Source organism: Podarcis cretensis (assembly GCF_951804945.1).
Source record: "Podarcis cretensis genome assembly, chromosome: 6".
In the NCBI taxonomy this organism is placed as follows: domain Eukaryota; kingdom Metazoa; phylum Chordata; class Lepidosauria; order Squamata; family Lacertidae; genus Podarcis; species Podarcis cretensis.
In genome coordinates, this window is record NC_137175.1 from 9,891,205 (window position 1) to 10,179,562 (window position 288,358).

Consider the following 288,358-nt stretch of genomic DNA (forward strand, 5'->3'; position numbering starts at 1 on the left):
ATTCTATGAAATATCGGCTTCTCCTTTTGCTTTTCAGCTTGCAGCAGTGTCACTGCGCTCCATACCACGATCAAGAAAATATAACTTGGAATTATTGTGCATGAACAGCTTTTGCCATCTCATGCAATTTTCATGATGGTCAAAAGAAAGAGAGAGAGAGAGATCTGTTGCCCTGTATAAAGAGGGCAATTTGATCAAAGCGAGCGGCGGTATTGTGAGCTAGCAATGTGATTGCCCTATGTTCGGAAAAAGACAGTTTGACATAACCAATGAAGGCATCTGTTTACTTTTCCTGTTTACACCATGTGTCTCCCTTAGGCCTCCCATCTGCCCTTCCATTGCGTTGGCTTCTTTAAGACCGGAGTCACTGAAGCAAAACCTTGCTTGCTGTACAAAAGGCAAGATCGGCAGAGCATCACATGCACGGAGGCAGGACGGAGCTCAGGAAGAAGAAGAAGAAGAAGAAGAAGAAGAAGAAGAAGAAGAAGAAGAAGAAGAAGAAGCCGTCCGTCCTGGATAAATTGATCAGAAGCACAATTCATTTTGGAGTCTGATTGCACACTTTGTCAAATGGATGGTGCTCTCCATAAAAAGTGGTTTGTACATTTTCAAGAAGTCATATGGCGGACCCTTTTAATAGCTGTCATCCATCTGCTGTAGCTTTATTTCCCTGAATCTGCTCTCTTTTTTAAAACCTTCTAAAAGGCAAATGTCTTAGAATCGTCTCAACAGAAACGATCGCAGGGTTCATTTAACCCAATGGTCTCAAAACTGCACGCCCGGCTTGAAAATTGTTGAAGGTCTTGGCAGGCTGCTTAATGATTTTCCCGCAATTGTGACATGCGGTGCTAGATGTGGGTTTCTGTGTTTCTTACATGTTGCATTTTATTGTGCAATATGAGAAACAAAATAAGGAATGAAAATACGGTTGAAAATCAAGATGACTATTTCGTCCGATGGATGGGCAGTGGCGGAGCTTCATGCTCCAGCACTGGGGGGTGGACAGCAGGCAGGGGTGTGGCTGGCGTGCGTCCCGGGGGCATGATGTGCCACCTGCAGGGGCGTGGCGCTCGTCCTGGGGGTGGGGTGCTCCGCCTGTAGGGGCGTGTCGCTCAGCACAGGCGGGGGAGCAGCTGCGATGGGACCCCACCAGGATTGCGCTGCCCCTGCACTCCTCTTCCTCTGCCAGTGTCTCCCATCTTCAGCCACAAATCCAACAGACCACAGAACACTTGAATGCAGCTCATCCCACAGGTTGGTAACTGATGTAGCGCAACTCTGTGCAAATGTAAGATTCCTTGATATTAAACCACCACCCATAAAACCTGAAGAAAGGATTTTCTCGCATTTTCCATTCAGCAATCCATTTAGATGTGCATGCACTTTCTGATAAGCAACCTCAGTCTGTGAATATATTCACCATTGAGCAATCTTTCTTTATGCAGAGTGAGGGAGCCACCTCAGGTGGCAGCTGCTGAGGGGTAGAGAGTGGACATTGCTGGGGGAGTCACCCCACAGCCTTGTGGGCCCTGTGTGTGTTGGAGTACTTAGCCTATCACCAGTGTTGAAGTAAGATGCAACTGCTGGTCTAGTCAAAAGGGAGAGGCACCATTTTCTCCTCTACCACCATTGACGTAAGCCAGCCCTGCTCTACATAAGTAGTTTTCAAACTTTCCAGTTCCTGGGTTATCTCTTGTCAGAATTGTCTCATCTTTGCTATGGGACACCAGCTTGTTGCAAGGGATTCTGGGATATGTTCCATGGAACACAAGTTCATGCAAGGTCCTCTCAGGTCTTTCCTTGCAGTTAAGAATTACAGGAGAAGAATGGTAGTGAAGAAGCTGTCTTTTAGCCAAAGCTGTCACCAAGATACCCCCAAAAAGCTTTTGAGGTGCTCCTGGTAATGGTTTTGCAGGCCACTGGCTGAAGCAAAGGCTCCTTGCTTCTCTCTGACCTCTCCTCACGCATCAAATGCGGCAGTCCTTTGATCATCCCTCAAGAGATTATGCATACCAGATGAGGCCAATCCAGTGCCAAATCCAGTATGTCTCATTCCTTTTATGTCTTCCTCCCTGCGTAAGAAGAAAAATCTGCAAAATGTCGCTAGCTGGTTTGGAGCTGTAATGTGCTACATTTTCAGGATTTTCAAAACAGATGAATGCAGATTATTCAAGCTGTTTTGTCAAATTATTATTAAAAAAAAATCAGATTTAAATAATAACGGAAATGGATCATCACATTGACATACAGCAAAGTGAACATTTATTCATGTATATAACATTATATACGTGTTGTTCTTGGGCCCTTTAAAAGTTCCCCTCCAAAGGATCTAAAAATGAATAAATCAAAATCAAAATCTAGGATATCATAGGGAAAATGCAGTTACTGCTTTAATTTCTTTCCTGAAATAAATCTACCCATCCCCTTTGTTATTCCTAGAGTTTTTGCAGAGCTCTTTATGATTTATGTAACTTTATATAGATTTATTGAATTTGGTACAATGCTTACACGTGGTGCAACTTGGTTTATACATTGTTCCATATTTTGCAATGTTACAAAATCACAGAATTTTAGAGTTGCAAGGAAGCTTGAAGGTCATCTGGTCCACCCCCCTGCTCTTTATCATTCACCCCAAAATAATGAATTTTAACCAAAATGTCTGCCTCCAGGCATTTTGTTACATGCCGAAGTACAAAATGCACAGACTTGTTACATGCCAAAGTACAAAATGCACAGACTTAAGTATACACACGCGTGCATATATGTGTTTTTGCTTTTCTTTCTTTTGGCTTATTTTCTTGCATTTTCTTTTGATCTAAAGGCACAGTCATATCAGGTACTGTGTCCATGTTGTGGCGAGTTCAAAAGTCAAAATTAGTTGTCCTTAAATCCTATTATCAACTGGGAGTAAAGCAAGAGTGCTTGCAATAAGATGTCAGAACTGGGAGTGGCTTACAGGCAATCTATTCTTCCCTGATTTTTTGTAAGGCTCCTCCAGTCAGTATTCATTAACCTCATGAGAGGGTTGCCATATTTAAAGAAAAGTTGTTGAGCTTCCTAGTTCTGTTGGCAAAAACCCGGACATTTTGCCAGACGCTAATTTCACCATTTGAATCCCGGACATGCCCAGGAAATTCTAGATGTATGGCAACCATACGTCATGATGGCCACATCTAAGTCTCTACCCAGGATGGATTTGTTTGCCAGGATTAATAAACCTTAAGTTTCTTTATTATTTCACCAGCAGTCATACCAGATGATATAATTCTGCACTTGGCTGCAAAATATATACACCAAAGCCTAGCACTAACATATCCCCAAATAACGAGGAAGTTTTCAAGTTCCTCAGCATGGTACAGTCTAGCAACAGATAAATCAGGCCCAGTCGAGCAGACTTTAGATTTGGAAAGAACTGGATTATCAAATACGGACCCCCCCAAATATGCTACAGTTTTCCCTAGCAGAGATTCAGCCATTGAGTTTTGCCTCCATGCTTAGTTGCTCAGGCAGCACATCACCAAATGCTGTGATGTTTAGAATGGAGGCTGAGGAGAATAGATGTCTTTCTCATTCTCCAGCTACACTTGTTATACCACTGATCACTAGCTGCCATGCCAAGGAACTATTCGGGAGGGGAGGAAATCCTGGGAAACAGAGAAGCTATGCAAGGCAAACCTATGTCCTGCATGCTGAAGAGTTGAATCTGCCTTTAGGAAATTGCCATTTTAATATCAGTCTCAGTATGGTGTAGTGGATAGGGGCTGGATTTAGAACTAGGGAGATTAGGGTCACCTCAGCCATGATGCTCAGTGGGTGACCTTAGGACAGCTTCCCCCAACCTGGTGCTCTTCAGATGTTGGATGATAGCTTTCATCATCTCTGACCATACATTGTATTGGCTGGGACTGATAGCTCCAGCAACATACGGAGGGCCCTATGCTTCCCATACCTGTAGAAAGAGAAGAGTCCCCCCCCATATCTCTTTAGGTATACAGTTGAGGGAGGGTAACTTTGCAACCATGAAGCTGCAAAGATGTCACATTGGTTGGGGCTGATGGTGGCTGGAATCCAAACCATCGGGAGGACATCAGGTTTGGGGAAGGCTGAGCTTAGGCTGGTCACCATGTCTCTCTTTTTTCTATAAATAATTTTTATTCATTTTCAATGAAATCCTCCAATTAACAACAAATCCAATCAAATCATTCCAAATTACAATAATAATACCACCAATTATATATTACAATTACAAAAAAAAAAATCAAAAGCGGACTCCCCATGTTCCAGATGTCTTGAGATTTTGCCTTGATTAAAGTCTCTGCGTTCTTCGCTATTGTTCATTTCATAACTTTGATTTTAACCATCCTTATTTTCTCAAACCATCAGTAGCTGTTCTGTAACTCCCTGTCTTTTCCCCTCCACTCCCTTAAATTGTTAGCATACAAGAGGTATTTTTTATTCCATATTGTTGGCTGGCCACCATGTCTCAACCCAACTTACTATACAGAGTTGTTGGTGAAAGAGTACCCTCTTTTTAATACCTTATCCAGACTCAGTTTTCCACTGCCATTTAGCTGCTACTGCCATACCTGCTACTTACAATTTCCTAATTTCTTCCCTCATCTCTTCTTCATTATCTACTGAAGATTGCAGGTGCTCTGAGCAACCCCTTGATCTGTATGGCACCTTGCATATGATTGGCATGACACAAGTGTTACACAGTTGTAGACAAAGTAATTGAACTTGACCAATAATCAAAACTGGATGTGTCTCCTCTGCCTCAAGTGAATTCTAGCGCTTTATGAAGGATGCAACAACTTTCCCCTTTCTCTCCTAGCAGGTATAGTATATTTTTCCAGGCACCCTTGCCTTTGCCAGCATCATTACTGTACAATGGTATCATTGCCTGGAGGCTTTGATCAAGGAACGTGGCCCTGCTATAACAGGCACATACACAAATAATAACAACAGTGGTTTCCTAGGCCAAAATATTGAAATATTATTGAAAACGTAACCCAAGATGGCACCATGGACTTTCCAAGGCACCCCTCCCTCCCCTTATCAAATGAAAGGGAGCCACACTGGTTCCCCCAAACACTCATTGCAGAACCTGAATTCATCCCCAAACCCAAAAGTACAAGAATAACCTCATTCCCTGAGTATTGCATGCCCTTCTTTATTGAACAATTTACATTCCTCTTTCTTTAAAGACCCGTTGGATAAGTTTCCCTTCTCCCACCCTAAAAGCAACAACCCCCATACACTAAAACCCAAACCAAACCCCAACCACAATACCTACCCAGCTTCTATACCAGCTTAAAATCAGCAAGAGAGGTGGGTCTTTTCCAACACCCCTGTGGCACTTCTAACTGAGAAATGGATGAACAGCAGTACAAGAAGCATTCAAGCTTGGCCAACACTGACTCCATAAATGTTTATGCTTCCTGGATGATGTCACAGGCAACTTCTATGCTGGATCAAAATTACACAACATGGAGACGTTACTCACAAAAGGCAGAGGCCGATGCATTAACATAACCCCAAAGTTAATCTGTAGAACAGAGGTCTACTCATTCCCATGTATGACAACCAGCTAAACACATTCATGCTATGGTGAATTTGGAGGTCATGTATGAAAGCAGTACAGCCCTCTTCTCAAGCTCTGATTCTGCCTTGAATCAAGACGCTTGTTCATTCCTTCCTTGACAATGCCCAAGTCTCAATATGTGGTTTCTCTGGTGACTTGGCTGGAGAAGGTATGGTTGCTGGAGATGCTGTTGGACTTCCGGTTGAACTTGGTCCTCTTCTTCTTCTTCCTCCATGGCAGGCACACAAACATGAGCGTGGAGAGGAAGATTTGGCGGAAGTTGGCAGAGACCAGGTTGTACAAGACTGGGTTGATGGCTGAACTGACATAGAAGAGGATGTTTGTCAGCATGTAGAAGTAGTGGTAGAAGTCATAAAGGAAGCTAAGGGGAGAGAAGAAAAGGAGGGGCAAATGAGCAAGGAAAAAACCAGATGGCTGAGTTGTGTAACAACAAGTCATCGTGATAATTCATCATCATTTTAGAGCACATTTCTCTAAACATACTCTATTCAATTTTGCTAAATGTACAATTTTTTTCAAAGCATTCCCCCCAAATATAATGCTTTTTTGCCTGTTATTTTTGCTAATATATGTTAGGATATTTCCGTTCCACCTTAAAAAGGGGACAGGCTGTTGTGATTCACAGCCTACGTATTTCCTGCTCACAGGAAGTTTCTCTTTTGTATATAGCTGTTGTTTTTCTCTCTATGCCTCGACACGCAGGCAGGCAGTCATGTTTTTTCCTTTGTTCTGACCAACGCTGAATAAAGTTGTAAATATGCTCTCCTGAGTGCATCTTTCGTTGTGCGAACTCTGCGAAAGGGCGTGCACCAGTCCTTGGAATGTGGACAGCTGTTTCTGAGGCTTGTGTCGCTAATTGACTGATACTGCGTATCTACAGGAGATTGATGGATCGTCCGGAATCGACGTGGAGGCATGATGGCCTTTGTCTCCCTGGCAGTATCCCAACATATATATGCATTTTTTGCTCTAGTACATGCCTATGTGTACACATTACTTGGCTGGAATTTCAAGGGACAAGGATTTCGTTTGGAGTCATGCACTGGGCCTGAGGTTGTCCCTTCTGTCTCCTTCAATAGATAAGGAATCCCAGGAGAGCAAATAGCTGAGATGGTGGATAAGCACATTCACACCTGTTGCCCAAGCTTCCAGTGTCAGCTTCAGGGTCTAGCAACTTGGACTTCCTTTAGGAAGTTCTTGACCTTATGGATTTAGGGGCTATGAAACCTCCTAGTTCTATGAACTTGGCTCAGGGTCATAGGCTGGAGAGGCAAACAGAGGGACTTGGATTACCAGAACTTCTTCCCTTGAAGGATGAGGGAAAAGGGTAAAGGAAGACTGAGCCATTATGCAGTCAATACTTCCAGCAGGATGGCAGCTTTCCCCTGAGAGTAGCTCAGGAGTCACCTGATTGGGTAGGGGAAGCAAGGCTGTTGGCCACTGTGATTTGCATTGAAACATACTGCAGTTAATGCACAGAATTAGGTTACTCACTCTGACCACTGATTTTCTGGCACATAGCAATACATAAGTCGCCGTACATGATACGGAAGCCAGCAGACAACAAAGGCAATCACAACAGCTCCTGCAATGGACAAAAATACCGATTAGTCTCTGTAGTCGGTGCGGTCTGCATTTTCGTTGCATTGCAAGGCAAGTTGATGATTTGCACCCCGTGCTATGTTAAATCAGTATCCCACAACCAGGAGCAAAATCTGGCTCACCTAACTGTTTGCAATCATTGCAACAACACAAGTTCTGCATGAAAAAGATAGGAATGATTTTCAGCTTTCCACACTGGAGGGCTCTTATGCAGGAAGGGGGACTTTGCTGCAAAGAAAGGAATGCAGATGGAAGGGGGAATAATGATTTAGTAGAGGAAGGGTGGGGAATTTGCATTTCCTTGAGGGTAATTTGTTGGGCCCACTCACCTGCAATGGGTCAAACTTGATCCAGTGGTGGGCTTGGGACCACAGTAAAAAATGATGTGGATCAGAGTGGATCCTGATGGTTCCTTTGTAGCCATGCATGTACCTCTTTTAAAGCCATCCAAGTTGGTGGCCATCAGTGCCTCTGGTGGGAGCAAATTCCGTAGTTTAATAATCTACTATGTGAAGAACTTAATTTTGTCTGTGTGGTGTAGTGCAATGGGTCAGTGCTTCTGTCTGCTGACCAGAAATTTGGTGGTTTGCTGTGGGTAGGATTCCTGCACTTCAGGGGATTGGACTAGATGGCCCTTGGGGTTCCTTCCAACTCTGATTCTCTGATACTATGATCCAAGTCCATCATTCAGCTTAGAAAGCATCACTTCCTTTCTTTTTTGGGCATCACTGTTACCTCTCCCTCTGACAGCACTTCATGCCTGAGGACCACCTGTTCAGCAGGAGTTCAACCCAAGCCAGAAAACAAGCAAGCAAGCAAGCAAGCAAGCAAGCAAGCAAGCAAGCAAACAAACAAACAAACCGCAAGCCCATCTGTCGTGTTGAGAAAGAAAACTGGACCATCCTTTGGAAACCTGGAGCATGACATGGCTGAAGACTGAGCCTATTTCCAATAAGCAGAAAAATCCATTTCGGAATCTGATCTTTTAATTTGTTAGGGCTTTGAAAACAACCTTTTCATCTGGAGGCAATAAGCTGTTTGAAAGACTTCTGTAATGATGGAATGGTATCATAGACATTTTGATATATGAGCGCTCTCCATGGTACTGAAAACAGCAGATAGTATTTTGCAGCTTAGAGCTGAAACAGCAAGACAGATAGGACTGGGTGAAACTATGGGTCACTAAATTGACTTAATATAACACAGAGATACTAAAGAGCTAGCTATAACCTATCAGACAACACCTGCAGCATTTGAGATGGCATTCTGCCTACCCCTTCTCCAAGTCGCACCATAAAAGTAAGTAGGGGAGATTCCTGCATCATTCTTCCCTAGAGTCAAGTGCATCAGTCCCCAGAAACCACAATGCAGAGCAGGTGAAACAAACTGTACAAAGAGCCAATAGCAGGCAAATTAAAAATCCCTACTCAGCCCCAAAGCAACCTATTAGATAATGACCCTGTATGATAGGTGTCAGGGGCTGGTCTTAATCGGATGCCAGAGGCTGGTCTGACTCTGAAGATGGAGGTCACAGACAGAGCAGCTTCTAACAGAGGGGGAAGGGAGGATCCCCCCTTACTTTCCATGTTCCTAGAAGCAGTGAGACCAGCAGATTCAGAGGCTGCACAGTCAGGGGAAGAGCTGGACAGCTTTGAGATAGTAGCTAGGCAACCAGGAGGGAGGGAGTGTTTAGGAGATTTTTAATCTTTGTTGGAAGCTGCCCAGAGTGGCTAGGGAAGCCCAGCCAAATGGGCGGGGTACAAATAATAAAATATTATATTACATTCTTGAGAGTGGTGGAGAAGTCCCTCCCTCCCCCCAAACTCGGAGGACTGAAAGGATCAAGGAACAAAGGAAGCGCAGGGGAGAGACAGGTGGCTGATGGCATACTTTTTGCTGCAGAAGGGGAGGAGATTCAGAGTGAGCAACTGCCATCCGTGGGGAGGGTTGCTTAATGCTGCTCTCAGTATGTTGTCGTAAATAAAACAGACTATAAACCTGCCAGAAGCTACTGGAGGGAGGGGAAAACTCCTGTGCCTGCCAGCATACCTGACAATAGGTTAGGCTGAGAGGTAGTGACCAACCCAAGGTCTCTAACACTAGTTTCTCCATATGTGAATCATCAGCTTTGCATCCAGAAGGTCCCAGGCTCAGTTCCCAACATCTGGGAATGTCCCTTGTCTGAAATCCTGGAGAGCTGCTGCTGGTTAGTGTAGACAATACTGAGCTAGATGGAGAACTGGTTAGTCTCAAGGTAAGGAGGCATCCTGCCTTCTATGTTTCTTTTTTTTATACATGATTTTTATTGTTTTTAAACAAACAAAAAATAAAACAATTTACATCTTATTATCACAGATTCCTTTCTTTGAGACTTCCTTCAACTTCCCCTCGAATCATCCATACCCTTGTTTAACAAATTCACACAAATCCTAGTTTATATTGACATTATTTTCTCTTTCCTTTTCTTTTTCCTCTTTAGACAATATTCCAACCTTTTCACAGAGCCTTTTTAAACCCAACTAGCGTTATCTGACCCTCACTTATATTATCCAGATACTCCACAAATTTCCCCCAGTCATCAATGAACCTTTGGTCTTTTAAATATCTAATTTTCCCTGTCAATCTGTCCATCTCCGCGTGGTCTAACAATTTTGCTCTCCATTCCTCAAGCGTCGGTATGTTCTGTTGTTTCCAATTTTGAGCTAGTAGGACCCTTGCGGCCGTTGTTGCATATTGAAAGAATTTGCCGTCATTGTTCTTTATGTCACTTCCTATTAGTCCTAACAAAAAGGCCTCCGGTTTTTTTTCAAAGTTGTATCCTAATATACTCTTCATTTCATTATATACACTTTCCCAAACATTTTTGACCTTTCTGCAGTCCCACCACATGTGAAAAAAGGATCCCTCTTTTTCCCTGCATTTCCAGCATTTGTTGCAAGTTTTATATATTTTTGCTAATTTTGCAGGTGTTATATACCATCGGTAAAACATCTTCATGAGGTTCTCCTTTAACGTTATACAAGCTGTGAATTTGAGGTTTTTTTTCCAAAGTTTCTCCCATTCTTCGTAATATATGTTATGACCGATGTCCCTTGCCCAATGAATCATCACCGACTTCACTTCCTCATCTATCAAATTACACTCCAGTAGCATATTGTACATTTTAGAAAGGATTTTATAGTCATTATTTATTATTTCAGTCTGGAATTTAGATTCTTTGTCCGCATAACCTCTCTCTTTGATGTCTTGTTTAAACATTTCGTTTATTTGGAAATAGTGTAGCCAATCAAATACTTTTTCTTTAACCTGATCGTACGGTTTCAGTTTCCATGTCCCCCCTACTTTTGTTAACAATTGTTCATAGGTTATCCAATCACCTCTCATATTTACTTTTTTCATGCTCATAACTTCCAATGGGGATAGCCAGTGTGGTACTTTAGGTTCTAATAAGAATCTATTCCTCTCCCAAACTTCTATCAGAGGGCCTTTAAAGATATGTGTTTTGAAACCCTTGTGTTTCCTCTTCCCCTGCCATAAGTACGCGTGCCATCCTGCTCTGTTGTCGAATCCCTCCAGATCTAATAGTTCCTTATTTTCCAATTTTATCCACGTTTTCACCCAGCAAAGAGACGATGCCTCGTAATATAGTTTCAGATCTGGCAGAGCAAATCCCCCTCTTTCTTTAGCTTCTGTTAGCAATTTAAACTTAATCCTTGGTTTTTTGCCCTGCCAGACATATTTTGAGATTTCTCTTTGCCACTCTTTGAATATCTTAGTGCCCTTAATTATCGGTAGGTTCTGGAACAAAAATAACATTCTCGGGAGCACGTTCATCTTAATTAAGGCTATTCTACCCCAGAATGACAATCTCAACTTCCCCCACCTCTCAAGGTCCTTCCTTATCTCTTTCCATACCTGCTCATAGTTATTCTTAAATAAATCTATATTTTTCGGGGTTATCCATATTCCTAAGTATTTCACCTTTTTGGCCACTTCTATTTCTGTTTGTTGTTGTATTTCCTCAATAACCTTCGAGTCTAAATTCTTCACCATTATTTTAGTCTTTCTTTTGTTTAGCTTGAAGCCAGCCACCTTACCAAATTGTTCAAGTTCTTCCAATATCTCTTTTATTGAGCTCAACGGATCTTCTGTTGTTATTACCAGATCGTCTGCGAACGCCTTGACTTTGTATTCGTTTTGACCAATTTTTATCCCTTTTATCTTCTTATTTTGTCTTATTGAGTTCAGAAGTACTTCCAGTACTGTTATAAATAACAGCGGGGAGAGTGGGCAGCCCTGTCTCGTTCCTTTCGCTACCGTTATTTCTTCTGACACCACGTTGTTTATAATGCCCCTTCCGACCTTCAGGAGGAGGGGGGGTTGTGGGATCACGACCCCGCCCACACTCTGCGAGGCTGGCGTCAGCCTCGCAGGAGACAGGGATTCACCCAATTAGCATACCCTGTGGCGCCAGCCAATTGGCTGGCGGCAGGGGCGGGCCTTCCTAGGGCCACTTAAGGTCAGGGCAGCCCCTGGCTCACCCCCTTTCTTCCCTGGAGACGACGCAGTTTGCAGTTTGCAGTTTGGGTTTCCCTCAGCTGCTGGACCACAGGGAAGTTTACCTTTTGTTATTCCTTTCTCCTCTAGGAGTGAGGGCTGCTTAATTCGCATTTATTGCGCTGCTCTCTTCATAATTGGGTACTTTGGCTGAATTTTAATTGATTGGGGTGCCTGGGGGGTGACTGCATTGCCATTCGTCCTTAATTCCGCTGGTGCGTTGCTGTTTGTGTGTGTGTTTATTGTTCCCGTGGTCAGCAGAGGTGCTTCAGAATTTCCTCATCCTTCCTCCTTTTGCTTCTCCCCCTCTCTCCCCATGGTTTGAATGCTCTTTAATCAGCTGATTTTACACGGTCTCCGTTCTGCCCCCCTTGTTTTTTCCCTCTCCCCAGCTAATTTAAACAGTCTCCATTCTGCCCCTTCGTTTCTCCCCTCTCCCCGGCCAGCCCTCACGTTTCCCGCATATCAGCTGTTCCTGCTTGTGGGAGATCTTATCTGCCTTGCCTGGAGCGTTCCTGCCTTGCTTCTTTGTTGCCTTTGTTCTTGAGCTGCAGGGCACCTCGTGGAATATGCTGTAGCTTCACAGAAAAAGCTCCCTTTCTTTTACAGGGAATTTTCAGCATTCGCTGCTGGTGTTGCTTTATTTCTAAACTGCTTGATTTTCAGGAGTTGTTATCTCTATTTTTGTGGGGCTTTTCTCCTTCTGGGGGTTTCCCCCTTTGCGCTCCATTCCAGCTGCTGCAGTTTAACACGGGAGCTGTTATTGAGCTAAAATCACTGTGTGTGTGTGTTTGTGTGCTTTCCTTCCAGCATCTCTTTCACGTCTACAGTTTTACAGGAAGCTCTGTGTGTTTTGGTGCAAGTTCCCTGCCCTCAGGAGCTTGCCTTGCCTGCTGCTGCATGCCCCCTTCAGAAGAATTTATTCAGCTTTGTGGAGCTTTTTCTGGTGATCCGTTGCCTGCCCTCGACTGCTGACTGCCTGTCCTGCAAGGAGCTCAAGGAAGAAAGGCCGGAGGACACAGCGCACCCATCCAATCAGGTTTTTGCTGTTGGGGCTTCATGCTTTAGCTAGGGGTTTGTGCAGGGGAGCGTGGTGCAATTAGGTGGATGGCAGCTGCGGGAGGAGAGCGGGCTGCATTTGGTGCCGGTTGTGTTTCATTTTCCTGCTGGGGTGAGGGGGCAGAATTTCTTGTCAAATAATCATTTCAGCAGCATTCTTGAGGGGGTGAGTTCTACAGGCTGTTTTATTTTCGCGCGGAAGTTTAGACTTGGAAAGCATCGGAAGCAGCTGTGCCGTTGCCAGGCAACCACCGTGCCCCTGCCGCCATTTCATCCACCCACATTGCCTTCCGGGCGGTTGCCATTTTACTATAGGCACTCCACGTGGGAAGTAATTTTAAAAACCCTACCTTTTAAGCCTAACCGTCGGAAAAACCAGGGAAATAATTAATGTTCATAAGGGGTACGTGGGGAATGCCTGCAGGTTTTGCTCTTGCGGTTGTGGAATTTTTTCAGTGTTAAAGGGCTAGCGTTAAGTGTTTCCGCACATGTTCCTTGCCGCTAGGCAGTGGGAACGCATTACGGCCGCCATTTTGATTGCCCACGTGGCCTTGCGGCGGCGGCCATTTTAGGAGAGGCAAAACCACGTGGGATCTACTTTTTGAGTGCCCCTCACTTTCTATTTGGTTTTAAATTCAAAAGCAATATAAACAATATAAACAAAGGAAATAAACACAAGCAATATAAACAAAGGATGATAGCGCAACTATTAATAGAGCCTAGCTTAAATATGAGCATGCAAGGGGCTGCAGGGAGCCCCTCCTCTTGGTGCATAAGCTTGCATAGAGCTGGCTACAGCGTCTCTGGCTAGGCTTATCTTAGAATTAATATCCTCTAATTAATTGACTGCTTTTGTTTATACTTACACTCTCGAGAATTTCATTCTGGGAATTTAGGAAACACATTTAAATCAAATTGAAGCATTAGTGCATAGTATATTGGAATTCAAATTATTTCATTCAGCTTGCGGTGCTCTGTGGAGCTGTGTCATTTACTCTCTGCCTAGGCTTTAATTTTATAATTTGGTATAGTCAATTCATAGTTATAAGGAAAAGAGATCCAGGTTTTACATCATTTGATTTATTAAAGGGTTTCTTCGCCTGCAATCTCTTGCGAGCTTCGCATACAGGTTATAGGGAATCTAAAGCAAATAGCTCATGCCATTTTACGTTCATCTCTTTCTGGTATTTCATCAGTTAGTTTATAAGTATATATTTAATCTGGCAATTTTAAATCATTTGGTTGATTTTGATAATAGTGCTTAAGGGCTTTTGGGAGCTTTGCTTTGCTTATAGGTTTGTTGCATAAGTCAACTTATCATCTTTCACTGCTGTATTGCTGGGTTACAATGTATAATTCTACCTCTAGCTTGCTGCATAGCTGCTGACATTATCTAAGGTGCTCTTCTGTTTATTATAGACTCAGTATTCCTCTAAATACATTGCTTGAGGTGTGGGCTGGTATTTTGGTTTGCTATCCAGTGCAGATAATAATGAGCTACGGTGATATTGTTTGCAGCTAAATACAATTTGTTGGAGATTAGTTAGGCATCTTTGATTCCTTTAAACTCACCAGTGCAGACAATACTGAACTACTGTGATATTGCTCGCACCTCACCCATATAATCCAAGCTAGTTGGCGTTGATTTTACTGAACCAGGCTAATTAAGGGTATCAAACTACGTCTGCTCAAAATGCCGCTATATCTGGGGTGGCACAAGGGAACCAGGAGGGGTCCCAGGCTTTGTAATGCCTACTGTATCGGGGGGGGGGGGCATAAGGGAACCAAGAGGGGCCTCAGGCCTTCGTAGTGCCTAGTAACCCACATACTTTGGCACAGTTTTTTCAATGCTCTTAGACATTTTATAGGCAATATAGGCCCGCAGGCCAGGTGGCAGCGGTACCTCTTGCGCTCACCCAAGAATGCATCCCGGATACGCCACCTAACGTTGTGGACCGCCCTGGTACCTCCGCGGCCACCGCAGCAGTGCTGAGAGCAGCCAATGATTCAACAGTGAGTCCTGTGTCCAAGATGGGTTAGGGTAGCCTCCTGTGCCCTGCAACCCGCAGGCCTAGTCAGTGTTTCCTCTGCTTTGGAAACCTTTTTACCAACAATTCAGGCCCATGGTCACTACGGCCTCTTCCGAAATAGTGAGGAGCTCCTTTGCACTTTGGCCTCCTTATTTAGGGTTCCACATTCGGGTAGCAATCCATTTATGCATCCTCACACATAATTACAGTCTACGTGTCCCTGGGTTTCCAATGACAGATCCTCGGGAGGTAGGGCTCATGCTTACAATTATAACCTTTCTGCCTCTCAGTATACCCCAGACTTTCCCAGTATTCCACAGGGAATGCTGTGGAAGGGAGAAAGAAGTCTAAGTAAGAAGAAGCATTCGGCCAAGAAGAGCAAAAGAAGTAAGCCTTCTGATGCCGAGGACGATTCAGAAAAGCTTCCTGCTGCCCACAACCTGCTGTGTTCCGAGCGACCAGAATTACTGGATGGAGCATATGGGTCCCTATGTGGGAAAAGGAAAGTCAGAAAATTTGAAGCCAAGCGAGTCCCTCACCATGAGGTTTGCTGGGAGTACAACACGGGTGTGTGCCAAGGGCCAAATTGTAAGTATGTGCATGAATGTGAGAAGTGCCTAGGTAACCACCCAGCGTCTTCGTGTTTTAAAGGTAAACAGCCTTTTCCGGGCAGCAGGGGGCATTTCCATCAGGGGTCTTGAAAAGCTCACAGACCCGCCAAAAAGAACAGCCAGAAACTGGTATTAATTTGGCCCTTGACTGGGATGTTCTCTTCTGTTGAGCCCTCACCTCTTAGAACCCTTCTCGATAGATACCCTAAAAATAGAGGCAGCAAAGAGTTTCTCTTATGGCCTCAGGATCCTCATTTCATTACCCCCTAACTCGGGGGAACCCCCCCCCCAAACCAAAGAATCAGTTCGGGAAGTGTCCCGTCTAAACAATTATCGCACTCCTAGAGTGGCAAACCTGTCCCGGACCTTTGACCTTTAGTGCTTAGAAATAAACATCTACTTCTCTAACAAATTTACCCCTGGGGTTAACAAGGGCATCACGGATGCACAGGTGCAGCGAATTGCCACAGCCATTCCGGGAGCACCTTTGGAGCCTTGGGAACATGATGTCCTGAAGGGAGTATTAGCTTCAGGAGCCAAGCCCACGCTTAGATCTTTTAAAAGGGCTTGGGTGGACTTTATGGAGTTTCAAGGCAAACTTATAAAATAATAATAATAAAATATGATAATGATAATAATAATAATGACAATAATAATGATAGTAAAAAAAAAAAAAAAAAAAAAAAAACCAAAAACCTACGCTTAACACACCTCAAGGTAAATTAAAAAATCCTAAGCTTCACACGCCTCCTACCAAGGCTGAAGCTCTGCAATACTTGGTACATTGGAGAGTGCTGGGTCGTGCAGCAAAGACTCTTAAACATCCAGTAGGCGGCAATCTCTTTTTTCTGTAAGGTTGTTTAATCCAGAGACCCTGGTGTGGCCTTCTTAGTGTGAAGGGCACTGTGGGGCTGGCGCAGGCCGCAGCCTCCTAAAAGTGATGGTAGAAGGCCCTTAACTTATGACATTCTATGCTAATTCATAAATAAATAAATAAATGTAAAATAATAATAATAATAATAATAATAATAATAATAATAATAAACCATAAAAAAAAAAAACAACAAGAAGGAAGAAAATTAAGAAGTATCTGTTGGTCCGAGGACAAGGCCCAGTTATTTACAGCTGCATACTCCATTGCCTTTGGCGCTATGCGCAGTGGCGAAGTGGTTTGTAAGGGCCAACCAGATTCCATTGCCCGAGGTAGTTTGAGAGACCTGACCTTGTTCAGATCCAATTTAGTCCTGCATGTCCAATGTTCCAAAACCGATCAGCAGTAAAGGACACTAAACAATTCATGTACATGGGACCAACCGTCTCAGGTCCATTCCTCGAACATTGGGATGGCTCCGGCCTTGCACGGCATCAGTCCATGCACGTTATGCGAAGGGCGATTGCTGCCTGAGGTTTACCCTCAGCTAAATTCACGGTTAACTCCTTTCGGATTGGGGCCGCCACCACAGCAGTGCATTTGGGACTCTCATCTGAAAGGATGAAGGACTTGGGGGCAGTGGAAGTCTGATGCATTAAGGGAAGTCTGATGCATATAAAGGATATATTCATAAGACCTTGTGATTGTTCACAGTATACCTGACCTGGCTTTGTTACCTTCTTTTGCTTTCAGGTGACGTTGTGATGCATATTTGGAGTATAGGCCCTGCACCGTCCACTGGGATATAAACCATGCCGCTAATGGGGACCTAGGGTGCAGGAGCTACGAGGGCGCGCATCTGGATAATCGGGCACAGCATGGTGCATTGGGCCAGGGTCCGCGCCATCAATTCCGGTCTCGGGCCGCACCTTAGCTACATAAATATATCTTGGATCTCTCGAAGGAGAATGCGCTGGGCCAAAAAATGTTGCCCGCTATTAGGGCCAGAGAGGCGGCGGAGGGGCCCCCAGATGCTTTAGATATCCAATTAGGCGAAAAGTGTTAGCTTACAGAAAGGCAGTCGACTTGATGTGGCATATCTTTAGTGACTTGGAGGAACTTAAGGCCTCTTACCCAAACGTCACTACTAGTTTATTTGGGGCCTCGTGGATGGAGAGGCGGGTTTGGAGAGATTGCAGGTGCCCGATAGCCATAAACAGGGCTAGGAAAGCCTGGCATTGGGCGGTGGTGCGTAGAGTGGCAGCCCTGGGTGGGAGTGGCATTGAGGGCCCACCCAGTGCCATGGTCATCCAGCTGAGCGAGAACGACTTGGCGTATAGGAAAGGGGTGGACTTGATATGGAACATTATCAATGACTTGGAATTGTTGAGGGCATCCCATGAAAACATTACAATAATCTGGTCATCTTTGCTGGAAAGGCGATGTTGGAAAGGGATGCAGAAAAACCCGTGGCTGTGAACAAAGCTAGGAGGATTGTGGAGCGCACGGTGGCTCGTAGAGTGGCCGCATGGGGCGGTCGGGTCATTCAGCACCCATGCATACGGTTTGACAAGGAAATGCTTTATCACTGGGATGGCGTGCATACGGTTTGACAAGGAAATGCTTTATCACTGGGATGGCGTGCATCTATCTGATGCTGGCAATGCTATTTGGTTGGCAGATAATTTTCAAGGCGTTAGGGATTGGTTACAGGTCTGAGGGTATTGGCGGCGAGCCGGCTTGCGGCTCGGTGGCGGTAGGCATTGGCCGGGGTATTATCATGCAGATGAGGTTGGGGGGGAGGAACGCCATCACCTCCCCCAATGCTTGAAGGGTAGTTCGTTAAAGGACTCCGAGGGGCGACGCCTCGTCCGAAACCTACGGAGGCTAGGGCCTAAAGCGCGCCCCCGAGCGGTAACCCCTTGGGGAGCGCCCAGGGATATGCATCTCGGGTGGCTCCCCCTGTTGGTGTTTAACCCTTCCCGGTCAGACCGGATAGTCGGTTAGGGCCAATGCCTAAAGCCAATACCCTTCTTTCCTGTAATCAATAAAGTTGTGGCCATTTTTCGCCCATTAACCTAAAACTCTGTGTCCGTTGTCTTCATTTATTCCACCTGTGGGGGGGAGGGAATAGCCACACAATGCCCCTTCCGACCTTCAGGAGGAGGGGGGGTTGTGGGATCACGACCCCGCCCACACTCTGCGAGGCTGGCGTCAGCCTCGCAGGAGACAGGGATTCACCCAATTAGCATACCCTGTGGCGCCAGCCAATTGGCTGGCGGCAGGGGCGGGCCTTCCTAGGGCCACTTAAGGTCAGGGCAGCCCCTGGCTCACCCCCTTTCTTCCCTGGAGACGACGCAGTTTCCCACCCACCCGCCCTTTAGGTTTTGCCACTGACCTTGCTATGGGCTTCGGCTGGTCGCCGCAAGGGGCCTGGTAGGAGTTTTTCCATTTGGCTAATTGGCTGGTTTTGTGAGCCACTTGGTTTTTTCGCCTACCTCGTAGCAAATCGTCACAACTCCCTCGGTTTTGGCGGTAGGCATTGGCCGGGGTATTATCATGCAGATGAGGTTGGGGGGGAGGAACGCCATCACCTCCCCCAATGCTTGAAGGGTAGTTCGTTAAAGGACTCCGAGGGGCGACGCCTCGTCCGAAACCTACGGAGGCTAGGGCCTAAAGCGCGCCCCCGAGCGGTAACCCCTTGGGGAGCGCCCAGGGATATGCATCTCGGGTGGCTCCCCCTGTTGGTGTTTAACCCTTCCCGGTCAGACCGGATAGTCGGTTAGGGCCAATGCCTAAAGCCAATACCCTTCTTTCCTGTAATCAATAAAGTTGTGGCCATTTTTCGCCCATTAACCTAAAACTCTGTGTCCGTTGTCTTCATTTATTCCACCTGTGGGGGGGAGGGAATAGCCACACAATCAGTTTAGCCTTTTGCTCCGTATAGATTGCCTTTATTCCGTTAAAGAAATTCAAACCGACCTCCATGTATTCTAACTGTTTTAATAGAAAATCCCAAACTATATTATCGAATGCTTTCTCTGCATCCATGAACATCAATATGGCTTGCTTATCATACCTGGCAGACAGATATTCTATAGTATTTATTATATTTCTAATATTATCTTTCATTTGCCTGCCCGGCAGAAAGCCCGCCTGATCTCCATGGATATATTCTAGCCATATCTTTTTAACTCTACTTGCCAGTATTCCTGCGAAGATTTTATAATCAACATTTAGCAACGAAATTGGCCTGTAGTTCTTAACTTGCAGCAGATCCGAATCTTGTTTTGGGATTAAAGTGATGAATGCATCCTTCCATGTGTCTGGTATTTCTTTTTCTTTCAGAATATTATTCATTACTTCTCTCAGTGGTGTCGATAAAATATTTTCCATTTCTTTATAGTAGCTTGCCGTAAAGCCATCTGGACCCGGGGCTTTCCCTCTTTTTAATTCTTTTATTACTGATTTTATTTCTTCTGCCTCTATTGGGATATTTAATTGCTCTTTTTTCTCTATTGGGATCTTCTGTACCTGCAGTATGTTGTCGTAAATAAAACAGACTATAAACCTGCCAGAAGCTACTGGAGGGAGGGGAAAACTCCTGTGCCTGCCAGCATACCTGACAATAGGTTAGGCTGAGAGGTAGTGACCAACCCAAGGTCTCTAACACTAGTTTCTCCATATGTGAATCATCAGCTTTGCATCCAGAAGGTCCCAGGCTCAGTTCCCAACATCTGGGAATGTCCCTTGTCTGAAATCCTGGAGAGCTGCTGCTGGTTAGTGTAGACAATACTGAGCTAGATGGAGAACTGGTTAGTCTCAAGGTAAGGAGGCATCCTGCCTTCTGTGTTTCAGGTCTGACCAACATTAACGGTACATGCTTTTCAACATCTATATGCAGCCGCTGGGAGAGATCACCAGGGGGGTTTGGGCTGGGTGTCCAGCAATATGTGGATGATACCCAGCTCTACCTCTCTTTCAAATCAGAACCAGTGAAGGCGGTGAAGGTCCTGTGTGAGTGTCTGGAGGTGGTTGGAGGATGGATGGCGGCTAACAGATTGAAGTTGAATCCTGACAAGACAGAAGTACTGTTTTTGGGGGACAGGAGGCAAGCAGGTGTGGAGGACTCCCTGGTCCTGAATGGGGTAACTGTGCCCCTGAAGGACCAGGTGTGCAGCCTGGGAGTCATTTTGGACTCACAGCTGTACATGGAGGCACAGGTCAATTCTGTGTCCAGGGCAGCTGTTTACCAGCTCCAACTGGTACGCAGGCTGAGACCCTACCTGCCCGTGGACTCCAGAGTGGTGCATGCTCTGGTTATCTCCCGCTTGGACTACTGCAATGCACTCTGCATGGGGCTACCTTTGAAGGTGACCTGGAAACTACAACTAATCCAGAATGCAGCAGCTAGACTAGTGACTGGGAGCGGCCACCGAGACCACATAACACGGGTCTTGAAAGACCTACATTGGCTTGCAGTACGTTTCCGAGCACAATTCAAAGTTTTGGTGCTGACCTTTAAAGCCCTAAACAGCCTCAGTCCAGTATATCTGAAGGAGCGTCTCCTCCCCCATCGTTCTACCTGGACACTGAGGTCCAGCACCAAGGGCCTTCTGGTGGTTCCCTCACTGCGAAAAGTTAAGTTACAGGGAACCAGACAGAGGGCCTTCTCAGCAGAGGTGCTCTCCCTGTGGAACGCCCTCCCACCAGATGTCATAGAGAACAACAACTACCAGACTTTTATAAGACATTTGAAGTAAGCCCTGTTTAGGGAAGCTTTTAATATTTGATGCATTGCTGTATTTTAATATTTTGTTGGAAGCTGCCCAGAGTGGCTGGGGAAACCCAGCCAGATGGGTGGGATATAAATAATAAATTATTATTATTATTCTAATAATTGTTTAGCCTAAAATAGAAGAATGAGGCTGCAGTTTTGGTTTTGGCTCTCTGGGCTTTGCATCCCTGCTGCCACAGATCAAGGCTAGGGGCCAAGTAGGCAAATATCTACTTGGAGCCTTTATATTGAGGATATAAATGAGACTTGCATGGAACTGTCCGTAGAACTGTATCCAGGGAGACCATATCTCTCTCCCTCTTTGCACCTCCAAGTTTATCTCAGATACATCTAATTGCATGTCTCAATTTTTAATAGCAGTGTGATTGCATTGAATATTACAACATTACCATAAATAGGTTACTAATTGGTTATTTATTTTCTGAGTCATGGCAACTAATTTTATATACCAATAGGTAGATATAGAGTCTAATTGCAGAGAAGTTCAGAGGCCACAAACAAGCATTCAGATCTCTGCCAATTCATCCCAGTTCCTTCCTGTAGAGTTCCATGACAAGTCTGGATCAGGACAAATATTAAATTTCCATAATTTCTAAATCCTGATCCAAAAGTTCTGGCAGCCATTAGAAATTCTGCTTGACATTTCAAGGAATCAACTTACTATCTGTTCTTACATTAACAAGCATGACATATGATTGGCATCTCTACATTTCCAAGACTTTTTATTTCCCCCCCACGAATCCTTGATATTTCTGCCCTTAGCTGCTACTACCATCTTAATTTTTGCACGCAGAAAAAATGCACATAGCCCTAAAGACTACACAATCCATGATGCAGTGGGGGTGTGAAAGGATGGGCATACATTCAGTGAACCATCTATGCCACCTGTTGGTACCTCACATCCAGGTACAGGCACTTCAGAGAATGAACACTTTGCTGTGTCAGTGCCATGGGTTTGTTTGTTTCTTCCTGAGGAACTTGAGCAGATTTTTGGAGAACCAGATCCATATCAATGGTTCTTAGCTACGAAAGGTAAATGGCTCATCCATGTTTAGAAGCAGTATACCACCAAATGGAGGCAAAAATGAAGAGAAAACATCTTGTTGCAGGAGTGCCTTGCTTTCAGAAGCACTCACATAGTCCATGGTGACAACTGTCCCCTTTCATCTTCTGCCTCCAGCTTGTTCTCGGTAGTGGTGCCTACCCCGTGGAATGCCCTCCCATTGGATGTCAAGGATATAAATAACTATACAGCTTTCAGAAGACATCTGAAGGCAGCCCTCTATTGGGAAGTTTTTAAAGTTTGATGTTTTATAATTAATAATAATAATAATAATTAATTTTTTATTTATATCCTGCCCTCCCCAGCCGAAGCCAGGCTCAGAGCGGCTAACAACAATAAAAGTAACACAGTTTACATAAAATCACAATCAATTAATTGAAATGCATTCTAAAATCAATTATTCTAAAATCAATTCAAAATCAAATTAATGGCAACCATTGTGCTAGAGTTCTCTGAGGATTACTGAAGGAGGGGGTCAGACTGCGCCTTGGCCAAAGGCCTGGTGGAACAGCTCTGTCTTGCAGGCCCTGTCGAAAGATGTCAAGTCCCACAGGGCCCTAGTCTCTTTTGACAGAGTGTTCCACCAGATCGGGGCCACGGCCAAAAAAGCCCTGGCTCTGGTTGAGGCCAGCCTAACCTCCCTGTGGCCCGGGATCTCCAAGATGTTTTTATTTGAAAACCGTAAGGTCCTCCGTGGGACATACCAGGAGAGGCGGTCCCGTAAGTACGAGGGTCCTAGGCCATATAGGGCTTTAAAGGTTAAAACCAGCACCTTAAACCTGATCCGGTACTCCACCGGGAGCCAGTGCAGCTGGTATAGTACCGGATGAATGTGACCCCGCAGCAAGGACCCCGTAAGGAGTCCTGCTGCGGCATTCTGCACCCACTGGAGTTTCTGGGTCAGTCTCAAGGGCAGCCCCACGTGGAGTGAATTATTATGCTTTTATATTTGTTGGAAGGTACCAGAGTGGCGGGACGTGGGTGGCGCTGTGGGTTAAACCACAGAGCTAGGACTTGCCAATCAGAAGGTTGGCAGTTTGAATCCCCGCGACGGGGTGAGCTCCCATTGCTCGGTCCCTGCTCATGCCAACCTAGCAGTTCGAAAGCACGTCGAAGTGCAAGTAGATAAATAGGTACCGCTCCAGCGGGAAGGTAAATGGCGTTTCCGTGCGCTGCTCTGGTTCGCCAGAAGAGGCTTAGTCATGCTGGCCACATGATCCGGAAGCTGTACGCCGGCTCCCTCAGCCAATAAAGCAAGATGAGTGCCGCAACCCCAGAGTTGGTCACTGGACCTTTACCTTTACCTTTACCCAGAGTGGCTAGGTCAACCCAGTCAAATGGGTGGGGCACAATTATAGAATTATAGAATTGCAGAGTCAGAAGGGACCCTGAGGGCCATCTGGTCCAACCTCCTGCAATGCAGGTTTATCTAATTAGATAATCTCGTTATCTTCATCATCATCATCACATATGGAAGCTCATTTTAGCTGCTAAGGCCAAATGCTATTGACAGACCACCCCTCCTAGGGTGGGGAACCTCAGGCCTCCCACCCTGATCCTTTGAACCTCTCCCCAGGCAACACCCTTCAGTGGCCTTCTTCTAGGCTAGTGTGTGTACTTGAGCTCGGATAAGGCCTCTTGCTTGTCTGGATGTCAATAGGGCTGTGGGGCAGCTTTGACTTAGGCCTTTAATCACACCAACTGCTACTGAGCATGTGACTGCATTTGTTCACATTCATCCATCCCTACCTTTGGCTCTCTTCCCTTCCTCCCACTGCTAAAACTTGGACTGTAAGCTCCTTGCAGGCATAGACCTACCTCTGTTTGTTTGCAGAACTCCACAAACCCTGACACACATTGATGGTGCTGCATGCAGAAGGATACATAAGAACTACAGCCACCTATAGGCATAATTTTCTGGGGCTCACACAAAAACAAGTTTATCGCCTCCAAGGCAGGAAAAGGCCAGTAGCTCTTAGGAAACCAATAGCACCCCAGGTGAGTTCTTTGAAGTTTTCCCACTTGGGTGGTATTGGCAAATGAGCTACGATCCCAGGCAGAGCAACCTGTTTAATGAATTGCCAAATGAGCTTAATTCACAAACTGGCACAAGCCAATAAATTGTTTGGAATTGGATCTGCCTAATTAGTCTGGGGAATTAGCCTGGGGAAGGAAAGGGAAAAAAGTACAGACCTGTTTATTGACCAATAAAAGTTTTAAATCTCTCCAGAGCTACAGCTTTTTTTGCTCAAGGGTTAGGGCTGATTCAGCTGTCCCCACAGCTTATTATTATTATTATTATTATTATTATTATTATTATTATTAATTTATACCCTGGCCATCTGGCTGGGTTTCCCCAGCCACTCTGGGTGGCTTCCAACAAAATATTAAAATACAATAGTCCGTCAAACATTAAAAGCTTCCCTAAACAGGGCTGTCTTCAGATTTCTTCAAAAAGCCTGGTAGTTGTTTTTCTCTATGACATCTGGTGGGAGGGCGTTCCACAGGTGCCACTACTGAGAAGGCCCTCTGCCTGGTTCCCTGTAACTTTGCTTCTCACAGCGAGGGAACCATCAGAAGGCCCTTGGAGCTACACCTCAGTGTCAGGCAGAACGATGGGGCTGGAGATGCTCCTTCAGGTATACTGGACCGAGTCAGGTTAGGGCTTTAAAGGTCAGCACCGACACTTTGAATTGTGCTCGGAAACGTACTGGTCAATGAGGTTCTCACATGGCATCACACCTTAAGAACATCTTAAGAACAGAATCCTGCTGGGCTGCAGGATCATGAGGAGTGTTTCTGTGCTTCAGAAATTATAGAGATAATATAAAATGAAAGTTGAAATGTTTGTGAGAAAGGAATGTGAAGGATTGTGTTTGCAAGAAAACCAAGAGAGTAGGACAGAATAAAACGTATGCAGGAGCTATTGCTATAACAGTTGAGGATAAAGGGAGGGGACGATAAGAATGTTGCTATGCCTTGTGATTAAACCAGTAGAAGCTAGTAGAAGGAAGTTCTGCCATATTTAGACACATCTGCCCCTTTGCTTGTAAGTGTATAAATGTTTGTGCTTTTCCCTATTTTGTATGCCACTCCTCAACTATTTGCAAACCCAAATAAATGTCCTGCTTGACTAGCAATTGGCTTCTGGATCTTATTGGCCATGCAGCCTGATTCCACAGGGTATTGGACCCCAATATTTCCCCAACATCTGCAAGAGTATTATCCATTTCCTAGGAAGAAATTGTGGCATTAATGTGAAAGCCTCCAATAGGCTCTGTTCTGGCTCTTACTTGTAAGTAAGAAATAGATGTTTATTCAGACACAGACTCAGGAGCAGACACAAAGCTCAAGGGTTCAGGAGTTCAAGAGTAGAGCAAGAAGCTTGGAAGTGGATGGAAGCAACAAGATGTCCCAACAAGTTTCCATGCCCCACCCGCCAAGCTTTTAAAGATGAGTCATGGCATGAGGATCAGTGTTCCAGGATGATAGGAATTGTAGCCCAACAACATTTGGAGAGCTGTGAGTTCCTGAGTCCTGTTGCTAGGAGTGGTAGTTAGAGAGAGGGTGTGTGTCTGTAGATGTGACATACTGTGATGGCCGGGATTCAGACTCGGAGGCTGATCCTGAGGAATCCCAGCCTGCACAGGAGTCCCCCCAGAACCAGCTGAGCAGGGGCTGGGGCTTGAGCCTGAAGGGTCCTCACCTGTGCTGGATCCTCAGGTGCAGGCACCAGCTGAGTCTGCTCTGGCTCTTGAGGTGATGGAGGACCTATTGCCTGCAGGTGCTCCACTCTCAGCCCCGTCAGGGGAAGCTGAGGTTGCCTCTGTGTCTGGTAACCCTCCAGCCTCTCCTGAACTGCAGAGGCTCAGGGCAGAGAGGCGGAGGGAACTAAGTTCCTGCAGGAGGAGTGCTCGCCTCCACACCAGGAGAGGCGAGTCACCTGTGGACCGGGGCCGCCCTATGCCTCAGGGTAGATAAAAGCCACCCAGCCCCAGTCCCAGGTTGCGGGAGCAACATTGTTGGTAACCTGTTCCTGCCTGAAACCTGTCCTGCTCTTCTCCCAGAGTTCCTGACCTCACCCGACTCCCTGCCTTAGACCCAGCTTCAGTTTTGACAGACAGCCTCCATACCGCACCCTCGACCTTGGACTGGACTCGGACCTCGCCGCATGGTTAACCCTCGGGACCAGCACACATACCCTCTCAATATTATTCATTGGTTTCTGCTGACATTTCCCATGCCAGGCAGGAATAACGATTGGAGTGTAGCAACCTGCTGGCAGCAGAAGGAGGGTGAGCATTATAATGATCAGGGATGTTATAATCCCAGGGACAAGTGGAGCCAGAGCACTTGATAAGGTTTAGGGGCTCTAGAACATAGGTCAATAAATGAGAGTCCTGGGTTACAAGTTAGTTCCAGGCCCAGCAAAATGATTTCTGTTCACTGGTTCCCTCCAGCAGAACTGCCAGATCCCCAGCTTTTCATTTAGACAGACAAGTAGTTTCTATTTCTCATTGTTGTACAGAAATAGTTTCTTTAAAAAAAATGAAAGCCAAGGGAGAGCCTGATAAGAGCTCAGCTGCCTAAGATATTCTATGTGTGCTTACGCAAGTTATCTTTGTTCTACACTCCTTTTAAAATTTCATTTGCAATTTGATTTCAGGGCTTAATTTTGATGTTTTAAAAAAACTGTTTCAAATATGTTTTGCTGATTGTCTTAACTGCATGCTGAACTCAACAGGGGGCTAATCCTAGAAGGTAGGAAATGAACACAAAGTAATTTGGATTCATTATCCAACTTGTAATGACATTTGGGGCCACCTGAAGCAGACTTCAAAGACAAGTGGGGTGCCACAGAGTTCTGACCTGGGCACAGTGTGGTTCAACATCTTTATAAATGACTTGGATGAAAGAATAGAGGGTATGTTCAACGCTGCAGATGACACCAAACTGGGAGGGGTAGCTAATACCTCAGAAGAGAGAATTGGGATTCAAGATGACCTTAACAGATTAGAGAACCAGCTAAAGCTAGCAAAATGAATTTCAGGAGGGTTCTACAATTAGGCAGAAAGAACCAGCTGTACATATATAAGATGGGGGACACCTGGCTTGCCAGTAGCACATATGAAAATGATTTAGAGCTTTTAGTAGATCACAAGCGTAATATGAGTCAACAGTGTGATGCAACAGCAAAGAAACTAATACTATTCTAGGCTGCATCAACAGAAGCATAGTGTCCTCATCAAGGGAAGGTCATAATCCTGCTCTATTCTGCCTTGGCTAGAATACACTTGAAGTACTGTGTCCAGTTCTGGGCACCACAATTTAAAAACGATATTGACAAGCTGGAATGTGTGCAGAGGAAGGGCACCCAAGACGATGAAGTGTCTGAAAACCAAGTATATTGCTTCCAGCCCTTTCGTGACATAATTAATGAATCAACACAATTTCACCACAGCAAAGAGTAAAAGGAATAACATGGTTTTTGGTGGAAGCCAAACTGCAGCAGAATAGAAGCAGGGCTGCCAAGAAGGTGGAACAGAACGGAAATTGATGGCTTCTTACCCCCGTACCCAACACAGACTTGAGTCCTGTGTTCCCTGACCACAAGTTATTTCACATCCATGAATAATCATAGTTTAGAGGTCCCGGGCCCTAAGGAAGTCAGATTATCCTCCACCAGGGCCAGGGCCTTCTCAGTGCTGGCTCTGACCTGGTGGAATGCTCTGACCCATGAGACCAGGGCCCTGCAGGATTTAACTTCCTTCCACAGGGCCTGTAAGACAGAGCTATTCCACCTGGCTTTCAATTTGAACTTAGCCTGATCTTTTATTCCCCTTCCGCCCCCCCCCCCCCATTTTTTGTGAAGACTACCCGTTCTGGGATCCCACAGCTAATTCTCCCCTGGTCTCCTCACTGGCCCAAATTTAGCCAGCTAGCCCTGGTGATCATCTAACGTTTAATGGATGGATCCCCCCCCCATCCATTTTTTGTTGCATCAATTAAGTGTTTTAAGTTTGTTGTTAGCCACCCTGAGCCTGGTTTTCTGAATCGGGAATGGCGGGGTATAAATAAACATTTATTATTATTATTATTATTATTATTATTATTATTATTATTATCCATCCAGACGAACCACTATTCCCCATAGTCCCCTATTCTAGTGCAAGAGTTCTAGCTTAGCATATACACATCTATGTGGTGTATCTGGTGTTAAACTGGAGCTCAGCATAGTTCCTCACACAAATACTTTGCAGTTTACTTTTCCTCCCTTTTTCTTTCATTCTCTATATTTTGTAGATCTGCACTAACCAGCTGAAACCCTGTTGCCACGTGGCAGAAATGACCGGCAGAATCCGAGACCAGGGAAAAGAGTCGGCGGAAGAAGATTGGAAGAAATTTAAGCACTATTTGCAGAAATATTGTAAAATTAATGAATGTTAGATTGATGTTGGACAGAAATTAATTGGTTTCCAGCTGTAATGCGAAGGTCGAGTAATAAGTTAAAATAAGTCATAATAAGTTATAATAAGGATTTGTTGAGTTAAGAATTTGAATTGGAATACAAAAGGGGGAGGTGAGGGGAGGTCCGGGAAATAAGATAATGGAATAAGTAATGAAAATTATATTTGTTTTGCTTTTTTGTATTTTTGTCATTTTTTGTGCATGTTTTTTTTTTGTTTGTGCTCTGTATTAATTTGGAAAAACCTAATAAATATTTTTTTAAAAAAAGAAACCCTGTTGCCACGGAACATTTATCCAAAGGTGCAAATATGTAATTTTCAGTGCCGATAACAAAAAATTAAGTCCCCCCCCCCCCCATTTTCTCTGGGTAACTAGCCCATGAGTGAGTAGTTACAGTGAGGCATGAGAGTATTTAGTGTATGATTTTGGAGGGAGAAGGAATGTTGCAATTTGCTCCTTTAATAGCTCGCTGTACGTTACAGAGTTTAGATTGATTGAGCCTCCTTTGTGTATGACAGAGGAATAGAAGGCAGTTTTACTATTATCCAGCCATCCATGCTCCCTGTAGGCTTTCAAATGTGCCAGCTGTAAGTCTTACTTGAAGTAAAACAGAGAGCTATCTCGGGGGGTGGGGACAAGAGGAAGAATATACTTCCTTCCCTGCATGCAATTCTGTGTGGTTATGGAAAGAATAGAATGAATTTTTAAGATCATTTTGTTTCAGGTGTGCTGTAAAATGCTAAATGAGATGTTAATGATTTATGACCCAGGTCTCTGCATGGTTACTTGGGAGTGATTCCTGTTTTATTCAGGTGGCCTTACTCATAAGAAAGTGGGCAAAGAATGGCATCCCAGGCCCCAATGAGATGAGTAAGTCCCACTGCTTGCACATGGAGCTTAGTCACAGCTAATGTAGCTCAGCATTAGTTCAGCCCAACCATTTATCAGTAGATGTGGGGGAGGGAAATGGCCTTTCTGTGTTGAATACAATGGGTGTGGGGGTGTTTGCATGCAGGAGAGCTTCCCAGTTTACAAATTCATATACTGTATTTTTCGGTGCATAAGACTATATTTCCCCACAATGTTTTTAAGTTTAAAATTGGGGGTTGTCTTATACATGGAATGTTGCAAAATGTTTATTTCATAATTTTGGGCTCAAAAAATAGGGGTTGTCTTATACATGGGGGCATCTTATACACGAAAAATACGGTAACCAACTGCAGTGTTTCTCAAATTTGCATTTCATTGCATTACATGTGCATTTGAATTTCCCTCGGTTAAAGTGAACTGGAAATTTGAACCCAGCCTATTTGGAATCAACGAAAGCACCAAACCCAAAGCTCATTTTAAGAATATGCATTTGCAGAGGATGCATTGCAACCGTCCTCCTATAGGGAGCCGCTCCTGTTCAAGGTCCTAGCCTGCCATTCCCTCCAAGCAAATCATTCTGTTCCTCCTCCCTCCTGTTCCATTTTTCTTTTCCAGCTGTCCCTCTGTTTTCCATGGCTGTTGAACATACTCAGCTCTTACTAAGCTATTTAGAGACTTGGGTTTTTATTGTTGCTGCTGCTGTTACTCCCTTTGTTCTGTTTTTTTTTTAATATAATGATGTATTTGTATTTCTGATAAACTCAGAGTTGATCTTAGGGTTATGGTATGAACCTAACAACAACAACAACAACAACAACAACAACAACAACAACAACAACAACAACAATTTATACACCACCCATCTGACTGGGTTTCCCCAACCACTCTGGGCAGCTCCCAACCGAATATTAAAAATGCAATACAGCATTAAACATTACTTCCCTAAACAGGGCTGCCTTCAGGGAAAAATCTGTAATTTTCTGCTACTGCTGTCTAGGTTGTAACTTGCTTTAAATATGAGATTTAACAATAATAACAATATAATTGGCAGCTACAGTATATGGAACTGTGTGAATGGAAGTGGATTCTATTTAAGTGATGAAATAATGACTGTGTTGAACATGACATGTAGACCTGTGTTTTAATTATATTGTAAAATCTAATAAAATATCAATTCTGGGTGGTTGTTTTCCCCCTAGAATCATAGAATCATAGAGTTGGAAGAGACCACAAGGGCCATCGAATCCAACCCCCTGCCAAGCAGGAAACACCATCAGAGCACTCCTGACATATGGTTGTCAAGCCTCTGCTTAAAGACCTCCAAAGAAGGAGACTCCACCACACTCCTTGGCAGCAAATTCCACTGTCCAACAGCTCTTACTGTCAGGAAGTTCTTCCTAATGTTTAGGTGGAATCTTTTTTCTTGTAGTTTGGAACCATTGCTCCGTGTCCGCTTCTCTGGAGCAGCAGAAAACAACCTTTCTTCCTCCTCTATGTGACATCCTTTTATATATTTGAACATGGCTATCATATCACCCCTTAACCTCCTCTTCTCCAGGCTAAACATGCTCAGCTCCCTTAGCCGTTCCTCATAAGGCATCGTTTCCAGGCCTTTGACCATTTTGGTTGCCCTCCTCTGGACACGTTCCAGTTTGTCAGTGTCCTTCTTGAACTGTGGTGCCCAGAACTGGACACAGTACTCCAGGTGAGGTCTGACCAGAGCAGAATACAGTGGCACTATTACTTCCCTTGATCTAGATGCTACACTCCTATTGATGCAGCCCAGAATTGCATTGGCTTTTTTAGCTGCCGCGTCACACTGTTGGCTCATGTCAAGTTTGTGGTCAACCAAGACTCCTAGATCCTTTTCACATGTACTGCTCTCAAGCCAGTACATGTGCTTTCAGTATTTGCATTGGGAACTCGTTTAGCTAGGACTGCTGCATTGTTAAAGTATTCTTTTGTTCATTCACAGATTAGCAGCTTTAAAAGAAATCCCAGATATGATTAATATCTTAACACTGGTATTTATTCGAGGATAATTAACAACTAGTTCACACTGAGACCTTAGCAGAAGCTCAAATAGTAATGTGCAGTAGGACAATCATAAGAACAAGAGAAGAGGCTGCTGGATTAGGCCAGTTGCCCATCTAGTCCAGCCTCTTGTTCCCACAGAGGCCAGCCAGATGATCAGGGGAAGCTTGCAAGCAGGCCCTGAGTGCAATAAGTGGTACGCAGGCTAAGACCCTGCCTGCCTGCAGACTGTCTCACCAGAGTGGTGCATGCTCTAGTTATCTCCCACTTGGACTACTGCAATGCACTCTACATGGGGCTACCTTTGAAGGTGACCCGGAAACTGCAATTAAACCAGAATGCGGCAGCTAGATCTGCATTGGCTCCCAGTACGTTTCCAAGCACAATTCAAAGTGTTGGTGCTGACCTTTAAAGCCCTAAACGGCCTCGGCCCAGTATACGTGAAGGAGCGTCTCCACCCCCATCGTTCACTGAGATCCAGGACCGAGAGCCTTCTGGCGGTTCCCTCATTCCCTCAATCAATCAATCAATCAATCAATCAATCAATCAATTCCCTCATTGTGAGAAGCAAAGCTACAGGGAACTAGGAAGAGGACCTTCTTGGTAGTGGCACCCACCCTGTGGAACACCCTCCCTTCAGATGTGAAGGAAATAAGCAGCTATCCTATCTTTAAAGGACACCTGAAGGCAGCCCTGTTTAGGGAAGTTTTTAATATTTAATGCTGTACTGTTTTTAACATTTGATTGGGAGCTGCCCAGAGTGGCTGGAGAGACTCAGCCAGATGGGCGGGGTATAAATAATAAATTATTATTATTATTATTATGCTCTCCCATCCTAACAAGTGGTAGTCTGTGGAGGTAGAACACAGTATTGCAGGTTAGTCATCATGGATCGCAGAGACTATAGGCAAGAGTGACTCATTTGGCCTTACCTGGATCCCAGGATCATGCATTCTAGGACAGCACAGGAAATTTTTGCTATCACTTTTCTTAAAAAAAACATGTATCTATGTGATTTCAAGGAGAAGGTGTACAGTGGAGACATCCTCCAGTGTACACAGTAACACAGTTTTCAGTGTATCTTCTAAGCAACACCAATGTTATGAAACCTTTGCCAACTGCCCATGTTCCAATCCAAGATGTCCCATTTAATAAGAGGTACTGTAGTTGAAAGACTTGAGCAATCCCCCTAACAGTGAACTCAGGTGTGGAGTGCCGATATAGTTTGAGCCAACATGGAGCTACTCATTATCAAGAGGGAGGCCTCTATATACTAAGGGGAACTTTGAAGGTATCTCCACAAACTTTGCCACCCACCCACAGTCCATGATGGCAGCCATTTTGCTAGCCTAAAGCAAACAGGAGTTGGAAAATGCTTCATCAGTGAGGTGGGCATTCTGGAAGTTTGTTTTGAGAATGTTTTAGTAGCCGGTAACTTCCAAGTCTCAAGTGCCAGACCTCAGCAAAAGAAAGTCTGTCAAGATATGCAGGAATCTAGGAAGAGGGCTTAAAGAGGAAGAGGAACTTACGTAAGACTCGGACGCCATGCTTCAGGGCTTGTATACGGCCAGGCTCCATGGACATGCTGAGCATCGTTTGGTGGCCTCCAATAGTGCACACCTGGTTTTCTTGTGCGGCTTGCTTGAACATGATGATGAGCTGGTTGGCAATTATGGTGTTCAAGACGGAGATGACGACCATTGGGAAAACGAAGGAGATGAAAGCGTTGACCTGGATGAGAGAGGGCAGATATCATCATCATCATCTTTTATTGATAATTGCAATACTTACAAACACAAACCAGAAACTAAACAAACTTATTTTAATTTAAATACTGCTAATGTCAAAACTGACATTTCAGCAACTTAGAAGTATAAAAATGGTTCTATAACCATTGAAACCTATACATCCATAATCACATCACGCAACTGGAATACACCAAAGGGCACTCCCATTCAAATATTAAAACATAACCAACCTATTAAAATAAGCAATAAGGTAAAGGTAAAGGTACCCCTGCCCATACGGGCCAGTCTTGACAGACTCTGGGGTTGTGCGCCCATCTCACTTAAGAGGCCAGGGGCCAGCGCTGTCCGAAGACACTTCCGGGTCACGTGGCCAGCGTGACATCGCTGCTCTGGCCAGAGCCAGAGCCGCACACAGAAACGCCGTTTACCTTCCCGCTGGTAAGCGGTCCCTATTTATCTACTTGCACCCGGAGGTGCTTTCGAACTGCTAGGTTGGCAGGCGCTGGGACCGAGCAGCGGGAGCGCACCCCGCCGCAGGGATTCGAACCGCCGACCTTTCGATCGGCAAGTCCTAGGCGCTGAGGCTTTAACCCACAGCGCCACCTGCGTCCCCAATAAGCAATAAAGCAACCCCATTGAGTACAATTTTTACCATGGAAAGTTGTGTCCTCATCAAGAGCATCATGAATTATGTTCTAGAATTTAATAACAGTGGCGAATTACAACTGCAAAAAAATAAAATAAAATAAAAAAGGAAGCTGGAAGGGAAAAAAAGGAAAGGCACGATTCTCCTCTTTCTTTAAGGAATGGTTGATCAAATAGGGAGATAGACAGGAATGTCAAAGCTCACAAAAATGTATTTGCCTAAGAGACACTAGACAGCACTTTGAGACTTTTTGCATTAATGGTTTCCCTTTTACCGGCTTCATAAAAGAAAACAGTTTGAAGTTTGACTTGTATAAAAGTCTTTTCCGTATTGCAAATATTATATGTTTCTGTGCTTCTGTCTATTTTCCATACTTGGCAGAAGAAGAAAAAGTTGCTTCTAAGGAATTAAGTTTTGGCACCACAAAAAAATGGTTAGCTTTTGAGTTGTTGTTGTTGTTTTTAAATAGAGGATTAGACAAATACATTGTTGACCAGCCTATCAATAGCTGCTAACCAGGCTTACTTAAAAAGCTCAACAATTGGCAACCCTATGATATTTATGAATACATAAAGATATTATAAATCAGAATGAGAAAACAACATATAAACATTAACATATTCCCTCCTTGCATAGCTCTCATCCTCCAGTGGTTGTGGCAACAACTTTGGCAGCACAGTAACAGAAAGCAATAGTATACTCCCATCCACTAACCAGCATAGAAAAATAAAAACTCAACACTTCTCTCTTTAGCCCTAATCCAGAGGAATCTGCCATGTCAACCTGACTCAGATATTTCCTGGGTTCCCAAACCTCACAAAGTACTCAGCGCCCATATGTTGTTGGTGCTCTCAGTACATCACCTCATTCTCTAAATTAGAGATAAACCTGTGATGGAAATTGCAGAGTGGTGGGGAATATGAAATTCCCAACTATAGAACACATGCATTCCAAAGGCAAAACCTTGGGTGCAGGATTGGACTAAATTAAACATCCTGAAAAGTTTATGGGCCATTTACTCCATCGTTGCTTCCATGTTAACTGATCTTCTTATCTACTGTAAATAGCCAGCAGGATCCCTTTGGGCTGCTGTGGTGCAAGTTAACACTTCACAATATCAGTGATTCCTGATTCACAATTGCTGGTTCATTCATCTTTAGAAAAAATAAAAATTATAACCTGGGCTCTCCTTGAACTCCATTTTATTCCTTCCCCTCTATAAAGCTGTCTTCTTTGTGTGTGAAGTTTAATGATTGGTCTCTATAGCCCATGATCCCATTAGCCAATAACCTCTGCCCCAGAGGACTGAAATTGATTGAACAAACAAATCCAAGTTATAGCATTTCTGAAACCCTCAGTATGTGTTTTTCAATAAAGCAAACACTACTGATATTAACTTGTGCTTGACTCTGAAGGAAATTCAAACATTGAATGCAATCAAGATCTTTTTCATTTCAACCAATGTGTAGCCATATCTTCATTAGAACCTTAAATTTCTTTGAAATGAGTTTAATTATCACAGCACACATCAAATAATGGTGGAAATCATTGCTCTGTGAGGTTGCTCAGATCCCAGCCCCCTCTCCCTAGAATTACAGTTTCCAGGGTTTTTAGGCTGGGTGCTGTGAAAAGTTTAAAGCTGGGATAGATTTGTAGGATAGGGACGCAGGTGGTGCTGTGGTCTAAACCACTGAGCCTCTTGGGCTTGCCGATCGGAAGGTCACGGTTTGAATCCCCGCGACGGGGTGAGCTCCCATTGCTTGGTCCTAGCTTCTGCCAACCTAGCACTTCAAAAGCATGCCAGTGCAAGTAGATAAATAGGTACTGCTCTGGTGGGAAGGTAAACAGCATTTCTTTGAGCTATGGTGTTCCGTTGCACCAGAAGTGATTTAGTCATGCTGGCCACATGACCCGGAAAAACTGTCTGTGGACAAATGCTGGCTCCCTCAGCCTGTAAAGCGAGGTGAGCGCCTCAACCCCAGAGTTGTCCGCGGCTGGACCTAACAGTCATGGGTCCCTTTACCTTTTAGATTTGTAGGATATAAAGGAAGCATGTGGGATGCAGGTGGTGCTGTGGTCTAAACCACTGAGCCTTTTGGGCTTGCCGATCAGATGTTCGGTGGTTCAAATCCGTGCAGCAGGGTGAGCTCCCATTGCTCTGTCCCAGCTCCTGCCAACCTAGCAGTTTGAAAGCACACTAGTGCAAGTAGATAAATAGGTACTGCTCTGGCGGGAAGGTAAACAGCGTTTCTTTGAGCTATGGTGTTCCGTTGCACCAGAAGTGGTTTAGTCATGCTGGCCACATGACCTGGAAAGACAAATCCCAGTTCCCTTGGCCTGAAGTCAGATGAGCGCTGCATCCCATAGTCTCCTTTGACTGGATTTAACCATCCAGGGGTCCTTTACCTTTACCTTTTTAAGGAAGAAACACAATAAAAAAATTCCTTCCAGTAGCACCTTAGAGACCAACTAAGTTTGTTATTGGTATGAGCTTTAGTGTGGTCTCTAAAGGGCTACTGGAAAGATTTTTTTTTTATTTTGTTTCAACTACGGCAGACGAATACAGCTACCTACCTGTAACTTTTTAAGGAAGCACAGCCTCAGCAATGGGTTCCACACACAGTAACAGCAGCAAATTAAATACCAAATCAACTGACTTCACACAAATATTCCTGTAAGTCATTTCAACAAATTCCTCCTTCTGATCTTTCCATCTCCAGTTCTGTTCCCCTAAGTCACCCTAATGTGTCCTGCTTCCTTCCATAACCTGGCTGATGCTTTGTACGACCACCAGCAAATAACGCAGGCGAAAGGTTTCTAACAGCAGGAAGGTGATGGGTTGGATCTCTCCAAAAGTGTCCTTAAGAGCTGCCAACCCTCTGATGCTTTTAAAATTGTGGATGATGAAAGAAGCACAATTCCCAGTTCTGCAGAAGCTGCAACACAAATGTTTGGCCTAATAATTTATACAGTAAATAATATAGTAATTTGCTACCGCAATGTGTGCCAACTTGGATGTCTTTCAGAGGGCTTCAAAGCAATTCATGGTGGATAAGTCACAATGGCTATGTTTTACTTCCACGGTTGGATGGAGTATGTTTTTGAATACCAGTTGTGGGAAATCATAATTGTGGAGGGTGCTGTCCTGCTTGCAGATTTCCCATGGGTGTCTGGTTGGCCACATTGAGAGCACTGAGTTAGATGGACCTGATCCAGCCTACCTGTCATGTATGGGACCCCACCTCTTCGCTTTCACCTGCCTCCTTGAGATTTAGAAAAGCTGGGATGGAGATAGTTTGTGAAGCATCTGAGCTGCATTTGACTTGCTAAGCTTTCTCCCCTCTTCTTCAAAGGGAGACGTGAAGCAGTCAGTCCCTTCGCACAGGCCTGGCTGGGACCAGCTACTGCTTGACTTTCCTCTCTCAGGCCGTGGACCTACCTTTAAAACACATTCAATATTTTTTTATTGTAAAATTAATGAGCTATAGAAAAATGGTGGAATGAAGTTATATGGCTTTGGCAGAAATGTTATAAGGAACTAGGTACAGATAGACTGTTAATGTATTAAAGGGAAAAAAACAAGGTTAGAATATGTTAAGATTAATTACAGGACAGAAAATAGATGAAGATGGAAAGGAATTGCTGAAACAGTTAATTGAAGTGGAATACAAAAAGGGAGGCGTGAGGAAGTCAATGAAACAAGTGAATGAAAGTTAAGATTGAAAATATTGGAAGTGTTTTTAATTGTTTTTGTTTTGTTTTGTTAATTCAATTGAGGCATCTAATCATAAGCCTGCATTTTTATTAAAGCTTATATGTTTGATCAGGGCCTGTATCTTAAAAAGCTTAATGATTTTCAAATATTTTATGCCAGGCAGAAGACCAGTTGCCTAAAAACCTTGGCAAGATATATTTACTCCTAGACAAGGGGCCCCCCTGATTTATAGCAGAAAACAATTCTCAAAGTCGTAAAAAGGGAATTACAGGCTGACAGCCAAGGTTACACTGACCCTACAAATTAAGGGTGGATAAATAGTAAAATGAGCCATATCTTCTTCCTAAGGTTAAGAAGGTCAAGAGCAGTGAAAAAGCATCTAGCTGGCAGAAAGAGAACATTTTGGGAAATCTTTTCAAAAGCTGTTTCTTTCTTAAACTAAGATCCTTTTAAGATTTCTTTTCCTTTTAAAAGGTTGTTTATGTATTAAATATATTAGTTTAAATATAATTATGCAAAGGATTTAAGAAATGCTAGATTCTTATTTCATATAGTTGTAAGAGTTGTAACTATCCTGAAATTAAGTCAGCCACCAGCCAAGCCCCTTGCCAGACAGAAGACGCCAATCGAGCGCTCCTGATATATGGTTGTCAGGCCTTTTGTTTAGAAACCTTCAAATGAAGGAGATCTCTCAATGTTGATGTGAACTCAATCCTTGAAGATAAAAATTCAAGATTAATTATCTGTTTTGGAAGGCAATAGGGCAAGGAGGGCAAGAGGTGAGCTGGTAATTAAGATTCCTTGTTGAGACACATTTAAGATATATTACTACTTATTTGTCATTTATAGATAGAAGAATATATAGCTTTTTGATTTCCATAAAAGGGCAAGAAGGAAATGGGTGTATCTTTTGTGATTGGTTCTAGCCAACAGCCAATAGGAATTTCAACCAGGCTGATTGGACAGAGGCAGCCACAGGAGGAGCAAGGGGGCTGGATTAAGGAAATATAAGTGCTGGCCAGAATGGCAGGAGGCCAGGCCAGAGCTTGGTAACCATATACCACTGTGCCTCATATTTATTTGTCTGACAAATAAATTATTATTTTAATTTCTCTATTGCTGCGTTGAATATTTCATTCCAGCTAAGCGTTAACCACAAGCAGGGTGCTACACAATGTTTCATGTAGTGTTTCTGTTTCTGTTTTTGTATTTTATTATATTGATTTGTTTAATTCTTTTTCTTTCTTTTTGTAATCTTTAAACTCTTAATAAGTATTATTTTTTTTAAAAAAATAAAACACATTCAAAGCATGTTCTTTCTCTCAAAGAATCCTGAATGCTGTAGTTGGCGAAGGATTGCTGGGCATTGTAACTCTGTGAGGGGTAAACGACACGGCCCAGTATTCTTCGAGAGGGCAAACATGCTTCAAATATGCTTTAAAAGTATAGTGTGTATTTTCTACCAGAAATGTGTCTATTATCAGCCCTTCAGTCTCAGACCCTCCAAGTGTCCCTATTTTCCAGGGACAGTCCCGGATTTACAGAAGCTGTCCTGGTTTCTGATTTCATCCTGGAATGTCGCACTACTGCTGATGGTGACAGCAGCCACGAAATTAAAAGACACCTGCTTCTTGGGAGAAGGGCAATGACAGGCCTAGACAGCATCTTGAGAAGTAGAGACATCACCTTGCCAACAAAGGTCCGTATAGTTAAAGCTATGGTTTTCCCAGTAGTGATGTATGGAAGTGAGAGCTGGACCATAAAGAAGGCTGATCGCCGAAGAATTGATGCTTTTGAATTATGGTGCTGGAGGAGACTCTTGAGAGTCCCATGGACTGCAAGAAGATCAGACCTCTCCATTCTGAAGGAAATCAGCCCTGAGTGCTCACTGGAAGGACAGATTGTGAAGCTGAGGCTCCAGTACTTTGGCCACCTCATGAGAAGAGAAGACTCCCTGGAGAAGACCCTGATGCTGGGAAAGATGGAGGGCACAAGGAGAAGGGGACGACAGAGGACGAGATGGTTGGACAGTGTTTTCGAGGTTACCAGCATGAATCTGACCAAGCTGCGGGGGGCAGTGGAGGACAGGAGTGCCTGGCGTTCTCTGGTCCATGGGGTCACGAAGAGTCGGACACGACTAAACGACTAAACAACAACAACAACAACATTTTCATTGGAGAAACGTTGGCAGGTAGGGAGTTAGGTGACCCACGAGCAAAGGAGATAAGTAACTATACAAGCTTTAGAAGACATCTGAAAGCAGTTCCTATATAGGGAAATTGTTAATGTTTGATGTTTTACTATGTTTTTATATGCACTGTAAGCCATCCTGAGTGGCTGGGGAAACCCAGCCAAGTGGGTGGGGTATAATAATAATAATAATAATAATAACAACAACAACAACAACAACAACAACAACAACAACAACAAATAATTGAATAGGACATCCCTATTTTCATCAGAATAATGTTGGAGGGTATGCAATCTGGTTACACTAGAGGGAGAGCTGAGGTGTAACATTACCTTGCCTTGAGACAGGGGCAGACCTTGGTAATATACTGCCCTGTGTGAAGCCAGTTGTTGCCTCTCCTCAGCCCTTGCAGTCCTGGCTTAAGCCAGGCTTGGGAAGGAGGCACAAAGCTCTGACAGGTTCCTAGAGCCCTCCTACCTTTTCCCCAGTGTGGTGTAATGGTTAAGAGTCTTGTAATCTGGTGAACTGGGTTCGAGTCTCCGCTCCTCCACATGCAGCTGCTGGGTGACCTTGGGCTAGTCACACTTCTCTGAAGTCTCTTAGCCCCACTCACCTCACAGAGTGTTTGTTGTGGGGGAGTAAGGGAAAGGAGAATGTTAGCCGATTTGAGACGCCTTAGGGTAGTGATAAAGCGGGATATCAAATCCAAACTCTTCTTCTTGTTCTTCTTCCCCAAAGCCCAGTAAGTGCGTGCCCAGCTTTGGGAAGGAGGTAGAAGGACACTATGACCCTGTCAGAGCCCTCACACTTCCTTCCCAAAGCTGGGAAAGCACTTACTGGGCTTTCAGAAGACACCCTTCTTGGCTGCACACCCAGTGATGCTGCCTCACTACCCTAACCCTGCTTGAGGCCACTTGCCATTTGTTTCCTCCCCTTCCCGAGCCATCTCCTGCACTGACCATTTTATAGGTAACAGCATGAAACAGTTAATCCGCTCCACTTCGCAGTGGGGAGGAGTTGCGGTGGACCACATGGCCACCCATTCCCTTCTGGGGGCAGGGGACGAAGTCCCGCGTCACCCAGAGGTTCCCAGCCACGTCATTGTCCAGACAGCCAATCTGCTGGCTGGGGGATGGGGTTCGTGGCTGGGCCCCATTTAAACTGAAACACGAGCAGGAGAGCTTCCTCTTGGCTCGCTTCACTGAGAGCCAGTGTGGTGTAGTGGTTAAGAGCGGTAGTCTCATAATCTGGGGAACCGGGTTCGTGTCTCCGCTCCTCCACATGCAGCTGCTGGGTGACCTTGGGCCAGTCACACTTCTTTGAAGTCTCCCAGCCCCACTCACCTCACAGAGTGTTTGTTGTGGGGGAGGAAGGGAAAGGAGATTGTTAGCTGCTTTGAGACTCCTTAAAGGGAGTGAAAGGCGGGATATCAAATCCAAACTCTTCTTCTTCTTCTTCTCAATCTCCCACCCACCCTCCTTATTTTCAGGTTTTGACATTGGCCTTGCTATGGACCTCAGTTGGTCGCCGTTGAGGGGCCTGGTAGGAATTTTCCCACTTGGTAGGGTTTTCACCTACCTCGTAGCAATCGTCACAACTTTGTAAGGTTTTATGGTTAGGCATTGGTTGACCTTATGATGGGGGAGGGGAGGTGTGGCCATCATCTGCCCCTCCAAGCTTAAGGGTATTCCGTTAAAGGAATCTGGGGGTGTGGATCTTGTCCGAAGCCTGGGGCGGGTGCTAGGACCATGCCACGACCCCGTTGGGAACCCAGGGGGGATCTCGAGTTGGTTTGCATTGACGGGGCTCCCCCTTCCGGTGGTTTACTCTTACAGGACTCCCTGCATGACGGGCAGTCCGATGTAGTCGGGTCAATTTCACTGCCTAAGCCATGATTAGGTTATACTACTTCTAGATTTCAAAAGGAAGTTATAGAAGGAGAAGTGAAGTTGCTGAAGGGTGCATATAGTATCCTGTTAGAATGGGAAACAAAAGATGAGGAGGTAAAACCGGTCATGATCCAATGGAAACAAGATAAAGGACATAACATACAATTTGAGGATTGGGAAAAATTGTGGAAAACAGATTTAAAATTTACAGACTGTTCTTTTTTGAAAGAAAACTATATGAAAATGATGTATAGATGGTATTTAAGACCAGTACAGATAGCAAAAATGTACAAAACCGGGTCAAACATATGTTGGAAATGTAAAGAAAAGGAGGGGTGGGGGGGAAAGGGGAAAAATAATGAATATGATATGTTTTGATATGTTGTTATATTGAAATTGCTAATAAAACATTTTTTTAAAAAATTCCAATGCCTAAGCCAAAACCGCGCACATTCTGTAACCAATAAAGTCATGGCCTAAATTTGCCCAGTACCCATTAACCTAATATCCATGTCCTTGTGTCTTATTCATCAACGAGGGGGTGGCTTCGGGGTCTTGACACGCAAAAGGCAGACTATGGGCAAGACTGATTCAGACCAACTTATTTACAACTTCCTCATCCCTGGGGTTTGCGTGCTTGCTAGCTTTAAACAACAACAGCACACTATTACTTTCTTCTTATGAAATGGGACAGCAGATGACCTATGTTCTCTCTCCGTGGAAATCATTTAGCCAAGGCTTGGGAGATGTCATAAACAGGCAAGAATGGGGCTGGAATTGTTTATGGTCACCACAAAACCATCGAAGCTTCACGGGAGAGGCACCTCCATAGATTAATTGACTTGTGATGGTTCTGAATTCCTGGAAACATTTATAATATCGGGCCTGTTTACTAGACATTTCTTAAGCCATTAAACTTGGGTTGTTAGCAGTAAAACTTGTAATGATTTTCTTTCTCTTTTTTTGCCAACTTGCAAAGGGCAGGCTGATACCATTTCCCAAAATGCACTGCTTCCCACCACATCCAATTATTCCCGCATAATTGGATACAGCTTCTGCTCAAGCACTCCTGCTGTCTACTCAGTCTATCCTGCCTGTCATCAGATTATGGGTTTGTGAAACTTGCCCTTTGTGCATCCACATATATTTCCCATTTCCTGGGCATGCTTGAGATTGATCCAGAAAACTGGAGACATAACTTTTGCAACGCTGATCCAAATCCTGGATCCCTTGCGAATCCAATGTATGTTATTATTCCGCTCCTGACGCCATTCTGCATGATAACCCTAATAAGCACAAACCTCCAAACAGCATAAATCATTATTTTATTTATATCCCACTTACTATAAAAATGGTCTTGAAGCGACTTGTATTTTCCTTTTCCTTTTTTTTTAATTAAAAAGCATAAATACCAAATTTAAGATATATTAAAAAATAAAATAATTGTCCAGTAGCACCTTAGAAACCAATGAAGTTTGTTCTTGGTATAGGCTTACATGTGCATGCACACTTCTTCAGATACACTGAAACAGAAGTCACCAGACCCTTATATATGGTGGGAGGGTGGTGTGTGGGTTTTCTCATAAGGGCCATAGGAGATGGGTGATTGACTCAATGGGTATGGTGAACCTGTTGATGACTGTTAACGACTGCAATTAGTCCTGCAGGAAAAAGCAAGGGATAGTATGCAGATGATTGGCATACGTAATGAGACAGGAATCCAATATCTCTGTTAAGACCAGGTCTCTCCATAGTTTTCAGTTTAGGGGTAAGTTGTAACTCAGCAACTTCTCTTTCAAGTCTGTTTCTGAAATTCTTTTGTAATAAGACAGCTACTTTGAGATCCTGTATTGAATGTCCTGGGAGATTGAAGTCTTCTCCTACTGGCTTCTCTGTCTTGTGATTCCTGATGTCAGATTTCTGTCTGTTTATCCTTTGGCGTAGGGTGTGGCCTGTTTGTCCAATATAGAGAGCTGAAGGGCACTGCTGGCATTTGATGGCATACACAGTGTTAGAAGATGAGCAATTAAATAGGCCTGAGATGGTATGTTTGACGTTGTTGGGTCCAGTGATGGTGTTGTCTGGGTGTAAAGGTAAAGGTACCCCTGCCCGTACGGGCCAGTCTTGACAGACTCTGGGGTTGTGCGCCCATCTCACTTAAGAGGCCAGGGGCCAGCGCTGTCCGGAGACACTTCCGGGTCACGTGGCCAGCGTGACATCGCTGCTCTGGCCAGAGCTAGAACCAGAGCCAGAGCCGCACACGGAAACACCGTTTACCTTCCCGCTGGTAAGCGGTCCCTATTTATCTACTTGCACCCGGAGGTGCTTTCGAACTGCTAGGTTGGCAGGCGCTGGGACCGAGCAGCGGGAGCGCACCCCGCCGCAGGGATTCGAACCGCCGACCTTTCGATCGGCAAGCCCTAGGCGCTGAGGCTTTAACCCACAGCGCCACCTGCGTCCCTGTTGTCTGGGTGTAGGTGGCAGCAAAGTTGGCATCTGAGTTTATTGCAGCCTGTTTCAAGAAACAGACTTGGAAGAGAAGATAGAACATTCTATCACACCCAAATAAAAGTTGAACACCAATTAAGAGAGGAATGCTTGGGGGAACAGTGTCTAAAGGCTGATAGTGATGGTGCAAGGTGCATCTCTCTGGTGAGAGCTTTCCAGTTGGGAAGCCACCAATGGGAATTGATTCTTGCAGAATCAGGACCGGCCCAAGCCCACCCATGAGGTGGCTGAGGAAGCTGCCTCAGGAGGCAGAAGCCCAAGAGATGGTGTGCCTTGGGCTCCCTGCCCACACGCTCCACCACTTGCCAAAATCTTGCCAAAATCTCATGAGATCTCATAGAATGACACACAATATCTCATGAGATTTTGGCAGGACACGCCATTGCTGCTGCTTTGCAGATGCCTTCCCACAACCTGGGTGAAATATACTTGGAGTCGAGAGTGGATTTCATGCTCTTTATTCAGCTCATAGTGGTGAGGAGGAATGGAAGTTCCCCCAGAATGTCTGCTTTATATACATTATTTACACAATGGGCCCCATGTGATTGGCTAATTCCGGGATTCTACTGTAGGCCAATCAGGTCACGGATTCACTTCTACCTGGAGCTGGATTGGGTGGCTCCTGTGGCCCAATCAGACTGCTGCATTCTGGAGCCTATTGTTCTAGGACCAGTCAGGCTGCTGCATTCTGAATCCTATTGTTCTAGGACCAATCAGACTGCTGCATTCTGGATCCTAGTCAACTCAGTACATAACACCGGGTAAGGCAGGCTGTGGTGGTGACAGCATGGCTGTCAACTTTCCCCTTATTTAAAGGGAAATTCCCTTATTCCAAATAGGATTCCTCACAAGAAAAGGGAAAAGTTGACAGCTATGTGACAGTGGGGTGACACCATCCTGTTTTGCCTCAGGTGGCAAAATGGGACACACTGTCCTTGCCTGCAATAAAACATGAGTCTGGAGCGGCTCCATAATAATATTTACCTGTCCCTTCTCTGATCTCAGTTTCTCCAGATTAGCTTTATCATTAGCTGCTCAGAACTCTGTTATTTCTCCAAATATTTTTTCTTGCTTCAATTCATTGCCGCATCATAGGTCTGAATAGTGAGAAATTGGGGGCTGGTCTGAGAGTAGCGGTCAATCACCAGAGCTGGATATAATAATCTCGGCAGTGTGGGATGGCAATCAAGCCCTGGAGCCTCCGCGCTGTAGAAAGATCACCTTAGGTAAGAATTCATTGGCTGAAGCATTTAGTGGAAATGCACAGCAATAGACTGGGGCCAATCCCATCTTGGCTACTCGCAGATATCAGCAGTGTTTGAGTGTTAAATTCCCTACTGGAAATGAGCCAACAGTGCCTCATATTTGCTGCCAGCAAGACAAAACGAGGCACTAACACACTTCCATCCGGCTATCAGGCTGCTGATCACTGGGGGTGAAAAGCAATTCGGTTGCCTTGTTGCTAACATTTGAGAGATGCAATTATTTCTTCAGGACCAAAGTAACTTCCAGTATTTATGAAATAGCCAGCCATCAGACTCCACTCCCCATTTGACCTGGGTTGACCTGCAGCTGCTGTGGGAAATAATTGGATAGCATTGACCTGGGAATGGAGGGGTTGGGTTGGGGGGAGGGGAGGGAAGAGGAAGAGGAAGAGACTGCTGCCATTTCCCCCTACCATTCCAAGAAACAGAGAGAAGCTATTTCCACCCACCAAGGTGAGAAGTCTACAATTTAGTTGACCCCACCCTACTCTTCAAAAAAGATTATAAGTTGGATCCAGACTTAGGGCACAGTCTTCTGCCAGCAGAAGACTCCCTGCTCTGCCACAGAGCCTAGGACTTGCCGATCAGAAGGCAGTTCGAATCCCCGCGACGGGGTGAGCTCCCGTTGCTCGGTCCCTGCTCCTGCCAACCTAGCAGTTTGAAAGCATGTCACAGTGCAAGTAGATAAATAGGTACCGCTCCAGCGGGAAGGTAAACAGAGTTTCCGTGCGCTGCTCTGGTTCACCATGCTGGCCACATGACCCGGAAGCTGTATGCCGGCTCCCTCAGCCAGTAAAGCGAGATGAGCGCCGCAACCCCAGAGTCGGCCACGACTGGACCTAATGGTCAGGGGTCCCTTTACCTTTACTATATATATATATATATATGCTGCTTTTCATTAAAAAAAACTAAAAGGGCTTCACTATTTACATCATTTGGGCATAATGCATAGTTTAGTCCTAGATATTGTGTTGCAGCTTAAAAGTCCCATGGAGCTCTTTATTCATCAAATGCTATTTTGCTTTCAACCATTACGAAAACTTCACAGCACTTCACAAGTTTGCTAAATGATTACACTTCTCCGTAAGTGTAAGAGAAAGTTGTTTCTTTGACTTTGCCAAGCAAAGGTCATTCAGAAAAGAACCAGCGAGCTCTAATATACATTCCACTCTCCTGCCCAGTTTCTAAAACTTTCAGTTCCTATCTATGCAGGAGAGAAATTCTTGGCGCCTGTAGAAAACAAATGCCCCCAGTCTTGAGCCTATCTGCCCTACCTGCCCGCAGACTGTCTTGCCAGAGTGATGCATGCTCTGGTTATCTCCCGCTTGGACTACTGCATTGCGCTCTATGTGGGACTACCTTTGAAGGTGACCCGGAAACTACAACTAATCCAGAATGTGGCAGTAGATTAGGGACTGGGAGAGGCCGCCGAGACAATATTACACTGGTCCTGAGAGATATGCATTGGCTCCCAGTATGTTTCCAAGCACAATTCAAAGTTTTGGAGCTGACCTTTAAAGCCCTAAATGGCCTTGGTCCAGTATACCTGAAGGAGCGTCTCCACCCCCATCGTTTTGCCCGGAAACTGAGGTCCAGCGCCGAGGGCCTTCTGGCGGTTCCCTCACTGCAAGAAGCCAAGTTACAGGGAACCAGGCAGAGGGCCTTCTTGGTAGTGGCACCCGCCCTGTGGAATGCCCTCCCACCAGATGCCAAAGAGAAAAACAACTACCAGACTTTTAGAAGACATCTGAAGGCAGCCCTGTTTAGGGAAGCTTTTAATATTTGATGCATTACTGTATTTTAATATTTTGTTGGAAGCTGCCCAGAGTGGCTGGGGAAACCCAGCCAGATGGGCGGGGTATAAATAATAAATGATGATGATGATGTGCCGTTTTCTTCATTAATTAAGGGGACAATCCAAACCCAAGATCCATCAGGCTGAGTGGAGTTTGTAGTAGGTGGATCTCCAGCTGGGCCTAGGCTCAGCTGGGGCCATGCCACTTGAAATCTCCATTCCGTTCCACAATGCAATATTGAATGGATATAGAATCATAGAACTGCAGAGTTGGAAGGAACCCCAGTGGTCATCTAGTCCAACCCCTGCAATGCAGGAATCTCAGCTAAAGCACCCACAAGCATCCAACCTTTGCTTAAAAACCTCCAAAGAAGGAGGGTTCACAAGCTCTGAGGGAGACCGTTCCACTATATGACATTGCACCTAGAGGAATTAATGTATTTGCCAGGGTTACCAGTTGGAAACCCTCAAGTCCTAGTATTATTAGAGAGGGGGATTTTTTTTTTTTATCCTTTTCAACTTTCTCAACAGGAGTAATCATTGATGAATAGACAGAAAGGAACTACAGGAATTGAAATCTGCACCAAACTGCACATGCATAATATTTTCTAGAAATCCAGTAACAACATAATGGAGACATGCACCAGTTCCTAATGTACCTGTAACACTTTGGAAAGAAGACCAGACAATTCAGAACTCCAGAATTGAGGTTGCAAATCAGCTGGTTTGGAAGCATCGCACAAACAACCATAATTCTGAATTCCCCAGGCAGAGAAGCAGTTTAGGAAGCATCACTCATACATTATACAACCTGTTCGTAATTTAAGGACTATCTATGTTTCCAGTATTTACCCAATGTGATCTAGAGCCCCACGATTTTTGAACAAGAACTACACAACTTATCTGCAACACTGGCCTGCAGACAGCCTTTCCACATAGAACATGGGTGATAGACCACGAGCTGAAGTCAGAGGAGCAAGCATGGCTGAGCAATAATTGAAAACAAACAACTGGAAAATACTTTGAGATGGATGAGTAGGTGGAACCACGGAGCACAGTGCAAATTTTATAGCAGCAAAGGAAAGTGGGCTTGATGTCACATGATAGATCAAGAGTGTACATCTTCTTGGGGTGGGAAACAACATTATTTTTCTTTCTCACTGATGTAGGGAGCACTGGAAAAGCCAGCCGCATTTCATTTTTTGGAAATGTCAAAAATGGCTTTGCAAACCCAGTGTCATGGCCCTCCATGATGCATGAGAGAACATCAGATACGGGGCAGCAATTGGAACTGATGAAAGGAACATTCTTGTTTTAGAAATGCATTTGAGAGCAATGGCTTTTCTCTCTGCTCTCTCCAGGTGTCCAAGGGATGTTTGAAGGGCAGGAACCAACCAAGAACTTCAGAGACTTGTATAGAATACAAACCCAGTCTGGAACTTCTGAAAAAAGTGGGGCCTGGCTGAAGACTGTGCTTGGTGGAGCAGTGCTCTGTTTGACCTAATGGAACAGCTTCCACTGCTCTGTGGACAGTGAATGAGAGATTAAGAACAGAAGAACAGAATAAGAGCCTGCTGGGTCAGGCCAATGGCCCATCTAGTCGAGCATCCTAGATGGCCAAATCAGGAAAGCCCACAAACAGAACCCAAGCACAAGAACGCTCTCCCCTTCTGTGGTTTGCAGAAACTGGTATTTACAAGCTTTGCTGCCTCCATTGCTGTAGAGACAGAGCATAGCAATCATGGCTGGTAGCCACTGATAGTCCTATCCTTCATGAATTTGTCCAGGCCTCTTTTAACCAAGTTGGTACCCATCACTGCCTCCTTCTGCTTTGGGCTTCAAAATAATAGAATCATAGAACTGTAGGGTTGGAAGGGACCCTGAGGACCATCTAGTTCAACCACTTGCAATGCAGGAATATGCAGCTATACTAATACTAATACTAATACTAATACTAATACTAATACTAATACTAATACTAATACTAATACTAATACTAATTTATTTATACCCTGCCCTTCTGGCTGAGTTTCCCCAGCCACTCTGGGTGGCTCCCAATCAAGTGTTAAAAAGAATACAGCATTAAATATTAAAAACTTCCCTGAACAGGGCTGCCTTCAGATGTCTTTTAAAGATAAGATAGCTGCTTAATTTCCTTCACATCTGAAGGGAGGGTGTTCCACAGGGCAGGCGCCACTACCGAGAAGGCCTTCTGCCTGGTTCCCTGTAACTTGGCTTCTCCCAGTGAGGGAACCGCCAGAAGGCCCTCGGTGCTGGACCTCAGTGTCCGGGCAGAATGATGGAGGTGGAGACACTCCTTCAGGTATACAGGACCAAGGCCGTTTAGGGCTTTAAAGGTCAGCACCAACACTTTGCATTGTGCTCGGATACATACTGGGAGTCAATGCAGATCTTTCAGGACCGGTGTTATGTAGTCCCGGCAGCCGCTCCCAGTCACCAGTCTAGCTGCTGCATTCTGGATTAATTGCAATTTCCGGGTCACCATCAAAGGTAGTCCCACGCAGAGCGCATTGCAGTAGTCCAAGCGGGACTATCCACAAGCTATCCACAAGGATCAAACCTGCAACCTTGGTATTATCAGTACCCTGCTCTAACCAACTGAGCTATTCATGTTGGCTGGTGCAGGCTAAATACACCTTTTTTTAAAGTATTCAAAACCTCAGCAAATTGGTGTTTGTGCCAAGGATTTGTATGGAATTCCAGAGTGTCTCAAAACACTCTTCCTCTACCATTTGGTTCAGGACCAGCCCTCCATGTTTACTAACGGGAACCTTTGACTGACTGCATGCCAAGCATGCACTCTTTCATAGAGCTCTCCTCTGGCCCCTCCTTTGATCCCAGGTGTGTGCCTGAAGGATCCACAAGCTCTCCTATTCTATACAGCCAGAGGATCAGAGTGAAGTCCCTAAGACAGTTAGAAAGCACCTTGTATGCCTCCTTCCGGCAACTCCTGCAGCCAGCTGGTGTAAAGTATTGTACTTTAAAGTGCAAAGTAAAGTATTGCACTTGGGCAAAAAAAATGAGAGGCACAAATACAAGATGGGTGACACCTGGCTTGAGAGCAGTACATGTGAAAAGGATCTAGGAGTCTTGGTTGACCACAAACTTGACATGAGCCAACAGTGTGACGCGCCAGCTAAAAAAGCCAATGCAATTCTGGGCTGCATCAATAGGAGTATAGCATCTAGATCAAGGGAAGTAATAGTGCCACTGTATTCTGCTCTGGTCAGACCTCACCTGGAGTACTGTGTCCAGTTCTGGGCACCACAGTTCAAGAAGGACACTGACAAACTGGAACGTGTCCAGAGGAGGGCAACCAAAATGGTCAAAGGCCTGGAAATGATGCCTTATGAGGAACGGCTAAGGGAGCTGGGCATGTTTAGCCTGGAGAAGAGGAGGTTAAGGGGTGATATGATAGCCATGTTCAAATATATAAAAGGATGTCACATGGGGGGGGGGGGTGAAATAGGATGTCACATAGAGGAGAAGCGGACACGGAGCAATGGTTCCAAACTACAAGAAAGAAGTTTCCACCTAAACATTAGGAAGAACCTCCTGACAGTAAGAGCTGTTTGACAGTGGAATTTGCTGCCCAGGAGTGTGGTGGAGTCTCCTTCTTTGGAGGTCTTTAAGCAGAGGCTTGACAACCATATGTCAGGAGTGCTCTGATGGTGTTTCCTGCTTGGCAGGGGGTTGGACTCGATGGCCCTTGTGGTCTCTTCCAACTCTATGATTCTATGATTCTATGGTGCCAAACAGATCACTCTGCTTTCTTTTGGACCACATCTGGACAAGACCAAGAAGGGGGTCTTGTCATCTTGGCAGCCCAGGACCTCCAGGCACACTGCCCAGGCTTGCACCCCAGGGAGGTCACTTTGGTGCTGTTACTACAGTGGTTTGACTACACCCCTGGAGGTGGACTCCATTGTCTCTTGAGGCAGATGGATGCCACCAACTTCTTTCATCAGGTGCTCTTGTCAGCTGGGCATGTTTCCTAGGGCTTCACCACTGAAGGCCACTGTTCATATTTCATGCCAGGGAAATGGGAGAATGACAAATTTCAGGGAACTCATTACCTGGGAGTGTCAGGAGAAAGAACAAAATGACCTTGGGCAATGATTCAGTCATGAGATATCCCAGCACTCAACTGATGAAAAACCCAGAGGGTAGTTTTCTGGCCATCTCGGTGCAGCTAATTAAAATTATATTTCTCTTTCCCCAGGTACCCATCTTAACATCTGCAGCCAGCTGCTGGGTGTCGTCTCCTACTGGGAAACTGATTGTGAATCTTCTGCTGCAGCTGAATGGCTTTGCTCTGAGAGGCTGCATCATAGAGCTATTGTGATACCCTGCATATGGAAACCAGAGGCTCAGATCCAGACTACGATATGTTAAGCAGAGTCCCAGGATGATTTCCTCTGCATATTTTGTTTCCCCCCCCCTTTTTAGTAGGCTGTTTAACCCTTTTTCCTCCGGTCCCAGCAGTGACTGGTGCCTACTGGGACTGGTAGGGTAGAAGACAGGCAGACCAACAGCAGTTTATTCCAGAGTAGCCCCCTGTCTACTGCCTGCTTTTAAGTAACAAAGGCAAGCAGGTAGGGGCAGAGTGAGGTTGGAGGGGCAGTGCCCCATTTGCCCCAATGCAGTTGCCACCACTGTACTCTCGCAGTGCAAAGTGACCCTCCTCACACTGCTTTTTCACTCTTGCATGGGAAATAAGAATATAAGGACCCTATATATATATTTATTATTGCATTTGCACCCCACCTTTTTCCCTAAATTGCTCTCCCACGTGGCCCTCCTGCTCCACATATAATCCCGACAAGAGCCCTGTCATCATCCCTAGCTAACAGGACCAGTGGTCAAGGATGATGGGAATCGTAGTCCCAAAACAGCTGGAGGGCCAAGTTTGGCCATGCCTGGTTAAGAGGCTGTGAGTGGCCCAAGATCACCCACTGAGCTTCATGGCCAAGTGGAGATTTGAACCCTGGTCTCCCAGATCCTTGTCTGACCATCAAACCACTGTGCACCACTGGTTCATCTTTTTAAAAACTACTTAGTGGTATATGAATGTTGTTAAATAAAACTTGCGGGTGAAAAGGCGGTGGTTTTGCCCCAGAGAAGGAGTGAAGGAGAAATTAGCTGTCACTGTCTCCTGCCATCAACAACTGACCCGCAGGTTGTTTTGGGCTTAAAGAACAAACCAAAGTTCTACAGCAAAGGCTTCTCCCCATTTAGCCAATACTCTTGTCGAATGCCGCTCATACACGCCGCTATCTGATTGCAAAACACTGCCATATATTATGAATTACAGATGTGACCTTTGAAATGGTAAACAGCAGAATACTGATTGTTGGGGGAAGAATATGATAAACAAGGGAGACAAGCAACAAAAACAACATTGCCGTGTGGCTCTAAGTAGCCATCCACCATACCTCAGACAATGGGGCAGGGGCAGCAAAGAATTGGCCCTCCAAGGAGGATCTTAACGTACCAATAGACTTATTACCATGGACCGGCCTTTCCCAATCTTGGATTTCCAGGTGTTGTTGCATACCAAGTTCCACCATCCCAAGATGGCATAGCTAGTGGTCAAGGATGATGGGAGTTGTAGTTTAACAACATCTGGGAACCAAGGTTGGGAAAGGTTGGTCTATGATAATGAGTCTACTTGGACATTAAGCTCTTCCTTGGAGGTCCAATTCTGTGCTTTCCCCATTGTTGCCCTTGGGAGAGGCTTAGGCTGAGATGTGTTAGTCCCAGCTTTGTATCTCTGCTTATCCAGATCTCTGCTGGTGGACTGAATGGGTTCCAAAGAACCATTTTTAATCAGAGCTGTTGTAACATGAGCATGACTTCAGGCTATGTTGGAGCCCACCCTGAGATAGTGTGTGAAAGTGATGTAAATAAATGCAGATCTTGCCATTACTGGGAATTTGGGTTAGCTGTGGTGGCACCAGGGCCAGATTTAGGTTTGATGATACCCTAAGCTACTGAAGGTAATGGGGCCCTTTATATATCCAGCTGTCCTTTGTCATGCAACCAGTCCATGCAGAATGTAGGCACCCTATATGTAGAAATGAGCAAACCAGTGATATTTTAGGGAGCAGGCTAGCAGGCGGGGCCCATTACTTACATCATAGGAGCCTACACAGCACAAAACACTGTTGCTTTATGTAGGTTTTATTTTATTTGTTTTTTATCTTATATTTTGGAAATGTACATCCAGGGTTTTTTCCTTTACATTTTTTTGGGGCCCCCAAGAGAGTGAGGCCCTAAGCTATAGCTTGTTTAGGGTAAAGGTAAAGGGACCCCTGACCATTAGGTCCAGTCGTGACCGACTCTGGGGTTGCGGTGCTCATCTCGCTTTATTGGCTGAGGGAGCTGGCTTACAGCTTCCGGGTCATGTGGCCATTCATGACTAAGCCGCTTCTGGCGAACCAGAGCAGCGCACGGAAACGCTGTTTACCTTCCCGCTGGAGCGGTACCTATTTATTTACTTGCACTTTGACGTGCTTTCGAACTGCTAGATTGGCAGGAGCTGGGACTGAGCAACAGGAGCTCACCCCGTCACGGGGATTCGAACCGCCGACCTTCTGATCGGCAAGTCCTTGGCTCTGTGGTTTAACCCACAGCGCCACTTACACATAAATCTGGCACTGAGTGGCACCAGCAAGCAGTGAAGCAAGAGGGGAAAAAAAAATTTTTTTTCTCAGCCTGCCTATCTAGATATGTACGCAAGCTGCACTGCAGTCTAGAGAAAAGTTTAAGCCTAATTGTTGTCTTGTAGCAAAATGCAGGAAGTTGATCTACAGTTTCATTGTGGAGAGACTTTCTCTGCTCATTTTCTCTGTGTCACCAGCAGTAGAAATGATTAAGGAAACCGATTTTGTAATTATGGAGCAAATATTCTCTTATTAAGAGAGGCCTCCTTTCGTTCCGCGTGGCTGTAATTCAGAAGCAACTAATCTCATCTTGAAATCCTTTGGGCTTTCATTGGAAACGTTCATTTAATTAACTTCAAGGAGTTTGAGTCTTAGAGTAGTTGATTAAATTAGTATGATTCATCTAAAACCAGAAGTGTCTGGAGAAAAGAACATATCTCAAGAAGGGAAATTAAGATCGCTGTGGACCATGCAGGCAGGAAGTACTGAGTGTCCATTTGTATGGAGTCAATGGCTTTCCAGTGGAAAGTTCTGAAACTCCTCAATTGGTTTGCACAATGGCGTCCTTTGTAGAAGTGGCTCTCTGCGAGGGACAGAGCCACCAAACCAGCTTCCTGGCAGGTGTATCTCTTTTGCTAGAGAGAGGAACAAGGTGGTGGGGAGGTCAGCGCAGTGCAAACGCACTGGCAGAGCCAATTCAGCATTTCTCTTGGTCCTTTTGCACTGTGCAGACCTCTTCCTTTTCCTGTAAGCAATAATTATCCATCTGCCAGAAGGATAGGGTAGCAGTTTTACCCTAGTGAACTGCTTCTAGCCCTTTGAAACCTGCCCTGTCTCAGTAATGGTGAGCCAAATCAAGTCTGTAAAACATACAAATTGTTCTTAATATTGCAGCTGTGCTCAGATCCCATCTCTTAATTCTTTGGCCTATTTGTGGCCAAGGAATTTGGGGGGATCATTTCACCAAATTTCAGTAAGAGGAGGAGAAATACATCAATGCTGTATTGGGGGCTCATCATTAGCAGTAGCAACAGGAAAATTGCATTCTTTCCCCTCTTCTGCAGCTCTTAGCAGTGCCATGTTCTCCCACTAAGACCAGGGCTTTTAGTGAGATGGCATCTGCCCTTTGGAATGTGCTCCCAGTGAACATTAGGCAGGCACCAACCAAATTGGCAATTAAATTTATCTTGCTTAAAACTTATCTGTTCACTCAAGCTTTCCCTAAGGGGTGATCAAGCTATGTTAATGTATTGAGCTGATCTATTGATTTGTAATTTGTTTTGACACCCTTGTCTTCTGAATGCTTTTACGTGTATCCTGTTTGCTTGCTACCTAACAGGTACCGATCAAATCTGAACTGTACTGAATCTCAGTCCATCTCAAAGACGGAGACCATAATCCAGCTCAGAGCTCAGGACAGATACTCGGGAACACAGCTTTCTCTTAATTATAGTATGATCCAGCATATATTAATTCGCTGTAAGAGTAAACTCTTGTTTACTACAACCTATGCGAAAGATCCTGTGAATTTGAAGACTGATGTAACATTTTTAGAGTGGCAGAACTGGTTTGATAGCTCCTCAAAACACATATGTAGTTTTGTGGGCTCTGTAGCTTTGCAGTATTTTGTTGTTTTCAGTACAGTGATACCTTGGTTTACAACCATAATCTGTTCTGGAGGTCTGGTTGTAAACCAAAACAGGTTGTAACCCAAGGTGTGCTTTTGCCAGTGGGGCCTCCCCCCAAAAAAAAGAAAAAGAAAAAGAAGAAGAGGGTTGTAATCCAAAAAAAATAAATAAAAATGGGTTGTAATCCAAAAAAAGGGACACAAACTTCAGGGTTTGACATGGCTGTAATCCAAAACAGTTGCATACGAAGGTACCACTCTATGGCTTTAGGCTGTAACAGAATCCTTTCCTCACTTCTTTCTGTTTCCTCCCCAAACTGTGGTACCAATATGACTTTATCAAAAATGGCAATTCCCTTGGTTTGTAAACACAAACATTTGAAAATACATTTGTTGATTCCACTTTGTAAATCAGCAGCAACCGCCCCCCTTTCTGCTCTGTGCTTGTGTGCTATAAATCTATTCTAGCTGATTTCTCAGACCGATGCTTCAGTCTTTCTTAATTGGTTTTTGTTTAGTTTTAATTTTTTTTTGTTAATTCTAATATAAAAAGCCTGTCCCTTGGTGTTTAAATTACAGCGCCATAGTAGGAGAAAACTGCAGTTCAGAAAACAGCTTGAGCCCTTCCGTAACCACTTTGGGGAAGAGAGAAAATGGAGATGTTTGTGCATGGAACTCGAGTACAGATTACGCAAGAGGAGTGGGCTCTGCAATCCAAGTCCCTCTTTTAACAGGGCTGTGGGGTGCGTGGTTTGGATTTAGTGGAGTTCTCCCTTTTTCCAGTCCTGCCAGCCTCAGCCCGTGGAGTAACTGAAATGTGACTTTGCTGGTATGGAACTCCTCATTCCACCCCCTGAATGTGCGGGCAGATGGAAGAGCCCCACAAACTTGGGTCTCCAGCTGTTTTTGGACTACAGTTCCCATCATCCCTGAACACTGGTCCTGCTAGCTAGAGATGATGGGAGTTGCGATCCAAAACAACAGCTGGATACCCACGTTTGGGAAACACTGATTTAGAATGTCCCATTCCCGGGCTTTCCACAGGCTGTGCTGCACTCAGCTCTCACCTGTGGCTCCTAGAAGCTGTCAGCATGTGACAGCAGCCACACCCCAGTACACTGTTTCGACTGGCCAGCCAAACCAGATGGGTCCCAAACCTTTGGTGAGTTAGGGATTTCCCTTGCATGTGAAGACAGGCTCCCACAGATTGCGTGGATGGGACAGACAGTGAGTCCCATGATCAAGAAGGCAGTTTCTGCCCATGCTGTAGAGGGGAGTGAGGGGCAGATGGGGCTTGTGAACCTGGGAAGGGAGCCCATCTAGGAGAAGGAAATCTCTGATCCTAAACCTCTGCTGCTTTGTGGGATATCTTCTGGAGAAGAAAAGGCTAAGGAGCAAACCCAGAATGGAGTCCCTAAGATGGTTGGATGGTGCCTTGTATGTCTCCTTTGGGCAACTCCTGCTGCTAAGCTGGTGCCAAACATATTGCTCTGCTCTCCTTTGGACCACACCAGCAAGGCCAATAGAGGAGTCTTCCCTGGGGAGCCCAAGACCTCCATACACACTGTCCAGGCTTGCACCCCAGAGAGGTCACTTCGTTGCTGCAATTACAGGTTGTTTACAACAGCAGTAAAAACCAGTATGAAACACACTAACGTCACATCCACACAATACATTTAAACACATGACTTCTCCCAAGGAATCATGGGATGTATATCTCTCCTCACAGAGCTACAATTTGCAGAGGAAGTCATGTGCTTTAAATGTGCATTGAAGCAACAACAGCGGCAAGAGTATTGTTGGCTCAGAAATGGATACAAGAAGAAATACCGACGAAAGAAGAATGGCAGACAAAATTAATGGAATACACAGAATTGGGTAAAATGACAGGAAGGATTCGAAACCTGCGGGACCAGAGATTTACAGAAGTTTGGAAGAAATATACGAACTATTTGAAGAGCAACTGTAATCAACAAATTACGCTAGTAGGATTACAAGAAGTTTTGTAAGGAGAAATATATGAAATATTGCAAAGAAGAGAAAGAAGAGAGATATTAGTTATGAGATTTAAATGTAATAGTGAAAATAAGAAATGGAAAATTTTCAGATGCGATTGATGGAAGTCAAAAAAATTGTATAAGATGTTAAAGTACATTTAATTATTGTTGAAAATGATATGTTAAAAGCTAATAAAAAATTATTTTAAAAAATATTAAATGTGTGTTCAATGTGCTTTAAAGGTATGGTACAAAAGCGACCTAAGTTTCTATGAACCAAAATTGTGATAAAGCACAAGAAGTATATAGAGGCTGCAACAAAACCACATACGAGGTATTTTCTTTCAATTTCTTGACAAGGCTAGTGAAACCACCTGCTAATCATAGCTATTGTGGGTGGAATTAAATTGAATACTGACTGAGAGGGCCACTGTGTGCCTTTGCTGAAAATATTGCTCCCCAGCCTGTATTTTTGAATAATTGCTTGCTGGAGAGAAACAACAGGTGATCGTGGACATGGGGTGGCAACCTACATCCTGCTGCTGATGAGATGTGCAAACCCATCAAAGTACTGGGAAATCGGCTTGCAGGGACACCAGCTGAGCTCTATAAATATGTATGGCTTCGTGGACAAACCATTTAACCTCCTTTCCCTGAATGAGTCACAACTTGCTGCCTAAAGTGCTCTCAGACCATACATAAATAATTCCACCGTTAGATATACTTATCATGTACAGTGTGAACTGGGCATTATCCAAGCATGCCAAGTGAGGCCACATTTTCAGAATAAGTGGATGGATGTGGTCAGCTTATCCCCTTGGGAGCCCTCATGTGATGAGATACTCGAAATACCGTCAGTGCATTGAGTATACATAGGTGTGGGAAACACCTGAACATAAGAGCACAAGAAGAGCTTTGTTGGATCAGATTAATGGTCCATCTAGCCCAACAGCCTGTTCTCATGGTGGCCAATCAGATGCCTGTGGTAAAACAGCAAGCAGGATGGGAGCAGAAGCATCCTCTCCCATCCTGTGGTTTCCAGCAACTGGTATTCATTACTGCCTCTGACCATGGAGGCAGAACATACATCCTGCATATTCCTAAGGTAAGCTCTGTTGAATGTTACAGAGCGGGGAGCTGAACATGCAGCTGTCATTTTTTGTAGAAGTCTAGCTGTGAATCTTCCATTTAATTTTCCTCCTTGAAACAAGCCTAGTAACTCACTGGTCAGTTCCTTCCAAACAGCCCCCCATCCACACTGATGGCTCAATCTGCCTGTAACTTATACACCCGTCTACTGAGTTTCCTCTTTTCAAAACTGGTTTGCGTTTCAGTCCAGCCTCAGTTTTGCCACGGGCTCCTGCCCATCACCTATCACAATTAATTGTATTTCCCAACCAAACTGTGCTTCCTATTGTCCCTCTAGGTGTTTTAATGAATGTCGATGTGGTACTCAGTGCTTCTGACATTTCAAAACTCCAGACCCAGCAATCTGTGGGCAATTATCTGTCTTTCTTACCTTCTCTTTTAAAATATTTTTGTATGTATGGTGGGGAAGGGGAGGGGGGGGGGACATTAGGCAGGAGCCAAGCATCTGGTTGCCCTCCCTGCTTGTCACAAACAGATCTTGCTTGCTGAGGTGGCTCCCAGGAGAGGGGGCTGGATTTACTTTGCTCCTTGCCACTAATGATGCTCCTGTCAAAACAAAGAAACATCTCTTCTGCTTGTTATTCTATCAGACATGACTGCTCTATTCAAGGCAATTGACACTTGCCTCTTACTTATTTACAAGCGAAACCCCGCGGAAAGTCACGATTCCAGGATGCAGGAGGGAAACTGATATGGCTAGGGCAGAAGAAGAAGAAGAAGAAGAAGAAGAAGAAGAGTTTGGATTTGATATCCCGCCTTTCACTCCCTTTAAGGAGTCTCAAAGCGGCTAACATTCTCCTTTCCCTTCCTCCCCCACAACAAACACTCTGTGAGGTGAGTGGGGCTGAGAGACTTCAAAGAAGTGTGACTAGCCCAAGGTCACCCAGCAGCTGCATGGGTGTGGGTTCTTTCTCATGGCCCATATGTGGTCTGAAGCCACTGGTATGGGCAATGCCACAAGGCAAGGAACCCCTGAGATAATTCCTCATTAGGAATGAACTGGAGAGTCCTGGTTTGAAGACTGGAAAAACATTGCTTAGCAGAGGGGGGAACAGTTGAATAATTTAGATTGACTACTTTGAGGAACTGGTATTTAGCCTTTATTGTATCTTGAAGTCGTTGGTTTGTGTCCTACCCTCTGGAGCAGGAGAAAACAAGCTTGCTCCATCTTCCATGTGACAGCCCTTGAGATATTTGAAGGTGGATATCATGTCTCCTCTCAGTGGGAAATTAAAAATAAATGAATCACAAATTGCTGCTGAGATGTGGGGGAACTGAATTTAACGCTGCAGAAACTTAAATTGACAGATTTTCCAGTCCCTTGCTGAGGCCGAAATATCAAAAGGAAAATCACGGGAAATAATAGTACTGTTCTATTCTGCCTTGGTCAGCCCACACCTGGAATACTGTGTCCAGTTCTGGGCACCACAAATTGAGAAGGATAGTGACAAAGTGGGAAGTGTGCAGAGGAGGGCGGCCAAGGCGATTAAGAGTCTGGAAATCAAGTCATATGAGGAATGGTTGAAGGAGCTGGGTAAGTTTAGCCTGGAAAAGAGGAGGCTGAGACGAGATATGATAGCCAGATATCTCAAGGGCTGTCACATGGAAGAGGGGACAAGCTTGTTTTCTCCTGCTCTGGAGGGTAGGACTCAAACCAATACCTTCAAATCACAAGAAAGGAGATTCCGACTAAACATCAGGAAGAACTTTCTGACAGTAGGAGCTGTTTGGCAGTGGAATGGTTTCCCTGGGGAGGTTGTGGACTCTCCTTCCTTGGAGAATTGTAAGCAGATGTTGGATGGCCATCTGCCATGGATGCTTTAGCTGAGATTCCTGCATTGCACGGGGGCTGGACTAGATGGTCCTCAGGGTCCCTTCCAACTCTACAGTTCTCTGATTCTATGAAACCCCTCATGCATTGCATGCAGAAAGTAAGGCCCCAGCATCTCCATTTAGAAGGGTCCCATGTAGCAGAGCGGGGAGACCCTTTGCCAGTTGAAGCTGACCACACTGAGCTGGCTAGATAGGCCAGTGGTATGACTTAGCGCTTATGTATTATGAATATATTACAGGACTTAGTTTCCTGCTTTTCCTCATCATTAAATGTCATGTGTGCAATTGGCCTAATTGTGCAGTGTTCCACCATCCAAAAGCACTGTAATGCAGCCCCAGATCCCTGCTGAGAACATGGCATGTGCAATCAATGTAACTATGCATCACTCACCAGTTTAATGCATGCAAAAGTAGCTAGGCATTGGGCATCACACACACCATGGACCAGCTTAATTGTGCAGGGAGCATATACGATCAAAGTGCCCCACATCTCTGATGAAAATGGTCTCAGAATGGCAAATATGCTGGAGCATGAAACTGCTGAGATTTGCAGCATCCATACATGGAAGAGAAGGAGGCAGCCTCTTGTTGGTGTAGATATTTTTATTTTATGGAGAATTGCCCCTAGCTGCGGCATTCTTGCAGACTGAAGTTGGCTCAGGAGGCTAGAGGCAGGCACTGCATTCTTAATGACAGAGGGGGAAGATCGCGACATGTGTTAACGGCGTAAATAAATCAAAGCTGATGTTCCCCAGGACCCACGTAAGAGATTATGGCTTCCTTAACATCTTTGTGTTACTCCTCGGCTTTCGGATTCCTGCTCAGTACATTCACTGTAACCAAAGAAGCTTATTTTTTCTTCTTCTAAAAAATGGTAAGATTCTTCATTGCCTCCTAAATCAAGGTGATCCTTCCTAGCTCTAACCTAAATCGCTTCACCTTCTGCCATCTGAATAAAGAACACTGATCATGCACATCTGCACATGATTCATTTAAAGGTAAAGGGACCCCTGACCATTAGGTCCAGTCGTGGCCGACTCTGGGGTTGCGGAGCTCATCTTGCTTTATTGGCCGAGGGAGCCGGCGTACAGCTTCCGGGTCATGTGGCCAGCATGACTAAGCCGCTTCTGGCGAACCAGAGCAGCGCACGGAAACGCCCTTTACCTTCCTACCGGAGTGGTACCTGTTTATCTACTTGCACTTTTGGTATGGTTTCGAACTGCTAGGTTGGCAGGAGAAGGGACCGAACGATGGGAGCTCACCCCGTTGTGGGGATTCGAACTGCCGACCTTCTGATCGGCAAGTCCTAGGCTCTGTGGTTTAACCCACAGCACCACCTTCCCTCAAAGCATTCTGCTTTCCAAGGTTCCAAGGTTGTTGGTTTTTGTGTGTGTAGAAGATTTGAGATTCTGTGGAAAGGATTATGACTGGGGTGTGCGAGGATGGAGAAAGCTGAGAGGAGAATTTGTGAGCTGCCCAGGAAGGATCAATAATTGTGCAGGCCCACAATGGAGCTCAGGTTTCCAGAAGTCAGGGAGGGTGGGTTACAGGTGGGACTAGCCAGACGGACAAGCACACACATCTAGCACACTTCTTGTCTGGCATATCAGAAAACTTGTATCTCAGAAATAATAATAAAAAGGCTTATTGCACAGGCAAACAAATACCTGCATTCATACCCACACTAGATCTCAGGTTTCTGGAGCTCAAGGTGGGTGGTACCAATTGAGAGGAAGGGGTAACACAGAGTGAAAATACATCCTATCAAGTGTGGACCATTAGTGTGGATGGGCAATACTAGGTCAGAACTCAGCTGAAAGTTCTCATGTCTGGATGAGCATCCACCAAAGTGCATATAGAATAATGGGATCTATGTGACCCATGTGAGCATTAACACAACCTAAGATTTACTTATTTCACAAAATTTATATACTACTTGACTGTAAATAAAAACCTCAAGATGTGAGGAGATGGGTTTAAGACAGTGTTGGAGCATCTTGGCCCTGCAAAGGTTGCTTCCTAATTCTAGATATAGGAGGAAGATGACTGAAGCCACTCCCTAGGAAATGCAGGCTGCATATGCTCAGAGACACAAGTTGGAGATGAGCTCTGGCAAGCTCTGCATCTAATTAGAGAGTCAATAGAGACAGAGTTCTGGATTTGGTCCAAAGGTGTCTGGATTCAAGTCCCCAGTCATGAATGAAGCTCACTGGGTGAAGGAGCTGGATATGTTTTGCCTGGAAAAGAGGAGGCTGAGATATGATAGCCAACTTGAAATATCTTAAGGGCTGACATGTGGAAGATGGGGCAAGTACCGCATTTTTCGTCCCATAGGACGCTCCATCCGATAGGACGCACCTACTTTTTTTTTGGGGGGGGGGAAATAAAGGAAATTTTTTTTCCCTTTATTTCCCCCCCAAAACCAGGTTGGGGAACAGTGGGATGGCGGCGCTGCGCCTCCCCGCTGTCCCCCGAGCTTGTGGGGCTGGCCAATGTCTGTCCGGCGCGCGGGGCGCTCTGCTTCAGGGCGCCATGCGCGCCGGGCGGCAGGCTGCTATCCGCAGCGTGGGGAGCCTTGCGGGGAACTCCTGCAGGGCTCCCCACGCTGCGGATGTCTGTCCGGCGCACGGGGCGCTCTGCTTCAGGGCACCCCACCCACCGGGCGGCAGGCTGCGGACACCTGCGCGAAGCACGGGGCGTCCTCCAAAGGGCGCCCCGTGCTCTGCGCTGCTGGCTGCCGCCCGCAAGCCCTGCGCGCCGGGGGTGTTCCCCCGGGCGTGCAAGGCTTGCAGACACCTGCGCGAAGCACGGGGCGTGCTCCAGAGGGCGCCCCTTGCTCTGCGCTGCAGGCTGTGGCCCGCAAGCCTTGCGCGCCTGGGGGGAGTTCCCCCGGGCACGCAAGGCTTGCGGATAGCTTCCTGGAGCCTGGAGAGCGAGAGGTGTCGGTGCGCACCGACGCCTCTCGCTCTCCAGGCTTCAGCGAAAGCCTGCATTCACCCCATAGGACGCACACACATTTCCCCTTCATTTTTGGAGGGGAAAAAGTGCGTCCTATAGGGCGAAAAATACGGTATGTTTCCTCCTGCTGTGATTATGTGATTTGGGGCCAATTGTCGTTTCAAAGCTTTGGGTATCTTGCAAGTCTGTTGTGGAAATAAAAAACAAACCCCTCCTCCCACACAGCTCCTTTTTGGAACTGCAACTTATGAATGTAATAAATATATAAAGCCAAAACCCTCATAATGCTGTTTTGCAGGATGTTGCTGCTTCCCTAAACAGGGCTGCCTTCAGATGTCTTCTAAAAGTCTGGTAGTTGTTGTTCTCTTTGACACCTGGTGGGAGGGCTTTCCAAAGGGTGGGTGCCACCACCAAGAAGGACCTCTGCCTGGTTCCCTGTAACCTCACTTCTTGTAGTGAGAGAACAGCCAGAAGGCCCTCGGAGCTGGACCTTAGTGTCAGGGCAGAATGATGGGGGTGGAGATGCTCCTTCAGATATACTGGACCGAGGCTATTTAGGCTACCAATGGCTATTAGTCACAATGGCTGTGTTCTGCTTCTGGTGTTGGAGGCAACATGCCTCGGAAAACCCACGGCTAGGAACTCCAAGCAGGAGGGTCACTGTTGCACCAAAGTCCTGCTTGCAGGTTTCCGCTGGGCATCTGTTTGGCCACTGTGAGAACAGGAATGCTTGGCTTGAGGGATCTTTCACCTGATCCAGCATGGCTCTTATTAGGCTCCGTAAACTAAGCAGGTTGACAGAGTTTGCTTACACCCCTTGCTATCGGAAGTAAGAGGAGCAAAATCTATTGCAAGGTAGATACAATGTGCAGAAGAGGCCATTCAGCAGCTGGCAATGGGAGGGTTTGTGTGTTCAGACAGAACATGCTGATTTGAGAGAAAGGGAGTTGATCACACATACATAAGAGTGTCCCTGTTTTTATCTCTGAAATGTGGGAGGATTGCTGTTCTGTGTTCTGGGTACTTTATTGGTAGGGATAATTTTAAGGGGGGAAATAGAATGAAGATAACATATTTTACTCCTTTACCCTTTCCAGTAACTGTCATTAATTCTCTTCAAGTGAGATATTACAGCCACCCTCTTGTTGCTTAAGCCGTTTATACTATTATTATTGCATCTGCAAATTCAGCATCTGCACGATCTGTCCCTTTTCGGTGGCGTATGCTCAGCTTCTTCTTTTGAAAGGATGGTTTTGGTATCTAGTAATTACATCTACGTTTAGCTCCGTTGATCTGTGAAGAAAATTAAAGCTATGGCAGAATCTCTTGACTGTGGGGGGTGGGGTGGGGGTAGGAGGGAGAATCACTTCCCGCTCCTCCAAAATTGGTTCACCTTTCAGATCCCGCTTCAAAAAAAAAAAAAAAAAAAAAAAGCCTCTTCCATTTGCACAAATCTGAATGAAACACATGCTTTCTCAGAACATAAGTGCTTTGTGAGCTGGAGCACTTGCCCTCCTCCTCAAACCGCCAGAGAAGAAAATACACAGGACTCTTATGGCTCAGGGATGGGAATAAGCCTCCTTCAAAAGGAAAAGCTGACTGTCATTCTGATGTGCATTTGACATCCCCCACTATGTAAGGCAAGTGAGAGACAAAAAGCTCTGAAAAAAAACTTGGGGAGAAGAGAGTGCGAGGGAGCGCATGATTGCCTCCGACACTGATGGCCGGATCTCCTATCCTTGGGAGCCCGTATGCGCAGGGGAAAGTGGCTCTTCCGTTTTGTTATTAATAGATGATTAAACATATCCATGGACGAGAAGGCTCATGCATTGTTAAAGAGAATGTTGATGCGGAGCATGAAGCCTTAGTCTCTATTTGTAGAACAGGCAACCAATGTATGCAAGACGTACCCATATGGGGTGTGTGTGTTTTCAGCACAACTTGCAACCCAATGAGCTACTCTGAATGTGGTGGCACGTTAAAGAGCTCCATAAGCCTTGTGGGGTTTTTTTTGGTGTCTGTGGAGGCTGCCCAAATGGGATCTCCAAAGGCATGTGGCATAGAAGATGGGCCAGATCTGTTCTCTGCTGCTCCAGAGGGCAGGACTGGGTGAAGGAGCAGATTTGGCTAACAACAACAACAACTTTTATTTATACCCCGCCCTCCCCAGCCAAGACCGGGCTCAGGGCGGCTAATGCCAGGTGGAAGCAATTGATTAAAATACAACTTAAAAACAAGATTAAGTACAACATTTAAATGCAGCCTCATTTCAGTAGAAACTCAAATCAAAACTTTTTGGGATGAAAACGTCAAATCTTCACCAAGGCCAACTATCCAGACTGGTCCTACCTGGGCCAGAAAAAAGCCAGGGAAGTCCTCAAATAGGAGTTCCATCACAGAAGGAGAAAGGAAAAAGGAAAGAGGGGGACTTTGTCTCAGTTGCAGGAGCTGTTTGCTAACGGGACAGAAGGTGTTGGGCTCTCTGAAGATGTTTTAACGGAGGCTGGATGGCCATAGAATCATGGAACCGTAGAGTTAGAAGGGATCCCAAGGGTTATCTTGACCAACCCCCTGCAATGCAGGATTCTCAGCTAAAGAATCCATGAGAGATGGCCATCCAACCTCTGCTTAAAAACCTCCAAGGAAGTAGAGTCCATCTGTCAGGGCATGCTGTGGCTGCAAGAACCCAGCACTGAGCAGGGCATTGGACTGGATGGCATTCAAAATCCCCTTCAGCTGTGAAAGTCCCTGATTTCCCTGTGAAAGTCTCGCTTGGACTACTGCAATGCGCTCTACGTGGGGCTACCTTTGAAGGTGGCCCGGAAACTACAACTAATCCTGAATGCGGCAGCTAGACTGATGACTGGGAGCAGCTGCCGAGACCATATAACACTGGTCTTGAAAGACCTACATTGGCTCCCAGTACATTTCTGAGCACAATTCAAAGTGTTGGTGCTGACCTTTAAAGCCCTAAATGGCGTCGGCCCAGTATACCTGAAGGAGCATTTCCACCTCCATTGTTCTGCCCAGACACTGAGGTCCAGCGCTTGGGCCCTGTGGAATACCCTCCCACCAGATGTCAAAGAGAACAACAACTACCAGACTTTTAGAAGACATCTGAAGGCAGCCCTGTTTAGGGAAGCTTTTAATGTTTGATGCATTACTGTATTTTAATATTTTGTTGGAAGCCGCTCAGAGTGGCTGGGGAAACCCAGCCAGATGGGCGGGATATAAGTAATAGTCGTTTAGTCGTGTCCAACTCTTCGTGACCCCATGGACCAGAGCACGCCAGGCATTTCTTATTATTATTATTATAGAAGGGTGCTGCAGATGAAGGGAGGTCACAGTCCCTTACTGGATCAGGCCAAAGGCCCATCTACTCCAGCATCCTGTTTTCATAGCAAGATGCCTGTAGGAAGTCCACCTTCAGAACATGAGTGGAACAGCTCTTCCCATAATTGTGGCATCCAGCAACTGGCATTCAGAGGCATACTGCCTCCCACAGAGGAGGTAGAACAGAGCTGGTCTTGAGTACCTTTTTAATTGTCCTGATCAGAACAGCTCTGCACTCTTCCCCCCACCTGCATTGATGGGCAAGTCCTCATCCACATTCAGGATGTCTTCAAAAGCAGCCAGAACCGAGACTTCATTGGACTAAGTGGTGGAGCATCAAGATCCCAGGTGCAACCTCTGTCATCTCCAGGTAGGGCTGGGGATGTCCCCTGTCTGAAAGCTTACAGAGCAACTGCTAGCCAGTGTAGACGTCATTGAACTAGATGGACCAATGCTAGGACTCAGAATAAGGCACCTTCCTTAAGTTCAGTGGAGGACCAACATCCGTTGCTCTCAGAATCTTTCAGAAGACCATAGGTTTTCATTTCCTCATATCTGACAGATGATCACAATTAATTTTCTCAGACTTATCCTCCGCAGGGAAGGCTTTACTCTGACTTTACCATTTTAATTACCCATGATTTGCAAATCCACCCTTGCAATAAATATTCACTGCAGAGAATCGACTGTTGCGGTTTTCTTTTGTTCCAAACTGATTCCCTCCAGGTAAAGATTGGCTGGGGGGGGGTATGCAAATGACTTATCTTTTTCATTTATTGGCTTTTGCTAAGCCTCCCTTTTCCCTTTGACATCCGTTCAATACACCGGGCTTTGTTTTCATGTTGTACTTTATCATCTCCTAAGGCCAAATTAAGGGTAGCAAAGCATTTGTTTCAACGAAGTGAATATGCAAATCTGGTATAGTGGCGATTCAGAACCTCCACTTTGGTTTGAATATCTTTTGATATTAGCAGAATGGGCTGTCATCTATGCTAGGTGGTTGCTGTTATGCAACAGTCAACAAGGATGCAACTTATCCGTGGTTCTATGAACTCTGGCGGCAGTACAATTGCTTTTCCAACTCCACTGGCTCCCTGTGGAGTACAGGGTCTGATTTAAGGTGCTGGTTTTGACCTTTAAAGCCCTTCACGGCCTAGGACCCTCGTACCTACGGGACCGCCTCTCCTGGTATGCCCCACGGAGGACCTTAAGGTCCATAAATAGCAACACCCTAGAGGTCCCAGACCCTAAGGAAGTCAGATTAGCCTCAACCAGAACCAGGGCCTTTTTAACACTGGCTCCAGCCTGACGGAACGCTCTGTCTCATGAGACCAGGGCCCTTCAGGATCTGATTTCTTTCCGCAGGGCCTGTAAGACAGAGTTGTTCCGCCTGGCCTTTGGCTTAGAATCAGTTTGATTCCCTCCCCCTCTTTTTCCTTTCTCCTCCTGTGAAGAGGCTGCATCCTAATGTTTTAATATTTTAATCTTGTTTTTTAAATTGTATTTTAATCAACTTGTTTTTATTATTGGTTGTTAGCCGCCCTGAGCCCGGTCTTGGCTGGGGAGGGTGGGGTATAAATAAAATTTATTTATTTATTTATTTATTATTATTATTATTATTATTATTATTATTATTATTATTATTGAAACTAGTGTCTAGTGCAGCACCAATGGTAACCTCTTCAACAGAAACAGATACAGATAGGTAGCCGTGTTGGTCTGCCATAGTCAAAACAAAATAAAAAAATTCCTTCCAGTAGCACCTTAAAGACCAACTAAGTTAGTTCTTGGTATGAGCTTTCGTGTGCATGCACACCTCTTCAGATACACTGAAACAGAAGTCACCAGACCTTTCTATATAGTGAGAAGGTGAGGAGGGGTATTACTCAGAAGGGTGGTGGGATTGGGTGATTGGCAGATAGCTGTGATGAGCCTGTTGACGACTCTTAACGACTGCAATAGGTCTTACAGGAAAAAGCAAGGGGTGAGAAGGTGAAAAATGGCTTTGTCATGTATAATGAGATAAGAATCCAATGTCTTTGTTCAGACCAGGTCTCTCCATGGTTTTAAGTTTGGTGATAAGTTGCAATTCAGCAGCTTCTCTTTCCAGTCTATTTCTGAAATTCCTTTGGAATAGAACAGCTACTTTGAGATCTTGTATAGAATGTCCTGGGAGATTGAAGTGTTCTCCTACTTCAACAGAACATTGGGATGTAAGCAGATCCTGCTGGATCAGGCTACTGGTCCATCTAGTCCAGCATCCTGTTCTTGCCATGGCCAAACAGATGCCTCTGGAAAGGCTGCAAGCAGGACCTGAGCTCAGCAGCACTGTCCTTTCCATGCAGGTTAATGGCTGGTGGACCTGCCCTAAAGTGAAGGCCTTCTGGGAAATGATATATAATGAGCTGAAGAAGGTATTTAGGTATACCTTTACTAAGAAACCAGAGGCCTTCCTTCTGGGTATTGTCGGCCAGAAGGTGTTAAAGAAGGACCGAACATTTTTTATGTATGCAACAACGGCAGCAAGGATACTAATCGCTAAGAATTGGAAAACTCAAGATCTACCCACACTGGAAGAGTGGCAGATGCAGCTGATGGACTATATGCAACTGGCCGAGATGACTGGCAGGATCCGAGACCTGGGAGAAGAGAGGGTTGAGGAGGACTGGGGGAAATTTAAGACTTATTTACAGAAATACTGTAATTTGGTTGTATGCTAAGAAGGATGCTAGATCATAAATAACTGCCAACCATTGAATTAGATTTGATTTTGATGATAAGTGAGAAATAAGGAAAATATAACTTTTTTTTGGAGAATTGTTAGATTTTATTTAAATGAGCGGAGATAAATATTGTAAACAAGTGGGTAATTTGCTTGGAAAAAATCTTCTGCAACGATGTAAGTGGGAGCGGGAGATGTGAGGGAGTCCAAAGAAGAGACGAAACTATGTTATGATATAAGTAATTTTTATTTATGCATTTGTATTCAAAAATCTTAATAAATATGAAATTAAAAAAAAAAAAGGCTATTGCCTGGTGCAACGATTGGCTGACCGGGTTGCTGGGGCAAATTGCATGTAGCAAATTGGTGGGTGGGACCATAGTCTTTAAATATTGGGGCACTCTGCTTTTGCTTTCTCTTTAGCAGAGTGCATTGGATCATCTGCCCGCCTGCCCTGTGTTCCGGTTGACCTTGCTTTGCCTGTCATGGGGTCGTCTGTCTTGGTGCAGGGGCCTGGTAGGAATTTTGTCCATTTGGCTGATTGGCTGGTGCCACTTGGTTTTTGCCTACTACTTAGCAATTCATCACAACTTGTAAGGTTGCGGTTAGGCATTGGTTATAAAAAGCTGGTGGTGGAGGGGTCAGGATAGGCTGGGCCTGCCCCTCCAATGGTGCTGGAAGGGAATTCAGTTAAAGGAATCCTGGGGCTTGCCACGATTTCGTCCAATCCCTGAAATGGGACCAGGGCAGGCAAGCCTTGGGGAGCTGGTTGGGTGAGCGGTGAGGGACTGCCACTTAGCTCAATTGATCCCCAACATTGTCTTTCCCTTCAACTGGCTTCCAATGGAGTTCGGAATGTCACTTCTGTCCCAGGCGGGGGGACAGATAGTCATAACCAGTGTCTAAGCAACCACTCACTGATTTTGTATTTTAATAAAGTTGTGGCCAAAATAGTGCCCAAAAACCTAAAACTAAAATTACGTGTGATGTGTGAATTATTTTGAGGGGTGGCTTGGGGACCTACATACACAAACTGGTGCTCAGAAGCATTTCTGCCTCAAACAGCAACAGTCAGTCCGTCATTTGAAAAATAAGACTTGCCCCCATATGGCAAGTAGACATTCCATTTTGGTGACTGCAACCTTGGTTTCAGGAGCCATTTGGCGCCTAGCTTATTTATCTGGGTCTCTAACCTGGAGAGCCACTGTCAGTGTAGGCAATACTGAGCTAGATGAACCAATGGTCTGGCTGGGTGTAATGAAGTCTCCTATGTTCCAGTTGCACCCCATATTCATATGGTGAAGTTGGTGAGTATAGGGAGTTTCCCCCCATCAGTTTCTGGTGAAATGCAATGCAGTATCATGTCACCAAAACACAGCACTGTGCGTGTCTTTTAAGATGATTGCATTTAATACTGAAACACCAGGGACTTCAGTTGAAAGGGGGAGAGAAATAAATTCAAGGTGCAAGAAGGCATCCCAAGGAAGCCCGCGACAGGCATACCTTTGTAACATCCGTCTCAATAAGGAATAAATTGACTTTGCAAAGTAACACCTTTTATCTCATTTCCCTGACTGATGGCTTTCTGAAATCCACCCATTATTAGATAATTTTCCAATCTAATTAACTTCGCTGTGAAGGTTTATTATTTTCCTGTAATGTGCAAAACTCCAGCTACATTCGTTTCTATTGATCTACCATTGATTCTATTTTATTAAACAGATGAATCAGCTGCAAATTTTAAAAAAAGACAAATTTTGCTGACTGCTCTGCCTCAGAAAAGAAAATTGGATCAGATGAACTGAAAGCTCTTCTGTGGTCCATCAAAGGTACAATTAGCCACAAATGGGCAAGGAATAGTTAGGAAACAAGCCTACATCAGTCACCAATGCAAATGTGGCATGCCTTTCTGACTCCTGATGAATTGGCAAACTCAAGGTTCCTCCAGCTGGTATTTTGGTGTATCGTGAGACATGCCACTGATGCAGTAATAGCGCATTGGTGATGAATTTATACTGAACTGTCCACACATTATCCTGTTTGATTACTTCTTCTGGAATGCTTCCCCAATGCTATCACATTATTGCCACCTGGAGGGGCATTAAAGTGTAACAGAAGTGGGGCAACATTGGTGGTATAAAAACTTACAGGATTCCAGTGGGAAGCTACGGGGCATCACACCAGTTGGAAACAAAGCAACATGTCTCTCCCAGATCCATTGCAGGCACATACAAAATAAATAGTGGGATGACATATAAGTTCCCCAATGCCTCACCTTTTAAATACAGTGGTACCTCGGGTTAAGAACTTAATTCATCCTGGAGTTCTGTTCTTAACCTGAAACTGTTCTTAACATGAGGTACCACTTTAGCTAATGGGGCCTCCCGCTGCCGCCGCTCGATATCTGTTCTCATCCTGAGGTAAAGTTCTCAACCCAAGGTACTACTTCCGGGTTTACGGAGTTTGTAACCCGAAGCATTTGTAACCCGAGGTACCACTGCATGTCTGTGGGAAGTGGGTGCTATTGTTTTGTTGTTTTGGTTTAATTTTTTACTTGTGTTTTATTTTGTATTTTATTCTGTGAACTGCCCTGAGATCTTTTGATGAAGGGCGGTACAGTGGTACCTTGGGTTACATACGCTTCAGGTTACATACGCTTCAGGTTACAGACTTCGCTAACCCAGAAATAGTACCTCGGGTTAAGAACTTTGCTTCAGGATGAGAACAGAAATCGTGCTCCAGCAGTGCGGCAGCAGCAGGAGGCCCCATTAGCTAAAGTGGTGCTCCAGGTTAAGAACAGTTTCAGGTTAAGAACGGACCTCCGGAACGAATTAAGTATGTAACCAGAGGTACCACTGTATATAAATGTTGATAGCAGCAATAATACCATAATGAGCACAAATCATCATGGATGCACAATTGAAAGGATGTGAAGGATGTACCACAGCGCCCCTCTTTCTCTTTCATGAGAGTTGTTTTTATCTTACCTGGGGACAAAGAAGGACATGCCTTTGCAGACTTGTGAATGGACTGTTATGGGAAAGGTGCAGCCCTCAGCCAAAACAGCAGCGACACTGGTAATATATCCCTGCAGTGGTCTTGCCCACCCCACCCCTGTCTCCAGCTCCATGACAGCCGGTGTTGTGAGACAAGATGATGCCCCATGATGAGGATACAGGTCTGCTGTTGGTAGGGATGGAGGCAAAATTCATCTGCCTTGCATTTTAATGCCACCCTGCCAAATTTGCTCTTCCTGAACCAAGATGCAAGCCATAGCACAGTTCTCATTCAGAAGTTGCATATCCCTGAATTTTTCAATGCAGTGATCCAACCAAGGAATGCATAGAAAGGTATACATTAGGGACCAGAGCATGCGAAAAAGCATACAGTGGTGAAAATATTGTATAGAAATGCATTCTGTTAGGGGAAACCTTGTGAAACTTCATTTACCAAGCAAAATTGTATACAGTTATGCATATATTACAAGAAACAGCATGAAATGCTTATGGGTCTTCACATGGTCTTTGTATTAACAGTGCTTTGTTGTTTTGGTTTCTATTTTGTTAATTTTAATATTGCTTTATAGATTATAAATGCATAGCTGTCAACATTTCCCCTTTTTTAAGGGAAATTCCCTTATTCCGAATAGGATTCCTCACAAGAAAAGGGAAAAGTTGACAGCTATGTATAAATGCTGTATTGATTTGTCAATAATATAATAAGACTTCTGCTTTAATTGTGATGTTTAGCTTATTTTCAGTTGTTGTTTTGTTAACAGTGTTTTATAGATAGTAATTGTTGTACTGATGATTTGTTAATTATTCTATATGATTTGTGCTGCATTTGTGCTGTTCTGTTATGTTGTGTCATGTTATTGGTATTTATTGTTTGTAATGTGCTTTGGGGTTCATCTGAATGAAAAGTGGCATAGAAATATAATCAATCAATCAATCAATCAATCAATCAATCATCAGTTGGTTGCATTGGATATCAGCCTCATTCAGAAATCACTTCATCTGTTGCAGCTCTTAAGTGGAGTACGACAAAACTCTGGGGCAGCTCTCCACATGAATGGCCCTTGACATTTGCAATGTATGTGTGATATTCTCCACATGATTTGATCAGCAAAAGAATTCAGCAGCCTTCAAATGGAGCTATGGTATACAACATCCTAACCTGCCCCCTTCAATTTCCAAACTTCTAATTCAGTGAATTCAGTTCTCTCATACATAATAATACGAATAATAGCTCCCGTTAATAGTAAACACTTTGGTAATTGTGGCATTTTAATTCCAGGCATAGAGGAAAGAGGAAGTCTCATTAGTGCTTGTTCTGAGATACGGTGATGAACATCAAGGGGAGGGGGGAGGGAATTCCAGAATAAGCAACATTGGACAGGAGCCAGCAATCCTTTATACCTTCCAGGCATGCACTGCCAAGTGTTTTGCAAACATGTGTGGCCTCCGTCAATGAACATAAAGCAGTTCTACCCTGTGTAGGGACAGAAAGGAAAGAGGAACTTTCCCCTGAGAAGTTGGAATGTTTATGGACAGCATTGTTGATGCTGCTACACCTGTTCAGCTAATTAGTGTCAAACGCTTCTTAACCAACAGCACAATGCAATCACCCACCCCTCTGATTATGAGCTAGGGTGGTGAGCACAGGCAGGATTGGAGCCTAATCAGAGTCTCTGGGAAACAAGAAGAGACCTGTGGGTATAGGACAGTATATAAATTCAATAAACAAAATAATAATAATAATAATAATAATAATAATAATAATAATAATATCTGGTGCACTCAAAGGTTTGGGGAAGTACAGGGCTGGTAATATAATGAAGCATTCTGGATGAGGGCAAGACAGCCATGAACAGCAACATTTCCTGTGAGGATGCACAGCAACGTTTCATTGCAGGTTCCACTTATACAATATAATTGAGTAAGACAGCCAGAACGGCTGCTTACACTGGCTGGAACTCTCGCAACAGTAACATTTAAATCTTTTCCTTGTGTTTGTCTTTTTCCTTCTCCCTCCCATTCCCCCTTTCCTCATGTACCGTGCCTTTTTAGATTGTGAGCTGTGGGGCAGGGGGATGGTCTTAGAATTAATTTTTTTTCATAGAATCATACAATTGTAGAGTTGGAAGGGGCTCAGAGGGTCATCTGTCATTTAGTCCAACTCTAGCTCCCCTCAGCCCTAGCCAGAATGGCCAATAGTTGGGGATTATGTAGACAATAAGGTCACATCCATAGTATACATTTAAAAACATTTAAAGCACCATTTTAAACAGTCATGGCTTCCTCCAAACAAACTGTGGCTTGTTACGGGTGCTGAGAGTCGTTAGGAGACGCCCATCCCAACCCTGGGGCGACAGTTTCCAGAATGGTTTAACCACCAATCCCTGCTCCCAGGAAACTTGAAATTTGCAGCTCTGTGAGGGGGGGGGAAGGGGGACACGGGTGGCGCTGTGGTCTAAACCACAGAGCCTAGGACTTGCGGACTAGAAGGTGGGCGGTTCGAATCCCCGCGACGGGGTGAGCTCCTGTTGCTTGGTCCCTGCTCCTGCCAACCTAGCAGTTCAAAAGCACGTCAAAGTGCAAGTAAATAAATAGGTACTGCTCCGGTGGGAAGGTAAACGATGTTTCCATGCGCTGCTCTGGTTCGCTGGAAGTGGCTTAGTCATGCTGGCCACATGATCCAGAAGCTGTACGCTGGCTCCCTCGGCCAATAAAGCAAGATGAGCGCCGCAACCCCAGAGTCATCCGCGACTAGACTTAATGGTCAGGGGTCCTGAGGGGGGAAAGGGGGGGGTCTCCTAACAACTCTCAGCACATTTAACAAACTGCACTTCCCAGAATCCTTTGGGCGAAGCTAGGATTCTTTGAAATGGTGTTCTGGTGTATGGCGTCAAGGTGGCCTGAATCCAACACTAGTCCTGAGAGAAGTCCTACTGAAATTAATGAGCGTGGCTAACAAAGGTCCATTAATTTCAGTGGGTCTGTTCTGAGTAACACATAGTTGGATACAACTCATGATCTTTGCTTGCCAGGGATAAAAATATTTCGATGAAAGCTCTTCAATAAACATGAGGGATAAAATAATTTCACTTTACTGAGTTACCAGGGTGCAAGATAAATATTTGGAGCTCCTATTTTTCCTATTTATTACGTCGTATCCTCCAAGAAGTTGGCAGGGATGTTCCTAGCTCTTCTCCCCACTCACAACAGCCTTGTGAGGTAGAAAAGGCTGAGAGAGAGAGACCGGCTCAAATTCACCCAGCAGGCTTCAGAAGTGACCTTAGGCCTCCCCATTCTGGACTCCAGTCCAGCAGTGGGGTACCTGTGTTTCCAACTCCCATCAGCTCCAGCCATCATAACAAATGATCAGGGATGATGGGATTTGTCGTTCAACAACAGCCAGTTTGCCATAGGTTCCCTGCCCCTTCTCTAACCATGCACTGCATTTGCTTTCTGTTTTCTAAATACATGGCAATTTCATTTCCATTGTCTTTTAAAAAATACTATTTATTTGAGTATCGCTGGCACAGATCCATAGCATATCCTCCAACATTCATCAGATGAAAATTCTTTTCTACATCAGTATCACTGCTGGGTGTGTGTGCTTTTTTTCACCTGGTGAGCAAGCTCCCTATTCATTTAAAAAGAAAATCCCTCAATTTGTGTTTGCTTTACAGTTTTAATTCAGCACTTAATTAAAGCCAACAGGGGATAAAAATTAGAGCAACAACTTTTACATTTTGCTCCAGGCATTCTGTAATTTCTCTCTCTCAAAAAAATAGGCCCTTTCCTAAATATATATTTAAATTATGATGACTGCACTGCACGCTCCTTTTCTTATGCAAAGCTTTTCCTCTCTCCCCCATGGCATGCCCTGAACAAACTCAATTCTTCACTGGCACCACAAGTAGCACAACTGTTGTTTGTTCAGCAACAGGGGCTGGGCATGCAAACTCCAACCCAATACACTGATCAGCTCTGTGGTGCTACAGAAGCTTGAACAATGCAAGGGTTTGTGTAAAAGGTTGGGGGTGGGGGACAATTTTCAGGTTGTTGAGAAGAGAAAACTGAAATACCCTGCTATGTTCTGCTAAACCCAGTGCCAGATTTACATATAAGCTAAACAAGCTACAGCTTAGGGCCCCACTCTCTTGGGGGCCCCAAAAAAATTTAAAGGGAAAAAAAATACCTGGAGGTACATTTCCAAAATTTAAACGAAAAAACAAATAAAACCTTCACACAGCAACGGTGTTTTGTCTTGTGTAAAGATAAGGGGACCCCTGACCATTAGGTCCAGTCGTGACCGACTCTGGGGTTTGTGCCGCTCATTTCGCTTTATTGGCTGAGGGAGCTGGCGTACAGCTTCCGGGTCATGTGGCCAGCATGACTAAGCTGCTTCTGGCGAACCAGAGCCATTTACCTTCCCGCCAGAACGGTGCCTATTTATCTACTAGCACTTTGACGTGCTTTCAAACGGCTGGGTTGGCAGGAGCAGGGACAGAGCAACTGGAGCTTACCCCGTCACGGGGATTCGAACTGCTGACCTTCTGATCAGCAAGTCCTAGGCTCTGTGGTTTAACCCACAGTGCCACCCGGGTCCCTTTGTGTTGTGTAGGCTCCTATTTGTTATGTTCAAATGGCTTTAGATACCTATTAGGTCCATAAATTACCATATAGCATATATTCAACACAAAAAACAGCAACAATTTGTTGTTGACAAAGGACAGCTGGACATGAAAAGGGCCCCATTACCTTCAGTAGCTTAGGGCCTCGTCAAACCTAAATCTGGCCCTGGCTAAACCACAGCTCAGGCCCAAGCTACACATGGACACCAACCAACTCCTGGGTGGGATTCAACTCATGTGTCACATCAGTAGAAGCACAAGGGCTTCTACTTTCACAAAGGAGCTTCCTCTCATATCCTTTCCCAGCGTCCCCCAAAATTGGATCTGGGGTGGGGGGCGGTCAGGAGAAGACCCCAAAACAGTGCACAGGGAGGGGCCATTCCATGTGGGAAGCTGAAATACTGGTCCTCATGGAAAAATGTTGAATTCCTCCTTCTTCAGTCTTTAAGCGCACGCCTGCACCATTCTCCCACAAAATGTTGGGAGAAGTGAGTTAAAATATGAAGTGCCAAAAGGAGTAAGGACAAAGGGAGCCACGAGAAGTTATTTTGTATGCGACAACAGTGGCTAGGGTTCTTCTAGCCCCAAAATGGAAAGAAGATACGATACCAACTAAAGAAAAGTAGCAAGAAAAACGGATGGACTATGCCGAAGTTAACTGGGAAACTTAGAGATAAGGACAATAGAGACTTTAAAAAAGACTGGGAACCATTCATTTTGTACTTACAGAAACACTGTAAAGAAGTAGACCCGCAAGCAGGGTTTGAGTAAATGCTTTCAGTTAGCAGCATAGAAATTAAGACGTAAAAATTGGAAAATAACCAAGTGGGAGAGAAAAATATGGAAACAAGTATGATATTAAAAATGTTAAGAATATAACAATATATATAAGATAAAGATTGCAATATTAAGGTAGAACAAAACAAGCAGGGGTAGCAAATATATAAGGAGCCAGAAAGGGAAGTAGAGGGAAGTCACCGGGGTGGGTGTGTCAGGATTGGTATTTTATTTTTTGAAATAATCTTGATTGTGATGATGATAAAATGTAAAAATTATTTAAAAAAATTTACAAAAAAAGAACAAAGGGAGCCACAAACCTTCCCCCTACCCTGACACACCCACAAAGGCAACGCACAAAGTGACCCCCAATTATTATGATTTTTAAATAGGGCTGCTGTGTGGCTAGGGTGAAGGAGGAGCCATGTGGGGAAGGAGGACCTGTCCGCTACCACCTCTGCCACTGCTGGAACCCATGGCTCCCTTGCGCACCTGCCTGCCTACCTGCCATCTTGGCTCCTTTCCGGGCAGGCAAAGCCACAGGTTGACCTGCTCAGGCTCAGCAAGGCCAGAGCAGGCCTGTCCCCTGAGGCAACAGAGGCAGAGGCTCTCTCCTCTCTCTCTCTCTCTCTCTCTCTCTCTCTCTCTCTCACACACACACACACACACACACACACACACACACCAAGCTCTGCCCAGCTGCAAAATGGCGGCAAGAATGGAAGGCCTGAGGGAGGCAGAGTGACATTTCGAGGATCTCACCACCATCCTCATCTCAGCCTCTGGTAGAGGGGGAAGGAGGAATGTCGCCACCATGGGAGAGAAGCGAGACCCCGTCCCCACACACATACACACACATGCGGGTGCCAGACATGTGTGTGTTCAGTACCCCATGTGCCTCTGGTACCTGTTTCCCTTCATGGCTGCTCCACATGGCACTTTCTGAATAATAGCGTACCTCCACAAAGACTGGAATTCAGGAATCTGCATGGCCGAGTGAGAAGCTGTGATAGCTGAAGGGTTTCCGAGGTGATCCTGGCATTTTGGGGGCAGTTGGAGACTATTCCATGGCCTTTAGAATACAGTCATACCTCGTGTTATGTTTGCTTCATGTTATGTTTTTTCAGGTTGCTGGAAAGGGTTACTTCCGGGTTTTGCCGCTCACGCATGCGCAGAAGTGCTAAATCGCGCTTCACACATGTGCACAAGTGCCAAATCATGCCGTGCACCTGCGCAGATATGGCACTTCAGGTTGCGGGCTTTTCATGTTGCAAACGGGCCTCTGGAATGGATCCCATTCGCAACCAGAGGTACCACTGTAGTTTCTAGAATATGGTCAGCCTGAGCTTCCAGGGTCTTGCCAGAGGGAGAGAAGGCCACGACAAGTTTAGAGTGCTGTGATTGCCTCTGTTTGAAGGGAAAGGGGGACAAAATGGTGATCAGATAGTAAGTGGATGTGGGTAATTACTCTGGAGAACAGTCACACACCTCAGGAGTGATTACCATCTTTGATGCATATTTTCACAAATAAAATGATATTGGCTGTATCTGAACAATTCATGTGATATCTAAGACTGTCAGTGGAGGATTGAAAATCTTGGGCCTCCTTTCTTTTGTATTTGTTTCAACAATTAAGATTCTGTTTAACCACTCTTTTAGAAACACAGTTTAGTTCTCTGAAAAACTCTCCCCACTTTATCATAAAGTTTTGAAAAATGATTAATACTTATGAAACATAGGTCACCACTCTTTGTAAGACTACAGTCCTGCTCATTTATATGGGACTAAGGCTGCGGATGCACATTCAAAGTGCATTCTTTCCCTCAAAGAATTCTGGGTAGTGTAGTTCATCCCTTACAGAGTTACCATTCCCAGTGGCCCTTAACAAACTACAGTACCCAGAATTCTTTCAGGGAAAGAATGTGCTTTGAATGTCTTTTAAAATGTACACAGTCTCAGTGAACGCCCTCCCGTCAGATGTTGAGGAAATAAAGACCTGACTTTTAGAAGACATCTGAAGGTGGCCCTGTATAGGAAAAATGTTAATGTCTGATGTTTTACTGTGCTTAATTTTTTAATTTCTTGAAAGCCTGGGGCAATCCAGTCAGATGGGCAGTATATAAATAAGTTGTTGTTGTTATCACTCCGGCACCCCTCTCCAATTGCGCTGTGAGCTCATTGAACTTCAGGTATCTTGGCTGACAACTCCAATAATGGGTTTCAGCAGAGTTGACAAAGGCTGTACAATATGCACTTTTCTTTTTCTTTTTGGCTGTTGGAGAATTATTAACCTGAGATAGCAAAGAACTCAAAGGATATTGTAGCAACTACACCAGGTTGTTCACAGACCACCGTGTTTCTTTACGGAATTGTCAATTAATCCACCAGCCTCCAATGTCAAGAGCTTGATCTTGCCTGGGATTAGTGACTCTCCTCCAGCCCAAGTGCTGATTTACCACTTGAAGACATAAAACAAAGCAGAGGTGGTGGTGGTGGGAGAATGAAAGGCTGGTATTTTAAACAAAACTCAATGCAATAGCAAAAGCTTAATTTTTCTTCTTCTTTTGGCTGGCAATGGAAGTACATCTGGTGCCTATTTTCAGTGCTCCTTTGACAAAAATAGACAAGTTTAAACAAAAGAACCTAGCTCTTTATTTCACCCTGATGGTAAAGTGGCAGGATTTTCTCCACTGAAGGATATGAAATATGCTTGGTGCCTTTTAAAATGCCCAGTTCATGTAGGAAAAACAAGGGGCAAGACTTGACAGCTTGAGTGGTGGTAAAGAGGGTTGCCAGCAGTGCAGAAGGAGGTGATCTGCTCCTGTCCCTCAAACAGAAGTTTGAGGTTCAAAAATCAGCAGTTGAAGCTCACTCCCTTTTTTCTTTAATGGCATCGAACTTAATCTATGACACTGCCAACAAAAGAGATTGATGTGAGGGATGTAGGGCTTCCCACTGAAATCTGATTGGCCACTTTGAGGAAAGGATGCTAGATGGTTTGGTCTAGCAGAGCTTTCCTTACGTGAAAGACATCTACCTAACCTGTGGATGTGTCATTCTGTGTCCAGGGCAGCTGTCCACCAGCTCCATCTGGTACGCAGGATGAGACCCTACCTGCCCGCAGACTGTCTCGCCAGGGTGGTGCATGCTCTGGTTATCTCCCGCTTGGACTACTGCAATGCGCTCTACATGGGGCTACCTTTGAAAGTGACTCAGAAAGTACAATTAATTCAGAATGCAGCAGCTAGACTAGTCACTGGGAGATACTTCTGGGACCACATTGGCTCCCAGTATGTTTCCCAGCACAGTTCAAAGTATTGGTGCTGACCCTTAAAGCCCTAAACAGCCTCACCCCTGCATACCTGAAGGAGCATCTCCACTCCCATCGTTCAGCCTGGACACTGAGATCCAGATCCGAGGGCCTTCTGGCAGTTCCCTCACTGCGAGAAGTAAAGGAGGACCTTACAGTCTTCAAATAAAAACATATTGGAGATCCCGGGCCACAGGGAGGTTAAGCTGGCCTCAACCAGAGCCAGCGCTTTTTTGGCTGTGGCCCCAATCTGGTGGAACGCTCTGTCACAAGAGACTAGGGCCCTGCGGGACTTGACATCTTTCCACAGGGCCTGCAAGACAGAGCTGTTCCACCAGGCCTTTGGCCAAGGCAAAGTATGACTCCCTCTCTCCTTCTGTAATTCTCATAGAACTCTAGCCCAATGGTTGCCATTAATTTTACTCTGAACTGATTTTAGAATGGATTGATTTTAGAATGTATTTCAATTAACTGATTTTATGTGATTTCATGTAAACTGTGCTATTTTTACTGTTGTTGGCCACTCTGGGCCCATCTTCGGCTGGGGAGGGCGGGATATAAATAAATTATTATTATTATTATTATTATTATTATTATTATTATTACTACTACTACTACAGGGAACCACGCAGAGGGCCTTCTTGGTAGTTGTGCCTTGTGGAATGCCCTCCCATTCCGTCAGTTGTCAAGGAGATGAGAAAATATACAACTTTTTAGAAGACATCTGAAGGCAGCCCTGTATAGGGAAGTTTCCAATGTTATACTTTTATATTTGTTGGAAGCTACCCAGAGTGACTGGGGCAACCCAGTCAGATGGGCGTGGTACAAATAAAATTATCACCATCACCATCTGATCCCAGGAAAATAGAAAGAAGCAACAAATACATTTTTTTTTTATCTCTGCCACAGCCACTGGGAACCTCTGGATAACATATCCTTCTTCAATTGACCCTTCTTGCTGCTGTGAAAGAGACGGAGGGGTGCCTGTCACTTGTAATGCAGTGATGTGGACATTTCTCAGCACGTCTGCTGCCTTCGGGTGCCTCTTGATGGGCTTGTGGTGTCTAAAACTGATTCACAGCATCCGAAAGAGAGGTAACAGATTGCCTCGCAGTTTGCGTGCAGAGAGAAAGAGTTGCCACTCGTGATGTATACTCCCTGCAGGGCTCAGGAAGGATCTTCGTCTTCCAGGTATCGCCCTTGTCGAGGAGATTAGTCATCCTGAAGACCAGCCGCTTTTGAGAGAGCGGATTAACTTTCTCCTGCTGGGCACAAAATGTTTGGATAATGTTGCCTAGCAAGATTGATGAAAGAGGCCTGGGGTTTGCAATGCATCTCCCCTATCCAGCTCCTTGGAGCAGCAGCAGCACCTCCTCGGGTCATTTAGATAATGCTGAAAAGATGTGGACTGTGAAGCGTTTCTCTCTTTATTGCCTTGATTTTGTGAGATCCAGAGTGCATGAATTTACATGCTATTAACTCACAGATCAGAGGGCGCAATGAAGAATAACCAAACTGCACTCACTGTGGGCGCATTTCAAATCTATGCCTAGTGAGTGCAGAACGCTGAGAACTCGAGCCTAAGGGAAAGGTGGATTAGATCCATTCCAAAAAACCCTCTCTGTTATATCATTTATTTAAATCAGGGATGGGGAACCTTCTGCAGTCCAAGGATATAATTAGGGAAGGATTTAGGGGAGCATGGCCAGTTTGCCCACACTGGGCATCTTCCTGAGAGGTCATCACCGGGGCCACCACAACAATGGCCAACAATGAAAGGACAGAGGTGTGGGCGGGCACTGGATTTGGTGTCACACAGGGCACAGCGGAAACTTTAAAGCCGAAATGTGCCACTGACCTCATTTTCTCCTATGAAGCCTGGGGACCACAAGCAAAAGTGTGCAGAGCAACAAACACTTTTCTATATAGTTAAACACTCCTCTCTATTCTGCATCATGAATAGTCCCTGGTATTGATATTGACTGGCAGAGGGACCATTACAGAGAAATGAAATTTGTTCATCAGAAGAGCTTGGAAGAAAAATAGCAAGAAGGGATGGAAGGAACAAAAAGGTTTGATATCAGATATGCAGACACAACTTTGATGGCAGAACGTGAGGGGGAATTAAAGAACCTCTTAATGAGGGTGAAAGAGGAGAGTGCTAAATATGGTCTGAAGCTCAACATCAAAAAAACGAAGATCATGGCCACTGGTCCCATCACCTCCTGGCAAACAGAAAGGGAAGAAATGGAGGCAGTGAGAGATTTTACTTTCTTGGGTTCCATGATCACTGCAGGTGGTGACAGCAGTCACAAAATTAAAAGACACCTGCTTCTTGGGAGAAAAGCAATGACAAACCTAGACAGCATCTTAAAAAGCAGGGACATCACCTTGCCGAGAAAGGTCCGTATAATTAATGCAATGGTTTTCCCAGTAGTGACGTATGGAAGTGAGAACTGGACTATAAAGAAGGCTGATCACCAAAGAATTGATGCTTTTGAGTTATGGTGCTGGAGGAGACTCTTGAGACTGCAAGAAGATCAAACCTATCCATTCTGAAGGAAATCAGCCCTGAGCGCTCACTGGAAGGACAGATGCTGAAGCTGAGACTCCAATACTTTGGCCACCTCATGAGAAGAGAAGACTCCCTGGAAAAGACCCTGATGTTGGGAAAGATGGGGGGCACAAGGAGAAGGGGACGACAGAGGACGAGATGGTTGGACAGTGTTCTTGCAGCTACCAACATGAGTTTGACCAAACTGCGGGAGGCAGTGGAAGACAGGAGTGCCTGGCGTGCTCTCGTCCATGAAGTCACGAAGAGTTGGACACGGCTAAACAACTAAACAACAACAACAACCCCAATGCAACAATCCTTGGCAGCCATTTGGAGAACCAAGGGACCATTAAAAGCTAGAGGAAGGAGAGCATCTGGATGAAAGGGGTCGGAAGCACCAAAGTGATGTATACAGTGCTCAAAAACCGAACCTGAGGAACATTTCATTGTCAACCCGAGGTCATGCCTTGAAATAATCCAGGAAAGAAAATGCTGTTAAGAGTTCCCGACAAACCAGTTTTCTTTTTCTCTTTTAAAAAGCTGAGTGTATGCTAATAGACGAGGTTGATCATTTGATGATGACTCGGTAGAAGCTAATGATAGGAGACGTGCTTCCGATAGCTGGGAACTGCTCTTCAGCTCTTGGAACAAGATAACCATCAGAGCTTGAAGGAAGTGACAAGAATCACTTCCTGTATGGCAAACAGACAGCAAGAAGCAGTTGGTTGATTGTCTGAAAGGAGGAAATAGAGAGAGGACTGAGAGTTCCCAGGAAGAGCGAACCAGAATGGGGAACGTTGCATCAGAGAGGAAAACTCAAGTTGTTTTCTGGGAATCTGCGGCCTGCTGAAGTACTTGTTTGCCCCTGTTTGTACATTTGCAAGTAAAGGAAATGCTACAAAGATGTCACAAATCCCCAGGCTTCTCACACTCAATGAAAACAATTCCCTGGAAAGCAACAAAATCATGTTACCCCCTGCTTGAATATTGAGAGTGATTTTTTATCTATTTGTATGTTTCTTTATCAATACAGTGGTACCTCGGGTTACATACGCTTCAGGTTACAGACTCCGCTAACCCAGGTAAAGAACTTTGCTTCAGGATGAGAACAGAAATCGTGCTCCGGCAGCGCAGCGGCAGAGGGAGGCCCCATTAGCTGAAGTGGTGCTTCAGGTTAAGAACAGTTTCAGGTTAAGAACCGACCTCCGGAACGAATTAAGTACTTAACCCAAGGTACTACTATATAGGCAGCAATCAACGTGCATAGTACTTCACAAAGTACTGAAACTGCCTTGGTCGCACTGGTTGATGATCTCCGGCGGGCTAGGGACAAAGGTAAGAGCTGTTTCCTAGTTCTGCTGGATCTCTCAGCGGCGTTTGATACCATCGACCATAACATCCTTCTGGACCGTCTTGAGGAGCTGGGAGCTGGGGGCACTGTCATACAGTGGTTCCGCTCCTTCTTCCTGGGCCGTGTTCAGAAAGTGGTGGTGGGGGATGAGAGTTCAGACATGAGTGTTCAGACCCCTGGGCTCTCACTTGTGGGGTGCCTCAGGGTTCTGTCCTCTCCCCCATGCTTTTCAACATCTACATGCAGCCGCTGGGAGAGATCATCAGGAGGTTTGGGCTGGGTGTTCATCAGTATGCGGATGATACCCAGCTCTACCTCTCTTTTAAATCAGAACCAGTGAAGGCGGTGAAGGTCCTGTGTGAGTGTCTGGAGGCGGTTGGAGGATGGATGGCGGCTAACAGATTGGGGTTGAATCCTGACAAGACAGAAGTACTGTTTTTGGGGGACAGGAGGCGGGCAGGTGTGGAGGATTCCCTGGTCCTGAATGGGGTAACTGTGCCCCTGAAGGACCAGGTGTGCAGCCTGGGAGTCATTTTGGACTCACAGCTGTCCATGGAGGCACAGGTCAAATCTGTGTCCAGGGCAGCTGTTTACCAGCTCCATCTGGTACGTAGGCTGAGACCCTATCTGCCTGCGGACTGTCTCGCCAGAGTGGTGCATGCTCTGGTTATCTCCCGCTTGGACTACTGCAATGCACTCTACGTGGGGCTACCTTTGAAGGTGACTCGGAAACTACAACTAATCCAGAATGCGGCAGCTAGACTGGTGACTGGGAGCGGCCGCCGAGACCATATAACACCGGTCTTGAAAGATCTACATTGGCTCCCAGTATGTTTCCGAGCACAATTCAAAGTGTTGGTGCTGACCTTTAAAGCCCTAAACGGCCTCGGTCCAGTATACTTGAAGGAGCGTCTCCACCCCCATCATTCTACCCGGACGCTGAGGTCCAGCGCCGAGGGCCTTCTGGCGGTTCCCTCATTGCGAGAAGCAAAGCTACAGGGAACCAGGCAGAGGGCCTTCTCGGTAGTGGCGCCCGCCCTGTGGAACGCCCTTCTAGCAGATGTCAAAGTGATAAACAACTACCTGACATTCAGAAGACATCTTAAGGCAGCCCTGTTCAGGGAAGTTTTTAACGTGTGATATGTTACTGTATTTTTGGTTTTTATGTAAGCCGCCCAGAGTGGCTGGGGAGGCCCAGCCAGATGGGCGGGGTATAAATAATAAATTATTATTATATTATTATTATTAAGACAGCGCTGGCTAACCCATAGCTTCCCCCACTGCAGATCTCACTTTTCCAATATTAAGTTCAGTTCTCCCCATTTCCATAGCGTTTGCAATTTTTTTATTTTAAAAAACCCTCCAGAAAATTCACCATAATTTCAGCGTGACTTTCCCCTAATCTACACATTTTGCAAAGCAATTTCTCCAATATAATGCATTCACCTAAGCTATTTTCACCATGCATTTATATGCACACGGTACCCTAGAATATGCATTTTCTGTATCTTACTGGGCTGGAAAAACTGCATTGCAAAATTCAGAGAAATGTGAATTTGAAGGATTCCTTCGAAAATTGCAAATTAGGTAAGTTCACCTTAAAATGCAAAAGGAAGGGAATTTCTTCCCTATGCTTAAACTATAGAATAGGTTAGAGAGCCAGCTGTGCTATTAGGATCAGACCAAAGGACTGTCCAGCCTCACACAATATTTCCAACACTAGTCAGCTAGATTTATCTGGACCAGGGGATACTGAAATGACATACTCCAGATGTTGGTTGTGGATGACAGCTCTCATTATGTGTGATGGGTGGATTACCATTGGCCATGCTGCCTAGAACTGGTGAGAATTTTATCCCCAAAACACCCAGAGAGCATCACGGCGATTATCCTTGCTCTGGGCACACACATTCTTTGGGCTACAATGCTCTGGGCTACAATGCTTTGATAATGCTAACTGAGCAAATTTATGTAGTAAATTTTGTCCTGTCCTTTAATAGCTGACTACTACTACCATTTGTGTTGGTTAAGGTCTTTCCAGGAGTAACCCTCATTCTAGACATGGAAAAACACCCACAGCCAATGTGTGCAATCACGAAGAACTGCTAAACGACGTTCTTCCTTGCTGCAAAGGATTTTTGCGATGGAGTGGCAAGCATGAAAAGAAAAGGCGGCTTCTCTCATAAATAAGTCAGTGTGTTACTCCTGCTAGACTGGAAGTGGGATGACAGCTCTTCCAGATGCTGAGATTCTGCTCGTCTTTGACCTCAGGTAAACTCCAGTCTGCTAAAAATAAACAAAATAAAAAGCACATTTGCTTCGGGGCTACAGGAACACCTGGAAGAAGTCTGAAGGGCTTGGGTTTACCTGCCAAACCCTCAACAGCATTTGTGTTGCTAAAAGGACCTACATGTTTTTTGCCACAGATAATGGGGAGCACGCTCCACACTTCTGATGTTCCTTATCGGACAAGGGCTCAGGGAGATGAAGCACCTCAGAGATGCAAACATCTCATTGCATGGAGATTCGAAGACTAGTAGACTTTGTAGCACATTACAGTGCACGGTGCCAGGTTATTTCAAACCAGGATATGAACTACCTCCGCAGCTTCGCAGCTCTTAACCTTATGCACACCTTCTTTCCAGGTGTTCTTTCCAATTCCCCCCTCCCCTTTCCAAACCCTCTTCCTGTCCCTCTTGATTTCTTTTCATTCCTCGACTCTCTCTGCCAGTCCCCTGCCCTATATACAAACATATGAAGCTGACTTGACAAACCAGCTTAACCAGAGTTTCCTATGTGTTGGCAACTTCATGGTTGGGTTACTGCAATGTGCTTTACGTGGAGCTATCCGTGGTGCTGATCCAGAGATTGGCACTGGGGCAGAACGTGGTGGCTATGTTGCTTGTGAGGCCAACTGCTTGCTTGCAGGATTTCCAACAGCTGTCAATTTGTTATTGGGCCAAGTTCAAGTTGGTACTAACTTATCTGTCCCTATAAAGTTCAGGACCAGCTTACTTGAGGACCCACTTGAGAGACCACCCTTATATGCCCCAGTAGATCATTGTAGTATATGGAAGAGTCTCTCCAGCAAATTCCAAAGATCTCAGAAGCCTGTTCTGCAGTAACTTGGTTTTGGGGTTTTAGTGCAGCTGCCTCTGTTCTGTGGAATACCATTCCTTTCAGATATGATAGTTGCCCACTTCCCAGAAACAGTTGAAAACATTCTTGTTCCCACAGACCATCAGTGTCACCTTTATTAGAGCTTTAGTTTTATTTTAAATGTATTTCTTGTTTGTTTGATTTAATTCATTTTTAATTACCTTTTACATGTAAATTTCTCTGAGATGGTGGTTTAGAGGGTAATTAAGGAGGATGTTTTACTTTTGCTCTAAATGTATCTACTGTTTTTGTGTTCTTAACTATTTCATGCTGCAACAGCAGAAGTATAGTACAGAAGTACAGTGTCCCAATCAAGAGAAGTAATAGTACCACTCTGTTCTGTCTTGGTCAGACCACACCTGGGATACTGTGTCCAGTTCTGGGTGCCACAATTTAAGAAGAATATTGACAAGCTGGGATGTGTGCAGAAGAGGGCAACCAAGATGATCAAGGGTCTGGAAACCAAGCCTTATGAGAAACAGTTGAAGGAACTGGGTATGTTTAGCCTGGAAAAGAGGAGGCTGAGAGGAGATATGATAGCCATCCTCAAATATTTGAAGGGCTGTCATATGGAAGATGGAGAAAGCTTGTTTTCTCGTGCTCTGTAGGACTCAAACCAATGGCTTCAAGTTGCAAGAAAGGAGATTCCAGCTAAACACCAGGAAGAACCTTCTGATAGTAAGAGTTGTTCGACAGTGGAACGGACTCCCACAGGAGGTTGTGGACTCTCCTTCTTTGGAGGTTTTTAAGCAGAGGTTGGATGGGCACCTGTCTTGGATGCTTTAGCTGAGATTCCTGCATTTCAGGGGCTTGGACTAGATGACCTTTGTGGGTCCCTTCCAACTCGATGATTCTGTGCATAAATTGCCTTGAGAAAGTGGATTAGAAAGCAATTGATAAATTAATTGCAATAATAATAATCATCTCAGCATTGTATAGTAAGTAAACTGATGGGGGAAAGCCAATAGGCTTTCTTGTGCATCATGGGACAATCTGTATGCCTGTCCATCTGTATGCTCATAGGGATCCTCCTGCATATAAATGTAGGCAAACTAAGGCCTGGGGGCTGGATCCGGCCCAATTGCCTTCTAAATCCAGCCCACGGACGGTCCGGCAATCAGTGTGTTTTTACATGAGTAGAATGTGCCCTTTTATTTAAAATGCACCTCTGGGTTATTTGTGGGGCATAGGAATTTGTTTATCCCCCCCCAAAAAAAATATAGTCCGCCCCCCCACAAGTTCTGAGGGATAGTGGACTGGCCTCCTGCTGAAAAAGTTGACCCCTGCTGTAGATGGACCCCCCCATCACACAACATGATGCTCTCAGGGGTGTGGCTGTTGGTTGTCAGGAGATGCTTACTCTATGTGCTGCTCCCCCACCTGGTGAACCGATGAACTGTAGGTGGCGGCTTCTTGGCGAAGTACCTTCAGACCTTGGGCTGACCCTCCCCACCCAGACTGGCCATTGGATCCTTTGGGACATGAAACACTACAGGAAAGTGCTGGGGTAATATTGGGGTTCAATATGCAATGCCCTGTGGGTTCAGCCTGGATGGCCAAGAAAATCCAGGCACCAGTTGCCTGTCAGAACAGGACGTTTATTTAGGCATTGCAACACTGATGTGACCCTGGCACACTAAATATGAAAACAGCACAAGCTTATACACAAAGGGAAGCAAAAGGGCAGCTATGTTCAAATATGGCAGTACTGCTACTTGTTTAATCATGGGGCACAAAAACTTCCCCACCTTTCCCCTCTTTCCTTTGTGCTCAACATTTAAATTAATAGCTTCTGCACACGTCTCATTCCCTCCTTCTCTCTTTGTTCTCTTGCAGACACAACCTTCACATTCCAGCCTTCACTTACTCAGCCATTCTCTCACACATTTCAATATCTATTCCATAATTTTTCTCTGACAAAAGTTTCCAGCGGGGCCTTTCTCAATCAATAAGGACCTCTGTGGTATTCGTGCACTCATTTTTTTTAATGGTTCCACTTCCTACCTTGTTCCTTGCTCCTGACTGCTGGAGTATCCTTTAATCCTGATTCGCTGTTTGGTCCTGACTATAGTAGGGACGTGGGTGGCGCTGTGGGTTAAACCACAGAGCCTAGGACTTGCCGATCAGAAGGTTGGCGGTTTGAATCCCCGCGACGGGGTGAGCTCCCGTTGCTCGGTCCCTGCTCCTGCCAACCTAGCAGTTTGAATGCACGTCAAAGTGCAAGTAGATAAATAGGTACCACTCCAGCGGGAAGGTAAACGGCGTTTCTGTGCACTGCTCTGGTTCACCAGAAGCGGCTTAGTCATGCTGGCCACATGAACCGGAAGCTGTACGCCGGCTCCCTCAGTCAATAAAGCGAGATGAGCTCCACAACCCCAGAGTGGGTCACGACTGGACCTAATGGTCAGGGGTCCCTTTACCTTTATCTTACCTGACTATAGTATGGTCTCGTAATTCCCAGCTCCTGGCTCTCCCACAGACTGGGTGTCCTACCCCACATCCCATCATGCATTGGCTATGCGCATGTCTGTGTCCCCTTCACAGGGCTATGGGGTTTGGGCTTGAGGGCAAATAGACCTTCTTTGTGTTCAAGAGAAGTAAGCTTAACGGAAGAAATAAACGTTCTCTCCCGCACCCACCATTTTCTTGCTGTTTAACCTCCAAGTTGCACAAAGAGCGTCAGAGCAGTGGAGACAGTTTGAATAATGTTTTACACCTTCTGTGCGGCTTCTCTAAATTGCCTATCCATTACCATTTCCAGTTCTCCTCAAACAAGCTCTTTCTCCCTGCCTTTTCTCCGCCCCTCACTTCAGACGGATTAAATGATAAGGTTTTAATTAAATGACAATTAAAAGACCGATGGTGTTCCGCTGCAGTCTGTTTCGAAGCTCCCCATGTAATTACTTTCAGAGATGATGCTCAAAGGGAATGCTGTGGCAGGCTGGCACTGTGGCGGCAGCAACACACTATTGGTACTGAAATAGATACAAGCTCTGGGCAATGAGAGAGAGAAAGAGCAAGAGTCATCTGTGAAGAGGGCTAGTCTTAAGCTCTTAAGCTGTATTTGGGACCAGGGCCCCACCTGGACTGTACACTATTATATACTCTAAACAGTCATTCCTGCAAATAAACCTGGGAACTGAAGTTTGTTGAGGGTGCTGAGAGTTGTTAAAAAGGTAAAGGGACCCCTGACCGTTAGGTCCAGTCGTGGACAACTCTACGGTTGCTGCGCTCATCTCATTTTACTGGCCAAGGGAGTTTCCGTGTCCATGTGGCCAGCATGACTAAGCCGCTTCTGGCGAAGCAGAGCAGCGCACGGAAACACCGTTTACCTGTCTTCCACTGCCTCCCATAGTTTGGTCAAACTCATGTTAGCAGCTTCGAGAACACTGTCCAACAATCTCGTCCTCTGTCATCCCCTTCTCCTTGTGCCCTCAGCCTCTCCCAACATCAGGGTCTTTTCTAGGGAGTCTTTTCTTCTCAGAAGGTGGCCAAAGTATTGGAGCCTCAGCTTCAATTATCTGTCCTTCCAGTGAGCACTCAGGGCTGATTTCCTTCAGAATGGATAGGTTTGATATTCTTGCAGCCCATGTGACTCTCAAGAGTCTCCCCCAGCACCATAATTCAAAAGGTTCAGAATAAGAACATCTAATAGGTAAAGCTAAAGGGACCCCTGACCATTAGGTCCAGTCGTGGCCAACTCTGGGGTTGCGGCATTCATCTCGCTTTATTGGCCGAGGGAGCCGGCGTACGGCCTCCGGGTCATGTGGCCAGCATGACTAAGCAGCTTCTGGTGAACCAGAGCAGCACACGGAAACGCCATTTACCTTCCCACTGGAGCGGTACCTATTTATCTACTTGCACTTTGATGTGCTTTCAAACTGCTAGGTGGGCAGGAGCAGGGACTGAGCAATGGGAGCTCACCCCGTTGTGGGGATTCGAACCGCCGACCTTCTGATCGGCAAGTCCTAGGCTCTGTGGTTTAACCCACAGCGCCACTATTTCCTCGATGGTGCTACAGTTCTCGGAGGTGCTTGGGAAATAGGATTGATGGTTAAAACCACTCTGGGAATTGTAGCTCCATGCTGGGGGAGGGGGTCTTTGCATCCTTAACAAATTGCAATTCCCAGGATTCTTTGGGGGGAAGTCATTTGATTTAAATATAGGCTGTGGGTGTGACCTGGGTTTCTCTACCCCCAAATAATAGTTTAGGGGGTACAGTATAAGATTCTTAATTTCAGGGCCATGGGTTCAAGACTCACATGGGGCAAAAGATTCCTGCTTTGCAGGGGGGTTGGGCTAGATGATCCTCATGGTCCCTTCTAGGTGTCTAGCCTGTCAGGGCACTTCTTTGCTGGTATTTTAGTATTTCTGGTTGGAGCAGGGCTTTCAGGGAGCACATGCCTGAGGAAACTGAAACAATCTTCTCCCCTTTGTTGATGTATTATGACTGTGGTGCATTGTAAAGCAGTTCATATTTTGTGGTCTGGGTTTTTAATGGTGACAGTTGGTTGTAAATCCATTTTATTGTTGTGATTTATCCTGCTGTTTTATTAAGTTCCCGCTACTTCGGTAGCAGAGATTGCGCAGCACATGCATTTGGCAATAAAGAAGTTGTGGCAGCCCATCTCCTTTGGCTTTCCACAACTAAATGCTTATCCTGTATTTGTTCAGTTCATATGTTCTCATTTTTGCGTTCCTTGTTAGCAAAGTCGCTTAAATAATGCAGACGGAATCCCAAGGGAAAATAAATCCCGACGACACTTAAGTGAGGAAAAACTGAACAAAAACTGTGTATAATTCTAGGATAAAGCTACTAAGCAACACCTCCACCTGTTTCCTCTTAAGTTAGCTGAATTATCTCTTACTGTTGCCCTTCTAACATTATTGACATGTGGGGGGGGGGCTCAGATAGTTGTTTCCCCTGCGATTCTGACAAACCCCGCTTTTAAGCAATGCCAAAGCATATTCTCTCTCTTTTTGTATGTGTGTGTCTTCATTTTGCTGAAATCCAGTTCACAGAGGATGCGGGAATGTGAGGCGTGTAGGGAAGCCCAGCAACTGTTTCTTTTAAACAAAACAGCCCACAATAATAAAACGCAGAAGCGTTCATCATTAATTTTCTCCCGCCGCCAGGCATTTTGAGTATGTCCAAACACATCCTCATAATAGGCAAGAGGAAATGTGATCTGGGCTTATTATAGCAGAGAGTTTTCCATGCTGAACTGATAATGCGATTCCAGATAGAATTCTTGTTTTGTTCACCTTAATAGTGTGTCAAACGAGGAGTTTTAAATAACTGGTGGGTGTGAGAAGAACATAACAGAGAGTCAGTAAAGAAAGAGGGGTGATTAAGGAAGGATCAGCTCTGTACTACACAAGATAAGGGAGCTCCCTTCCTTCTTTTAAGAGTCTGTGACTGTAAGCCTGTTCTCCCACAAAAGGACGTAAAGCAACTTACGATGCTTGCTGCCTTATACAAAGTCAGGCAACTGATCCACTCAGCTCAGTATGCCGACACTGGCTGGCAGTGGCTTTCTAAGGTTTCCGATGGGAAATTCCCAGCTCTCACTGGAGCCACCAGGGATCGAACCTGGGGGCGCTGTGGGTTAAACCACAGAGCTTAGGACTTGCTGATCAGAAGGTCGGCTGTTTGAATCCCCGCGACGGGGTGAGCTCCCGTTGCTTGGTCCCTGCTCCTGCCATCCTAGCAGTTCGAAAGGACGTCAAGGTGCAAATAGATAAATAGGTACCACCCCGGCGGGAAGGTAAACGGTGTTTCCGTGCGCTGCTCTGGTTCGCCAGAAGCGGCTTAGTCATGCTGGCACATGACCCGGAAACTGTACGCCGGCTCCCTCGGCCAATAAAGCGAGATGAGCGCCGCAACCCCAGAGTCAGTCACGACTGGACCTTTACATTAAAATATGTGGAGTTAAAATATTTTAGCTAGGGTTGTATTCTGAATTCAGCTGTAGTTGAAACCAAATTGGGCTGATTCAGGTGGTCCTAGGCTTCAGTCATGTTGGGTTGAGACAGCACCAGATCTCCCTGGGTTGAGTCGGACTGGGAAGGAACCCCTCCTTATAAAATTATGCCTGGCATGGAGAAGGAGGATAGATAAAGGTTTGTCTCTGTGGTGATCACACAGGGTCCCCAGACGTTTAATGGTCTATTGATCCCTGTGCCACCACTGTGCTCGCTTCCCTGCTGCCACCAACCACTTACTCCCTGGTAAAACACTGAGTCCAGTTAAAAGTGAACACAAAAAAGCAACAAGTTTATTTTACAAACATTAACAAGTTTATGGTTTCTCAGATAATATTCCTGTCAGTATCATAACTTTAGTTTCTTTACTGGCCTATAGCTTCCTAATACCTTCTGACTGATTATCTCAACTGTTTGACTGACTCCTCTTAACAAATTCTCTCACTCTCTCACATCAGACTAGCCCAGCCCACAGACTTATCTTCTCTGTCTCTTCTAACCCCAGACTGTCTTCTCAACAACTCTAACTCACTAAAAAAACCTCTGTGCTTAAACCTTATACACACTTAACTCTGGCCCCTGGGTTCCTATTGGTTAGTCATTTTACAATTAGTTAACCCTTTCCCTATGTTCTCAGCATGATGTCACACACATAGGAGGGCAAACACCACAGTCTCCCTTTCTTTACTGTGAGTAAGGACACATAGTAGCATGGTGCGTGTGTGTGCTTTTGTCCTCATTGACTTGTTCACACACTTCCAAGATTCATCTGTCTGGCCTCTGTGAAAAGCAGGATGTTCAGTGTTTATACATCTTTTCCTATAGGGATATTAATCTATCAGCCAGGTTGTTTGGCTGCCTTGGTCAGTGCTGACTGTGATGCAAAGGTCACATCCATCCTGTATGGTTAAAGAGCTCTTATACCACTTTAACAGTCACGGCTTCCCCCAAAGAATTATGAGAACTGTAGTTTTTATAAAGGGTGCTGAGAGTTGCGAGAACATTAACAAACTCCAATTCTCAGGATTCTCTGGGGGGAGCCATGGATGCGAAAGCAGTATAGGGGCGTTTTAAAACGATGTGACTTGCAACCCAGCTGCATTACCAGGCTCGGGGTATCTTCCGATATACATTAAAATGGAAGGTTGTCATCACGCAACCCCCATTGGAGGTTTTGTAGGGCCTCATCACAACCATTGATTTATATGAAGTGGGGAAGGGGAAGAAAAGAGAAAGCAGGTTTTAAAACAGCAGAGGTTTGAATAAAGCAGGAACAGAGAGGCACAGAGAAACTGTGAGGATATGGGTGACTCTAAGGAGCTGTGAGGGGTTTGGGGTTTGGGTGAGGCATAAAAGGAAGGGTGGGGATTGGCAAGGAGTGGGGTTAGCTGGGGTTGGTGAGCAGCGTGAGCAGGAAAGCAAGCTATTTCATTTTATACTGAAGCCAGCGACAGGCACCTTAGAGTAAATATACTCCATCTTAAGTATTTGTCATCTGAAACATTTACTAGTTGCCTTTAAGGGCAAAAGACATCCCAGGACAGCTTCCACAATAGAAAATTATTTATGTATTAGATGTTCTAAGGGACACGGGTGGCGCTGTAGGTTAAACCACAGAGCCTACGACTTGCCGAGCAGAAGGTCAGTGGTTTGAATCCCTGCGACGGGGTGAGCTCCCGTTGCTCGGTCCCTGCTCCTGCCAACCCAGCAGTTCGAAAGCACATCAAAGTGCAAGTAGATAAATAGGTACCGCTCCAGTGGGAAGGTAAATGTCGTTTCCGTGTGCTGCTCTGGTTCACCAGAAGCTGCTTAGTCATGCTGGCCACATGACCCGGAAGCCGTACGCCGGCTCCCTCGGCCAATAAAGCGAGATGAATGCCGCAACCCCAGAGTTGGCCACGACTGGACCTAATGGTCAGGGGTCCCTTTAGCTTTACCTATTAGATGTTCTTATTCTGAACCGTTTGAATTATGGTGCTGGAGGAGACTCTTGAGAGTCACATGGGCTGCAAGAAGATCAAACCTATCCATTCTGGAGGAAATCAGCCCTGAGTGCTCACTGGAAGGACAGATCCTGAAGCTGAGGCTCCAATACTTTGGCCACCTTCTGAGAAGAAAAGACTCCCTAGAAAAGACCCTGATGTTGGGAGAGGCTGAGGGCACAAGGAGAAGGGGACGACAGAGGATGAGATTGTTGGACAGTGTTCTCGAAGCTACCAGCATGAGTTTGACCAAACTGCGGGAGGCAGTGGAAGACAGGAGTGCCTGGCATGCTCTGGTCCATGGGGTCATGAAGAGTCGGACAGAACTCAATGACTAAACAACAACAATTCTGAACCTTTCCTCCAATCTGGAGCTCAGTCCAACCTCATAGACGAGATCATCAAAGCAACCATCTAAAACAAGTAATGACCATCAAATAACAGCATCAAATTAAAATGCAGCAGAACAGCTGAGCATATACCAAAAGGGGCCTGGCGTAAAACAAATCATGGACCAAAAGCTGGGATAAACAACAATGTTTTCAACTGGTGTTTAAAGATATCCACCATGAAGGCAGACTAAATATCCCCTGGAAGGAAGTCCCCGGTGGGACGTCGTCACCCTGTCTCATGTCACAACACAATATGGGTTATTTAGACATTAATACAACTAATGATAGTACAAGCATCTTTCTTCCTTTAAAAAAATATTTTTAAATTGAACATTTCCAACATAATACAATAAGAATCAAACTAGTCTACAGAACAAGAATATCAAAAGATTTAAAAGCAAGAGAAAAAAGAAGAGAGAGAGAGAGAATACCTATAAGGCCCTTTAGAATATTTATATCATATATATCCACATATAAAGAGGTAGACCCTCCCATCGCCTAGCTTGGAACTTATTTATCCCAGGCTGGATCTAGACACACCAAAAAAAAAAAAAAGTTTCAGGAAAACGTGCTGTAAAACTAATAATGATAAATCACATTGCCGAAGGATCAAATTCTACAGTGTCATCTGGTGTCCCAGTGGTATAACACAATTTAAACCCTTTCCCCCATTTTCCTTTTACTCATGTAGCTGAGTCCCCATTATTTCACCCTGGGAGACCCTTTCTACCCTGCCTTTCATGCAGAGACCCCCTTCTTCCCTAATAATAATAATAATAATAATAATAATAATAATAATAATAATAATTTATTTATTTATTTATACCCCGCCCATCTGAATTGTGCTCGGAAACATACTGGGAGCCAATGTAGGTCTTTCAAGACCGGTGTTATGTGGTCTCGGCGGCCACTCCCAGTCATCAGTCTAGCTCTCGCATTCTGGATTAGTTGTAGTTTCCGGGTCACCTTCAAAGGTAGCCCCATGTAGAGCGCATTGCAGTAGTCCAAGCGGGAGATAACTAGAGCATGCACCACTCTGGCGAGACAGTCTGCGGGCAGGTAGGGTCTCAGCCTGCATACCAGGTGGAGCTGGTAGACAGCTGCCCTGGATACAGAATTGACCTGTACCTCCATGGACAGCTGTGAGTCCAAAATGACTCCCAGGCTGCACACCTGGTCCTTCAGGGGCACAGTTACCCCATTCAGGACCAGGGAGTCTTCCACACCTGCCTGCCCCCTATCCCCCCAAAATAGTACTTCTGTCTTGTCAGGATTCAACCTCAATCCATTGGCCACCATCCATCCTCCAACCGCCTCCAGGCACTCACACAGGACCTTCACCTCCTTCACTGGTTCTGATTTGAAAGAGAGGTAGAGCTGGGTATCATCTGCATATTGATGGACACCCAGTCCTCCCCCCCCCGATGATCTCTCCCAGTGGCTTCATATAGATGTTAAAAAGCATGGGGCAGAGGATGGAACCCTGAGGCACCCCACAAGTGAGGGCCCAGGGGTCTGTACACTCATCCCCCCCCCACTTTCTGAACACGGCCCAGGAGGAAGGAGCGGAACCACTGTATAACAGTGCCCCCAGCTCCCAGCCCCTCTAGACAGTCCAGAAGGATGTTATGGTCAATTGTATCAAAGGCCGCTGAGAGATCCAGCAGAACTAGGAAACCCAACCAGATGGGCAGGATGTAAATATATTATTATTATTATTATTATTATTATTATTATTATTTACAAAAAACTTTCAAAGACCAATATATATATTACCTTCAATTTCCAAACAAAAATCGCCACCAAACAACCGGTTAAAACACTGAATTTATTTATTTTTTACTTTGGAACTCTACATTATGGCGCTAGAACACAATGCAGCATCGCTGCAGCAAATCTCTGAAATGTTAGCAGCGATGCTGGGAATGTAAACAGCCCTCCTGTGGTTATTTGGGCCAGCTAAGAGCAGGATCAGCTTGATGCTCCATAGGCCTAGAAATGATGAGGAACGAACGGGGCCAAAAGAGAGAGAAGACCCTCAGCCGGCAGCTGTTGTTGTTGTTGTTGTGTAATAGACTTGCACACAGTTCCCTTGCGGTGTGCATAGCCTTGTTGCAAGAAGCCTCTGCCATTGCCCATTTGGCAAAGAGAAATAAAAACAAGGGCTTGAGCCCATGGGAAGGCTTGCATTATTTGTGACGTGCAATAAAGCCTTTCCTTTCCTGGCAGGCTCCAGGAAATATACTTCAAACTGTGTCGGAAAGCTTGCAGGCTAAAATAAGGCAGTTGTAATAGCAGGATGCTATCCCCGCAGGGCAGGTGTAAGAGATAGGCCCCGTTGAGCTGTTAGGGTCAGAGAAAATGTCCACGGATCCTGGGGGCTGGGACTGGCTCTCATTAAATTGGGACATAAAATTCAAGAATGGTTTTGCTTTGCTGTTGAGGGAAATTAATAGGTGAGGTTAGATTTCAGGCAGAGCTGTGAAGAGCGGTGTGAACTATTATGCTATGTTATGGTTTATTTAAACACAGCTCTCTTTTCTTCCTCAAAGGCCCCCAAAGCAATGAAGGAGCATATTGACACAGCAGAAAATGACAATCAAAGTATGGCAAATCAAAACGATAGAAAATAGCAAAATTACAAAATGCCCACCAGTCACACTGGATATGGAAGCATCTTTTGCCAGGAGAAGAAAACACTGAGAAGTGATATGATAACTGTTTCCAAAATCTGAAGGGCTGTCACATGGAAGATGGGGAAAGCTTGTTTTCTCCTGCTCCTGAGGGTAGGACCCAAACCAATGGATTCAAGCGCCAAGAAATGAGATTCTGGCTCAACATGACTCAACACGACCAAGAACTTTCTGGCAATAAGAGCTGTTAAACAGTGGAATTGACTCCCTCGGAAGGTGCTGAACTCTCCTTAGCTGGAGGTTTTCAATGATTTCTATGATTCTGTCCTCCTGCTAGTGTCTCATCCTGAAAATTATTATGTATGTATATACACAAATATATACTGGATGCTTCTATAGACTGTTTTTTTGCCACTAGGTGATATCAGACTGGTTTGTTTATTCGCTTATTTATAATCCACACTTTCATAAAAACATATTAAGGCGATAGGCAACATATAAGAATGAAGCCAGCAAAAGCATGCATAAAAACAGCATCAGAAACATTAATTAAATTGTTGTTGCTTAGTCGTTTAGTCGTGTCCGACTCTTTGTGACCCCATGGACCAGAGCACACCAGGCACTCCTGTCTTCCACTGCCTCCCGCAGTTTGGTCAAACTCATGCTGGTAGCTTCGAGAACACTATCCAACCATCTCGTCCTCTGTTGTCCCCTTCTCCTTGTGCCCTCCATCTTTCCAAGTATCAGGGTCTTTTCCAGGGAGTCTCCTCTTCTCATGAGGTGGCCAAAGTCTTGGAGCCTCAGCTTCAGGATCTGTCCTTCCAGTGAGCACTCAGGGCTGATTTCCTTCAGAATGGATAGGGTTGATCTTCTTGCAGTCCATGGGACTCTCAAGAGTCTCCTCCAGCACCATAATTCAAAAGCATCAATTCTTCAGCGATCAGCCTTCTTTATGGTCCAGATTAATTAAATACTGAATGGTTAAAAAGAGAAAGGGTATGTTGCAAAGGTCTGCCTAAGCAATATAGTTTTCAAAGGATGTTTGAAAGGAGAGGTGGTTCCTGGTGAATCTCTGGTGGCAAGGAGTTCCACAGGATAGGACCTGCCACACTGAAAGCTCACTCCCTAGTGAAGGCCAACCAAACCCCAGGGATGCGAGGAGCTACCAGGAGAGCTGCTGTGTCAGAGGAAGTGAGCAACTGAGGTGGATCACAAGGAATCAGATGGTCCTTCAGGAACTTTGGGTCCAAGCTCTTTCAAACTTTGTGAATTAACACAAGGAACATGAACCTGTCCCAGTAGCAAAATCAGCAAGCGGTGCAATGCAAAGCATACCCTCCAACATTTCTCTGAAGAAAATAGGAACATCCTATTCCATCATCATCATCATTTTATTATTCGTACCCTGCCCATCTGACTGGGTTGCCCCAGCCACTCTGGGCAGCTTCCAACATATATAAAAACATAATAAAACATTAAACACTGAAAAGCTTCCCCACGTAGGGCTGTATAGTTACTTATCTCCTTGGCTTGGGGGTCGCATAAACATTTCTCTGATGAAAACAGGGATGTCCTAAGGTAAGCTGGGACATTCTGGGATCAAATCAGAAACCAGGACAGCTTCTGTAAATCCGGGACTGTCCCTGGAAAATAGGGGCATTTGGAGGGTCTGGTGTAAAGGACTCTAAAGGACATAAATACAAATCCTAAAATTCAGTTTGAAGCCACAACAACAAAACAGCTGCAATTGACAAACCAAAAGTGAGACCAGAACTGATATATTTCCCCGCCATCTAACTTCACATTCCCCTGCCAGATTAAACACCTGCCTCATTAAACAGCAAGAATGATCACTAAGTTGTGGGCTCGACTTCTGTATTGTCAAGCAATCGCTGATAGTGTTTGGAAGTGCTGAACAGGACCGGAGAGAACACAGCGGACAAAACCCGTGTCTGTTTCTAGTCATTTTGCATTGGGATAAATATTATGAATCCGAGTTCTCAAAGTTCCAATTTAAGTGCAGGTTGCTCGGGGGATCAGAGAGGGGCTTGGCCGCAAAGCTGTTAATGGATTCCAAGGAATCCAAGGATTTCGAATGCTTCACCTGACAGAGTCCCCTCATGCCCATATAGAGGAATAAAAGTTGCTGTGGCTTAATTGCAGGGCACCAGAGCTTGTTCCTGAGTCTCCTCTTGAACTCAGTGGGATTAATTTTCCTGGCGCAGACTGCTTAAAACAGAAAGAAGCTCTGTGTTTATTATTGGGGGGGGGGTAATGAGACTGTACATATGGAGGCCCGTGTGCTTTCTTTGCAAGTAAACAGACGGCTGAGGACGAGAGGGCAAAAATCAATCTCTGTCCTTGAGCTCGCTGGTCACTGTTCTTGCGAAAAGGGTGTAGTGACAACACTGTCCGCAGCACGGTCGCTGGAGAGGATGTGTTAAAAAGCAAGCGGCAACCTGACAAGGCTTGTCAAAGGACAACTTGCCTTGTTTTGTGTTGTTTTCATGAGTGTCAAAAACCACCTTCCACTGATGCTGCAAAATGAACATAAATGCATTATTATGATAGATGTTCATAGGATACCATCAGGGACAGGGAGCGAGTGGGTTGATGCAAGGCAATTGGAATGGTTATATTTTGCATAATTGAAAACCCAATAAAAACAAACAATAAAACCGTGTATCATTTTCAGTTGTTTTCAGCACTTATGAACACATTCCCATGCTGCTATTCTCCATACTATTTTGCTTCCTTTTATTTGCCTCACAGTCCTGGGCATCATCATCATTAATTAAACTTATTAGTCACTTCTCTCTTTTTTTTACAGAAGTAACTTCAAGTGGAGATAAACTTTCGATCCAAAGCAATGTTTCAAGATGAAGCTGGAAAGCTAAGAGTTTTGGAGTGACGCAGTCAGGAAAAAATGCCGTTCGCCATTTTGTGAGGCATTGTGGGAGCTCTTGGGTCTGGGAGGAGAAAGAGAGAAATAGAGTTGTTTACATATCGTGAATCAACTCCTCAGTGGGACTTAAGAGCGACAAATGCCAAAATTTACGATGGATAAAGTGATGTTATCTACGAAGGAGATATATGGAAACCATCTGGACTTAGTGGAGGAACGGGAAATCCACACAGGATTATTACACTTGCTATCGGCTTAAGGAGACTAACAGAAGAGATCGTAAAGGAAAAAGAGAAATTATACGAACAAGATATGATGTGGCAACACCAAGATAAGACTGGATAGAATTATGAACTTTGTTTGGACTGATTGGGACTGATTTGGACATTAACGCAGTAATAAGAAGATGATCTGAATTCCCCTTTGGATCTTGAAGTATGGGTTCCCCCAACAAAATTTAAAAATTTGGCTTTGTAATTCGGAATTTATATGATGTGATTTAATTTGATGTGATTGGCCAGTTAATAAAAATTATTTATAAAAATAAAAAATAAAAAATAAAAAATAAATTACCAGCGTACCCAAAATACAACTCAGAAAACAGAATTGTGGTGGGGAAAGGTTATATTAATTATAATATCAACATCGTAGAAGATCTGAAAAGTAAATTAATATTAGCCCAATCGAAATGTATTCCAAGCAAGGAAGCTCTCTGAGTCATGAGTAGCCAGATCACTCCCCATTCCTGAGCATATTTACTGGTAATGCATGTTAGCTTCAGAGCAAAGGAGTGCAAGGAATACTTACCCCTTGCTCAGAGAACCTCAGAGAATGTCAGCTTTAAAAGTGCACAGGGGCTCTGTCAGTTCAGTGCTCAACTCAATCAAGGACCGCCTCTTTCCATATGAACCTACCTGGTCCCTGAAATCATCCTCTGAGGCCCTCCTTCGTGTGCCCCTTCCTCGAGAGGTCCGAAGCGTGGCAACACGAGAACGGGGCCTTCTCTGCAGTGGCTCCCTGCCTGCAGAATGCTCTCCCCAGGGAAGTTCACCTGGCACCTTCATTGTACACCTTTAGGGGCCAGGCAAAAACTTCCCTTTTTAACCAGGTCTTTGGTTGATCTTATTGACCTCCAACACCCTTTTAGAATGTGGCCTGGGGGGGGGGTATTGGGTTATGGTTTTTGGTTTGATTTTATATGTTGTGGTCCTGTTGTGAACTGCCCTGAGACCTCCGGGTATAGTGTGGTGTATGAGTTGAATAAATAATAATAGTAGTAATCCACATGCAAAGCCTGAACGGCACCCATGGTGACCCTGCGCAAGACAGCATAAAGTAACCAAAGAGTGCCATTCTCCCAATACTGCCTCAGTTTTTTGCCCCACCATTGCTTGATTTGCTTTTCCTTCCCAGGCTAACAGCCAATTAAACCAACTTAAACTCTATGCTGCTCCAAACACTAAACTCCCAACCATTTGAAGTAAGAGGAAAAGAGGAGTCCTGAAGGCAATTCCCCCCAAAATTGCTCCAAAACTCTAAGTAAACTCTAAGGTAAGTTAGTGCAGCACTCTAATTTCTTTCTTTCTTTCTTTCTTTCTTTCTTTCTTTCTTTCTTTCTTTCTTTCTTTCTTTCTTTCTTTCTTTCCCTACCCTTCTTTCCAAAGGAGCCCCACCTTAAAAACAATTCCAATGGAGATGCAGACTGTATGCCAACACACTGGTGCTCTCTCTCTCTCTCTCTCTCTCTAGAGCGCTAGCCATTAATTACACCACAGAACCCCAAATAGGTGTCATAGATCAACATATTATTGTTGTAAAAATTCCCTGGGGCTGCCTGCAAGCCCCTGAACCACTGAGCATCCTCCGGTACACGCAGCTCTGGAAAAAGCATTTCCCTTCTTCTCCAGGGCGCTCCAGGGATATATACCAGCTGGTATATGCACACTAATCTTCTGGCAAAACACAGCAAGAAGAGCAGGACATCATAGATCTAATCTACTATTTATTTACACACTATGTACAGACAAAGGCATAATGGCGTCCGTCTTCTCCACCTCTGAGAGAACCAAACCAAACCAAATAAAAGCGAAAATACAGTGTAATAGTACCCGCAGCAGAAGAGATAAGACATTCTTCCTTTCCCACAGTTGTCCCAGACAGGCATGTGCTTGAAGGGGTGGCTATGGAGTGCTTGAAGGGGTGGCTATGGGCTTCCCTTAGTGGCATGGCTAAGCAGTGGCGTAACGTGGGTTGCTGGTGCCTGGGGATGGGCAAATGTGCTCCAGTGGTGGACAGGGCAGCTGGGATCGAGATGCATGCTGGGGGGGGGGGATATGGGGGGCATGCAGAGCCTACAAGGCACATGACTGCCAGCACTGCCGCTGCTGGTAGCGGTGACCACGCACCTTCTTGGTTTGGCGGCTCTTCCACCTACTGGCTCAGCCAGCTCAGAGGTGAGGTACACAGGTGTTGTGCCTGGCTACACCCTTCTCAGAATTTTGGGCCTGGGACCACTGCCCCTCTGCTCCACCCCCATGCTCCACCACTGTGGCTAAGGGGGCAGTCCTGAGGAGCTCATGCACTCTGAAACTGACTGCTACGCTGTGATGGCCTGGGAATCGGATTTGGAGGCTGAACCTGAGGAATCCCAGCCTGCACAGGATTCCCCGCCTCCAGAACCAGTTGAGCCGGGGCTGGGGCATGAGCCTGAAGGGTCCTCACCTGTGCTGGATCCTCAGGTGCAGGCACCAGCTGAGTCTGCTCTGGCTCCTGAGGTGATGGAGGACCCATTGCCTGCAGGTGCTCCACTCTCAGCCCCCTCAGGGGAAGCTGAGGTTGCCTCTGGGTCCGGTAACCCTCCAGCCTCTCCTGAGCTGCAGAGGCTCAGGGCAGAGAGGCAGAGGGAACTAAGTTCCCACAGGAGGAGTGCTCGCCTCCAGGCTAGGAGAGGCAAGTCACCTGAGGATCGGGTCTGCCCTATGCCTCGGGGGAGATAAAAGCCAGCCAGTCCCAGTCCCAAGTTGCAGGAGCAACATTGTTGGTTGTCGGTTCCAGCCTGATCCCTGACCTGCTTCCCTGCCGGAGCTCCTGACCTCACCTGATGCCCTCCCTGCACCCAGCTTCGACTTCTATAGACTGCCTTCATATTGCACCATCGACCTCGGACTGGACTCGGACCTCGCCTCTCGGTTAGCCCCTGGGACCAGCACATACACCGCGACAAACACAGAGGAGCGCACACAGAGCAAGGGTTACTGCTTCCTACCAAGTTTCAAATGTGAATGAAAGAAGAGTTGTTTAAAGCCATTGGGGTTCTCAAGGAGGTGGTCAGAGAAAGAAGGAGGAAATGGTACTCTGCAGAGAGACAGAGAGAAGATTTTCTAAATGAAGGTACAGTCGGGTGTGATAGGACCGCCTGTTGGTTCTAACAGCTGCAGACTCTGAAAAATGTGTAATTTTCAGAAGGGAGTGAAGTTATAACAGCAGGCTACTTGAGCTGCTTGCGAGGTACAATGAAAGAGATGAGAAAAACTGTTGCAAATTTCCTCTTTTCTCCTATTACTGCCCGGAAAGACCGATCCCTTTATTAAATGTCCAGCGTTATGATGGGCTCATATTTTACTTTTGCGCCTGTGCACATGTGTGCAATACACCCGGACACCAAGAAACAGAGAAGAACATATAGTCATTAAATTTTAGAGGTGGAAGGGACACCAAGGGTCATCTGTTGCAAGGCCATGCAATGCAGGAATCACGGGATCCTTAACAATTAGCCATCCAAACGCTGTTTAAAAATCTCCATCAACACCTGAAAATCAGAAGACCCCTGCTGGGTTAGGCCAATGACCTGTCTAGTCCAGGATCCTGTTGCGTGGTGAGTTCCCGCCGCCCCCCCCGAAATAAAGACACAAGACACCAGAGTTTAAGGTTAATGGGTCAAATTAGGCCACAACTTTATGGATTACAGGAATTGAGGGTTATTGGCTTAGGCATTGGTCCTATCGGCTAACCGGCTTCAGCCCGCTTGCATGGAGACCGGCAAGGGTTAACCACCAGTAGGGGGAGTCCAGCTGAGGCACGTCAACTAGTAGCTCCCCTGGGGTCACCACTTGGGGGCATGCTGTTGGCCCACACCTCCATAGGCTTACGGCGAGGCCACGCCCCCTGGAATCCTTTACCGGACTACCCTGCGGCGATCCAAAAGGGCGGTCCTCAGCCGCGCTGGCCCTAAATAGGGCGGGCCACCCCCCCAGACCAGCCAATTGGCTGGCTAGGGGAATGACGCCACCGAGGATTCCCCTACTATCGTGGGGACTGTGCGCCAGCCCCTGCGTGTGTGGGGAGGGGCTTGAAGCCTGCAACCCCACCTCCTCTCTAGTTCGGAAGTGGCTTTCTCATAGTGGCCAACCAGGTGCCCCCAGAAAACCCATGAGGGACACATGAAACACAACAAGCATCTCCTCAGGTATGGGATTCCAAGCAACTCGTACTCAGAGGCCTCCATCTTGAGGGGTTTCTCTTAGAAAAAGAAGGCACCTTTTATCATATGTGGTGGTCTTGGTGATCAAGTATTCCAAAAGGACTGGAGTAAATTTATACGATATTTGAGAGATTATTGACATCACTAGCAGGGTTGTCTGAAGACTTGTAATGAGAAATTTTCTATATTTAAATTTTGAGCCATTTTGTAACGAGTGTAATTAGAACTGGAAAACGTACAAAACACAATGATATAAAGGTTAATTTTGAAAGCCACCAGGTGGGAGGGAAGGAAGTCGATAGGCTCTGAAGAGCCAGGGCAGTAAAGTGGATAACGATGAAGTGAATGTATAATATTATATGGAAAATCAATAAAAAATATACATATGTAGTGGTCTTGTATGGTAACAAAAGCATTCTGGGAAATAATATATAATGAATTGAAAAAAATGTATAAACTAACACACACACACACACACACAAAGCCAGAAGCTTTTCTATTAGGAATTGTAGGTGCTGATGTTCCAAAGGAGGAGAAAAGACTTTTTATGTATTGTGACGACAGCTCCAAGGATGTTAGTAGCCCAGAGATGGAAAGAAGACAAGGTCCCTCCCAGAGAAGAATGAGATAGCAAGCTGATGGACTGTGCTGAAATGGCAAAACTGACCGGGAAGCTGAGGAACCAAGAAGACCAAAACTTTAATAAAGAGTGGAGAAAATATAAAATTTATCTTGGATACCACTGTAAGCAGATGAAAACGTTAGCAGGATTCTAATAACACTTGTAATGTAGCAAATACTATGGAGGCAATGGATTGATATAAAATATGGATTATTGAATAATATGCAGTTGAAAGGGTTGACCGTAGGACCCATAGAGAGGAAGGTGGAAAGTCCAGAGATTTGGAGGGATCTTTAAATATGGATGTGTATGGTTGTATCATTATATTCTTATACTTGTAAAACCAAGTAAAAATTATTTCAAAAAGAGAGAGAGGGGTTTTTCTCAGTGGAACATCACATGCAGTGTGGAAGCAGGACTGAATAATCACACCATCAAATCTATCCATTCTGAAGGAAACCAGCCCTGAGTGCTCACTGGAAGAACAGAGCCTGAAGTTGAGGCTCCAATACTTTGGCCACCTCATGAGAAGAGAAGACTCCTTGGAAAAGACCCTGATGTTGGGAAAGATGGAGGGCACAAGGAGAAGGCGACGACAGAGGACGAGATGGTTGGACAGTGTTCTTGAAGCTACCAGTATGAGTTTGACCAAACTGTGGAAGGTAGTGGAAGACAGAAGTGCCTGGCGTGCTCTGGTCCATGGGGTCACAAAGAGTCGGACACGGCTAAACGACTAAACAACAACAAGAACAACATAAGTGAGAATGCAGATGAGGATAGTCAAGGCCACTAGAGAGAAAAGATGGAGAAGATGCTTCCTGTCCCCTCTATGATGCTTTTGGTGGGGGTAAGTATCTGCCAGGCTTGGGTACTTCTAGTGGCACCAGTGGTGAATTAGCTGCCTCCAGCTCTTCTCGCTTTGCACCCTCCCATCATTCCTGAAACACTTCTCTGGCTTCTCATCGATAGTATCCAAACCAAGAATGCCACATAAATGGTAAGAAAATTCTTCCCAGATGAAAATGGAACTCGTATAACAACCTGTCATCTGATTTCTTTATGAGGCGTTTCAAAAAACCAGCGTTAACTTCATCAACATGATGCACCATTACAGCAAAGGGAGTAAATAACTTGAATGGATGCTCTTAACATGCAGACAGAATCTTCTCCCTGGGGCCAGAATGACAAATTAGGATATATTGGCAGCACTTTCAGATTCAAGAAGGTGGGGACCTAAAAACCCGAAGCTTTTCTTTTGGGATTTATAGGGACAGAACTACCAAACTTATTCATGTATGCTACTACAGTGGCAAGAGACGCGGGTGGTGCTGTGGGTTAAACCACAGAGCCTAGGACTTGCCGATCAGAAGGTCACGGTTCGAGTCCCCATGATGGGGTGAGCTCCCGTTTCTCGGTCCCTGCTCCTGCCAACCTAGCAGTACGAAAGCACGTCAAAGTGCAAGTAGATAAATAGGTACCGCTCCGGTGGGAAGGTAAATGGTGTTTCCGTGCACTGCTCTGGTTCGCCAGAAGTGGCTTAGTTCTGCTGGCCACATGACCTGGAAGCTGTATGCCAGGTCCCTCGACCAATAAAGCGAGATGAGTGTTGCAACCCCAGAGTCAGTCACAACTGGACCTAATGGTCAGGGCTCCCTTTTCCTTACTACAATGGCAAGAATGTTACTTGCCCTCAAATGGAATGAAGCAGAAATCCCAGTAAAGGAAGAATGGATACAATAACTTATGGAATATGCAGAAATGGCAAAACTTACTGGAAGAATAAGAAATCAAGATGTCAAGCTTTTTATAAAATAATGGAAAAGGTTTATTGAATATTTACAGATAAATTGTAAACAGATAAAAACATTGGCGGGATTATTGTAATAAGCTGCAGTTTCAGAAGAGTATATGTTTAAAGAAGATGAATAAATGAGCAAATTAGGTTGATTTGGAGATGCAGAAGATATTAAAAGTAAATTTAAGGAACCACAGAAAGAGGGGGAAGGAAGTCAAGTTCTGAAATGTCTAAATGAATGTAAAATGAATGAAATGTATAAAATTAGTGAAATGTATAAACTTGAAAAGTATAAATAAAAAATTAAAAAATGAAGAAGGTGGCGGTCTAATGCATGGGGTGCATTATGTGCATCAATGTAGGGAACAAGCAGTCTGAGGGTTGGATCCAGCCACTAGGGCCTCTGCAATCCAGTCTGCCACAACCCTGCCCTCTCCCACAATCCATCTCCTGCTGCAATTAGGCTAAAAAAACCCCCCACATTTCTTAAAACAGCCTTTTTTTTTTTTGAAGTCTAATTGCAATGTGAGAGCTGTTTTGGGGAGAGGTCACAGCTGGGAAGAGAAGCCATATCACTTGCCTTTATGCTGTGACTCCTCCACCACAAAAAAAAAAAACACCATATGCCGCCGTTAACCTTGTCTTGGCTACAGCAGAAGGCTTTTCCCCCAAGCCTAATTGCAATGGGTAGGGATGGGAAGGAATTTTGATTCAGCTCACAGCGAAAACCAAATGTGAACTTTCTGAAACAATACGAGAACCAAAATGCAGACATTCTTCAAAATTCACACGTCTCTGAATTTTGCAATGCAGTTCTCTCGCCAAGTTATGTGTACTGGGATCCATGAAATGTCCATAAAAATCAATATCTTATTATATTGGGGTGGCGGTGAAATACATTGCAGAAATGTATTAGACAAAATTGCATGGAAACATATGTATTCAGGGGGGAAATCACACTAAAATGCTAGCCTTTTCCAATGCAGAAATGTTTGGAACTGAATGTAAAATGGGGGAAATTAGAAATGAGGATGGATGAAATGGACAGATCTCTCTATCCCTAGATGTGTTGCCCACATCTCAGCTCTATACTTGTTGCCCTGGTATTTGTTGCTCCTGCCACTAGTTCCTACTGCCTGATTTTTGAAGTTAAACTGGCTGTGTACAAAATAAAAAGTTGGAGGATGTGCTATCATTGCCTATGGGTGCAAATTCTATTTTGTGTTTGTGTGTGTGTTCCTTTGCCACAGCCCATAGAATAGGGTGTTGTTGTTTTGGAAGAAGTTGTTGTTTTATCCAACTATTGTACAGAACAATGCACACTTGTAAATATTTTATGGTGGTGATGCTGGTTTGGAGAACTGATTTGCAAAATTTGGAGACATGCAGATTTCAAAGGGCAGCTGCGTTTTGAATGTGCATTAGATAAGTCCACATTAAAATGCTCACTGAATCACTAGTTGCTGACACTTGGGGTGTTGTCCATCCATTAGCCCTGACAGCAAGTAACGTTGAACAGTATTGCTCAGTAAGGAGCAAAATCATAGCCCAGTTGGGATCATCTTGGTCAGATAAACATCCCTAGGTATTTTAAGGGTACAGTGAAATGAAGGTTGATGAGATTTGTCAAAAGGCTGAAGCCGCCTGCTGGCTAACTGTTGAAATCTGAAGGGATAAGAAACATTATCCCATCACTGCCAATAGTGAGATTATGCTTCAATCCTAGACATCCTTACCTGGGAGTATGGCTTGCTTCTGATCAGACTACACTGATAATGGTTAATTGATGTCTGTTTTTAACCTTTTTACAGTTTTTATTGTACAGCTTTAGGTTTTATTGCTGTAATCCACTTTGAGATACATTTTATGATATAGCGGCATAGAAACACTTTAATAATACTTTAATAAAGAAATAAATAATCTGCAAAAATTTGGAAACATGTTTGGAATACCCTTTCTAAAAGATAATAGTAATAGTAATAGTAGTAGCAGCAGCCATAATAATAATAATAATAATAATAATAATAATAATAATTTATTACTTGTGCCCCGCCCATCTGGCCGGGCCTCCCCAGCCACTCTGGCCAGCTTCCAACAGAATATTAAAAACATGATAAAACATCAAACATTAAAAGCTTCCCTAAACAGGGCTGCCTTCAGATGTTTTCTAAAAGTCAGATAGTTGTTTATTTCCTTGACATCTGGTGGGAGGGTGTTCCACAAGGTGGGCGCTGGACCCTGTGTATGTGTGTGTTGATTTTTTAATTTGTATCTGCATCTTTAAATTTGCATTTTCATCAGGGGGTAGTTCCCCACCCCCCACAGAACAACTTTGCCAGAACCTGGGCTTGGGAACAGTGAAAATCTTGCAGGGGCTTTCAAAAAGAAGGAGAGTTTGGTGCAAGGAACCCCTTCCTCAACACACACACAGACACACCCACCCACCCACCCCAATTGGTCCACCTATCTCACCCACCCCAATTGGTCCACCCCGTTGGTCCACCTATCTCAGATGTTTCTGCATTGGCTGGTAGCATCTCTGCAAGATTTCAGACAGGGATCTCTCTCAGCCCTACGTGGAGATGCTGGGGATTGAACCTGGGACCTTCTCCATGCAAGGCAAGTGCTCTGCCACTGAGCTATGGTCCTTCCCTTCTCCTATGGCAAGAGCTGTAGCTTACCTTACCTAATAAGGTCTGAAGCCCTCTCTACCACTTCACACTGCCCACACTTCTTAGGATGGCCAGGGGATGCTACAAGGAGCAAAGAGGGCCTTGCAGCATCGTGAGTGATGCAGGATAATAATAATATACCGTATTTTTCGCTCTATAGGACGCAGCAGATGATAGGATGCACCTAGTTTGGGGGGGGGGGATTCTGAATCCCAGAAGCCAGAACAGCAAGAGGGATCTGGCTTCTGGGATAGCCTCTTGCTGTTCTGGCTTCTGAGATAGCCGCTGGGATAGCTGGTCTAGCTTTGTGTGAAGCCTCTGCAGGGCATGAGGAGCCTTCATCCCCGTGCCCTGCGGAGGCTTCTGGGACAGCCCGCGAAGCCTCCGGAGGGCAGCGGGTTGAAGGCTGCCCTGGGGAGGCTTTGCGCCGCTAACCCGGAAGCTAGAACAGAGAGACGGAGCGCTGCGCAGCGCTCCCTCTCCCTGTTCTGGCTTCTGGCTTAGCCACACAGCCTGCATTTGCTCCATAAGATGCACACACATTTTCCCTTACTTTTTAGCAGGGAAAAAGTGTGTCTTATAGAGCAAAAAATATGGTAATAATAGTTTATTATTTATACCCCGCCCATCTGGCTGGGCTTCCCCAGCCACTTTGGGTGGCGTCCAACAAAATATTAAAATACAGCAATGCATCAAACATTAAAAGCTTCCCTAAACAGGGCTGCCTTCAGATGTCTTCTAAAAGTCTGGTAGTTGTTGTTCTCTTTGACATCTGGTGGGAGGGCGTTTCACAGGGTGGGTGCACACGGGATGCATGTTTTTAAAGTAGAAAAAAAAAGGCATGCAGAAATCTTCAGACATCTTGCAATGCTAAGTTCAGCGGCAGCACCCGCTCCTCAATGATTTGGGGAAAATTTCTTCCGCTTCACCACGAAATCAACAGAGCGCTGCACCCGTTTCACACAGGGAGAAACTCTGGAGAGGATTTTGTTCCAATGTTAAGTGGAACCGCAGACAGGTGTAACTCTAATATTTAATAGTGGTGGCAATTGTTTTGGGTGGCCCTTCAGGAAGGAGTTGCAATGGGATACCCCAAAAGACCAGCCTGTCTGCATGACCTCCCCCTATTCTGTGGTTGTTGTTAGGTTTTGCTTTTTAAAGGAAAGGGCACTCTGCTAGAAATGATTCGAATTGACGTCTAGGTGTAACCTTTCCCCCTTTCCAACAGCTTTTATGCAATGCTCCGAAGTAGGGAGGAATTCAGGAAATGATCCGGGAGTCAGGCTTCTAGTCAATTCAGCTTTAATGTTCCAGCCTCTCTGTGGGAGGATGTTGATGGACTATCTCGCCATTCTCCTGAAATCATTCATTGTGGAATTACAGCCTGCAGCAACTTCAAGTGGTATCACTACCCGCGCTTGATGCCTGTGTTACTTTGCAGGAAATGATCCCTTTCTATAAATGGGATTCCCCCCTCCCCCATGTCTCAAAGTTGGAGGGGCATTTCATCCCCTCCATTCCTGCCATGCTTCAGCACACAATAACCCAGGGTCAAAGTGAGGATTGTGCAAAATGCCATCTTGACTGCGAGAACAGAAGGCCAGAGCAGATAGGTCTTTGGTCTGTTCCAGCTGGGCTGTTTTGCTCACAATGCCGTGGGGAGAAAGAGAATAGGAAAGTCTTTTTCCTTCCCTGAAAATCATCCACCAGCCTTGGCCAACCAGTATGGCCAACAGTCAGGGATGGCAAGATTTGCAATCCAAGAATATAATCTTTTATTGGACTGGGAACTGATGGAGGAAGAAGTGAAAGAAACGATGATTAAATGGTCTCAGGATCTCGGACATACTATCTATCTAGAGCAATGGGATAAACTCTGGTGAGAAGATATATGATTTACTGCCTCATGTACAATTAAAGAATTTTTTTCCGGGAAGAATGGCAGATGAAGGTGATGGACTATATGGAACTGGCGGAAATGACTGGCAGAATCCGAGACCAAGGAGAAGAGTTGGTGGAAGAAGATTGGAAGAAATTTAAAGTTTATTTACAGAAACATTGTAAAATTAAGGAATGTTAGAAGGATGTTGGAATGAAGTTATGTGGTTTTAGCAAAAATGATATTAAGTAAAAATGGATTGTTAATTGGTGAAAGAAGAGAATGTAAAATTACAGTATGTTAAGATAAATTATTAGGATAAAAACAAAGATGGAAAGGATTTGCTGAAATATCTAATTGAACTAGAATACAAAAAAGGGAGGTGTGAGGAGGTCAAGGAAACAAGCAGATGAAAAATAAGTTATGGGAAGGTTTGACTTGTTTTTTTTCTTTTTCTTAATTGTTGGCATTTTTCTGTGTTTTTTTTTCCTTTTTTTGTCTGTATGTATCTATTGTGATGTATTGTTTTGTTTTTTCTTGTTTAATTTAGTGTTTTCTTTTTGTAACCTTTAAAACTGGAATAAATATTATTTTTTTAAAAAATACAATTAAAGAAAATTTTGTAAAGATGTTCTGTAGGTGGTACTTAACGCCAGTTAAGTTTGCAAAGATATATAAATTGAAATCCAATCTCTGTTGGAGATGTGGTGGAGAAATAGGGACAACAATACATATGTGGTGGAGGTGTGAGGAAATAAAGGAATTTTGGATAGTAGTACATGAAGAACTAAAGAAGATGTTGAAAATATCAATAACAAAAAAAACCCAGAGACCTATCTCCTTGGATTGATAGATGAAGAGATACCACGGGTGGGGGGGGGGGAAGAATTTTTCTATATGCAAGTACAGCTGCTAGAATAGTGATTGCTGCTAGGTGGAAGTCACAAACTATACCCACAAAGGAGGAATGGATTTTTAAACTAAATAAATATTTATTTTTGGCAAAATTAACTGCTATAATAAGAAATCAGCTGAATCAAAAATTTAAAAAGGAGATGAAATGTTTTGATGAATATATGGCAAAATATTTCTCAAAAAAAGATATGCTAATATGCCTAGATTAAAACATGAAGTACTGGATGGAAGAAAAATTAGTAACGAAAGATAATAAGAATATATAGATGATTTGAGAAGACTGTAGAATACGAAGATTATTGTAAATTGTAGAATGTGGAGGAAATCGAGTGGGGGCAGGGGGAAGTGGGAAGAGGGAGAAAAGAATAATATGATGGATTGAGGAAATATAAATGTAAATGTATGGGGGGATGGGGAGGAAATGGTGTTGGCTTTGGTACATTTGTATTGTAATGTAACAGGTGGAAACAAATAAATAATAATGATAAAATAATAATCTGGAGGGCACTGAGCTAAGGAAGCGTGTCCTACATCGACAAAGGCTGTCCTCAATTCCTCCCAGTTCCCTGGCTGTGTGAGCAACGCCAAAGAAACCTAGTGCCTGCCTCTATCCAGAGTGAGAGGCCTGAGGTCATTCTGGTCCATGGTGGTCCCCAAAGTACGTCGCTTTTTCAGAGGGAGCCTCCTTTTAACGTGGCATTTTAAGAAGGCAGCATTTTCAGTAAGTGGGATATATAGGAAATGGGACTATGCAAGGAGCCACGAGGAGTCGCAGGAAAGACTGCTGGGAGCAAAACATGCTAAAAGCTGGAAATTCTCTTGGAAGGTTTGTGTCCTCCACCTCAGAAGAGAGGCAGACAGAGAGAAGCACTTTAAACCTAGATTGCCTTGAAGAAGACGAGCAAAACAAACTTGATTTGCTCACACCTTTTGAATTGTCCAGAGCCTTAGGACCTCGGAGGGCTTGGCAAAGGTCTGTTGCAAAGGTGAATGGTGGAAGAGGAACCACACAGAGCTGTGACATTACTTTTGTGTGCTTTGTGTGCATTTAACATGCCTGATTTTCTCCATGCAGATAGCAGTCAAGGGAGGGGGGCATTCACGGTAATGCATGAGAGGGAGAGGGAGTTTATTCTATTTCCTCCATGCTGCAGTCCCAGTGGAAATTGCCCCCCTCCCTGCTATTCGCCCTGGGAGATCAGTTACGATTGGAGCCGATTGCTTTCAAATGGATTGCTTTCAAATTGCTAGGTTGGCAGGAACTGGGACAGAGCAACAGGAACTCACCCCATCATGGGGATTCGAAATGCTGACCTTCTGATTGGCACGCCCAAGAGGCTCAGTGGTACACCAATCAAGTCCCTATTCTGTCCCTGTCACCCACCTTCACTTGAACCCAGCCAGGGGTGCTGGGTATATGGGGCACGGGGCTCCAGCCCCCCAATATTGAGGGGGTTTCTACTCCTGCCACCAGGCACTCATCATGTGCCCTAGCCTCTGCCTAGCAACCCAAGAGCCCAGGAGCCAGGCGGCGGCTGGGATGAGCAAGCATTAAGATTGGTCTCCGTGTCATGTGACCGTGCCCCCTCAATGTGGGGGTCAAGTCAGCGCCCCTGAACCCACTGCAGCAGAGGAGGATTTAGGGCAGTTCAACTGCTTTCGCAGCAATGGGTACCGAAACTAGAGGGTGCTACAGGGCCAGGGGCGTAGGAAGGGGGGCGCGCCCCATGTTCCATCATGGAGGGGGTGACAAATAGTCAAGGAACAAATACTGCCCTACTAGGGCAGTTCATAAAAAACTTTAAAAAAAAATGCCTGCTCCAAAGGTCTTCTCTTATTACACTAGGGATTATATAGCTATATATGAAATTTCATGCATATCAGTTAATATCTTGACCCTCCTCCACGAAAATAGCTGTTTACTTGGCCACCTTCCTATGTCGTGAAGGCTGAAATTTCAATTCAGTGGAGCACTTACTGTTCCCAACCCTAACCCTGCGGAAAGCCATCTAATTAGACTTTAATTTGATTTTGACATGTTTTTAGGAGGTAATTTAATTATTGTTTGATTTTATACCAATGCTATGTATCTGACGTTAGCCGCCCTGAGCCTGACTTTGGCTGGGGAGGGTGGAATATAAATAAAAGTTTATTGTTATTATTACTTATTATTATTCCTTTGTAAGAAAATATGAGATAATGTAAAACCATTTTTGGAGACAAAAAGAAATTATCAATGTGTGTGTGTGGGGGGGCGGGGCGGGGGGTGACAAGAAATTTTCCACACTGGGTACCACCTGACCTTCCTACGCTTCTGTACAGGGCACCATGACTATGACATACTGGATTGAGAAGAATGGAAGGTGAGAGGTGGGATGGGCACAATGAATTTTGGCCTCACATAGGGCACTGCTGAAATCTGAAAGACCAAACTCTGCCCCTGACTTTAGCTCCACCTCACCGCCCCCCCCCCCGAACTTGCTTGCTGCTGTACAGAGAATCCTGGTGGGCAGAGCTGAGAGAGATTAAACCCACCTCCAGTTTCATCTAACCGGGTCTCTGAAATGCAACACAGGCCAGCATGCTTACTGAGAGTCAAATCTTGCATGGCTGTAGTTTTGCCATTCACTGACCTAGCAGTGACCAGCAGAATTTTCAGCCCAGGAGGACTGTTGCAAAGACTATTCTAGGCATAAGGTCTACTGGTCACAGAATCCAGCTCTATTTGGCACAGAATTTTAGTTTGTCAGAGTATAGCGTGTTTGTTTGTTTGTTTCTTTTAAATTAACAGCAGTCAAAACACGAATGGAGGCGGGGTGGCAGACATCCCATAATCAGCCCACTCAGCTCAAACCATGTGGTTCCATTGTTCACACACAGCCTCCGGGTGCTTGGAAGCCAATCATGTCTGAAGGGCACCGTAATGAAAGTGTTCGAGGAAGGGAAGGAGACAATTGAATGGCTGCTTTAAAGATTAAAGCTGGGAATGAGATTTGCTTGGTCTCTTCCACAAGCAAGGACCAGCAAAATTAACTTCTGCCCTTCTGCTTTTGTGCAAACTTCCATGGAAATTGGGGAGGAAGAAAGCGTGGGGTTGCAAACTCTATCTGCGCCCCCCCAAATCTCCTTGCTTTTTTTTAAATTCCCTGCCACGGACGGCTTGCAAGAAAAAGCAAATGCTTTATAATCAACAGACACATACACAAAATTATGTAAGAACTGGCGGAGCTCGGTAAGCCAAGTGATTATATAAAGTAGTGAAAGCAAAGACTTATTTAATTTCAATCCAGCCACAAGACGGGCTTCCTGGTGCAATGAGGGTAGGATTAGTCATTCTTGGGAAATGCCATGCACGTTCGGGAAGATAAGCTGCCTTTCTTTTGTGATGTGACACCACACAGCCTTCCCTCGAATAAAAGATTTATGCCACAAGGAAGGCAGAATTCAGATCCACAAGCCTGATTCTTTCTCACCTTGCTGTTTTTTTTTTGGTGCTGTTCTCCAACATTTCTATTTAGTTTAAAATGCAGTGCAGGACAGAATCTTCAGCACTTAATAATAATAATAATAATAATAATAATAATAATAATAATAATAGTGTATTCCACAAACACCAAAAATACACTAAGATATCACACATTACAAACGTCCCTGAACAGGGCTGCCTTAAGATGTCTTCTGAATGTCAGGTAGTTGTTTATCTCTTTGACATCTGGTGGGAGGGCATTCCACAAGGCAGGTACCACTGCCGAGAAGGCCCTCTGCCTGGTTCCCTGTAGCTTTGCTTCTCACAATGAGGGAACCGCCAGAAGGCCCTCAGCACTGGACCTCAGCGTCCGGGCAGAATGATGGGGGTGGAGAAGCTCCTTCAGGTATACTTAGACAGATCCTGAGGCTCTGTTGTTGTTCAGTGTCAGGGACAGAGAAGCAGAGGAGGAATGGTGCAGACCGACTCCCCAGCCTGACCCTTCCAGAGAAGAAGACAATAGTTCAGAATTACAACAGGGGTTTGAGGAAGATCACAGCTCAGAGGCAGGTGAGGGGGAAAGCTGGGAAATAATGGAAGAGGAGGAGGAGGAAGAAGCAGCAGCAGCAGCACCAGGGGAGCAACAGCTCAGTGTCTTTAGAAATCATTCCAGATCCCCCCTCTCCCAGAACCCAGCAAGCCTTGAAAGTAGGAGAGCAAAGAGCTCAAAGGCAGAGGGCACTTCTCAGCACCCATAAGTAAACTGTATGAAGGGAGAAAGGGGCGGGTGGAGACTCACTCAGGACAATGCCATTATTCCAAGATGCTGCATTTCCAAGCCTCTCTGTGAATATTGAATAAAAAGCAGCTGGTAAGAACTTTTCCTTGTCTTATCTGTTCCTGGCAATCTGCCACAGGGGTTTCCGTACACCCATGTTCAGCCGACGTCTTCAGTGCCTGCATGGGCTGGATGACAGGAGCACCTTCTCTGACCTTCCAATCACAGGAACGCAGGAACAGCAGAGCAGCATTCCTGAGGAATAGGTCCTGGCGCTGTGGACTCACATTTGTTCATGTGAGCACCTCAAACGCAGCAGAGTAACGGAAGCAAAGCTGTGGAGGTTTTGTTGCTTGCCTAATTTATTTCTACTGATTAAACCAATAAAAGAACATCACAAACATGTACGAGAGAAGCCGCTCTCTCATACTGCCATCTTGTCTCTAGACAGATCAAAGAAAATCAAGACAGTACTAGGGACGGAAGTCTGGAAGGGTAGTTCTGCCCCCGCCTTTCTCACAGACAGAAAGTAAAACAAACATGATCTGGTGATCCTTGCAATGTGTGCTGGTCCCGTGGGTTACCCAAGAGGTGAGGTCCAAGTCCAGTCCATGGTCAAAGGTGCAGTGAGGAGGCAGACCGTAGTAGCTGAATCTGGGTGCAGGGCAGGGAGTCGGGTGATGTCAGGAACAGACTTGCAAGCAGGGAGCCAGGGCGGGTCAGGAAAGCAGGACAGGGTCCAGGCAGGAACTAGCAACCAACAATGTTGCTCCTGCAACTTGGGATTGGGGCTGGCTGGCTTTTATCTGCCCCAAGGCATAGGGCGGTCCCGATCCTCTGGTGACTTGCCTCTCCTGGCCTGGAGGCGAGCACTCCTCCTGCGAAAACTTAGTTCCCTCCACCTCTCTGCCCTGAGCCTCTGCAGCTCAGGAGAGGCTGGAGGGTTACTGGACCCAGAGGAAACCTCACCTTCCCCTGAAGGGGCTGAGAGTGGAGTACCTGCAGGCAATGGGTCCTCCATCCCCTCAGGAGCCAGAGCAGACTCAGCTGGTGCCTGCACCTGAGGATCCAGCACAGGTGAGGACCCTTCAGGCTCAAGCCCCAGCCCAGGCTCAGCTGGTTCTGGAGGCAGGGAATCCTCTGCAGGCTGGGATTCCTCAGGTTCAGCATCCGAGTCTGAATCCCAGGCCATCACACAATGGGAGGGATGAAAATACTGACAGGGGGTTGGATCCTCTGCCATCTGATGCTCATCATTGCAGGGGGTGTGTGGCTTATGGCTCTCCAGATATTGTTAGACTCCCATCAGCCCCCACCAGTGTGACCAATGGTCAAAGATATGGGAGCTGTGGTCCAGCAGTGGCAACTACTGTTCCAGCAAAGGAGGCGTTTGCTTCTGTTGTGGAAAAAAAAGTGCTGGGGCTGTGCTCCCAAATGTATCTGTTGCACTATGTCACTGCCAGGTTGAGTCCTTGGCATCTACAATTAAAAGCATCTAAAGGCAAGAATTTTGGGAAGGATCCCTGCCTGAGATCATGGAAAGCCTTTTCCAGTCAAAGTAAAATATGCAACTCTGGGCTAGAGGCAGGCTGGTGTGATTCGTTGTAAGGAAGGGATGAGAGCCAGTGCCAAGGGATGGAACATCTGAAGTCCGGTCTAACAATTTCACATTTTTGAAAACCACTTGCAGACTGAGATAGAGCGATCCTTTGAAATTTGCTCCTCTCTGAATTTTGCAATGCAACCCATGGGTCAAGTAATATGTACAAAAATGCATAAATTTGGGCAGAGTGTACATTTCTTTAAAAGGCATAGTTTAGTGAAAATAATGAGCAAAAATGCATTATGTCAGGGAGAATTGCTTTGCGATAATTAATTAATTAATTAATTAATTAATCAATCAATCAATTAATTCACCTCTGGATCACAGGGTGGTTTACAATATAAAAACATAAAAAATAATACCATAGTAACAAACAAAAACAGCAACCCCTCCCAGCACACAGAGTTTAAAAGATTGTTTAATTAGCCAAAGGCCTTGGAGAAGAGGAATATTTTTGACTTGTGTCTAAAGATATATAGCAAAAGCACCAGGTGAGCCTTCCTGGAGAGAGTATATTAGGGGGAAATGCACAGAAAAAGTGTGTATATTTGGAGGAAGAGCATATTAGGGGGAAATGCACAGAAAAGTGTGTATATTTGTAGGAATTTGAACTAAAATGATGATGAATTTTCATGAGGACTTTAAAAAAAATGGCCAACTGATGTGGGAATGTGGAGATCTTAGCATAAGATTTTTTTAAATGAGAAATTGATACATTTGTCTCTCCCTACTTGCAGCCCTCTAAGTAATGTTGGTCACCAACTCCCACCAGCATGGCCAGCAGTCAGAGATGATGGGCGCAATAGTTCAAAACATCTGCAGTGGAGGGCCCAGTTTCCCCATCCTCATTGTAAATCATTTTCATATGTCCAGATCTCTTGCTGCTCAGCCGCAAAATCAATGACGGGCCTTGATCAAGTAGCTGTTTGCTCCGTTTGCTTCTGCACACGAAGACTGTCTCAGTTTGAGACCGCAGAATCCAAAATGCAAAGGAAAGGAAGGGAGGCTAGGATGTCTAACTCAACGGGAGGCTGGTGGTTTATTGATCCATGTCAAGTTACCTGGATTACAGGCACTCTATTAAAGTAAAGAGCTGAGGCAATTAAAAGGCAGAAGGAAGAGATCTGCAGGGCTGCACACGTAGGAGGCATAATGATACCAGCTGTCCTGAAAGAACAAGGCAAAACGTCTGTCTAGATCGTGTTCTGTCTCTCCTGTGGGAGACGGAATGTCTCTGGATATTAACTGCTGGGAATCACAACTGGGGAGAGCACAGCTGTACTTGGGTCATACAATCACATGATGAAAGAGTTGTAAGGGTCCCCAAGGCTGATCTAGGCTAACTCCCTGAAATGCAGGATCCACAGCCGAAGAATCTCTGACAGATGACTATCCAGCCTCTGCTTAAAAACCTCCAGTGAAGGAGAGCCCCCTTCTGAGGTCCCATAGGCAACTGATTGGACAATTTGTGAGAACTGGATACTAGACCAGATGGGCTTTTTTCATAAGCTCTTATTTTACACAAAAGTTTGTCCCCATTTTACAGGGTGAAACATTGGTTAAGGCAACATGGACCAGGAAATGGAAAGGCAAACTGACAGATCACAGGGTGGGGTGTGACCCAATGTTCTGGATCATGCCAACTTTAAGAGCTTTTAAGTATGGTCCCCTGACTTCCATTGATGTCACAGCAGGGTTACCCAAATGCATGATAAAGGAAGCATGTTTCTTTCCTGTATTAAGATTGGAGTCACATTTCACATGCACGCCAGAAAAGGTTGGCTTTCAGAGTGTTAAGGAGTATAGCTGATCCACCCTCAGAGAAGCCTATCGCCATTGTTTCTTCGTGATCCAGAGAGTCTGTCCTATGGGATGCGGGACAGAGGCCAATCTTTGGTTGGAGAAAGACTTTAGCCTATGCTTGACATGCAGACAAGCCTTGGCAACAGGTGATGGTAAAGGTACTTAGCCTGGGATTTGAAGAACTGTCAGTCAGAGTAGACCATCTACTCTGGCAAAATCACTACATGAGACCAGAGCAGGGACTGGATAATTTTGCTGTGTGTGTCCCAACATTTAAATGATTGAACTATTCAATCATGCCTGATGCGGAGCAGGTATGGAGCAGAATTATTCCTTCCTATGGAATGGGGCAGATCCAGAGCAGTAAATCACACAGAAACGCAGCAAGCATTACTGAATTCATTTTGCGTAGTGCATTCATATCCCCCAGCACAGAGACTGCATTCCCACTCCCCACTTTACAGCTCCCAGAAGTTGCTGCTGCTTTTTTAAACAGAACAGCCTCAAGCTACCAAGACGCCGAATTCTCCTTTGAAAATGGTACTTGGGAGACAGCCACCCTTTGTGCCTTCAGTGCTATTGTTTTGCCTCGCAAGAATCCAGCTCATTTCAAAGTGGCTTTTTTTTCTGTTTTCTTTTGCTGTTGTTGCAACCACGGTCTGTTGCCATAGAGCGTGGATCTGACAATGTAAGCAGAGAAATGTAATTTCGAGGCGGGAAGGAAGTAGGATGCTTGTTTAACCCGAAGTCTCTTGACATTTTCCTAACAAGAGAAAGAATAACTTAAAGGGATGAAAGGAGGGAGGGAGAGCAGGTGGGTTCCTTTCTAGCTGTTTTTAACATCTATCCAAAGGAGGAAATAGCATTAGACCAGATCCATAGGTTCAAGCAGCTGAGTAGCATCCAATAGCTGTTTCTGACGTTCCCTGTTTGGAGCACATGCTTTCAATCCTTGTTTAGTTAACCAAAGCTAGAAATAACCTCGTTTAGTTAACCCGTGTCACTCTCCTCAACCTCCACATGTCTTCCCCTAGAGAGGCAATGCAAGCAAAGAGCATGTGTGGGATCTGAACACACAGTGAGGAACCTCTACCTCCCCCTGTACCCCAAGGATGTGCTAATACAGTGGTACCTCGGGTTAAGAACTTAATTCGTTCTGGAGGTCCATTCTTAACCTGAAACTGTTCTTAACCTGAAGCACCACTTTAGCTAATGGGGCCTCCCGCTGCCGCCACACGATTTCTGTTCTCATCTAGAACCAAAGTTCTTAACCCGAGGTACTATTTCTGGGTTAGTGGAGTCTGTAACCTGAAGCGTCTGTAACCCGAGGTACCACTGTAATAACAGAAAAGCCTGCTGGATCAGGCTGATGACCCACACAGTCCAGCATTCTGTGCTCCCATTGGCCAACCAGAGCCTTCATGTTAAGTTGTCCAAAGTTTTCCAATTCCGAGTGACAAGCTGTTGAGCAGCCACTAACAGAGATAACCTATCAGTTCTATCAGTAAGCTTTTCCGCTCTTTGTCAGAAAGGGACAACAAACCCAGTTGTGGATTCTGCAACCCTTATTGTTGAGTGATCTCCCTTATCTCCTTGAAAACCAGAGTGCAGAACTTTGATGCCTCGTCACAAGACGACCACATGTCATAAAAGGTACCCTTGATGCTAAAACCCCACTATGTTTAGGTGAGACTTGAGAGCTGATATTGGACTCATCTACATTTTTTAAAAAAGCGTTATAACACTGTGATGCAAGATGGCACTGTAGAGTTTGATCCTTCAGCAACGTGATTTCCCATTATGAGTTTTACGTGTTTTCCTGATTTTTTTTATTTTATGTGTCTAGATCCAGCCCTTGTTACATTTGCCTGGTGTTAAATGGATTCATTTCAGTATGTTTCCATCAATTCTTGCTGATAGGAATCTTAGTGTTATTTTGTGTCCGTATTTTTCACCATTCTCCTAAGCCAATCTCGGCACTCAAATCTTCCTCCTAAATTCTTCTCAGTGCTATACCAGGTGACTGCTCTGCTTTTGCTTTGGGCGCCTTCGTTTATCTCTCTCTCACAACACTGATCCTGCCTCCCCTTACTGACTCTGCTACACATGCCATTTCTCATTTCTCACTGACTTACAGGAACCCATGAGGAATGGTTGAAAGACCTGGGTGTGTTTAGCTTGGAGAGGAGAAGGTGAAATGGAGACATGATTTCTGTCTTCAAGTACCTGAAGGGCTGTCAAAAGCATGAAGCAAGTCTGTCCCAACATCAAATGGCCCTTCTTCCTAGGAGGGTTCACCTACCATTAAGCTTAAATCTGCTTTCCTGCAATTTGCATCTCTTTATTCTAGTCCCATTCTCTGGAGCAATATAGAACAAGCAAGTCTTAGTGGACTCTCCTTTTCATGGCGGTGTTTTCAGCATAGATTGGGTGGGGAAGCTGTAGATTTGTCTGGGAAGCTGTAGCTCCCAGATTCCTGAGCAGGGAGGGTAAGTTTGGGTGACACCCAAGAACTTTCCCCATCTTAAATTCTATAATAATTCCACCTCCATTCTTCTCTCATGTGCCTCATTTTGGTCTAGGTTTTTTTATCTTGAAATTTTATCTGTTGCTCTACTATTCTTTATCATGTTATGGATGATTTGCACCAAGAGTAATTTGTGAAGAAGGAACTTTGGAATCAGAAGGGTTGCAGATTTCAATGCAGATTTTTAATGAGGGAGTAGATATCACTCATTTGAACTGCACTCACAACTGTCATTTACTGCACAGAATGCCCCCAGGTCGCATTTGTTCACAAAATACGTCCGGCAGTAAAGAGCTCCCTGGAGCATTTAAAGACTATTGCAGAGGCTTCCTGCTCCAATAGTTTAAAATGTTCCCAGTGGCATTCTTACTGCAGGAAACATGTGAGCACAGTTCCTGGAGTAAATCTGCTATTACTCCTTGCTTCAGTCATGGGGAAAGATATACCTCTGCCTTCTTTCTGAAGCGAGGGCAGGCAAAGCTTTATTATTTATTAGTTATTTAAGGCAGCACATATGATCACTTCCTTCTCCATGTTATTCCCACAACAACTCTGTGAAGCAGACCAGGCTTAGTGACTGGACGCCTAAGTGACATGGCTAGGAAGGGAGTTGAACTGGAGTCCCCTCAGCCCTAGTTAGGGATGAGGGGGAAACACACATTTAAAGGCAAATCCATCCAATTTGCTGTTTCCTGAAACAATCCTTGAACCGAAACACAACCATCCTTCAAATACTCCAATTTTTGCATTGTGGTTCTCCCACCGAGTTGTTGCTGTCCGTCTTTCTGAAAAGACAACAGAGTATGCCTCCAGGTGGGGGGGGGGTCAAACCGTTTCATCAGCAGCACCAAAATGCCCTCTTTGGGGTACAACCCTGGGCAGTGTGTGTGGAGCTCCTGGGCTGCCCAGATGACAAGATGTCCCTCTCGGCCTCACTGTTGCAATCCAAAGGAAAGCAGAGCAAGACGTTTGGCACCAGCTTTGCTGCATGAGTTGCTGGAAGGTGGCAAGCAAGGCATCATTCAACTACCTTACGGACTCCAGATTTGTGTACGGTTGACTCCTTAGCATCTTCTTCACCCAAAGATGAAGGTTTAGGATCAGAGTTTCCCTTCCCCATCTGCCCCTCACTTCCCTCTACAGCATGTGCAGACAGGGGCGGAGAAAGGGGCTGTGGTGCGTGCGGTTTGCCCCGGGTGTCACCACTGAGGGGGGGCGGGTAACAAAATGCCAGGCAGCACGCACCACAGGGCCTGCAGCATGTCTGAGCCATACGTCTCTCCTGGGAGAGACCCAGTGGCTTGGGCACGCACAGACTCTGCACTGCCCAAATGGTCCATCCGCCGCCTCCTTCCCAGCTGTAGGGGGCTGAGTGGAATCATAGAATCATAGAATCATAGAATCATAGAATCATAGAATCATAGAATCATAGAATCATAGAATCATAGAATCATAGAATCATAGAATCATAGAGTTGGAAGAGACCACAAGGGCCATCGAGTCCAACCCCCTGCCAAGTAGGAAACACCATCAGAGCACTCCTGACATATGGTTGTCAAGCCTCTGCTTAAAGACCTCCAAAGAAGGAGACTCCACCACACTCCTTGGCAGCAAATTCCACTGTCAAACAGCTCTTACTGTCAGGAAGTTCTTCCTAATGTTTAGGTGGAATCTTCTTTCTTGTAGTTTGGAGCCATTGCTCCGTGTCCGCTTCTCTGGAGCAGCAGAAAACAACCTTTCTCCCTCCTCTATGTGACATCCTTTTATATATTTGAACATGGCTATCATATCACCCCTTAACCTCCTCTTCTCCAGGCTAGGAGGCAGGCAGACTCTGGAGACTCCGCAGTGCGGCTCGCCCCACCCCTGGGTACACTGCTCCAGGCGCCCAAGCAGCTTCGTCTGCCACTGCATGCAGAAACTTCTTTCTTGACCATTGGAACCACTATTGGTCTCCTCTGCTCATCCTGTCTTCTGAATGCAAGTCCCTAACTCAGCAGGGGTTGATACCCATTGGCTACCCTCACCTGGTTTAGCCAGCCCCGTCAGAGAAGGTTTCCTGGGGTGTGGCTATTTTCACATGCTGGCTGCTTCTAGTAGCCACAGATGAGAGCTGAGTGCAGGTTGGGGACCAAAGGTGGACAAACTACCTCAGAAGGAGCACAACAACCAGGTTCACTCTAGTTCAGGCAAACACATAGTTCCTCTTTGAATTGCTTGTATTCCCATAAAATCTGCATTCTTGAATGTTAGTCATGAAACTCCCCCCCCCCCCAAAAAAAAAGCCGCAAGAGGGATATCCCTCTGCACATGCTTATTACTGGCTGGAAGAACAAGAGGACAAGTAAAGGGTGTAATTATAGCCATGGAACTTTTCTCAGTTTAGGCACAACCTGCGTAGAACGGAAAGCCCCACTGAATGACTGGGGTTCTGAATCATATAGGAAGCCTTTCTCAACTTCCATAGGAGAAAAAGTGGTGGTCAGTCTCCAGGAATCTTATCCCAGCACAGAGTACTAGGAGACATCTGTCCTCCTGAGAAGTGATTCATTGGAGCAGTCCCCACCTCTAGCTATCTATCCTCTGTGGCACTTCATGAGATAGTGCATAGGAATCTGACTTCTACTGAGTCATACCATAGGTCTATCAAGTTCAGTATCATCTACAATGAATGGCAGTGGCTCTCCAGGGTCTCAGGCAAAGTTTTTTGCCCAGCCCTACCTAGTGATGTCATGGATTGAACTTGGAACCTCAGGGTGGCTAACACAGCTCAGAACCCCTACCTTGCGGTATTCATGTTTTTAAAAAGGAGACAAAAATGTGTCCTTTTTCACACCTACTGACTTCCACAATTACTTTAGGTCAGGTAGTGTGCTCCTAGTGGGACGCAGGTGGCGCTGTGGGTTAAACCACAGAGCCTAGGACTTGCCAATCAGAAGGTCGGCAGTTCGAATCCCCGCGACGGGGTGAGCTCCCATTGCTCGGTCCCTGATCCTGCCAACCTAGCAGTTCGAAAGCACATCAAAGTGCAAGTAGATAAATAGGTACTGCTCTGGTGGGAAGGTAAACAGCATTTCTGCGCACTGCTCTGGTTCACCAGAAGCGGCTTAGTCATGCTGGCCACATGACCTGGAAGCTGTACACCGGCTCCCTTGGCCAATAATGCGAGATGAGCACCGCGACCCCAGAGTCGGCCATGACTGGACCTAATAGTCAGGGGTCCCTTTACCTTTACCTTTAGTGTGCTCCTAAGTAATGTGTTCCTACAGACGCATGGAACAAAATTTATTCTGCCTTGATTTTGGAGAAGGATGTTGCTCCTTGACTTTCTTTGGCATCCCCTCTGGGCCTGGGATACATTGCTAGGACAGGAAACTGCCTTTGTTCTCCTACGGATCTGCGAGACATTTAGTCCTGAAGTGCTTCCTTTTAGAAACAAGGGTCACTTTGTTGCTTTTCTTTCTTTCTTTTTTCCATTTTGCAGCTGGCTAAAAGCAATGCTACTTGTTTGACACTGATATTGATTCAAAGTTTGCTTGCACTTAAATTCATGCCTGGGTAAACTTTAAGAACACATGCAGCATTCCTCCCATCCACTGTGACATCGAAATAAACCTCCACTCTGTAGGCTCCATCCACAAACCCATCTGAGCACAGTGTTTTGGCAAAATTCAACTCCCTTAGACCCAAGAACCCAAGCTCCACTTGTTTTGTAATTAGAGGCATAAGTTTCCCACACATCAGCCCCTCTCAGCGTTGGTGAGCATTTCACAAATCGCTGGTGTGTGTTTGGTGGGAGCACCAATTACACTCTGGAACACATAGCACACCTTCCTGAAGCTGAAATGCGCTGCCAGATCCACAAACCACTTAAGCCTTCTTGAAGTCAGGAAGCATGTGCCAATCAATGATTAAGTCGCTTGACCTAAAGCGTTGAAGTCAAAGGATGCTACTCTATCCATGCTTGCATACTTCTAATAAACATGAATAGCCTTTGCCTGTAAAACTGTAAGGATATCCACAGTTAGCTCAAAGCTAATTTTAGGAATGCACTGAAATCACTTCTATGGAAAAACACAACATTTTGGGTTGCACATTGCAGTCCTATGCAAAGTTCCCAGTGAAGCCCCAATGACTTAACTTCCCGTTCATAGTAATGGGGTGCAGCTCTCAGCTGTTAATGTTTTCTCACATCCACTTGCCAGCCCAAATGCCTTGGTTTGTCCTTGTTATGTTATCCACCATCAGGAACACTGGCACACGTTTAGGAACGTGTGTGCCCCTTCTAGGAACAAGCCAATAAAACACTACACGGCTGAACAGTAGCCCTGGTGGCATTTCTCAACAATGTGGCATTTTATCTCAGCATGCAGCCGTGCAAATGATTCTTTTGCACATGTACTGGTTTGCTTCACTATGAATTAACATGGAACTCCACACTCTTCTTTTCCAGTCTATTATACCTGTGAGCAACTTCAGGGAATGTTTTAGCATGTTTTGCACACTTAATAACCATGGAAAGCCAGGGCCTCCCTCATAACCAGGCAAGTGTGTATTATGTGTGCAAGCTCAGAAAAGAAAAGAAAAGGTACAATACGTCAATTGGGCAAAAGCTTGCGTTTCTTGAGAAGCTCTACTTTCCTTTTTGTTTAAAAGCAAGTTTCTAGTCCCCATTGTTGAGTGAATTTTTTTGTAACATATGGGGAAATCCCAGGACCCCAGTGAGTTCCTGGATAAGATTTCCAGGGGTCAGTGAATGAATTTCAGTGCCCTAGCTAGATAACTCCTTGCCTCTTGAGCAGCAAAAGCAGAATAAATTAAAACTAAATAGTAAACATTTCAAGCTTAATCGTCTAAATAATAAAGAGAAATCATGCAAATCGGCTGGATTTGTACAGTTTATACAGTTTGCAGAGCTCAGCTTCCCATTTCATTGGGGCAGACGGCACTCAGCTTTGCTTTTGAATCTTAGGACAGTTTCACACATTACGCAGGCACAAACCTGGGTTTGCAGGTGAGCATTCTTGCAGCATGGATCCCGGAGCCAAACTCCACCAGCTCACAATTGCACATGTGGGACTCATGTGTGTTTGTTGCATTGCATGTACACTACACTTTCCTAAAAACCATAGATGTTCCTTTACACCGTGTCATGTGGGAAACAGCCTTTATAGAATTGCAAGCAGCTCTCCTTCAAAGTTCAGCAAGCTTGCTGGCTTCGGTCATCTGGGAGCAGCGGCACGCAAGGACTCCCGACGAGAGAGCAACACGAGGAACTGAGCGTGCTTGAGAGAGAGAGAGCTTCTGTCATCTGCTGTGACAGGGGAAAGCTTATGGCTTTATAGGAAAATGAGCGTCTGCTTGCTATGTTTTCAATTTTTTTCCCTAAGTCACTAAATAATCCCTGATCTCTAGGTATTAAACATAGCTAGAGCCGGGTGCAGTTTAGACAAGCTGCCAGCAGCAATAGAAAACAAAGCAGACATAGAAACTGACCTGGATGACAACTTTCAGTGTGGACGCTTCTACTATCTGGGTGCAGATCACGGAGCCTGGATCTTGCTTGTATACCTCTCCCATGGTCAAGATCATCGGAATGGCCAGCAGGAATGAGGCGACCCAGATGCAGCTGATGAATTTTTTGGTCCTGCTCCTGGACATGATGCTCTTGGCTTTGAAAGGGTGGCAGATGGCCATATATCTTTCGACACTGAGGCTGGCGATGTTGAGGGCAGTGGCATAGGTGCAGGCGTCCCTCAGGAAGTAGTAGCCCTTGCAGATGTTGTTGCCGAAAGCCCAGGGGTGATGCACCCAGATGAAGTTGTAGAGTTCGATGGGCATGCAGAGGAGGAAGATGAGCAGGTCGGAGAACGCCAGGCTGGCCAGGTGGTAATGGACCGTGCTTTGCAGGTTCTGCAGGGACTTTTTCTGCACCAGGGTGTAGGCAGTGATGGAGTTGCCAATGGTCCCCACCAGGAAGAGCACCAAGTAGATGATGGTGACCATGACTTTGGAGTAGATGTCCGTGTTCACGTCCAGGTCCTCCTCATTGGGCACCTTGGACCCAAGTTCTGAACCATTGGAGACATTCCCAGCTGAAGGCAGCGCGTAGTTGGTGGGCAGCAAGTGAAACTGACCCATAAGGTATCCCAGCTGGTAGAGCGAAGAAGTTGTGTTAAGGTGCATGCCGGCTCTCCTCGCAGAGCAGAAGGCTTCCTGGAACGTCGCTGAGGATGCTTGCTTTAAGGATGCTTTCCAGCCCCAAGTGGTACCCAGCTTTGAGGGAGGCTGCCTGGAAACTGTCTGAGCGGAGGGTGTGACTGGTGCTGATTGCTGCCAAGCAGCGAGAGTGCAAACCCAAAGTGGAAACTTGTCTCGTTTTGCAATGTGCTGGAGAGGAGGAGCCTGCTGACAAGCCTCTCTCTGTGTGTATAAGAGAGAGGAAGGGGAGAGCAGTTGGAAGCAGCCTGACACTGAGACGGCTCCAGAAAATCATGCAGCAGTTTTCACTTGCGAGCCCAGAGCCAGGCAGCAGGCAGCTCTCGTGGCTTTCCCCCTCTGATTCTCCTCCCCCCCATCCCTGGCTCTTTGTGCGTGCCTCGTTCTTTAGGCTCCTGCACTCTCCAGATGCGAATAGCGCTAATGTGGTTTAGCAGGACAATAATCTCTCTCTCTCTCATTCCCCAGGATGAGCAAGTGAGTGAGAGAGACTGAGCTGTTCTCCCGGCCATGTATACATTATATGTGTAAGTAAGGATGGGGAGAAATTTAATTTTGTTCTCCTTGTAATGTGAAGCTACTGAATTTGCGCACCTCAAATTGCTACGCCAAGAGAAGTGCAGCGATCCTTTGACATTTGCACTTCCTCTGAATTTTGCAATGTGCTCCTCCAGTGGAACAATGTCTACAAAAAGGAATACATATGCACAGAAATGATATATCAGTAACATGTAGAAAGGGACTATTTTCGGGGAGGTGTGTGTATTATTCAAACTGCATGAAATAATGTGTTCGTAGGAGAAATTCACTTTAAAATGCTTGCGAATTTTTGCAGGAATTAAAGAAGGAAAGGGAAAAAACACACACTGTGAGTTGCTGCAGAAATCTGAACTGAATTCGTGACTGGAAAAATGAGAAACTGAGGGAAACCAAAATTGACAGATTCATCCATCCCTTTGTGTAAATCAAATTGGCAGAAAGCTGGCCAATATTTTCCTTAAAGGGCTCTCTCCCCCTTTCATCTTCCCCATCTTCAAAACCTCTGAATATTTATAAGGGGGGGCCTCCTTTACACTGCCCTCTTGTACACCAGTGTTTGCATATTTTTCAGCTTTATGGATTTCATAACGAGTTAGATATATCATTTATGAAGACTATCATGACAGGTTAGAAATCATTCCAGCTCCTTGGTATTTCTTCCACAGGGATCCAAGTAGTGGAAACAGGTTGATACACGGTGTGGAGTCTTCCTTCTCCAATACACTTTCTTTTGTAGAGAAACCTGCAGTTGCTGTTTGACTCCAACTCCCATCAGCCCCAGCCAGCCTGGCCAATTGACAGAGACGATGGTAGTTGCAGTCCAACAGCTTCTGGACGGCTACAGGTTCCCTGTCAGTGCTGGATGAATTTTTCATATTCCCTGTCTAATGGATCACCATTTTGGGCTCCCCCGAAGCAGGGCACACTCAAGTCATTCTGCTGCCTGAGGTACTTCACCCATGCAAATGCTAACCAGACTACCAGATGACTCTTAATTTGGTGAAGGCATCAGGCTAGCTTGGGGAGGGACACAGGGCAGGCTATGTGGTACCACGTCTGCTGCACACCCATAGCATCTGCCTACTGGGAGAGCTAGTTTTACCTAGGACCTAGTCCTGTGGGCTTGCTGAGTTGTCCATCGAGAAGCACTGAGCTCGAATCCTGAACCAAACATAAACACAGTAAGTAGTCTCAGGCAAGCCTTTGTTCTTTCATCCTCATCCGGCCTCTTCATCTGCAACAATCCTGCTTTCTCTTACAGAATTGGACAACTCTGTTAACACATGGGAGGTGCTTTTAAGAGTCATAGAAAAGTGACAGGTTGCACATGTAGCATGTCAAATTGACTAGTGACGCTGGAAGGTCAGAAGTTGCCCTGAAATTACAAGAGGGGCACAGGGATCAGGTGACACAGAAGTGATGGAAGGTGAGGGGTCAGGAAGTATGACTCCACCTTCCTCTTACCCTCCCAATTTTAATCTCCAAATCAGTGTGCAGCGAATTCCCCTCCTACTAGACCCTGGATTTTCATGGCAGCAAAAAATCAGTGAAAGGCTTGTGGTGAAAGGAGATTTACCACTGGCAATATCAGACACAGGCAGGGATGAAGGAGATGTTCATCCAGTTCACAAACCCAAATGCACCATTGTTTTGAGATTTGCATTTCTCTGAAATTTGCAGTTCTCCAAAAACAGCAACAACAAATATGTACAAAATGTGCACATTACAGGGAAATGTGCATAACATGCATATCTTAGTGGAAATGTCATGCAGAAATTCACAAAATTAGGGAGAGAGGAAAAATGCACACTGAAGTGCTGGAAAATTTACATAGAGACTTTTTCAATCTCTATCTAATGCAAAAACATAGTAAACCAAAATTAAGACTGGAACAATGAGATACAGAACTTGACTAGTGATTTATCAATCACTAGCAACACAGAATATTGAACCTCTGGATCTCAGGTGGTGCTGTGGTTTAAAACCACTGAGCCTCTTGGGCTTGCTGATCGTAAGGTCGGCAGTTCGAATTTGCACGACAGGGTGAGCTCCCGTTGCTCCGTCCCAGCTCCTGCCAACGTAGCAATATGAAAGTGCAAATAGATAAATAAACCTTCCTGCAGTGGGAAGGTAAATGGTGTTTCCATGCACTCTGAACTTGTCATGGTCCTTCATGTGCTAGTAGTGATTTAGTCATGCTGGCCACATAACCTGGAAAGCTGTCTGTGGACAAACACCAGCTCCCTTGGCCTGAAAAGTGATATGAGCACCACACCCCATAGTTGCCTTTGACTGGATTTAACTGTCCAGAGGTCCTTTAATTTTAGGTAAAGGTAAAGGGACCCCTGACCATTAGGTCCAGTCGTGACCGACTCTGGGGTTACGGCGCTCATCCCGCTTTACTGGCCGAGGGAGCCGGCGTACAGATTCCAGGTCATGTGGCCAGCATGACTAAGCCGCTTCTGGCGAACCACAGCAGCGTATTGAAACACCGTTTACCTTCCCGGAGTGGTACCTATTTATCTACTTGCACTTTGACGTGCTTTCGAACTGCTAGGTTGGCAGGAGCAGGGACCGAGCAACGGGAACTCACCCCGTCACAGGGATTCGAACCACCAACCTTCTGATCAGCAAGTCCTAGGCTCTGTGGTTTAACCCACAGCACCACCCATGTCCCCCTACTAATAATCTCCTGATCACTCATACCACAACATTGAAGGACACAGACATGCCATTTTGTATAACATGGAAGACAGGAAAGCAACCATAACGCCAAGCCCTGAAGGAGCAACAAGGTGGTTCTTGAGGGTAGTGGAAGCTGAAACGAAGAAAGGTTGATGCAGAAGATACAGTGATCACCACCAATAGGCATATAATTCGCCACCTTAAGAATAGAATGATGGACTAGATGGGCTCCTGGCTTGACCCAACAGGGCTGTTACCTTCTTCAAATGCCACTGATTTCCCATGAGTTGTATTCAGCATAGCACTAAGGAAATTGTTACATCCCTGCAAGAATTTCTGGAGAGGTTGCACCACAATGTTGATGAGGACTAAAGGACAAAAAGAGACCTCGATGCAGAAATGTGGAGCACTGAACTTAAACGTGGAAAAACGAGGAACCGAGAGGAACCAAAATTGATAGATTTCCTCACATCCAACCACAAGGTTGTCTAATACCAACCATTCTGTGCTAAGGAATTCAGAAGCAGGGATGAGAAAACACTACCAGACTGCTATTTTTGTTTCAACTAGGCTGTCCCATCTCCCGCTATGCTGCCATGCATATCAGAGAGAAAACAGATTCATGTTTGTCCAGGAAGCCTTTGCACTCTTGCTTAAGCATTCTCATTATGACATCTTGTGCTTTTTCGAACCTTGTAAGGATCTCATTGTGCAAACAGCCTGCCTAAGGATAAACCTCCTGCCCATCTCCCATATTGACATCAGGCAGGAGCCTTCCCTGGAATCTGTTTGGTGACTAATAATAATAATAATAATAATAAATTTTATTTATATCCCGCCCTCCCCAGCCGAAGCTGGGTTCAGGGCGGCTAACAACAATCAAAATAATCCAACGATTCTAAAAACATTTCATTATAAAAATTAATTAAAATCAAATTTATGGCAACCAATAAGCAAAATTCTATGCAGATTGCCAGAGGAGGGGGGTCAGGCTGCGCCCTGACCAAAGGCCTGGTGGAACAGCTCTGTTTTGCAGGCCCTGCGGAAAGATGTCAAGTCCCGCAGGGCCCTGGTCTCTTGTGACAGAGCCTTCCACCAGATTGGAGCTGCAGCCGAAAAGGCCCTGGCTCTAGTTGAGGCCAGCCTAACCTCTCTGTGGCCTGGGATCTTCAGGATGTTTTTATTTGCAGACCGTAAGTTCCTCTGTGGGACATACCAGGAGAGGCGGTCCCGTAGGTATGAGGGTCCTAGGCCGTATAGGGCTTTAAAGGTTAAAACCAGCACCTTAAACCTGATCCTGTACTCCACCGGGAGCCAGTGCAGCTGGTATAGTACCGGGTGAATGTGATCTCGCAGCGAAGACCCCATAAGGAGTCTTGCCGCGGCATTCTGCACCCGCTGGAGTTTCTGGGTCAGTCTCAAGGGTAGCCCCACGTAGAGCGAGTTACAATAATCCAGTCTGGAGGTGACTGTCGCGTGGATCACAGTGGCTAGGTCAGGGCGAGAGAGATAAGGAGCCAACTGCTTATATAAAACATGATAAAAACATGTTTGTTTAGGCAAACCAATCACGTGTGCATGTGTTTCAATCTGGGGTTTTTAAAAAATCTTATTCTTGATTTGTTTATTTTTTGAAAGTTTTAAATAGTTGTTTTTAATTGTTTTTACTGATGACTTCATTGAGTTTTTCATTTTCTAAATTGCTTCGAGGTTGTTGTTGTTTTACAGGTTTTATGAAACAAATAATAAATAAAATAAAATAAGTAAATACGTTAAAGGAAGTATGGAAAGTTGAGAGCGGCTTATTCTAAACTAAAGCTTGACTCAAGTCTCGTGGTTATGTTTTGAGGAAAATCTTGCTTTGAGCCTCTGCTGTTCATTGCTTTTGGCTATACACAATAAATTGATTCATTTTTGTCACATGATTTTTGTCTTTGCTTTTTTAAACTTTGTTTTTACCTAAGGGATGCTTTGGTCAAGTCCATGCTTTAGAGTCACAATCGAGGTCCCAACTTTCACCCACTCATCCCTGTAGCAACTTTTTTTTTTAAAAAAAGAAAGAATCACCATGCCCCTTTAAAAAAAAACAACCAAACCAAACAAACACCCTTCTTGGTACTCTCTGAAATGCCACAGACTCCTGGACTTCCACAATTCCTGAAATGGTCATTGGCAAGTTAGGGAGATCATGATGTAAAGACTTCTTTTGGCATTCCAGGAAGTGCACGAGGCCCGCATTGCAAAGACAGGCACAAAGCCATAAATTAAAAACGAAAACAAACAAACTTAAAAAAAAACAAAAAACACCCACCACTCAACCACCTTGTATCATTACACAAATGATAGTGCAAGAACAAACATACCTGGCACACCGCCATGGAGTTTTGCCCTAGGTTCTCACACATTTTTATGCCTCCTACACTACCCACCAGGGACGCGGGTGGTGCTGTGGGTTAAACCACAGAGCCTAGGGCTTGCTGATCAGAAGGTTGGTGGTTCGAATCCCCGCAACGGGGTGAGCTCCTGTTGCTCGGTCCCTGCTCCTGCCAACCTAGCAGTTAGAAAGCACGTCAAAGTGCAAGTAGATAAATAGGAACCGCTCTGGCGGGAAGGTAAACGGTGTTTCCGCGCACTGCTTTGGTTCAGCAGAAGCGGCATAGTCATGCTGGCCACATGACCCGGAAGCTGTCTGCGGACAAACGCTGGCTCCCTTGGCCTATAGAGCGAGATGAGCGCCGCAACCCCAGAGTCGTCTGCGACTGGACCTATCGGTCAGGGGTACCTTTCCTTTACCCTACCCATCATCAAACACCAGTAAAAACACAGCAGAAAATATTGACACCACACAAAAATTGTGAACCATCTTTGGAATAGTCTTCAGAGGAAGCCCCACATGCAATGCAATGCAGTAGTCTAATCTGGATTGTGACTAACCATGGCCATGGTACCTCTTGCAAAGAGATAGTTTTGGAATATTGAACTATTATTATTATTATTATTAGTAGTAGTAGTAGTAGTATTGAATACAGCAGTCCTAGCCCCCTTTGTATATATTTTACTCTTATCCTAAAAAGTAAACACCCTAAAATCTGTATTAATTGCATCCCTTATTCAGAGCTGCAGCCTCTACAGCTGTGGTTCCCAAAATCCCCATGGGCCACTTAGTTAATGGGTAGGCAAACTAAGACCTGGGGGCCAGATCTGGCCCAATCGCCTTCTAAATCCGGCCCGCAGAGGGTCCGGGAATCAGCTTGTTTTTACGTGAGTAGAATGTGTCCTTTTATTTAAAATGCATCTCTGGGTTATTTGTGGGGCATAGGAATTCGTTCATATTTTCCCAAAAAAATATAGTCCAGCCCCCCACATGGTCTGAGGGACAGTGGACCGGCCCTCTGCTGAAAAAGTTTGCTGACCTCTGACTTAGATATTGCCAATTATTTTTCTGCCTGCTGTAGCAATTTTGTAATGCACTGTGCTAGATGCTGTATGTTTTTAAATTGTACTCATAATGCTTCGTTTATTTCTTATACAGGCAATTCCCCAATTGCACAGAATCGGCACACATGCGACCACTGATATGCATGCTGTTTTCAGCGCTGTAAGGGGACAGGGCAGTACAGGGCAGGCTTATGCGTGTCCCATTGATGTGCACGGTGACTTGGAACATAATCATGATTTAAATGTGGAGTTGCCTGCATTGTACTTCGTTGTTGTTTAGTCGTTTAGTCGTGTCCGACTCTTCGTGACCCCATGGACCAGAGCACGCCAGGCACTCCTGTCTTCCACTGCCTCCCGCAGTTTGGTCAAACTCATGCTGGTAGCTTCGAGAACACTATCCAACCATCTCGTCCTCTGTCGTCCCCTTCTCCTTGTGCCCTCAATCTTTCCCAGCATCAGGGTCTTTTCCAGGGAATCTTCTCTTCTCATGAGGTGGCCAAAGTATTGGAGCCTCAGCTTCATGATCTGTCCTTCCAGTGAACACTCAGGGCTGATTTAATTCAGAATGGAGAGGTCTGATCTTCTTGCAGTCCATGGGACTCTCAAGAGTCTCCTCCAGCACCATAATTCAAAAGCATCAATTCTTCGGCGATCAGCCTTCTTTATGGTTGCATTACAATTTGAATCGTATAGAATTCCATGTAGTTCAGCTTGTAAGTATCCTCAACAGATATGCTGCGGACCACCTGAATGAAGCTTGTGGACCTCTGGTGGTCTGAGGGCCACAGTTGGGGAACACCTGCTTTACTGCATTCACATGTAATTGTGCCTAACGTAGCTTTTGTATATTGAAATGATCGGCAGATCTTTCTCTCAGGGGAGAAGGAAATTGTAACAGGAAAAGGGGAACCTTCCGTTCTGCAATATTAAAGGGCTTTTCTCTGACGTAGCCTTTAAACTGTGCAGGTGCATTTCAAACAAATCTGCGAAAATAAAATAAAATAAAATAAAATAAAATAATCCTTCCTTTGTTTACCCCTGACTCCAGCCTCAATCCTTGCTATTTCTTTTTAACTTCTCTGGCCTTTGTACTCAACTTGACCTTTTAGGTGTATTTGTACCGGAAACTTAAAATAAAAATAAAAACCCTGTGTGACGGGGAGAAAGCCAACCTCAAATGTTACACTGACTTAAAAATCTTTTAGGAAAATATCACCAGCATGACCTTACCTATTAACCGGGTTTTTTTAATGAAGATTCATTTGGAACCTGAAGGGGAAAGCTTACCGAATGTCAAGGAAACTTGCCTTTGTCATGCCCTAACGCACCACAATCTGGAACATTTTATTCCAGTTAATGCAACTGTACTTTAATTTCCCTTGGCTGGGTAACTTCAAGGGATTTGGAAGCCTTCAGTTGCAAAGTAACCCCTGAGAGAGACACATTTCCTTTTTCCATCGAAGCAACTGCCAGAAACGTGCTCTTTGACAAATTTCTCCCGTGCATGATGCCCTCAACTGATTTACAGTTGCTCAAGCAAATGAACAGGAGGCGCCCCTATTTTTTTGTTACACCAAATTGCTGGCCTCGGGCTTTAAATTAACCAGGGAAGTTGTATTGCTTTTCAAAGAGCGCCAGGGTGCCTGTACAAATGGCCAAGGTGGTAATTGCATTTTTGGCTGTGTCTGCCGTTTCCCTGCTTACAAATAGTTCCTGTGCTTAGAAAGAGGTGTGAAAAATTAAAGGCTTTTCAGTGCACTGAATTTGGTTATTAAATGTCGTGCTTCAGGAAGGATGTTTACAGCGCATGCACACACCAATGCCTGCACACACACAGAGACACACTCTTTGCAGTGGCGTAGCGTGGGTTGTCAGCACCCAGGGCAAGGCAAGTAATTTGCACCCCCTAACCCGTGGATTTGCGCCCCCTAACCCTAACCCCCAGATGTTGCGCCCGGTGCGCCCGGGCCCCCCTGCACCCCCCACGCTACGCCACTGACTCTGTGTGTGTGTGTGTGTGTCAACTGCAAGGAATGCAAACAGATTTATTTCCTCCCTCTCAGTTCCTTCTGCAGACTTGCAATTTCAGAACTTCTCTAAAGAAACTCTCAGTTCCTTCTGCAGACTTGCAATTTCAGAACTTCTCTAAAGAAACAGATTTATTTCCTCCCTCTCAGTTCCTTCTGCAGACTTGCAATTTCAGAACTTCTCTAAAGAAACTGGCATGTGCTGATGACCAGTGTTGTTACAGTGGTACCTCGTTTTAAGTCTGCCCTGTCGGTCGTCCATTCCGTGGAATGTCTGCAGGAAACCCGGAAGTTCCGGAACTTGTTATTTCCAGGTTCGCAGCTTGTGCATGCGCAGAAGCGCAAAACCGCTCCATGCCCATGCGCAGAGCGACCCTCTGTTGAGTGACCCTTCCGTCGAGCGTCCAGGGTTCTGGAATGGATCCTGGACTCAAAAATGAGGTACCACTGTACTGGGTTTTGCCCGAGAGCAAAAATTCACAACGAATTTGCACAGAGGACATCAAAGGAATTTTGAGAAAAGAGAAATAAACTAAATTAACCAGAGTTTATTGTGGGGCTTTATTGTGCATCTTACCTGTGGAGTTCAGAAAATAAATGCAGAGATATGCTTTGCATGGCTGTCTGAAATCCTTGAGAGCTACTGCTAGTCTGTGTAAATAGTACCGAGCTATAAGGACCAATGGTTTGACTCAGTATATAGCAGGTTTCTCTGTTCCTAGCCATGCTGAAGAGTTACAACATTCAGAGGTTTGTGGGTAGCCAATATACTTCTGTCATGTCCTTCCCTTTCCCTCCTGAAATGCCCTGTTCTGTTTCCTTTTGGTTTTACTTGCAGAATCACAGACTTGGTGGAAGATTGTCAATAGCACCACTTAGTGGCCAGGTCTTTCTGGCTTGCAGGCTGCAAATGTTTTACTTTTTAAATTGCAACTGAGTGGGCACAAGTAAGTTAAAATAATTAGTTATATAGGGGTCAAGGGATGCAGTCTCTCATCCCCATTACCCCGCCCCCACCTGCCCAGTATTTAGTATCCAATGCTATTTATTCTCAGGGACATATGCTACAAAAAGTAATCCAAACCCTTAAACATAAGAACATAAGAAGGACCTGCTGGATCAGGCCAATGGCCTGTCTAGCCCTGCATCCTATTCTCACAGTGGCCCACCAGATGCCTGCAGGAAGCCTTTAAACAGGACATGAGCAAAACAGCATTCTGCCCACCTGAATTGCCCAGCAGCAGGTATTTGGAAGAATAAAAAAGGTAAAGGGACCCCTGACCATTAGGTCCAGTCGTGGCCGACTCTGGGGTTGCGGTGCTCATCTCGCTTTACAGGCCAAGGGAGCTGGCGTACAGCTTCCGGGTCATGTGGCCAGCATGACTAAGCCGCTTCTGGTGAACCAGAGCAGCACACGGAAATGCCGTTTACCTTCCTGCCGGAGTGGTACCTATTTATCTACTTGCACTTTGTGCTTTCGAACTGTTAGGTTGGCAGGAGCTGGGACCAAGCAATGGGAGCTCACCCTGTTGCGGGAATTTGAACCGCCGACCTTCTGATCAGTAAGCCCTAAGCTCTGGGGTTTAACCCACAGCGCCACCCACGTCCCATTTGGAGGAATACTGCCTCTGATAGTATGTTTATATATGAACTCCTCGAAAGATTCCATCAACGGTGTCTCCGAAATTTTTTACACATCACTTGGGAAGACAGGCAAACTAATGCCAGTGTACTGGAAGTAGCAAAGATCACCAGCAATGATTCTCCAACATCAACTTCGTTGGACTGTTCATGTTGTGCGGATGCCTGATTATCATCTTCCAAAACAACCACTCTATTCTGAATTTAAAAATGGAAAGTGTAATGTTGGTGGTCAACAAAAGAGGTTTAAAGACCCTCTCAAGGCAAATCTTTAAAAAATGTAGTATAAACACTGACAAGTGGGAAACACTGGCCTGAGAGCGCTCCAACTGGAGAACAGCCTTTACCAAAGGTGTCATGGGCTTTGAAGACGCTCGAACTCAGGACAAAAGGGAGAAACAGGCTAAGAGGAAGGTACACTTGGCAAACCCTCACCATGATCAACTCTCTCCCGGAAACCTATGTCCCCACTGTGGAAGGACGTCCGGATCCAGAATTGGCCTCCACAGTCACTTACGGATTCATTGTTAAAACTGTGTTCATGGAAGACGATCTTACTCGGCTATGAGAGATCGCTAAAGAAAGAAGAAGATATGAATGACCCACTTTATAGTAGCCCCAAGGGGCTCTCAAAGCAGCTTACAAAGGATTCACACACACACACACACACACACACACACACACACACACACACGGGCTCTTGTGGCCAAATCCTGCTTGCCAGTTTCCCACAGGTGTCTGCTGGCCAGTTAGAACAGGATGCTGAATTAGATGGGCCTGATCTGAAGGGCTCTTCATATGTCCATATGGTGCTGGGGTTATTCCGGTGAAATTTCCTCTCTCCATCTTTGGTCTTCCTTGATTTTGCCCTTCAGAGGCTCCCCCTACTGGGCAGATGAGCTCACTGAAGAAAGAGAATGGAGCTGACGAGATGGTATTTATTCCATCTGTGATGGAGGCAACTCTTCCTTTGCTGTAGTTGCATGGCAACTGCTCTCAAATGTCTTCTGAGGACTTCATAGCCAAAAAGAAAAGACAAGAAAGACAAGAAAAAGGTTTCAAAATGAATCATCTTGCAACAGATTACTTTTTCTTGCATCCTCACAGTTGCCATCCTTCATAGGGACTACTAGCTACGAATCTGTCCATTTTGGTTTCTCTCAGTTTCTCATTTTTGCCAATTTAAGTTCAGTTCTCCACTTTTCCATATCAGTGTGCATTTAAAAAAAAAACTTTATGAAAATTCAACAGTGCCAACTTAACCCAATATGCACGTTTTTGTATGCAGTTTCCCCTAATCAAGAATTTTTTGCAATGTGCTTTCTCCTTATGCAATGCATTTTTGTACACCATTTTCACTAATATATTCATTTTAATGCATATTTTACCCCAGAATATGCATTTTTATGTACATATTACATGACAAGAGAACTGCATTGCAAAGTTCAGAGGTGTATGAATTTCAAACGATAGCTGTGTTTCCATTTACTTATTGTTTTGGAAATTGACAGTTTACATCAGTTCACCTTTAAATGAGAAACAAATGACGACACCCAACTCTATCTGTTGATGGACGGTCAACCTGACTCGGCCCCAGAAACACTGGTCAGATGTTTGGAAGCTGTGGCTGGATGGTTGTGTATGAGCTGGTTGAAGCTAAATCCTTCAAAGACAGATGTCCTCTGGCTGGGTCAGGACGATATGGGGTTGGGGGGCCAACTCCCATCTCAGTTAGTGCCAGTGCCTTCTGTCAAGAGTTTGGGTGTAACCCTCGACGCCTCCCTTTCTATGGAGGCGCAGGTTGCAGCTACAACAAAGGCAGCATTTCTCCATCTCCACCGTGCTATGCAGTTGGTCACTTACCTCTCTCGCCCTGATCTCACCACTGTGATCCATGCTATTGTCACCTCCAGGCTTGATTATTGTAACTCACTCTATGTGGGGCTGCCCTTGAGACTGACCCAGAAACTCCAGCGGGTGCAGAATGCAACAGCAAGACTCCTTACGGGGTCTTCACAGTGGGATAACATTCATCCAATGCTTTACCAGCTGCACTGGCTCCTGGTGGAGTACAGGATCAGGTTCAAGGTGCTGGTTTTAACCCTTAAAGCCCTATACGGCCTAGGACCCTCCTACCTATGGGCCCACCTCTCCTGGTACGCTCCACAGAGGACCTTAAAGGTAAGGGTAAAGGGACCCCTCCCTTGACGACTCTGGGGTTGCACACTCATCTCGCTCTATAGGCCGAGGGAGCCGGCATTTGTCCGCAGGCAGCTTCCAGGTCATGTGGTCAGCATGACTAAGCCGCTTCTGGTGAACCAGAGCAGCGCACAGAAAACACCATTTACTTTCCCGCCAGAGTGGTACCTATTTATCTACTTGCACTTTGACATGCTTTCGAACTGCTAGGTGGGCAGGAGCAGGGACCAAGCAACGGGAGCTCACCCCGTTGTGAGGATTAGAACTGCCAACCTTCTGATTGGCAAGCCCTAGGTCTGCAAATAACAAAACCTTGGAGATCCCGGGCCTCAGAGAGATTAGGCTGGCCTTGACCAGGGCCAGGGCCTTTTCGGCCTTGGCCCCAGCCTGGTGGAACTCTTTGCAACAAGAGATTAGGGCCCTGCAGGATTTGACATCTTTCCACAGGGCCTGCAAGACGGAGTTGTTTCACCAGGCTTTTGGTCAGGACTCAGCTTGACTCCCCTTTTCTTTTTGTCTAAGAACTAATATGAAAGAGGCCTCCCTGCATTCTCACAGGCCCATATAAGATCAGCGTAAATGGTTGGGCTGATGAGTACCTACTGTTCCCAACCCTAACCGTGTGGAAAGCCATCTAATTAGACTATAATTTGATTTTGACATGTTTTTAGGAGGTAATTTAATTATTGTTTGATTTTATACCAATGTTATATATCTGATGTTAGCCCCCTGAGCCCGACTTTGGCCAGGGAGGGCAGCATATAAATAAAAGTTTATTATTATTATTATTAAATCAAATTTCTCCTCCATTCTTTAGTCCAGGTTCTTAACTGCAGTGGAGTTAGCTGGAAGAGGACTGCTTTTGGAGCCTAGGGGACAGCTGTCCATTCCTCAACTCCACTGTGTTTCTCTCAAATCTGCTCAAGCTCTCCAAGCGAATGGCTCCATAAATGCAAAACTTTATCCTTCTTTGATCTTCAACAGTATTAACATGGTAATTCTTAAAACCCCGATTCTTGATTTGCATTCAAATGGGTCCAATAATGTCACCATGACTGCATTACCCTTTTCATTTACTAAGGATAATTTAAAGTGTTATTAAACTACTCTTCGTTCAAATAAATTTGCCTCCGCGTTCATAGCCCAGCCTCTGGACTGCATTCAGCTGAACATATTGGCATCTGTGCAAAGAAAATGGCTGTTTAATAGACTGTTACTTCCTCCAGAATGAAATGCATCAGACAGTAGCTTATCTATTAAAAGCTTGCAAAAATGTTTGAGCTGGAGAAAATTTTGCCATTTTGAAATGTTTTCTGAAGCAATAAAACAAGTTTGCGTAGTGCTGGTTAGGAACGAGTCGCCTACAGCTTTGCAGAGTACTTTGACTTTCACACTTTTATGAAGATTTCTTCCCCCTTATGCATCCCGCCTCAAGCAATATTAGAGAGAGAAAGAGAGAGAGAGAGAGAAATGGGAAGAACTGTTTCCAATTAAAGAAGCTGGAATGGAGAACTAAATCATGGTTTTCAAGAGGAAACAAATTCTGGTTTTCTCCCATAAAACATTGATTTTCCTGATTCAGTGGCTTTGTAAAAATGAGAAGTTACCAAGATCAGTCCTGACAAGGAGGCAAAACCTTCCTCATTCTCCACCTTCCTGTGAAATCTTTGGATTAACCCTTTAACAAGGCAATCCTATGCATGTTCAAAAGGTAGGCCATTGAGTTCAGTGGGTCTTCTTAATAGACACGCATAGAATTACACTGTTATTAATTTACTTTTGGAATTGTGCTGGAAAGGATTGATACAAATTGAGACTGCTTCCCTCTAGAGGGAGTTTTGGGACATTGTTACAAGTGTGCAGCTGCAAAATTACTCTGAAGATAAGGACTGTGAGAAACTAGTTTTGATCTTGAATTTCTTAAGAATGTCAGTAAAGGAAGAAGTAGCGTCTGCTCTGAATAGGACAATGTATCTGCTGGGAAAGCTGCATAAACAGATAGATGTCATGGCTACTAATATTGATATCTTGGGAACAAAAGTGGGCATCAGCATTGAAGTCGACAAGAACCTTTCTTAACTGAACAAATTGATAAATTAGAGAAGGAGAAAGTTGCTGTTGTTGCTGTTGTTGAATATAAAGCAAAATATGGGGGAGCTTTAACCCTAAAGAGGCAAATGGAGGATTACAACTTGAGGCCTTATATGACTGTAATTAGGAGAAGCCAGTTTTTGAAGATGGGTGCCTGGCCTGATCTGGAAAAGGAAAAGTGGAGAGATCCCTTTATGCAGGGATCAAATGACTTTTGGAATATGAATTTGAGCCAGGATTGGAGCTTCGGGGGCCTTTGGACTTGGAAGAAATGTGAAACAAGGTTTGGAATACTTTATGGGCCCTAGCTTTAATTATGGAAACCTGGCAGACTTGTCAAGAAGGAATATAAGCATCGTTGGGTTGGAGCTCCCCCGAGATCTGCTTTTTAGCACCAAAGTTTATCAAGAAGATTGGCAGAGGGGAAATGAAGAAGAGTTAAGAGCCTCGGATATCAGTTCTCCAGGTTGATGGACGCTGGGAGGTTGATGGAACTGAGGGCAGGGGCCGGGACCGGGGAGGGGAGACGGAGGAAAGAAATTGGGAATTTAAAGTGTATATAAGGAATTAAAAAAAAAAAATTAATGAGAAATGGAAAAATCGTGGAATGAAATTTTTATGACCCTAGGGGAAATGTCTTAAGAGATTAAGTTCAATATATTAGTTTTAATGAGAAATAAGATTAAATAAAGTAAAAATGGATGATTAATTGGTGAAAGAAGAGAATGTTAAACTACAGTATATTAAGATAAATTATTAGGATAAAAACAAGGATGAAGGATTTGCTGGAATATCTAACTGAATCAGAATACAAAGAGGGGAGGTGTGAGGAGATCAAGGAAATAAGTTAAAGAAGGAAAGTTATGTAAAGGTTTGATTTGTTCTTTTCCTTTTTTCCTTTTCTTTTTCTCTTGATTCTATGCATTTTTTTGCTTGTTTTTTGTCTGTTTTCCATTTTTTATCTTTTTCTTTTGATGTGACTTGTTTTTATGTATTGCTTTCTTTTTTGGTTTAATTGGGTGTTTTTTTGTTGTGATTTATGTAACCTTTAAAATTTTAATAAAAATCTTTAAAATAATAATAATAGAATTACACTGTAAAATAGACTTGCCATCCATTGCTTGTTTCAAGGAATGCAGTTTGCTCCTTTCCCCAGTACACCCATATCAAGTACTGTTAGGTAGGTAAGGTAAAGGTAAAGGTACCCCTGCCCGTACGGGCCAGTCTTGACAGACTCTGCGGTTGTGCGCCCATCTCACTTAAGAGGCCAGGGGCCAGCGCTGTCCGGAGACACTTCCGGGTCACGTGGCCAGCGTTACATCGCTGCTCTGGCGAGCCAGAGCCGCACACGGAAACGCCGTTTACCTTCCCGCTGGTAAGCGGTCCCTATTTATCTACTTGCACCCGGAGGTGCTTTCGAACTGCTAGGTTGGCAGGCGCTGGGACCGAGCAGCGGGAGCGCACCCCGCCGCAGGGATTCGAACCGCCGACCTTTCGATCGGCAAGCCCTAGGCGCTGAGGCTTTAACCCACAGCGCCACCTGCGTCCCGTTTAGGTAGGTAGAATCTGAATAAATCCTGGGTGCCTTGGTAGGATTTGGGTTTTGTCTGAGGAGAAGCAGGATGTGTGCAAAGCTGCATGATTTTGGAGGGAAGGGGACTCCTAAAAGTTTTTGTGTTATCCAGATCTGGGGGGGAGACAAGCCAGCATTAAATCATACAGTGGTACCTCTGGTTGCGAACGGGATCCATTCTGGAGGCCCGTTTGCAACCTGAAAAGAATGCAACCCACGTCTGCACGTCTGCCATGCGCGGGTCGCGATTCACCGCTTCTGCGCATGTGCGTGACGTCATTTTGAGCATCTGCACATGCGCAAGCAGTGAAACCCAGAAGTAACCCTTTCCGGTACTTCTGGGTCACCACGGGACACAACCTGAAAACGCGCAACCTGAAGCAAACATAACATGAGGTATGACTGTACTGTGCAAGTTGGAGTTAAGTCTTTATTAGCAAAAAACACAATAGACATGGGTGTGTCAGACCTAATGAGCACAGCAACACATCTCTGGTAGGTCTTGCTGTCATGAAGCTGTTGCTGAGACTGAAGGGACCCAGCTCCCCACAGCTACCAAAATCCCCTCCTCTCCAGGTTTTTCCCAAAGCAATCAGAGACTGTGTCTGTGCATCAATCTTTCCTCCGCGCTTTTCAAGCCTCTACTGGTTCTGGGAGACAAGTGGGGGAAGCTTGCTGCAGCCTGTGCTTCCAGACTTCTCTCTGCCGCAGACTCTCCCCACTCACTAAGTCCTGTTCCCTCTTCAGCTTCTGAGACCTTCTCCTCCCAGGCTCCTCCCTCTCCTCCCTCTAACCACTTCTCATTGTTCCACCACCACTCCCTGGGCTCTGAGCCTTCTTCCCTTGGGGGCTCCCCAGCTGGTTCCCTCCACCAACCCTCTGTGTCCAACTGCTCCATGACATCTCTATCTCTAACCCTACAATTTAGGGGAAATGCCATGTGGTGCGATGTGTGGGAAAGGGGGAGCAGCTCTGCAGGATTGAAAATTAGGTATCTAGCATTACAAAAATGCCAGGATCAGGAGGAGGAGCTTCTTTGTGACTGGCACATCTGGCTTATAAAAAGTTTAGGAAATGATTTCATCAGTGCTCTCCAGTCCCGGTACTTTGGGGGGTACTTTTTTTAAACATAGCTGGTGACTAGGCTAGATAGAACGAGTAGTGCATGCTTTTCGCAGAATGCCTCTGGGTATTTTTATGTACATTTTTGTATGGTTTTTGAGCTACGAACTGGATCCCAAAGTTCAGAGAAGTGCAAAAGTGGAAGGATAACTGCATTCCATACAATATTGCAATATTGCTCTGGAAGATGCAAATCAGAATGTTTCGCTTAAAAATACAGACATAAAAAGACCGTTCAGTATCCCCAATATATACCCAAATATATGGATGGGGGACAGATTTGATTCAGTTGTCATTTACAGCTGAATTTATCGAATGTGCACTTCCTTAAACAATATGTGAACTGAAACAAAACCATTCAAAATCAGCACTTATTTGAAACTTGCTATGCGGTTCCCCAAGCAAACAATTTAGAAAGATGCATATATCAGGAGAAAGTGTGCATAAAATGAAGATATTGGTGGAAATAACTTACAAAAATGTATTGTATTAGGACAGGCACATCCAACTCCATAGAGACTGTGATCTACTCCCAGTATTAAAAAACTGGCAGTGATCTTTTTTTTTTGGGGGGGGGGAAAATCAGAGTTGTTGAGTTTCTTTTTTGGGGGGTGGGGAGGAAGAAAGCTGAGTACTTTAGCTTCCTTTTAATTGCTCAAAAACAGCTAACACCAAACGAGTGCCAAATTGATGCTAAAGAGCAACAGAAAGAGAGGGCGGGGGCAGAGAGATTCATTTCATATTTCTTAAAGTCACACAAGCAAGAAGGATCCCTCGATCAAGCGCGATCGACCACAATCACCAGGGGATCTACCTGTCGATCGCGGTCGACTGGCTGGACAGGTCTGTATTAGGAGAAACCACTTGGAGAAATGTCCACATTAGTTGAAACTGCATACCAAATTGTGTTTCTTAGGAGAAATTCACACTAAGATGCTGAATAAATTCAAAGAGCTTTTATTTTTTAAGAGCCTTTGCAAATTGCTGCAGAAATGTGAGGAACTGAATTAAAGACTGGATAAATGAGAAACAGAGAACCAAAACCAATCTCCTCTCTGTCTCATCAGGAAGGAGTTGCGTGTTGTTGTGCAAGCGGGACCTTGAACATGTCAAGGACATGTCTTCTTAATTAGCTTTTGGCTAATTAGACAATCTATGGCCTTTTAGATTTATACGATCTGAAGAGGAATTAGAGTATAATCTACGGCCTTTTAATCTGGAGGGGGGTATTGTTTTTGTTTCTTTCTATTTTACATATTTTTGTGTTTTTATTTTGCAAACCACCCTGTGATCCTTGGATGAAGGGTGGTATATAAATTTAAACAATAATAAAGGGCAGGTGTAGAGCCAGTAAGCAACCCTCTTCAGGATTTCATTTTTACACCCCATGAACACCTGCACATAATTCCCTCATTCATGAATGAAACATTACTGCCCATTTTACAGATGGCAAAATGAAACATTAATGCCCATTTTAAAGATGGCAAAATGAGGTGTGTTTTGCTATTCGGCAATTAGATTCCAACCTTGGGGGGCAAATGGAGAGGGCTTCTAGCAGCTGTGCTGCATGATCAAGGTCTCTTTCTGTGTCAGAAAACCATGCAGCATATTTACATCTTGAGTGAAATGGAGGAAGGGATTTGTGGAGAGGAACAATTGCTTCATTAAGGAAATGAAGGATAGATTCCAAGGGAATGTGTTGTTTTCAGCAGAACAGGAGCAGGTGCTAAGGGAACAGATGGGATTATTTGTTCAGCACATACTAAATAGTAGCTTGTTTGTGCTGCTGGGGAAATTGAAGGAGATAACCATGGTTCCAAGTTAGCCAATTAAGCATCTACCGCCAAAATTCATTAAAGATTCCTTCTACCTATTAAGGGTAAGGTAAAGGGTTAGGTCCAGTCGTGGCCAACTCTGGGGTTGCAGCGCTCATCTTGCTTTATTGGTCGAGGGAGCCGGCGTACAGCTTCCGGGTCATAATAATAATAATAAATTTTATTTATATCCCGCCCTCTCCAGCCGAAGCTGGGCTCATGTGGCCAGCATGACTAAGCCACTTCTGGCGAACTAGAGTAGCGCACGGAAACGCCGTTTACCTTCCCACTGGAGCGGTACCTATTTATCTACTTGCACTTTGATGTGCTTTTGAACTGCTAGGTTGGCAGGAGCAGGGACTGAGCAATGGGCCTCACTCCGTCGCGGGGATTCGAACTGCTGACCTTCTGATCAGCAAGCCCTAGGCTCTGTGGTTTAGAGCACAGTGCCACCCACGTCCCTTCACCTATTAAGGGTACCCCTTGGCATTTTCCCAATTCAAAGTGTTTACCCTGAAGTGCCTTTATGGCCCATGTTTCTTTGAGATTTTGCATGGCTGACGCTGAGACATTCTCATCGCGTCCATCAAGTTGTCTGAATACGAAAAAGAAGGAAAACAGAAAGGTGAAGAGTCAAATGGGTGGATGTTCATTAGGAAACAGTGCCATATGCCACAGTTGAATCAGATCTACAAAGGCTCTTGATAGTTCCCAAGGCTTGCCTTGGGTGATGTTTAAATTTGGCACTGAATGCAAGACACTGATTTCTGCAGACACTGGGAGTTCCCGGCTGAGTTGCATTGGGAGTTCCTGGCTGACAACATGGCTTGCATTAGGCACCAAGTTTAAACAGTGCTGAATGCAGTCATGGCTTCACCTGTCCCGCAACTGACATCATGGTAACGGCAAAGCCACGGCTGCATTTAGAACTGTTTAAATACAATGAGATGGGGACGCAGGTGGCGCTGTGGGTTAAAGCCTCAGCGCCTAGGACTTGCCGATCGAAAGGTCGGCGGTTCGAATCCCTTCAGCGGGGTGCGCTCCCGCTGCTCGGTCCCAGCGCCTGCCAACCTAGCAGTTCGAAAGCACCTCCGGGTGCAAGTAGATAAATAGGGACCGCTTACCAGCGGGAAGGTAAACGGCGTTTCCGTGTGCGCCTCTGGCTCGCCAGAGCAGCGATGTCACGCTGGCCACGTGACCCGGAAGTGTCTCCGGACAGCGCTGGCCCCTGGCCTCTTAAGTGAGATGGGCGCACAACCCCAGAGTCTGTCAAGACTGGCCCGTACGGGCAGGGGTACCTTTACCTTTACCGTAAATACAATGAGAGGTATTTGCGAGCCCATGCACTAACCCCCAGGCCCTAGAAGCCAGCCCCGTAAATAAGGAGACACAACACAGAGATGTATGGTGTTATGATTGCGGGCGTGGCTGCTCGAGAGCAAACAGGCAAGACTCCCCGTTGGTCTTTTCAAGGCTTTATTATTTGTCCAAAACGTTCACAATGCAGACCGACTCAAATCCATGTCTGCTCAGTCGCTAGCAGAATCTGGGAGTGGGTGATCCTTAAACTTTCCCCAGCAGAGCAGTTTTTTGACCCCCATCCTACGCCTCCCATCTCTGCGCATGAGCTTACTGCGCAGAGAGGGCATGAGCAAAGGGGGACCTGTCTCCCCCCCCGCTTTGCTCAGGTTTGGCGCTGAGGTTCTCCCCTCCATCCTCCGAGCCCTGCACCCCTTTCCCACTGGAGGCGTGACTTCGCTTCTCCCCGGAGGACAAACTGCTTCTCAAGATTTTTGGCGGCTCCCTGTAACCCAACTGCCCTTCCACTTCCCGCCTCTGAGCTGATGGCAGTTCCCTGACCTTGGTGACCTTGGGCCAGGCACACTTCTCTGAAGTCTCTCAGCCCCACTCACCTCACAGAGTGTTTGTTGTAGGGGAGGAAGGGAAAGGAGAATGTTAGCCGCTTTGAGACCCCTTAAAGGGAGTGAAAGGCGGGATATCAAATCCAAATCCAAACTCTTCTTCTGACATCTGGGATTAAATTAGGCCACAATTTAATTGATTTCAGATGTAGAAAACCTTGGCTTAGGCATTGGACGGCATACCTCTCAGCCCCTGGTTGGGTCTGAAGATGCACAGGGCAGACAGATGTTGTGGGGGAGACTGCAAAAAGTGAATTTACACAGCAGGGGCCCCACTTCACCTATGTAGGGAGTTTGACCTTCCGCCGCTGCTCAGGGTCAGTGACTCCCGCAATCAAGTCTTTAAGAGGCTCTGAAAATGCCGCCACATGGGGGTGCATAATAATGCTACCCCTCATTCCGAAGATAGACTATAGAATACTGTCCAAGGCCTAAAACCGCCAAAGTTGTGACAATTGTTATGGGGAAGGCAAAATCCCCAATTGCTATGGGGAAGGTGGACCTAGGAAGGAAAAGGTTAGCCTGCAATAAAACCACATTAAAATTAAAGGGATGGGTGGGTGGGTGAAGCTCCAGAAAACCAACTGAGAAGGTGGCCGGCAGGATCCTGTCCTTCCTGGCGCTCACCCTACCCCCAGGCAGCTGCCGATTGGCCAGCCAGAAAGGTGGCGGAGCGATGGCCAGGCAGCGAGGGGGGTGTCTGTGGGACTCGGGAAGCCCACGCCGGGTCACAAACCCCGTCCACCACTGTGACGGCTGAGGAGTAATTGTGGCTGGGTAAAAATGACCCCATGAACTATATGGATTTGGAGGTGTATCAAATGCACTAGAAGCAACATATCCTGAGCAAAATGGGATATTGGCCAGCTGTCAATCACTGGCATACCTGAAGTTGCCAGCTGGAACCTTTGAAAATATTAGCACGTGTAATAATTAAAGGACTAGCATGTTGAAGCACAGGAGTCATGTTTGGATGTCCACAAGATGCCATGCTCTGTGCAGTTTGGCACTGGTGAAGGAAGAGGGGGGGGGGGGGCGGGGGAGCACACTGCCCCTGGCACCACGATCCCGGTGGGGTGCCATCGTGGCTGCCCCCCCATGCTGGGCGCCATGCCCCCGCAGGCAGCACGCCCCGCCCCTGCGGGTGGCGTGTCATGCCCCCGAGACGTGCGCCAGCCATGTCCCCACCTGCTCTCTGCCCCCGGTACTAGAGCATGAAGCTCTGCCCCTGCAGTCTGGGAATCCAGGCATCTCTTCCATGCCAGCCATGTTCAGATTTTTTTTCCTCTCCAAAATACTGCATTACCGATGTTGAAAGGCTCTTCATGCTCAACAAGCCACTTATATCGAGCTCAGGAAAAAGCGAAGGGGGGAAGAGTCAGATGGGTGAAGATGGGTGAAACGCATATTGAGTTAGATAATAAGAGGACTGTCATTGCTTTTCATAAGCCCTTCTTTTCATATTACTTTATCTGTTGTTTGATTCGGACAGGTCTGCAATGTTTAATATAGCCAAATTCATAGTGAAGGCAGCTCAACTTAGACGAGTTCATGTGTTCTCCCTCAAGATTTAAGATTCTGTGTTTTATGTATGTTTTATTTATTGTACAGGCCAGGTTTTCATTGTTATGTCTGATTCTTATGTATACTTTTCATTTGCTTATGTTTGGCTACACCCTGAATTTGGTTGCCTTATTAATAAATTTGAAATATTCCTCTATCCTATATGCTGATTGCGAATCCATTCTCTGAGTGTGGATCCTTGCACAGTCAAAACAAGAGAGAGGCATCAGCAATCTAGGGACACAACCACCTGTTAGCATTTCACTCCTCCGTTGCTGGATGTGTGATTGTTACATCACATGTCTGTGTTTACTTTCTAGGCTTGGAAAGTGTGAGAATGGAAGCCCGTCTTCTCTCTTCAGCTCTATTGTACAGTTGTACTTTACTTTGTCTCTCTCTCTCTGAGGAGGAGAAACACCATGATTGCTTTGTGCTGTATATATTGCTTAATAAACACTTAGAATGCACACACCAATGCTCCAGTTCGTTTCTGCTAACTCTGCTGATTGAGCATGCACATAGTTTCCTGATATGTGTCGCTGGAAGCATTCTGGAACTGAAGATTTATGGACATCCCGAGCTGCACTTCATAAGGAAGACGCCCAGAGAGGTTTGTCTCATTCTGAAGGCTGCGTGTGCCCCCCAGGCGTGTTCCAACACCACCCACCAAAAAATCATTTTAGCCCTGGGGTGAATCTTCTGTGAGCCACACAGTAGGCAGGACCAGAGGTAAAAGTGGGAGGTGCAAAGGATGTGAATCTTACAATTACAGCCACACACAAGTCAGAGGTTTACACCCACATCGTGCAAACATCATTCCGTCCAAACATGCAAGACATGGTCCAAAGACATATTTCAGTAAGGCAAGTAAACGTCAGGAAGGTGCAGAACAGTCCAGTGAGGGGCTGTGGAAGTGGAGAAGGGTGATGAGAAAGACTCATGAGAGCCTGATGGATAGGCCTGGGGGGGGGCATATTTAGCCCCTAGCCTAAGATTCCCTGCCTCTGTATTAAAGGCTCATATAAGCCCAAAGCATGTATCCCCAGGAGACGCTGTCTTGCTGTGTCTATGTATGATTCATTCCTCTGTCCCTAATTTCTTCCAATCAGCCTCAGTGGAGGTGGTGCGCTTAGTTCTGCCACCTCTGTGGAATAGATTTGATTTGATTTGATTACTCAAACACTCCTGGTGCAGAAAAGCTGTAAGCATTCCTGCTCTCTGGGAAGAATTCCCATTGCATCCCGGCTGGATTTGATTGCTGGATTTGGCTCCTTAAACTCAAGGGGAACACTCAGAACTGCGACATGCAGGAAGTGGTTAATTCTTTTCTCGTCCGCATTCTGAAGAGTCGACCTTTTACTCAACTGTCAAAGTATGCCTCTAGTTTTAATTTGGAGTATGTGAAGTTTGAGAAACTCTGGGCTAAAGAAACTAGCAAACACACCTCTTCTTCTTTACAACAGCTCTTACGGCAATGAGCTGAACGAGAAATTCACTGTTGAGCCAACATCAAAGCAGCCAGGGGGTGAAAGGAAGCACAAAATGGGAAATGAAAGGGAAAGAAATAATGTGCAGATTTCCCTTGGAACTAAAGAGAATAATAAGAGTTCAGTGGCAGGAAAGAAAGCTTTCTGAGAAATCTGAGTGGTGTGAATCATCAGTTCTAACTGAGGCATCTCTCATACTTCCTCAAGCCACCCTTAAGTAAATTTTAAGGATGTAAGAACTGCCCTACTGGACCCATCTAGTCCAGCATGTAAGAGATCTATAGATGCTTACAAGAACAGGAAGGATATGGGTCTTCTGCACAAATCATTTGGCTAGGTGGCACTTTTAGACTGCTTCATATAATAAACAAAATCTCTGGTTGCTTTTATGTAAGTGCTGTCATGTTCTGGTCTGACACCAAATCCCAAAAGAAGGTAGCAGTTGCAGAACTATGGACAGCTCCAAATGATCAACTTGCTGTACCAAAGGTTGAGATGAGACTGAATGTTTTTGAGTCTCTTTCCCCAGACCTCCTCTCCCAGTTCTGCCTCCTTGTGGATAACTAGGATTCTATGGCCTGAAGATGGTCATTCCTCCTCTATGGCATTTGGCCTAGTCTTCTCCTGGCCCAGGTGGACCAGTGAGATACTGTGGGAGGCCTTTGTCTACTCAGGGGCAAGTGCCTGTGAGGGTTGTGGCTCTGGACCACAACGGAAAAGTTAGCTACTTCTGTCATAGGCACTGGTACACTAACTTGGTTTGCCTCACTTGGCAAGACCATGTCTTGGTATGACACTGTGGAAATGATTATTCCAAGTAGGACTGGAACCACCACCAAACAGTGCTACCAGCCCCTAACTTGGACAGCTGCTTCAGAAGGATAACATGGTTGATGGTGCAGAAAGCCACTGAGAAGTCAAGGAGAATTAACAGGGACACATTTCCCCTGTATCTCTCCTGACAGAGGGAGACCGAAGCAGTTTCTGTGCCAAAACCAGGCTTAAACCCCGACTGAAATATATGTAGAAAATCAGTTTCCTCCAAGAGCATGTGGATCTGGTCCACAACCACCCACTCAAGAAACTTGTCCAAGAAGGAGAGATTAGCAACTGGCCAGTAGTTACTTAGATTTTCCAAATCCAGGGAGGGTTTCTTGAGGGTTGGTTTTAGCACCACCTCCTTCAAGCAGCTGCTGTCATTACTGTTGCCCATTTTCTGCTTCACGTTCCAATGAGGCAGGGACAATGTGAGGCCTTGTGACATCAAAAGTGGTTGTCATGGGGATTGCTCATAATGTCACAAATGGGCTTATAAACACCCAAGGCAGATGCCTTTAATCTGAAGAGCTGGAGGACGTTGATATTAGGAAGATCATAGTCATGTCACTCTGAGAAGAGGCTGTTAAATCGCAAAAGCATCCCATCATAGGGCCATAAGAAACTGTCACATACTGAGTTAGACTATTGGTCCATCTAGCCCAGGACTGTCTACACAGACTGAAAGCAGCTGTAGGGCTTCAGGCAGGGGTCTCCCCCAGCCCTTCCTGGAGAACCTTTTACATGCAAGGTAGATATACCACTGTGTGTGTATGTGTGAACCCTCCCAAACAAGAAAAGGAAGGAATTTATTATAAACCATTAAGAGCTAAATGGAAAAATGAAGTGCAGCAGCATCTATTTACAGTACTGGGTGGTCATAAACAATGTTATAACTCAACCACACTTCTACTTTCAAGAAATGGGAGTTCTAAGCTAAAAGGGGTGGATTTAGCTAAGACAGGAAGTCTACAGGAGGCAACCAAACCCTAAGGAAGGAAGGTCTGTTTTTGTGATGGCTACCAGGAAAATTAAAGATGTTCACCTGGTGGCAGTGGTGGAAACAAAGGATGATGATGCTTCATGCTGTCAGACCCCTGGTCCATCTATGTAGCTTGATACTGTGAACACTGACTGCCAGTGGCTCCCCAGGGTTTCAACAGCGGTCTCCCATAACCTTGCCTTGAGATGTTGGGGACTGAACCTGGGACCTTCCGCAGGTAAATCTGATGCTCCACTGCTGAGCAACAGGCCTCCCCATGGTGAAAAATATGGAGGGAATAAATGAACTAATTTACTCCCCTACCTTCCCTTACAAGGTGCAGGCTACAGCTCATACTATCTCACTCCCCTATTGTTAACCCCATTCAAAGTGCTTTTAAAAGCAAAGTAAAGCTAATTTCTAGACTTTTGATTATCTGTTTTATTCTGTCTTGTCTGCTTCAATGCTGTTTTCTTGTCATACTACTACTACTACTATTTTTATTATTTACAACCCACACATCTGTCTGCGTTTCCCCAGTCACTGGGGAACAAACATGTTTTGTTTTTTAAAAATATTTTATGTAAGCTGCTCTCCACATTATTTGACTGAAGGCAGGGTATAAATCTACAGAAATAACAAATATATAGAGATGGGAGATCTTCAGGATCTTACCTGGTTTGGTCTTCCAGCCATAGCGAAAGGCAAGCAGGCACAGTTTGTGATGGACTAACTCTCCACCACTCCACACCACCCTCTCACAATGAACTTTATTACGGTCACAGACCAGGATTTAAAAAAAACATATAGATAAAATAGCAGTTAGGATTTTTTGACCGATAATTGTTAGGGCAAATGAGGACAAGGAAACAGACATAAAACATCCGAATAAAATACAAGATTAAACACAGATAATGGGTGGATAAAAAACTAATAATTAAAACAGATAAGAGCTAAAAACCAACAAAGACACACAGTTAAAACAACTGTAAGAGCATAAGAACTAAAAGAGTCACCACCCTCTCTGTGCAGAGGGTTTGCTTCGAAATGTACATTTTTAAAAAGATGTAGATTTGCAATTGGTATCACATGTCATCAAGGCACTCAGATATGATGGGCTGCATTATAGATGTTGCATCCCCTCCAACCTCCCACAAACAAGGATAGGGAGGGATGCCCTTGTGTATTTATAACACTTCTATCTTCACACCAAGCGTCAGTGCATGAGCACACCCAACTTCCTATGTCATTACAGTTTGCTGAAGGCTTTGGCTACCACCAGACCAAATGCTCCTAGCACTACAAAATAATTGCTTTTGCACTGCAAGCTTAAAGTCCCATTGCAATTGCCTTTTCACACTTCAAGGGCTTTAGCCATTTGGGGTGTGTTCCAACCACACTAGTGGACAGAATTTATGGACAGGGAAAGGATAATTTCCTCTCATTCTCCCACCTTTCCCAATGTATGTGATGCTGTCTGGCCATGTGCGTGCTTTCACATATGTAACCTAACTTGCAGGAGAGGACAGCCAGAGTGGGACCATGGCATCAAATGAGTAGGACTTCATCTCCACCGTGGTTCTGACTGCAGTCAGCCCACTATGAATCCCACCCCACAAATACCAAAATAGGGCTAAGAGTTGCCCCAGTTTGCAGCTGGGGCAGATGAAGGCTTCTAGTTGTGCACCAGGGCCGGATTTAGGTTTGATGAGGCCCTAAGCTACTGGAGGTAATGGAGCCCTTTATATGTCCAGCTGTCCTTTCTCAACAACAAATTGTCACTGTTTTTTGTGTGTTGAATTTATGCTGTATGGTAATTTATGGACCTCATAGATATCTAAAGCCATTTGCACCTAACAAAATAGGAGCCTACACAACACAAACCAAAACACTGTTGCTGCATGTAGGTCTTGTTTTATTTGTTTTTTATCTTATATTTTGGAAATGTACATCAATATTTTTTCTTTATTTTTTTTTGGGGGGGGCCAAGAGAGGGGGCCCCTAAACTATAGCTAGTTTAGCTTATACATAAATCTGGCACTGAGATGCACCATGGCATTTCTTCTTTTTGAGCTCCTCCCGGTGGTCATTCATCCTCTGGTCACTGCTGTGGATACACAACAGGACCGATAGTCTGATTGTCTATGGTGATCTTGTGAAAGAAGGTCAGTGACATAGAAAACTGCCTTATACTAAATCAAGATTATTGGTCCATCTAGCTCAGTTTTACATTGACTGGTACTAGATCTCATTTTCAGACAGGGTACCTCCTGAGCTCTACCTTCTGGGTCCTGATTCTTCCAAAACTGAGCTTCATTGGATCACCCCCAAGTTGTAGTATTGTGAGAAACATCTCTCTACTCTCTTCCTTCACACCTGCAGTATGCACCCCAGGGGTGTATTGGACTGGGAGTAGAACGTATAGGATTGCAGAGTAACCTATTAAAGAGGTTGCTCAGAGGACCATTATATTACTGAGAACAAGCATACTAGGACTCAATTTCTTGACTTTAAGAAAGCCAACTTCATAAAACTTAGGGAAGTGCTGGGTGAGATCCCATGGACAATAATACTAAAAGGAAAGGGAGTTCATGATGGCTGGGAGTTTGTTAAGAGGGAGATAGTAAAAGCACAACTTCAGGCAATACCAATGAGACGGAAACATGGAAGGTGCCTAAAGAAGCCAAGGTAGCTATCTAAAGAACTTTTAACTGAGTTAAGATTAAAAAAGGATGTGTACAAAAAATGGAAAAGGGGGGAAACCACCAAAGAGGAATTCAAACAAATAGCCAGCACGTGTAGACACAAAGTCAGAAAAGCTAAAGCGCAGAATGAACTCAGGCTTGCTAGAGAGGTTAAAAGCAACAAAAAAGGCTTTTATGGGTATGTTCGTAGCAAAAGGAAGAACAAAGAAACAGTGGGGTCACTCAGAGGAGAAGCTGGTGAAATGCAAACAGGGGACACAGAAAGGGCTGAACTCCTCAATGCCTTCTTTGCCTCAGTCTTCTCCGATAAAGAAAACAATGCCCGACCTGAAGAATTTGGAGCAAATGATTCAGCAGAGGAAACACAGCCCAGAATAACTAAGGAGATAGTACAAGAATACTTGGCTAGTTTAGATGTATTCAAGTCTCCAGGGCCAGATGAACTGCATCCAAGAGTATTAAAAGAACTGGCAGATGTGATCTCAGAACCACTGGCAGTCATCTTTGAGAATTCCTGGAGAACAGGCGAAGTCCCGGCAGACCGGAGGAGGGCAAATGTTGTCCCTATTTTCAAAAAGGGGGAAAGAGAGGACCCAAATAATTACCGCCCAGTCAGTCTGACATCAATACCAGGGAAGATTCTGGAGCAGATCATTAAGCAAACAGTCTGTGAGCACCTAGAAAGGAATACTGTGATCACCAATAGTCAGCATGGATTTCTGAAAAATAAGTCATGTCAGACTAACCTGATCTCGTTTTTTGACAGAATTACAAGCCTGGTAGATGAAGGGAATGCAGTGGATGTAGCCTACCTTGATTTCAGCAAGGCATTTGACAAGGTGCCCCATGATATTCTTGTAAAGAAGCTGGTAAAATGTGGACTTGACTATGCTACCACTCAGTGGATTTGTAACTGGCTGACTGACCGAACCCAAAGGGTGCTCATCAATGGGTCCTCTTCATCCTGGAGAAGAATGACTAGTGGGGTGCCACAGGGTTCTGTCTTGGGCCCGGTCTTATTCAACATCTTTATCAACGACTTGGATGATGGACACAAGGGCATCCTGATCAAATTTGCAGATGACACCAAACTGGGAGGGGTGGCTAACACCCCAGAGGACAGGATCACACTTCAAAACGACCTTGACAGATTAGAGAACTGGGCCAAAACAAACAAGATGAATTTTAACAGGGAGAAATGTAAAGTATTGCACTTGGGCAAAAAAAAAAAAAAAAAAAATGAGAGGCACAAATACAAGATGGGTGATACCTGGCTTGAGAGCTGTACATGTGAAAAGGATCTAGGAGTCTTGGTTGACCACAAACTTGACATGAGCCAACAGTGTGATGCGGCAGCTAAAAAAGCCAATGCAATTCTGGGCTGCATCAATAGGAGTATAGCATCTAGATCAAGGGAAGTAATAGTGCCACTGTATTCTGCTCTGGTCAGATCTCACCTGGAGTACTGTGTCCAGTTCTGGGCACCACAGTTCAAGAAGGACACTGACAAACTGGAATGTGTCCAGAGGAGGGCAACCAAAATGGTCAAAGGCCTGGAAACGATAACTTATGAGGAACGGCTAAGGGAGCTGGGCATGTTTAGCCTGGAGAAGAGGAGGTTAAGGGGTGATATGATAGCCATGTTGAAATATATAAAAGGATGTCACATAGAGGAGGGAGAAAGGTTGTTTTCTGCTGCTCCAGAGAAGCGGACACGGAGCAATGGCTCCTAACTACAAGAAAGAAGATTCCACCTAAACATTAGGAAGAACTTCCTGACAGTAAGAGCTGTTTGACAGTGGAATTTGCTGCCAAGGAGTGTGGTGGAGTCTCCTTCTTTGGAGGTCTTTAAGCAGAGGCTTGACAACCATATGTCAGGAGTGCTCTGATGGTGTTTCCTGCTTGGCAGGGGGTTGGACTCGATGGCCCTTGTGGTCTCTTCAAACTCTATGATTCTATGATTCTATGATTCTATAACTCTGCTCTTTTCCATCACATCCAGCATCCAAAGCAATCTCCCTGATTCCTCAGCTTTGTTTTCCATAGCTGCTCATTTTTTATTCACTTGGACTCCTTTGCAAGTTGAGAACAAGCAGCAACAGAATAAATCACCCAGAAGCAAAAAAATGAACACTATATATAAACACACATACACATTTAGCAGTGAAGAACTTTTCACCTTCCTATCATAACTCTTTATAGTTTGCATTTCTTCTTTCCTAAAAGAATATTTGATCATATCCCAGGACTTCTATTCAAGTGCCTCTATTCAAGTGCAAAAGAAAGATCGAACCTTTTTTATGTACGCTACAACAGCAGCAAGGATACTCATCGCTAAAAGCTGGAAAACTCAAGAATTACCCACACTGGAAGAATGGCAGATGCAACTGATGGACTATATGGAATTGGCAGAGATGACGGGCAGAATCCGAGACCTGGGAGAAGAACTGCTGGAGGAAGATTGGAAGAAATTCAAGGACTATCTACAAAAATATTGTAAATTGTATGATTGTTAAGAAAGATGTAAGATTAGCAAAAACATGGCTTCAACAAACTAGTTATAAAGAATACAAATTTAAATTTAATTGGAAGATGAAAAGATAAATTTTGGATAAGTAACATTTTATAATTAAGTGTAAATAAGAGTATGTTAAATTTTAAAATTTGAGATATTAATATTGAAAAATTACATTATATGAATTAAACCAAGTTAATAATTTGCTGGTAAAATTTATGAGCTTAGAAAGCAGGAACAAGGGTTGTGAGGAAGTCCAAAGATGAATATGAAATGTGGATTTTGGAAAAGATTGTGTTATTACCTATGTATTTTCTTGTTAAACTAAAATTTAATAAATATTATAAACAATGAGGTTTAGCATATAGCTGCGAAATGTTACTTGGGCAAGGCAAAATATGGAAGCTTGCTTTAGAGAGGTGGGGGAGAGCTGAGATCACCCAAGGAGAACTCAGGGTGGCTTTGCAGCTGCTTTACAAGGAGCAGGGGCTGTGTTATTTCACTGTATTAGGGAAGATATTTACCTTTTGAGGCAGAATGAAGGCCCAACAAGACATGACCTTAAATGCGTGTTTGCATTTAATATGCAGTGTTTTAAATAATGCAAATAGCATCAGATTGTGTGTGTGTGCAGAATTAGCAGGATCAGGGCAGGTGTTGTGGGGGAGAATCTAATCCAATGAGAAAGTACATGCTCTCTCTCTCTCTCTCTCTCTCTCTCTCACACACACACACACACACACACAGAGAGAGAGAGAGAGAGAGAGAGAGAGAGAGAGAGAGAGAGAGAAGTGGATTTGTCCTTAAGTAAATTCTTTTGGGAGCTTAGATGAAGAAGAGGCCTAACTCCTGCAATGTCTCCCAAAGCTCTTCTAAATAAATAAGCAAGCTATTGGCCAAGATCTTTTTATCAACACTCGTGAACATACACCTTCACACACTCTACTTCATGATGGAGGTAGTTAATATCACTCTACCTAAAGCTTCACATAAACAACAAGTCAAATCTCTGCCCCAAAGCCCGGTCCCCATCCCAGAATTCATTATGGAAACCATTTCAAGGCTTTGCCTCAGAGCATGTAAGCTATTCCATATACACATCTACATCACTTGTTTACTGCCGAAGCAAGTTAAGAACATCAGACCATACAAAGAGCCTTCTGGATCAGATCAATGGACCATCTGGTCCAGCATTCTGTTCGCACAGTGGCCAACCAGATGCCTGTGGGAAGCCTGCAAGCAAGATCCAAGCACAAGCACACACTCCCCTCTTCCAGTTTCCATAAGCTGGTATTCAAAAGCATTTCTGCCTTCAGCCATTAAGGCAGCACATAGCCATCATGGCTGGTAGCCATTGGTAGCCTCGTTGTCATTCACAAATCAAACAGTGCAGGCTTGCAACAGTGCAGGGACGCGGGTGGCGCTCTGGGTAAAACCTCAGTGCCTAGGACTTGCTGATCGCATGGTCGGTGGTTCGAATCCCTGCGGTGGGGTGCGCTCCCGTCGTTCGGTCCCAGTGCCTGCCAACCTAGCAGTTCGAAAGCACCCCCGGGTGCAAGTAGATAAATAGGGACCGCTTACCAGCGGGAAGGTAAACGGCGTTCCGTGTGCTGCGCTGGCTCGCCAGATGCAGCTTGTCACACTGGCCACGTGACCCGGAAGTGTCTGCGGGCAGCACTGGCTCCCAGCCTATAGAGTGAGATGAGCGCACAACCCTAGAGTCTGGCAAGGCTGGCCCGTACGGGCAGGGGTACCTTTACCTTTACCTTTTTACATCATCACCATCATCTTCAGCATCCCAGCTGTCATTCCTATCATTATTAATAACCTTCCACCACCTGAAACGCTATTCTTTCCAATGATATATGGTGATTTTAATTGGCAACGACTCATTCAGGCATGCAGAACATTCACCCATACAAATTCTAGCATTCTGCATAGTAGTCGCCAACCATCAGAAGTCACCCAGAGTGGCTGTGGCAATCCAGCCAGCTGGGAATGATGTAAATAATAAAATTGTTGCTGTTGTTACTCATCAAATGCCTTCAGCTATCAAGTTACACAAAAGCATTGATTGCTAGGTCCATTTTGCATAAGCATAGAACATAAGCTTGCAATATGATGCTCCAAACTAGAACCTTTTTATTTGTATTAAATAGCAACAACAACAACAACAACAACAACAACAACAAACAACAACAACTTCATTATTTACACCCTGCCTTTCTGGCTGGGTTTCCCCAGCCACTCTGGGTGGCTTAAAGGTAAAGGGTAAAGAGACCCCTGACCATTAGGTCCAGTCATGGCCGACTCTGGGGTTGCAGCGCTCATCTCACTCTATAGGCCGAGGAAGCCAGCATACAGGTCATGTGGCCAGCATGACTAAACTGCTTCTAGCGAACCAGAGCAGGGCACGGAAACGCAGTTTACCTTCCCACCGGAGCGGTACTATTTATCTACTTGCACTTTGACATGCTTTCGAACTGCTAGGTTGGCAGGAGCAGAGACCGAACAACGGGAGCTCACCCCGTCGCGGGGATTCAAACCGCCGACCTTCTGATCGGCAAGTCCTAGGCTCTGTGGTTTAACCCACAGCGCCACTTCTGGCTGGGTGTCTCCAGCCACTCTGGGTGGCTTACAACACATAAAAAATTGTAAAACATTAGACATTAAAATATTCCTGATACAATCTTCAGATAGGACCAATTGCACATTTGCATTGATGCAGGTTTGTGTATTACTGCAATATTTCTGAACAGGCTCTTATCTTGCCTACTATCTTCCCCTTGTGAGTCCACCAGCTGTTGCATAACCCTGGCAGCATTCTGGCAAATAATATGCATGGGTTAAGGTTAGGTTCTTGCCAGCACCAATTATAAAGTTAGTGACTCCTTGGAGTGATCGGATCTCTCTTTTGTGATAACAGACATGTGTGAACAGAAAGGGAGAGACAGTATTGTCGAGGGACAACAAAAGATATGATGGCGCTTTACTTTTTTATTTTTGCTGGAGAGATAATGAGATGTGAAAGGAACAGTTTCACACAGATGGCCCTCTCGTATCTTGTGCGAAAGTTTCTGGCTGGTTCTTATTCTTTCTCCCTGAATAGAGTAGAATTGCATCAGCAGCAGCGGGCAAAAGAAAGAGGGCATCAAAACAACAGCAAAATGTAGATTCCAAGGAACTGAGAACTAGAGGGTGAGGCACAGGACATACTGCAGAAACTTTCTCCAGAACAGAAACGGAGGTTGGGGACAACCGTTACAAATTCCTATCAAGAACTGGAGCTGTCCATTGTTTTCAGTCCATGGGATGATGAAGACATCATTAGGAACGGCCTAAACGAACCATTTCTTATCAGTATCACTTTTGCATAGGCCACGTGTCCGACCAGGAAGTTCTTATTCAGAGAGTTGTTGTTGCTGTTTAGTCATTTAGTTGTGTCCGACTCTTCGTGACCTCATGGACCAGAGCACGCCAGGCACTCCTGTCTTCCACTGCCTCCCGCACTTTGGTCAAACTCATGCTGGTAGCTTCGAGAACACTGTCCAACCATCTCGTCCTCTGCTGTCCCTTTCTCCTTGTGCCCTCCATCTTTCCCAACATCAGGGTCTTTTCCAGGGAGTCTTCTCTTCTTATGAGGTGGCCAAAGTATTGGAGCCTCGGCTTCAGGATCTGTCCTTCCAGTGAGCACTCAGGGCTGATTTCCTTCAGAATGGCTAGGTTTGATCTTCTTGCAGTCCATGGGACTCTCAAGAGTCTCCTCCAGCACCATAATTCAAAAGCATCAATTCTTCAGCGATCAGCCTTCTTTATGGTCCAGCTCTCACTTCCATACATCACTACTGGGAAAGATACCTCAGAAAGATACCTTAGAGAGATACCTGCCTAAACAGGTGTGTCTTCAAGAGCTGGCAAAATGCCATTACCAATGGGACCTCTAGCAGTTCAGCAGGATGGGAGGTCCAGAACACTGGTGTCACCAGTGAAAAAGCCAGCCTCTGTGTTGCCACAAGCTGATAATCATCAGCTAAACCATAGCAAAACCAAAGGGGTTCTATTTGCTGATTGTAATGCCCTTACCTGGTAATAGAGGAAAATAGTTTTTTTTTCAGGTAGCTTGTGTCATATGTTGTCATAGGTGTGTCAAACGTGTGGAGGAAAACCTTAAACACGTTGCAGAGTTCAGCAGAGTTCCCAAAAATAGACCAGAGGCAATATTATGGTACTTCATTCAGCAGAGCTTTACTTGTGCTGAAGGCAAATGAGCATAATGGTTATCAGATCCAATACAATCAGGATTGGCTCAGTCCATACAAAATCCAGTTGCAGCATTTATAAACTTAACTCATAATAAGACTAAACCTTAGCACTAAGCATCCTATATACAGAAACAGAAACACCACACCAGAAGGAAGAGAGAGAAAGAAAGGTAAGACTCAGGCTCCTTTTGGCCTATATTTATAGTCAGCTTGACTCTTCAGAATACAGATAAGAGAACTAGTTCAAAGTAGCTTCCCGGAAGGTATAATCCAAACAATCATTAACCCTTCTGCCTCTGCTTCTCTCACACAGAGAAGCTTCTAGTAGTTTCTTGTATTAATCAGAATAGAAAAGAATAGGAAATATCTTTACACACGAGATCAATACTTTCTGCACTAAGAAATGCAAACTGACAGTTTGGTCCAGAGTTATTGAGAGCCTTATCTATAAATAACAGGGCCTCAAAACTGGTTTGGTGACTAGTAGGCAGTCTGCAGATCCCTTAGTACTGATGTGATATGAACCCAATAAGGAGCTCCACCCATGGATCTGGACCATCTCCAGACCATTAGTCTGAGGGGATCAGGTCACTTTGCATTGGAATTTGCAAAATAAAAATAAAAATTTAATGAAATTCCTTAAATATTCCTAGCTGCCATTGGCTTATCCAGCTTAGTATTGTTCACATTGACAGACAAAGGCTGTCCAAGATCACAGGGAGATATTATTCTCATCACTTGCCACAAGGTCCTGTGACCTTCTGGGTGTAAAAAAAATGTGTTCTACCACTGAACTACAATTCCTTCACAAATGAAGCTCTCTGTGGAGAAAGCATCTGCTGCCTTATATGCTATGCGAAGAAATGGCTAGTTTTGAATTCTGCTATGGACTGTTGCAGACCACCTTGGCATATTTACCGTGGCCTGTAGAACTGGTCACTTCAGCCTTTGGCACACACAAGTTGTCAGAAGCTGAAAGTTAATCCAAGCTGAAGAAAAATAAATCACTCGCCCAGAGCCTGGGAGTTCTGTGATTCATCAGCCCTCAGCCTTTTCTTGGATGGAGAACTACATTGCAAAATCCAGATAAATTGCAAATTTCAAAGGATGGATGCTTTCCAGTTTGCATATTGTTTTGGAAAGTATGAGTTAGGGAAGTCATTTAAATGTGAACTGCATTGGATTCATCCACCATCCCTAATGGGGGCCCTCTTAAGAAGAATGTTGTTTCACTTTCTTAAAAATATGATCAGATCTGTTGTTCTGGGGGAGCCTCCTGTTCAGTCTGCTGGGTGAGAACCTGAAATTCTGCTTCAAAGTCCTGCTTTGACAGCATCAATGGCTAGCGTATGGACCCTCAACCTGATTCAATCAGGCTGTTGTTTTTTTATGCCAGCACTCCCTCTAATACCAAACCTAGGTACTGAGTGCCAACAGAAATGTAGCCAGAAAAGGGCTACTGAGAAATAAGGAGGGGGTATCAACATGCTTGGAGGAATTCCAAGTTTTGCAGAAGTTTTGTTTTTTAATCCCAACCCCACACAATAATTTCCCAACTGCAACTTATTACATCTAGCTGCTTTATATATCAAAGTAATCATTAATTTGCTATCCAAAGGCTTTAGAATTAAGAGCTTCCTGTATGCTACTATGAGTCATTTAATGAAATTATTGCTACTAGAGGTGCTACCTGCCAATCGAAGCAAGAGATCAGGGGAAGAAGAGAACAATAAGACCACAGACTGATGAAAGTTGGCTTTTCATCATTAGGCTAGTTAACATTTGCCCTCAAATTTTTCCAGGTCCCAGGCAAGATCTGGGGGATATTTTCACCACCTAATTCGTGGAGTATTGTGGGCTGAACTTCCAAGAGGAAATTTGTTTCAGCTCTAAATAAGGACTTCTTACTTACTTACTTTTTATTTTTTTACAAAATACTTTACACCGATTCAAAGCTATTCAAGAGGGGCTACAGCAGCCCAGATTCTTATGAAGAAATAAGAACATATGCAGAGTTTGCTTGGTCAGGTGAAAATCCCATCTGGTCCAACATCCTTTTCTCACAATGACCACTGCTTCTCGGAAACCCACAAGCAGAACCTGAATGTATGAGCACTACCCACATTTGTGATTTCCAGCAACTGTTATTCAGAGCCATTGATAGCCTTAAACTGCACAAAATTGTCTAATCCTTTTTTTAAAAAACCCATCCAAGTTGGTGGCCCTCACTACCTCTTCTGGGAGTGAATTCTGTATTTTGACTATATGAAGAAGCCTTTCTTTTTGTCTGTCCAGAGTCTTCCAACATTTGGCTTCATTAAATGGACCCAAGCGGTGGCGTAGCAGGGGTTGCCAGCATGCGGGGCCACACAAAGTGGGGGGAAATGGATGCAGAAAGCATGCACATTCAACTACCTAATGGTGTCCACGTCACCCATGAGATTGCAGCCACAGAGATAAGAAAAGACGAGTTGTTTCATTGTTTGGAAAGCTCACTTCCTGGTTCACATGGAGAAGCTGTTTTCAACAGAGCCCGGTGATAGACATGCACAACTGCACTGAAGCAGCTCTGGGTGTTTAAATTTTGTGCCCCTAACAATTTTGCGCCCAAGGCAACCGCCCCTGGGCCCCCTATGCTACCCCACTGGTTCCAAGTAGTGGTGTTATTTGTGAGAACTTTTGTTAGCTGTGTGGAAGAAGGAATTCCAACGTAGCAAGCTACACCTGTTGAAAATTCCTCGTAGTGATAATAATAATAATAATAATAATAATAATAATAATAATAATAATAATTTTTATTAATACCCCGCCCTCCCCAGTCAAGGCCGGGCTCAGGGCAGCTAACAAGCAATAATAAAAACAAATTGAATGAATACAACTTTAAAACAAGATTAAAATAGAACATTGAAATATTGAAACATTAAAATATTTAAATGCAGCCTCATCACAGGAGGAGAAGGAAAAAGAAAGAGGGGGAGGGAATCAAACTGGCTCCAAGCCAAAGGCCAGGCGGAACAACTCTGTCTTACAGGCCCTGCGGAAAGAAATCAGATCCTGCAGGGCCCTGGTCTCATGAGACAGAGCGTTCCACCAGGCCGGAGCCAGTGCTGAAAAGGCCCTGGCTCTGGCTGAAGCTAATCTAACTTCTTTAGGGCCTGGGACCACTAGGGTGTTGCTATTTATGGACCTTGAGGCTCTCCGTGGGGCATACCGGGAGAGGCGGTCCCGTAGGTGCGAGGATCCTAGGCCGTGAATGGCTTTAAAGGTCAAAACCAGCACCTTAAATCTGACCCTGTACTCCACCGGGAGACAGCGCTGCTGGAAAAGCACTGGGTGAATATGCTCCCATGGCAGAGACCCCGTGAGGAGCCTCGCTGCAGCATTCTGCACCCGCTGGAGTTTCTGGGACAGCTTCAAGGGCAGCCCCGCATAGAGCGAATTACAGTAGTCAAACCTGGAGGTGACCATCGCATGGATCACTGTGGCCAGGTCAGGGTGGGAAAGGTAAGGTAAGGCAAGAAGGAGGTTAGTCAAACAGTGATCTCCATACCTGTGTTTGAAAACTTGTTTTCAGAGGCATACTGCCTCCAACAGTGGAATGGTGGCAGAAATCAACACCAATGTCTTGGTGGGGAAAATTCCTTTTCTTGCCCAGCTTGCTCCACTGAGAAGGAAAAATAAGTCACAAGAAAGATACAATTGTTTTCCTGATTCATACTGAGATCCAAGTAAACAGATTGATTGTTTGGAGAGGGTTTAACATAGCTGTCACCACTTATGACTAAATAAGCTTTCCAAATCTCTGATTGCCCAAATGGAAATACCTCCTTCTTTGTTTAAGAGAAATTGGCTTTGCATGGCCATACTTCCGTCCTTGCCTCTCTTGCAATATATATCCAGTGAAAATGTGCTGGAGATAGATAAGCAGTATTTTAAGCTGCTTGGGAATACAGATTACAAAGCAGGAAATCTTGATATGGGCAGTGAGAAATATTGCAAGGTATTATGGCTCTCGGAATGGTAATGATGGTGTTTGTCAGAATGGGGCTCTGGAGATTTCACCCAGAATCAATCTAGATGTCGGTGTGCGTACGTGTGATAATATAAAGCTGGGAGGAACTGTGAAAATTTTAGGAAACATTTCTCTTTCTCATTCCACAGGACCTTGGTAAATGTAGAGAGGAAAGATAGTTTCTCTGTTTATCTCCTTGTTCACCAGCCATTACAGAGGATTCGGGATGATGATGATACTACTACTACTACTACTACTACTAATAATAATAATAATTTATTATTTATACCCCGCCCATCTGGCTGGGTTTTCCCAGCCACTCTGGGCGGCTTTCAACAGGATATTAAAACACAATCATCTATTAAACATTAAAAGCTTCCCTAAACAGGGCTGCCTTCAGATGTCTTCTAAAAGTCTGGTAGTTGTTTTTCTCTTTGACATCTGGTGGGAGGGCATTCCACAGGGCAGGTGCCACTACCGAGAAGGCCCTCTGCCTGGTTCTCTGTAGCTTTGCTTCTCGAAGTGAGGGAACCGCCAGAAGGCCCTCAGCGCTGGAGCTCAGTGAACGGCAGAACAATGGGGGTGGAGATGCTCCTTCAGGTATCCTGGACCGAGGCTGTTTAGGGCTTTGAAGGTCAGCACCAACACTTTGAATTATGCTCAAAAACGTACTGGGAGCCAGTGTAGGTCTTTCAAGACTGGTGTTATGCGGTCTTGGCGGCCGCTCACAGTCAGCAATCTAGCTGCAGCATTCTGGATTAGTTGTAGTTTCCAGGTCACCTTCAAAGGTAGCCCCACACAGAGCGCATTGCAGTAGTCCAAGCGAGATCGCCAAACAAAGCACAGGAATAAAAGAAGCTGCCCTATAATGAACCCAACCAATGGTCCATCTAATTCAATATTGTATACACTGACTGGCAGTAGCTTTCCAGAGCTTCAGTGTGGTGTAGTGGTTAAGAGCTGTAGACTTGTAATCTGGTGCACCAGGTTCGCATCTCCGCTCCTCCACATGCAGCTGCTGGGTGAGCTTGGGCTTGTCACACTTCTCTGAAGTCTCTCAGCCTCACTCATCTCACAGACTGTTTGTTGTGGGGGAGGAAGGGAAAGGAGAATGTTAGCCGCTTTGAGATTTACTTCTTCGGGTAGTGATAAAGTAGGATACCAAATCCAAACTCTTCATCTTCTTCTTCTTCTTCAGACAAGGGCTATTTCTTGAACCATGGACTTTCTGCATGCAGAGCATAAGAACAGTATGTGAGTGTCCCGCAAATCATGGGCATTGGTGAGGATCTAATTTAAGATATTCACATATCAAACAATCTCTAATGCATGGTCAGTGATGAAAAGAATGCAAATGAGAATGTTGGAGATATGTGCACTTTTGACAGGATCTATCCTGAGTCCCTCCCTTCATGGATCACTGCCTTGCCGTGGCGAAGGGGCTTGAAGAACTCAGAGAAGCTATGAACTATGCCGAGCAGGGCACCCAAGATGAACAGGTCATAGTGGAGAGTTTTGACCAAACGTGATCCACCTGGAGGAGGAACCGGCAAGCCACTCCAGTATCCCTGCCAAGAAAACTCCATGGACAAAGACAACAGGCATATAAAAGTTATGACGCTGGAAGATGAGCCCCTCAGGTCGGAAGGCGTCCAACATGCTACTGGGGAAGAGCGGAGGGCAAGTACAAGTAGATCCAGAGCTGATGAAGCGGCTGGGCCAAAGCCGAAAGGACGCTCAGTTGCGGATATGCCTGGAAGCGAAAGGAAAGTCCAATGCTGTAAAGAAAAATATTGCATAGGAACCTGGAATGTAAGAACCATGAACATGGGTAAGTTGGAGGTGGTCAAAAATGAGATGGCAAGAATAAATATTGACATCCTGGGCATCAGTGAACTAAAATGGACGGGAATGGGTGAATTCAGTTCGGATGACCATCATATCTACTACTGTGGGCAAGAAACCCGTAAAAGAAATGGAGTGGCCCTCATAGTCAACAAAAGAGTGGCAAAAGCTGTACTGGGATGCAATCTCAAAAATGATAGAATGATCTCAATACGAATCCAAGGCAGACCTTTTAACATCACAGTAATCCAAGTTTATGCACCAACTACTGGTGCTGAAGAAACTGAAATTGACCAATTCTATGAAGACTTACAACACCTTATAGAAGTGACACCAAAGAAGGATGTTCTTCTCATTATAGGGGATTGGAATGCTAAAGTAGGGAGTCAAGAGATAAAAGGAACAACTGGCAAGTTTGGCCTTGGAGATCAAAACGAAGCAGGGCAAAGGCTAATAGAGTTCTGTCAAGAGAACAAGCTGGTCATCACAAGCACGCTTTTCCAACAACACATGAGACGACTCTACACATGGACATCACCAGATGGGCAGCATCGAAATCAGATTGATTATATTCTCTGCAGCCAAAGATGGAGAAGCTCTATACAGTCAGCAAAAACAAGACCTGGAGCTGACTGTGGCTCAGATCATCAGCTTCTTATAGCAAAATTCAAGCTTAAACTGAAGAAAGTAGGAAAAACCACTGGGCCGGTAAGATACAATCTAAGTCAAATCCCTTATGAATACACAGTGGAAGTGAGGAACAGGTTTAAGGATTTAGATTTGGTGGACAGAGTGCCTGAAGAACTATGGATGGAGGCTCGTAACATTATACAGGAGGCAGCAACGAAAACCATCCCAATGAAAAGGAAATGCAAGAAAGCAAAGTGGCTGTCCAATGAGGCCTTACAAATAGCGGGGGAGAGAAGGCAAGCAAAATGCAAGGGAGATCGTGAAACATACAGGAAATTGAATGCAGATTTCCAAAGAATAGCAAGGAGAGACAAGAAGACCTTCTTAAACAAGCAATGCAAAGAAATAGAGGAAAGCAATAGAATGGGAAGAACCAGAGATCTGTTCAAGAAAATTGGAGATATGAAAGGAACATTTCGTACAAAGATTTCCATAATAAAGGACAAAAGTGGAAAGGACCTAACAGAAGCAGAAGACATCAAGAAGAGGTGGCAAGAATACACAGAGGAATTATACCAGAAAGAAACGGATGTCTCATATACCCCAGGTAGTGTGGTTGCTGACCTTGAGCCAGACATCCTGGAGAGTGAAGTCAAATGGGCCTTAGAAAGCACTGCAAATAACAAGGCCAGTGGAAGTGATGGTATTCCAGCTGAACTATTTAAAATTTTAAAAGATGATGCTGTTAAGGTGCTACACTCAATATGCCAGCAAGTTTGGAAAACTCAGCAGTGGCCAGAAGATTGGAGAAGATCAGTCTACATCCCAATCCCAAAGAAGGGCAGTGCCAAAGAATGCTCCAACTATCACACAATTGCACTAATTTCTCATGCTAGCAAGGTTATGCTTAAAATTCTACAAGGAAGGCTCAAGCAGTATGTGGACCGAGAACTCCCAGAAGTGCAAGCTGGATTTAGAAGAGGCAGAGGAACCAGAGACCAAATTGCAAACATGCGCTGGATTATGGAGAAAGCTAGAGAGTTCCAGAAAGACATTTACTTCTGCTTCATTGACTATGCAAAAGCCTTTGACTGTGTCGACCATGGCAAACTATGGCAAGTTCTTAAAGAAATGGGAGTGCCTGATCACCTCATCTGTCTCCTGAGAAATCTCTATGTGGGACAAGAAGCTACAGTTAGAACTGGATATGGAACAACTGACTGGTTCAAAATTGGGAAAGGAGTACGACAAGGCTGCATTTTGTCTCCCTGCTTATTTAACTTATATGCAGAATTCATCATGCGAAAGGCTGGGCTGGATGAATCCCTAGCCGGAATTAAGATTGCCGGAAGAAATATCAACAACCTCAGAAATGCAGATGACACAACCTTGATGGCAGAAAGTGAGGAGGAATTAAAGAACCTTTTATTGAGGGTGAAAGAGGAGAGTGCAAAATATGGTCTGAAGCTCAACATCAAAAAAACAAAGATCATGGCTACTGGTCCCATCACCTCCTGGCAAATAGAAGAGGAAGAAATGGAGGCAGTGAGAGATTTTACTTTCTTGGGCTCCATGATCACAGCAGATGGTGACAGCAGCCACGAAATTAAAAGACGCCTGCTTCTTGGGAGAAGGGCAATGACAGGCCTAGACAGCATCTTGAGAAGTAGAGACATCACCTTGCCAACAAAGGTTTGTATAGTTAAAGCTATGGTTTTCCCAGTAGTGATGTATGGAAGTGAGAGCTGGACCATAAAGAAGGCTGATCGCCGAAGAATTGATGCTTTTGAATTATGGTGCTGGAGGAGACTCTTGAGAGTCCCATGGACTGCAAGAAGATCAAACCTCTCCATTCTGAAGGAAATCAGCCCTGAGTGCTCACTGGAAGGACAGATTGTGAAGCTGAGGCTCCAGTACTTTGGCCACCTCATGAGAAGAGAAGACTCCCTGGAGAAGACCCTGATGTTGGGAAAGATGGAGGGCACAAGGAGAAGGGGGCGACAGAGGACGAGATGGTTGGATAGTGTTTTCGAGGTTACCAGCATGAGTCTGACCAAGCTGCGGGGGGCAGTGGAGGACAGGAGTGCCTGGCGTTCTCTGGTCCATGGGGTCACGAAGAGTCGGACACGACTAAACGACTAAACAACACATCCTGAGTCCCAATGTATTCTCACTGTGCCAGTTGCAGGAGAGATGCTGAGAGCTGCTATTGCAATGGCTCGCCTCTCCAAAAAGGTATGGGAGAATGTGATGCTAATGACCAATACCAACATGGAGGTCTACTGCTTTATGGTAGTGAGTCATGGGCAACCACCAGGAGTGATGCCTCAAAATCTTCCTGCATGGCAGGGGGTTGGATTAGATGACCTTTGGGGTCACTTTCAACTCTTCAATTCTATGATTCCATGATCTTCCACAAGGGATGCAGGTGGCGCTGTGGGTTCAACCACAGAGGCTAGGGCTTGCCAATCAGAAGGTGTTGGTTTCTGTGTCTTGCCACTGTGCAGTTCTTGGAGTCACAAGACTCTGTTTACATTCCAGACATTCCAGGCTGTTGGAAGTCTCACGGAAGACAGGAGATGGATGTGATGTTTACTGGTTTCCCATTCCTTTGTTTTTTCAGTTGCTTTCTGCTTTCACAAAGAGAGCATGTTTATTTCTTTTCTGTCTGTGTAGTTAAATAAAGCATAGCAATGTAGCTCATAAATCTCGTCACTTCTGCTCCTTTGATACTCTGAGTAATGGGAATGTGCTTGGAGCCTTATCAGAGGCTCAGGACGTTAATCATCGTCAAAGGTGATTCCGGAGGAGCTCGGAGGAGCTTGGTCGAACGGAGATTCTGACAGAAGGTTGGCGGTTCAAATCCCCGTGACGGGGTGAACTCCCGTTGTTTGGTCCTTGCTCCTGCCAACCTAGCAGTTTGAAAGCATGTCAAAGTGCTAGTAGATAAATAGGTACCACTCCAGTGGGAAGGTAAGCGGCGTTTCCGTGCACTGCTCTGGTTCACCAGAAGTGGCTTAGTCAGCCAGTAAAGTGAGATGAGCGCCGCAACCCCAGAGTCAGCATCCCCAAACTTGGCCCGCCAGATGTTTTGGGACTACAACTCCCATCATGCCTAGTGAACAGGACCAGTGGTCAGGGATGATGGGAATTGTAGTCCTAAAGCATATGGAGGGCCGAGTTTGGGGATGCCTGCCTTAGAGGCAATATGATGGGTAAATGACTCCAATCAGGAAAATTCATCAGCACTGTAGTGTACATTTCGTCCAAGACACACATTTTGTGCGCATCGTATATGGATTTTCCCCAATGCAATATATTTTGTATGTAATTTTCACCAATATGCACATTTTATCCATTATTTCCTCTCCTAAAAATGCATTTTTGTAACACCTTTCGGGATGGGAGTGACTGCATTGCAAAATTCAGAGAAACATGAATTCCAAAGTTTAGCTGTGTTTCGGTGCCAATGTCGTTTGAGGAGGCGCAACTTAACATGCGAATCAAACCAAATTTCTTCCCATAAGGGATCACTGCAGATCTTTCAGGGCTTTGTGTTATATTTCAACAACGATATAATGAAGAAATGCTTGAGAATAATTTCGTCGCAAATGTTTCTGTATTATGAACTTCTGCTTTATATGTGATCTGTGTGAATAATGGATGCTCAGTTGCCCCAGTTGCTTTCTCTGGATATGGGGGGCGGGGAGAGGAGCACCTTCTGTCTCTCTCACTCTTGTTCTGTTCGCGCAATCCCAGCAAGATGCCATCTACTATTCTGTGCCACAGGAAATAAATGAGGAGAAATTGGAGTGATGAAGGAGAACCTACAACAGTTGCTTAGATGGGGCTGCCGTCTCTCCCATCTCTGCATGAAAAGCTTCAGCTGCCAAATTCTGTCTCCTGCACAGCTGTTAAGAAGAGTACAGAGGTCTTGCCTTCCTTCGCATCTGGCCACCCTCGAAGGAGCACCATAGGTGGCGAAGGCGAAGGAGGATGCACCTGGAACACACAGCAGCAGTTCAAGGAATCTGCTGTTACGGTAATGATCGTTTCTGTTGTTGCTGCAGGAAGGAGAAGCTTAAATGAGCAACATCTCTCCTACATTTTGCTAAATGCCTTCTTTACACACACGGGCATGTTCTCCAGAAGAAAAGCGACAGATTTAGTTCCCTTCGTCACCAACAGCTGTTCCCAGCTTTAATTATGCGCGGCACACAAACAGCATCTCAAATCAAAATGCTTTTCTTTTGGGGAAAGGGGGAGGGAGAATTATTCCCTCTTTGAAACTCCAATTTGTGCATAGATTTATCGCTATAAACAGGATATTAGAGCCACAAATGTGATCACTTATTTTTAATGAGTGCTTCAGAGTTAATCCATTTTACTCTCTGGATGTTCTCAGCTGCCTTTGACATAATTACATTCCTGTTATCTTTAATTCACAACACACCCCTTCATACGAAGCAATCTCTTATTCACCTTTCATCTCTCCCCCCTTTTTGAAACGTGCTTCAATTTGTACCCATCACATGAAGCTGGTGAAGGGTTGAAGAAAAGCGTAATATTTTAAATGGGGGGGGGGAGTTTGAAAGCACTCCTCTGTCTTCCAAGCAAACAAGCATTTTCCTCTCCAGATCTGAGTCTCGAAACAAAACAGTTTGGAGCGGGGGGTGGGGGGGTGGGGGGGGGTGGGGGGGTGGGGCGGAATCCAGTATGGATGACACTAATTGGCTAGCATCCATGATGTCACAACAACCCTGACTGGTTTTAAAACAGTGTTTTCAAATGTCTTAATTTTCAGACAGGGAAGGGATAAATGTAAAGTATAAACAGACATCTGGCATCTGGTAGAGGATGATTGTGGGTACACCTAGCCTGAAGCTGAGGGAGGAGTATGATTCGTGGCTAACCTAGGTCACATTCACACCATGCATGATACCTCTTTAAGCAGTCATGTCTTCCCCCAAAGAATTCTGGGAGCTGTAGTTTGTTAAGGGTGCTGAGAGTCGTTAGGAGACCCTTATTCCCCTCACAGAGCTACAATTTATAGAGTGGTCTAACAATCAACCCATCTTCACAAGGAACTCTGGGAATTGCGGCCTCCTAGCAAGTCTCAGAGATCTTAACAAACTACAGCTCCCAGAATTCTTTGGGGAAAGACATGGCATTGAAAGTGACATCACAGTGCTTTAGCTGTATGGTGTGAATATGGCCTTGGAGGTGGGGGAGAAGTTTGGTTCAGGTCACATTTTAAGAAGAACCTTCTCAATTTTAATTTCCCCAATCAATATGCATTCTTGTAAATTTATACTTCTCTGAGTTTCGCAGTGTAGATTTTTCAGCTGAGTAAGTTCTACAAAAAACATATATACAAAGGGGAGTTGCTTGCAAAAATGTGTATATTGTGAGAAATGCACATTAAAATGCTGGTGAATTTTCATGAGACTTTTGTAAATAAAAAACATCACAAACTGATGTGGAAATGTAGAAATTAAAATTTAAGATTGTCTGCCTATAGAATTACAAGGCCAAGGTACTTTAAGAGCCCTCTGTGGTCTCTCTCTCTCTCTCTCTCTCTCTCTCTCTGTTATACCTCTTCTCAATCCAAAGTTTAAAGTTCTGTGCTTGGGTCATGCCAGATAGGAAAATGTGGGCAATTTTCACAGTAAAACCTCTTGGGACATTAATTTCAGGTGCACATTAATCTCTCTGCCTTTATTTGAAGTATCATTCATTCTGTGCTGCAGAGCACAATTATGCTCAAGTGTCTTTCTAACTGCTTCCCAGATGGAAAGTTCAGATTCATCCTGTACTGTGAATGTTAATGAAACAACATGACAAACATTTCCTGGAATACGACATCAATGAAACGAGCTGAAACAAAGCATTCAGGCTGAAATCTTCCTTGGCGTTTCTTATGTTTCCATTCAGAACAGGGCAACCGAAATTATCAAGGAGGTGAGCAAGTCCCATAGGAGGACAGGATGCAACCATCAGGGCTTTTAAGTTTAATTTCTCAAAATTCAGTATGTTCCTCCCTGTCCAAAATGGTTGGTGAACCCCTGCTGCAGGCCTGTATTAAGAGCCCTACCAGGCGACTGAATAAAACTCTCTTTAAAAAAACATTCATGGAGTGTGAATTCAGTAATCAACATTTGACAGACAATGCTCTAGAAGTTGGCAGTTGCAGCAACCAAACAGTGTCTATTATCTGCCTTTTTAAAACACCCCAAACTTGTTATATTGGAGATACAATTTGCGGAAAGAACGTGATCCTCAGGAAAAAAGTTATTATCTTATCCAGAGGTGGTGAAATTACTGGCAGAGAAATGGAGACATTTCCTAGAAAAAACCAGATGTACAATATTGTACTATTATTGGCAGGAATAATCATCCGGACAATGGGGAAAGATGAGCCTCAGCTTTTGAACTACCTTAGAGATGTCAGTGGAAGATATATATTTTTTGACTTGTTGCTGAGGTGTAGTAGAGTTAGCCTTGCACAGATGAAAGAGAAGAGCCTGTTAAGGAGCTGGCTGGCTGCTGAGTCACAACTGTACATGATCTAGTTAGAGAAGGTTGCCCAATATTGTCCCTGAAGAATGGAGGGGTGTGCATGTGTTTGCATGTACACACACATGTGCATGCTGGAAGAGAAACTCTATAACCTAAAACAGAATGATCCCTATTAGGAACAGTTCCTGTTTTCTGGTACCTGTCCCAGGTGAACCACTGTCCCTATCTGGCCATTGGAGGAGAGCTGGGGATGCTTCTTAAACATTTTGTTAGTGTACACAGCCATGCAGTAGAGTTAGGAAGTGGAGATGGAATTCAGTGCCATGCTATGGCGAACGTTCTGTCTGCAAGCGTTTCAGCTTGCCAAATGGAATGATTCTCCCTCTCTTCCCCCTGATCACTGTTTTGGGGTTCTCCTGACTCCCCAAAAACAATTAGGGAGAGAAGTGAGGGAACCGTTATGCAAGCGAAAGTCCTTGTGCAGGGTTTCTGATGGGGCTTGTAAGTGTTGGGATGCGTCCAAGGGAATGGGGGCAATTGGCAGGCCCCCAGCTGGCGGCAGCCCACTGGCCGGCAGCCGGGCGATCTCCAGTCCTTGGATCAACTGTGACTCAAACCTCAGAAACCTTCAGAAGCTGAGCATGCAAGCCAGCAGAGAAAATAACTCTTTGCAACAGAAGGGCAGAGAGAGGCTGTGTAAAGTGTATTTAAAGGTAAAGGGACCCCTGACCATTAGGTCCAGTAGTGGCCGACTCTGGGCTTATGGCGCTCATCTAACTTTATTGGCCGAGGGAGCCGGCATACAGCTTCTGGGTCATGTGGCCAGCATGACTAAGCCACTTCTGACGAACCAGAGCAGCGCACGGAAATGCCGTTTACCTTCCCGCTGGAGCGGTACCTATTTATCTACTTCCACTCTGACGTGCTTTTGAACTGCTAGGTTGGCAGGAGCAGGGACCGAGCAATGGGAGCTCACCCCGTTGCGGGGATTCGAACCGCCAACCTTCTGATCGGCAAGTCCTAGGCTCTGTGGTTTAACCCACAGCGCCACCTGCACCCCAAAAGTGTATTTACAGACATTTTATTCAGCATCAGAAAAAAGGGAAAAACATGTCTTCTCCCCTTCGTGTCCAAGCAAGCAGTATAAGCAAAAACTATACACAAAAGGAATTTCCCAGCAAGCTGTGCTGGAATGTAAACAGGCATGTGACACACAACAGCCTGTTCCTTTTAAGGTGGAACGGAATATCTTAACAGTGTGATGAATTCTACCCTGAAGGCTGTATCCAACAAAAATCCTACTCAGGAGACCCACTGAAATTAATTAGCCTGTGTTAACCGTGTCCATTATTTTCAGTGGGCTTACTCTGAGTGGGACTAACATTGACTATAACCTCTAGAAAGTTGCCTTGTACAGGTCAGGCTATTTGCATGACCTTCTCTGATCTCTTACAGTGGCTCTATAGGGTCTCTCTATAGAGCGCCAGTGTGGTGTAGTGGTTAAGAGCGCTAGTCTCGCAATCTGGTGAACCGGGTTCGCTTCCCCACTCCTCCACATGCAGCTGCTGGGTGACCTTGAGCTAGTCATACTTCTTTGAAGTCTCTCAGCCCCACTCACTTCACAGAGTGTTTGTTGTGGGGGAGGAAGGGAAAGGAGAATGTTAGCCACTTTGAGACTCCTTCGGGTAGTGATAAAGCGGGATATCAAATCCAAATCCAAACTCTTCTCCCTTTGTAAAAAGCAAAATAAAAAAGGGAGATGTTAGGGATCGAACCTGGAGGTATCTGCATGCCAACCATGTGCTCTACTACAGAGTTATGATCAGTCCCCAAGGCAACTGTAGTTCCCATTTTCAGTGCTTACATCTAGATCTGCAGCTGTTAAATTTCTGAAGGAGAAAGGAGAATCATAGAATGGTAGAGTTGGAAGGGATCCCTAGGGTCATCTAGTCCAAACCCCCTGCAGTGCAGGAATCTCAGCTAAAGTATCCATGACAGATGGCCATCCGACCTCTGCTTTAAAACGTCCAAAGAAGGAGAGTCCACCATCTCCTGAGGGAGACCATTCCACTGCCTTCAGATGTCTTCTAAAGGTTGTATAGTTATTTATCTCCTTGACATGTGATGGGAGGATGTTCCACAAGGTGGGTGCCACTGCCGAGAAGACCCTTTTCCTGGTTCCCTGTAGCTTTGCTTCTCGCATTGAGGGAACTGCCAGAAGGCCTTTGGAGCTGAATTTCAGTGTCCGGGCTGAACGATGGGGGTGGAGATGCTCCTTCAGGTATACAGAGCCGAGGCCGTTTAGGGCTTTAAAGGTCAACACTAACACTTTGAATTGTGCTTGGAAACGTCCTGAGAGCCAATGTAGGGTCCACAAATCCCATACTCTGTTTCTCCTGACCCTCCATTTTACCCAAACCTTTGGATCCCCAGTAACCTACCAAACAGTAGCTAAGGGTGATCTTCTCAAGATATGAGGGGCTTGGCCCACACCTCTTCCTCCTCCGTCACTACTACAACCGCTGGTAATTTGAGCACTATAGTATCCCTTCTCTCATTTGTGAAATGTCAGGTGTTATTCTATAAAAGGAGTTAGTCCTGTAAAGGGAGACGATCAAAGCCAAGCAGGCAGGGGAGAGCCATGTACATCACATTGAGCTCTTTGGAAGAAAAAGTGAGATTAAAATGCAACAATAAATAAATAAATGCACACACCAATAACTCATGATATTCTGTACCAGGAGCAGGCAACCTAAGGCCCGGGGGCCAGATCCGGCCCAATCGCCTTCTCAATCTGTCCCACGGATGGTCCGGGAATCAGCGTGTTTTTACATGAGTAGAATGTGTCCTTTTATTTAAAATGCATCTCTGGGTTATTTGTGGGGCATAGGAATTCGTTCATTTTTTTTCTCTTTTCCAAAATATAGTCTGGCCCTCCACAAGGTCTGAGGGACGGTGGACCGGCCCACGGCTGAAAAAGGTTCTGATCCCTGTTCTGTACCATGGTGGTGAAACTACTCTGGTCACAGACATGATACGAAACCATGCAATTGGCCCTAAGCACATGTGAGGGAGATGAAGAAGTTGCCTGGAGACTCATGTTTGCCTGGGATGTATCCTGCCTGACAAAAGAAAGAGGTGCACCAGTTTTTCCAATTACCGTACTTGTGCCTTTGTCCCAGCCCACAACTGGCATGAGGCTCTTAAATGGTACCCCAGAAAGAAATGTGGCCCCAGGACTGAGAAAGAAGGCATTTCCACCCATGCCATAGATATGTGGATGCAACATCATGGCCGTGGATGAGCATCTTAGCCAGTTGGGTCTGATCAGCCTAGGCAGCCTTTGGCTCAGAGCATTGCTCAGCAAACTGTACTCCATCTGTCCTCTTAAGCAAACAAAATCTGTTCCTGTTGTGTTTGGAGGCAAATTCTCAAAGATGTCTCTGCTAACAAAGAGCAGGCAGAACAAACTCCTGGTGCTTCATGAGCCTCAGATGTAAACACAGAACTCAAATCCAGCTACAAGAGCTTGTGCTTGCCCTTTCCCCCTCCTGGCCACTGAAACATAGCAATGCTTTCTTTTTCTGCCTGGCTTTGTTTGCACAGCAAAACAAAGAACTCGAGGCTGACTAGCTGGGGCTGATATTGTACAATAGGCAGCATGGCATGCTTTCTATTCTCCCTTCTGTTTCAAAAGGGTTCTTCTTTTGTCAGGCCCCTCAGCCATCCTGCTGTCCTCATGTGCATGGTGGCTAAAAAGCTATGGCTGCGTCTCAAAAATTGGGTGCAGCACCCATGGTTGCCTATATCCCTAGCATATGATCAGAGGCACTGGGTTCAAAGCAATGAGGTCAAACCAGCTGTCGCCTACCAGCTGAAGAAATGGGCTAAGCCAACATGGATGTAGCTCCAGGTGTTGTTGGAACTACAACTCTCATCATCCCTCACCATGCTGGCTGAATCTGCTGGGAGTTGTAGTCTGGCAACATCGAAAGGACACCGTGAGCTAAGCTCTCTGCCGTCTTTACATGCAGAGCTGTGGCTGTGCCCTTGATGGCAGGCAGAGAAAGTGAAGTATAAATATGCCACAAAGCAACAGATCCTGAATCGGTGCAAGTTACTGCGTGTGAGCCCTGGCACAAGTCAAACTAAATTCTAAGCCCAAAAGTCTGTGTGAACAATGCAAACTTGCAGCTCTGAGAAGTTCCACACTCACATACTGCATTGGATTCTGTTACTTTTATCTACATTGCATCGTCAGTTCAGATCGAAACATGGACTCAAGGGGTTTCCACACCCAGACAAATGTCCATGTTGAATCTTGAGATCTTACCTGAAATAAGAACAGAAGAGGAACCCTGCTGGATCAGACCAATGACCCATCCAGTCTAGCATCCTGTTCTCACAATGGCCAATCAGATGTTCCAGATTGGAAGCCTAAAAGCAGCATTTGAGTGTAACAGTGCACTCCCCACGCTTGATTCCCAGCAACTGGAATTCAGAGGCAGTATGGTGGTAAAATATAGTCATCATAGCCTGTGATAGCCTTATTTCCCTTGCCCTTGGAGAGACTCATGAGGCAAAAGACTACTTCTGAGGATGGTCTTCTCCATAGGATGGAGCTGGATAGCTCAGTTGCTTAGAGCATGGTGTTGATAAGGTTGATAAGGTTGCATGTTTGATCCCCATATGGGACAACTGCACATTCCTGCATTGGACTAGATCAGGGGTGGCCAACTGCCAAGAGACTGTGATCTACTCACAGAGTTAAAAACTGGCAGTGAGCTACCCCCTTTTTTGGGGTTCAGGTCAAAGTTGTTCAGCTTTGGCAAAAATGTTGAGCTTTTGGAAGGGAGCCAAAGTTGTTGAGCTTCTTTGGGGGGGAGCCAGTGATCTACCAGTAATCTACCACAGGCATCCAGTGATCTATCGGTAGATCACAATCTACCTGTTGGACATGCCTGGTCTAGATGATCCTCAGGGTCCCTTCCACTGCTACAGTTCTATGATTCTATGTCCTGTTATCCCTGGTGGAAGTCCAAATCAGACTCAACAAACTGTATATGCAAAATTTGTCTTTATCCTAGATATATGTCCTGAAGGTGATTCTGTAGTGCTTCTGATGCATAGTCAATGTCTTTCATATGCATGTCATGAAGATATAGGTATAGATTTAGGCCCTCTTTGTTGCTAAAACCAGGAATGTGCCTCCAGTATTGTGATCATTGTTTGGAAGAAGTCATCTTCAGCTGAGAGTTGCATCCTGGAAATGCCCCACTGTGAGCTGCTCTTCCTCTGAAAGCACTCCAAAGGGACAACCATGGAGAGTTCTCAGCTGATCCCCAGACATCATGTTGGCGCATAGGGACAGAAGCTGTCTCCAAGGAACATTCAATAGCCATATGGATTGAATGAGTGGAGGAAAGCAAAGGGACTGTATCCGTATTCAGTTAATCCAATTAGACATACAACTGTAGCTGACATTCTGCACGCCTAATTCATTATCATCACCATCAAACAGAAGATGAAGGTTTTCCATATGGTTTTGATGAGGACACATTGGGTCTACTGTAAGGTGTGTGTGTGTATTGGCTGAGACGCCATTTGTACAAAGGGCTCAGAGTGGTTGATCTCTTTCCTAAATTGCTGACCTGACCCTTTGAGATATTGGATTGTTCTCTGGAATTGAGCACCAGAAGAAAGCTCTGGTCAACATTTTTCATAGCAGCTATCCCTGGAATTGTTTTATGCTTAGAAATGAAGATCCAGTACCCTGTTTGGGCATTCCCCCTCATAAGTTCCCTGTCAGGAAAGCAACAGGATACTTGGTGGTCCTGCCCTCTCAATCCTATTTCCTGGTGGCCCAGTTCCACCACTGTCTACATATTGGTGCTGAATATCTGCAGAAGGAAAGTTGAAGGGTTCTCAATTGCACAAGGAGCCTACATGAGCAGAGCAGCTTTCTGACTAGAGAAGCTGAGTCCCAACACATAGCAAGGGCTATCAGGAACATACCAGAGAGCCATGAGCCAATAAATCTGTCCCCACTCCATTGCCTTCATGCAAGGGAACAGTGTGCGTGGGGAGGCCAAAATGTAAGAAGAGCTCTGTTGGATCAGACCAAAGGCCCATCTAATCCAGCACCCATTTCTCAGCTCGGGTTGAAGGAAGTTCTCCTTTTTCAATATATGTTGACAATGCATACATGTGGTCTACCTTTTGCGTTTCTTTCAGGTCCACAGCCATGGTTTTCAACCATTTACTATTTCCATTTATAGACCACTTGCTATCTGATGATATCGAATCAGCTTACAATGGATAAGAATACATGAACACACATAGAAAGAGGAGTGCTCTGATGGTGTTTCCTGCTTGGCAGGGGGTTGGACTCGATGGCCCTTGTGGTCTCTTCCAACTCTATGATTCTATGATTCTATGATTCTATGAAAGAGTACAATAAAAAAACCCAAAAAACCCATACAAAATATTCATATCCATAAACACAACAGCAGGATGAACCTCACAGGTATCTCTGCTGGCACAATGAGATTCCCTTCCTTTCCTCACATGCCCCCAGTGCCCCCCAAATTGGGTTTTGGGGGTTGGGAGAACCCCAGAACTGTGTGTGGGAGGAGAGGGGGTATTGTTCACTTCCAAACATCATCATCATCATCATCATCATCATCATCACTGCTATTTCTAGAAAAAGGGGTGCCAGAACTCACCATGAATGCCTCCCTTGTTCTCTCACAATGGCAATGGTGCCTACTTGAGAGATGCCAGAACTGTGTTCCAGTGAGATCTGGCTGAAAAAAGCCCCGATGATGATGATGATGATGATGATGATGATATACTGCTTATATGTAAGATGCTCTCCTAATCTCTGAAGCACTAATGGACTTTCTATCTTCTTTCTACATGGTCTCATTTGTGACAGAACTCCAGAACACGTTGCAGAGAATTCTGTGGCATGCTTTGGGGCAGGGGCCACAGCCAGTTCATGTGGGAAACTGGCAAGCCCCATTGGGTTTCACCATTGAGTTGCATTAATGAAGATCATTTCCATGAACACATCTAATGCTCGCCTGTGACTGCACATTGCAGGTGAAGATGGTTGTGGCGAGTTAGCTGCCTTTCAGGCAAGCTTGTTTGCTGCTACTGATCTTCTGACTGAGGAGCTTCTGAGCAAACTGGTACCCAGGACAATTCTTAAAAAACCCTTATTCTATGCAAAATCATTACTCTTTTCTCACTACAATCCATGCATTTCTCCTTTTCCATCACAATAAAAAGCCCTGCTGTTGTGTTCCTTGATATCTTGTAAGCAAAGCCACTTTGCAAATGTCCTTCGGGTGAATTTAATGAGGGAGTTATGTGGGTGTGATTTTATTGGCAGTATTTTCTCTGAGTTGTGACAGCCCATAACCTTCGCACCATTTCCGTTTCTCTGCTTTATTTGAGTTCCCCTGCACCCACAGAAACATTGCTGTTGTGGTGAAGCTTACAAGAGGACTGTCATTCTGGAAGAAAAGCAAGAAAGCCTGCACTAGAATTTAATGTGGAATTTTGAAAAGATTGTCTGAGGACGTACAGATTGTGTGGCAAGTACCCTCCCCCTTGTGAAATGAAGACACCGGACACATTATTTAAGGTTGATGGGCATAAAAGGCCACAACTTTATTGATTACAGGAATTGAAAGGTATTGGCCTTAGGCATTGTCTCCTATCGACTACCCGGCATGGAGACTGGGAAGGGTTAACCACCAGCCGGGGGAGTCCTGTTGAAGTACACCAACTAGGATCCCCCGGGTGTCAACGCTCGGGGGCGTGCCTTAGGCCCTCACCTCCCTAGGTTTCGGACAGGGCAACGCCCCCCGGAGTCCTCTACCGGACTACCCCTTTTCTTTGGGGGAAGGTGATGGCACTTCCTTCCCCCTTCATTTGCATAACAATAACCCCTGCCAATGCCTAACCGCCAATACAGAGAAAGTTGTGACATTTGCTACGAGGTAGGCGAAAAAACCAAAGGCTAGAAATTTGCCAAATGGAAAAATTCCTACCAGGCCCCTTGCGGCAACCAACCGAAGTCCATAGCAAGGCCAACCCTAGCTAAACCTAAGGGAGGGTGGGATGGGAAAACCTGAGCAGCTGGGACGGGAAGAGAGGGCGGTCCCCAGGCGCACCAGCCTTAAATGCCCTAGGCCACACCTCCCCGGCCCGCTAATTGTCGGTGACGCGCCCGAGGATTCCCCTGCTCTCGCGGGGAGGGGGTGGACCCGCAACCCCACCTCCTCTCCAGCTCGGAAGTGGCTTAACCCAATCACACCAGGAGAAGCTATAAAGTATCTGCCATGTGTGTAATCCCCCCCCCAGCTGTATGCACACCTTTTATTTAAAGAACAGTCAAAGCACACAACTGTTCCTGAAGAATCCTGGGAACTGTAGGTTACCCCATAGAGCTACCATTCCCAGCACCCTTAACCAACACCAGTTCCCAAGATTCTTTTTTTTAAAAAAATAATATTTATTAAAATTTTCAAGGATTACAAAAAGCAAAAGTAAAAACAATAACAATAACACCAAACAAAAACAAAACAACACATCACAACAGGAGAAAAAGAAGAAGAAGAAAAAACACAACTAATCTTCCCAACTTATTTGTCATTCGTTTATTACCTTGACCTCCTCACACCTCCCTTTTTTGTATTCTAATTCAATTATCTATTTCAGCAAATCCTTTCCATCTTTTCTAATTTTTGTTCTGTAATTTATCTCAGTATAATATAACTTTACTTTCCCTCCTTTCACCATTTTTTTTCTTTTTCCCCCTTTAACCTTATTTTAACATTAAAATGCTTATATGTGTTTAACTCCTTATAACATTTCTGCTAAATCCATAAAATATCAATCCATCATTTTTCTATCACTCATTAATTTTGCGATATTTCTATATATAAACTTTAAGTTTTCCAATCTTCTTCAATCAACTCCTCTCCCTGGTTTCGGATTCTGCCAGTCCTTTCCGTCAATTCCATATAGTCCATCAACCTGGAGATCTTATGTCCAAGGCTCTTAACTCTTTTCCATGTCCCTTCCGCAGATCTTCTTCATATTCTTTAATGCTTGAGAGCAAGTCTTGAGAGAGCTCCATCCTAACATTACTTTTATTCCTTCTGGACAGTTCAACCAAATTTCCATAGTTGAAGCTAGGGTCTGTACAGTGTTTCAGGACGTATTTCGAGATTCCTCCAGATCCAAAGGCCCCCAAAACTTCAATCTCCTTCAAATCCAAGTCCATGTCCCAAAAGTCAATTAATCCCTGGATAGAGAGATCTTTCCAACTTTCCTTCTTCAGTCCAAGCCGGGATCCAATCCTCAAAATCTGGCTTTTTCTAAATTCAATCATAGAAAAAATATGGAATGCTTCACGAATTTGTGTGTCATCCTGCGCAGGGGCCATGCTAATCTTCTCTGTATCGTTCCAATTTTAGTATATGTGCTGCCGAAGTGAGCACCAGTTCCCAAGATTCTTTAGGGCAGTTCATGGAGGCCATTGGTTGTTGTGGATGCCATGAAGCCCTAAGCTGGCCCATTTGAGGCAGCCTCAGCATGGATATTGAAGGCTCCTTGTGAAAGGATTGTCCAACACCACATCCAAGATTGCCTCCACTAGTCATCCAGGGAGGTTGTAGAGTAGTGGAGGGGACATATGCTAACAGCGTTGTTCTCTCTCAACACCACAAGCAATCCCTCAAACCCAGACATTGTAGTGAATTCTTCATGACGCTTTAGCAGAAACGCTCAGAGTTCCAGGTTCTTCAGTGCAGTACAGTGGTACCTCGGGTTAAGTACTTAATTCATTCTGGAGGTCTGTTCTTAACCTGAAACTGTTCTTAACCTGAAGCACCAATTTAATGGGGCCTCCTGCTGCTGCCGCGCCGCTGGAGCACGATTTCTGTTCTCATCCTGAAGCAAAGTTCTTAACCCGAGGTAATATTTCTGGGTTAGCAGAGTATGTAACCTGAAGCGTATGTAACCTGAAGCGTATGTAACCCGAGGTACCACTGTATCTTTATTGTGAGCTATATATATATATATATATATATATATATATATATATATATATACAAATATCTACAGGCTATAATACACGAGCAGTTCATACAGTCAAACGGAGTATCTGGCTGCACCTTAAGGCAAATAGGAAGACCTTTCTATCTACAGTGGTACCTCGGGTTACATATGCTTCAGGTTACAGACTCTGCTAACCCAGAAATAGTGCTTCAGGTTAAGAACTTTGCTTCAGGATGAGAACAGAAATCGGGCTCCGGCGGCGCGGTGGCAGCAGGAGGCCCCATTAGCTAAAGTGGTGCTTCAGGTTAAGAACAGTTTCAGGTTAAGTACGGACCTCCGGAATGAATTAAGTACTTAACCCGAGGTACCACTGTATCTATCTCTGACCACACTCCTCTACACCACCACCTTTACTGCTGGGCAGGTTTCCCTTTTAAACCAATGGCAGCCAATCAACTGTCAGCATATTACTGCTGAGTCTTTCTGACCCAGCACTTCCATAGAAAGTATTGCATCAGCCAGCTGAATCAGCTAGCAAACTCAAGCCTGCAGACTTACTATCTCACACAGCATTCTGTGACTCCCGAACGACACATGGTGGATTGGTTTCCTGGTGAGGGAAATGAAACTTTTATGGATGATTGCAATTCCCCCCCCTGTCCTTCTGACCTGGAATGGTGCGACATCAAGTATCCAGGTGGGGACAGCTGGGTTGTCATAGGACCACCCAGTCCATCTGCCTGGGTCTCAGTTGTACATGGCAAGTTGACCTCTTCATCATAGATGGTTTATGTTTTCTCCTGGACAGATCTGGATTTTAGCAACAAAACACCAGACCAGGATGTGCTATTGTCAGTTTGCAGAAAGTATTGATCTGATATGTAGAGATCTTTCCTATTAGTTCAAGAGGGTTTTAGAAGGCTTCTTCTCTTTGCGAAAGAAAGTTTTCTTTCTATATGAAAGAAACAGGCAGAAGGTTTTCGTTTTGGCCATTTCTTCTGGGAAGCTGAGTACAGCTGATTTAAACTGGTTCTGTTATCTTTCCGACAAGGTCATACTGACTTATAACAGTAAGACCAGGAGGCGCCTGAGTCTCACTCGCTCACTTTCTCTTTCCTCTCTCTTTTTTCTAGTGCATGGGAAGGCAAACTAAGGCCCAGGAGCCGGAGCCGGCCCAATCACTTTCTAAATCCAGCCCGCGGATGGTCCAGGAATCAGCGTGTTTTTACATGAGTAGCATGTGTCCTTTTATTTAAAATGCATCTCTGGGTGATTTGTGGGGCATAGGAATTCGTTCACCCCCCAAAAAAAAAAATAGTCCGGCCCCCCACAAGGTCTGTGGGACAGTTGACCGGCCCCCTGCTGAAAAAGTTTGCTGACCCCTGTTCTAGTGTTCTGATCTGTATGCTTAGAGTTAAGGTTTAGTCCTATTATAAGTATTGTAAGTTTTATTGTAAGTGCTGCAACTGGATTTTTATGGACCGTTCCAATCCTGAATGTCCTGGATTTGTGACCGTTATGCTTATTTGCCTACAGTAAAGCTCTTCTAGATGAAGTACAATTGCCTCTGGTCTATTTTTTGGGAACTCTGCTACATGTTTAAGGTTTTCCCCTCCTCTGGCACTGGCACGACAGCTATAACAGAGGTGGAGAAAAGGAACGGGACAGGTGGCTCAGATCCTTATCTTCACACACACACACACACACACACGGATGGGTCATGTTTGACTGATGCGTGGGATGTTGGGTGAATTCTTTTTGCCTGTGTGGTTTGACATCAAACCACACACCCCAAAAATGTGTGTGCAATGCTTCTCACATGCTGACATTCAAACTATAGCAACTATCAGGCTGTTGTCTGCCTTGATTCTCTGATGGTCCAGCAGAAATGCAGCTTCTACAGCTAATTTCTGTGCTTGTGACTGTTTCTCCTGGACTAATCATCCACCTGATTGATGGACACTTTAAATGAAACAAACCACATATTGTACACTGTCCAAAACTGTCGCCTCATCTATGAATTAGCCATCTTGATTTTGCTAAATTGGCACCTGGTAGCAGGGTAATTGAAAGAATGGGAAAACCCATTTGCTGGGAATAAACTGAGGCCATCTGCAATGTGGCAGATGGCCCCATCATGGTGGCATGGATGGCTGCCGTAAAGCGTCTGCAGAAATGTATGGTCCAAAAATCAGAATTTCACATGAAAATGCTGCTTTGCATGACAATTCTAATAATGTTGATTGGCCTCATTATCCAAGCCCAGGAGAACAGCCAACCCTATGCTTGGTGATCAGGTTCAGAACATTGGGTCATATTAGATGCTTGTCCAACTCAGAGTAGACCCACTGAAATTAATAGGCATAACTAAATCAGGCTCATTAATCTCAGTAGGACTTAATTGAATGCAATCCATTATCTTCCAGTTCTATTTTGGACGAGCTGCATGACGAGACAGTTGTGGAGGAGTAGATTATAGTGTATGCAAAATTATCTGACTGTTTGAGGATTAATGTCGTGGGAGAGCCTTCTGACTTGTAGTTGTCTTGGGAAGTAGCATTTGCTGAAAGATCCTCATTCTGCTTGCAGTCTCTGGATTTAGATGAAGAAAATAGTTTTTACTGGATTATATTCTAGTGAATAGCTGGGTTTTGGAATCATTCCCAAAATGTAATTATAAACGAGCCTCTTATGTATGTTCCTTAAATATGTATACAAACTCAGGAAGAAGTATGAGTTTGCTTTTGCTGGATAATTTCATTTACATTAGGCCTAATTTGAGACAGACAAATTCTCCTCTCGTCATCAACACAAAAAAGCCTTTCTCTTTTTCTGATCTTTCATATTTGTCAGAGTTGAGAATCCCTGCTCACAACAATATGTCGTGGAGATCTTTAGAAGTATAGCCAGTGCTCTTGAAGAGAGGCATGGATATTTTCTGACTGAACACTGAAACACTGAAATGTTTAAATGCTTCACTGATTGTCTCCTGCCACACCCTTAGAGAACCACTGCATTAGGCGAAGGGTAGGGAATCCTGTGTAGGACGCGGGTGGCGCTGTGGGTTAAACCACAGAGCCTAGGGCTTGCCGATCAGAAGGTCAGTGGTTTGAATCCCTGCAGTGGGGTGAGCCCCCATTGCTCGGTCCCTGCTCCTGCCAACCTAGCAGTTCGAAAGCACATCGAAGTGCAAGTAGATAAATAGGTACCTCTCCGGTGGAAAGGTAAACAGCATTTCCGTGCACTGCTCTGGTTCGCCAGAAGTGGCTTAGTCATGCTGGCCACATGACTCAGAAGCTGTATGCCAGCTCCCTCGGCCAATAAAGCGAGATGAGCACCGCAACCTCAGAGTCGTCTGCGACTGGACCTAATGGTCAGGGGTCCCTTTAGGGAATCCTGTAGCCATGCAGACATTGTTGGACTCCAATTCCCATCAACCCAAAGCCAGCAAGGCAAACTAGCTATGATGGGAGTTGTACTCCAGTGATGTCAGGAGTCCCGGTTCCCAGCTTGATAACACAGTAAGCGTAGGTAATTAAAAAGGAGGATTTATTGCAAAAACCAACAGATAGCTCTGGATGGCTCAAACCAAGCCTCCGGCATCATTAATCAAGATGAGCATTCTGAAGACTTCTTCCGTAGTAGATCAACGCAGCTCTCAACATTTCTAGGCTTTCCTCAGGTGTGTCAAGATGAGGGTTGCCACAATGAGCCTTGCACCTCAAAGTGCGTCACTGTACACAATGCACTCACTCTTCTTGGATGTGTGTGTGGGTGATGTCAACTGTTTTCCTGAGCTCTGATGGTCATCGTCCTTCAAAACTCAAGAGAGATGTCCAGGAGATGCGCTAGACAGCCCTTTCCTGATCATTAGTTCTCGCTGACAACCAAAGGACCATTTTCACTGTTACAAGTTATCTCTGGAAGGAACGGTTGACCAGAAGGCATAACTATCTAAAGCAAAATTGTACTATTACCTATCCTGGATGGTGGCTGTTCTGACCTTACGCTTTGCCATTTGCAAGCTAATGCTGAAATTAGTTCTGAAGCCTGCAGGGAGTCTTAGATAATTATAATGATGTTTGCTCTATCCCAGGTATATAGCTAGTAGCAGGTTGGGTGAGAAGCCAGCCTGTTCTGGCTTCTTGCCTTGTCTCTCTTCTTCTTCTTCTTCTTCTTCTTCTTCTTCTTCTTCTTCTTCTTCTTCTTCTTCTTCTAAAAAAACCCTTTAAAATGAAGCAATTTTAGTCAGGGCAGCTGTGCCCAATTATTGGCATATATGACATGTTCTCATCAAAGTAGCAAAAGATGGGTTTTTATATTCTCTTCTCCACCTTATGCTTTCAAAATCCTCTTTCACCTTCACAGCAAGGTAAGAGACCAACACACAACATCTGTTTTAAAAAAACATGCTATTTGCTGGAGTGTGTAAATGATGAGTTAGTAGACTGAACTTCGCTGATTATAGGACCCTGGATGAAGGAGAGCTCAAGCAAAATGTTATACTGAGAGAGAGAAAAAACCCTGTTGAAAAGGTAATGCACACCATATAATTATATTGGGGAGGAACCTAAAGGTCACCCACACTCATGCAATCAGATAACGTCTTTGATTTGTGGACACCTCTATACATGAGAAAGAGATTGTTTGTGGCTATCACGTCTGAAACCCTCGACACCTGCTATTGCAGTTGCTGAATTCATGGTCTGAGCAATAAAGGTGGCAACAGAGGTAGCCTGTCCTGTTCTGTTACCTGACGTTAAACAGGAGAGTACCGCCCTGAGCCTCTGCCCCTGTCAAAGCCTTATTTGCTAGGTTTGCATGGCTGTGGCTTCCCGGTTCTGGCAAGATTTCAGGAGAGCCCCACAAAATCTCTTGAAAGGTTTTGGAGGGCTCTCGCGAGATCTTGCTGGAACCCAGAAACCGCCACTGCCCCTTCTCCCTTGTCCCTTTGTGGCGCCCTTTGGATTCTGCTGCCTGAGAAGCCAACCTCAGTCTGGGTAGACACGGTTAGAATTGTGCTGTAACTCAGTGGCACAATGGAAAAGCCATGGTTGATGAAGTGTGGGAATGTTCAGGGAGGCAGGAGAGGATATATTGTTTATTAATATCCTTCCTAACTTATGCTAGCAAGTTCTATACCTTAGCAGAGTTTTGCATTCCCCTTTTAAACACATAGCAGATAGCTGGTTGCAGGCTTGTTTAAGCCTCTCAATATTAGGTTCCTGGCAAGTTCCGTTACATTCCTCTTAAAAGAATAAACACACCACAATCTTGTGTAAAGTATATACAGTGGTACCCCTAGTTATGAACTTAATTTGTTTCAGAGGTTCGTTCTTAACCTGAAACGGTTCTTAACTAGAGGTGTGCTTTCACTAATGGGCCTCTTGCTGCCGCTGCACCGCCGGCACATGATTTTCGTTCTCATCCTGGGGCAAAGTTCTCAACTCGAGGTAACTCTTTCAGGTTAGCAGAGTTTGTAACTTGAAGCGTTTGTAACCTGAGCCATTTGTAACTCGAGGTACCACTGTACAAGAAGTTTACTCACATCATCAATTCACAGTTGGATCCCTGAAGGCAGACTTAGTTACAAAGTATATACATGTGGAGCTATCCCATTTGGAGATAGTCCCAGTGTCCTCTGTTGGCTGGAAGCCAACAGAGCACCTCTAGCTAAAAGCTGCCCCAACAATGGAGGAAATCAAAGAGAGAGAGGGTGCTGCGTGCTGTGTCCTTTTTGTTACCTGGACAGGTAAGGTCATGCCCACCTCTAGTCACATGCAAAAGCAAGTATGTCCCAGCCAGGAGGAAACAGGAAGTTTTCGCCTGGCTGGACCAAACATTCCCCTGCATGTCCACTCTAGGAAAACAAGGAATGTTGTACTTGACTGCTACTTATGTATCACATCCCACATGAATCAGTCTTTATCTGGATGTGACTCAGCAGACATCACAAGGCAGAGAAGGAGAGACACTGGGGGTGTGGAGTTTGAATTCAGCCTGCCTTTTCAAGGGCTCTGTTTGCTAAAACTCCTACCTGTTTGTTTTTGGAGTTTTTTTTAGTATTTGCAGACACCACTTGGAAGAAATGCTGGACCAGATGGGGCTTTGGTCTGATCTAGCAGGGCTTGACTTGCGCTCTTACGATGTGCGAAGCTGGAAGAGAAGTCTCAGGAAAGGGACTGTTCCCACCTGCTTCTTGTCACCCAGCCTGGAACTTCTCCAAGAATGCAGATAAGTAGCGAGCTGATTCCAGTCAGAGCTGACAGCAATTCACCCAGCACTCATTTGGAGATCTGCTGCAGAAATGCTGAGCTTCAGATGCTGATTTTGAATATTAACATATCCACAGTCAGAGAACAAGGGAAGAAGGTTTTCCATCTATAATTGAGGAAGAGTTGAGGAGGGAAGCATTCCTTTCAAGCAGGCTGGTAAACCACCCCCAATGGGCTGAATCCCAGTGGGTGTGATGGGTAAGAACTGGCAGGCTAGATAGAGAGGCTTTCTGCACCAGATCCACCTCTAGTAATAATAATAATAATAATAATAATAATAATAATAATAATAATAATAATAATTTATTTGTACCCCAGCCACTCTGGGCAGCTTCCAACAAAGATTAAAAATACATTAAAATGTCACACATTAAAAATTCCCTGAACAGGGTTGCCTTCAGATGTCTTCTAAATGTTGGGTAGTTGTTTATCTCTTTGACATCTGATGGGAGGGCGTTCCACAGGGTGGGTGCCACTACCAAGAAGGCCCTCTGCCTGGTTCCCTGTAGTTTTGCTTCTCGCAGTGAGGGAACCGCCAGAAGCCCCTTGGCGCTGGACCTCAGTGTCCATGGCAGAGTCAGAGCTGAGGATGAAATGCAACCTGAAGCATCGGTTTGGAACACTCTTCCTGGTGGATACATTACTTTTTTTACCCACAAGCCCCATAGAACAAGGGTCACAAACCTTTCGGGGGCAATGGGCCCATCGGAATTCTGGGAAAGTGGCCTGGGTGCCAGTCACAGAATGGCTGCCGCATATGTGCGTGCATGGAATAATACAAAATGGTGGTTTTGGGGGCCCGACAGAACCCCAAATTGCTGCCACATCTAAAAGAGCTAAGAAAGAAATAGTTGCTCCTTTGGCAACCCCTGTCATAGAACCATGCTATGTAACGAAGTAGCAACATTTTGAGGGGGCTTCTGGGTTAAAAACAAAACAAAATGGCAGCCTCATAATCAGCTGTGGGGCCACCATTTTATTTTATAAAGAGGATACCACAGTCAGAGTGGTGCTAGGCCAACAGATCCCTCTCTTTAAGTGTTATGCTGCTACAAAGTTTACTTCTTGTTTTGTTCTCAGTAAAAATGAATCCAGATTCAGGTAGGTGTTGGTTTGACACAGTTGGAAGAAAGAGAAGAAGAAGAAGAAGAAGAAGAAGAAGAAGAAGAAGAAGAAGAAGAAGAAGAAGAAGAAGAAGAAACCTAGTAGAACCTTATAGACCAACTAAGTTTGTTCTGATATAAGCTTTTGTGTGCATGCACACTTCTTCATTCAGTAAAAATGAAGTTTGCCATGGAATCCTGTGAGTTCCTGAAAGGCTATGTGTACCTAACAACTTTGCCCCCATGTATGCAAGAGAGAGGGACGTGGGTGGCGCTGTGGGTTAAACCACAGAGCCTAGGGCTTGCCGATCAGAAGGTCGGTGGTTCGAATCCCCGCGACGGGGTGAGCTCCCATTGCTCGCTCCCTGCTCCTGCCAACCTAGCAGTTCGAAAGCACGTCAAAGTGCAAGTAGATAAATAGGTACCGCTCCGGCAGGAAGGTAAATGGCATTTCCATGTGCTGCTCTGGTTTGCCAGAAGCAGCTTAGTCATGCTGGCCACATGACACAGAAGCTGTACACTGGCTCCCTCGGCCAATAAAGCGAGATGAGCGCCGCAACCCCAGAGTCGTCCATGACTGGACCTAATGGTCAGGGCTCCCTTTACCTTTACCTTTATGCAAGAGAGACAGGCCGGAATGGTTGTGAAGATGCATTGACCTCTAGCGCTGTCTCTGATGATACAGACACAGACTCCCCACAAGTGTCCCTATTTTCCAGGGACAGTCCTGGATTTACAGAAGCCGTCCCAGTTTCTGATTTGATACCGGAATGTCCCGCTTTTCCTTAGGACATCCCTATTGTCATTGAATAAATGTTGGAGGGAATGGTAGGGTTTCCCTAGTTTCATCAGAGAAATATTGGAGGTTATGGAGTTATGTGACCCCTGAGTCAAGCATATAAATAACTATACAACCTTTAGAAGACATCTGAAGACAGCCTTGTATAGGCATGGTTTTTTAAATGTTTAATGTTTTATTATGTTTTTATATATATTGAAAGCTGCCCAGGATGACTGGGGCAACCTAGTCAGGTGGGCAGTCCATTCTTCTTCTTCTTCTTCTTCTTCTTCTTCTTCTTATTATTATTATTATTATTATTATTATTGAATAGGACATCCCTATTTTCATCTGAGAAATGTTGGAGGGAATGCAAACATTTTGCATTTTGCAGGAGGGACTCATAATGACAGTCCACACAGCCAAGATAGAGTCCAAAAAGCAAGGAGCTATGTTAATGTATTATGTAAGTTGAGCAGTAAAGTGCACAACAACCGGTCATTCTGCACATTCCCCAGGCTGCATGGAGAATGTGCACACAATCCTTAATTGAAGAGGGACTTGTCAACATTTCCTGGTGAATACAAATAATCTCCAGCAGGTCTTGGGAAATGTTCATATACCAACTGAATATTTTGTCCATACACTTTCCTTACAGATGTGGCATGGCTCACTTGTTTGAGTTATCTTGAAATACCCTCTTGATGTGATACACGAAGCCCATCCCTGCAGTGACTCTTGGAGATTGCACATGTGGATTAATGTGGAGATCCAATGGACAGTGGGCCATGGTTTTGGATGGAGGCGGGGGGCTGCTTAATAGTTTTCTAATCCATTCTGCTTTATGTTTCCACAATTCTATTCCCAGTAAGAATGAACTCCCAGTTACCCAAATAGGGCAAATTTGATGAAAGTGTTGTCTTTGCTACCACCTAGTGGCCATATGGAACCAGTGCAGAAAGGTTATCCTTTAAAAAAAAAGTACCGTAGGTTGAAACCCATTTTCTTCGTGGCTGATTTAGCATGCCCGTTTAGGAATGGGTCAAAATTCCCCCTCATCTGAATTTCTCTCCAGATTCTGGAGCTCTCAACACTTGGTCTTGCTTCTGAAGTGGAACAGATGCATCAAGTGTCTTCAATTGGTTTTGTGCATGTTTTTAGAATCAGATAAATACATCATTTTGTGCAGCTTTTGGTTAATCCTGCCCCAGCCTACGCCCAGATAGGGACATATCAGTGCAATTCAGTTCGGGATCTGGGCCTCAGCCTTATTTGGTGCACAGCCCTAATATTAGCAGAAAGGCACATTAAAATGCTGGTGAATTTTTGTGAGAACTTTTTTTTTTTTTTTAATGGCAAACTGATGCAAAAAGCAAAACTTAAGAGTTGAAACTGGAAATATCAATGTCATCCACACCTATTCCCAGTTGGCACCCCTGTGATTGTGACAGGTGTTTAGCATGAATACCTAGTGAATGGGAGGCGGGGAACAAACCATGACCATTCCGGTTTTGTTTTTTGCATGTATCTAAAATCAGTTTCTTTACAGAGTACAGCAAGCCAGACATTGCATAGATCCATTTTTTTTCTTAAAAAAAAAACCATGTTTCCCAGTGGAAGCATCAGCATAGGTGACAATGCACAATCACAACCAGTAAGTCAAACCTTCGTTACAGTACATTGAAAAAAGGTGTCCATCTTAAAACAGTAGGACAAAAGCAGGTTGTGGCTACGTAATATGGTAGTTCTTCTCTTTGAGCCCTGGGAAAAGGGATCGGGATCAGACTCAGAAGTGCCAAGTCTGAAAAGACTTTGGTGGAAAGCGGGTGAAAAACAACAACTCTCAAGTTTAAGCATTTGAGTTTTGAGACGGCGGCATTGTATGGGATCCTCTGACAGGGCTGGGCAGATAATCTTTCCCCTTCTCTCACCCTTCTTCCATTGCAAAGTAAGTAACATGAAGCTATCAGGGCTGTATGTACAATATAAACAAAGGGCTTAACACTTGGGGAGGGAAGACAAAGACAGCTGCAAGAGCGACAGGGGAGGAAAAAGTCGTGGGAGGAGAATTTGATTTATCACATATCGGGAGGTGGAAACTTTGCAAGTCAGATTATTAGCCTGCTATAGGGAAGATATTTTTGGATCCAAAATTGTCCAGAGAGAAGTCTGTATAGATGCTAAACATATGAGCCCTGCAGGTTCAGGCTAGGGTCTCATCCTGCCCATCGTCCTGTTCTCACAGTGGCCAACAAGATGCTTACAGGAGACCTGTCCTCAACACATCGCTCTCACCTCCTGTGGTTTCTGACTGCTATTCAGAGGCATAGCGCCTCTGACAGTGGAGAGAGCATCAGTAAATATGGGCTACCTATTCTTCCACGAATTTGTCTACTCCCCTTTCAAAGCCATCCAGGTGGTGATCTTCCCTGTCTCCCACGAGAAAGCCACTTCTGAGCTGGAGAGGAGGTGGGGTTGTGGGCTTCACGCCCTCCCCACATGCACGGGGGCTGGCTTGCAGCCCCCATGAGACTGGGGGAATCCTCGGACGCCTCATCTCCCTTGCTAGCCAATCGGCTGGCCCAGGAGGCGTGGCCCACGCTATTTAGGGCAGGTGCAGCCGAGGCTTTTTCTCTTTCTTCGCTCCAGCTGCTCCGGTTTCGCACTCTTACCACCCTTTAGGTTTGGCTTTCTGACCTTGCTATGGACTTCAGTTGGTCACTGTCAAGGGGCCTGGTAGGAATTTTTTCCACTTGTCAAATTGGCTCCAGCCATTTGGTTTTTCGCCTACCTCATAGCAAATCATCACAACTTTCTCGGCATTGGAGGTTAGGCATTGGTAAGGGTATTGTTATGTAGATGGGGGGGGGAGCGCCATCACCTTCCCCCAAAGCAAAGGGTAGTCCGGTAAAGGATTTCGGGGGCGTGGCCCAGTCCGAAGCCTATGGAGGTGTGGGCCTAAGGCACACCCCCGAGCGGTGACCCCGGGGGAGTTCCTAGTTGATGTGCATCAGCAGGACTCCCCCTACTGGCGGTTAACCCTTCCCTGTCTTCAAGCAATCAGGCTGAAGCCGGATAGTCAGATAGGACCAATGCCTAAGCCAATCCCGCTCAATTCCTGTAACCAAAAAAGTTGTGGCCAATTTTAGCCCATTAACCTAAAATGCTGGTGTCCTGTGTCTTTATTTCCGAGGGGGAGGCAGGAACTTGCCACGCAACAAATTCCGTACCTTCTCTGTGTGTTGTGCGAAGAAGGATTTCCTGCTATTTTAAAAACCCAGAAAAATATGGTTTTGTACATCATCAGGAGATCTGAGCTGGGGGATTTTAGTCAATTGATGCAATCAACAGAGTTGTGTGATATTGGCTACTCTGGCTGGCAGCTGTTCTCCAGGGTTTCAAGCTGGAGGTCTTTTCCATCAGCTGACACCTGATTCTTTTACCTGGAAATGGTGTCCAGGATAGACTCCGGGTCTTCCCTCACATCCTACCAGCAACCGCTAACCCACCCTCAAGATGAAATCCCAAAGCATCTTCGTTTCCTTCCCTGCATATGCAAAAGTAGCATGTCAAAGGGAAAGGGCTCGGCCTAGCCTTTCCTTGCCATCCTAATTATTATTATTATTTCCTTAATTGAGGAGTATTTTAATATATCACCACCATCCAAGCAGTCAGAAGAAATGCAAGTTGTACTCCAAGATTTGTCAGATTGTGTAAATTATTTGATCCCAGTTAAAGCAAACTCAAGCAATCACCAACAAGAGAACACCCCACTCTTTTGGCAGTTTGGGGGCGAGCTACAACTGTAGAAGAATTGAGCATGCTTTCATTTTTCCCTCTCGTTTTGAATCCCCATTGAAACTGTGCTTGACACAATTTCCCCTCGTTTTGAAATTGACTGTGGCCTTTGGCACTGTGAAATACAAGTCTCGTCAGGCTCCCTTACTAAATATTGTGCGGAAGGGAGAAAGAAGAAGTTCCTTTACACTCATCAGAAAACGGTACTCCTCACCATGAACTGATCTCTCTCATACACTCATGAGATCTCATGGGTGCTTATTTCACACATGCTGAAGTCAGCTCCTAGTTGGAAGGGGCTCTCTGAGAAATGTCTTTTGATTGGCCCTGTCCTCTGTCAGTGGGGCCTTTTCTTGCGAGGAATCCTATTCGGAATAAGGGAATTTCCCTTAAAAAAAGGGAAACGTTGACAGCTATGCAGTGGGGTCTCCTGGTGGGCTTACTTAGCAGTGACAGTGGTCAACAGTAGTCCTTTGACCAGCACTAAGTAGTGTCTTGGAGATACCATTTTAATGTTTCACGATGTCTCGAGGCATTATGGGAAATTAAAATGGTGCCTCCAAGACCCAGTGGCCTGGTGTTGATGGAAAGTTGGGGGCAGGGTTAAAGGGGAGGGGAAAGGGCAGCAGGAATTTAAAGGGGTCTCAGTAGCTGCATTACAAAGCAGCAGTCTCAACTAAATCATATAAGACAGGGATGTCCAGCTTCCAAGAGACTGTGATCTAGTTCCACTATAAAAAACTGGCAGTGATCTACCCAAAGCTGTTGAGCTTCTTTTTGGGGGGAGGGGTCAGGATCACGCGATTGACCAGGATTGACCAGGGATGCTCCACGATCGACCGGTAGATTGCGATCGGCCTGTTGGACATCACTGATATAAGACAACCACCCAACCTCTGCTTAAAAACCTCCAAGGGAGGAGATTCTACTACCTCTTGTGCGAATCTGTTCCACTGTTGAGCAGCTCTTACTGTCATAAAGCTCTTCCTGATCTTTAGTTGAAATCTCCTTGCTTGCAACTTGAAGCCATTGGTCCCAACCTCCAGAGCAAGGAAGAACAAACTTGCTCCCTCCTCCCTCCTCCTTGAGATATTTGAAGGTGGCTATCACATCTCCTCTCAGTCTCCTCTCCTCTTTTTCCAGGATAAACATACCCAGTTCCCTCAACTGTTCCTCATAAGGCTTGCTTTCCAGACAGCTTAAATCGCAGAGGAGGGAAAAGGCATAAATGAATATGAGGAAAGATTTTGTCTCGGTGCTTCTTCTCACACCAGAAACAGCTGTACACGCAGTCCAGGCCTGAAAAAGAATTGATTCTGGTGCCACACACCCACATCGGGGAGTGAACTCACAGGGGTACAGAAACAGTAAAATGGTTTCTGGCGGGAATGGGGAGCCAACTCCAACCACCCATGCTGTGTACACATTTAAAGCACATTGCGTCCCCCAAAGAATCATGGGAACTGTAGTTTGCCACTCTCAGAACTATAACTCCCAGCACCCTTAAAAAAACACTATTGCTCCCAGGATGCTTTGGGGAAAGTCATGTGCTTTAAATGTATGGTGCGTTTTTGGCATCAGTAGACAGCAAGTATAAGGCCTTCCTTTTAAGATAGAGCAAGTCCAGAGAGCTTCCTCCCCATGGGGCACTTCCTGGGGGGGGGGTTACAGTGCCTGGGAAGCCACTTGGAGCACCAAGAGCAAAATATACATGACAGACAAAACAGCTGCAAGAGAGAAGCCTAGACAGGAGCTGTGTTGGTAAGAGGACTGTTCACAGTAAAAAAAAAATAAAAATAAAAAAGGCCGATCCACCACAAATGCATGTTCCTCACTTAGTAACTCATGGCTAAATATATGAATGGCTTCCGTTAGAAAGGATGTTTCGAGGTGTGGCGATATGGAAATTCTGCCTGTCGTATTTGATCTATGGAGGCCAATACATATCTGTGAGTCACCGCAACGTTGCAGCCCCCGAGTGATGAGCAGAAAACCCCCAAAAAAGGAAGAGGACCAAGAACGTTACCACAGAACTTCCTGTCTGAGGAGCAGTGACAAACCAGCCAAATTACATTTACACCAGAGAAGAGCTTGTACCAGCATCCACACACGGCCCATGGGGTGAACTCTGCTTGCCTCTTTAAGTGCTTTATACAGGAATGGTCTGAAACTATGTTTAGCCCTTCTTGACATAAATTAACACTGTGAGGTTGGTTGACGCCACAAAACATTGTGGCATGCTGAGGTTATGCTTAAAGTTGGTCTCTAAATGCAAGGCTGGGACACTTCGTAAAGTGAATGTTGCCCACTCGAGCCAGGCAGAACACATTCCAGTGCCTCACAGGTGCTGTCATCTTGGTTTAGAAAAATAAATAAATTTCAAAATGGCAACACTCCATTCCAAAATGGCAGCAGCCACATGTGAGAGACATCTGAAACTGGCTGTGGCCTTTCCAAAAATCCTTGCACCTCCATCTTCTACACTGAGAAAAAGGGTCCCAAACCCTGGTGATAGGCTTTAAGGTGGCAAGGCCAGTGCACAAGTTTTGCAGTGTGCTTTTGCTGTTCAGAAAATACTAAATTATATACCGTTAAATTATTCTTCCCCGGAGGAGGGGGAAATGAAGAAAAATAATACCAATCATTTAACAGGAAAAGACGAATACATATTCTTTAGACACAGTATCTTGGAAATGGTGTGAAAGTCACTTGTCGTATCCTCCGTGCTATACGTCGTCTTGAGATTGATGTGGGTATTTGTTCTCTTGGACGTCGCAGTTGCCATTTTCAGAGGCGTCAGAGCTTCCCGGAACAGATTCAGGGGGAGGTGGTTTGTAGAGCGCACAAGCAAGCAGGAAGAAGAAGGATCCAATCACCTGAAAGACACCAAGGCTTTCAACTTATGTACTCTTTCCATAAGTCCTGATCTTCTCAGCAGACGGCAAAAATAAAGACCACTGTTGTTCCTTCTGATGGGCCATCCAAGGTGTTCCCCAGCCTTGTGTCTTTCTGTTTTGGAAATAAACTCCCATCACCCCTGCTCCCAGGAGTATCAGAAGTTGCCAAGCACTGAGTTAGACCACTGGTCCATCTTTCTCATCATTATCTACAGAGATTGATGTTGGCTCTCCAGGGTTTCAGGCAGAGGACATTGCCAGTCCTATCTGGAGATACCAGAGATGGGACCTTCTCCATGCAAAGCAGGAGCTTTATCCCCGAGCTATGGCCCTTCCCTATAGCTCTGGACATGCTGGGTGGGGTTGGTGCAACTTGGGGTCCATAAACACCTAGCACTCCTGGCTCTCTCCCTCCCAGTGCCAGTACCCTCTTCCTCCTCTGGCCTGTCTCCTGAACCCCACCACCATTCTCCTGGCTTCCCACTTGGATGCTTCCCTGGGAGCATTCCCCGGCTGTCCCACCCCCCCACCAATTCCTCCCTGTCTAGTCAGTCCCTGACACACCTGGGCTGTACAACTTCAGACTGCAAGTGAGTGCGATCCCATTTAGTTTTGCATGCGGAGCTAAGCTTCTAAATGAAGAACCATTTGGTCGTATGAACAGCTAACGAAACCTGAATTAGTACAACCCAGCCACACGTTTTGGCACTCAACCCTAGTTTTGGCACGCAGCAGAGGTTCCCCCTTGAACAGCAGAATCTGACTTATACCGAGTCAGACCACTGGTCCACGTAGCTCAATATTGTCTACACTGACTGCCAGCAGCTCACCAGGTTTTCAGACTGGAGACTCTCCCAGCCCTACCCGGAGATGCTGGGAATGAACTTGCAAAGCCAAGTGACCAGTCCTCATGGTGCCCCATGCTGACAGATGCAGGAGGGCTGGAAAAGTTCTCTGTTGAGGTTCACAAAATGGTGGAGACGAAAATAATTTAGGACTACCTTGTATATAACACCTGCGACCAGGGTGTATTGACTCATAGCAAAGTTCTGGTAGACATAGCACGATCCTTGTTCACCACACTGGTTCTGCCAAAGGAGACACGACCTGTCAATCATCGACCCAAAAGCAATTGGTCCTGGAATACCACCTATGCAAAGACAGAAATGAGAGAGACACCTGCTGTTGGATAAATCTCACACTAGCCCTGCTCCACCCAAACCGATTCTAGCATATCTGGAAACGCTGGTATTGTGGACCTCCGCGGGAAGCCTTCTGTTGTGTTAGTTGGCATTAAATTTGGTCTGAAAATCCTGCTTCAGTGATTAGATGGAAATAATCACTGGAGAAGACTTGGGAAAACAATACCTGCTTAGGTCATTTTATGATATCTTTTAAAAGGCCAGCTGCAAGACCAGTGTTTTATATATACACAAGCACACTCCCTTGAATAATAGCATGAATGTGTGTTTCTTGGGTGAATCAAAGTTCCCAGTCTGTTGGCACAGCACAAGGATCTCTGCTCTACACTTTAATTCCTCAGAATGCAACAGTGCTCTCTAGAAATACAGGGCCGGATTCAATGCTAGCCATACTCAGAGCAGAACCATTGAAATTAATGGACATGACTAACATGGGTCCAATCTTTTCAATAGTTGTACTCTGACGCACGTGGCGCTGTGGGTTAAACCACAGAGCCTAGGACTTGCCGATCAGAAAGTCGGCGGTTTGAATCCCCGTGACGGGGTGAGCTCCCGTTGCTCGGTCCCTGCTCCTGCCAACTTAGCAGTTCGAAAGCACGTCAAAGTGCGAGTAGATAAATAGGTACCGCTCCGGTGGGAAGGTAAACAGCGTTTTCGTGCGCTGCTCTGGTTCGCCAGAAGCGGCTTAGTCATGCTGGCAACATGACCCGGAAGCTGTACGCTGGCTCCCTCGGCCAATAAACAAGATGAGCGCCGCAACCCCAGAGTCGGTCCTGACTGGACCTTTACCTTTACTCTGAGCAGAACACAATGGACACAGAATGAGCCAGACTCTAGGCCCAGCTAGTCCAATTTATGGAGATCTCTATGCTGTAGTCTTTTCAGAATGGGGAGGTAGCTAAGCATTGGGTCATAGGAATATCACTGCCACAACAAAAGTAAAAAGAGGAGAGTGTCATCATGCTTGGACTAAATGTGTGCAGGTCCAAGACATGCTTGGACTAAATGTGTGCAGGTCTGCAGATGCTGACCATTTCTGTTCAAATACACACCATCCTACCTTCTCAGCTAACTTGTTTTTGTGGTGGTGGTTGTTTTTAAGAAGGAGGCAGTTGTATATTAAAGGTCAATGTCCCAACTGGTCCAGCATTTGTGGACTGTTGTTGTATTTTGCTTCTACAGACATATAGAATGTCTTCATAGCCTACATGATTTTATCCTGAGCAAGAGTTATGTCAATAAACATCATATGCAAGGAGTAGATTATTAGATCTTAGCTGTATAGTGTACCAAGTGTCCGGACTACAATCCATTGGATCCCCAGAGCAAACGATCGCTGCCTGTCTGAGACGCACCTAGGAAGCATAAGACAAAACATTTATAAATGACGGCGAGCAGGAACAACCCTTGAGCAGCGCAGCAGCTCTGTTTCCTATAATACCACCAAATTGTGGGTCTCAATAGTTAAGGGCACAGTGATCTGGTTCATGTTAAATATTAAAATGCCTCTGATATATAATTTTGTAAAAAGATCCTGATGGCTCAAAGTCATGGCAGTTGTTTCTGCCTACCAGAAAAAAAGAGACACAGATATTCGGTCCAACACATGTTCCAAAATCCTGGAAGCTATGTGATTCTCATTATACAGAACTCAAGCATGCCCATCTGGCTGCAAAGTGTCTCTGACTTGGTTGCATATGTATGTGCAGCCAGTATTAAACCAGACTGTTAAGTCAGGGCTGTGGCCCTCCAATTGTTGTTGAAGCCTGAACCCCAGTAGCTGCAGGCAGCGTGGTCATGTCAGTTTGCATTTCTTATTACAGAAGAGGGCCATCTTTACCTGGGGGGTGCAAGGGGTGCAGGGCACATGGGTGCCAAATTCTGGGGGACGCCAAATGTATACTGGCTCCCTCTCAATTGGCGGCAGTGAAAAGCAATGGAGCGAAAGTCTCCCCCCTCCCCCCTTCCACAGCATCAAATATTTTTTCCCCTGCTGCGTCGTTGTTACAGGTGAGTGATCCCCCCCAAAAAAAAAGCTCAACAACTTCCTCCCTCTCCCAAAAAAGCTTAAAAAAGTTAATTTGGGAGCAGCTAAACTAAATTTGGGGGCGCTGGACAGATCTTTGCACCCCGGCGGCACATACGCTAAAGACAGCCCTGTTACAGAAAGTATTGATCTGATGTGTAGAGATCTTTCCTATTCTACTTAATTCAAGAGGGTTCTGGAAGCTTCTCTGTGTGAAAGATGCAAGCAGAAGGTTCATGATGTTTGGGTTATTCTTTCAGAGAAGCTGAGAACAGCTGGCTTAAACTGGTTCTGTTATCTTTTTTCAGTCAAGGTCATGCTGGCTATAAAAATAGGCTGGAAGGAGCCTGGGTTTCACTCTCTCTGGTGTGGTCTTCTGTATGCTTAGACTTATTATAAGTTATTGTAAGTTTAAGTTAAGTCTGCTACAACTGGATTTCTTATAGACAGTGGCAATCCTGAATGTATTGGATTTTTGACCATTATGTTCATTTGCCTTCAGTAGCAGTAAAGCTCTGCTAGATGAAATATTAATTGCCTCTGGCCTATTTTTGGGGAATCCTACAACGTGTTTAAGTTTTTGCTCTGCTAACTGTACATTGGAATCTGCTCTGGATCAATATGGAGTAGAATTTCAATGACAGGTCAGTGGTCAGGGATGATGGGAGTTGAGGTTCTGCTGGGACAAGCTCTGAAGAATGAGATCAGGTCCTTGCGGCTTACCGTAAAGTCGCCGTCAGAGCAGGAATGCTGCTCAGGAATGTGAAGAGGATGACCACAAACATGAAAAGCAGGAGGAGGGTCCTTCTCTCACACGAGGAGGTACATTTTCCTGCGGTCGCCAAGCCAGATGCAGCGGGAGCATCAAGTATACAGCTGCACTCGTGGTAAACCTTGTCAAGCACACAGCAAGAGAAGGTCCCATTTAGAAGCAATCCACACACTCTGCCAAAACATGCTACTTTCCCACATGCTGGGAACCAAACAAAGATGCTTTTCATTTGTATATTGAGGTGGCACCACAACTTGGTGATAGAACCTGCGTTTTGCATGCAAAAGGCCTCAGGTTTGATCTTGGACAACTCTAGGTGGGACTTGAGAAGACCTCTGTCTGAAGCCCCAGAGAGTCACTTCCAAACAGCACTGAGCAGCTTCCCACAACCTGGTGAGCTCCAGCTGTTACGGACTACAACTTTCATCAGACTAGTCCAAAAACACCTGGTGGTTACCAGGATGTCAGAAGCTATTATAGACAATGCTGAGATCGAGCAACCAATGAGGCACACACTTCATACATACCAGGATGCATTCTACACTTTGTGTTAATATAATTGAATAAAAATTACATACACACACACATTTGAAGGGGAAATTGTTTTAGAATCCCCTCCCTCCCAGTTAATTTTAGCTCTGTCCACAGCTTGACTAAACTGTGATGAAGCAGGCTTCATGGTATCTACAGGTGTCAGGCGTCAGAGGATCCAACCCCTAACGGTAGATTGCCAGGAATGGATAAGACAAGGAGAGTTCTTACCAATGCTTTTAATTCAATATTCATAGAGAGAGGCTTGGAAATGTAGCCTCTTGGAGTAATGGTGTTGCTCCGAGTGAAACCCCACCCCCTCCGTCTCTCCCACTTCCTCATGAGTTATCACTACAGATGCTGGAAAGGGAGTTTTGCCTTTGAGTTCTTTGCTCTCCTACTTTCAAGGACTGCTGTGTTCTGGAAGAGGGGGGTGTCTGGAATGCTTTATAAAGACACTGAGTCCATCAGCTGTCTCTCCCCTGGTACTTCTTCTTCCTCCTCCTTCTCTCCCATTATTTCCCAGCTTTCCCCCTCATCTGCCTCTGAGCTGTGACCTCCCTCAAACCCCTGTTATAATTCTGAATTGTCTCCTTCTTCTCTGGAAGGCTGGGGAGGCTGTTAGAATATTCCGTTCCACCTTAAGAACAGATGTGTGGAATTGTTGTATGTCACATGTCTGTTTACACTCCAGCACAGCTTGCTGGGAACTTCTGTTTGTGTATAGCTTTTGCTTATGCTGCCTTGCTTTGGACACGAAAGGGATCAGACATGTTTTCCTTTTGTCCTGATGTATGGGTGGTGCGGTGGGTTAAATCACAGAGCCTAGGACTTGCCAATCAGAAGATCGGCGGTTCGAATCCCTGCAACGGGGTGAGCTCCCGTTGCTTAGTCCCTGCTCCTGCCAACCTAGCAGTTCGAAAGCACATCAAAATGCAAGTAGATAAATAGGTATCACTCCAGAGGGACGGTTAACGGCATTTCCATGCACTGCTCTGGTTTGCCAGAAGCTGTTTAGTCATGCTGGCCACATGACCCAGAAGCTGTACACTGGCTCCCTTGGCCAATAAAGCGAGATGAGCACCGCAACCCCAGAGTTGGCCACGACTGGACCTAATGGCCAGGGGTCCCTTTACCTTTACCTACGCTGAATAAACTGCTTGTAAATATGCTCACACATACTCTCCCAGCACTTCTGTCTGCGCATTGTCTCTGCTGAGTTGTGTGTTCCAGCTTTTGAAGCTGTGAGTCACAGATGCTGCATGAAGGACTGGAGATTGCCTGGCACACTGGCCGGTGGGCTGGAGCCAGCTGGGGGCCTGCCAATTGCCTCCGTTTCCTTGGTTGTATGCCACCATTCCTCCTCTGCCCAGACCCTGACAACAAGACAGAGCAGATCTTTTCTGTAGATCATACCTTTTTCCCACTCTTGTGGCTGGTGGATACCTTCTTGCATCCTGCATGGCAGGGGGAGTAATACATGATTCCATCATTTCCACACACAGGGCTGTACATCTCTCGCAGACAATCACACTCTACATTGCAAGGGGCAGACAGGTTGAGGCGGCCTTCGGGTAAGATGCTGGACAAAGCATAGAAGTTACCAACAAACACCACATTTAGCCTCTCGAAGTGGTGGGCCACAGATGGGCCACATTCATAAGGTACATTTAATGCATTACGACACCACTTTAGACAGCCATGGCTTCCCCCAAAGGATTATGGGAGCTGCAGTTTGTTAAGGGTGCTGAGAGTTATTAGGAGGCCTCTTTTGCATTTGCCTCCTAGGTGGGTCATAAGGAAAGGGTTAAATGAGTGTGATGTGATTGGCCAGTGGGAATGCAAAGGAGGAGTAAAAGTTAGAGTGGGAGGTTTTGAAAGTCAGTTGAGGTTTGGGAGTTGAAGAAGGAAGAGGGGGGATTAGGTGTGGGTTGGTAGAGTTGTATTGTGAGAGAGTGACAGGAATTGTCAGGTGGAGTCAGATAGATAGTTGGAATAATCAGTTTAAAGTTGTTAAGAACAGATAGGTCAGTAAGAAACTAAGATTAAGAAACGGCCAAGAAAAATTAACTGAAACCATAAGCTTGTTCCTGCATTTAAAAATAAACTTGATTATTTGTTAATGTTAACATCTGTCTGGACTCCGTGTGTCCCTGTGAGAAATGGGGTGGTGGCAGCAGAAAAAGCAATCACAGTGGTAGCACAGGCTCAATAGACCGTCAAACATCCAGGGGCCCTGTGTGATTGCCACAGCTCCCCACAGAACTACACTTTTCAGAGGGGTTTAACAATCAGTCCCTCTTCCCAGGGGAAGTTTCCCATAGTTTCTCTCTCCACCCTTCCATTTTAACTAGGCTGCAAGTCCGAGGTTACTGGCCCGAGGTCACCCAGGGAGCTTCATGGCTGAGTGGGGATGGGAACCCTGGTCTCAATTTCATACATTAATAATTCTGAGTTTCCCCCTTTGCTGCATCCTCAGCATCAGCAGAGTGACATGGCTTATCATGTCTCCTACCTTCTGTCATACATCTGTGTCACTCCAGCCATGGGCATGTTGGGGCAGTCGATGAAAAAGATGAAAATGGCCAGCAAGCTGGACATGGTGCAAAACAAACAGAACTTGATAATCCCCGAACAGCGCAGCTTAAATTTGTTTACGATGAATCCTCCGAGGAATGTGCCTCCTCCTCCGGCTGGAACCACGAGGTAGCCTTCCAAAAGGAGAAGAAATTGGCAAGATCACTTATGTGGTTAAGGTGCTTCCCTTTATCTTTTGCAATCACACCCGTCTGAAAACACAGAGGAAGCTCTTGGCAGCACAGACTAAGAATCCCTTTGTGATAGGACAGATCTCCCTCTGATCTCGAACACAGGCTGCAGGAACACTGGAAGGAATAACGAGTATCTGTTCAACGAAACAAATAGCCTCAGAAAGCTTGTGATGCAGTTGGGTCCCTCCAGGCTGGTGGGTATTTGTTTGTGGATGGGCAGACTCTGCAACTTGCATTTGATGCAATAAGTGTGCATTAGTGGTGCATTTGCACTGGGCTACCCCCAAACCATTCTGCTTTATTAGTTGCTCTGCTTCTTCAATATCATCACATTTTTTGCAAGCTGGAGGGGCACTCTTTGCTACACCACGTGAAATGAGTGTTTGGCAGAGGGGACCCAGATCAGCAGGGAGCAAAAGGGACATGAGCCAATTGGGAAATGAAGCAGCGTCTCCAACCTGAGACTTTACTGAAAGCAGGATTGCATAAAACCAACTTGATGCCAGCTGGAACATACATCATTAGGAATGCAAACAAAAAAGGCTCGCCCTGGCCAGTATCTGCATGGGACACCAGCTAGGAACTACCATTTAAGCAGCTTTGAATACAAATCACACAGCCCTTTACTGTGTGGGGTGCCATTTAGGAGTTGGCTACCTGGTGGCTGTAACCACTAGGGAAGCTGGTTGTGCAGCTGGTTGTGCAGCCTGGCACCAGGCTAGAGCCAACACCCTTTGGATTGGCCCACCGCTATTCCAGACCCAGAGCTGGAGGTGAGAAGCATCCATGGTTACACTGTACTCCTCATTTCTGGAGTAATTCTATTCACCCAGGCAGCCCTTCCTGATCTGGCAGTATTATTATTATTATTAAATTTTATGATTAGTCTGACCCCCTCCTTTGGTAATGCTCAGAACTCTAGCCCAAAGGTTGCCATTAATTTGATTCTGAATTGATTTTAGAATGAATTGATTTTAGAATGTATTTCAATTAATTGATTGTGATTTTATGTAAATTGTGTTACTTTTACTGTTCTTAGCCGCTGTGAGCCCAGCTTCAGCTGGGGAGGGCGGGATATAAATATTTTTATTATTATTATTATAGGGGCTTCTGGGTGGGGTGACCGCTTCCACTTTACAGAAAAGAAAGATAAAATCCATGAACACTCCTCTGCCCAAAAAAGATGCAGGTTGGCATACAATTTGCGTAATAGAACCTATCTTTCTCTCTCCCCCCCCCCAATATGGCATCCCTACCAGTTCAGACAACACACCAAGCCAAGCCAAACGCCATACCCTTTAACATGTTGAGTTGCAAAACCGGGACACACATCTTCCCATCTGTACTCACGTGACCTGGGCAAGATAACAGAACCCAGAAGATGGGGTGAGTTCTCAGTGCAAAATTGTGTGAATTCACGGTGACCAAAATGGCTGCTGGGCTATCGCAGGGGGAAACGGGGTATACCAGTTTTTCCTGGACATTTGTGGGGTATGCAACACAGTGCAGCAGCAAAAAGGACTGGTTGGCAGCAAAGTGGCTGCAGTCTCTGTTCAGGGACACTTCCATTCATGCAGGTCTCTCTGTACCAATGTTTGGCTTAGCATGTTGTGCGAACCGGGCCGTACACGCCCAATTGCTTAAGAAGGTGTAAGCAACCTGCAATGGCCCCTAACAAATATTTCCTTACCAAACAAGGTTGCTGCTTCCGAGGCACTTAAGCTAAACTGGGATTCCAGGAACTTGGGGCCGAAGGTGGACATCCCAGCAATGAGTGTGGCTTCTGTTGCTCCAGCTAAGCAAAGGAAGATGAAGGTTGGGTTCTTCAGGAGGAGGAGCACTGACCTGCATTGATCCAAGAGCAGAGGGAAACCAGCATGTTGAAACAAGTTCAATCATTTGAACTCCCATTCAAGTCCCATATTAATTGTAAATGCTTTGATTGGTAATTCTATGTGGTAGCCTGGTTTCTTCCAATTTCTTGTATACTTTACATATATGTATAACATTTTTGTCCCATTTTTCTTCCAATAAACCCATAGTCCCCCTCTCATCTTCACAGTATCCTTGTGACGTAGGCTAGGCTTAAAGAGTGAGTTTCCATGGCCAAGCAGGGATCTGAAATTGCTCCTCCCCAGTCATAGTCCAGCATTCCAAAACTTGCACCATGCTACACCTCTAGGTAAAGGTAAAGGGTCCCTGGACAGTTATGTCCAGTCAAAGGCGACTATGGGGTTGTGGTGCTCATCTTGCTTTCAGGCCGAGGGAGCTGGCGTTTGTCTGCAAACAGCTTTCCGAGTCATGTGGCCAGCATGACTAAACTGCTTCTGGCACAATGGAACACCGTGACGGAAACCAGAGCGCACAGAAATGCCATTTACATCCCTGCTGCAGTGGTACCTATTTATCTACTTGCACTGGTGTGCTTTTGAATTGCTAGGTTAGCAGGAGCTGGGACAGAGCAACTGGAGCTCACCCCACTGTGGGGATTCGAACCACTGGCCTTCTGATCGGCAAGCCCAAGAGGCTCAGTGGTTTAGACCACAGCGCCACCCGCGTCCCTTCTATTCCTGTTAACTTACACCGGCTGGTTCATTTTGGCCTTCTGTGCAACATTTAACATTCTGCTAGGGAATCCCAGAGCCACTGACACAGATATGTGGAAATCCTGGTGCTGAACCAGATGGTTCCTTCTTACCCTCCAGCTGTTGAATAAGAAACACTTTGAGGGGATCCTCTGCAAGAAGTTCTGGTGCAAGAAGACCAAAGCAGAGGAGAAAGTGTCTCAGCAGAGAGGTTGACTTGTGTTCCTTGCAATCTGCCAAAAGCCATCCATGCGTCTTGTAACTGCATGCATGCAATTTTGGAGATGCACTTGCATTTTGAAGTTTTGGAAAGCTGTATAGAAAGACTTGAAATTTGGCTATTCGTTTATCTAATTTACATCCTTATGTAGGTGTCACTTCGTTATTTTGGACTTTTGCACAGTCGGGGCAGATAAAGAGTTCGTGTTTCTTTTTAAACAACTTGATGTGAAAATGTATGTGGAGAAAATGGAAGCTGGAACTTAAGTGGATTTACTGAGAATTAAATAGATGTCTCTGTTTCAATGGAAATTGTTTTCTGCATGAACTTGTGATTGGCATAAAGGTATATGGTTCTGTTGGCAACTGCCCCCACCCATTCTGACAACTGGAATGTGGCCCCCAAGAGCTTTTAATCAAGGAAACGTGGCCCTTTATTCCCCTCCAAAAAAGGTTCCCCACCCCCAATTTAAAGAAAACTAGATGGAGAACACTGACATTAATACATGTGGAAATAAGCACCAAATAATTAAATTGTACCCAGGAACTAGACATATGAATAAGCCCTCTGCAGGATGGGTGTCGAAAGATATTTTAGCATATATGACATGTGGCAATTATTTCTGTATTTTTCTCCAGAAAGTAATTCCAGCTGTGAGTCTTTCTCCTGGGTACAGAAAAGGCCTTGGGGAACTAAGATGGTCCCAATTATCTATCCCTCTCTCGGATATGAAGAGCAATCAAATTCAACAGGATTTCTTCTGCACTAAGTTGAATCTCTATGTTATACAACTTTATGAAGTCCTTTGCCCCTTTTGCAATGGAATTGACAGCACAGTTGCAGTCCAGGGAAGACTTGTAGTTGTTGCTGCGTTCTCCCCCACAAGCGACCCTTGGAATGATTCATCACTCTTTCCCAATACGCTTCTGTGACTTATATCCGAATATATATGTACCCAGTCTGATAGCAGAGTCCAAGCAGAAGCTAGGCATTTGGGGTGTGGAATCTAAGCTACTTTATTACAGCGGTACCTCTAGTTACGAACTTGATTCGTTCTGGAGGTCTGTTCTTAACCTGAAACTGTTCTTAACTAGAGGCGTGCTTTCGCTAAGGGGACCCCTTGCTGACGCTGCACTGCCGGCACACAATTTCCATTCCCATCCTGGGACAAAGTTCTCAACTTGAGGTAACTCTTCCAGGTTAGTGGAGTTTGTAACCTGAAGCATTTGTAACTCGAGGTACCACTGTACAGTTAGAAACGCTTCAGGTTACAGACTCCGCTAACCCAGAAATAGTACCTCCGGTTAAGAACATTGCTTCAGGATGAGAACAGAAATCATGCAGTTCTTAACCCGAGGTACCACTGTACATACAAGTGTTACAGAACAAAGAGACATGGCTCCTCTCTCCTTATTCTTCTCCGAGAGAGAAAACAGACTAAAAGCAGTAGTACAACATAACGGAACAGTGTAACTGAACTTCCATTCTCATGACTCCAACAGTATGGAATGTCAACACAGATATGTGATGAAAACAATCACATATCCAGCAATGGAGAAATAAAATCCCAAAAGTAGTATCAGCAACCTGATCCATGGGATGAGGTCTCCTGGCTTTTGAGCCATCACCACAACTCATACTGAACCAATGCACTGATGTGACAAGTGTTGACTCCTTCAAATACAGGTGTATCTGCCTTGCCTTGGAATACAGGTGTGTCTAGCTCTGCCTTCTGAGAAGTGCTTAGAAAAGGAAGGAGGAAGATGTTGCTGATAAGCTGGTCCATGGCTGTAGGAAAGCCAGGTCTACTAGTCTTTGGGGGCACACTTGCAAACCACAGTAACTGTCATTGGTGCTACACTACACCACAACTCGGAACAAACTGCAAGCTACAGTGGTACCTCAGGTTAAGAACTTAATTCGTTTTGGAGGTCCATTCTTAACCTGAAACTGTTCTTAACCTGAGGTACCACTTTAGCTAATGGGGCCTCCTGCTGCCGCCACGCCGCCACCGCATGATTTCTGTTCTCATCCTGAAGCAAAGTTCTTAACCCGAGGTACTATTTCTGGGTTAGCGGAGTCTGTAACCTGAAGTGTCTGTAAACTGAGGTACCATTGCATTCCTTTTGCTACAATAGGATGCTTGGTTCAAACGTAATTTCAGTGAGGTGGGGAGGAGACAGGGGTGGCCACTGTGTGCCCAGGGGCACCACACTGGTCATGCCTGATGTAGAGCAGTGCTTTGCATTCCTTCGTGGTAGGACCAACACATAGGGTTGCCATATTCCCAAAAGTGAAAATCTGGACAAAGCTGTTGAGCTGTTTCCCCCCTCCCTTTTAGGCCTTTTTTTGAATTTATATCATCATCATCATCATCATCATCATCCTCTTGCCATACATCTGGGTTCCCCTGGACATTTTGCTGATTTGCCGAAAACAAGATTTTCTGGCCAAATTTCTGGACGTGTCTGGGAAAAACTGGGCATATGGCAGCCCTACCAACCCATGGTCTGCAAAAATGGCATTGTTTTGAAGCATGAAACAATTATTTGATTACAAACTTTAACTGTCTTGGGGCACAACCCATACAATCCAGAACTTTAAAGTTATTCTAATTTTCATGGGAACAATTTGTAGAACTAGTTATGGTGAATGGGCTTTCACCAACCTGGTACCCTCTAGATATTTTGGACTACAGCCCCCCATCAGCCCCAGCAGGCTAGGTCATAACTATTGCTTTCTTCCTATATAAATACACATGTAAGGCTGTCACCACGCAGCCCCCATTGGGGAATTTGTAGCATCTCATCAGAATTCTGCATTTGCATGAAGTCAGGGGTAGTTAGGGTTGGAGAACAACAAAGCAGAGGTGGCAGCCACTAGTTAATTTATAAAAATGCAACACTGACTCCCTTCTATTTCATCTTCATCATCTTCAGTAAACACTAGATGCAGGAAAATGAAAGGAAAGGTTGTGTCAAGTTTTCGGTTATCGACTGAGAAACAGCTGAGAAGAGGCTGACCTTTTCTGATCCTTTTTGATGATGTTCTGTAACAACAGCTGTTGAACTATCCTCTCTCCCCGGGTGTTTTCTCAGATAGGCATGTGGCTCAGGAACACAACAGTTAGTGAGAATTACATGTCTCTAACCAGCGAAATCCACAGAAAGCTAATCTTGTTCTTAAATGTTACTTTGAGAACAAGACTTGCTTGTACCAGATTTCATTCAATTTGTTGTGCTTTGTGGGGGACAGTGCTTTGCAATGTTTCCATTCTATATGAATTTAGGAAAAAGAAATTAGCAACACCAGAAATATGTCGATCAGAGGAGTGCATGAGAAAATAAGAAGAGCCTGGTGGATCAGGCCCAGCTAGTCCAGCAAACTGCTCTCACGGTGGACAAACTGTTGGAAACCAGGGAGCAGAAACTATTTCTGCAGGCTTTGGTATAGGAACTACTATTTAACTTTGGTGTCTAAGGGAAGAATTCAACTACCCTGTCTCAGTAGTGCAATGGGGCCTCCTACAACCTCCCATTCCACCATGCACCCCATGGCTCCCCCAAATCAACTCTGGAAAACCCCCAGTACATAGCACAGGGAGGGGGGCGAGAGGGGAGATCATACCATCAGCCAAGCAGAAACGTTTGCGCTGGCAGCACAATCACCTTAGTGCTATGTTGACTTCCACCCTGAGTTTGCTGTTTTCCTTTTCCTTCCCTGCCCCCTTTCCTTTTGTGCTGTGTCGTTTTTATTCTGAGGGAAGGCTCCCTGAAGCTAGAAAGCCTGTAAATCATCGGTGGATAAGCACTTGAAGATAAGCACCTGGAGTGAAAAGTAAAGCAAACTCTTGAGTTCTCGGCTTCTATTTTCCATCTCCGTTGTTTGGGTCATACACCGAGCAGCATTTAAATGCTATTTCTGAATTTAATTTCCTTATAGAAGAACTGAGACATAATCTTGGAAAGTGGCACCAAGTCAAGAATTTCACTCAATAACTAGGCTGAAATTTCTTCAGGATACACTTTCTGCATAATACATACAAATTGCCTGGCAACCAACCCAGGTGGGCCACACGCCAGAGGAGACTTATGGGTGCTTAAGCCCACTGGCATCCTTTATTATCCTCTATTATTATTTATTTCAGCAGGCCTACCAAGGCATATACTGCTGTTGCCTATATTTTTACTTATCTGCGTTTGAATGAGAATTATGGTATTTTATGCACATTTTAATATAGTTACTTTGGGTTTTACCTTCAATTTTATTATGCAAACCCAGTGTTGGCTGGTTCCTATTAAGGCTGGTGAGGCAAAAGCCAGTATACCTGGCAGAAGATGTGCAGCATTTGGACAAGATGCACATCCATACCTATTTGTAAACACCCAGGTACGTGTGTGTCTGGGTATTGGGTATGGGTGATGGGTGATGGGTAAAGGTAAAGGAACCCCTGACCATTAGGTCCAGTTGTGACCGACTCTGGGGTTGCGGCGCTCATCTCGCTTTATTGGCCAAGGGAGCCGGCATACAGCTTCCGGGTCACGTGGCCAGCATGACTAAGCCTCTTCTGGTGAACCAGAGCAGCGCACGGAAACATCGTTTACCTTCCCGCTGGAGCGGTACCTATTTATCTACTTGCACTTTGACGAGCTTTCGAACTGCTAGCTTGGCAGGAGCAGGGACCTAGCTCACCCCGTCGCGGGGATTCAAACTGCCGACCTTCTGATCGGCAAGCCCTAGGCTCTGTGGTATAACCCACAGCACCACCCGCATCCCACTAAAAGGCAGAGAGGCCAGGAGGAGGAGGAGGAACCAAGTCAATGACAGGCAGCGGCAGAGCCAATGATAGGTGGAGCCAGAGCCAATGACAAGCAGAGCTAACTAATTCTGGTTCCGTTTTTGCCCAAGGTGGGGGTCGAACCCACAACCCTGAGATTGAGAGTCTCCTACTCTACCAACTGAGCAGTTTAGGCATCATTCAAAATAAATGACTAATAAAATACATGAGGTGCGTAAGAACGCTTAGCAGTGCATTGGAAATGTGGGTGTAAAGAACGTCATGTAGTAATGATTCTACCCTGATCACATGCGGATGGGGGAGAAATCTAGTCAAATAGGGTGGTCATGAATCCTACTTCACAAAGGACAGTCCTCTGAATGACTCAGGACCCAGACATCTAAAAGACCATCTCCTGCCTACAGACCCTGTTGGATGCTGAGATCTGTAAAAGAGACCATCATGTTACTTTATAAGCTTGACTGCACTGTCTGGCATCACTTTCAGTGATGTCATCCAGCTCTTCCATGCAAGGGGGGAGTCTCGATTGGGCCAGGATCTGTGCCCTTACACCAGTATGGACGTGGAATCACTTCACGTGTTGGCCAAAAGCACAGAGAGGGAGACTGACTGGCTTGCAGAGCCTGGAGATCCCTCCAGGCGTACTCTCCCAATGTCTGCTGCAGCAGGGGTCATCTGAACTCCCCTGTGATGTCCAAGCACATCCTACTATACAGTGCCTCTCTTTAGCTCTCATGTCACTTAGAATCATAGAATCATAGAATCATAGAATCATAGAGTTGGAAGAGACCACAAGGGCCATCGAGTCCAACCCCCTGCCAAGCAGGAAACACCATCAGAGCACTCCTGACATATGGTTGTCAAGCCTCTGCTTAAAGACCTCCAAAGAAGGAGACTCCACCACACTCCTTGGCAGCAAATTCCACTGTCGAACAGCTCTTACTGTCAGGAAGTTCTTCCTAATGTTTAGGTGGAATCTTCTTTCTTGTAGTTTGGAACCATTGCTCCGTGTCCGCTTCTCTGGAGCAGCAGAAAACAACCTTTCTCCCTCCTCTATGTGACATCCTTTTATATATTTGAACATGGCTATCATATCACCCCTTAACCTCCTCTTCTCCAGGCTAAACATGCCCAGCTCCCTTAGCCGTTCCTCATAAAGCATTGTTTCCAGGCCTTTGACCATTTTGGTTGCCCTCCTCTGGACACGTTCCAGTTTGTCAGTGTCCTTCTTGAACTGTGGTGCCCAGAACTGGACACAGTACTCCAGGGGAGGTCTGACCAGAGCAGAATACAGTGGCACTATTACTTCCCTTGATCTAGATGCTATACTCCTATTGATGCAGCTCGGCCTGCCTGGGGCTTATGGGAATTGTAGTCCAAAGCATCTGTAAAGCTCCAAGTTAGCAAAGGCTGCTCTAGTCAAAGCAATTCACTTTCAGGTTGACCAGTTCTCTAAATCATTCCCAGTGAAATCAGGAGGACTTGGTTTTATAGGTTGTGCCTACAAAATGGTATACTGCAATAATTATGAATCACCATGGAAATAAATGTATTTTGCTTAAGGCAGCCTTTCCTAACTTGGTGCTCTCTAGACTAGGTGATATGGAAGATATCTCCCATCATGAGGATGGGAGTTCTACTTCAAAATATATGGAAGACACCAGGTTGGCAAAGGATGTGTTAGCCAATAGCAATGGATTGTACTCAATGGGCAATAATGGCCAGTGTAAGGCAGTGGTGAATATGTCAATTTCAATTTCCCTCAGGTTTTCATTTTTCCAATCATAAGTTCAGTTTTCAACATTTCTACACCAGTTTGAAATTTTTCATATATATATATATATATATATATATATATATATATATATATATATACCTCATGAAAATGTATACCATAGTATTTTTGTACAAATTTCTCCTAAAACCCAGGTTTTTGTATGCAATATTGTCTAATAGACACATTTGTTTTGGTAAAGCAATATTCCGTAATATAACACATTTTTGGTATGTTATTTTCACACATATGTGCATTTTTATCCACACTTTATTCTAGTATTTGCATTCTTGTTCAAATTACTTAAGTGGAGAACAGTACTGAAAAGGTTCTGAGAAGTGTGAATTTTGAAGGACGGTGTCAGTTTTGTTATGGAAAGTGCAACTTAGGAAGATTCACTTTCAATTGTGAAGTGAATCAAATTTATTCCCCAATGTGTAACATCCATTTCCCGAGCCACAATGTGGCAGAACATTAACTTGTTTGTGGTTGAAGATCCAGGGGGAAGGAGCAAGGCTGCTGCAGAGTTTAAAGAAAGTTAAGAAATAAATTGTTAAGATAACACTCCCTCCCCAATAAAATACACAGTTATCTGAACGACAGGTACAAGAAGTTCTCACCGTGGCAGGTCTTTAACCGTCTTTCCAAAGTCAGGATCTGAGGCTGTTTTGTGGCTGCCATCTTTCAGCTGATGGGCCTCTGAAACTCTCATGACTATGTAGCGCTGAGAACCTGAAAACATACAAAATTCAGTGTGCAACTTGCAGCTGGGGGATTTGGCCAGATTGGGGGCTCGTCCCAATTCAGAAACGTCCTCCATGCAGTGTTCAAATGGCTGGGGGTTGTAGAGAGTGCCCACTGTCCCTTCTCCAAATATCAATCTGCCTGCCAGTTCCGACCTCTGATCTCAGTGCATTTTGAGCCTGTATAGTGTCGTTGGCTAGAATATGCATCTGGGACAGGAGAGAACAGCATTCAAATCCATACATCCCCATGAATATCACTGAGAGGCTATGGGCTAGTCACTATCTCTCAGTGTTGCCTACCTCACAGTCAAGGAAGGGTCTCCTATGGAAATAATGAAATTTAAGCTTCAGGGCTGCAGAAGCAACTTTAGTTCACATTGCTTAAATTTCTGGGGTCTAGCAGACCCAATTTGAGTGGCACGACCCGAATTCATTAATTTTTTGTTGCAAATATTTCCACAATCCCATACCCTCCAAGATTTCTCTGATGAAAATAAGGACTTCCTATTCCATAATAATAATAATTTTATTATTTATACCCCACCCATCTGATTGGGTTGCCCCAGCCACTCTGGGTAGCTTCCAACATATATAAAAACATAGTAAAATATTAAACTTTTTTTAAAAAAAACCTTCCCTATACAGGGCTGCCTTCAGATGCCTTCTAAAAGTTGTATAGTTACTTATCGCCTTAGCTCGGGGGTCACATAACTCCATACCCTCCAAGATTTCTCTGATGAAAATAGAGATGTCCTACCATACCCTCCAACATTTTTCTGATGAAAAGAAGGACATCCTAAGGCAAAACGGGACATTATGGGATCAGATCAGAAACCGGGATGGCTTCTGTGAATCTGGGACTGTCCTTGGAAAATAGGGACTGTTGGAGGGTCTGCAATCTCAAAGTTTGAGAGTCAGTAGCACAGATGTTGTAAAGGTGTGCTGATCTGTCATGGAACAACCCCACTGAAGCAGGTAACAGTGGTTACCCAGACCTCATTGTTGGTCGTAAAGAGGACCCTGTGACACTTCAAGCTTCAGGGTCACAAAAATGTAGGTCTGCCACTGCTCACAGGGTAGGATTGGGCCACAAGTCATCAGCTATCTATGGTGGCCCAACAGAGACCCAATCAATGTCCTGGTTTTGCTGCCTGCACAGGCGTGCCACCAACTCATGGAAGGCCACGGGCTTTCCACCTTACACCAACCAGCAGTGGCAAAGGCTCTCGAGACAAAGGTATTTCCTAGCTCTGCTTGCAAATGTCAGGAACTGAACCCTGGGACCTTTTACATGCAAATCATGTGCTCAGCGGCAAAATACCAACCCTCCCGTGTAGAGTTCAGTGCATGAAACATTATCTGCAACTCCAGCAGACCAAGAGAAGGTCAATTGACACATCAGAAGGAGGTGAGCAGGGAAAAAATGGCATAAAAGGCAGCAGCAGGCCTGATCCAGAGGCGGAGAATTTCAGTGCCTTGTCTGCTCTGAGGTTGGCTATCCAAAAGTATCGCACAATGAAAAGGGAGGGTGAGGGAATCTTAGGACACCATGTGTGTGTCATCAAGCAAGTTGCAGAAAGCTCGTCAGCTTGTTTCAAAGTGATTTGGGACAAGGCCCGAGAGGGGAAGGAAGGCGACTGAGCAAAAGAGACGCCGGAGGAGGAAGATGCGGGGGAGAGAATTTGCATTGCTTTCATTTCTCCCCCTCCACAGGCAAATATGCACAGCATGACCCAGGTTCAAATGATAACACACAGGGCATAACAATGGCAGATTAACAAAGGCACGCTGTTCTGCAAATTCTGTTTCCTTTCCCTATTCGTCTCCCAGGGCTCCAGGATTCAGTCGGTCTGCTGCCAGCTAGCTGGTACATCCGTGCTAGGCCATGGTTTGGTGGAGCATAATGTACAAACAAGACCACTGGTTATTTTGTATTTTGATTAACAGAATGGTAAGCAGAATGAACTATTTCCCAAGCCTTACCATTTGTTATGCTGCCTATCTGTATTGTCCAGCCACATGCTGAAAGCGAATCTGACCACATTCTTAAGAGCATCATGGGAAACTGCCTTATTCTGCGCCACTTTGTTTGTCCATGAAGTCCTGTATTGCCTACACTGGCTTGCAGAAGCTCTCTAAAGTTTCAGGCTGGAGATGCCATGGAACAGAACCTGGGACTTTATGCATGCAAAGCAGGTGCACCAATGCTATGCTATGGCCTCTTCTGCTCCTCATCAGGACAGGAGGGGTTCAGTATTAGTATCCCTGCCACTTGGCAGCCTTCCACTCCCTTGAGAAGGGCATGGGCTGCTGCGCTGCAAAATGAGTTTAGTTGGGACACTATTGACCTACCTGGCAGGCGATGAGGGTAGCCCAAGATAGGGATCGAGATCAAAAGGGATCCAGCCCCTGCACCCAGGAATCCAATCCACCAAGCTCCAACCCACAGAGTATTGTCGGGTGTAAGATCAATTCTGCAGGTAAAGGGCAGAGGAGCAAGGTTACTCATTTATGACAATTCTCTTCCCATATTCTGACAAACTGACGTCAGCCAAGAACAAGCCAGGGATGAACTAGACAAAAATAATATGATGATGTCATAGTGCCCCTACTTCCCAGACAGGTGGAGACTTTTGGAAGTGAGGGAAGCATTTTGCAATGATTAGAAATGAACCTGAATTCCACTTGAGTTGGAATTTAGCAGGCTGGGCTCACGTCAAAGCTCAAAGGCCCACCCTGGGATTCAAGATTAATAGATTGCAGGCTCAACTGCTTAAATTAATGTAAGATGAAAGTTTCTACGCAAGATCGAAATACCAAAACAGAGCGAGTGAGCAGGGTTTTTAATATCTGCCAATTGCTTTAGCAAAATTATCAGCACAGGTAAAATGGCCTCCCTTTCTTTTTAACCAAAATAATCTGTGCATTTGGCATATGCCCTTAATTCGTAGGACCACTTAATTGCTTATTGCTGCAGTAATCACTCCGTGAGCAGTGCTTTGGCCAGAGATAAAAGCGCTCCTGAAAAATAGCAAGGTGTTATCCTTCTGTCTTCCCAAAGGTGCCCTTGACCCCAGAGAGAACCCTTGAATCACCCTTATGTTGAACAAAATTTTTTGCATGGGACTTCCTTGTAGAAACAACCATGAACAGATAAACCTTCCAAAAGGAACCATTTGGTTACCTGGACCATTATTGTCTAATGTTATGGTTGGTAGCTGTCCAGGGAATGGCCAGAAGTTTTCCCCCCCAAGCCCTACCAACGGGAAATCACATGTGACCTTCCACATCCAAGTCATCTGTTCTGCCATGCAAATATGGCATCTCCTTTAGCATCTAGAGTACCACAGTTGTACTGTAATGATTAGGATGCCATAGTACCTGGAATGTACCTGAATTGTGATGTTTTTGCTCCTGGTTCACCTGATTAACCTGATGTCTCTCCAGCCCTGATGTTCTCCTGTTCTGCCACCTGGCTTACCCTATGCTCTGGATTCCTTTTTATCCCCAACTTCTAGTTCCTGGTTCCAGGCTGCTGTCTCCAGCCCTGCCTGGTCCAAAGACTGAACCTGAGACTTTCAACATGGAATATAATAAGAGTATCAGGAGAACCTTGCTGGATCAGGCCAAAGACCCATCTAATCCAGCACTATGTTGTCACATTGGCCAACCAGAAGCCTCTGGGAAGCAACAAGACCTTCTCCCTACTTGTGATTCTCAGCAACTAGGATTCAGAGGCATGTTGTCTCCAACAGTGGAGGTAGAACATAGCCAGCAGGACTGGTAGCCATTGATAACCTCACCCTCTTTTGAAAGCCCTATACGGCCTAGGACCCTCATACCTATGGGACCACCTCTCCTGGTATGTCCCATGGAGGACCTTACGGTCTTCAAACAAAAACATCTTGGAGATCCCGGGCCACAGGGAGGTTAGGCTGGCCTCAACCAGAGCCAGGGCTTTTTCGGCTGTGGCCCCGATCTGGTGGAACGCTCTGTCACAAGAGACTAGGGCCCTGCAGGACTTGACCTCTTTCCGCAGGGCCTGCAAGACAGAGCTGTTCCGCCAGGCCTTTGGCTAAGCCACAGTCTGACCCCCTCCCTTGGTAATCCTCATAGAACTCTAGCCCAATGGTTGCCATTAATTTGATTCTGAATTGTTTTTAGTATGAATTGATTTTAGAATGTATTTCAATTAATTGTTGTGATTTTATGTAAGCTGTGTCACTTTTACTGTTGTTAGCTGCTCTGAGCCCTGCTTTGGCCGGGGAGGGAGGGATATTATATATATATATATATATATATATATATATATATATATATATATGAGCTATGCATGCTTCAATATGATCCAAGTCATCAGAAGTGTATGGGCTAAGATTCTGAATGGATGTCATTGGAGCTTCCTGTGACTGATGATAGAGGCCTTCACAATTCTTAAGCTCTTGCAGCAATAAGCTAATATTTAATTAATAAAATAAATAAAATCAGCAGTTTAGGAAGAACACAACCATCACCGCTATGGGGCTATCATCTACTGGGGCTAGAAAGTTGCAGCCAATTGAAGCTGATCATAGGATCATAGAATTGGAAGGTTCGAAATGACCACGAGGGTCATCTGGTCCAACCCCTTGCAGTGCAGGAAACCTTTGCCCAATGTGGACTCAAACCCATGATTCTGAGATCAAGAATATCTTACTCTATCAACTGAGCTTAGATGCATGACAGGACCTGTATGATACTTGGACTTAGGTATAATGTATTAAGTGATTTTCTGAAAATATTGGAGTTGAGCTACATTTTGTGTTTGAAGCCTGTTTTTGAGTTCAGCAGGATGAGAGCATTTTGCTTGTGTCTTTACTTTAAAAAAACAAAAAGCCTAGGTAAAAGGTTTAACAAGAATTTGCTGTGTCCAAGATAAAGAATGCTAAACTTACTGTCTTCCGATTTCAGTGTAAATGTTCAGAAAGATCCCTCCAACCAGATAGCCAGCTGCAGGACCCAATATGGCAGCAGTGTAGAAAATAGCTGGAAAAGAAAGATATCATGAGAGACACTTGAAAAGGTTCAAAGTTCTGAATTCTAAAGTTTTGCTGAAGTTCAGATTTTTTTTGGGGGGGGGGAATTCATTGCAGATGTACCATCAGTTTCTCCAAGTTCCCAACATTCTCTCACTATCACTGGGGAACAGATGTTCGTTCGCCCACATTAGTACTGCAAAGGGAAAGCTTAAGTGCTGTTCGCTTATTAATTTTTGCCATAGGTGGGTCCAGAGACAGAGGAGAAATTTGATTCAGATTACATTTAAAGGCGAATCTGTGTAATTCTCACTCTCTGAAACAGTACAAGAAACGAAACACAGCCATCCTTTGAAATTCAGACTGCTCCAACTTTGGCAGTTCTCCAATCAAGCAATGTATCCAAAAATGCATATCCTGCATTAAAGTGTGAAAAAATCACATAAAAATGTATTGTTTCAGAGGGAAATGCGAAAATTGCATACAAAGATGCACATTTGGAGAATTTTGCACTCAAACGCTGATGAATTCTCATGAAGACTTGCTTTTTTAAAAATAAAATAAAATTGCAAACAGAAATTGAAATGTGGAGAACTGAATTTAAGACTTAATAATCCTCTGTGCAAATTGCACTGAGATGGTGGCTTAGAAGGCAATTATAAAATTAATGGTAGTATTAGTAGTAGAAATAATAATAATAGGACTGCAATTAATTCACTGTGCCTGAATAAATCTTAGGGCTTACCCCTTCTGTAGATGACAAGAGGAGGGATGTTTCTTGATTCCATTTTGTGGCTGATGAATGATACGCAGGCAGCCGCAGAGGGAAAACTCATTAACTCCTTTGCATTGCACAGCTCTTCAGCACTCAAGCTGGCTAATTGCTACACCTGTGACTAATGCTTCCTTTTGTGTGTACTATAATTCATTGAGATGGGGCAGGGAAGAGCATTGTGTGACAATGCTGCAAGGATCAGGCTTGCCTTGTGGAGCTAAGCATGTAGTCTGCTAGACAGCTGGTGCTCTTGCACAAGGAGGCAATATAAGGATAAATAATAACTAATATCTTATCCTACCCTCCAAATCTATCCAATGGGGCAGGTGTGTGGGAAGGAGAAAGCAACACCAACATGCCCTCCATGACAGAGGAGGGCTGTACTGAGGAGGAATGGTGGGAGCCTCCCCCTCCCCCTGCTCCTGAATCTTCCCAGGAGCAGGAGGACAGTATAGATTTGGAACAGTGGTTTGCAGAGGGGCACAGTTTCAGAAGGCAGTAGCTGGGAAATACTGGATGGGGAACAGCTAGGAGATGAAACACTGGGAGAGAGAGGGTTAACAGATCCACTGTCTCTGGAAAGCATTCATCCGCTCTCCCCAAGGTCAAGAAGAGCTGAGAAAGTGGCAGAAAAGAAAGGACACAAATCACAGAGGGGACAAGCTCAGATTACAAGACGTAGCAGTGACATGGATTCATGGGGACGTAAAAGGGTGGGATTCTTAATTGGGAGCACTGCCCTTTCTTGGAGATGGGTTCTTTGTTCTCTGGCTGTGATTATTAAAGTTTCTAACTGGTAAGAAGACTCCTTTCCCTTTGTTCTGCTTATCTACTGGCACGGAGGGAGGAAACCGATTCCTTGAAGCCTGACACTTACCAATATACACGGGGGAATAGTTGGACTTGACATTTTCATCCAAATAGGTCACTCCAAGAGTGTATAATGGCGTTGCTCCGATCCCGTGTAGGAACTGTCCGAGCATGAAGACAAACCGGTAACTGGAGAGGCTGGAGACGCTTTCTGTGCACCCTACGCTCTGATTGGAGGAGCACATGCCAATCTCCTCCGAGAAATGTACTTCGTATTGGCTGGTAGTGAACTGGGGCAGCGCAAAGATGACCGACCCAATGCCCATGATCAACACCCCCCACCCCAGCCACCGTGGTTTGTGCCCATTCCCCCCAAAGTAACTGACAAACGTCAAGCACACGCAGGCGGCGATGTCGTAAGAGCTGGCGATCAGCCCGCTCTCGTAGCTCCGGAGATCGAACCGCCGCTCTATGGAGGTGATGACCGTATTAATGAAGCCATTCACAGTCATCCCCTGGAGGAAAGAAGCCACGCAGAGGAAGAACAAGACCCCCTTGGGCGTGTTGAAGAACTGTAAACAACTCGGCGTGAAGGCTCCCCACCCGCACACCAGCACTTCCCCTTCTGAAGAGACGTATTTAATGCCTTTGCTGAACTGGCTCTTGTTTTCGGGTCCCTCGTCACAGAGGGGTTTAATGCAGGAGTCCGAAGGGCTGTTTGCGCTGGAGTATAAAGTGCCATTGCTCTCGGAAGTGTTGCAAGATTCCTTGGGACTGGTCGTATCAAAAGTAAGGCTGTTCTCTGCTGGGTTGGACGGGCTGGAGAAAATGAGTTTCTGGGTAAAGTTGAAGCCATTTTCTCCTGCCAAGTTGTGAGGCATTGCCATCAAAGAGGAGCCAAGAGGTGTGTTGTGCTTTTTTCTTTTTCTTTTTTCCCCCCTTCCCCAGGCTGGCTTGTGTTCTTCTAACAGTGGGCGGAGGTCTTGGCTTTCAGAAGGGGAGAATTTGCAATAAGTGCACCGACAAGTATACAGGCAACGCTGAGACTCTGAAACCACTTCATTCTGGAAAGAAATAATCAGATGGAATGAGGAGGTGCACTTTTTATTTTATCACATTACATTCTTATCCTGGTTTTCCTCCACGAAGCAACACTCCAAACCATGCATTTTATCTTTTTTTTAAATAATAATAATAATTAGTAAATTAAGATATATTGAAATAAACACATACAATATACAGTAAAATTAATAAGCGTAACCAATACAAATGCATGTAGAAATAGAAATAGAAATATTATAGAATTTAAATGTAGACACAAAGGGGAGGAAAACCTAAAAGCAACTGAGAATCTTTACACAGTATGTGACTGTCCGAAGGTCATCTAGCGAGTGACCACCAACTTGGATGGCTGTAAAAAAGAGTTACACAAATTCATGGAGGATAAGGCTGACAATGCCTACTAGCTATGTTGGCTATGCCCTGCCTCCTGGCTATATGCCTCTAAATGCCAGTTGTAGGAAACCATTGGTGGGGTTGTGCTGAGGTCCTGATCACTGGCTTCCCATGGACATCTGGTCAGCTATTGTGATTTTGTTGAGATTCGTGCATTGCAGAGGGTTGGACCATGTGACTTGTGGAGTCTCTTCCAAATCTACAATTATGTGATTCTATGTGTTTCTCACAGGTCAGGCCATGGTGTGGTTGCACTTTTAGCCCCAGACATTGCACCCACTTCCTGCAACAACAAATCTAACCAATCCAACTCAATGGTGCAGTGTTGGAAAGTGTCAATCACTTCTTCTCCTACCTATCTTTCCACAAGGGCCGACACTGATGCCGAAATCCAGCATCGCTTGAGCTCTGCGAGTGTAGCTTTCTCCCTATTGAAGTGCAGGGTGTTTGAGGACTGTGAAATTCACAGGGAAACCAAAATGCTGGTTTACAAAGCTATTGTACTACCAACCTTACTGTATGCTTGTGAAACATGGACCACTTAAAACCCCATCTCCAATGCCTCAAAAGATTCCATCAACAGTGTCTCCAAAATAATTTAAACATCTCTTGGAAACACAGGCGAACTAATGCCAGTGTACTGGAAGAAGCAAAGATCACCAGTGTTGAAGCAATGATTCTTCAGCATCAACTTCGTTGGACTGGTCATGTTGTGTAGATGCCTGATTATCGTCTTCCAAAGCAACTACTCTATTCCAAACTTAAAAATGGAAAGCATAATGCTGGTAATCAATGAAAGAGGTTTAAAGACTCTTTTAAAATGCAGTATAGACACCAGTAACTGGGAAACACTGGCCTGCGAGCGCTCCAGTTGGAGAACAGCCTTTACCAAAGGTGCCATGGTCTTTGAAGACACTCAAACTCAGGACAAAAGGAAGAAAGGTGCGAAGAGGAAGGCACATTTGGCAAACCCTCACCATGATCAACTCCCACCTAGAAACCTATGTCCCCACTGTGGAAGGATGTGTGGATCCAGAATTGGCCTCCACAGTCACTCATGGACTCCCTGTTAAGATCGTGTTCATGGAAGGCAATCTTACTCAGCTACAAGTGATCATCAAAGAAGAAGAAGCACTTTTAGCACTTTTTAGCCACTTTCTGCATCAGCTGGGCACTGCACATGGTTTCTATGCAGACCATGGATGTTCTCACTGTGTGGAGCTCCTACACATGAGTAGGATCTGATCCACTAGGATTTCTTTATAGTCAACTGTGCACAGCACATGGTTGTGGTAGGAAGCAGATAGGATGTCACACATTAGCAGCTGATGAAATGTAGGGCTGTTATGCAACTAGTTCATATTTAGGATCATTTCATTAAGGATGTTTCTCTATTTCTCCTTTGAAATAGGTCAAGTTAATCCTATGGGGACACTTGTAACACAAGGACACTATAAGGAGAAGCAATACTTCCCCTGCAAAAAGGATAAGGATGAAAGAAATGCAGGAGGGAAAAGAAAACAATGTTTTAGAAGAGAAGCCCAGATGGAATTCATGCGTTCCATGGATATGTTATTTTTTGGGGGGAAAGCGATATATAATGGATCATTTTCCTGGGCTTTTAAGCTGTCTTCAGAATAGAAAAGGTTCCTTTTGTGGAGTGTTCTGACTGGCAATAAATAGGTTCACTCTTTGTCCCATCTCAAAGCTGTGGACAGTGCAAGACTGGGGTGCAAATATATTTTGCAGTAGTTTGCATGACTTTATTAAAATACTAATTAAATACTAATTAAAAGCAGAGCAAAGCAGAGCAAAAGCAAAAGCAGAGACATCACCTTGCCAACAAAGGTCCGTATAGTTAAAGCCATGGTTTTCCCAGTAGTGATGTATGGAAGTGAGAGCTGGACCACAAAGAAGGCCGAAGAATTGATGCTTTTGAATTACGGTGCTGGAGGAGACTCTTGAGAGTCCCATGGACTGCAAGAAGATCAAACACATCCATTCTGAAGGAAATCAGCCCTGAGTGCTCACTGGAAGGACTGAAGCTGAGGCTCCAATACTTTGGCCACCTCATGAGAAGAGAAGACTCCCTGGAAAAGACCCTGATGTTGGGAAAGATGGAGGGCACAAGGAGAAGGGGACGACAGAGGGCAAGATGGTTGGATAGTGTTCTCGAAGCTACAAACATGAGTCTGACCAAACTGCGGGAGGCAGTGGAAGACAGGAGTGCCTGGCGTGCTCTGGTCCATGGGGTCACGAAGAGTCGGACACGACTAAACGATTAAACAACAACAACGAATTAAAATACTACTTAAAAGTTTGCAGAAATGCCACACTTTCTAACTCATTAGGGACATAGGAAGCTGTCTTGCATTAGCCAGAGTAGACAACAGTGTGCTAAATGGTCCAATGGAATGACTTGGTAGAAGGCAGCTACCTCTGTTTCTGCACCGTCAGACCATCTGATTGGTCCTTCTGGCTCAGGATTGTCTACACCAAATGGCAACAGCTCTCCAGAGTTTCAGACAGAAGTCTCTCCCAAACCTACCTGGAGATGAGAAAGACTGAACCTGGGACCTTCTCCCTACAAAGAAGGAATTCTAACACTGAGCCACAACTCTTCCCCTAAGATGCCTTTAGATGATGTTGCTTTCAGTCCACATATAAGCACAGACAGCAATACCCACGCAGTCCATGGAAATAGTTTGGGATGCACAATTTCTTTTGCAATGGAGATGGAAATTAGTAAACGGTCTCAGCCCTGTATACCTGAAGAAGCGTCTCCATCACCATCGTCCAGCCCAGTTACTGAGCTCCAGCTCTGAGGGCCTCCTGCCAGTTCCCTCACTGTGAGACATGAAGCCATGGGGAACCAGACAGAGGGCCTTCTCTGTAGTGGCACCCACCCTGTGGGACACCGTCCCATCAGATGTCAAACAGATAAGCACCGATTTGACTTTTAGAAGGCATCTGAAGGCAGATCTGTTCATGGGAGTTGTTGATTCTAGATTCAGGTAGGTAGCAGTGTTGGTCTGATGCAATCGAAATAAATGAATAAAATTTTTAATAATTGTCCAGTAGCACCTTAGAGGCCGACTAAGTTTGTTCTGGATATAAGCATTCGTGTGCATGCACACTTCTTCTGTAACTGTTTGATATTTCTATTTCAAAATACTAGACTGTCTTTGTCTAGCATCCTTGCCCACCACCATGTTAGTAAAGTGAACCGCCCTGAGACCTGCAGGTATGTTGTTGTTGTTTAGTCGTTTAGTGGTGTCCGACTCTTCGTGACACCATGGACCAGAGAACGCCAGGCACTCCTGTCCTCCACTGCCCCCCGCAGCTTGGTCAGACTCATGCTGGTAACCTCGAAAACACTATCCAACCATCTCGTCCTCTGTCGCCCCCTTCTCCTTGTGCCCTCCATCTTTCCCAACATCAGGGTCTTCTCCAGGGAGTCTTCTCTTCTCATGAGGTGGCCAAAGTACTGGAGCCTCAGCTTCACAATCTGTCCTTCCAGTGAGCACTCAGGGCTGATTTCCTTCAGAATGGAGAGGTTTGATCTTCTTGCAGTCCATGGGACTCTCAAGAGTCTCCTCCAGCACCATAATTCAAAAGCATCAATTCTTCGGCGATCAGCCTTCTTTATGCTTAATAATAATAATAATGTTGCTCTTGAAACTTCTCTCAAGTTTGAATTTAGTCTTTCAAAACACCTTGAAGAATTTCAAAAGGAGTCCAAACATAAGGTTCCTATTGCTGCAACAGTTGCGTTCTGCTAGCACAGCAGGATTTCAGATTACTCTCTTCCTCCTCCTCCTCCTCCTTCTCTGTGTACCCCAAAATCAGCTCTAGAGGGTCTCCCAACCAGTAGTAATTGGCAGAAGAGGGAGATCTCAACCTGTTCTGCTCCTGTACCTTTTAACAGCAGCCTGATTCTGCAGAAATTAGCAAATGGGGGTTTTCTTGGCATGGAAACAATGCATCATCAGTTGTTAACATCTCCAGATAAGACTGCTGTTAAAGGCACCAATGTAGCCTCTGATTTTTATTTTTATTTTAAGTTGGTAACTAATTCTCACACAGCAAACTTTACTCTCTTCCTTTCTTTAAACATTGTGAGAAGATTATGAGGGTTACGTGCATCAGGCAACCCATTAAAAGAGGGATAGCCACACTCTTTGGGCCTGTCGGCACACTTGCATTTTTGAGGGAGTGAGTCCCGTTGCCTCTGATCACTTTTTTGCCAACCCTGGGAGACAGGAAGTGTGTGCATATACATACCACTTTCCCAAGGAAACCGGGTAAAAGTCAGATCCAGCACAATTAATCTGAGCCTTGAAAAAAATATTATACTGAAAGAGGATGGTGGGGCAAAGAGAGAGGAGCATCACTTTTCCAATTTCTTCATTTGGTTCTAGACATTTTTCAAAGATGAAAAGCTAACCACTATAACTGCCTCACTGTGCCACATTAGCAGTCCCTGCTTTAGACTTACCGTATTTTTTGCTCTATAAGACACACTTTTTCCCTCCTAAAAAGTAAGGGGAAATGTGTTTGCGTCTTATGGAGTGAATGCAGGCTGCACAGCTATCCCAGAAACCAGAACAGAAAGAGGGATTGCTGCTTTCACTGCGCAGCAATCCCTCTTGCTGTTCTGGCTTCTGGGATAGCAACACAGAGCCTCTTCAGGGCAGCAGAAAGAATGTTTCCCCTGCCCTGAAGACGCTTCGTGCAGCTATTCCAGAAGCCAGAACAACAAGAGGGATCGCTGTGCAGCGATCCCTCTTGCTGTTCTGGCTTCTGGGATTCAGAATATTTTTTTTCTTGTTTTCCTCCTCCCAAAACTAGGTGTGTCTTATGGTCTGGTGCATCTTATGGAGCGAAAAATACGGTACATAGCAGCTTGAAGATGAGTGCAATGTGGGGGCAGAAACTGGCAACATTGAAAACCCAATAAATATTAATTTAAAAAACCCCACAACTTGTCCCCTAACCCCACTGGCCTTGGAAGCAGCGGTTTAAGAAGCGCTCCGACAAAGCTTTTCATCAGAGATTATCGTTTTAATCAGCATAACAAGTCACGGGGCCAATTAAAATCCTCCCCTGAAAACTCAGCTGCAACTACTCAGCGCAATGAATGTTATGAGTTAGCTGCCAAATGGCATGTAAAATAATCCTATTTCCCAAGGCATTTCTCAGTGGTAGGTAATCTTCTCTTTCACTCTTGCTGGCTTTGTGACTTTGATAAGGCATTACTATAGCAAATGAGATCCGCTCTTATCTTGTGTTTTCTCATAGCCGGGAGAGGCTTACGCCCAGCAAAGTGAAATTAGTTGCCGTCATTGGATGATGTGGCAGAATATAATGCGAGGCCTTGAATATGAGGAGGAGGAGAAAAGTGAGATGCAGAATTACCTGCAAAAGCATCAGAGAACCCAACTCAGATTTGTACATTTGCAGCTTGGTAACCACTGAAATTGTGGAACTATTGGGATGCTACGACATGGGCACAATGTCTACGAGCACAATTCAAAGTGTTGGTGCTGACCTTTAAAGCCCTAAATGGCCTCAATCCAGTATACCTGAAGGAGCGTCTCCACCCCCATTGTTCTGCCCGGACACTGAGGTCCAGCTCCGAGGCCATTCTGGCGGTTCCATCCCTGCGAGAAGCCAAGTTACAGGGAACCAGGCAGAGGGCCTTCTCGGTAGTGGCACCCGCCCTGTGGAATGACCTCCCACCAGATGTCAAAGAGAAAAACAACTACCAGACATTTAGAAGACATCTGAAGGCAGACCTGTTTAGGGAAGCTTTTAATGTTTAATAGACTATTGTATTTTAATATTCTGTTGGAAGCCACTCAGAGTGGCTGGGGAAACTCAGCCAGATGGATGGGGTATAACGAACATGAGTTTGACCAAACTGCGGGAGGCAGAGGAAGACAGGAGCGCCTGGTGTGCTCTGGTCCAAGGGGTCACGAAGAGTCCGACACGACTAAAGGACTAAACAACAAAATGATGCCAAGAGCTCAGTGAACAAAGGTTGGGATCAAAATGTAATGAAAACAACATGTAGTGACTGCATGACTTTTGATTAAAGCAAGAGCATAAGAACAGCCTGCTGGATCAGGCCCACAGCCCATCGAGTCCAGCATCCTGTTCTCGCTGTGACCAACTAGATGCCTGTGGGAAGCCCACAAGTAGGAATTGAGTAAATTTGCATTCTCCCCACCTGCAGTTTCCTGTAACTAGTATTCAGAAGCATTCCTGCTTCCAGCTGTGGAGGCAAAACGCAGCCATCATGGAATCAACTCAAGGGACTGAAAAGGCAAGTAACACCTGTTAGCTTGGATATTGTACGAATTGGGAGAAAGCAGGTCTCGGCCACAAGGCTACTTCTTTAATCTCTAAAGCCCTGCAATGTGCATCTGAGACCACAGAAACGGGGAGATGAGTCAGTTCCCAGTTCTGCTATTGCGTTGCTCATTTTGGTAACCCACACCTGACTTCCAGTCAAGCAACCAAGTGGTTCAAAGTGTCACCTAAATTTATCTTTATTTTTCTTAGAGTCATAGAATTGTGAAGTTGGAAGGGACCAAAGGGACATCTAGTCTAACCCCCCCTTCAAGGGTGACCCCCTCCTCTTCTTTAGGAGAAGGGGCCACAACCCTTTTTGGCCCTTTCGGATACATTCGCAGACTAGGTAAGCTGTTGCCGGCACCACACACACACACCACAAACTGTTCCATGGGCTACAACAAAGTGCTGTTTTTGAGCCTGGTTTCAGAGCAGGGAAGGGCAGGGTAGGCGACCAAGGGGAACCTCTGTGGGTATGTGAAGACCTATGGGGATACATTGGTGACCTCCACTTCAGGAAAGGATCACCGGATTCTGTTCTCTAACCCAGAGCTCTGGGTCTCCCCAAATGACTGAAATTGATAGGGGGAAACTCCACAAGTTTCAAATCCCAAATTCTAAGTCCAAATCTCACCATTGAACATAAGATGTTCCCTGCTGGAAAAGGCCAAAGACTTATCTTGTTCAGCATCCCATTTTCACAGCAGCAAAAGGGACGCGGGTGGCTCTGTGGTCTAAACCACTGAGCCTCTTAGGCTGGCTGATTGGAAGGTCGGCAGTTCAAATCCCCATGACTCTGTTGCTCTGTCCCAGTGCCTGTCAACCTAGTTCGAAAGCACGCCAGTGCAAGTAGATAAATAGGTACCACTGCAGAGGGAAGGTAAATGGTGTTTCCATGTGCTCGGGTTTTCCATTTAAAAATTCAGAAAAGCATGATATTTTTAGATGTTCCTGTTTTATCTGTAAGCCGCCTTCAGTTCTTGTCGATAAAAAAAGGACAGGATATAAATAAATATATAATAATAATATTTGCTGCTCCACCAGCAAATTAACATGTGGCCCCTAGAAGGCTGCCCACTAGGGCAATGTGGCCCTTTGAGCCAAAATAAATTACTCACTCTTGGTTCCTCTCTGCAATTCAGTTTTGTGTCAGGATAAATAAAATAAATATTTTCAGCCTGATTAATTTGGGACACCTTTTTGGACAAGCAAAAAAAAATTTCAGCTGAGAAAGTTGATCAATTAACTGTTGCAGCCTTAAATAGATTTAATGGAATAAAAGAAAAGAAAAATTTTGGAAACTTTTCCTGCAATCCTACATATGTCTTTCTCAAAGAAAGTCCCTTTGAGTCTTTTGAGGGTTTTTTGAGGGTTTATTCCTAGGTAAGTAAGGCTGCAGCCCAAGTCATTTCCTTGAAAGCTGATTTCTTTTTTTTGGATGTTCTCAGAGAGCTGCGTCTTCAAGGCAGCATTGAGCCTGCTATTTTTGGACGTGCTCATGAAGAACCTGAGCGAGACCAGTGAGAATATACAGCCTGTTCTTGCTGAATCAAGGGCTGTGATTTGATTTGGCAGAGTCATTAGAAGCCATTAGTGCTTTGGAGCAACTAATGCACTTTTGCTGGAAGAATTAAAGTTTATTAGCAATTTGCTGGGACTGGAGGATGCAGTGGAGGATATGAAAAGAAGAAGTAGAAGAAAAAGGATCCACTTCTGGTTTGAGTAATAGGTTGCAATCTTATGCACAGTTACCAGGAAGTAAGTTTCGTTACCAGGAAGTAAGTTTTGTGGAACAACTTAGGTCTCACTTTTAAGAAAGCATGCATTTAATGCACTAGTTAGTAGTTAAAACTTTTCAAAAGAAGACTGCACCTTTTTGCTACACATCCGTGCATATTATAATGACTATAGAGCCCACCACACAGTAGATTATGTGATGAATCCCCTTTTCCCTTTTTTTAAAGCAAAAAATAATTGGGAATGCTGTTTTTAAGTTCTTTGTATGACTCCTGTCTGTCTGTCTATCTTACCTTTTATGAGCACGGTTGTAAATATGATGCCTTTGTGATGCAAGGTCTTTAAACAAATACATCATCATAATACAGTCGTACCTTGGAAGTCTAACAGAATGTGTTCCGGAAGTCCATTCGACTTCCAAAATGTTCAGAAACCAAAGCGCGGCTTCTGATTGGCTGCAGGAAGCTCCTGCAGCCAATCGGAAGCCACGGAAGCCACATCAGATGTTCAACTTCCAAAAAAAGTTTGAAAACCAGAATACTCACTTCCAGGTTTCGATTGTTCGAGAGCCGAAATGTATGAGTACCAAGGCATTGAACAACCAAGGTACTACTGTAATAATAATACTAGGACAAATCAAGAAAAAATTACAACAGTTAATTTAAGACATACAACAGTTAAAATGCTAAGACAGATTAACATTACTTTCTAATGTGAGCCATCTTTTTTTTTAAAAAAAATGGATGCTTTTCTTTTGTCGGAACTTCTGTTTAATTCATATGCAAATATATGCAGATTTAATCAGTTAATTATGTGGTTAAAGTTCACATGACTAACCCATTACGTTTGCTTTCATCAGGTGGCAACCTTACTAATGGCAACATACAATGAAGACACAAAACCATTAGTGGGCAAATGTGCTCATATATAATGCACCTAACAGCAACGAGGAAGCTTTTAAGGTTTATGGCAAGCGTAAGTATAATAAAAATATACTCCAGAGCAATATCTGTGCTGCAGATATTGCAAAGGTGTTGAATGAACTCTAGCTAAATGGTAGCTGGTATCCAGGCTGGGCTTACATGAAACCATTTATTTTCATAACAATTAGTGTGGCTGGGCAAGAAAGTAACTGTAGAGTTTAAATAGTCTGAAATTAATGACACTTTGGGCCTTACTGAATGGTGTTGTTACCTGAACAGTGCTAGACTCAGTAATACTTAACTTTCATCCTTGTAACTATTCTATTAATAGCCATCAATCTAAGATAAGTATCTGGCCTTTGTAATGAAAACCACGAAGATAAATTTATATCCACGACTCTCAGGAGAGCTAAAAGCAGAACCAAATCTTATTTAGAGAAGTGAAATGAAAAGAGCCAAAAGGTTTGTTCGCTCTTATGGGTTACTTTGGAGAAAGAGGTTCACCACCCAGATGCTTGCTAGTAATTGATTCTTTATCAGCAGCAACACACGCCTCATTAATTGTGCAAATTAATTTGCAGTATCTGGTTTCCTAAGGTAATTCTACAGGGATTGCGGCAAAGGAACATTTTTGAGGATCTTTCTAGGTCATTGAACTGGGCCTAGAAAGGCTTCGATGGGGGTGCAGGGGCTCTCTTCCAGTGCACCTCCCCTGAAACTTCATGAATCACCATAAAAATGCCAAGGGGAAGAGTTGGTGCAGAAAGGCATGATCTTGTTTCAAAACGTCTTTCCTGAAGATGATGGACAAGATTCTGACAGTCCTGGCAGAATATAGGCAAGCTTCAAAAGGGCACAATGGAAGAGCAAAGTGTTATGACCTCAGAGCCAGCTTCAGTGCTGTCAGTTAGTTCTGGCATTTCTTAAATCAAAGAACGGCTCCTTGGCTTCAGTAGGACTATAAGTTGGAGAATGTTGGCCGAAGTGACTCATGCACTGGGACTGCACATAATGCTAAATCACACATTGTGTCATCAATTGGTTGGAGTGGGGGGAAGAGATGCTGGAAGCTGAGGAGGTAACGGGGCTAAGTGAGCTGGGAGAGTCTGTGGCAGGGAGGTCCAGAATCAGATGCAGGAAATTGGGTGGCGAGAGGCCAAGAAGCAGAGAGTCACAAGTATCTCGGAGACGGACACGGAGCAATGGTTCCAAACTACAAGAAAGAAGATTCCACCTAAACATTAGGAAGAACTTCCTGACAGTAAGAGCTGTTCGACAGTGGAATTTGCTGCCAAGGAGTGTGGTGGAGTCTCCTTCTTTGGAGGTCTTTAAGCAGAGGCTTGACAACCATATGTCAGGAGTGCTCTGATGGTGTTTCCTGCTTGGCAGGGGGTTGGACTCGATGGCCCTTGTGGTCTCTTACAACTCTATGATTCTATGATTCTATGATTCTATGATCTCCCCCACCTGGTGTGACAAGAGCCAGTGTGGTGTAGTGGTTAAGAGTGGTGGACTCATAATCTGGTGAACCAGGTTTGATCCCCTGCTCCTCCACATTCAGCTGCTGGGTGACCTTCTCTGAAGTCACACTTCTCTGAAGTCTCTCAGCCCCACTCACCTCACAGAATGTTTGTTGTGGGGGAGGAAGGGAAAGGAGATGGTTAGCCGCTTTGAGACTCCTTAGGGTAGTGATAAAGCGGGATATCAAATCCAAACTCTTCTTCTTCTTCTTCTTCTTCTTCTTCTTCTTCTTCTTCTTCCCTTCCTGCTTGTCTCCCAGAACCAGAAGAGGCATGGAAAGTGTGGAGAAGAGATCAGCACTGCACAGGCACAGCCTCTGATTGCTTGGGTGGGGGGAAACCCTGGAGAGGAGGGACATAGGCAGTTGTGGGGAGACGGGGACCTTCAGCTTCAGCAACTGCTTCATGAGGGCAAGACTTCCGGATACGAGTTGTTGTGCTCAGTAGGCCTGACAAACCCTGTGCAGATCCTGTTGTTGCAAAGAAAGAGCTGACTCCAACTTGCATGGTGTGATTTACTGCTCACTCCTTACAGATAAGGAACTGCTGGGCTTCTGAATATTGTTGGACTCCAACTCCCATTGGCCATTGGTAAGAGATGGCAGGAGCTGTATCCAACTGTTCTCCAGCCCTGTAGTGTAGCACGGGTCACAAACTGAATAGCGTGATCATATTCCATATCAGTGTTCCCCAACCAACCTGACACCCTCCAGATGTAGGACGCAGGTGTAACTGTGGTCTAAACCACTAAGCCTCTTGGGCTTGCCAATCAGAAGGTCAGTGGTTTGAATCCCTGCAACGGGGTGAGCTTCCCGTTGCTCTGTCCCAGCTCCTGCCAACCTAATAGTTCAGAAGCACACCAGTGCAATTAGATAAATAGGTGCCACTGCAGTGGGAAGGTAAATGGTGTTTCCGTGTGCTCTGGTTTCTGTCACAGTGTTCTGTTGTGCCAGAAGTGGTTTAGTCATGCTGGCCACATGACCCAGAAAGCTGTCTGTGGACAAATGCAGGCTCCCTTGCCATGTAAGCGAGATGAGTGCTGCAACCCCATAGTTGCCTTTGACTGGACTTAACCATCCAGGGGTCCTTTGCCTTTGCCTTTACCTCCATATGTTATGAGCTATAACTCCCATCAGCCCCAGCTAGGGATAATGGAAGCTGCATCCATAACATCTAGAGGGACTTGTGATGGGGAAGGATGTTATATAACCCATTGTCTGGGTTTGTGGTGGAGGCAAGATTTAAACTGAATTAGCAGTGCACTCTCCTCTGAAGTGGAGCGCAGACTCCAGATTCCTTCTACCTCTCTAACTTTCAGTAGAGGGAAACCTGTTACAGACTTGTAATAATAGCTCTGCCAGGGAGCTGTATATATAACCTCATTGAAAAAATGTGTGTGGTTATCAAGACATCAGAAGAAAAAAAATCACTCTGCAAATGTTAAGTATGCTTATGGCTAAGCATTATTATTATCATAATAACACAAGAGCCAACTGGATCAGGCCCAGCATCCTGTTCTCACAATGGCGAACCAGATGCCTCCTACCTGGTAACTATGCCTCCGGGTATAGGGCGCTATAAGTAAAGGCAAAGGGACTCCTGACCGTTAGGTCCAGTTGTGGCCGACTCTGGGGTTGCGGTGCTCATCTTGCTTTATTGGCCAAGGGAGCCTGTGTGCAGCTTCCAGGTCATGTGGCCAGCATGACTAAGCCGCTTCCGGCGATCCAGAACAGCACACGGAAACGCCGTTTACCTTCCCGCTGGAGCGGTACCTATTTATCTACTTGCACTTTGACGTACTTTTGAACTGTTAGGTTGGCAGGAGCAGGGACAGAGCAACAGGAGCTCACCCCGTCACCGGGATTCGAACTGCCGATCTTCTGATCAGCAAGTCCTAGGCTCTGTGGTTTAACCCACAGCACCACCCACGTCCCTATAAGGTGGTATATAACGTCAATAAATAATAATACAATAGTAATTAAAACTAGAGAAACATAAAACCAGCAATGATGGAATCTATACCATGTCTTGCACTTGAAATGGCTTCAAGGCAACACAGAACAATAAAACAAATCCTAAGTTAATTGCCACCCAAATAGAAAGAAAAAGGATAAAAACTTCAGACTGAATGACCAGCAAATGTTCTCAACCATCACTAAAAGAATCGGAGACCATTTGTTGTCTCCAAGCATGAATGATGCACTTTTAAAAATGTACTGGGCAAGAGGAGTCAGATGATAACCCCCCCCCCCGCAGCCCCCAGCTCTTTATTTTGTTTCCAATCTGTAATCAATAGATTTATTTTGGCAGCATGCAATGGGAAAGGATGCAGAGCTCATTTCACGTCACATTCACTGAACTGGAACTGTTTATAAAACATTGATTCTAACATGCTATGAGATGTGAGCTGACCAAACAAATTAGTCCAGTTTCTGGAGCCTGACAGACCCAACCAGTCCTTTGACAAGAGTTGCACGGAGTTCTGCATAACTCAAGGCCTGCAAGGCAGAACACAGCCCATACCGATCGTGTCGTAATAGCTCACCAGGGACACTATCAACCTCTTGTTTTCGCTTCCTGCTTGGGACTGCAAGCCAAAGGAGGAATGGGAGATTCTAAACACCTAGCAGATTGCAACAAATGACATGGGTGGGCTGCATTAGTTCCTGTTGCCAGATCAGTTCCCAAGACAACCAGACTAAAAGTGGGCATCCTTCATTTTGGTCCTTCTAGAACAGGCTTCCTTAACCTCGGCCCTCCAGATGTTTTTGGCCTACAACTCCCATGATCCCTAGCTAGTAGGACCAGTGGTCAGGGATGATGGGAACTGTAGTCTCAAAACATCTGGAGGGCCGAGGTTGAGGAAGCCTGTTCTAGAACAAAGAATCTGTGCCCCTCCAGAATCCCCATCAGCCCAAGTCAGCATGGCCAATGGTCAGAGATGATGGAGTCTTAGCAACATCTGGAGCAACACAAGGTCTCAACCCCTGCTCTAGAACTTCTGAAGGAAATACCAGCCCACAGCTTTTAAAAAGTGGCAGAAAGCTCAGTGTTACATGGTGGGATAGTGGGAATTTTAGGGGTGCATCAGTTCTATGTGGGGGATAAATAATGACCTTAGTCAGAATTATTCAGGGATCTTTTCCCCCACTCCAGAGTTGAAGTGTGATTTTAATACCTCCCCCTTTTAAGTGGGCCAGGGCCGACACAAAGCTTTGTGTCATTTCCATGCTTTTCTGAACCACATAGCTGGTTGATTTGATTTTTTAAAAATTTGTTATATTTCTAGGCTACTTTTCGTTCAAATGAATCCTAAAGCAGCTTACAAACGATAAATAACAACAACATAACAGAGCATCACAAGTACAGCATAAATCATATAAAATAATTAACAAACCTTCAGTAAAATCATCTGTAAAGTGCTATTAATAAAGCAGCAATTGCAGAAAAAGTTGTTATTGACAAATCATTACAGCATTTAATCAATAAAACAATATTAACAAAATAGGAACCGAAAACAACAACAATAAGCTAAGCACTGTGAAGTTCATACACACTTTCCATGCTCCTATGACTCATAATATTATATTTCACTCTATTCAGTTCATTAAAATATACACAATGCTTGTTGCTAAGCCAGCTCAGCCATGAGATCCCAGAGTGGTGTGCAAAATAACAAATTCAAACAGAAAGCCATACCAAATAGCACAATCGGGTTAGAGATTAAAACAAACAACATTCACTTCAAAATATATACCACCAGGGGTGCCAACTTGAATAAAACATTGGGGGGCCAGCCCCATAAAATATTTTATTGGGGGGGGCAAAGACTTTCAGCCCCTAGGAGTTGGTTCCTATGTATACCGCCACTCCAGCAATTTAGGAATAGACGGAAAAATGCAGACAGAATAGACAGAAAAACACCAGGTTGAAAATATACATCTTAAGCTGACACCAAAAGATGACTAAACAGAGAGATCTGGACCTCCAAAGTGGGGTGGGCAAGACCCATAACCAGGGTACCACCACCACTGAAAACGCCCATCGTATGACACTGCAACCATAGGTTACCCCCATTGGTGGAACCATGAAAAAGACCTCTGTTGCAAATCTCAAGGTCCAGACCAGCAGAGATTGTCCTTTAAGGTTTTGGTTCCCTAACCCATTCAGGACATTATATGTAGAAGTCAACACCTTGAACCAAGCCCAGTATGAACGGGCAAGCCAGTGCTGTTTGGACCCCACCATTTGCAAAGGAAGCTTCTTATGTATTTGAAAACATGAACAAAGGACAGCCTTTATCTGGATCGTGATTTCTGGCTCTCCTCCCAGGACAAAGCAAATTAAAGAGATAATGATTCACCATCTTTGTGTAAACAAAGCATCAGCTTTTGTGGAAACATTTGCATGCTTTCCAACAGTTATCAGATAGAAAATAGATACACTTCTGATGAAGTAGGCTGCACACCGGCTCAGCTCAGATACTGTAGCAATTCCAAACAATGGGCTTGTATCCAAAGCAGAGCTAAGTCACTCGTCCCATTGTTAGTGCAAGGACTTCTGCTTCCGCAATGGAGCTCCTCGCCTCTCCTCCCCCATTGCACACCCACTAAACCCAGAGCACATTTGGGATGGGAAAGGGCATGAGGAGAAAGGGGACTTCTGTTGCATGCATGGCTAAGAAAACTTAACTATGGTTTGGGGCAATGTGTGAATTGAAAGATGTAGCTAACCAGATGCTGTCTAGGTTTGTCATTGCTTTAAAAGCAGAGACATCACCTTGCCAACAAAGGTCCGTATAGTTAAAGCTATGGTTTTCCCAGTAATGATGTATGGAAGTGAGAGCTGGACCATAAAGAAGGCTGATCACCCAAGAATTGATGCTTTTCAATTATGGTGCTGGAGGAGACTCTTGAGAGTCCCATAGATTGCAAGAAGATCAAACCTCTCCGTTCTTAAGGAAATCAGCCCTGAGTGCTCACTGGAAGGACAGATCCTGAAGCTGAGGCTCCAATACTTTGGCCACCTCATGAGAGGAGAAGACTCCCTGGAAAAGACCCTGATGCTGGGAAAGATGGAGGGCACAAGGAGAAGGGGACGACAGAGGATGAGATGGTTGGATAGTGTTTTCGAGGTTACCAGCATGAGTCTGACCAAGCTGCGGGGGGCAGTGGAGGACAGGAGTGCCTGGCGTTCTCTGGTCCATGGGGTCACGAAGAGTCGGACACGACTAAACGACTAAACAACAACAACAACAACAAGCTAACTAGAATCGGAAATCGGGGTTGTCAGTGGCCTGTACCAAGTTTTATTGTATGAAATTTAAGGCAGATGCAATGCCTCTGGAAGGTATTGAGTCTAGAATCTACAGCGCCAAGGAAATGGGAAATGGAAACAGACAACCAGCCTTCAACCATAGTTGGCCTGTACATGTTATGTACTGAGTTGAATAGGATCCAAAATGCAGCAGCCTGATTGGTGCTAGAACAATAGGATCCAAAATGCAGCAGTCTGATTGGTCCTAGAACAATAAGATCCAGAATGCAGCAGTCTGATTGGTCCACTGGAGCCACCCAATCCAGCTCCAGGTGGAAGTGAATCCGCAACCTGATTCGCCTACAGGAGAATCCTGGAATTAGCCAATGACGTGGGGCACATTGTGTAAATAATGTATATAAAGCAGATATTTTGGGGAAACTTCCATTCCTCACTACTATGAGCTGAATAAAGAGCATGAAATCCACACTCGACTCCAAATATATTTCAGTACATTTGGAAGCTCCGTGGTTTGTGTGCCATAGTTCTCAGGAACCATGGTTTGTGTTATGTTCAAATAATGTTACCGTGGAGTGGATTAGGATAGCAGCAGCAGCAGCAACAACAACAACAACAACAAATTTATTATTTGTACCCTGCCCATCTGACTGGGTTGCACCAGGCCCTCTGGGAGGCTTCCCGCATACATAAAAGCATTAAGCATGTAAAAGGTCTTCTAAAGGTTGTACAGTTACTTATCTCCTTGGCATCTGATGGGAGGGCATTCCACAGGGTGGGTGCCACTACCGAGAAGGCCCTCTACCTAGTTCCCTGTAACCTCACTTCTCGTGGTGAGGGAACTGCCAGAAGGTCCTCAGAGGTAGAGCTCAGTGTCTGGACTGAACAATGGGGGTGGATGAAAGTAAGCTGAATGAGTAAGTTGGGTGTGTTTGTCTTCCTGTTTAATAATAATAATAATAATAATAATAATAATAATAATAATTTATTATTTATACCCCGCCCATCTGGCTGGGCCTCCCTAGCCACTCTGGGCGGCTTCCAAAAGAATATTAAAATACTATGATACATCAAACATTAAAAGCATCCCTAAACAGGGCTGCCTTCAGATGTCTTCTAAAAGTCTAGTAGTTGTTGTTCTCTTTGACATCTGCTGGAAGGACGTTCCACAGGGCGGGCGCCACTACCGAGAAGGCCCTCTGCCTGGTTCCCTGTAACTTGGCTTCTCGCAGTGAGGGAACTGCCAGAAGGCCCTCGGCGCTGGACCTCAGTGTCCAGGTAGAACAATGGGTGTGGAGACACTCCTTCAGGTATACTGGACCGAGGCCGTTTAGGGTTTTAAAGGTCAGCACCAACACTTTGAATTGTGCTCGGAAACGTACTGGGAGCCAATGTAGGTCTTTCAAGACTGGTGTTATGCGGTCTTGGCGGCCGCTCCCTGTCACCAGTCTGGCTGCTGCGTTCTGGATTAGTTGTAGTTTCCGGGTCACCTTCAAAGGTAGCCCCACGTAGAGTGCATTGCAGTAGTCCAAGCGAGAGATAACCAGAGCATGCACCACTCTGGCGAGGCAGTCCACAGGCAGATAGGGTCTCAGCCTGCGTACCAGATGGAGCTGGTACACAGCTGCCCTGGACACGGATTTAACCTGTGCCTCCATGGATAGCTGTGAGTCCAAAATGACTCCCAGGCTGTGCACCTGGTCCTTCAGGGGCACAGGTACCCCATTCAGGACCAGGGAGTCCTCCACACCTGCCCGCCTCCTGTCCCCCAGAAACAGTACTTCTGTCTTGTCAGGATTCAATCTCAATCTGTTAGCTGCCATCCATCCTCCAACCGCCTCCAGACACTCACACAGGACCGTCACCGCCTTCATTGGTTCTGATTTGAAAGAGAGGTAGAGCTGGGTATCATCCATATACTGTTTCCATATTATTTTGAGGCATCTAATCATAAGCCTGCATTTTTATCAAAGCTTATATTTTTGATCAGGGCCTGTATCTTAAAAAGAGCTTAAAGATTTTCAAATGTTTCATGCCAGGCAGAAGACCAGCTGCCTAAGAACCTTGGCAATGTTTATCCTCCTGGACAAGGGGGCCCCCTGGTTTATAGCAGAAAACAATTCTCAAAGTCGTAAAAAGGGAATTACAGGCTGAGAGCGAGGTCACTGACCTTGCATGTACAATTAGGCTGTAAGAGTGGTAAAATTAAGAGTGGGTAAATAGTAAAATAAAACCATGTGCCTCCCATTAAACTTGAGCCATATTTTCCTAAGGTTAAAAGGCCAAGAGCATCTGGCTGGCAGAAAGGAAGAGAGTATTTTGGGATGTCTTTTTCTAAAGTTGTTTCTTTCTTAAACTGAGATCCTTTTAAGATTTCTTTTCCTTTTAAAAGGTTATTTATGTTATGTATTAAATATATTAGCTTAAATGTAATTATGCAAAGGATTTAGAAACCAAGAAATGTTAAATCCTTATGCTAGATTCTTATTTCATTATAGTTGGAAGAGATCACAGGGGCCATCAGCCCAGCCCCCCTGCCAAGCAGGAAACATCATTAGAGCACACATATGGTTGTCAGGCCTTTGTTTAAAGACCTCCAAAAGAAGGAGATCTTTCAATGATGATGTGAACTCAAGATCCTTGACATCTGTTTAAGATAAAAATTTAAGATTAACCATTTGTTTTGGAGGGCAATAGGGCAAGGAGGGCAAGAGGTGAGCTGGTAATTAAGGTTCCTTGTTGAGACACATGTAAGATATATTACTACTTATTTGTCATTTATAGATAGAAGAATATATAGCTTTTTGTTTTCCATAAAAGGGCAAAAGGAAATGGGTGTATCTTTTGTGATTGGTTCTAGCAAACAGCCAATAGGAATTTCAATCAGGCTGATTGGACAGAGGCAGCCAAAGGAGGAGCAAGGGGGCTGGATTAAGGAAATATAAGTGCTGGCCAGAATGGCAGGAGGGCAGGCCAGAGCTTGGTAACCATATACCACTGTGCCTCTCATTTATTTGTCTGACAAATAAATTATTATTTTAATTTCTCTATTGCTGCGTTGAATATTTCATTCCAGCTAAGTGTTAACCACAAGCAGGGTGCTACAATTTCACATTCTGGTATATATTAGGTATATATTAGGGTCACTACCTATTTCAGCAGAAACCTCTTTCCCTTTATGCTACATGCAAAAGACCACTAGAGCTATCTCAGAAACCTATGCTCTCCACCCTGTGAATTGGACCTTTTTGGCCTTCCCTTCTGCCTCTGGTATTTAGCATGCAAGAAGCAGAGCAGTGAAAATGGAGTCCTGATGCATTTTGCATATGTTACGGGTCTAGGACCTTCATGCTCTGGCGCTTGGTGATGATGTCACTCAGGGGCGCCGACTTATAAAAAATATTGGGGGGGCGGGGGCCCATACCGACTTATAAAAAATATTGGGGGGGCCCAAGACCTCCAAACCGCTGCTGCTGGGGGAACGAAAGGGGCGAGCCCCGGGCTGCCCCGACCTTAAGTGAACCTGTGAGGGCCCGCCCTTTGCGGCAGCCGATTGGCTGCCGCCGTGGGCGGTGAATATTAATGAGCTAGGGGGAATCCCCGCTTCTCGCGGGGCTGACGCCAGCCCCGCAAGATTGTTGATGGGTTGAGAGCCCGCAACCCCACCCCCCCTCTAGATCGGGAGTGGCTTTGTTTTAACTCATTACTGAATGTATTTTAAAAGGTAACTATCGTCAAACAAGGAAAATAAAAAATACCAACATAATTTTGTGATTTTACAAAGCATAATGTAACCCCCTCAGCCCCATGGAGTCGGCGCCTATGATGTCACTGCCGAGTGCTGGAATTCAGAAGTCTCTGTGCAGGTCCGGCTTTGATGGGACTTTCTTCTAAACCTAGTCAGACAGTTAGCTAGTCCACCCATGTTAATGCCCCCAAATGGGTCTGCTATCAATAGACCCCAAAAAGTACATATAAAATTCTAGGCATTTTTTGAGCCCAATAGCATGGAAAACCAGCACAAAAACAGTGATCAATGCCAACCTATGAACAAGCCCTTTGATAAAGGATCTTAAGAATTGTTGAAAGTGAGAATTTCAGTAATTCACTAGCAGAATATATACAGTGGTACCTCGGGTTAAGTACTTAATTCGTTCCGGAGGTCCGTTCTTAACCTGAAATTGTTCTTAACTTGAATCACCACTTTAGCTAATGGGGCCTCCCGCTGCTGCCGCGCTGCCAGAGCATGATTTCTGTTCTCATCCTGAAGCAAAGTTCTTAACCTGAAGCACTATTTCTGGGTTAGAGGAGTGTGTAACCTGAAGCGTATGTAACCTGAAGCGTATGTAACCCGTGGTACCACTGTAGTTGGAGTTCATGTCTAGTATGTAGGGCACACCAGGAAATAATATGTAGAGTGCGAAAAGGAAATGCTCAAAAGGCATAGCTGGAGGCCATGCAAATACTCTGATATCTCCTTCCTTTAAAAACCACAACGTCTGCCTTTCGAGCAACACCTAAACCATGGGTAGGCAAACTAAGACCCGGGAGCCGGATCCTGCCCAATTGTCTTCTAAATCCAGCCAGCGAACGGTGTGGGAATCCGCGTGTTTTTACATGAGCAGAATGTGTGCTTTTATTTAAAATGCATCTCTGAGTTATTTGTGTGGCATAGGAATTTGTTCATCCCCCCCCCCAATATAGTCTGGCTCCCCACAAGGTCTGAGGGACAGTGGATTGGCCCCCCTGCTGAAAAAGTTTGCTGACCCCTGGTTTAAAACTATCTGTGCAACTCCACCGGCAAGAGACTGGCCACGAAATGAGAAAAAAAGGTCACCTGAGCCTTGTAAATTGCAAGACGGCCCAAATATTTATGTCACAGATATTACCAAAGTGTCTGACAAATGACGTTTGCATACAAAAGCCAAATACACTTCCCACTGCCAGCTAAACACTTTCCTCCAATTCTTCCCAGGAACAGTATCAGTGAAAAACAAAACAGACTTGTTGGTTGGTTGATTGGTTGAATGGGGAGAGAACAATTATTGACGTGCAAAGCTTTTCTGCCAAATGTCTTTGAACCTTCGTGACTTTTTTTTTTTACTCTTTCCATTTCAATTGTGTTATGTACTGAGTTGAATAGGATCCAAACTGCAGCAGTCTGATTGGCCCTAGTACATTAGGATTCAGAATGCAGCAGTCTGATTGGTCCTAGGAGAATGCAGCAGTATGATTGGTTGGCAGGAACCACCCAATCATGCTCCAGATATAAGTGAATCCACAACCTGATTGGCTTACAGTAGAATTCCAGAATTAGCCAATCATGTGCAGCCCATTGTGTAAATAATGTATATAAAGCAGATACTTTGAGGGGACATTCATTCATTCCTCCTCACCACTATGAGCTGAATAAAGAGCATGAAATCACTTTGCAACTCTGAGTATATTTCAAATTGCTTGTGAGAGATTGTGCTCAACGCATTTTGGTCTATCAACCTGACGTGACCAATTGCAGTGCTCACTCACTTGGCAAATGAAAATTAGACTTTCACTCTTCATTGTAGGAGTTGAGTTGCCTGTGCCTTTAAGTATACAAGGGTTGTGTATGCCCTCTCTAGTCCCTCAGCTTCTTTCTTTTTTCCTATTTGTTATTGAGATCCAGTGTGGTGTAGTGGTTCGAGTGCCGGACTAGGACATGGGAGACCAGGGTTCAAATCCCCACTGCGGCATGGACCTCACTTGGAGTCAGTTGCTGCCTCTCAGCCTAACCTACCTCACAAGGTAGTTGTGAGAATAAAATGAGGAGGTAAAGAAACACATTGCCACCTTGGAGGGATCCTTGGATCTAGCCTTGTTCAGGGGCATTGCTCCTGTCAAAGTGCTTTTCCCTGGCTGGTACATGTCCTTGAACTGATAATACCCTCTATGCATGGCTGGCTGTAGAAACACCTGTGTGCGTGGAAGTGCACTGAAACATCTGGCTTTTGCAAGATAAATTATAATCTACTCTAAGAGCCTCCATCCTTGGGTTAAAGATAGTTGCCTGCCACTGAGTTAAAGGAGCACGACTGGAACATAACCAATGACCACCAAAGTTGGATGAGAAACTATCCAACCCACCACTGGTTTGTAATAAATGGACTTGACCCCAGACTTCTGGGTGGTGAGGTTAAACGGGGAAATTGATGTTTTGATGTGAATGATTTTTGGACTAGGGGGTGAGGTTTTGGATTTGTTAATCAGTGGGTCTGAGAAATGCTTTGTTTATTATTTGAGTATTTTTTTTAAGGGTGTTATGTTCTATGCAGTGCTTTTCTTCTAGAAAAAGAGGTGCCAGTATTCACCATAAAGTTGTTACAGTAAGTGCTACACTTCTAACCAGTGCTTTTCTTTTAGGGGAAAAAGTTGCCGGTACTGCGTACTGCGTACTCTTGAGTACCCCCAATATATAAAATATTAGTGTATTGTATAACACACACACTGATTCTCTCTCCCCCCCCCCCCCCAGTAATATGTATCTCCTTTTTTGCTGTTAATTGCTTGTAGACCTTTGGGTGACAAGTGAATAATAAGATCACCAGTGTTGAAGCAATTATACTTCAACATCAACTTCAATGGACTGGTCATGTTGTGCAGATGCCTGATTATCGTCTTCCAAAGCAACTACAGTGGACGCTCGAGTTGCGAACGTGATCCGTGTGGGAGGCATGTTTGCAACCCGCGACCCACACGTCTGCGCATGCATAGGTTGTGATTCGGCGCTTCTGCGCATGCACAAAGCATGATCTAGCGCTTCTGTGCATGTGCAAGTGCTGAAACCCAGAAGTAACCCATTCCAGTACTTCCGGGTTCAGTGCAGTGCGCAACCCGAAATCGTGCAACCTGAAGCCCAAGGTATGACTGTACTCTGTTCCAAACTTAAAAATGGGAAGCGTAATGCTGGTGGTCAACAAATGAGGTTTAAAAACTTTCTGAAGGCAAATATTAAAAAAATGTAGTATAAACACCGACAATGGGGAAACACTGGCCTGCGAGTGCTCCAGTTGGAGAACAGCCTTTACCAAAGGTTTCATGGGCTTTGAAGACACTTGAACTCAGGACGAAAAGAAGAAACATGCTAAGAGGAAGGAAACCCTCACCATGATCAACTCCCACCCGGAAACCCATGTCCCCACTGTGAAAGGACGTGTGGATCCAGAATTGGCCTCCACAGTCACTGTTAAAACTGTGTTTATGGAAGACAATCTTACTTGGCTATGAGTCATCGCCGAAGAAGAAGTTTAGTAAATGAAAATGAAACTGACTGCAAGCACAAATGCACCAACCATATGCACACCTTACAATTAAAGTTCATCGAATGCACATGTGCTTTAAATGTGTATTGGGGGCATTTTAGATGTATGGCATGGACCTGCCCCTTGAGGTCTATGGGGAAGGGGAGCATTGGGAAGAGAGATCAAAGGTGGGTGTCTACCATCCTTCCTTCCTTCCTTCCTTCCTTCCTTCCTTCCTTCCTTCCTTCCTTCCCAGGAGGCCTTTTTGAAATATTAGGCATAAATTTTGTTCCCAGTGCCAAGGGGTGGGAAAAAATATTCCTTTTTTTAAAAAAAACACACATCACACTGCCAAACGGACACAACATTTTCTTCCCAAGATAAGGGTATATAATGTTTCTGTTGCCAGGCACAAACATCTGTTGGCATTCCAAGGGGCTCATTTTGCATCTCTGGGAGAGATGGACATTTTGTCAAACCAGATCTCATACTCTTGAGAAATAGCAGCATTGCACAGCAGCTGTCACAGAGGGATATGTTTCTTCGGAAATTGCAAATCCTTCAAAAGCATACTTTTCAGCTTTGATTGCATTTTAAAGAAAAAAAAGGGGTGGAGGAAAGGTCACCCCACAAGAGCTGTCTTGCTCACCCTGTCCCATGCTATTTCCTTTTTCTGACCTATCCAGGCTAGCATTAGAGATGCAATGGCCTGGCAATGCAGTTCTGGTTGGGTCCTAGAAGGAATCCCATAATAACCCAATCTCTTTTATATCCTGCCTTTCAGACCAACTTAGTGACTGACCCTGGGTGGAATTCAGAATTCGCCTTATGTGAAAAGAAGGTACTTCCTTGCATGTAAAGGGCAGGAGGTCCTTAACTCCTGCATGTTTCCTCCTCCAGATGCAGCCAATGCCCATTCCAGATTCCACGCCATTCTGGAAGCACCCCTGACCTTTAGGAGTAGCTCAGAGAGGGACATGCAAAGGGCAGCTCCATCCTTTTAAAGTGGACTCTGGACTCAAGCTTTCCTCCTTTCAGAGTTCCAAAAGAATGGCGATAGCTCTTGAAATTTGCTCAGTTGGATAAGACAAGGTCTAGCCATTCCTGCCTTTCAATTCCAAAAGCAGCCAGCCAGATCAACCAAGACATGAAAATACAGTTGTACTTTGGATCTCGAACACCCTGGAACTCGGACGTTTTTGCTACTGAACGCCACAAACCCAGAAGTGATTGTTCCAGTTTGCAAATGTTCTTTTGGAACCCGAGCGTCTGATGGGGCTTCCGCTGCTTCCAATTGGCTGCAATCAGAAGCCACAATTTGGTTTTCGAACGTTTTGGAAGTTGAACGGACTTCTGGAATATATTCTGTTCAACTTCCAAGGTACAACTGTAATGGCAATCTGTTCCCCAACATCAGGAAAGAAGTGAAATAAAGGGATTCACATAAATAATTTGTTTATCACCTACGTGTTGTCCATTGAACATAGCATCTCCTCATGTGACTCTTGAACTCTTTCAAAAGTGGCAGAGAGCTAGTTCCATTCATTCTCAAGCCACAGGCACAAAGTGGCATGTTTGTGGGAAATAGCTTGGGTTTTTGTCAGCTATACTGAAGGGAGGGGGGCAGGCTTGTAGTAGGAACTGTATATAACCTTGGGTGTATATAACCTTGGGTGGATCTAGACACAGGAAAACCCCCCACTATAAATAAGTCAAAAATTAGATCGTTGTGACAAAAGAAAGAAATCCCTATGAATAATCACATTTTAAAATTTACTGCTCTCTGGTGCCATCTGGTGTTGTGTGTTTATAGTGCATTCAAATAGCTGTTTCTTTACTAATGTAGCTGAGTCCCTTGTTAATAAACCAATTAAGTTTCAAACCCCTGTGTGGTGTTTCAATTGCATACTCCAGGATCAACAGAAAATATTTTGGGAACACCCAAGTCTGGAGAGGAAAGACACACATACCTTCAAACATTTCTCTGATGAAAATAGGGGCGTCCTATTCAACAACAATAACAATTTTCTTATTTATACCCTGGCCATTTGGCTGGGTTGCCCCAGTCACTCTGGACAGCTTCCAACATATATAAAAACATAATGAAACATGAAACATTAAAAAGCTTCCCTATGCAGGGCTGCCTTCAGATGTCTTCAAAAGGTTGTTAAGTTACTTATCCCCTTGGCTTGAGGGTTGCATACCTCCACACCCTCCAACATTTCCCCAATGAAAATAGGGCCATCCTAAGGAAAAGTGGGACATTTTGGGATCAAATTAAAAATCGGGACAACTTCTGTAAATCTGGGACTGTCCCTGGAAAGCAGGGACACTTGGAGGGTCTGAGACAGATTCTGGGCCTGAGAGACGACATGAAATTAGATGTCTATACAAGCTTAAAATGTTTTGTGGATAAACAGAGGTCACACAAAAAGCGGCTTTTTCTTCACTTTAATACTTGTGTGCATTAGGAATCCTGCCAGAGGCCTGAAGACAACTGATCTCACATACACGGAAGAAGAAACAAGAAGTTGTGGTCTAATGCACACATACGCCCTGGGTTGGGGCAGAATGAATCAGACAGTTTATGGTGGCTGCTGCAAAGTTGCCTAAAGCAAGATCCAAAATGAGTTTGGGGATTCCCCGCATTGGCAAAACATTGCATGAATTGGGAGGGAAGTCAGAGGATTTCCAGCAAGGCTAGTAAAATATGTCAGTGGAGTGATGCAGAGTTTCTTTACCGATACTATTTATGCTATTCCATAAGAAAAGTTTCTCTGGGCAGCTTATGGGAAATAAGGAAGAAACGTTTTTAAAACTACAAAATAAATATGTAAAACCACAAAATGAATAGAAACATAGATACAGCAAAAACAAAACTTATTGCACACCCCAAATTCAAAGGCAGATTTAAAACGGATAGGCCCAATCCACCATTTCCTCCAGTTCCTTTATTCAACAGTGGCACTCAGTTCCGGTGCAGCCAATCCTTTGTTACTACTACCCCTATTATGAAAGCACTTCTGGTGGGATGAGGGTAGTTGAGGGAGATTTTTGACAGGGCAAGCAACATTTTCCGGGAGTGTTCGGGTTCCAACCCTTACAAAGTAAGGTGGACGCTAGTCAGGAGGCATAAACCTCTCTCTCTCTCTCTCTCTCTCTCTCTCTCTCTCTCGCTTTGGAATGGGTGGAGAAGATATGGCTTGCACCATTCACAATGACATTGTAGTTAAGGTCAAGCTGATGACAGATGCACATTGCCAGCTCCCATTGTGCATGACTAGTAGAGATCACGAGAACGGATAGCGATTCCTCTGAAGCCTTAGGCATGTTTCCACTGGAGGCTTGCTCCAACGATGACCCTTTTTAAGCAGCTCAACTTGCTACTACAATCAGGGGCGGAGGGAGGAAGGTGTGGTGGGTGCAGGCCGCCCCAGGTGTCACCACTGGGGGGGGGGATGACAAAATGCCAGGTGGCACTGTGGGGCCTGCAGCACGCCCAAGCCACGTGTCTCTCCTGGGAGACATGCGGTAGCTTGGGCACACGCAGGCTCCATGCTGCCCAAACCCCCCAACTGTAGGGCAGCTGAGTGGGAGGAGGCAGGCAGGCTCTGGAGGCCCCACAGCGTGCCCTGCCCCCTGCCCCCACCCCCCGCTCTGCCCTCGCCCCACCCCAGGGGCCCGAGCAGCTTCTTCTGCTACTGACTACAGTTAGAATTGGGGATGGGGGACCTGTGGAAAGAGGAGGTTTTTCAACACTTTGGGTGTGTGGGGATCCTGAGCTACGCCTTTCCCACCCGGTCTGTCAGTGAATAAGGAGCAACAGGGGCAATTGCCAGGCCTTGTAACGCTGTTACCGCTGCCAAAGTTATTTCCAAACTTCACGCGGCAATTTACTGAGCGAATATGGAGGCTGCCGACATTAGAACCCGCTGGATTTGCCCAAGATTACATGCACAGCTAGAATTGTAGCTGGCAGAAGAACGGAGTCGGCTCTTGGCAGTTCAGGACTTATGGTGCAATATGGTGCATGATGCAGTAACCTTTCATGGGGCAGGAGACCTCCTGGGAACCTGCATGAATCATAGGATCATAGAATTGTAGAATTTGAAGGGCCATCTAGTCCAACCCCCTGCAATGCCGTCTTGACTTCCATAATGGGGAAAAGGCTAAGTATTAGTTAATTAATCAATTAATTAAAAATTCAAATATAGAACTAAATGGATTGAGAACCTGAAGGTTTCTTTTAATGGTAAAGGTTGCTATAACCTTGCTGTTACCAGATATAAGTGCTTTGTGTTTTATTAATAGTTTCATGTAAGTACCCAGAGGTTTTCAAACTTTTTGAGTCCATGGCTCCCTTAACCAACTACAATCTTTCTGCTGCACCCCTGTGGGGCTCAGGAGCCCAGTTATGTCACCCCTTGCCTGCTGAACTAGCAGCCCCTCACCCCTTTCAAAACACCCTCCCTTGTGGAGTGTTCCCTCAGCCTCCTCTCCTTTCCCCTCTCCTTGTGAGTCCTCCAGGCAGCTGCTACTGCCATCCCAGGTCTCTAAGCTGCTCCCCACCCACACCCCAAGGAGAGTTGCCTCCCAGAGGACCCTTCACCTGCGGAGCTTATAGCCAGGGCTGCTGCAACAAACGTGAGAGGGAATCAGAGGAGGGAGGGAAGGAAAGAAGGACAGAGGACAGAGGACAGAGGCCAGTGTTGCCCTTGGCACCCCAGGGTACCACGGCACACTGGCTGAAAACCACTCCTTCGGAGTATGGTTTCTGGGGATCTCTCATTTTGCTGCAGCAGAGGACCTTAAGCTCCATGATTAACCATAGTTTAGAGGTCCCGGGCCCTAAGGAAGTCAGCTATCCTCCACCAGGGCCAGGGCCAGGGCCTTTCCAGTGATGGCTCTGTCCCATGAGACTAGGGCCCTTCAGGATTTAACCTCCTTCTGTTGGGTCTGTAAGACAGAGCTATTCCATCTGGCTTTTAAGTTGAATTCAGCCTGATCTTTTATTTCCCTTCTCTTCCTTTCCCCTCCCCTTTTATGAAGATTACCCACTCTGAGACCGCACAGCTATTTCTCCCCTGGCCTCCTTGCTGGCCCAAGTAGGACTAATTCAGCCAGCTAGCCCTGGGGATTATCCAATATTTATTAGATGGATTTCCCCTAAATTGATTTTTTAACTTTGAATTTTATTGTTATTCATGTTTTTTATACTGTATTTTATGCTGCTTTTATAAGTACCTAAGTGTTTTAAATTTGTTGTTAGCCGCCCTGAGCCCGGTTTTTAAACCAGGAAGGGTGGGGTATAAATAAAAACTTAGTATTATTACTAGCAGATTACAAAGAGTGTTTTTTTACTGCATCCATTAGCCTCATGACCATTGCCTCTTGTGCACCATGATTATGTGAGTAATCCCAAGCTCCTGGAGAGGGCAGCTACACGGCCATTGCATGGTGTGGATGGATCTGCTCTGCTGCGAGCACAGAGGGAGGTCCACAGGCACAGGCTCTGCCACGGGTGCAGCACTCCTGCCAATGTTCCATGGATTGGATCTGTTGTGGGGAAAGGCCTTGGATCCACTAGATCAGAGGGTCAGCAACCTTTTTCAGCCGTGGGCCGGTCCACCGTCCCTCAGGCCATGTGAAGGGGAAAAATGAACGAATTCCTATGCCCCACAAATAACCCAGAGATGCATTTTAAATAAAAGGGCACATTCTACTCATGTAAAAACACCAGGCAGGCCCCACAAATAACCCAGAGATGCATTTTAAATAAAAGGAAACATTCTACCCATGTAAAAACAGACCGCCCATGGGCCGGATTGGGCCACATCCGGCCCCCGGGCCTTAGGCTGCCTACCCCTGCAATAGATTCAAAGCTCCACTCACTTCTTCCGACGTGTTCTCAGAGAGACCAGAAGGTATGCCAGCTTCAGAGCTTGCATTTTTCCCCTCTCATTAGTATAAAAAAAATAAAAAGACTGAAAAATAAAAAGATTGAAAACCCACTCACCGCCCAGTCTTCTCCCTGCTTAGTGCAGGCCAGTAAAGAGGTGGAATAGCTCAGTCAGTAAAGCATGAGACTCTTAATCTCAGGGGTTTAGCCTCACGCTGGGCAAAAGATTCCTGAAAAGCAGGGGGCTGGACTAGATGACCCTCATGGTCCCTTCCAACTCTAAAATGATATATGATTCTCCTTCCACACCCGCTAGGAATGCTTTGCCCATCTCTTCATGCTCCACTCGCTATTGTCTGAGCTGAATTTCCCCACATGTGATTCAGTTTCCCCCCAACCAACCAAGTGACCTCACTCAAGGTTCTGCGCTTTCAATCTGAATGAAATAGAGACCTTTCGTGAGTCACCTCCAGCTCCCACCTACCCACAGACAATTAGCCATGACTATTAGTGATGCACAAGAGCATGAGAAACCTCAAGTGCCTCTGCAATTAGGTTGTTTGTTCAACTTATCTCACGAAAGCCTCCCCCTCGAGCGAGGTCAGGAATAACCCAACCCTGTGCTACTGCTAGGTGCACTTAACCACATTGATTTAATTGGGCTTGTGCATGGCTGAATTTGCAGAAGAGCCTTCCATTAGTTGTCGCCCAGCTTCAAGCGAAGTTTCAAAGCTAGCCTCAGCCAGGGCCGCCAACTATTTTGTCTGGCAAGGCTCCTGAGCCTTTCAGAGCTGAAGCACAGGGGGAAATTGGGCATATGAAACTTTGTGGTGTGAGAAATCTTCACATGCTGCAGAATTATTATTATTATTATCTGCATTTAAAGACACAGGAGCCTTGCCAGGAAAAAAAGCTGGCAGCCCCTTTTGCATTTCACATTTCAGAGCAAGGCAGCCATGAAATATGCAACCTTCCAGCTTCAGTTTGCAAAGCTGGCCTCCAAGAAGGCATGATGCCAGAGTTTATTTCTTCATAGTTCAGTCTATGTTCATTGCATCCCTGCACATCCAAACACTTCCCCAGCTGCACAAGAGCCAGTTCCCAAAGAATCAGGATCCTACTAGTTTTAGAGGCCCCAGCTGACGACGGCGACAATTTTGACTTATTACCTGCCCTTCATCGTAAGGGTGGGTGACAACAATTTGAAATACAACTCTAAAACCATTTCAAACATTAGGTAAAGGTAAAGGGACCCCTGACCATTAGGTCCAGTCGTGACCAACTCTGGGGTTGCGGTGTTCATCTCGCTTTATTGGCCGAGGGAGCCGGCGTACAGCTTCCAGGTCATGTGGCCAGCATGACTAAGCCGCTTCTGGCAAATCAGAGCAGCACACGGAAATGGCGTTTACCTTCCCGCCGGAGTGGTACCTATTTATCTACTTGCACTTTGGCGTGCTTTTGAACTACTGGGTTGGCAGGATAATATAATAATAATAATTTATTATTTATACCCCGCCCATCTGGCTGGGCCTCCCCAGCCACTCTGGGCGGCTTCCATAGAAAGCAAAAATACAACAAAATATCACACGTTAAAAACTTCCCTGAACAGGGCTGCCTTAAGATGTCTTCTGAATGTCAGGTAGTTGCAGGGACCGAGCAATGGGAGCTCACTCCGTTGCGGGGATTCGAACCACCGACCTTCTGATTGGCAAGTCGTAGGCTCTGTGGTTTAATCCACAGCGCCACCCATGTCCCAGGTGGGTCAAACTGTCAAACATTACAGTTCCCCAAATAGGGTGTTGCCTGTTGTCAAGACGATGTGGCACGTTCCCAGGTCTTTTTTCTCCCTTGTGAATCATGTGAAAACACCGACTAGGACCAAAAGGGTGCATAGCTCTATCTACCCGAAGACACAAGGGTGAGCAATGGGGACAAGAGCTAATCAATCAGCTGTGGGCTGCATTTAGCTCCAAGGCTGCCAGTTGCCTATCAGTGGGCTCAGGCAACCACTTCAGGCCGGGCCCACACCCACGCACATGCGGTGTGTGTGTGTGTGTGTGTGCAGCAGCCCGGTGCCCTCAAATGCTCCACAGGGGTCGTGTGAACGCGCCCTCCGGCTGCCAGTTGCAGTTCCCACGACTTCTTCAGCGCAGCCACCCTGGGGCTCTCCACGTCCCACAAACGTGGCAGGCGGGGGCTTCATTTCATTGCAATATGCAGCACCACGTCGCTCCACAAGGCCGATCGGTGGCCGAGGAGATTCGGCTACCCGGTTTCTCCAAACCAGCGGAGGGCGGGGGAAGCAGCTGCCCGCGGCTTCCTGTGCGTGCCGGCGAGCAGCCGCAGAAGCGGAGCGCACAGGTGGATGACCGAACATAACCCCCGGCGGCAGACGCTAGAGACCCGCGAGCGCGCCTCCCCCGCGCCTCTCCCTCCTCGGAGTCGCCGCAATTCAATTAAGCCCCTAACCTGCCCCCGCCCTCGAGAACCCCTCCCTCCAGCCACATCCCTCTCTCTTTCTCTCCCGCATCGCCAAGCGTTTCCCACTGGCAGCTCCCAAAGGCAGGCAGGGAAGGCAGGGACCCCACCACCTTCCCTGGGGGGGGGGGGGGGTGCTGCTGCTGCGCTTCGCTTCCCACGCTCCCACGTGGCCTGGCAGCCGCAGTGAATCCGGATTGTCTGAGCGCGAGGGAGACCCAGCCTCTCCGGCCCTACCGAAGCGCAGCCTTATCCCAGGGGCTGAGAGAGAGAGCCTGCCTTGCAAGCAGGAGAAAGTCCCAGGTTCAATATACAGTGGTTCCTCAGGTTAAGTACTTAATTCGTTCCGGAGGTCCGTACTTAACCTGAAGCATCACTTTAGCTAATGGGGCCTCCTGCTGCTGCCGCGCCACCGGAGCACAATTGCTGTTCTCATCCTGAAGCAAAGTTCTTAACCCGAGGTACTATTTCTGGGTTAGCGGAGTCTGTAACCTGAAGCATATATAACCCGAGGTACCACTGTACTCCTAGGGGGCCAAGGGGTCTCCCCCCCATTAAGGACTTGAGGGGGCCGGGCCAGTCCAAAGTTCATGGGCACTGCCATTCATGCACCGCGTCATATGGTCGATTATGCGGGAGCGGCTTACTTGCCCCCCCCCCAATATTTTATCCAAGTTGGTACCCCTGGTTTGGTGAGACGCCTGCCTGAGATGCTGGAGAACAGCTGCCAGTCCGTGTAGACGATGCTCAGCTAAGATGGGCCAACGGTCTAACGCGGTCTAAGGCAGCTCCCAATGTTTCTTAGAGGGCGCCCCTTTTGACGCACGTCTAGACTACTGCCTAATCGCCACTGAGAGCCAACCCTTCTCAATTTCCTTGCCAGTTTCGAAAGAGATTGAGGACGATCGCGATTGCTCTGACCCTCTCAATCAAAGCCCATTCAGAACATTCTGTAGTTCTGATTTAAAAAAAAAAAAAAAACAAGAAAAAAATCTTAGTCCCTCGCTCTGGGATAGCTCAGTCGATAAAGCATGAGACTCTTAATCTCAGGGTTCTGGGTTCGAGCACCACTCGAGTGCAGGGGGTTGGACTAGATGACCCCCGGGGTTCCTTCCAACTCTACAATTCTAAAATTTTGTACCTGGTAGCCCATCTCGCCCCCTTTCCTCTTCCACAGTCAGGGAGCCCCCACCCAGTAATTCCTCAGGGGTTTACACTCCAAAGGCGATTCTCTCTCTTCCCCCCTCGCGCGCGCGCCCGCATTGGAAGGTGTAAAGAGCAGCAATACAAGGCAGCGTTTCTGAACATGTGCAGAGCGCATCTCCCTGAGGCGCCAGAACCAGCCCTCATACTTCGAGAAATACAAAAGGGAGTCAAAAGGTAGATTTTTTTTTTTTTTTAAAGGCACTGAAGAATGCAAGCGTCGCAGCTCCATTCAGGCAAACCGGGTTCCAAAATAACTCAGCCACCTGATCCGCCTCGCCCTCGCCAGAAATGTTCCGCCGCACAAAGAAAGACCGAGGAGATCGCTGGGTTTGCGAGGAAACCCCCGTCGCTTCCCCGGTTCATTCCCCCTATTCACCAGACATCTCAGCCCCCTCGCCAACCCACAAGAGCTCCTTGGCTGATGCTGAATCATAAATCCAGGGCTTCTTGGTTGGGCTGGACAGATGTGCGGCGGACGCGCGCGCCAGATCCCCACCCCACGGATCTGTCCTCTCCCCACCCCAGACACAACCCAAATTCCCCCATCAGTAGACAGTAGCTGATGCCCACAATACGACGTGACAAAGGAAAAGCTGGCGAGGTCCTCAGTCATTCTCTCCCCAGTCCATATAGACATTCATTCATGGTCTCTTTTTTCCCCTGGGTGGGGGGATTCCACTTCTCACGTGTGGATTTCGTCCCGATCATCGGAAACATGCACGCTCCCCCCCCCCCCCGCTTTCTCTCTCAACCACCCTTTGCCTGCCTTCCCTCTGACTCCTACAACAACGGCTCCTCATCCGACCGTATTTGCCCCTCTCGGACTGGACATTTGATAAACGCAGAGTCCACAGGGTGCGCGTGTGTTTATAGGGATCAGGACCACACCTCTGATCCTTCTTGGAATCTAGCAGGAAAACAGGCTGGCCAACATGCATTTTTTCCCCTCTAAGCCCACTACTAAGAATATTACATATACAGCATCGGAAATTGCCGTCCGCATTTCTCAAGACCACCCGTTGCGTTCCCCATCCCGCATCCCGTCTACCTGGTCGGGTTTGGTGTGTGTGTTTTTTTGGCGGGGTGGGGACCCCGGAGATGCTGCTCCTCTCTCTTCCTTAATCAGTTCTTCATCTCTCTCTTTCTCCCCTCCCTTCCATTCAATCCCTCTTTAATCCCACCCACCTGGCATGACTGATGCTTCACCAAGCCAACCCAGGCGCCTCTGAGGTGGTGGCCTTATCTTAGCCGAGCCAATGGCGAAGAAGCCGGCACGTACCTTTGAACCGAAAGTGACAGCTCCTAGAGTACGTGTGTGGCTGCAGATAATAATAAGCGCACCGGGGGAGGAAGGGCTTACAGAGGCGAGGCGAGGAGGGAAGGAATCAGGGCAGAGCCAAGACGAGGTGAAGGCGGGCGGGAAACAAGTCACGCGCCGGGAGTAGATTCAGGCACAACATGAACTTGTGGAACTCCCTGCAACAAGATTAAGGTGGGAGGGCAGCAATGCATGGGGAGTAGATTACAAGCAGGCACAAAATTAACTGGTGAAACTTCCTGCAATAGAGTTTAAGCCGTCCATGGACAGTAGATTCAGGGCAGGGACACCCTGTGGAACACCCTGCAGCAAGATTTGGTGCTGGTATTGTTTAGTTGTTTAGTCGTGTCCGACTCTTCGTGACCCCATGGAACAGAGCACGCCAGGCACTTCTGTCTTCCACTGCCTCCCGCACTTTGGTCAAACTCATGCTGGTAGCTTCGAGAACACTATCCAACCATCTCGTCCTCTGTCGTCCCCTTCTCCTTGTCCCCTCCATCTTTCCCAACATCAGGGTCTTTTCCAGGGAGTCTTCTCTTCTCATGAGGTGGCCAAAGTATTGGAGCCTCAGCTTCAGGATCTGTCCTTCCAGTGAGCACTCAGGGCTGATTTCCTTAAGAACGGATAGGTTTGATCTTCTTGCAGTCCATGGGACTCTCAAGAGTCTCCTCCAGCACCATAATTCAAAAGCATAAATTCTTTGGCGATCAGCCTTCTTTATGGTCCGGCTCTCACTTCCATACATCACTATTGGGGAAACCATAGCTTTAACTATACAGACTTTTGTTGGCAAGGTGATGTCTCTGCTTTTTAAGATGCTGTCTAGGTTTGTCATTGCTTTTCTCCTAAGAAGCAGGCGTCTTTTAATTTCCCTGGTATCCTGCATTCAGTACACTGAGTGTGCTGGGCCCATTGGGACGCAGGTGGCGCTGTGGGTTAAAGCCTCAGCGCCTAGGACTTGCCAATCGAAAGGTCGGCGGTTCGAATTCCCTGCGGCGGGGTGCGCTCCCGCTGCTCGGTCCCAGCGCCTGCCAACCTAGCAGTTCAAAAGCACCTCCGGGTGCAAGTAGATAAATAGGGACCGCTTACCAGCGGGAAGGTAAACGGCGTTTCCGTGTGCGGCTCTGGCTCGCCAGATGCAGCTTTGTCACGCTGGCCACGTGACCCGGAAGTGTCTCCGGACAGCGCTGGCCCCTGGCCTCTTGAGTGAGATGGGCGCACAACCCCAGAGTCTGTCAAGACTGGCCCGTACGGGGAGGGGTACCTTTACCTTTACCTTTACCTTAGCATTTGATACCCAGCCCAGATGTGCATGATGAGTCTGTTTGGTTCTTTACAGCCAGTGTGGGGTTGACCCACATCTCTAACCAGGCTATTGCTAGAGATGACTTTGAAAGGGAGCCAGAATAAATGCATGGACAGCTAAGAAGTGGCTGTAGAAAAATAGAATTGTAGAGTTAGAAGGGACCTCAAGGGTCGTCTAGTCCAACCCCTCCATTTTCCAGGGCAACTGGACAACAGTGTGGGGCAGGGTGCTTTTGCTTTCTAGCTCTGCTTATGGGTTTCCCAGATCTATCTGACTGTCCATCGTTGGAAACAGGAGTGTTGGCTAGGTAGGACTGATCCAGCTCAGCTTATGCTCTTAACATATAATTCATACCATAGAATGTGGCACTGGATGCAAGTTAAGATGGCATTTTTAAAAAAGGAAGGAAGAGGAGAGCAGCATCAATCTGGACCAAAAATAAGAGGTTTGCACTGAAAGATGGTAGAAAGCAGGGATGGAGAATCTATGACCTTCCAGCTGCTGTTAGACTCCAACTCCCATCAGCCTCAGACAGCATAGTCAATGGTGAGGGATGGATTCTCTGGGGCTTTGGGCAGTGGTCTCTCTCCAGTCCTATGTGAAGAAACTGAGGATTGAACCCAGGACGTCTTGCTCCACCCCACAGAGCCACAGCCCTTCCTCTTTTCATTCTTGCTTGTGGGAATAATTCAGAAAATGGACGAGCATTTGCCATGACAACTAAATGAAACTTCCATGTTCAGGACCAGTTCACCTTTGTATGAATGGGGGGGGGGGGAATGGGGACAAGGAGATAGAAGCTGTCACCTTTCTGCTTTGGTTACCAGAAACATTTGCATGGCTACTGTTCCAGGGAACCTGAGTCTGAGCAAACTAAGCTTTTTTTAAAAAAAATAAAAAGTAAATAAATGAAGCTCTACCTAGTAGCGATCTCAAATGTTTGACTGTTCAGACCTATGCTGGCTGTTTGTCTGTAATAATAAACATTCATTCATTCATTCAGTGCTCAGGCACTTCACACAATTTACAATACTCGGTTTGTGGCGGTAGCCCTTAAAATTGCAGGGCATTATATTTCTGTTGCAAATGAGGCAGAGGGAATAGTGCATTGTTCATTGACACCTGGCGAGTTTAGTGACACCTGGTGACGCAAGTGGGATGTGTCACTTGGGGGCTTTGCAGTTCATAGCCGAGGTCCCCTTAGGACAAAACTGGAGATGAGGTGGAAAATCTGTGAGAGCATCTGTAACTCCACCCCTGCCTCAATACACACAGCTGCTTGAGTCCTCTCTCTCTCTCTCTCTCTCTCTCTCTCTCTCTGTGTGTGTGTGTGTGTGTGTAAGACAGAGTGCAATTTGCAGCAGGGAAAGCATAAGGCAGGAAACACTCAGAGCTCAATTAGACTGATGTTAAATATGCCATTGCATTTAATGCACAAGGTTTGGCTTTTTTTAAAAAAAGCAAATTGCTTTTGCTTGAGGTGTGTGTGTGGGGGGGTAAAATTTAATGAGATCATGGAGTAGCATGGAGTTTAACCCTTTTGTCCCTTGCTGTGGTCCTGAGAAGGAAAACTGTAACCTGGAGCGAAATATTTGCACAAGGAGGAAATTCCCATTGTGGATGCCCTTTCTCTACAAACACCAACTGCAGGAGAGGGATATTTCACAGGATCAAAGCAAGGAAGGAAAGGGTTAAATTCCACCCTCCATGCCTGCAAGCACCCCACCACACTTCATTCATAGTTTTAATTTTTAAAAACCCTGCATGCTAGATGCAAAGGCTAGCTTAAAGCTCATGTCTAGCCTGGCAGTTGAACACCCGTCTTCTGGAGCCCCACCTCTGAAGCAGCCCCTTTGTGATTTATCTAATTAGTTAAAACACACACCCAGGGTAGCCTAATAGCTGATCCTCTACTTCAAATCTGCTGTGGCCCCCAAAAGCTCTGATATACTCACTGTTGTGCACAGCTAGAGCTGGACAGTGTTGATTGGTACCCATTGGGACTGGTAGGGTGAAAGACAGGGAGACTGTGTAGTCGTAGAGGGAGCCGGAGCCAAGGATAGGCTGAGCCAATTAATTCCATTTCTGTCCCCATCTGCCTCCCTGCAGAATTATACAAGGGGAAACTATGAAGGAGGAGGAGGAAGCTCACAGCTAGGGTCATCCTCTGTGCTGGTTGCAAGGAAGAAGGCAGGCAGGTGAGGGCTGGGCAAAGGTGCAGTGGAACCTTGCCGCAATGTACCAGCCTCCACTGGAGATAGTGGGACTTACTGGGAACTCTAGTCTTTGGGATGTGTTTGGGGGCAGAACATTCTCAAACCTTCTGGAACTCACTGGAACTGTCTCGATCGACAGACCTGCAGCTGTTGTTTTAGTCATGTGAGACTCAAGGTCAAAAAACCCCGTTCTGTGTAGGAGATAAATATCCTGCTCTGAGCTGCTCTGTATTCTCACTCCCTTTCTTTTGTACAGCCTATTCGTGTTTCTGCTTATGGCACTGGATGAGGTCTTTTCAGCTAACTTTCAGGCTTTGCTGGGGACCCTGCAAGATTCCTGGACTTTGCAACCATTTTACGCTTTTCAAACCTCTGCAAACTTTTACTGATGAATTCTGTCGCCTGCATGTGTTTCTTCAGACTCAGCAACAGTTTGATAAGAGTATATATTTAAAGTAGATGAATAAATAAGCTAATTAATTTGGATATGCAGAAGATATTAAAAAATAATTTAAGGAACCACAGAAAGAGGGGGAAGGAAGTCAAGTTTTGAAATGTTAAAATGGTTGTAAAATTAATGAAATGTATAAATTTCATTAATTTATTTCGCAGGTGGCGCTGTGGGTTAAAGCCTCAGCGCCTAGGGCTTGCCGATCGAAAGGTCGGCGGTTTGAATCCCTGCGGCGGGGTGCGCTCCCGCTGCTCGGTCCCAGCGCCTGCCAACCTAGCAGTTCGAAAGCACCTCCGGGTGCAAGTAGATAAATAGGGACCACTTACCAGCGGGAAGGTAAACGGCGTTTCCGTGTGCGGCTCTGGCTCTGGCTCTGGCCAGAGCAGCGATGTCACGCTGGCCACGTGACCCGGAAGTGTCTCCGGACAGCGCTGGCCCCTGGCCTCTTAAGTGAGATGGGCGCACAACCCCAGAGTCTGTCAAGACTGGCCCGTACGGGCAGGGGTACCTTTACCTTTACCTTTATAAATCTGAAAATCATAAATAAAATTTTGAAAAAGACAGTTGGATGGTGCTGATCTGAATAGGGGCAAGGTAAATAAGTTGCCTTCTCCCCTACCTGCTCAAACTGCAGTTTTTCATTTCTCCCTGCAACCCCCCCCCAAAAAAAAATCTGGGTATAGAAACTGTATTTTCTATGATTTGCTAGCATAACACCCATCTTTCGGCCCCTCACTTTTTTATCATTTGGTGCGTTGCAGTGAGAATAAGCTGACCTTCAAAAGAGTACAAAGGAACTTCAAAGAAACTGATGTGGACAACAGGCCAAGTTAACGTTGCGACTTTGCTTAAAGTTCCCCATTGCTGTGGCATTGTTTAACGAAGCTAGGAGTGTGTTTCTGTAACCAATGAAATGTACATATGTGTTGACCATGCTTCAAGTAGCTTATGCATATTCAAAACAGGAAAATTAAAAAATTGTCCAGTAGCACCTTAGGGACCAACTAAGTTTGTATAGGTATATAAGAACAAACCCTTATATATAAGGGTCTGGTGACCTCTGTTTCAGTGTATCTGAAGAAGTGTGCATGCACACGAAAGCTTATACCTTATAGAAGACATCTGAAGGCAGCCCTGTTTAGGGAAGTTTTTAATGTTTAATAGATTATTGTATTTTAATATTCGGTTGGAAGCTGCCCAGTGTGACTGGAAACCAAACCAGATGGGTAGGGTATAAATAAATTATTATTATTATTATTATTATTATTATTATTATTATTATTATACCTAGAACAAACTTAGTTGGTCTCTAAGGTGCTACTGGACATTAAAAAAAAATTAAATTTATTTTGACTGCATCAGACCAACACAGCTACCTACCTACCTGAATTCATAACATGTCGTGTTCACATGAAACTTTGTAGAAAAACTATAAATATGAGCGGGTACGCAGACTTTTGGTGTTTTAGCACACCTGTGCCTTTACGCTTAAGCCTGGAAGTAAACTTCTTCTAAATATCCACCCCTGGCTGTTATTTCATTGGCTTTAAGTCACCCCAGGAACAGGGGATTTGACCCCATGACAGCGCTTTCTACACCTCCTTCTGGCAACTCCAACAGCCCAGCTGGTGACAAATGTGTTGCTCTGCTTTCCTTTGGACCACATCAGTGAGGTTGCGAAGGGAGTATTGTTATTCTGGGCAGCCCAGGAGTTTCATACAAACAGACCAGGCCTCTGCCCCAGAGAGGTCATTTCAGGGCTGCTAATGCAACGGTTTGGCTTCACCCCCAGAGGCACACTCCATTGCCTCTCAAGAGAGATGGATGGCAACAACAAAGGTAAGGTGTTGTTTTCAGCTAGCTCAGAGGACCTGATCCTCAGGTTTTTTGTGCTGGGTTCCAAATCTCCTTCCCTCCCCCCTTTTATTTTTTAATCATTATTTACAGGCTAGCTGAGTGCACCATAGGAGATCCCAACCACACACTATCCTACTTTGCTCAGAGGCAAACATATGACATTGGTCTGTTGCCTCAAGCCTTCTAACGACTGAGCAGCACCCTTGATACATTCCTGGATGGCACCCTTTCAAAAACCCCACCTCTAATCTATTGATTTTGAAAATATGAGCAGGAGGAAAGCAAAGTTTCCTGACTCTTGCGCCTGTGTGGTGTGGCTTGTTCTCAGCTGAGGTCTGAAATCATGTGGTACATTTTGCACCCCACATTTAATTTGCATTTCTCCATGTTCGGACTATTTTAGTCATTATTGTCTGGAGCTCAGCCTACACTCGAATAGGACCTGGTAGAGACACATGCCCGACTGGCATGTTCTCTCCGTCCTGGTCAATCGTTCGGGAGTTTCGAAAGCTTTCTTCAGCCCGAACATCACAGCAACCAATGCCAACAGACACAGGCACACTTAGGGATCCGCAGAGTCTGTGCAGCTTGCGTGACAGACCTCAGCAACTCTGCATTTTGGCTAATCTACTTTTATTTACAACATGGCTCCCTCTCTCTCTAGCATCAGACAGCAAAGAGAGAAAAAGAACAAAGGACAATAGTCACATTTCACGGAACACAGTAACACAAATATCCTGTCTCTGTCACTTCCCACTCAGTGGAGTCAAAACATACACCGTCATGTGATAGACAAAAGTCCTGTGACTGCAATCATGGAGCAGGAATTCTAACAATTATTAGGGTGTCCTGGGCTGCCTCCTTCTCTTTCTTTCCAGTGTTTGGGCATGAGGGGCACTGCCACAAGTGGGAGCTATCAGTGTGCTAGGAGAAACACTTTGCAGAACTTCAAAACTATCATTAGGGGGGAAGGCCCTAAGGACTAGAGCGGGAGACACAACCCCAAACAGCCCAATGAGGAATAAGCAAGCTCTGGACATGGAATACTTGGTGGGATGAATAGCCAGGTGAGAGGAATAATGGAACCGAGTATCCTGGAAAGGACATGATTGACTGGAACCCTGACAAGATCATTCCACGCTGCTACATTTTGTTGCAGACTAAACTCGTGCTCATGGGATGCAGGTGGCGCTGTGGGTTAAACCACAGAGCCTAGGACTTGCCGATCAGAAGGTCGGTGGTTCGAATCCCAGCAATGGGGTGAGCTCCTGTTGCTCAGTCCCTGCTCCTGCCAACCTAGCAGTTCGAAAGCACGTCAAAGTACGAGTAGATAAATAGGTACCACTCCAGCGGGAAGGTAAACGGCGTTTCCGTGCCCTGCTCTGGTTCGCCAGAAGCAGCTTAGTCATGCTGGCCACATGACCCGGAAGCTGTACGCCGGCTCCCTCGGCCAATAAAGCGAGACGAGTGCCGCAACCCCAGAGTCATCCGCGACTGGACCTAATGGTCAGGGGTCCCTTTACCATTACAAACTCGTGCTCACCACTATTCGGCTTTTTAATCTCTTGTGTACCGCTACTTTAGCAATATTGTTTGCCTACGTAGGATATGCTTCTATCCTCCCCTCTCCAGTTTTTATGCACATTTTACATCTTTGTAAATGCATATTTTCCTTCCCCCGCCCAATGTGCATACATGGGCTTACATGTCTGTAACATATTGGGGTGGGGATGCAAAATGGATAATTTCCTGTCCTAGCCAATAAGAAAACTGAACTGTGCCCAAGGGCCATCCACAGAGGGCAACTCTGCAGCTGCTTTCATCTATTCCAGGCTGATGGGGGGAGGGCGATGCAAGCAGGAGTGTTATCGTGCCAAGGTCCAGAAAAAGGACCCATTGCCAATTATTTTTGTCTAAAATGAAAAAGGAAAGAAAGAAAGAGAAAGTAGAGCATTGACTTGAGGAAATCGCTCTTCATTTATCACTAGCAGAGAAGAAAGCAGCCTTCATTAACACAATATTAGCAGGTTTTGCCATATGTTTTCTGTGCTGGCAACGAAAGGGGATGTGTGCAAGGCGACTTTGGGAAGAATAGTTACTCCTTATCCTTTGTTAATCACGACTACAGCAGCTCCTCCTTTACAAAGCTGCGTGAATGCTGTTTGGCAGGCTGCCAGCTCGAGAGCTTGCAAAGACACTCCGTTCCAATATTCCCTGTATGTGGGTTTTTTTTTAAAAGAAACAAAGTTCTTAACCCGAGGTACTATTTCTGGGTTAGCAGAGTCTGTAACCTGAAGCGCCTGTAATCTGAAGCGTATGTAACCCAAGGTACCACAGTAAAATACTTACATTTACATTATAACCAGCTTCAGATATTTGCCTGAGTTGGAGCAGACACAGGGCACACTTGCCCCCACAGCTGGCCAAAGGAAGGGTGACAGAGGAACAGGAAGTACTATACACTCCTTCCTTTCTAGGAAAGGAGGGGAAATGACATCATACAGAGCCCTCTCTACCAACTGTATTTCTATGGTCTGAGTAACTGCCTATCAGCAGTACAACTCTGTGGTGTCAGTCCCTTCTCATGCTAATTAGCAAGAATAGCAGCCAAACCTAACAAATGCATAATCTCACACAAGATTGTCTGCATGGGAGAGATGATCTGTGTGTTCACTGTGACATCAGGTGTCCCTAAACGGCCTCGGCTCAGTATACCTGAAGGAGCGTCTCCACCCCCATCGTTCTGCCCGGACGCTGAGGTCCAGCTCCGAGGGCCTTCTGGCAGTTCCCTCACTGCAAGAAGCAAAGCTACAAGGAGCCAGGCAGAGGGTCTTTTTGGTAGTGGCGCCCGCCCTGTGGAACACCCTTCCATCAGATGTCAAAGAGATAAACAACTACCTGACATTTAGAAGACATCTGAAGGCAGCCCTGTTCAGGGAAGTTTTTAATGTGTGACATTCTAATGTACTTTTAATTTTGTTGGAAGCCACCCAGAGTGGCTGGGGAAATGTAGCCAGATGGGTGGGGTACAAATAATAAATTATTACAATATTATTATTATTGGCAGGGAGGGAGATAAGGACCTGCTCTGCTGTTAGGATCCAGTTCCCCGTGTCCATCATAAAGGGATGGAGATTAATACATAAAAGGGATGGAATGGACTTATTTATGAGCATATTTAAAAGGTGACCCAGCCCCAAATTAGGTTGCTGTGCTCATTCCCAGCTGAGCCACGATGATGTGTGTTAAGCCTTGCATATAAACTCAAAAAATGTTTTGCCGTGCAAGTCAGGGTATGCCGAAGTCAGCAGTTTCCCTTCTTTATAATGCTTGTGTGTTCTGCCTTGCGCATTCCATTTCCTGTGCTGGTGGCTCGTAAAATTGGTCTGGCTTAACCAAATACCTGCATAAATCTGCCCGGGGGGGCGTAAAGCAGTCCGACATTCATTACTAGCACCTGTTGAAAGTCCTTGCCAGGTTTGGGTTGTGTGCCAGGTTTTCAGCCTGGGATACAAAAAAGAAAAAAAAGAAAAAAGAAAAAAAGAGGAAAGGAAAGAAAGCTGCTTTGCATTGGCTCCTCACAGGGAACCCCATAAGATGCCGCTGGCCAAATGGTTATTGAAGTTAAGCCAAAAAATAGACTTTTTTGTTTGTTTGTACATCTCACTACTCCACCAAGTGGAGGGAAAAGGGAAAAGTGCATTGAAGGTTGAGGATTTTCAAATCACAAAATCATAGAACACAGCTGCCAACCGTCCCTTATTTGGTGGGAAACTCCCTTATTCCAGCACCGTGTCCTGCTGCTGTCCCTTATTGATGATGTCCCTTAAATTTCCCAGGTTTCATGCTCGCCCAGCTCGGGAGGGAAGCAGCGGCTCGGGGTCCTCCACTGCGCGAGAGAGCGCGTGCACGAGCTGCCACGTCTCCGTCTCTCCCTTTCCTCCTTCAGCGGCGCGTCGTGAGGAGACAGGTGGCAGCGGGTGGGCAGGCAGCCCCTCTCTTGCGAGACTTCTGCTGTGCTGCCAGGGGAAGCCGGAGGCGGCAGCGGCAGTGGCAGTGGTGGCTGAGAAGGCGGTCTGAGGGAGGAGGAAGAGGAGGGGATGGGGAGGCACGCAGAAGGGTGGCGCTTCAGCGGCTGTCGCGGCGCCACAACCGCCTCATGCCGGGCTCGCGGGCGGCGTGGGCGAGAGTCTCCCTCCCTCCCCTCCCTCTCTTGGGTGGGGAAGGGCCGATGGAACTCCTTGCACCAGGATGACGGCAGCCCCGACGTGCTGCTTAGCATACCCTCCAACCAGTACAGCATCTTAATGTAATGATTTCCCCCTCTGCATCCCTTTCATAACTCTATTTTTATAAATCATTTGTCCATCCATAGTTCAAATTTTACTACAAGTTTTCTGTCAATCCTACCAATGTATGTAACTCTTTACAACAGCTTTTCAACTAAATTATAAACTTTCCCCATTCTTTATTAAAGAGGTCCTCTTCCTGGTTTCTAATTCTGCCTGTAAGCTTTGCCATCTCGACGTTGTTCATCAGTTTTGTCTGCCACTCTTCTTTGGAGGGAGTTGTAGACCCTTAGGATGATCTAGTCCAACCCCCTGCAAAACCCAATCAGTCACAGCAAAAGCAGCATGGCTCCATCAGTGGTGGATTTCTATATAAGCGAAGCAAAATCCCTTATTTTGGCTGCTGATCTCTTATTTTTGAGGCTGCTGGTCCTTTATTTTCAAATCTGTAAGTTGACAGCTATGTCATAGAATTATAGAGTTGGAAGAGATCTAGTCCAACCCCATCCAATGCAGGAATCTCAGATAGATCATGCACAACAGGTGGCCATTCAAACTCTGTTTAAAACCCTTCCACACAAAAATAATACATACACAAAGCAAGAGCGAGACATAATTTGATAACTGTGTTTGTTTACAAATGCTTCCTAGCCTTTTTTTCTGTGCAAAATACACTAGCTGGCAGCTCTAAACTGAGTGGGTGTGTCACATTTTGGTCTGATATGCATAAAAACAGGTTGTGAAACTTTCTGACGGTAAGAGCTGTTTGGCAGGGGAGCAGACTCGGCAGAAACCTAAAGAAGAGTGTCTCCAGATTACACAAAAACCACAAAGCCAATATAACACCCCATCCACCCACCCGCCTGTTGTGATAGGAATGGAGATGCAACATGTTGTCGATTTCCACCCCAAAGCCTCCATCTGCCTGATGCTCAGAAAGATAGAAGACTCAAACTTGAGAATTTGTACTTTTTTTTGAAAGAGAATTGCAATTACAGTGCAAGCTTACATGTACTCAGAAGTGTCATTGATTTCAGTGGCACTTGCTCCCGGGCTATTAAGCATAGGATAACCATAGATCTAGGCTTTCCATGTGAGTTTTCTGCAAAATAAATAAATTAAAAAACATATCCATGCTCAGCATCTGGAGAAATAGCTGCTTGGATGATTCCCCTTCTGCACAGGGCAGGTTTGTCTCATCATCAACATGCACTGTATAAACACCCTTTTACAATTAATAAATGCTTCTCATATTTTTTCTGCTCTTTAGTAGCATAAAGCTCTGTTGAAAAAAAATTTAAAAATCTCAAGTGGCACCTTGGACCAACTAAGTTTGTTCTGGTACAAGCTTTCGTGTGCATGCACACTTCTGCAGATAGAATAGATAGGTAGAAGCTCTGTTGTGACTGCCACCTACTGGTCAAGAAGTAAATCATGGTTCATATTTACAGTACTGGTATACAGTAGTGATGTATGGAAGTGAGAGCTGGACCATAAAGAAGGCTGATCGCCGAAGAATTGATGCTTTTGAATTATGGTGCTGGAGGAGACTCTTGAGAGTCCCATGGACTGCATGAAGATCAAACCTATCAATTCTGAAGGAAATCAGCCCTGAGTGCTCACTGGAAGGACAGATCCTGAAGCTGAGGCTCCAGTACTTTGGCCACCTCGTGAGAAGAGAAGACTCCCTGGAAAAGACCCTGATGTTGGGAAAGATGGAGGGCACAAGGAGAAGGGGACGACAGAGGACGAGATGGTTGGACAGTGTTCTCGAAGCTACCAGCATGAGTTTGACCAAACTGCGGGAGGAGGTAGACAGGAGTGCCTGGTGTGCTGTGGTCCATGGGGTCACGAAGAGTCAGACACGACTAATTAACTAAGCAACAACAACAACAACAACCTTGGTTTAAGAACAGCTTAGTTTATGAACAGCTTGGAATAAGAACGCTGCAAACCCGGAAGTAGGGTTTTGGTTGGTGAACTTTGCCTTGGAAGCTGAACATGTTCTGCTCCCTGCTGAGTGTGTTCCATTTGTAAATAGAGCCCCCCCCCCCGCTAATCAGAGGCTTCCTGTTGAATCTGTTGACTGTTGAGTCCTAAGCACCCACACAGCACAGAGGTGATAGCTTTTGTTTTTGCATCTGGAAGACAAAAATGTATCAAGGAGTTAGTGATCTGACATTACCCTTCCTGCCTCTGTTCCTTCCCCCTCCCTCGCTCTTGTTAAGTTTTTTGATGGTGTCTTTAATGTCCTGAGAATGTTGGGAGGAGGTGAAGTCCCCCACGCAGCTGCCTTAATCAGTTGTGGAGGATAATGCTGGGTACCTTCTTTGATGTTGGACATTGTTTTGAGAAAGTGAGGCATTGGGAGGGGGCGGTTCCTGCATGTAGCCAGTCTGGCAGGCCACATTGGCTATCCATAAAATCGGATGGTTTGGGCAGAGTTTCTTTGTTTTCTTTTTTTAAAATAATATTTATTAAAAAATTTCCAGAATAAAAAGGAAAGATAGCAAGAAAAAAAGAAAAAACAAATATGATTTACACTTGGTTTCAGTGGCATCTTTCCCGGACTTCCCCCCCTCCCCCTCTTGTATTCCATTTCCCTTAAATTGATTCTACAGATTCTTACCCCAAATTTTAAAACCTTATTTGTAATTTTAAATAACCCATTTATTCCAAATTAATTTATCTTATTTATCTTAATGAACCATTTCTCCTTATATTTTATATAATTCCCTAAGATCGACCCCATTTCCCTTCCACGAATTCCCCTATTTTCAAACAACAAACATGAAAAAAGAAAAGAAAGGAATAATATATAATTTTACAGCCTTTGGATTCCAAATCTCCCCCCCCCCCCATTCCCCGGTTCCAATCCCCAAAGTTCATCCATTGTCTACTGCCAGCCTGGTGTATCCACGTCTATATCTCAACTCCACTTTGCCGTCTTTTGATAGCTTTTAATTTCAGAAAGTCCAATCTCGAAAAAACTCTCAGAAAAAGTCAATGTTCTTCCATCCAGACCTCTATGTTTAAGAGTCTAACTTAAATTCTATTTCTTGGTCCTTTTAAAGTCTGGATGTTCCAAATACTCCGGCTTCAAATTTGGTCCAGCTCTTATTCCTCAGGTTGCTTTTTCCTGTTCTGCTGCAGAAACCTTCTAATTCAGAAACTTCTTGTTCTCCACAGAGGCTTTTGTTATTCAGGAACATAACTTGCGTCAAGTCCCTTCCTTTCTTCAATAGATAAATCCATTGTCTCCTTTAGTATAGAAACCTCTGTAGACAAAATAATGCTTCGTTTTTGCAGCTTTCCCAAGAGATAACAGATCCTGCTCAAATTCATAGTATTTTTCCACTTGCTGCTACTGTTGCAATGTCCCAGCCTCCCTCTAGAAGGAATATGGTAACTTAATTTCTTTCAAAATCAGACCCAAAAGTCAAATAACTTGTTGCCTTTATTTCCAATAATTTATGTCCAAATTGTAACAAATCTAACCAGCAAAGCCATCGTAACAAAGTTCTCTTTTATTTTCCTGCTTTGACAGCTACTTTGACAGCTGTCAAAGTTTCTGTGTCTCTTCACCAGTCTCTCATAGCGGATCATTCCTGGTTCCCGGGGGGGTTGCATTTTAGTTCCCACAAATCAGTTTTCTCCTCCAGCACAATTATTGTAATTTCCCTTCGTGAAGTTAAATTTTTTTTTCAGGTAAACAAGTTCATCTCTCGATCTTAGTTGTCAAATCCTTGCGTTGAGCCATCTACAACAGGGGGGGGGCGGACTTCCTTTTTGCACTCCCCCCTGCTCGCTCCAAATTCAAAGATCAAATTTCCCTTTTAAGTCCAATCAATTTACTCACGGGTTGTTCCTTTTAGTCCAAATCCGAAATTTTCAAAGAAGAAGTCGTTGCTCTCCGCCGAATGGCATGCGGCTTCGCTGGGCAGGGGAAGCATTGGACTCACAGCACCACACCCCCCCGTCACCCGCTCCGCAGCCTTTAAAAAGGCTCCTTCGCGGGTCGGGGGGGCGCAAATGGTGCCCGCCGAGTCACCAAGTCCATGGGCATCTCCGCCCATGGTTTTTGAGGGTCCCCGCGTCGCCGGCACGGCAGGACCCGACCCCTACCCAGCCGACTCCCTCCGGAGCTCGGAGGGAGTCCGCCATTCGGCGATGGCGCCGACCCGGAAGTCTGGGCAGAGTTTCTTTGAAGCTCGTGCACAGACTGATTGGCCGCCGGGTAATGCTAACTGAGGCTACCTGGGGGAGCCACTTCGTCGCTTCTCGAGGGTTTCCAAGTGGCAGATTGCAGTGCTTGCTTAGTGTGTATACTTTGCTCGCTGTTCTTGGAATTAAAATCTTTAATCTTCTCACTCACTTGTGTACTTTGTTCTGCTTCTGAATCTCATTTTAAAAGAACCACCTTGCCTTTGGCAAGACACATATATACATTTTTGTATTGTTATTTTTGTATTTTTTATTAAATGGAAACAAGAAGAATTACCGACAAAAGAAGAATGGCAGACGAAATTAATGGACCCTGCAGAATTAGATAAGATGACAGGAAGGATTCGAAACCTGCGGGACCAGAGATTCTCAGAGGACTGGAATAAATATGTGAACTATTTGAAAAGAAATTGTAATCAACAGATTACACTAGTAGGATTATAAGAAGTTTTGTAAGGAGGAACATATGAAATATTGCAAGGAAGGTTATGTGGAGAGTTATTAGTTAAGATTATTAAAAGTAGTAGTGAAATTAAGAAATGTAAATTAAGTGAAAAAGATTGAAAAAGTTTCAGATGTGATTGATGGAAGTCAAAAAATTGTATAAGATATGAAATTATGTTAAATGATTGTTGAAAATGATATGTTATACAGACAGAAGTACTGTTTCTGGGAAGATGGGGGTGGGGTGGGCAGGTCTGGAGGACTCCCTGGTCCTAAATGGGGTAACTGTTCCCCTAAAGGATCAGGTGTACAGCCTGGGAGTCATTTTGGACTCAAGCTGTTCATAGAGGCCCTGTAGACCTGAAGGAGTGTCTCCACCGCCATTGTTCAGCCTGGACACTGAGGTCTGTCTTGCCAAAGGCAAGGTGGTTCTTTTAAAATGAAATAAATAAATAAAATGTCCAGTAGCACCTGAAGAAGTATGCATGCACATGAAAGCTTATACCCAGAACAAACTTAATTGGTCTCTAAGGTGCTACTGGACAATTTTTTATTTATTTCGACTGCATCAGACCAACATGGCTACCTACCTAAATCTCTTAAAATGTGATTCAGAAGCAATAGAAAATACACAAGTGAGTGAGAAGATTAAAGATTTTATTCTAAATCAGCAATGTATACATACCAAGCAAGCACTTCAATCTGCCACTTGGAAGCCTTTCCAAGAAGTGGTGAAGCGGCTCCCCCAGGTAACCTCAGTTTGCATTGCCCTGCAGCCAATCAGTCCATGCACTAGCTTCAAAGAAGCTCTGCCCAAATCATCCAATTTTATAGATAGACAGTGTGGTTTCCAAGATTGGCTACATGCAGATCATTTATTAGCCACCCCCGCAATGCCTCACTTTCTCAAAACAATGTCCAACATCAAAGAAGGTACCCAGCATTATCCTCCACAACTGATTAAGGCAGCTGTATGGGGGACCTCACCTCCTCCCAACATTCTCAGGACATTAAAGACTGTTCTCACACCATCAAAAAACTTAACAAGAGCGAGGGAGGGGGAAGGAACAGAGGCAGGAAGGGTAATGTCAGATCATTTTGTCTTCCAGATGCATTTCCCATACAAAGTCCAGCTCTGAGGGCCTTCTGGTGGTTCCCTTATTGCAAGAAGTAAGGAACTAGGCAGAGGACCTTTTTTGGTAGCTGCACCCACTCTGTGGAACACCTTCCTAGCAGATGTCAAACAGGTAAACAGCTATGTGATTTTTAGTGTTTTGTCTTGTATTGTGTTTTTACTATTTTTTTTGTTGGGAGCCGCCCAGAGGGGCTGGGGCACCCCAGTCAGATGTGTGTCGTCATCATCATCATCATCTTCAGCAGCAGCAGCAGCAGCAGCAGCAGCAGCAGGATTGCAACAACATTTTCTAGTACAGTGGTACCTCAGGTTACATACGCTTCAAGTTACATACGCTTCAGGTTACAGACTCCGCTAATCCAGAAATAGTATTTTAGGTTAAGAACTTTGCTTCAGGATGAGAACAGAAATCATGCTCCAGCAGCAGCGGGAGGCCCCATTAGCTAAAGTGGTGCTTCAGGTTAAGAACAGTTTCAGGTTAAGAACAGACCTCCAGAACTAATTAAGTAGTTAACCCAAGGTACCACTGTATGCGAATGAATGCTATTTAAAAACATTGATAGTCTGTAGGTGCCCTTAAACCACGTATAAACAACAACAATAAAAAATGCTTAAAGAAGTGCATGTGTTTTGCAACAGGATTCTGCTAAAAAGCAAAGTAAAACTCAGAAGCTTGAAAATCATCCAGCCCTTCTCTAGCCGATCCTGATACTTTTGTCAAGTCACTCACTCCATTAACTTCACTGAGATTGATCCTGTGCCAAAAGGCAAATATTTGCAGGGAGCCTGTCATTAGGAGCTCAGTTCCAAGCAGTCTTTCGCCTTCAGTCTGTAGCTGGAAGAATGTTCATATTTGCAAAGCTACGATGCTGCATTAAAGATGACCTGAAATACCCCAGTGTGTCGGAAGAGGGCAGCCTTGGCCAGTCCCAAACCATGTTACAACTAAGGAGAGGATGTACAGTACTTGAAGGGCAGGCCGAGGACAGAAATGCCATGGACAAAGCACAGGCTGTGGGTCAAAGCAGCTGTGGCAAGTTTCAGTTCAGCGTCTTTCAATAGCGAAGAACTACCCCGGCCCCAGAAAAAAGAGGGAGAGGGAAGGGGGGTCCAAATTAAAAGGGCCATAACTTAATGGCAGAGCATTTGACGTGCATGCAGAAGGCTGTATGATCAATCCCTAACCTGTCCAGGTACAGATAGGAGAAACAGCTGCTCAAAACCCAGGAGACGCCTACCAGTCAGACTAGATACTGATCTAGGTGGACCAATGGTTTAATGGAGAGGGCATGAGTTAAGGCAGGCACGTCCAACAGGTAGATCGTGATCTACCTGCAGATCACTGAACATCTTTGGTAGATCGCTGGTAGATCACTGGCACCCCCCAAAGAAGCCCTGCACCCCCCCAAAAAAAACAGGGCTTTATTCCTCCCTAAAAAAAGCTGAAAAACTCTGACCTGCACTGTCAGGAGCTTGTCCTACACTCGAGTAGGACCCTGGTAGAGACACATGCCCAACTGGCATGTTCCCTCCAGGGTCCTACTGGAGTGTAGGATAAGCTCCTGACAACGGTCATGGGCCCAGGGATCGGGGCCACAGACCCAGTGCCACAAAGGAATAACCGGGGGGCTGGTTTTAGTATCTAAGTCTTCAGCAATGGGGTAGCCTAGGAAAATACACACATTTCCTTCCCACTCTTCTCTGCACTCAACATCCCCAGTGAGTAAAATCAGCTTGGTATTAGGTTTTAGTACACTGGACAAGCCATCACCATACCCAAGGAAGAATCTATGCTTCCTGCCTCGTGAAGTCTCAACCCACATGTCAGACCCATCCATTGGCATCCTGGCTTTTTCCAGGTTTATCTTGTCACAGTTCCCATCAGAAACTCTGTCTGAATCCAGGGAAAGACCTTGCAAACTATGTTTGGCGAGAGTATCGCTCTGTGACGTTGGAACCCACATGTCAGATCCAATCATTGGCATCTTGGTTTTTCCGGGTTTGCCTTGTCACTGTCATCCTCACCAATAGGGTGCCTGTGATGTTTGGGCTGAAGAAAGCTTTTGAAGCTCCCGAACGATCGACCAGGAGGGAGAGAACATGCCAGTCGGGCATGTGTCTCTGCCAGGGTCCTATTCGAGTGTAGGATGAGCTCCTAAAAAACAGGGCTTCCCTCCTCCCTAAAAAAAGACCTGAACCCCCCAAAACAGGGTTTCCTTCCTGAATAAAGCTCAACAGCTTGGATCTGAACCCCCCAAAAGGGGTAGATCACTGCCAGTTTTTAACTCTGTGAGTAGATCGCAGTCTCTTGGGAATTGGCCACCCCTTTTTTAAGGTGTTTGGCTGTCACTGGTCTAGAGTGGGGTGGCTTCAGAACCCTAGACATGGTACAGGAAATGCCCTCAACATTTATGGAGTGAGTTCAGGACCATGGCTAGCAACCTTGCAGCTAAGGCATAGCACAGGTGTTGGGAACCGTTGGCCTTCCAGATGCTGTGAAACTACAGCTCCAGCCGTCCCTGGCCATTGACCATCCTTGCTGGGGCTTATGGGTGTTGTAGTGCTATTCTTCATTTGAGGCTCATGTCTCCCAAAGCAGCAGCCACTCAGCTATGATTCCTTCTTCTACAATGTAACTGTTAAAGGAACAGATGTCACTTTTCTGCCAGTTGTTTCCAGTGTGATTATACAGTGGTACCTCGGCTTAAGTACTTAATTCATTTCGGAGGTCTGTTCTTAACCTGAAACTGTTCTTAACCTGAAGCACCACTTTAGCTAATGGGGCCTCCTGCTGCTGCTGTGCCGCCGTAGCACGATTTCTGTTCTCATCCTGAAGCAAAGTTCTTAACCCGAGGTACTATTTCTGGGTTAGCTGAGTCTGTAACCTGAAGCGTATGTAACCCGAGGTACCACTGTAGTGGAGCTATATATCCTTCAGATCTGGCTCCTGCGCACAAGGGTTGATGTAATGCAACCTCGTTGGCTTGTGCAAGGCCATCCTGGATTGCTCAGAGAGAACTGGGAGAAATTATTCTGGGCTCCTACTATACTCAGTATATTCAAAGCAATTAAGAGAAAGCCACACAGGTGAAGAAGAGCCTTGATCAGCCCATTTCTCTAAGCATATCTCTGGCCAGTCCTCATTATATGCAAGATGGGTACTTAAGGGGGGCCTACCAGGAACAGCCAAGCCAAGACACACCACCCCAATTAGAGGGGAGCAAGCCTTTAAAAAAGCTGAACTGCTTATTGCAGGTTTCCCCCCCTACCAACATCAAGGGATCCAATTCCCTTTCCAGCATCAGAGATCCAGGACACGATCTTCTATGAAGCTGACCAGCATTGCTCATTCTTTGTGAGTAAATTTGAACAACAGTGAGTGCAGTGAATCGGCTAGTATTAGTTCAGCTGTGGTGCCATAGTACTCAGGTTTATTTTGTATTCTTCTGTGACCTTCTGCCTGCCTTCTCCCACCTTTGTTCCTAACAAAGTTCCTCAATTTAACTGTGTATGTTTGCCAGCCTCAGGGTTTCAGAATTCCCACACGGCTAGACACTCAGCATTCAAGCTATTGCAAGTTTAGAATTTGAGTTGTAAGTGACCAGCATGGTCTTCTGAGGTCTGGGAGAGACTTGGAAAGAGCGTGGGCTGCCTTTGGGCTATAGCTTGTCTCAGTATTCAGGCCATTAGTCCTTCCAGTTCAGTATTGTCTACACCAGGGTTTCCAAGACTTGGGTCTCCAGCTGTTTTTGGACTACAGTTCCCATCATCTCTGACCCCTGTTCCTGCTAGGTAGGGATGATGGGAGTTGTAGTCCAAAAAAACAGCTGGAAACCCAAGTTTGAGAAACTCTGGTCTACACTGACTGGCAGTGGTCCTCCAGGATTTTGGGCGTTCCCGGCCCTAGCCAGAGATTCCAGAGAGTGAACCTTGGACCTTCTGCGTGCAATGCTCTATCACTGAACTGTGGTCCTTTCCCTGAAGGAAGTGATCCCAAGAGCAGTGAGACTTTACTAGGGTGCTCAAAGATCACTCAAGCCTGCAGTGAATAGCTTCAGAATCCCAGGGAAATCATGAACTTAATAATGCATCCCAGTTAAACTCGAGCTCTAAAAGGTCAGGGCCAAAGTGCAAAAACCCAGTGGGGAGACAGCTGTAACTATTGCATCTACCAAATGGGAAGAAATGGCACTTGTGTGTTTTATAGCTCACGGTGCAGAATGATTTCCTCCGGCCCCAGCAGGGTAGGTCATTGCTAATTACTTAGGATGAAATCCAACCTTAGCCTTGCCTTTCTCTTCCTCATTAATAAGAAATGAATACGAAAATTCATTCCAGGAAGATTTCAGCCGTGCACACATTCCTATGGTTTATTTAGAACTCACGGCAAGATGTAAATGTTTTGAGCTGTTAACACGTTGTTCATAATCCTTCCCTGGAGACTGTGGCAGGCTCCAATCTCATGGCAAGCGAGTCAGGTTTATTTATTAGGAGAGGCCTGTTTGTTTTAGGCTGTGAAATGGCTTCTTGCAATCAGCTGTTCAAGAAGAAATACCTCCCTTGCAATTCGAGTGACGGCCAAATTACACATTACATTATTCATGCTTTCTAATAGGGGTGGGGAACCTCCATCCCATGAGCAGAATCTGGCCTGCCAGGCCTCTCTCTCCAGCTCTTGGGACTCTCCTCGGCTGCTTTTGGCTGTTTGGAATCGGTCTTATGTTGGGGGTAAAGCATCAATGCTTGTAATACATTGCCTGGACCAGTTGGGGGAGATAGACAGAAAGGCAACCTATTTTTCCTTACTGATTCCTTCTTGAGTAACTACTTTTAGATTGCTCTCTCTCTCTCTCTCTCTCTCTGTCTTTACTTCCTTCCTTCCCCCTCCATCAGTTAGCATTAAACCTTCCTTTTCTGTGATGCCCGCAGAAAGCTTGTACTTAGTATGGCTTTGTTTGCCAAAAGTAATAAGCCTTCTTTATTCCTCCAGCCAGCAATCTTACCAGATTATTTATTTCTTCAAAATATAGGCACCAAACTCCAACATCGTCAGATTATGGTGATGTCCCTTGCTTACCTGGAAGGAGAATTGTGTGTGTATGTTGAAATCTCTGACTTTTGCATAGGTAGAATGTAGCCTACTATCAGATTCATATCCATTGTCCCACCCACATTGACTCTTGCTCTACCCACTTTCAGCCCTGGCACCAGCAAACCACTGGGAGTTTATTCAGAAGAATACTTGGTCCTTGGGCTGTAGAAGATTCACCACGCCTCCTTTTAAACAGGGAGGAGGAGGAGGAGGAGGAGGAGGAGGAAGAAGAAGAGGAGGAAGAAGAAGAGGAGGAAGAAGAAGAGGAGGAAGAAGAAGAGGAGGTGGAAGAAGAGGAGGAGGAAGAAGAGGAGGAGGAGGAGGAGGAGAAGGAGGAGGAAGAGGAGGAGGAGGAGGAGGAGGAAGAGGAAGAGGAAGAGGAAGAGGAAGAGGAAGAGGAAGAGGAAGAGGAAGAGGAAGAGGAAGAGGAAGAGGAAGAAGAAGAGGAAGAGGAAGAGGAAGAGGAAGAGGAAGAAGAAGAAGAAGAAGAAGAAGAAGAAGAAGAAGAAGAAGAAGAAAAGAGTTTGGATTTGATATCCCGCTTTATTACTACCCGAAGGAGTCTCAAAGCGGCTAACAATCTCCTTTCCCTTCCTCCCCCACAACAAACACTCTGTGAGGTGAGTGGGGCTGAGAGACTTCAGAGAAGTGTGACTGGCCCAAGGTCACCCAGCAGCTGCATGTGGAGGAGCAGAGACACGAACCCGGTTCACCAGATTACGAGTCTACCGCTCTTACCCACTACACCACACTGACTCCCAGTTCTATCCTAAAGAAATGACAACTGTGGAGTGGGGCCCTAGTTCCAATCAAGGCTTCCGTGTCGATTTCCTGCTGACAGTTTCAGGGCTGCTTACAATTGTATGAAGCCACTTTTTCCCTTCTGTTTTTCTCTGCTAGGTTCAGTGGCCATTTCCCCCTACACACACACACACACACACTTTGTTCCTCCTTAAGTAACCTTTGAGACCACATACTAGATGTGATGACACCAGAGCACTATGCAGGATAGCCAATCAAATGCAGCTTTGTGCTGATGTCACTGAGGGCACAGGAAGCCCACTCCTGTCCTGGCCATATGGTTGATCCCAACTCATCAGAGATCACTTTGAGAGTGAAACAATACCTCGGCTGTTCCGTAATATTGTTGTTGGCACCCATCTGCCTCAGGAGACAGTGGAGGAGTGTGCCTTTGTGGGTGAAGGCAAACTGTTGGAAGGTTGCAGCACCTGCTGTGCCCACAGTTGTAGAGGCCAATACGGGAGAGATTTGTTTACATGATGATCTCTCCCACCAAAAAAGGTGACCTGTAGCATTCGTACCTTGTGCCAATCAGGATGAAGTTATAACTTGTAACCGCTGCTTCCCTGTATTGTTTTTGGTGCATTTGTAGCACTTAAGTGACCTCCCTGGGGTGGAAGCCTGGGCAATGTATGGAGGTCCTGGGCTGCTTAAACAACAAGATCCCTCTCTCAGCCTCTCTGATGTGGTCCAATGGAAAGCAAAGCCAGTTTTTCTTTGGCTGCAGGGCTCTTTTTGTGGTGTAGTGGTTAAGAGCGGTAGACTCATAATCTGGTGAACCGGGTTCGATCCCCCGCTCCTCCACATGCAGCTGCTGGGTGGCCTTGGGCCATTCACACTTCTCTGAAGTCTCTCAGCCTCACTCACCTCACAGAGTGTTTGTTGTGGGAGAGGAAGGAAAAGGAGAATGTTAGCCACTTTAAGACTCCTTCGGGTAGTAATAAAGCGGGATATCAAATCCAAACTCTTCTTCTTCTTTTTGGGATTTGTGTAGGGTTGACTCACGAAGAGAAGGCAGTGGAGGTTTTGGGTCAGAGTTTTCCTGCTCCTAGATAGGCTACCTTCCCAGGTTGATGAGCCCCATCTGCCTCTCATTTCCCTCTACCAGCTCATTTGCCTTCTTGACCATTGAACCCGCTATGGGTCTTATCTGCTCAATCTACTGAAGCCTATCTTTGCAAGTCTGTAACTCACCAAGGGTTTGAGATCTATTGGCTACCCTCAACTGGATTAGCTGGCTGGTTGAAAATAAAAGAAAAGGCCCCCTCATTTTGCTCTGATGAAGTTTGCCATGAAATTAGCCCCCCCCCCCCCTTCTATTTCAGTTTAGTGTCCAAGAAATCCCTGCTGGCAACCAGCAAACAATATGTCTTTCACTCAAAAATAGTTCCACTGTGATTTGCTTGGATGATCTTTCCTGCTTTTTAGTTTACCAGCAGCGTCTTCCAGCCCCCCCCCCCCCCCAGCGTACTATTCTCTGCAAAAGACAGACCGTTTTTCTTTGTTAACATCAGCTGTCTGGGAGTTCTGAACTCCGTAATTCATTGTTAATTCAGGAAGCAACCGCTTGAAGTGTTAGAAGTTGGAAAACAAACATTCCGTGGGTTTTGATGATGGGTTAAACACATTGGCTATGTGACAAAAATAATCTATTCAACAACAGTGTAAAAAGAGGATCACATTCCAAAAAGCAGCTAAGGCCTGCCTGTCGGTTTCCACTGAAGGCTCCAAAATTGCTTAGTTGCATCCACAGGGTATTATTTGAAAAGCCCGTGTCATTCTGTAGGTAATACTTATGCTGTTCGCTTTCCAGAATTGCTCGCTGGCCTTAGAATTTAAATGCTAAGGTCCACCCAGTCTCCCTTAGTTTTTAGATGCCTGGCTTTAGGCCCTGCAATTTCTTTGCAATGTTAAAGACAATAGGCAGCTAAAATGGAACCGTTTCCTGCCAAGTCCCATTATGCCATTAGGGGTGGGCAAACTCTAGCCCATGGGGTAGATGTGGCCCATAGGGTCTGCCTATCTGGACCACAGGGCCTTAGCATCTGGACCATGGCCAGCTCCCCCCACTGCTCCTTGTCCTGTCTCTGTGCTTGTTAAAATCAGAGCAAGCAATGGCAACAAGAGGAAGATGGTAGGTGTGGTAGAGGTAAGAAGCCCAGGAGGCGATTCCAAGGGTGAATAGATAAGATGGAGAGGAAGGTGAACATCAGCTGAAGGAGGTCCAAAGGTGCTTGAACATGAGTCGCTTCCGTGAGATGCTGCTGCACACCTGGATGGAGCCAGAGCCTGGAGCTGGCATCATTGGGCATATATCATGGCTTACACCCCAAGCACGGTGCTCACTGTTGACTCTGATGAGTCCATGGGCTCTTCTCCTCAGCCTTTCTACCTCTTCAAGCCCATGAGTTGTGGCTATGCAATGTGAAGGAGTAGCAGCTGGAGGTAGAAGTAAGATGAATGGTCAGTGAAGGCAAAGGACAAGCGGATGGTCAACGATGACAGTGGCCAGAAGGTGGGCCTACTCAGAGCACCTTTCCCAAAGGTTTGCTGAAATCTAGGGTTAATTCTACAGATAGGTTTGGGTTCTTGGAATCATAAAGAAAGTTGTCATCACATGATGGAGCTTTCCAAACTCCCTTCCTGCTGCAATCTCTTGTGGTCACCCTCAAATTCTGCAGAGGG

The 288,358-nt window shown here is 45.2% G+C and overlaps 2 protein-coding genes across 3 annotated transcripts; both read right to left on the reverse strand.

The window, feature by feature from the left end:
* Window positions 1–2,984: 2,984 nt before the first annotated feature.
* NTSR1 (neurotensin receptor 1) lies at window positions 2,985–132,063 on the reverse strand. Its single transcript, XM_079979701.1, has 4 exons — window positions 130,357–132,063; window positions 33,098–33,299; window positions 7,100–7,190; window positions 2,985–5,966 (listed from the first exon to the last, which is right to left on the reverse strand). The coding sequence occupies exons 1-4, from the start codon at window positions 131,044–131,046 to the stop codon at window positions 5,717–5,719; spliced, it is 1,233 nt and encodes a 410-aa protein (XP_079835827.1). The 5' UTR covers window positions 131,047–132,063; the 3' UTR covers window positions 2,985–5,716.
* Window positions 132,064–204,139: 72,076 nt separating this feature from the next.
* On the reverse strand, window positions 204,140–263,674 carry SLCO4A1 (solute carrier organic anion transporter family member 4A1). 2 transcript variants are annotated; one of them, XM_079979207.1, is made up of 12 exons: window positions 263,589–263,674; window positions 228,485–229,481; window positions 226,752–226,842; window positions 224,170–224,291; window positions 221,692–221,803; window positions 213,385–213,539; window positions 211,439–211,634; window positions 210,340–210,505; window positions 208,344–208,513; window positions 206,885–206,949; window positions 205,394–205,542; window positions 204,140–204,371 (listed from the first exon to the last, which is right to left on the reverse strand). In XM_079979207.1, exons 2-12 carry the CDS (start codon window positions 229,302–229,304, stop codon window positions 204,222–204,224), a joined length of 2,196 nt encoding a protein of 731 aa, XP_079835333.1. In that variant the 5' UTR covers window positions 229,305–229,481; window positions 263,589–263,674; the 3' UTR covers window positions 204,140–204,221. The 2 variants fall into 2 exon arrangements, with proteins under 2 accessions (XP_079835333.1, XP_079835334.1); XM_079979208.1 differs by lacking the exon at window positions 263,589–263,674 and adding an exon at window positions 254,123–254,171.
* Between the last annotated feature and the right edge of the window lie 24,684 nt (window positions 263,675–288,358).

Excerpts from the sequence above, each read along its gene's own strand:
- NTSR1 (XM_079979701.1), bottom strand. The coding sequence starts at position 131,046 with ATGCACCTTAACACAACTTCTTCGCTCTACCAGCTGGGATACCTTATG. Across the intron at positions 33,300-130,356 it reads CACTGAAAGTTGTCATCCAG|GTCAACGCTTTCATCTCCTT; the intron begins GTCAGTTTCTAT and ends TCTCTCATCCAG. Across the intron at positions 7,191-33,097 it reads GCATGGCGTCCGAGTCTTAC|GAGCTGTTGTGATTGCCTTT; the intron begins GTAAGTTCCTCT and ends TGTCCATTGCAG.
- SLCO4A1 (XM_079979207.1), bottom strand. The coding sequence starts at position 229,304 with ATGGCAATGCCTCACAACTTGGCAGGAGAAAATGGCTTCAACTTTACC. Across the intron at positions 210,506-211,438 it reads ACACAGATGTATGACAGAAG|CATCTTACCCGAAGGCCGCC; the intron begins GTAGGAGACATG and ends TGCTTTGTCCAG. Across the intron at positions 204,372-205,393 it reads TCGCAGGTGTTATATACAAG|GTGATTGGATCCTTCTTCTT; the intron begins GTAGTCCTAAAT and ends GGTGTCTTTCAG.